Consider the following 249876-nt stretch of genomic DNA (forward strand, 5'->3'; position numbering starts at 1 on the left):
GGGAGTTTGGTTAAATTTCCATCATTGTCAGACTTTTGAGGCAGCCTGGTTTCCATCCAAATACACTGCACATTTTAACTTGATTCTCAAATAAATTGCAAATGTCTGCACCTTTCCATCCACTATTCTGTGAATGTTAAGATGGTTCAGAAGCAGCTCTACACATCAGCCGGACAGCTGTTTTCAACTGATGACCAAATGATTTCACCACTCCTCTCAAATCTGAACATGCTTAGAAGCAAGATGTTACAAAAACAAACCAGTGAAGCAAGTCAGTAAAGAAACAAATCATTTTTGTTGTGTCTCCACATTCTTGTAGTCCATCTCGGACACACATGTAGGAATTTCAACCATGACAACACACGTAAGCAGAGCATTCTTTGGCTGGAAATTACACCTTATTTTAGTCACAACAGCAGAGCAGTAAATGTACCACCGTCCTCCTAACTTCCTGTTCTTCCACCTCGGTGTTGTCAGAGGTTGAGGGAGGTGGAAAAGAAGACGCCACTAATAATTCACTTCCAAGACATCGTGTCTGCTGCAGTAGATGCTCCTACAGATGAAAAACCTCTGCGGCTCCATTTGCAGAATATCTAAACAGTCCAATAATTTATTCGACAATACATTCATTTGTACTTATCAGCATGTGGATGGTTTTTTTGTGTCTTCAATTGCCTTAAATTGTACTTCATCTGTTTTAAATAAAAGGAGGACACTCATATTGCATCCACAAATAAACAAGTTGATGACACAGTTGTTGAACTTAATGATCTCCAGATGGTATTTAAAGTGCATTAGGTAAAGGTTGTGGTTCAACAAAGGGATTCACGTCGGAGTGCTTGACCCAAAATCCAATGAGCATGAACAAATGTGATAGGGTAGCACACCCAAAATACTAACAATTCTCTATTTGGTTGGCTTAAACACAACACACACACACACACACACACACACACACACACGGAGTATACAGATTCAGTTCAGTAATATGAATATATTGAAAGTCTGCCAATGACTTAAAAAAAAGAAAGTACATTGAAGTTATGTTTGGCAGCATGGGGACAGCCTCCTCCAAAAAAAGAAAAGAAAATTGGGGCGGGTAATGCAATTTCATGCAATGACATCACTTTTCCTCAACCCACAACACTAAACGCCGAGGCAGAGATTATAAAGCGGCTGCTGCTGCAGTGGAGGACGCTTCACAAATGAGCACAAGACAGACCCGCTTAAGAAGAAAAACTCGTCTTTTATTAATCCTACAGGCAGCGTCGTCTTCGACAGTTTCCAACCAAATGAGGTGAGTTTTAAGAAACCAGGAAAAATGCTGTTTCGTGTCCGCTTGGTCGCGAGCATTGTTGGAATACCGACAGAGGCTCTTGGCATGCTTTTCATTGATTTAACAGTTACCGGCGAAGCGACGGTCTGAACGGCTGCAGCCTCGAGCTAAACGTGTGGGTATCTTTCTTTAACGTTGAACGCTCCGGTGTTTTCCAACACGGGGAGAAACGCAAGGGCGTAACGACATGAACGTGTCGGAGGGGGACGCATGTCGGTGCAGGGTTTGGTTTTCTTCTTCGAGGGCCTGTCCCAGAGAGAAAAAAAGGTCATTTTTTCTGAGCCGAAGTATGTTTTTTGTTCAGTTGCATGAACATGCTATCTGAAAGCAGCCCCGTCGCAGTGCTAGCCTCGGTTTAAGGGGTGAAACCTTAAAGGGGAACATGGAAAAGGGAACTGACATCCTAACGGTACATCTATTTGGTCACAATGACGATGAAAAGAAGCATTTCTTTATTGATAGAAATATAACCCAGAGACAGTGGTACACCTTCACCAGGCTTAAATCAACCAAATAATGAATGAAATAAGGTGTGAATATGTCTGCAGCAGGGGTGTAGTGGAGCAGAGACCACCCTGGTTTATATAATGTGAAGAGAGGATCGTTATAGGGATAAAACACATTTGATCGATGTCTGCCTTGTCACTAGTCTGCAGGGATGTCAGTCTGTTTATACCAGCTGGTTTAAAGTTCCCCTCCACTCAGAAATGTGCATATATTTGCATCACATGGATGTTTGAGCTTCACTGTGCAGAATGATGTTTGTGCACAGTTTGATACTTGCAGGATGTTTTTAAAAGGGGGAAAGTTTAAGAAGTGTAGTAGCAGGATTTTGTGACATCTCAACTAACGAGATCTAATTATATGCAATTTACAACTTGCATCACACAAAACTGAGAAAAGATCTTTCGGTGAAGTGGAACCTGTTTAGGGAATGGGAAATATTTAGGTATTCATAGATTCTAAGGAGATAAAAACATAAATGCATTTTTAGTATTATATGTATCTGCTTTGTTACATTATTATTATTATTATTAACATATATCAGTATCTGTGTATTATGGTAGATAACTGATACCATTATGTAGTTTGTACACCAGAGATGTTTACATTGTAAGATGGTCCACTCAGTATGTATCTTTAGTCACAATTGAAACAAAACAAAAACAAATCCAAGGGATCTGCATTAAGATGTTGTTATGAGATTTTATAAACTTCCAAATCAATATCAGCCTCAAAAATGTAGTCTTGGTTGGGCTTAATCTGTAAACGCCAGACAGTGAGAGGAAAAGGAAGTGAAAACAATCCTGAGACAGATTTCCATCCAAATCTTTCCAGCGAATTTGGCAAAAGATAATGCAAAATGAATGCACGTTTCCATCCACAGTACTGTCACATGACACGACGTAATTAGAAGAGCGCCGGTCGAATCTCAAGTGGTGGAAAACCACACAGAAGTGTGGCCTTTATGTTCGTTTCATTGGTTTAAGGGAACCATATAGTCTCGTCGGTCGACACAGATCGGATGTTAACGTCAGCTGATATTTTTAGTGTTTTCAAAGGATGTTTAGGTCACATGCTTCATATTTGTCACAATTAATTTGACTTAGTTTTCTCCACTCTTGTTTTTGTTTAATGCACAAATTAAGACATTTGCATCAAAACAGGTGGATGGAGTTTGGTGTTCGTAGCACCAAACTAATACATGGATTACAACTAATCCCTTTTGTCTTTAGAGAACTGGTTGTCACAGTTTCTAAAGACCAAAGGTCACTTCCTCAAATTGCTTGTTTTGTCTGACCAAACTCAACGATCATACAACACAAAGAAAAGCAGGAAACCCTCACTAACTACGAAGCTTTAACGGGGGAATGTTTGGCCTTTTTGTTTGAAAAATAATTGATGAATAGTTTAAGCTTTATTGGGGGTGCTCCCCTCAAAGTAATGGACTGGATTGGTGCCCATGTTACACAAACTTGCTTGGAGCAGTATTGGCAGTGAATACGTGTTGCTGGATCATACTTTAACAATGCTGCTATTCAGTAAATGTGATGCCACATTTTCTGAATGGCATTCTAGTCACGAGGAGTGGATTGTTTCTTCTTTGTTTTCACATCGCTAGGGATTTTATCAGCCATAAACATGTGCCGGCAATCTTAATAAATTTGTGGGGCATTTTCTGAGATTAAACAAGAATTAAGACATCTACAATGTTGCTGTGTTGCTATTCCAGAGTCATTTTAAAGGGGAAAAAACATCCACCCTTAATGACCTGTGCCTGTTGGTTTTAGGCCAGATACAAGCTCACGATTGTCTCATCGTCTTCTGAACAAAGACCAAACTTTAGGTCAAAAGAAATGAGGATGGAAGTATTGTTTGAAGTCTGGCCGGCGTTCAGGCCGTACAATCTTTAAGTTTCACTGAAGAACTCCTGTAAAATGCTCGATGAATCTTTGCAAAAATTACGTATCCATCGTGCCTTTTCCAAATTGCATGTTGATGTAATGTTGTAGTTTGTTGGTTTTGGCCATTGCAAGGCAAGGCAAGGCAAGTTTATTTGTATAGCACATTTCAACAACAAGGTAATTCAAAGTGCTTCACATGAAACTATTAAAAGCATAAAGCCAAAAGTAAAGGAGATTTAAAACAGACATTGAAACAATAATAGATGTCTCCCTGAGACATTACGCTGCACGCAATCAACCATACACTGCCGCAATTCTGCAATTACTCGCACACAAACCACGTCTGGAAAAGATCTCTGCCGATCTGCGTTTTATAGTGTACGCCTTGCACGAACTCGGTCCCGGAGGAAATGGCAATATATTGTGCAGTCCTTTTAAAACCATTAAAAGCATCAAAACATAAGGCAAAAGAAAAGGAGATTTAACAGCAATTAAGAACAGTGTAAGAAATAAAATACAGTAGTAAAATGCAGAAATGCAGGAAATTGATTAATATATTAATTGAATGTGGTTCAATTAAAGGCAGCAGCAAACAGAAAGGTCTTCAATCTTGATTTAAATGAGCTGAGGGTCTCAGCAGACCTGCAGCTTTCTGGGACTTTGTTCCAGATATGTGGAGCAGAAAAACTGAACGCTGCTTCTCCATGTTTAGTTCTGACTCTGGGAACAGAAAGTAGACCGGTCCCAGACGACCTGAGGGGTCGGGATGGTTCATAAGGTAGCAGCAGATCAGAGATGTATTTTGGCCCTAAACCATTCAGTGCTTTGTAAACCAACAGCAGGATTTTAAAGTCAATTCTTTGTTGGACAGGAAGCCAGTGCAAAGACCTCAGAACTGGAGTGATGTGATCCACCCTCCTGGTCTTAGTGAGGACTCGAGCTGCAGCGTTCTGAATCAGCTGCAGCTTTCTGACGGACTTTTTACAGAGACCTGTAAACACACCGTTACAGTAGTCCAGTCTGCTGAAGATAAATGCGTGGACAAGCTAATGTAGCCTTTAGCTTGCTGCAAAGATGAGGAGCGTGCTACAGACGTTGGTAGCTCACTTCTTTCTAACTCCACACACAGATTTTTTTTTTCTTATCAAATTATTAAACTCCAACCAACAGTTCCTCAAGTGACATCACTTGAGGCAATTTGAAGCCTCTGAAACCTTAGTAGTTCTCCTCAAGTAAAAATACATTTAAAATGTGTAAAATCTGTGGAGTTGCCAAAACATATACGAATAATTTTATGTCTGTTTTTCCACAAAAAAAGTTAAATCAGCAGCTTTATAAATTCTTAATATCACAAAATCATCTTGTTCGAACACGTGTTACACTTAGATTTAAGGTGACCCCCCCCCCCCCCCCTCCAGCAGATTAATGTCTTCTGGCACCAAACCCAATCCTGCCCAGTGAAGGTTAAACATCCAAGTGAAGAAAGAATAAGCAAAACACATTTCTGGAGTGGAGGGAGACATTTCAGATCAACCACGCGGACAGAAATACGGCAGCGTGAATTCAAAGTTTACTCTGTTGATTGGGTGGACTTATTGCTTCTTCTTCTGTTGGGAGGCTGGGGAGGATTTAGGAATGAACATGTCACATTCGGAAAAATATTTCATCAAGAACACAAGGACCCACTGGCGCTGTGGAGGTTTTTTTGTCCCCGAGGAATGACCTCAGAGCTGCAGATAAATGTGGTTCCGCTCTCCGCTCGCTGCATCACATTTATGGACCGTGTGCTCCGTGTTTGAACTTGATTGAAGTTTTTTTTTGTGAGAGGCTCTGTCCCGGCGCAACTTTTGAGATTGCATTATCCAAGCTGCGTCGCATTACATCACGAAGAGCAGAGCCAGTGACTTATTCAAGTGTAATGGGCAGGATAAGTGCTTGCCCGCTCTGTTCGCCTCTAATTGTTCACAGATGTTCTGCACGCCTTTGTGTCCCACATCTTGTTGCAGCCACAGACGGTGTTCAGACTTTATTAGAGAGGGGAAACGTGGCATGGAGTGAGTGTTTAATTTGGCCGTTGGTCCTGTTAACTGGTTTTGGTTATTTAATAGGCGTTGCAGTCCACGAAACACGATACAGTTGAAACGATAAGTCCAGGTCTTGATCATAATTATACAGGTGATTTAAGCAAGTGTCGATTAACGAGCCTGATGACAAACAGGACTCGCAGAGGAAGTTAATTGAGGAAGCACCACAACAAGCACATTCTTCTTCACCTCTGTTAATTCATGCAGCCAGTCATGCTCATAGTTGATCTACTTTGATGGTTGATTAATCATTTAAGGCATTTTTCAATAACAAGATTCTCATCTTCTCCCTCTTACAGCAATTTAGAGCTGAAACAATGAATTGATTATTCAATTGGTTGATCGACAGATAATTTGAAGACATCACAGTCTACTCTGGGAACTTGTTACGGCCATTTCATAGACTAAATGATGGATCAATAATAAAACGAAAATGAATCGATTTAATGTTTTGATTCATCGTTGAAAATTAGTCAAATTTGAGGTCTTCAAATGTCTTCTATCAAACTGGTAGTGTAAAGTCTAGCAGCCTTTTTTTGTTGCTATATTTGCTTGAAAATCAATTATCAAAATCGTTCCCTAGTTATTAGACCAGTCGTGCAACCTGAGGCAAAAAACATGTGAGTTTTATGGAGCAAAAGACCGTACAGACTGTCGAGGTCAGTCCGTCTGTGAAATATCACTTTATTAGGTCGTAGTTCAGTTTTACAGGGAGGAAAGAGCAACGGGACAGTAATGGAGTCAGTTTGAAGTCTGGTCGGGGTGCGCAGACGAGTCAGAGCCTCCTGCAGTCGGCCTATCTCTTCAGTATCGCCATCCCCCCTCCCCCCATCTGTATAAACGACCATGCTTTGAAGATAGGCCAGGCTGGGGCTGAGACCTTATCAGCTGTGAGTTTAATCACTCCGCTGTCTGATGCTTGTAGTTACCATGGTTATACACCAAAGGCACTTCTGGAGCCTGCATTATCATCGCAAAATATTCATTAATTACCCCGCTGAGTCGCCGCGATACAGCAGAGCTCACAGCGGGAGGGAGGGCTGACAGAGGGCTCAGCTTCGGCATCAGGACTAGTGTTTACACAGTGCCGATGTTCACATCAAAGGGATATTATCTTCTCCTGCATTGTCTCCTCCGAGCCGAGCCACCTCCACTCGTGTCTTATCGGGATTATTTGCATGCAGAAGAAGTCGGAACAACTCAGAAGCGCAGGACTTGTCTTCTCCATCTTCACATTAACTGAGAAATGCTTAAGGAATCCTAATAGTATACGAGGGAGCGAGAGAGAGCTCACACTTATTCAAAGCCCACCCTACAGAGGAATCTGCGGTCATACAAACATTGAAGCTGGCAAAACTCTGCTTTAGCTGCTGCAGCTGCAACAAACATTCAATTCATCAGTCTGGCCAAAGAAAATATGGCTAAGAATTTAGCTTTAATCAATTCAAGCAAACCCGCCACGTCCTGTTTAGACAAAAAAAAAGGATGAAGAAGCCATCATTTTATTCAGTCTTTTTATGCCCACACAACCTATTGTATTCCACGCTGAGGTTTATGACCCGTGATAACTTGGGTTAACACTGTGCAGATAAAGAATAACAGCGGCAGTGGGAGGTATTTTGTCTGTAGGCAGGCTGCCTTGTATCTCAACAGTGTTCCTTTGTGTACCCCTGCAGTTTATTTTCATTTGTCTTAAAATAAATTTGCTATGGAGGAGCTTTATGCAAGCCCCTCCCCCCCACCCCCTTCAATCCCTAAACCCTCTCCCACAAGGTGCTTCAGTGAACTGCTGCTGCTGCTTCAGTGTTTTTTAAATCCTCACGAGTTTCCTGCTTCACAACTCCAGCCTATATGCCTCGGAAAACATCAGCGATCTTCCCATGTGGGTCGTGTTTGCCGGTGTGATGGAGAGTAGATCGTTTGGAGGCCTGAATAAGGATCTCCATATATAACCCTCCATATTATCTTGGATTCTGTACCATAAATAGGTCTTCCCCTTGGCCAGACCTTGGGAAAAGGATGTGGATGATGAGTGTGCAGACTCCTGGTTGACTTTGAGCCGCTGCGGCTGGTGGCCAGATGTGGAGACACTGCCCATCGCCCGGCCGCTCACGCTCCTCCTAGACCTTTTTATCTGGTCCGTCATAAAGTTCAACCTGGTCCGGCTGTTTAGCTCACCTGGCTTCTGGTATTTGTGATTTTGGATAGTTGGGTTTATTAATCCTGCTCATGAATGGAGTAACTATTTACATTAAATCAAGTACAGGACTTAAGTACAGTTTTGAGGTACTTGTACTTTACTTGTACTTTTGTGCTACCTCATTCAATACAATTCAGAGGCAAATATTATGCTTTCTACTCCACAAAAACAAATGTCTGTTTGAAACAGAGTGGAAACCTGGTGCTGTATGTTTCGGCAGCTCTTTAATGTTTTCACCCCAGTGAGCTACATGTAACGCTGCACAGGAGTCTCTGTTTGGTTCAAACCCCGGTTTTGAAGTCGCGGTTCTGAGAGAGTTAAATATAGCAGAAACCAAAACAAATGCTTGAAGGATACGTTTCTTTCCATTTATTTTGAGCAGACGGTAGTAAAGAGTCAAACACAAACACAATCCTCATGCTTGGATCTGAAGTAGCATTTAGTCGACTGGCTACTCTGGTAAACTATTTTCATAAAAGTAAGGAGCATTTCAAACACTTCTGTATTACGCTGTACAGCAATGGAGCAAACACGACATGTCACAATAGGCTCTAAAACTGAAAAACACCTCTAATGCTATAAAGTTCAATATGCAAAATACGTAGTAGAATAAAATATAACTTGTGCATTATGAGTGTTTCACTAAGCTCCACGATTGCTATATAAAAACACTGAAAGTACCCAAAACATTCATCCATCGTCATCTCGGTGATGCCATGACTGTTTAATACGAACACAGGAGCCGTTACAGCCCTCCAGGGAGCTGATTGGTCAGTAGTCGGGCTGATTTCACACGTTTTGATCCTCGCAGAAGAGGTTATCGTGTTAATCTACGACAGTTACCGTGGTGATAACAGTGAGTCGGCGTCATGATACCAGAAATGTACAGTGAGCTACTATAGCAGCTCTATAGAACTGGACGGGATGACCTGGATTAACTTGTCTGTTCTCCTCACCAGCGTGTTGTTCAACCTCCACATATTTTCCAGGCATGTCAGGGTTCAGCATATATGACTCGCCGAGGAATCGGGTATTAGACGTTTGCTGACTCTCATGGAAATGTAGTGTGCAGCTGGACAAAATGTCAGACTGGTTACACAGCTCGTAGTCTGGTTGGCGGGGGGACGTGTGGAGTATTTACGGTGGTATGAAACCTGCTTTTTAATAGAGGCCAGGACAAATGGTTTTCATTACTGGGCTTTTATGATTGCAGAAGTGAACTGGAGAAGCACACTTTAAATCTTTTTTACATGTGAGGGGGTTCTAAAGATCACTGTAGCTCTGGAGTGAAAGTTGAGAATAAGGCTGCAACTCGTGATTATTTTCACAATTGATTAATCTGAATAATTGTCTTAATTAATTAATTGTCTTAATTAATTAATTGGTAAAAGGCGCAAGATACGAGATTGGGAGCATTTCGATTGCCTCTCAACGGCCTGAGCTGACAGCTTGTAGCTAACGCCGCTAACGGTACAAAACTACGGAAAACCTGACCGAGCTAACGGTGTTCACCTGACGGGGAACCGGAGGGTGGGTGCTACGCTTCTGCTTTGTATCCGATTCCCATTGTTCATACATAGCTACTGCCACTTGCATATCTAGACCTATGTTTTTGGCATTGAGTATATACATCATGTTTATTGATGCACTCTTTGTTCTGCACAATAATTTAGGGATCTGGGGATAAATAAAGTGCTGTCCTGTCTTATACAGGCCTATTTAAACTGCTTGTTTTGTCTAAGATACAGTCCGAAACCTGAAGGTGTTCACCTCGATATCAGAGAAGGCAAAGAAATCCTGTAAATATTCATTTTTAAGAGGCTGCAACCAGCGATTTTATTTCAGAAATCACTTGAAAATCAAAATAGCTGCCAATGTATTTTGTCTTGATCGATTTGATCGTTTAAGCTCTACGTGTGAAGGTCATTTCTCCTGGCGTGGCACAAGCAGCGAACATAGTTCACAAAGCCACCGATGGCTCGCCGGCTTCAGCTCCCGACTTCCTAATGAGGTCCGGCTGAGCCGAGGCTTCATGCAAATTAACACAAGAGGCCTCCACCGACACCGCCGGGGTGTTTGCGGCCCCGGCTTTAAACCCTGCACATCTCCTCGCCGAGGCCCGAGTGTCACGTTTCTTGTCGGTGGATTAGCTCTCCATCGTCTCGTGGAGCCGCGGCCATCAGTGCCCATTAAACTGTCGGCCCCTCAATGGAGGTTTGTGCCCCTCGAGTCTGATTTACAACTCTAATTCAGAACTTCCCAGATATTTCGTTCGCTTCAGCCGCCGTGACCACAAACAACCGTTGACCATCTGCTACCGGATCGTTGGTTTCTGTATTTGTACATGGCCTGTCTGCTGGTTAATCTTCTCAACTGTTTGTTTAGTCAAGTAATAGTCGAGAAAAATGTCCCAGAGCAAAAGGTAACGTCCTCCAATCACTTTGTTCCTTTGAACTTGGTAATATTTGGTATTTGTTTGCTAGAAAAATGACAAACTATTAATCTCTTATCAAGATAGTTGCTAATCATTTTTCTGTTGATCGACTGATCAATTAATCAGCAAAGTGTCGAATCTTCTGGTCTTACAGTAAAATGTATTCAGTTTCGGGTCGTTTGTTAAATAGAGAAGCATCAAGTCCTTTACTTTGACAAGCCAGAACCAGATCATATTTGGCTGAAAGATAAATGTCGGCTAATTGGTTAATTGACTAATTGTTCCAGCTCCGGTCTTTTTTGTTTTGATGATATTGTCCTTTGTTTTCGGAGGTTATGGCACTTCCTTGTTTTCATCTTACATAATCATGACAGGAGGAACTGCATGTTTAAAACAAAACAAAGATGCTTTACATGTTGTTTGCATTGAATTTCAAATCAGTCGCATGTTGGTCCAGTCCAGTTCTTTCCACTTAGTTTCCAGGCAAGTTTCCCTCCATTAAGACCCACAGGGGTTTTATTGCCCCTTGACTCTCTTTATGTCCACATTACCGTTGAGTTTTCTGAGTTGGGGAAGATCCTCGCTCGAGGGGAAAGTGTATGTCGGAGGGAGGTGACAATGAGGCTTTTATGTTGAGAGTTATCCTCATTTGCCTTGTGTTGGCTCCAGGGGACCATGTGACCGGCTCTCATTCAGGTCATGTCGGCCTGTTCAGCCTTTGACCCTCTTAGAAGGGAAGCCGGTCCCTCAATGTCCCATTCATGCCATACAGATGTCTGTGTGCGTTAACGTCTGACACAGCTGAGGTATGACGATCCCCTGACTGGCCTTCATTCATTGGTTAACTGTTTCTGTGCTGCGCTGGCAGACCGATTCGTCCATTTGGTGAGCAAAGGATAGATTCACTTTTTTTCTAAACCCCTTCTTAAAACAACACTTAGATGCCTCAATGAACATTGAAATAGTTTTTGCTTGCTGTAGTGATTCATCTCTGTTTCCAGACTGTGAACACTCCTTCTCAATTAGCATTTTGAGCTTGAAAAGTTGCTGTGTTGATGAAAGCAACATGCTGTAGCAACAGACCAGGGGAATACATCTTGATGCACACGAAGCGAGGGCTGGGCAATGTGGCCTAAACATAAAATCACATTCTATTGACTATTTAAATTATTTAGTTTTTCTTAAAAACAAACAAAGAATAACTTAGATGCCTCTTGACAAAAATGTATTTTATCCCTTAATGTTACATGTTGTGTAGTAAAGATGGAGAGATATGATGGAGACAGATTACAGCGACTGTGCGTTGTTCCATTCACATCGTGTGTGTGTGTGCAACGTCAACGCATTGTCCTCTTCTTATCCACAACCCTCCCTCTGTTGCTGTTGTATCTGATGGGAAACCAGCAGGCGGGTCTTACAGCGTTTTCATTCGCTCTCGCATTCTTCGTCTCACAAATGCGAAATTACGAGAATATGATCCCGCTGAAAAAAATAAATAAAGCAGGTGCTTTAGGCCGCCGTCTTGTGCCACACACTGTTTGAGATGCTGCTGCAAGAAATCAATCGTGCTGCTGCTAGTTTGTTCTTCATCTCTTACATTGTTGGCACATTGTGAGATCTTTTAGTGACGGGAAGAAAGATTACATCAAGTAAAACAACGCCTCATTGTACATTTGGGCACCTGACTGTGAACGTATCTTTTAAAACCAGTTGTAATGGATGCAGTGACGCTCCCATGCAGGTTCTGTCTGTCTCCCAGCCACTAGGTGGACAGAGATCAGAGGCCTGGCGATGAGGACAGACCGGGCAGGACGGCCACATGTGTTCAGTAAAAAGAGGATAAATCGTCACTGGACACAAGCTCGTTTGATCCGGGTGATTTTTTATGTGAAGCTCAGCGTCTTTTTTTTTTTTACCTTTGATGTGGTTCAGTCTTTATGACCTGTGCTGTGTTTTGTCTTTGGGGTTTCCCCTGATTGTCCACGTTGTATTCATCACTGTCTTATTGTTTGAAAGCAGAGCTCACCGTCTCATTTCAGCAGTGGTGGAAGAAGTATTCAGATCCACACTGTGGAGATACTCCTCTAACCTGCATTCAAAACTTCAGTAAAAGTATATCAGCTAAAAGTACTTTAAAGTAAAAGTAGTCATTGTGTCAGTGCTGATTATAACTCCTGTCGTATACTGTTGGGTAGTTTAATCTACAGAAATGCAACATATTCTACAAGGTCATAATGTGTTTGTAGCGTCTTTGTTCTGTGAGAAGCACGTACCTCTAAAAAGTCAACTTGATGTCCGAAAAGCAGCCCTGTGTTCGGCTTTGTGACGATGCGTTTTCATGCTGAGCCAAGAGGGTTTTAAAAAAAAGTGTTTCGCTTAAGAAGTGTGAGGATTTCTCAACTCACAGAGGGAACACTTAATCCTTCAGTTTATCAAAAACATTCAAAATCAACACATCTGGAGAGACATGGTTTTCACTGGACAGGATGGGCATGAACAAAAAAAGTGAAATCTGTAACGTAACTAAAGCTGTCGGATAAATGTGGTAAAAAGAACAATATTTGGCTGAGAGTTGAATATAAGTAGGACGTTGCATAAAATGGAAGTACTCAACTCAACTATAAGTACCTCTGAGCTTAAGTGCAGTACTTGTGTACCTGTTCTTTACTCAGGTACTCTACTGCATTTCAGACAGAGAAATTTAAATTCTGCTGTGAATCTGGGACAAGCTGTATCCTCACCAAACTGGCTACACTGCTTTGGTCAAATCTGAATGACAATAGCTTGAAACAGCTGACATTCATGTGAGCACCCTGGGGCGCTTTATTTTGCCTGTAGGAAGTCTGTTGTGGGGGCAAAATCGGTTTGGGTCAGGTCTCTTGTCGACTCAATTCGGGTCAAATTGGGAAAAAAAGCTCAACTTTGACTTGAATGCATACAGATCTGCTTTTTTTTAAAGAACAGTTTCCAGAGGCGGCAGTTGGGATGTTTTTTTCTTCCATTATTACTTTATCGTCTCATCCTCCCACATCCTCAATGCCCCAAAACCTGTTTTCCTCCTCCTGTTGTTGTTGTTGTTGTTGTTGTTGTTGTTGTTGTTGTTGTTGTTGTTGTTGTTGTTGTTGTTGTTGTTGTTGTTGTTGTTGTTGTTGCTGCTGCTGCTGCCTTGGCGCCCAGTCATTTTGTCATCAGACTTGGTTTAGTGTGTCTGGTATGTCTGAGCATGATGCGCCGTCATTAACTAGGAGAGCAGATGAGTCACACGGGGGGGGAATCCTGCAGCGATAAACCACACTGAGACACTCGTTGTAAAGCCTCCGTGCTGCTGACCAGTTGAGACACGACACAGTATAGTTGAAACATGCTGCTGCTGTGATAATCATTCACAAAAAGCATCACTGTATGTGAGAAAGTAACCGTGTTAGGGTTGAAACTAATTGTTGGTTGATTGACAAGGTGACCCTGGAGCTATTTGGATGAACAAAATGTTAAATATCTCTTCTCAGATATGAAGATTTAATGCTTTTACTTATATGATTGTAACCTGAATATCTTATTGTGTGAGTAAATTGAGTATCTTTGAGTTTGAACAAAACCCCAAAAAAAAAGTTTCATTCATTTTAAATGCCAAACAATCAATCAATTGATCTACGAGACAATCAGCAGATTAATCTGATAAATGAAGGGTTCCAACAAATGATTATTATTGCTCTGGCATCTAGTTTTTATTCAGTTCATCGATGTAATCAAAATAGTGAAAGGAGTCCGCTATCACAGTCAAAAAACACCAAATATTCTGTTTATATTCAGATGCAGAAAATGATGTTTGAGAAGTTTTAACCAACAAATGTTTAGAATTATTGCACGAAAAATGACAATGATAAAAATTGATATATTGATTGTTAATGGAAAATAGATGTCACCTCAAATAGTTTAAATAATTTTGCACAGCAAAGATGCCATTCCTCTTTTTCTATTTTCTGCTGTTCACTTAAATCACTAAAACCCGACCGATACTGGATGCTTGAGGCCGATACTGATATCTCTTTAAACATAAATGCATAATGTAAACAAACAATATTGATCAGTCATTTAATCCTTTATATTTGCCTCTTTTTTTAAATTGTGGCATTTTACTGTGTAAAAATCAACGTGTCAGCGCCCTCTGGTGGACAAACTATGTCACAGTGCCACTGTTTTTAAATTACTTTAAACCGCAATATCTACTGATCTGCAGTAAGGTAATACGGGCCGATACGTTGGTGTCGCTCTACGTGTCGCATATAGCAGTCCAACCTCAGCGCAGCCTCACAGGACTCAGTCCAACACGTATTACCACTGTGGTTGAGGAAGACAATCCTCTTAGCACAGAGCCTGCTTTCTTTCTAGGCCACTGAATGGTTCTCTGCAGAAGTGCTGTCAGTTGAGCCCGGCTGTCGGATATCCTCTCTCTGTTAACTTCCTTTGTCCGTTACATGGTAGGGTCTCTTTTGAAACACAACCCCCCTCTCCACCTCTTTATGGGCCTGAGCCGGCAGCTGCAGGGTTAATGTTTAGAAGCAGCAGCAGCAGCAGCAGAGAGGCAGGAGTTGGAGGAGAAGGAGGAGGAGGAGGAGGAGAAGGCGGCGAGTGGCAGAGAGGTGGGGGCTGGTCCACAGCTGTTGTAGTAGGCAGGGTCTATTGGGGTAGGAAGCCTGCCTCACTCGCCCTGGAACAATGGGAGACATGGCAGCCTCTGCAGACAGCACAGACACACACACAATGCACATGCCCAAGGACAGGCCTTCTGTAGCTGAAGCGTAGCGGAAACCGGCTTCCTCGCCTCGCTCGCAGGGTGACGGCACTTTTAACAGGGAGGAAAATAATCTCCGCGGCAACAGCAGCCGGAAAAACCGAAATGTAAGGTTGTGTCCTTTCTGTTGCTCTTTCTTCTTTTTTCCACCTCTTCTGGTGCCTTTCATTCTGCTGTGAGGAGACCTCTGGATGCGCCGACTGCATGACTGAAAAGGCAGCAAGAGGAAGGTGAGCTGACACAACATGTGCGCTTTATCCTTGATGGAGGGCGGATTTGTGTAAACGTGTGAATACTGATTTGAATATTTACAGCTGACATGGTGTTTTCTGGGCTTCTGGTTGTGTCTTCCTGTTGTGACGGGGCTTCTGTGTCTAAATACAGCAGATTTCTTACTTGTTTGAGTATTAGGTGATGTGACAGAGAGGGAACACATGTTTTGTGAGGTTTTATGGCGTTGACTTAACATGAATGGACTTGAATGATGACTCTTAGGGCAGGTGTGTGTGTGTGTGTGTGTGTGTGTGTTTAGCATTGGTATCCGTGGGCTAGCTGACATCTCAGGAGCTCTTTTACGACACGCCGTTGTTTTTATTTTAGCTGAGGAAACACAGAATAATGTCAGATTGTTTCGGTCGCGGCAAACAATGTGTCATAAATCTGCCAAATGTGTGTACGCCGATGGTGCAGCCTAAATGTTGTTTGTGTTTGATGAAAGAAAAACACAGTTTGTGTTGTATCGGACACGGAGGAGCCCGTGATGCGTTTCCTCCTCGGGTGTGTAGGTCGCCTGGCACAGATTTTCAGAAGCATCCCTGCGATCAGTTCGATTGCTCTCGGTCGTACATGGCGCGCATCCAACCTTTCAGGCCTTTTTGGGAAGGGAGCTCCCTTCCCCTCCTCCATCTCCCCCCCCCCCCCCCCCCCTCCCCCACTATCTCTCCACCGCCTCCGCTCCTCATCCCAAATATTGCTTGTGTACGATTCGTCTCGGTTCTTAAAGCCAAACATCAGACAGGAAGCGGCACCGAGGGAGCTCCCCCAGCCTGATTCATCCCTCCTCCTCTTTGATATGTATCAGTATTAATGATGCAGACAATCGCGTGGTGATGGTGTGTCTGCATAACAAAAAAAAAGGAAAAAAAAAGAAGACTTTGGCCTACATTTCCAGTCTTCCCTGATCTTGTTTAATTCCACCATGTGAGGATTTAGGTTTTTGTCACATTGTTTACATCTCCCGCCTACACACTTTGTCTACACAGCAACAACTTCAATCTGCGCCTTTCCCAGATTGGCAGATGGAAAGGGTGGTGTTTGACATATCCTGAGACGACCTTGCCTTTGCCAAATCCCCAAGAGTGCGACTGACATGATTTAAGAAGCTTTTGTGCATTTCTTCTTCTCACTGCTTCGGCTGAGTCGCCTTTGAAACTGTCCCCCCCCTATGCCCTCATTCCATGAATCTCAGCTACTCGTCATCTTCTGCTGCATCATTCACTCAATATTTAATAATTGTCTCAGCGTCCAGCAGTCAGAAATCAAAGTCTGTCCTCTGCAAATATATGCTGGTGATGTGAAATCGCCGAGGTCTCTTGTGCTTTTTCATTTTTGAGCCCTGTGATCTGCCGTCTTTGTGATCGTGCTCTCATGACACGGATCACAGATCGCGGTCGGCTTCTTTTCTCAGGACCAGGTGTACTGAGGAGGACACTAGCAGACCAGGTGATCTGCTCTTACTCTATTAAAACCCAGATTGAGAGGGCAGATGCTCAACACCTCGAATCCCATTTCAGTTTGACGAGCTCTAAAAGGATCAGGCCGTGTTACCCTTTTGGAAATGAAGAGTTTACGCCGTGGCTCGGCGTCGAAACATACCTGAGGTGATCAGACAAAACGCTGGCTGCATAGACGCTGCCGCAGACGGAGTGTCTCATTTAGGCTCTAAAGGAAACCTTTGTAGCAAAGTGAACATAATTGACAAGGGGCTCTGTTAATGGGGAATCCCACATTACACCGAAAACTTTAAAAATAAATCATTGTGTGGCACTTACTGTGTACAGTCCCGTGTTGGCAGAGAGACATGAAGGGGGAGTTCTTAAACGCGGCGTCTGCTTAATTATTCATCCGTCTTTCTTTCATTACACTTTACAATGACTCAGAGATGAAAGGGAAGACGAGGAGAGGAGAGCGAGATGGAGGAGTGGGGGGTTTGTGGTCTTGGCATTGCTGGCGTCTGCCGAGCGCCGGTATCTCCCGAGAGCAATGGAGCGTCTTCCTCTCCTCCCCGGTTTCCTGTTAACTACGAGATCGAAGGAAAGCTGCAGCCTTTGCCCGCCACACAACAGAGGTGACATTGGTCCCCCCACGATGACCCTAAAACACCCGCCATCAAGCTTAACTCTTCAAGATCTCATGACAAGCGGACAAATTGTGTGGTTTCTATCTTATGATTTCAAGACACAAATAGGATTGGCAGAGATGTCAGGAAGTGGTTTTTTTAATTTTCACCAGAAAGGCTTATCCTTTCTCCATCAGGCTGAGGTTTTATTTCTTTATTTCAATGTGTCGTGTTTTCTCTCCTTCAGCTCCTTGGTTTTGTTGTTGGGAGACAGAGGTGCCTGACAGGAGACTGACTCCTCTTCAAGGATCCTAACGAGAGCTGGAACTACAGGTGAGTGTCTTCACCATGTAGTCAACTGTATCACTGATCTAGGGTTACACCGCGCTCGAGCAGATTACTTGTTTGGTCTAAAGAATGCTGCCAGAGGAAGGTGATGGTTGTTTTAGGGCTGCAGCTAGCAAATGTTTTCATTCCCGGTTAATTTGCCGGTTGTTTTCTTGATCGATCAGATCTCAGTTTCGTCCAGAGGTGAAACATGCCCTCAACATCTGGGTGTTTTGTCCAAAACCCAAAGATATTCAATTTACAGTGATATAAATTAGGACAAAGAAACAAATCCTCACATCTGAGAAGCTGGAACCAAAGAATGTTTAGAATTGATAATTGACTGAATCAATTCATTGATTGTTAAAATGATTTTCTGTCGATCCAGTACTCGATAAACCGCCGTAGTTTCAGCTCTAATTAGCTCGTTTTGACAGAATTAAAGTTAAAAATCAGCAAAATACCAAAAAGCAGCAAATTGTCACAAAAAAGATAAATCAATGACCAAAATAATTTTGCTTAATCCACAATAGAGCTTTTGATTTGCTGGTTTGTCCGCTCAACCGTCCCAAACCAAAGTATATTAATACCGTTGTGTGTATATATACACTATATACTTACCGTTTTATACGTCAAACAACAGCAAATTGTCACATTTTAGACGGTGGACTCGGACAATGTTTGACTGAATGTGTGATTGTCAAAATAATCGCAGATACATTTTTTGAATTCATCTTTTAATGTCAGAGATTAGTGAAATCGCCCATCAAAGTTTCTCAGAGCCCAATGGGACGTCTTTAAATGTTTAGTTGAGTCCAAAACCCAAAGACATTCGGTTTCCAACAATACAAAGCAGTAAATGCTCAAAGTTAAGAAACTAGAGCCAGAAAATCTTTTCAGTCTAATGGAATAATGGATTAACTGTTAGAACTGAAGCTGGAGAACTTTGGGATCTTCACCACTTATCATTGAAAAATACCTTCAATGATTAATCTGTTGTCAAAGTAGCTGTCTGTTCATTTCCTGGCGATCAACTATGATCAATCATCCGGGCATCTTATTTGTTCCTTGTTGACAGAATGTGTAACGGTTTGTAGTTAAAATCGGCTCCCCGAATCGACGGAGTTGAAGATGAATCCATCGCTGACTTCCTTTCCTCGGTGTCTCTGCTTGTTTGTCGTCGTGCTCGTTGGTGTCACTGAAAATAAAAGACAATGAAAACACTTTCTGTCTCGGTGACGAAACGCCCATGAAAAGTCACACCGACCTTTGCAGAAGTTGCTGCTGGGTAATTTGTTTAAAGGACACCGTGGATATTTATTTACAGTAAATGGCACGTTGGTTTTCCTCTGGTGTCGAGTTGCACTTCATTTGTGTGCTGGTGAATGCGCACCAGTGTCCCCACAGCTCACATTCTTCATGTTCAGGTATCCATTGGAGAACAAAAGCAGGACATGCTCACTTGGCTCGGAGGCGAACACATGAGCCTCTCTGTGCTGTTCAGTGATTGGACCTTTAAGCTGCGACAGCTGAGCTTCGTTGCTCTTTGTTTACACTTGGCAATGTTGCGTTTAGTTGCTGTATCTTCTTTGAGACGGCTGGATTTTAAAGAACAAAACAAAAAGCTCTGTGCTGACGTTGACCTTTAGTCTTATCTGTTCTTTCATTTGTCGTCCTCCTTTGTCCTTCTTCCTATCTGTTACAGCATTGTTTCTTTTATTCGCTGCAATCATTTTTATAGTCTCAGTAAAAAAAGAAATGGGCAATATGCATTGCACTTAGACTTCCCCTGTGAAGGTATCTCATCAGGGCTGCGAATAACCATTAGTTTCATTATCTACTAAACTGATGATTATTTTCTCAATTAATTGATGTATCGTTTGGTCTATAAAACTGAAAAATGCTCCCACATTCCACAAGATAACGTCTGAAACAGTCCCAAACTCATGTTACATTATTCAGTGTACATACATCACAAAGGAAAGGCGTTTAAACTGTCATTTGAGAAGCTGGAACCAGTAAATGTTTGGCATGTTGTCTTTGGAAATGACTACAGTGATTTAATTGATTAAGAAATATATACAGATTCATTTTCTCTCAATCGACTGATCAATTAATCAACGAATGGACTAATCGTTGACGCCTTACTCATGAGGCTGTTTTAAATGTTGCTATAGAGTTTTCCTCTGTCTCTAGTCTCTCTCATCCAAACAATTTGTCTCTCCTTATCGTCAATAAAAAAAACGTTATCCTCAATTTGATTGCAAAATTGCAATTTTACCCCACTGTGGTTTAAAGTGACACTTCCATAAAGTTTAGGGGCTTGAAGAGACAGATTTAGAGACCAGATTTGGTAAAAATCAATGGAGCAGAGGCCGAGATATCCTGAGATTTAGTCTCTAAATGTCAGGAAAACGATGGAACCTACATTTCCCACAGTGTAACTGCAACATTTCTTTTGAACTCCAGACCTCCAGTTTGTAACACGGTCTTAAGACTCGAGCCCAAACCGAGGTAATCCCTGATGACATCGCCATGACATCATCATGGCATCATCAGGGTTATTTTGTCAGACTTCTCAAAAGTTCCCTTCAGAGCCACAGAAGACAAAATACAACAGTTTTCACAAGTCAGTCGGAGGGAACAGCTGTTGTTTTGCAAAAATAGATTTAAGATAGATTTAAGACATTAAGATGTTTAAGTGCTGTACATCTGAGATTAAAAAAAGGGCACGAAGGCAAGATATAAACGAAACACAAAGCTATATAGAAAAACAAACTTTGAGCTGCAACGTGCTGCAAAAGTCATTTGCATCATTTGCGTTGCTTGGTAAGCAGATCTCAAGTTTGTTCCATATTTGTTCTGCCTAACGACGGAAATGATCAAACTGAAAATTAGTTGGCATCTATTTTGATCATCTATATTTATCATTTTAGTAATTTTTCAAGCAGATCGTTCTGGTTGCGGCTTCTCCAACATGAGGATTTGTTGAATTTATTTTCTTTTTCAGACTGTTGTTCGGGCAAAACAAGACATCTGAAGACATTGGACGAAATTAACTACTCGGAAAACCGGGATGGACATCCAAAAATAGGCAGATTAATCAATAATTCAAATAATCGTTAGTTGCAGTATTTTGTCCCTAAACGTTTTTTGTTTTTATAAACCAACAGCAGTATTTAATAAGCCTGTGCAAAGATCTGAGCACTGGAGTGATTGTGTGATCAATAATCGTGTTCGCTCATCAGTTGATCTGCTCTTTGATCGGATATTAACAGGTCGTAGATCCAGCACTTGTTTTAGGCCTGTTGGATTCTGGGTAAAAGGGACTCAACTTGTTTTAAGAGATGCCTCTTTCTGGTGGCTTTTTCAGTGAGGCTTGTGACGTTAACTCTGCACATCAAAGAGAAACCGCAGCCGCAGAACCACATTCTCATGTTTATATTTAGCTGCACTTCTGTTTGTCTTTTTCTCCACGCTGTAATTTCCATGTGAATGTTCGCACGGGGAGATGAGTGCTCGTATCTCAGCCCCGCTGCCCCGAGCTTTAATGTGCATTAGGCGAAGAGAAGAGCTGGTATTTATACCCGCCCTGTATCCAGGGTCAAACGGACGGCCAATATCTGCTTCCGTTCTTGGATGGGCTGCATTGATCAGCCCTCCATTCTACGTGTAGATTTAGCTGCGTTCAGTCAATAAGCTCCCTACACTTTGGATGGCGCTGCTTAGGTTTGTCAGTCAGGCTTCAGGATCCGCAGCGACGTTCGATAATCTTCCTGTAAACGCTTTGCAAACGGCTCCGGTTACACGAGGCCCAGCAGCTCTCTACTGATTTCCAAGTAGTGATGGCTTCAAATGTCTTGTTTTGTCAGACCGTCAACGTGCAGCCCAAATATATTCAGTGTACTATAATAATGACATAGATAAAATAATCTTCTCTACAAGCTGGAACGTTGAAAAATGACTTCAATGATTAATAGATTACATGAATAAATGCCAGTATATTTTCAGCTCTACTTCTTACTGTGTTCTATAAAAATGCTTTTCTACAAAAGCTTTTTTCAATTTAAAGGGTAAAGCGTCTGTTATGTGTTGTGAAGAAATAGCATAAAAAGACCAAAACAATGTGTTGGTCTGTTTCTCAATACAGTTTCACCAGACTGGCTCTAAGCCCGAAGACCATTCATTCTAGCTGGAGACATAAATCTTTTAAGCAGCTGTAATCAATTATTTTATACCAACAATGGATCACATGACTGCTCGTATGTGAAAGGAGTTACTTATAGTGATGGAACCACAGAGAATCTTTACAAATCCTTGCAGACTCTGCAGTTCTCTCGACAGAGTCGGAGACTTCACAGAGCGTTTTAGCGTGATGCAGCTCATGGTTTTGGTTTCATGGCCAGCGACTTGTTTTGGTTCACCCTCAGCGCTCTGATAACTCTACCTGACAGACAAAACTATAACCCGATGGCGAACATAGGGGAGGATTTGGCAGCTGAGGGACGGATATTTCCCTCAGGAGTCGGTGGAGACTGAAAAAACGGAGCTTAAAAAGAGGGAATATTGGACACAAACATGACTTCTAATGAATGGTAGTGTTTCTCTGTAACTGCTGGATGTGTAAATAGACCACAACAAATCTGTGGATGCAGGATTAGAAACAGATCAGGTATACAAATTGATTTATATACTTTCATGTTTAAAAAAGGGTCAGTAATTTCCTAAACCAGCCGTACACTAGTTTTTAGCAAAAATGACACAAAGACGGGGATTTATGTGCATCTTTGGCTGTGGATTAGTCCACATTTGGTGCTCTGGTGAGTCTTTGGGCAGCAGGACCGTGTATGGGGGATCGAGTGAAAATGAATTCCAGTGTGTGTTCATGGTAATGAAAGAACATGTCACCAGTTCACTGGTGTGTTTTTTATTTTATAGTTTCTGGACAACAATGGAGCTCCAGGGCACAGATGAATAATAAATATCAGGCTTTGGATACACAGACGATACTTGTTAGTAGGATCATTAATTGTTGGTTTTGTTCTTTTCATGGGATTTAATGACGATACAAAATCGGCTAGAGGATATTAATAGGAAATGTCTGATCAAAGTCTGATAATCTGACCAAAAATGTAGCTACGTGATGGTTTTCGTGTGCTGAAGACACACTTTAGTTGTGTGTTCCGCTAAATGTTTGAAGCTTTCTTTGTACTTTTACACATCGGTGGTGGTTTGTTTGTGTGTCACCTGTAAACTGTGCCAGTTCCTGATTGGCCTCCAGCCACAGAATTAGGCTCGTCTCATCCGCTCGAATGACTCCTTAAGATGTGATGGTTGGATCTGGGTCCATGTCGACACACCTATTTCCCCTCTGACAACACACACATACACATAGTCTCACACACACACACACACACACACACCTGGAGCCATGCCCACTAGACTGGTCCTCAGCTATATGTCCTCACAGACTCAGGCAGCCTGTGCAGCTCAGCGTGGTTTCCTGCAGGTTGAGCTGGTGAACTCGTTGAAGCTGCAGAGGGATCTGGACGCCATTCTTTCTCTACAGTCCATCTGAAACTATGTGAAACGATGCAGGATGGATGGATTCATGTGCTCAGTCATCCTAAATACACTGTAGGTATGATGGCTCAGCCCTGTAGATGAGACCATGTCAAATCTCTGAAGCAGTGTTGAAGCGAAATGCTGTGGCTGTCAGATAAACGGAATATAAACAGTGTAACGGTGGTAATGTTGTTGACGTCAGTGTTGGAGATGAGTGCTGTGTCTGATGTGAAGCAGACCTCAGCGCCGTTAACTGGTTTACTGCAGAAGGACACGTCTGATACAGTCAGGTGGGGCTGCAATGATTCGTCGATCGACAGAAAATCTATTTGGATTAATCATTTAAGTCATTTATGATGCAAAAGTTCGCTATTTCTGTGTTCTGAAATGAGGATTTGCTGCATTTCTCTCTTCTAGATTAGATCAAATTGTATTATTTAGAGACAACAAAATGCAGTTCAGCATCTTATCTAAAGTGTCGAAAGCAGGAGTGCAGACTACTATACAGAATAAACAGCAATAAATAGCCTCTAAATCAAGCAGTCAGGGGTAGATGTGGATATGCTACGATGCATACAGTATGATCATCATCAATATCTGAATATGAACTTTTACAGTTTTATTTACTTTTATGTAATCTCTTCAAACGGCGTCCTCCTTACTGTGATTATCATGTTGATGCATTCATTATTACTGTAAGCTCAGCAGTTATCTTTACAAGGCGCAGTGAGTGCTCAGTGGACTTGTTTTGCCCTGGGCGTCACCTCACAGGCGGCGTTCAGGCTGCACTATGTGATTAGGTTGTTGGGAGAGGAAGACACAGCAATGGGCTGAAACGAGATTCAGCATTTCCAACTGTTTTTGTTGGATTACCATTATAAGGGAAAGCACAACAACCTGTTTCAATGTCAGTCACATTTGGGAAAGTGATTTAAATATTTTCATTATGACAAAGTATAAGACATAATATTTTAGTATTTGATAAAGATTGGCGTTTTTGTAGTTGGAGGGATGCCATTGTTTGGGTTTACTTATAATGTAGTATAATGTACGCTGTTATTGACTGAACTAATAGTTTAAATGAATTCGTTAATTCCTCTGTAGAGCAAGACGGTTGTTTATAACGAGACTGAATTGATCTTTCTAACGTTTAACTTTTCATTTATTCAACGTTAAACTTTGATATGGAGTTACCACTTTCTGAGTATTTATTTTACCTTCCCACGGACTTAAAGGCAGTACTGGTCATTTTGGAGAATAGAAAAGAGTGATGCTACAGTCATCATAATGTGTTGTGTTCGAGATCAATAATTATTATATAAATGATATTATATAAAAGTACTTGAGATTTTATTTGGTTTTATGAGGTGAAAGCCCCTGACTTCATTGTGCCCACTTAGCATTTACTTAGCATCTATTGTAGTCATACTAGCTTATTGCACTTACTGTATTCATATTAGTTTGTGGCACTTATTGCATTTGTTTGTTTCTGCACTGTACTTTTGCTCTGGTTTATGTTCTTAGATGCTTGTTTGAAGAAAGGAGATGCACTTATGACTTCTGGTGACCAGTTGTTCTCTCGAAAACCGATGTTGAATACACTTATTGTAAGTTGCTTTGGATAAACGCGTCTGCTAAATGACTGTAATGTAATGTGTCCCCCCACCTCTGAAACCTAACCTACGTTCTTGCGGCGGCAGGTGTGGATGCACAGATCGAATGTTTCCTTTCCTGATAATGACTCTGACACCTCAACTCGGGGAATCTCCAGATACAGAGTACTATCGATCCGGTGAAAATCTGTATACCTTACTGCTCTGAGCTCATCACAATTATTTTACGTGAGGTAACATGAGACCAGGGGTTGCTGAACTGAGTCAGCAGCTTGTATGGAACTAATAACGGAAACCTTTCTTTTTTATTACGATATCGACAAAGTATTTAATGTGCTGCATATCAGATCGGTGCATACAGTAGGAGCAGGGTAACCGCTTGTGACGGGTCAGCTGTGAGGTATCCTACCAACGTTTAACTATCTCCAAATCTGTTCCTAAATACTGTCCGATCCATAGCTGTTCAAATAATCTGTTGTGCGTATGAGAAGAACCTTTTGTAGCTCCAGCGCAGGGTAGCACAAATAAACAAGATGTACTGTAACTTTTAAGAAATGGAGGGCATTCTCATAACGTTGGTCACCGTCCGGAGCGGCTAGTGTTTTATTACCGCGTGTCGTTTTCCCAGAAGATGACATTTTATTGCTGTCGAGATGGCGATGGTGATCGTTGCAGTGTCACCTCGTGTGTTTACAGATGAGAACAATGTCTGACGAGACAGAACAGAGGATGTGTGACGAGGACTTTGGTTCGGACGAGGAAGGCGTGGAGTCCATTCTGGAGGACAACAGCAGCGAGCTCATGGACCGACTGAGGGAGCTGGAGGTGAGGAAACGATGAAGACGCACACTATCACTCGTGCAATTAGAACTAAATTGACAATGAGCTTGTTTTAACTATAACAAAGTGTAAGAACAACAATTTGCCATTTTATTTGACTGGGACCAGTTTGCCTGCATTTCATTGTTCTATATAAGAAGTAACACTGTGTTCACGTCTGACTAATGTTTCACCAATGTACCTGTATTTGTTTTACATATATTCAAGTGTGCTGGGCAGTTAACTGTGCATGGCACAATACATTACGTTTGTGTTTAATTGTTGTTTTCCTCACAGGCAGAAAACTCTGCTCTGATGTTGGCGAATGAGAGTCAGAGAGAAGCTTATGAGAGATGCTTGGATGAGGCGAGTTCATGTTGCAGAATATAATGTCGAAACTAAGAATCCAATTATAAATTCTGCTCAGCGAAGCCGTTGTGTGTAAAATGTGATGTTCTCTGGTGTTATCAGGTGGCCAACCACGTGGTCCAAGCTCTGCTGAATCAAAAGGTAACGGATTGCTGCGTCTGTGTTTGGATGTCAAGCAACTGTAGCGTCATCAGTTGTCTCACTGCTCCGCGTGTCTCTCAACAGGACCTGAGAGAGGAGTGCATCAAGCTGAAGATGTTGGTCTTTGACCTGGAGAGACAAAACCGAGCGCTTTGTGAGCTCTTTCAGCAGAAACTGCCCAACCACCCCACTGCTCACTACCAGGTAAATCAGCTGTAGTGATTCATAAGTGACTGTGTGTCACGTGCACTCTGAACGTCTTCCACTGAAGCCTTGCGGAGTACTACTACTACTATGTGAATCAAGCTATGAAGCCGTTTGGGTCTCCAGAAGGAGCTCTGTGAAGCTGCATAAATGTCCTGACGTGATGTCACTTGAATCAGTGACGTTTCAAACTGAAGACGACAAATTTGAAAGTGTTCTAAATCTTTGGGCGTGGAATTAGAAGAAAGAAACCGGACCTCTCGGGGCCACCGCTAATCTCCGCCTTAGGCTAGCAGCTTGAGGTTACATTCGTCACTACTAGCACATCCAAATCTCCTGCTGAACTCTCGGTGGTCACGTTGCATTGTGGGTAATGTAGGCGCCATGTCAAGGAAGGCGAATGTGTGAAACGCATTTAAAAAATGTCTCTGGTTCTGCTGCATATATTTTTGTCCTGATTTTTAACAGAAGTATTATCATCAAAATGTACTTTAAGTATCAAAAGTAAGAGTGCTCATAATACAGAATGCCCATGTAGATTGTAACAATATTATATATATTCTTTTAATTTGCTTAATAGTATTAATGTTGTCGAAAAGTGGAGCTCATTTAAAGTCGTTAAACTACCAGCTGAATCTAAAAAAACAAACAAATTCACTTAAACACAGTACTTGAGTAAATGTATACAACGCACAGCTCTGATTCTCAAAAACCAGAGGAAGCTGCTGATTTCTTTTTCACCTCAGCCTCATTCTTTCAGACGCTGCTGAGCCAGTAATGGATCTCAGGCTTTTCACGTCTGCTCTATATTGGTCCAACAGATGCCAGGACAATATAGCTACTAGTTGTCTGTGTATACAATAAGCTGTAGTGTATACAGTGTCATCATAATTGCCTCCTGAATCTCCCATTACAGGTCCAGGCAGGACCCCTCCCAGACTACAATGCACAGCTGCACAATGACTCTGCCAAACAGGCGGAGCCTGCACAGACTGAAGCACAAGCCAAGGTGATTATTCCAAAGCCTTTTCCAAACATTAAGAGTGAACCAACAGGATTACATCAAAGCCTCTTAGTGAGACATGTGTGTGACGTTAAAACATGCTCTGACATTTGCTCTGTTCAACTATTGTGCTTTAAAAAGCTGATCTGCCCTGTACTCATTTCCTGTACGCAAACGCTCTAAAGGTCTTGATGAAATACATTGTTTGGCCTTAGCATTGAATCGTATGCTGATGGGGATCTATTTTTGTCCAAAGGGAAATGGCTACCGCACACAGCATGCCTCCCCGGGCCCTCGTGGCCCTGCCGCCTCCATGGAGGCCCTGTCTCCCTTCTTCAAGAAGAAAGCACACATCCTGGAGGTACTTCGCAAGATGGAGGAGACGGACCCTCTGAAGTTCCACCCGTCCACCGCAAGCTTGTCTTTCTGCGACTACAGCCAGGTGCTTATGTCCACAGAGGCTGTTTTGGCCACTGCGGACCCCCTTCCACTACCCTGCAAATCCCAGCACACACACTGCCACTACTCCTGCTCTGACACTGACTCACACCAGTGGGTCAACGGCGACGGGGCAGTGAAGTGTGAGGGAGGGAACACCTGCTGTTTACACTGCAAGAAGAGCCCAGACAGTCCTCCAAAGCCATGCAACCAAGTCTCTAGTCCTTCAAAAGCCAACTCAGCCACCCAGAGCCATGTAGTTCCTGCAGCTGCTGCAAGCGAATGTCACAGTAAGAACCGAACGGCGGAGTCTGTTCCCCCCTCTAAACAATGCACCAGGAATGAAGCCCACCAGCAACCAGCAGGCGCTACCGCCCACTCCTCAGTCACGGGAACAGCCGATCAGAATCTGGAGGTGATGGATGTGGAGCAAGAGCCGGATCGCTCTGAGAGTTGTCTCAACGCTACTGCCTCTGAAGAGCTCACAGGTTTCTGTCCCACCTCCCACCTGCCCAGTTCTGTGAAGGAGAGCGCACAGATCTCCCACTGTGACACGGAGACGAGTGATGGCGTTCACAACGGCGTCGAGCCTGCCATGTCGAACGAGCCCTCAGCCGTCCCTGAGAAAGACTGCGCAGATCAGGAGGCTCCTTCTGTGAGAGCCAGTGCCACCGTCAGCCCCAGCACGTCGTGCCTCACCGACGTCAAAACCGCCGCCATCAACTCGCCGTCCAAACTGCTCAAGTTCTTGAAGATTCCCGCGATAGGGGAGAAGTCTCAACCTTCAACCTCTGCCGTCCGTCTGAGCCCCCAACTCACGCGCAGCTCCAGGATCCCCTGTCGCACAAACAACTACGAGGTGTACCACTCGCCTGTTCCCACACGCAGAGCCACCACCACAGAGAGGTGCAGGCAGCCTCCTCCACCACCCTCCAGGTCTGAGTCCTACCCCGCCACGCACTCGGCGCCAACCTCACCTCCTCAGCCTGAAGAGGCCTCCGCCCCGCCCGCTCAGGATATAAACTACAGCAGCTTCTCTGCACCTAAAGCTAGTGCTGCTTCAAAGACGGGAGCTCCTTCCTCCTCATCCTCACCCAAAGTATCTCAGAGGGTCCCTCATTATGAAAATGTCTGCGTTATGTCTACCAACTCCAGAGAGGAGGAACCAACCCAGGGCCTTAAAAAGAGAACCACACTTCCATCCCAAACAAAGGTGAACGGGGGTGAGAGGAAGCTTGTTAAATCGCTACCCGAAAGTGTCCTCAACCCTCCTCCTCAAAGGAAGCAGTCGTCCTCGTCCACGTCAGAATCCACATCGGATGAAGAAGAGGACTCGGACAGCCCAGTGTGGGTTAACCACCACAGCTTGCCCAACACACCCGCCATCAGCAAGGTCGCACAGGGCAGAGCCAACTTCTCACGAACTAGAGAGAATCCGGCAGCAGATGTGAGGGAGATCACTGTGCAGAGCTCTGAGGTTGTCCAGCAGCAGCAGCAGCGGCAGCAGCCGCCGCCGCCTCCAGTCAGGAGGAGCGACTCCTCTTCCATCCCCAAGAGGCCTGCGGCCGGGGCGCCGAGGCCCCAGGCTGACTCCAGTCACCACGCTTTCAAAGACAGGCTGGCTGCGCTTGGAAAGCTGAGGAGCTCTGAGGATTTACAAGTCAATCTCAGGCCGGTCGACACAGTGAATGAGGGCACTTATGAAGAAGAAAGGAGCAAGGAGCCCATGGAGCTCCAGAAAGAGGAGCAGAGACATTCAAAGTACACAGACTCTATGGACAGTAAACCTAGAGTTATTAGTGGTGGTTTGAAGTACCCGGGTTCATCTCAGCTGTATGAACAGGCTGTAAAATATTCTGGTCCAGCGGTGGTTAAACAAGAACTGTGCGTGACCAAGACAGAAGTCTCAAAGAGTAAAATCGGTCTGCCGTCCCCCAACACAGATGCTCCGCAGGTACTACGCAACAACATCAAGTGTCCTGGCTCCCTGAATCTGGCCTATAACCTTAAACCAGGTGTTGGTCCTCACAATAGCAACAGCCCCAACAAAATTCCCCCAAAGTCGCCGTCCAAACCTTGCCAGGGCACGTCCGTCCACAGAGGGGGGAAGCCGGCAGAGGCCCCACGTTACTCGTCCAAATCAGAGGAGAGGACCAAGATCAGCAGCAAAGGGAAAAAGAATCCCATGTTCGGCGACAGCCTGCCGCCTCCTCCCCCGAGACCTCCAATGTCAGAGGGGGAGAAGCCGCTGCCGCCAGTTCCCAGCCCGCAATCCGCCATCGAGCAGAAGGTTATGAAGGGTATCGAGGAGAACATGCTGAAGCTCCAGGAGCAAGACAGAGGAGGGCAGAGCATCGAGGTCAAGCAGAAAGCCTCCAACGGCATCGCTAGCTGGTTCGGCCTGAAGAAGAGCAAGCTGCCAGCGCTGAGCCGCAAGACGGATGCGACCAAAGCAAAGGACGAGAAGAAGGAGTGGAAGATCAACATGCCCTCAGTGGGCAGGGACTCTGTGAAGATGGCCACCAGGTGTAAAGAAGGAGTGGAAGGCCTGAACATCTCGTCTCTGATGGAGAAGGCAGAGGGGCTGAGGAGGGCGCTGGAGGAGGAGAGGGCGTATGTGGAGCGCTCGGGGAGGGGTCACTCCTGTGAGGTGGTGATGGACCCAGCTCAGGGACAGCTGGCTGTCATGTACAGGGGAGCGCGCTCCGACAACTTCATGCAACAGCTGTTGAACAGGTGAGGACTCAACAAGCTCGAGTGGATTGTAAGGCTGCTTAATGACAAATAGTTTAAATTAAAGGAATAGTTTGACATTTTGGGGAAAATGAAGGAATAAGTAAGTGGTTTCAGCACCTCTGAATCAAATACACGAGACCTGTTTGCTCTCCTCATCTTACTCTCAGCTTTAAAGTTAATAAGTATATTTCCGAAAACAATTATTTTTTCTTTTTTATTTATTCTTTGTGAAATCATACGATTAGTTTTGCACAACAGGAATAAGTCAAACATAAATAGATAATACATAACATTTTAAAGTAACAACAAAACAAAACAGACCACAAAGATACGAACTAATTGGAGTCATAGCAAATAAAGTAAGTATAGCTAAACATATCTATCGTTTGAATAGTCTGCATTGCAAACTATCCTTTTCAGTGGGGGAATGCTAACACTTCATTTGTTGTGGTAAAGCTTGGACGACTTCACTCAACTTATCTTGTGTTTGATAAATATAGAGTGGACGGGAAAGACGTGATCAGCGTGCCCCAGCGGCGGCTCTCGTTCGATTGTAAGAGCTCCAAGCCGGTGTTTTGTCAGCAGGGCGACATCATCAGTCACACCACCAGTCATGACGATATGGAGAAGGTACTTTGTTCGTTGCACTTTAATTTATTTCTCTTTCGTCAGACACAAACTGACACCATGTTTACATTTACAATAGTGATAAAACAAACTGACTAGGAGGACGACGACACAACTCACTTTCATTTAATGCATCAAGCTCTCAGTACAGTACATTTACTCAAGTACTGTAATTAAGTACAAGGTACTTCTACGTTATTTGAATATTGCCATTTTATTCAACTATATACTTCTCCTCTACTACATATCACACATGTAGTGGAGAAAAGCAACTTTCACGTTGCAATTTCTTTTATTCCCTTCCTGTCCAGTGAAAACCAAACCATGTCTCTCCAGATGTGTTGATTTTGAATGTTTCTGATGAACTGAAGGATGAAGTGTTCCTTTTGAGGTTGAGAAAGTCTGAGCTGACGGAGTATCTGGTGAAACGGCATGAGTTCATCTAATTTCGCGAGGAATGGCACCAATGACCAGTAATAAGATAACTACGTAGAAAGAGCCAATCTCCCGCTGATGGTCTCTTTAATTATGTAGGTCATTTACAGACGTCAGTGTTAAATTGAGATTGTTTCATAACCAGTTCAAAGTTCCTTGCAGTAACTTTAAGAAACATAATCTGAATTCCTCTTCTAGCCCTGGTGAAAGTTGTTCAACGTCGTATCATTTTTCACGGCTGAACTCGGGTTATTCCACTGTTCGACTAGTTTCCTGCATGTTGGTGTGAAGAGCCGACTTTCGGTACATTTACTCCATCTGCTGCTTTGTTTTTTCATGCAGGGATCAGACCGAATCGGCAAAATCACATCAGATGAAAATCTTGCAGATTCAGTTCACTCTCAACACTTTGCAGGTAAGACTGTCAGGAATGTATCAGAGCAAAGAAATATCACATATTTTTACAAGTTTTATGAGCTTTACCGTAATTAAAAAAAGATCTGAGTGTTTCTGCCTTTACTACAATCCATACGGTTTTCAATAAAACCTAATTTGCAGTGAGGGGAAATAAATTGGCTCATACCTTAATTAGCATATTAAGGGGAAATAAAGGAGGTCACGCCCCAGAGGAATATCGATTCACAACTTCAGGAAAAGATCATATAAATAATGGGATATTCATTCATTTACTCATTTATCTCCTCATTCCTTTGTGTATTTGTATTTATTAATTTGTTTATGCGAGCGTGTTTGTTCATTTATGCTTTTTCCACATCAGTCAGTCACTGAATTTCTCCTTTCTCTGCAGGTTCCGGTGCTTCCACGTACACCCTGGACAGCGGCATCGGTACGTTCCCCCTGCCCGACTGCAGCAGCGGTGCGGCAGGACGGAGCCTGTCCAAGACGAGGGCGGGGGCCGAGCACCACTCTTCTGGCTCCCCGGGGAGGGCCGGCCGACGGGCCCGCACCCTGGACAGAGAGCCGATGTCCCAGGAGGAGTGCTACGTGCCTCACAAACAGCTGATTCCTTCCATTCAGTACGGCGCCGTGCTGGAGGGAAGAAGCTCCGTCGGCGTCATCCGCGAAGGTGCATAATAGCATTCAGGGGCATTGTTTTGTACACTTGTTACATACTGTAGTCATTTGATGTAGTCTGCAAACTCGTATTGCACTCAAATGAACATAACAGCAGTGATTCTATAACAGGAAGCGTTCATCTAATTGGAAAATATTCTGATGTCTTTGTCATCAACTCACAAGGTTGAGGTACTTCCCATACTGTAGTTTAGACTGACACAAGGTACTGAAAATGAAACAATACTAAAGAGTCTACAGTTGTGCTGTGAGGTTGTAAAGAACAGAGACATTGCACAAAAAAAACTACAAACCAAAGTCCGTACAGATGCATCCTCTGGGGAACATGAACGTATGTACAAAATACCAGATATGAGCTATTTCACTTTTTAAAAGCGTTTGTGCTCCTGATAGATCATATTTAGTAATGACGTGTGGAAACGAGATGAAACGAGTCTTCAAATTCTCCATCTACAGACAACGAGGTCTGTGGAGCGAACATGTTTTCCCCTCGCTCCAAGACTTGGACCTTCCCCAACCTGAAGACACCAGCAGGACCTGCAGAGGTTTACCTGGCAGTGGAGGAGGAGGAGGAAGAGGAGGCCGTGTCCTTTGGATCTCCATTCAGAGGGGTAGGGATGCCGTGTTATTACCACAATGACATTATTTAAAATATTTTACTACGACTTTTTGGGTTATAGTACGACTTTTGTGAAAAATATCAAAGACAAACTATCACTTTTTCAACATACTATACTATGTCTTGCTTCCTCAAACTTTCCTGACTTTTTTGGAAATACTATACAATTACTTTTTTTGACTGACGTTTCCCGAAAAACTATAATATGACATTCTATGCCATCTCATTTTTCGACATGTATTATGACTGTTCTAGATACTTAACTATGATATTTTTATGATGTTTTTATCAAGATATGTGACTTTAATTCCCTTTTTTTGACTTATAATACTCTGACTTTTATAGACATTCTATCATATACATTTTTAGATTTACTTTACTGTGAGTTTTTTCCACATACTATATTATGTATTTTTTATGATTTGTGCTTTATAGTATGAATTTTGTATGACTTTTTTCGACATACTATACGATTACTTTTTCATGACATGGTATAACCTTCGATTAGGAGAACCTCCCCAAATAAAATGCTTTAACAGGGGAAAATATGGAAGGAACCTCATGAAGCACAACAGTGGAGGGATCCCTCTTCCAGGATGGACATGCATGCAGTAGATGTCGTGAATACCTAGTAAACCCAAAAAGCAAAATTATGGAAAATCAGGAGACAATGTAACAGTCATTTTTGTAAGTTATGATTCTTGTTCTCCCCAAATTAATGTGTTTTATTTGATCTCTTATTGAAAAACTGCTGTTCAGGAGCATGCTTAAAGGAATTATCTGGGTCACTAACAGACTGAAAGTACTTTGCAGGCAGTAAAGTTGAGATACATTTTAAAATCTGCACTCACATCTTACATAATGTAAAAACACAGAACCACATTCTCCCTTTAGAAATTATTAATCAGCCGAGTATTCATTAAAGATTCACAGTTGTATGCTTTATGTAACCCACTTTTGTTTTTTTGCACCTAAAGGCGTTACATAAGACGAACGACATGACCTAAAATGTTTCTCACCCCATTGTGCGTCCCTTTCAGAGCATGAAGGCCGGCGGTCCCTCCTCCAGCCGGGTCGTCGACCCGGCCAGCTTGCCCGTCCCGGCCCAGTCGGGGATGATCCGCAGGGGGAAGACTCGGACTCCCAGCGTCCCTGAGATGAGCAGGGAGGCCGGGCTGGAGCTGCTCCGGGAGCGGCCGGAGGAAGCTCTCTCCCCAAGCCGCCCTCAGGTCCCGGAGACCCCCGAGTCCCTCAGCGATTCTCTGTACGACAGTCTGTCGTCCTGCGGAAGCCAAGGATGATATGGCCGAGGAGCTCATCTTTACCACAGACAATAAGACACAGCCCCGCTCTGAACATGTCTCCTGGTTGCTGGCTGTGCTGTGATGCTGCTGACCCACCGCCATCTTTAAAGAAGAGAAACTGTGCTCTGTAGATGTTCGCAAGCATATTGTGGTGATGCTTTCTCATCAGCTGTTTCTCTGTTGCAACTGGAAAGAGATCAATAGACTTCTCCTCAGGATTTCCTATTAACGTGAAGCCAAAAGTCCCCCCCCCCCCCCCCAAAAGTCATAGAGGTTGTTCACCTTTTTCACAATCAGACTCTTCAGTGGACACTCTTTAATTCATGTATAGAGGACGACAAAACGCATGGCTGTGCTAAAGGTTAGCACAAAAGTTGTCACTCTTGGTAGTTGTTCAGCAACTTCGTCTTTTGTTTTGAATCATCTTGGTAGACAGATCGTTGTTGTGTGCATCAAGGAAGAGCTGATCAGTTCAACAGCTGACGATCTGCATCAATACATCCATTCTGTTCTGGACATTTCATCACATAATGTATTGGAAAAAAACATCGAGCTCCTTAAAAAAATGAATGTTAATGTCTGTGATTCTTAATTGCTTAACTCATGCATCACGATTTTAAATGTACAAATGATTTTATTGAACATGTTGATATCGTTTTGCGACCGATTGAAGGTTGTCAGAAAATGTCTGTTTTAAATCATAATACATTTAAAGGTAATATATACCAGCAATAATAACAGATAAGAGAAATGGCTACACTATTCAATGAATATGTATTTCTATTTATTTATTTTAACTGTACATCATTTGCAGTCTTATTTTCTTTTTGTAATCTTTCTGTGAAATTGCAGTCCCTTCGCTTAGTAGATTATGTTCATATCTTGTATTTCAACATCTCCGTTGCTGTTCGTTCCCTAGCCAATAGAGGTCCTATGTACCTACTGCCGTTTTTCAACTTTCTAATTAAAATGTTTTGATTTACTTCGTGTGAAGCAGTTATTTTGGTCGGTCGAATCAATTGGATGCATAATAGGTGGAAAGTGTATTTACTTAAGTGCTTTGTTGCAATACACATTGAGAAATTGTGCTCAGTACACCAATTTAGCAGAAACTGATATTGTATTATTTATTCAACACATTCCGTCTGTCATAAACATACATTACCCATAATGCAACTCTCACACGTTTTGTTGTTGCAACAGTGAGTTACAGCGTTGTGGGAAGTTCACTTTCAAACTCCACATTGATTTATCTATATTTAACAATCTAGTTGTGAGTTGCTTTGTTAATCTTAAACTAAAGACGTCTCGTGCAGTAAAAGTACAATATTTTCCTCTGAATTGTGTAGGCGTAGAAACTACAGTATGAAACGGGAATACTGTTACTTTACAAACGAAACGACTAAACACCCCAACTATGTATAAAAAAAACTAGATTCCCGTGTACATTAATGCATCAGTAAACCTCATAACAGCATTTTCAGCAGTATAAGTGTGTACTACGCCATGTACATTTTGATAATACACTAAAAGTACTTTTACTTAAGGTATGTAGAATGTTCCTTTAAGCAGCATTTTTAGGACTGCAACTTGTTTTATTTTATCATTGATCTTCTGATAACATTTGATTAATCATGTAATCTAATAAATGACCAAGTTGATGTCCTCAAATGCTTTTGTCCAAAACATTTTAAATGCAGAACTATTACTCAATTAGTAGTTGACAGGTATCACTATATTTAAGGAGTATCTGAATATTCCTTCCATCACCGTTATAATTGGTCGACATAACGAAAAAAGATCACTTCATTCCAATACGTTCAACACATTTATTTGAGCAAATGTATCAAATTATTAGTTCAAATTTTACATCCATAAAATAAATTCTTCACAGTATACACTTTCAAAAAATCGTAAAGGTTAACGTCACATCATTTGGCAAACTACTTTCTAAACAGATGTTAAGAGAAACTTACACTGGGAGGCCTGAACAACTCTCCTGCTATCCAAGATGAAGACCGATGGCACAGACTCTTCCTCCTCCAACCCCAAACGTCCTTCGGAATGAGTTGGTGTAGACCACCATGACTCCCGACGGGCTTTTAGGGTTTGTGTCAGCGTTACCAGGTTTCACCATTCTTACTCAAAATGTTGATCTCAAAACAAAGATTTGTCGGGACTAAAACAATGACGGGGAAATTTCTCAAAGGGGGTAATCTGTTGTCAAAATCATGGGACACCATATCTTATGACACTCCACTAAAGAGAATGGAGGAAAACTAAAACAAGGATTAGCCTCAGAAAGCTGACATGACCCACTAGAAAAGAGCCCATCATGTCATTTATGGCACTAAATAATGAGGTTGTCCATTAAGTGCTGCTCAGCTTCCAGAAGTCTTCATAGGGCAACACTCCCCTCTACAGGCCAAGCATGTTCACTGCAGCATTAGTCTAATTCTCCATTCACAGCCATGATGGGGACTAGCATTAGTTTACCATAAACTTACATTCAACTGTTGTTGAAAGTTTGAAAAATAAATCAAAAGAAATTTCAATAATATAAGACCACATGAGTTAATTCAATAAATGAAGACAGAAAGTGAAAAGCACCAAGTGCGTTGCACATTGTGCCTCTTCAGACTTTAATTATCCAAACTTTACTTCTTTTCCTTCTTCTTCTCCTGAAAAACAGACAAATAATCAATTGTAAGAAACACATGACATAGATAGATATATAGTTATAGATAGAGATATATATATATAAAACAATCAACACACTCTGTAACCATATATATATTACAGAGTGCGTGTTGATTGTTTTTGAGTGATGACAACTTTCAAAACTGTGACTGAAGAAGAACTAAGACTCTTTACTTCAGTAAAAACACAAACACTGTAAAAAAAATACTGCATTACAAGATCTAAAATAAAAGTACTGAACTATTACAAGCAAAATGTACTCTAACGTATCAAAAGGTGAAAGTATTACTCAGATTATTAGATCTGACAGATCGTAAACAATGACGCAGCATTTTACTGTTGTAGGTGGAGCTACTGTATCTGCTCTACATACAGTCAGCTAGTTTAATTCAGTGGATCACAACGCAAACCAACTTCCCTCACAACCATCGTACTGCGGAGGGAGAAGTCATAACGCAAAACCCCAGCGAATAAAACCAAAAGTATCCGTTTGGCTGGATTCTACTTGAACTAAATAAGACAATATGCTGTTGCTGTTCTGATTTGGGTGAGCCAATCACTTCAAAAATTGAATCTGCCGTTTGAAAAACAACGGTAAAATGCATTATAGACACGAGTAGACACGCGTAAACCAGAATTCAAGCATGGATCTATGTATTCGTGAGTATCTCCAGCAGCAGGGAGGTATTTGTGGGATTGTGTCAAAAGGAATAAAATATATCCGGCTTTGGATACACAGATAACATGTGTTAATAGGATCACTTCATTGTTGCCTTTGGTCTTTTCATTGGATGTGTTGACAATAAGGAAAACACTAAATATGACGAAACTTATCCATTAAATTTACAAAAAAGGAAAAAAAAAAGCATAAAATCCTGTACCTTGTCGTTCATGGCGAGGATGACCATGAGTTTTCTGAAGATGGTGATGAAATCCAGGAACAAGTCCACGCAGTGCCTTAAAAAACAAAGTATACCAGAATATGTTTCAGAATAGCATATGCTTTTTGAGGAAGAAACAAATTGCCATATATCATTCAATATCTCTCAAATAACAGCATCTGGCTATTAAATGTATCCATTCATTTTCTGAGGGCTGAGCTCAGGTTGCTGCTCTGATATTTGGACCCGTCTTTACTTACTTTTAGGAACTGATGCTAAGCTACACCTCACTATGGAATGATGCATTTACATGGTATTTGGTTCGGAGAAAATGTTCCTCACCAGATGTAGTCCTTGTCGCCATTCTCTGCTTTCTCAATGATGAGCTGAGTGTCAAATAGGACGAAGCCGCACATGATGAGCAGCCCGAGGTACATGTGTGCCTGTCGGAACATGTGAAGAACGTGATTAACACCAAACATTGAGACAGCTGATCAATAGTTGAGTGAGGAATGGTGCCACTTGGGTCAGCTACCTTAAACAGCATCACGGATCCAAAGAACATGTTCATCACGGACATCAGGAAGAGGAGGGAAAGGCCAGACATCAGGGTGCCTTACAAGAAGTAAATGGGTAAAACGTAAGTATTGCTGTAGAGGGTTGAGAAGAGAAACATACAGTGTAACGGGTGCCAACGTTATAAACAGCCTTTACCTCCAAGGAACAGGTAGCTCCTGCGTTTGGCATAGAGAGCGCTGAGAGTGAAGCAGATGAAGATCACAGAGGTTCCCATGAAAGCCGTCATGATGATGCTGAGAAAAGAACCAGAACACAATGGAAGTTTTCAGTAAATTCCCACTTTCTATGTGTCTATATGTGTACAGACTGACAGAGAGATGGCTACCAATCATCACACAATAATCTTCTCATTGCCGTTTAGTTTTATAATGTTTAACAGCTGGCAGCTAGCTGACTAAAAGTTAATGTGCAAGCGTTATACAGCGAGTGACTTTTCACATACCTCGGATTGACAGCGATGACAAAGTCCAGTGTGGGGCCAAGGCCAACACCTGGAGATGGAAACCGCTGGTTATAGACTCAGAAGACAGACATATAGAACAAAGACAGCAGGGTTTGTTCATTTAAAATCAGGTAGCTTACCTGTGAGGAAGGCGAATCCTGCGAGGATAGCCAGTCTCTTCTTCTCCGTTTCAGAGTTGTGTGGCGTCATGGCAAGCCAAAACATCATCCCCAAGGAGCCGAGGACAGACAGCAAACCTCCCTGAGAACAAGGCCACACGGTGAAGATGGAGCATCCAGTGCACCATGTGTGGGTAACGTCACTGAAACTATAGCTGTTTGGTTCCTTCACAATAAGACGTTAAGATAAGAGACAACTCGTCTGAAAGGCCTTTTTCTGTCTCATCACATCTTATGTCATTCAGATTTAAATTACAGACGAGTACTTTGACATGTGGTACCAGCCCCGATATAAAAGGAGAACACAATATAAAAGTCCCTTTTACTGGTGTAGCAGACAAAAGACCAAAATAGCAGTTCTTGCTTTTTGTTCTCTCACATTTTGCCTGGAGTTTTTGATGCTCATCAGTTTTACTTATAACTTTTATGTCACTTCTAACCTATTTTTTTCAAAATAGTGATTTTATTGGCTAGGCCCTATACATTTCCATGTTGATACTAAGAAGCCCTCTAATTTGTGATATTGGGCGATACAAATATAACTGAATTTAAACTTAGTCATTTATCCAAAATACACTCAGTATCTTCTAAAACTGTAAATCCCAAAATAATGCGTTTTTCAGGGAAGAAGATGCACCACATTTCACAGAAAATGTAATTTATTTAATTGGTGTAGCTATTGTTTAAAACATCAACTAAATTAACCATAGACCGATAAGTATTAAGATCTGGGTAGCTTACCAACTTTGTTGAACAAACACTGGATAATGCTGGACTTCAAAATGAAATTACCTATAAATCAAACTATGACATTTATCTGCAGTACATGTTGCAACAACCAGGTATTGCACCAAAAAAGCACCAAGTGGATTAGCATCAGCAGGACAAAGTATTTGTGTGTCAGTACTTTGCCTAAGGGCACTATTTGCATAGACATACAGGATCAACCTGGACAAGTAGACTCCGTAGCATCTTGTTAGCGTTACCTGGAAGAGACGTGTGACGACATGGACGTAGGAGCCAGCTGCAGACACAAACATACAGAGTGCCAGGCTGGAGTACACATTCTTCAAGTGCACTTGGGTGGAATGAGATCTGTAAAAAAAGATTAAAAAGGCGCTTGAGTTTTAGTGGATAAAGTATGTGACTGAGATAGCAATCTACTGCATGCTTACGCACATTTGGGAGAACTTGAAGAGGGAGTCAAAGTTGATGTTGCGGTCAAACATGTTCATGATGGAACCAGGGCTCGTGAACCGAAGAGAGATTCTTGAACTAACACAGCAGAACAGAAACACAATTACACTTGAGCTCCAAATTCACCGGTAGAATCAAAGCTGTGTTATTTAACTCTAACTGCAGCATTCAAAAGGTAGCATGTGTATCATTTGTTAAAGATCAGTGGTGGAGAGCAATAGCTACACTTACTCAAGTAAAGTACCTCAAAATTGTATTTACATTTGGTGCTACTTTTAATACTAAGAATGTTTAAACACACAGGAACAGTTAAAATATGCTAGATTTAACTACCCAACAGTATACCATCAATATATATCATCCAATAACATAACTCTGACACGGTATGATTTAGTCGATGATTAACATTGACTTAACCAAGATTTTCAATGAAGCAGTTACACTTTGAAGTATTACGGTAATGTGCATCGCTACCCTTACTTAGACGAAGTTAAAATAACCTGAATACTGCTTCCAAGCATGTCGCTTATTAAACGTGCGCAGTTTAAAACACCATGGAAGCCTTTGGAGCTTTCTGCCAGAAATAGTTTATTTTAAACACCAAATATCAACTGCTTCTAAACCGAACCAAGTAAGTTTGTAAACTAAACTGAAGGAGATATCTGGCAGAAAAGCCTTGTCTTTAGGTTCTCCCGTGTGCGTTGTATTACGCTTTGTGACATTAAATTGCACAACAAGTTATCACTAGAGTTAACTGATAAGCGCTGACTGCTTCACACGCTAACAAGCTTCTCTGATAACATATTCTCAACTCGTGTTAACGACATTGTCGTGATCTGGTAACAAAATCAAAAGCAACTCAACTTAATTAACGTTAAACACGTTGTTAGAAACAGGAGAATCAAGCAACACCCCAACACTATGATTGTCGTATGAGGATATCATATAACAGCTAAGCGTTGCTTAGCTAACAGTTAGCTAAATACCGAGCAGCTTGGCTAACTACGCTAACGTTTTAGCTAGCTCGTTTGTCAACACAATTCGACGTCTCGTTCATTCTTGAGCATATAACGCCAGCACTGTTACAGATAACAGTTACTATTAATACGATAACACCGAAGCTAATAGCACAATATGTTAACAATAGCGCTTACCTTTGCTTACTCCGCTAACCAGCTAACAAACTGTTTGGCAGCCGTTCTTCTTCCTGCTGTACGTGTCAGTGGCCTGATGGCGTCACAATAGCCACGCCCAGAAAACTGTAGTCCCCCATTCCCGTGTGTGAAATACGGTTATTTTACAACAAATCAACATGTCTATATTACACTTACTGAACGTTGAATCAAAGTTGTCGTTACCCCAATACATTGTTAAGAAACGTTTTTTATTAAAAGATACTTCCTGGTGTGTCAGCGAGTAATGTCCCCGTTACACCTAAAATGGCCGACTCATAAATTTAACTACACCATTTCGAACGGCAAGAAAACATCGACTTTCATGTTTGTTAAGCAGTTTGCACCTCGACCTCACCGTTTTATAAACGCTGTGATTCAAAGACTAGGTTCAAGCTCTACTGTGAAATAATCAAACTAAAATAAATGGATTCGTAGGAGTTTAAATGAGTGAATCTTGATGAATCATGACTAACATGATGCAACGAGATGCAACATACATGTTATGGGTTAGGGGTCTCGTTTTTCTTTGATATGAAGGCAAGAACATTTTGCAATTAATAGCATTATTGTTGTATTCATATTATTACAAATTATTTAAATGAATCAGTTGGTATAACTATTGTTTTCCTTTATATTTTATTATTATTATTTTCTAAAGTGTGATCTGTTTCTTGCAAAGCCTTAATCTCACAATACCAAACTAACTGCTTTATTTACTTTTGGATTTCATACCCTGGACTTTCTATCACAAATCTTAAAATGAAAAGTAGCTATAGCTGTCAGATCAATGTAGTGGGGTAAAAAAGAATAACAGTCTCTGAAGAAGTATAAATAGCATAAAAAGTACATTATTTGAGTAAATTCCACCACTGTACAGGTTGAAAATATAAAATGTGTAAGATAAGTTTTGAGTGGCCAGTGTATGGTTATGTTCATCTGTGCAAGTAGTATTGAGAGATGGATGAAAATTATATTTTTTATTTACTTTTTCTCTAGTACTGTAACCCAAATATGTGAGTAGAACAACATGTATTTAAGACCATATTGATTTAAAAAGATACTTAATTGTTGTAATAGAGGACATATAGTAAAATGTATTCCTTGTCCTTTCGTGTCACCGGGGAGAAAAACACATACAAAAACTGTACAATATAACCAATTTTTATTATAAAATAAAAACTGGTAGCACCTTGTCTTTTAGAGTTTTGGTCAGATTGGGTAGACAAAATGAGTGTTTGATTTATTCTGATACACAAAGACAAATTGTGACTGTTTAAACAAATACTTTTGGTCATCACAACTGGTACAATTTCATTGTCATATTTTAGTCGTTAACATGCAGGCAATAATTGCATCAGACATTGAACATCATCGAAAAAACATATTACCCAGGAAACACACCCCACAAAATATCTGTTGTACTGAATAAAAAATGGAAAAAGAAAAAGTGTTCCTGCATGATTGAATCTTGGATTTACATCAATTTGTTCATTTGATTTAACTGCTTAAGTTTTGAATTATCTTTGAATTTAGACAGCAAAACGTGTGATTTTTAGGCACAGATAAAACAGTTAAAACACAAGGCCAGCCTCAAAGTAGGCAAATGGATTACAAAACAATGTTAAGCATTAAGAAGTACTGGACAATACAGATTTTTGGCCAATAAATATAGAAAAACAATACTCACACATGCTAAAAAATTTGATATTTCAAGTGTTGCACTGCAAGTACCACAGCCGCACGGCATTACACTTGCTCTTGACAGTGTTTTTCTCACGCTCAGCATGACACATCAGAGTGTGTAGGCCTACAAATCTCTTCTCAGGCAGAACACCATTCTCTGTCCGGATTTCAAAGGCACAGTTTTTACTTTCAGCACTGTCAATATAAAACAAGTGCAAGTTGTTTGTCATACAGTAATAAAAGAAAAACAGAGCAACAAACGAGTTATTATTAAACCTCGAATGAAAAATGACTTTTCTGGTCGTCCTATGTGCCAACATATTCCAGTGTGTCTGCTTTCAACGGACCATCAAAGACAAGATTTCACCCGGTTTACTTAACTTGTACCAAACACTAATCCGACCACTAATGATGTATATTTGCATGGTTTGTAGAAATTATATTTATAGTACAAAAAAGTGAAATATACTTTTGTTTTGCTGCTCCCTTAAAAAGGTAAATAAGGCTACAGTAATGTTTACATCTGTTGAATGCAATTATTGACTGGCTACTTAGGAGGTACTGTCCATGTACACACAGAACTGGGTTGCATAGAGGAACCACGTTCACCTTTTTAAAAATAGATTTCCTTACAAAACAACCTATAAAATGAAATCAATAAATGTATAAAATCTTGTGGAAATTTAAAAAAAGAGCTGATATTATTTTTTTTTTGTTTTGTTGTTGTTGTTGTTCCATGAAAGGCACAAGAATGAAAAAAAAAAGTCCAAAAGTCAAGTCAGGGCAGGCAGGCTTCTGCTTTGGCAAAATAACCACTTTAATATTGTAACTGCGTGTGATGGGATTGCTTTGGTTGTTGATTCCCGCTCTTTCAAATAGTGGTTGTCAATAATCAGCACTGAGGTTCAGAGGAAAGGCCTCAGATCTATAGTCTCAGCTGAGCCAAACACATTGTTTTTCAGGCTACGGATTTCCTTAACCCCCAACAATAAGACAACTTTCTAAATAGTATAGTATATAGTATAATAGTAATAATAGGATTTTGTGCAGAGGCAAGGAGGACGACGTCTGAAAACTCTAGCGTCTATTGTCAATAGAAGGTTCTATTGTAGCTGAAGAAAGTCTCGAGCTGGAGCTGGGGAGCGGGTCCACTGAGAGTTTAATGTCCACGAAGCTGGTCCAGCTGGGTGTAAACATTGTCGGCTTGGCTAAGTTCCTCAAACACAGGCAGAAGGTTGAGCAGCTCAGCATCATCCACGTCATCAAACCATGACACCACGGGAACCTGTCGAAAACAATCAGTCACTCACAAACTGTTGGCTTTTAAAATGAAAATAATCACATATGAACTGCACCCGGCAGCTGTGAATCAAAGTTGCACAACTGCCAATGTTCTGATCCAAAGAACGCAAGCAAATGTAACCAGAGGCGCACAATTTGAATCTCTCCTAAATGTGTCTTGCATGTGCAGTGTACGGTTTTATAAATCAGGATTTGAACTGAATTATTCAGCAACTATTATTATATCAATAAAGTGGTTTTAGCCTAAATTTTGGGAGGAGAAAACAAGACATTTGATGGTATTATAGTGGTTGTTTCTCACTATTTTGTAACTATCTACTATTTTGTATATTACAAACAAAAAGATAAATCGAGAGTGCCAAGTTCTTGTTAACTTGTACAGAGGAGCAATGGATGTGCCCGGCCCACGACTGTAAGGAAATACCCACCCCAGCCACAGCCCGCTCACGCTGCTGTAAATGAACCGTGTAACCGTAAAATGTTCCTTTTAATTCTCAAAACATCGAGGACTAAATCTGCTTTCATTTTCATTTTGTGTGATTCATCAGTTTGTAAGAGCTAATCTCACATTGCCAGATGCTTCTCACCAAGCTTGAGGTCTGCAGAGAATCTTGTCGAAACATTTGGGAAAATAAGATCTCGGTACAGCTGACAGAAGCAGATAAAAACTCACAGCATTATTAGGGTGGAAGATGTAGGAGGCAGGAGAGTTATCCAGGATGAGGGTTTTTTGGAGATCTCTGCCCAGGCGGCTCAAATCTTTGACATAGCAGCCCTGGTGGAATACACAAGATTCCCGGAATAACCGGGTCCGGAAAACACCACACTGATCCAGCAGGTCTGTCACTGGGTCTGCATACTGACGGAGGCCAAGGGAGGTGGGGAGCAGGTGAGGGGAAGAGCAGGTTGGACTAATGAAGCACTGTCAACTAATGGCGGATATTTATTTCTAACAGCAAATAGCTAAAACATCACACATCCAAAAAAGTACATTCATCTGGATTAGGTTGCACCAGCTGTTGTAAAGTTACATTTAAGTTCGAAGTAAATACTAATACATGTTAGCAAGCTAACATGAGCTTTGTCAGTTGGTTCAGTTAGCTATGCAGCAATACATATGAAATATTTACAACTAGTTTGTGTGCGTGGGCAAACCCATTTTAATGTAATTTAAGCTTAAATCTCCAGTGAGAACTTAAAAGCAGTTGATGCAAGTGGCTCCAGTAAACAAACTACAGCTTTAACACATGAGCAGGGCATCTACTAAGGTGACTAACAGCAGGTTAAGCAGCTGCTATCACACTACAAGGCAAGAAAAAGCAGAAAAAAACTCTGATAAATCTGACAAGACATCAAACATCTGAACAAAAAAATACTTAGTGCAGAATACAAAGTGTCTATTTTGGGATCTGTTTCAGGATCTGGTGTACTGTACCTTTGCGAGACTGGCTGTAAACAGCACGCATTCAAACAACTCTCCCATTCTCTGCAGGAACTCATCCACGTACGGCCTCTTCAGTACATACACCTGTAATACAAACAGACCATTCGTAAACAGTCCCACCAGCAGGCCTATTTAAATGTAATTTACATGTCTTCTGTCACATTTCTACCATGAACTTCGGTCTTCCGTCCGTCGGCTGCAAACGGCCAGTTCCTGAAACAAGTAATCAAGAATAGGCCGTGCCAGTGTTAACCAGCCTATCCTGGATTACTTGAACCAGGCCGAGGCCCACGGTGGATGCTACCCTACAGATAGGCTCCCAGGAATTACATTTCTTAGTTAATTACATTTCCACATGCCCACTAGTGAGACGCTGAACAAATGGTCCAACACAGTGTGCTAGCTGAGCACTTTACAATATCTTCACAGAGGCAGTAACATGTACTGCATCACCTAAGATGACATTTTAGATGAACCGAGGCTGAAACGACTCATTTCCTTGCTGATGCATCCACTTCCACTTTCTCTTCCCTGTTCAACATCTGGCCAGTAGAGGGCTCCGTACGCCCGTCAGAACAAAACCTGGCTGATCAGTTACAAGACCCATCCCTTTTTTCAGCTCAGCAACCGCTGCAAACACAACACACACACACACACACACACACACACACACACAAACCCCTCTCCTCCACAGCAAACACACTCACACACAAGTATTTTACCTGGTGTGTGGTCCCCTCTATCTCCACAGGCACGATGAAGTCTGCATTACTAATAGGCTGGAGGGGGAGAACACAGGGGGAGTTGGTCGGCATGCTCATTCACACGGGTGTACGTTCACATGGCATTACACAACAACTGAACACTTAGACGCAGGCTGCACACCGCGGCCATAAATCACAGTGAAGAGCCTTCACAAACAGAATGTAATTCACTTGATGTTCCCTCAAGCACATGTGATGGTGAATCAGAAGGAGCTTTCACGCAAACTACACAAAAATACTAAACCCACTAAAATGAAGCATTGGCAATCAGCTTATTTGGTGGCCAAGTGAAAGGTTTCTTTGGTACCTTGAATGAGCTGTGCACCAGGGTCTCATCCAGGTCTATGACCACGCATAGCTTCCCTTGGTCCTGGGCCTCCACCTCAGGCAGGAGGCTCGGTTCAGGCTCCTGAGAAGACACACAAATACTTTTAATGCTACTGTCCAACACGCACCTATATCATTTGTGCTGCGCTTTGTTTACACCTAAGGAGCATCATTAGCCCTGATAGTACACTGATTCATATAATAATCGGACCGTGGCCGGTTAATTTCACCTCTGGGAAATTTGACTCAGTTTCAGAGCTGCATGTATGCGTGGATGAAGGAGCGAGCCTCATTATTTACGATAATATCGTCGATGTTGCATATCTTTAGGATTAGCATATTTATGTGTTTCATTATATTTCCCAAACGCATCTGTAGACCTTCACCTGCAGGGAGAACACATTAGCTTGATGTAATCTCATTTTCAGATTTGTTAATATCGTTTCATTCTAGGCTCTTGATGAGCACAGCCAATCTGAAATGAATTATTAATATATTACATAATGTTGAGGACAAATAACATACATGAGCAACAGGAATATAATTTCACCAACTAGTCAACGCAATGCAACATAACCCCATCAGCGCCAACGTTTCATTTTGGATCCAGACAATAACCAGGCCCCCACAGATGCTGCTTCCTGTTTGCTCCTGATGCTGGAGGACACTCCTCAACGTGAACAAACATGGCATCTCATTAAAATGCCCCTTACATGCTACTGAAGCTCTAATCAGGCTGACAGCGTTCACCAGCGTGGCCAGCCGAGTGCAGCAGGCGCTCAAGGCTTTATTTTATTTTTTTCTCCACCTCAGCAATTACGAGGCACACAATACGCCATTCTCTGCACACCGTCTGCCTAGAAGGATTGATCGTCGCTCTGTCGTTCTTATCTTCCTTGGAGGATCAAGTGTGAACATCAAAGTGATTCCATATCCGCAGACAGTTGCGGTTAGCCTTCAAGATGTTCAGAGCAGGTGCAGTAGTGGCTTTAGTGCGCACTTGTAAAAATAATAAGCACATTTTTTACAACAGCCTGTTTAGTTTATTCCTATACAGATGGCCAAACTATTCAAACACACAGGCAGTGTGTGTGTGTGTGTGTGTGTGTGTGTGTGTGTGTGTGTGTGTGTGTGTGTGTGTGTGTGTGTGTGTGTGTGTGTGTGTGTGTGTGACAAGGAAGTGAAATCTTACAGAAACAAAAATCGGACTGAACCGAGGTCTTCAGTGATGTGAAACATTGCTGGAATGAGAATAGTGTTACCTTGACAACCGTCCCATTTTCGTATGACTCCAGCAAGGCCTGGTGGGGGGGAGGTGGTGTTGGCGGTGGTGGTTTGGGGCCATCCTGAGCTTGGAGGCAACAGAAGAGCGCTTTGAAGATGTTGCAACTCCGAGGCTGTTTCAGGGCAGACCGGCTCACCTGGCCTGTTAACGCACAGAGAGAGAGAGAGAAAGAGAGACTTTCATGAGGAAACCAAGTTAAACATGGGAACACACATCAAATACACTGAAGGTAATCACAAAACAAATCTTTTTGCATGGAAATAGATGAAAAATATGACTTAAATTCAATATAATTAGTTATACGCTACATGTAAGAGCTTCCCCTTTCCTAAAAGGCATCCGTCCGTCCACAGCCCGCACTTGAAATCTGTTTTTAATGCGCCTGCCTCTGCTGCTGCTGCTGGAAATGGCTGGTACATGTTATATAATCACAGAGGGCGGGAAAACCCACACTTTTTCAGCACTACCTTCGGCAGAAAACACAGACAGAAAACATTCCAACCATTTTAAACTCCCAAGACCTTCCAGGGCTGCCTGAAGCTAGCCAGAACAGACAGACAGTCAGTCAGTCAGTCAGTCAGTCAGTCAGCCGGACAAGCAGTCACACCTCAATGCTCTGTGCGGGTCTTTGATCAGTCACCATAACCAAGAGTGTCCCAGACCCACATAGACTTGTAGTTAAAGAAAGGGAGAAAAAAACATTCCTGCACGTTCCCTCGAGTGAGTTTCATGTGAGGACTTGCAAAACATAATTTATACCCATCAATACACCTTCATTGTAGTAAATACTACTAGAAAGAGGGACTGTGGATAAAGAGTCAAAAGCGGAGCGAGAGAGAGAGAAAGAGATTTACTCCTAATAATCTCCATGCTGACCCTCAGTGCTCAGAAGACATAATGCAGACACACATGTTACACAACACCCTCTTTAAGACAAAGGAGCTCGATTTGGTCATTCGTCAGATGTCCTTCATTAGTCCTGCACACTATTTTCTGAAGAATATCGACATTAAATATCGATGTCCCTTCAATATATTCCAAATGATGAATGTGAATCCTGATTCCTGACAACCAGTGTAAGCCAGCCCATTGATTCCCCACAGGACGGCAGCATTGGCCATGTATGACATAACAACCACATTATATCTCCCCTGCATGTGGCAGGATGGCACAACAGCAGATTAATCCAGCACAGATCTATGTTAATGAGCCATGCGAGGGGAAAAGACAAGACACATTATTTGCGTGTAATGTATAATCATGCAATATGCACGATGTTAACGAGCCAGGAATCAATGCGCGGAGCTCCTTTCAAGCCCGAGGAAAGCGTGCAAAACAACGAAATCTTTGAAACGGCGCTACAATGGGTGTGAGCAGAGGGGTGTGTTTGTGCATTCCGCTGTCAACACCGCGGCACCTGGTATTTCTACACAACCTCTCAGTTAATCAACAGCCAACCTGGACGCCCTTACACATATCCGCCTCGAACATGTATTGTGATTTCATACAGGAACTGTGCTGTTTGTCCGTCAAGTAAAATACAAGCAAACTTGGGAACAGTGCAGCAGTATTTCGTGCCATTACGCACTGATGTGTGACCTCCCCCGCCACCACCACTAAGATATGAACACCTTAGTTTATAAAGGAACCACACAGCTTGATCTACACTGTACTACAGTGCTGCCTGTGGTGGCAGACGAGCTCCTCGAGCTGTACCTGGTAGTAGTAGGATATGGGATGGTGCCAAACAAGCTGGAACCTGATCGACATAAATACACAGCAGCTTGTTTTTTTTGGAGAGCTGTGGCCATGATCACCAGCAGCACCACTGAGAAGAAGTCAGCCATAATCACAACACCACATGTTAAGAAGCAACAAAGATTAAAACAAAAAGACATAACAACAGGATCAACAATAAGCTCTGGATGGAATATCCAGTGCGCAATGGAGACTATGAACTTCTACTTGACCGTATATTCAATAGTAAAGGGACAATTTAGCTGTGGCAAATCTATATTATAATCTAGCTTCTGATGGATGTTATTCAGCTTAAATGTTTTATTCTAACAGTTGTATGATCGTTATAATCTCCAGGTGAAGAAAAACGGCTTCGAGTCAAAAATAGTACTAGTAAATAAGCACAGGATGCTTCGTTCAGACTCTGTGGTTCTGTATCTCATAGTGATAAGATCTAAACATTAAAGATTTGTTTGGTAAAAGGTAAAAAAAACAAAGGGGGCAATGCGCCTTTGACCGCGCTCAGCGTCCGCAGCGCTCAAACTGTCAAATGGGCGCACTACAGGCTCTCTCGATACACCGATCAGTATTCAGAAAATATCCAAATAATAACACCAGATATAATAATAATAACTCAAATGCTCACAGAACACGGGCCCATCTCACCTGTTTTCGGTGACACTTGAACGTCTTCTTTCTGCACTTGGGTGATAACAGAACTTTCCATCTGACAATCACGGAGCCTTCAAAATCCTCAAATCCTGTCCCCGAGCACTGATGGGCATCCCTCATTGGGTTTTATTGAAAAGTCAACTTCACCGAGGTAACTTGTCATCCGCCTCAGTAACAAATCCCCGATGAGAGTAGGATTGATCTGGTTTCTTTATTCCCCCGCCGCTTCTTCTTCTTCTTCTTCTTTTTCTTCTTCTTCTTCTTTTTCTTCTTCTTCTTCTTCTTCTTCTTCTCTCGGAGGTCCGCCGCACGGAGAGGGGGCAAGGCACTTGGATATGTATTTTTTTTTAGACTATATGAGACTCTGTCCGCTCCGTCGTCTCGGGTTTACCACTACTATTACTGGTAGTATCGCCGAGAAGCCTTCACTCTTGCACCAACAACATGGAGAATCCAGGCGAGAGAAGGAAAACAACCGAGGAAATGGGGCAAGGGAGGGCGGTTTCAAGCCCCCCCTTACTACAAATAAACAACATCGCCCGAAAGGCTCTAAACGGCCACGAAAAACACCGAGAATCGACCTCTACTGTCGGTTTCGATCCAATAAAACGGATCCCCGTGTTCACTTAAATGTAAAATATGAGTTTTGTTGTTATCCGGGGCTTTGTTTTTCTACGGCTGGGACTCCGCGGGTGCCTTGAAACCGTGCTGATCACTGATTGGGCGCATGGGAGGTGGGGGTGTGGCCAAGGCATTCCTCCCCGTTCTGCATGCGCTGCACCGTCGAACACATTCCAGTGCTGATTTTACAAACGAGATCACGTTATTTGTTAATTATGTTAAACATAGTGTTGATTTTTGCGACTGCATTAACATATGATTCGTTCACATTATATACAAGGAGAGTAATATGTTATCTTTCGTTTAAATTGTAATTTTTTAAAGTTTAATTTGGTTTCTTTTTTGTTTATATTTCACATACAAATATAGGCTAATAATTTAGTATTTGTATACAGCATTTTTTGACTGTTCAACTTCAATCATTGTACCAGAGGAGTTAGATATATTATTAATTATGAGCCACAATTATCTCCAAAAAAAGTAGGTTAATCGTTGACTTTAATATATATCCCAAAACTGGTAGGCTATTATTGTCCGGAAGTTGCTAATTGTAGGCTTTACATGTTACGCTACAGAGGGGTACCCTTTTAGTTTACAAACATAAACTTCATATCACAACCTCGGATTAGCAAGGAAACCCAAATTAGTTTTGAGGCTTATTTAATAAACCTCGCTAAACCTACAGTTTGATGCATGTAACAGCAGATGGATGAACCCCAGAGGAGTTTTGTTGGTAGAAGTATCTCCATACCAACTGTCCTCAGTAGTACTTTATGTGTGGAGGTAACAGAGGGCAGAGTGAAACCAATGACCCAGGCTCTCTTATTTTCTCTCCGCTTGCTTCCCTTAACTGACACAATAAGAAAATGAAACTGGAACTTGTTTTTGCCAGAAACCTGCTGGGGGACTTTTCTCTGGGAACTACTGCATTATGGCAATCTCCAAACATTTGTGCAACAACAGGCTCTATATGCAGTACTTTACCATGGGACTGATGATCATTAACATTAGTTACATCATATTAAAATATAGTATAAACAAGTATATTTAATCAACTATGTCGGTAATTATTTCGTTCTAAATCTAGGAGGAAAAAATGACAAACATTTCTATTGTTTTTGATTCAAATAAATTGTGTGTATTTTATAATACCTTTTCACTATCTGAAGAGATCTAAAGCACATTTTGCATAAATATAAGTAGTTTATAAATCATATTCGGCAATATGGTAAACCAGTGGGTCCCCAGATATTTACAGCATGGAGGTTCTGCAGTGCCTTCTTATTGTCTGAAACCCCTTGAGTAAATGAACACTGGTCCACTCGCATGCATGTTGAGCACCCGTGATGTGGAGTTGAGCAACAGCAGATATTTGCAATAGCTAAGCACATTAAACACACTAGTGGTATAGAGAACACTAACTGCATACAGCCTTAAAACAGTCGAGATGAAAAACTCCGAAAGAAACAATAAAATCTATTTGTTAATAAAGGAATAACTACACAGCTGAACTAAGCACTCTATCCATTCCAAACACATGTGGGCCCCTTGCACCACAAGCTCAGCCAGTGCCCACAGTGGCCACAATGCAAGACATAAACAAGAATGGCTCTGCTGTTTGCATTCCTGGTGTCGGGCGTTTTAGGGCAGCACTGACAGATCTGTGTAAAAATATATACAAAATAAGTATGGACCGCACAGCTGGAAAAAGTCATACGGTTTAGAGCTGATGCCACAGTTTACTAAATCAATTTGCCTGATGTCTGATGCGTCTTGCCCTCTCCTTATAATGTTGCGTTCCTCTGAGAAGAAGAGCAAAAGGAGAAAGCTGGCGTTTGAGGCCCTGAGCTGACAGTGCTGCCGTTGTTGTACCCCTGGAAAAAGCTTTCCAAAACATGTGACTTCAAACATCAGGTACAAGTTAAACCTACATCCATCTTAACTAATGCGCAGGCATGCATGTAAAAAACACGAGGGGACCGGAGAATTCAATCCTACGTGTGGCACATTTCAAACCTGAAATTCATATTCACAGAGTGAAAAGAAAGTACATGATATGAAAGTTTATGTGATTGTTTTTTGAATAACACAATTCCTGCATTCCTGTGCTGTAGTTTACTGTGTTTGTTCACTGGGATTGTTTACAATTCAATGATTTTTATTATTGAAATTCATACAAATCTGTCAGTTCTGGCACGCAACAGTAACACAACAACACGGGGCTTTTGCTATTACAAATTCATCAAGGAGATCTTTTTGCAAAAATAAATCAGTGACTTACATCTGCAAATCTGTTACTTGTCGACACATTAAAGCAAATATACAAATACAACACTGTTAAAATAGCTTATCATATCATGTTAATGCAAATCAATTGTAAATATGGGAGAAACAATTCAGAAATATTCTGTACAAAACTATTAAACAACTTATACTGCATGACAAAAACATCTGTGGAGATGTTGACATTAATGGCAAAAATAACATTTACCCCTTACACACATACAAATACATTCCATATCCATCCATCTGGCGGTGTGGTTCTATGTCTACATTTCACACCTGGGAATCCACAGCGTCTACTTCCAGCCTCATGCACTCTGCCATGCATTGCTCCAATCATGTTGATGACAAACTTGCTGTTGAAATGTGCTTGCAGCATCTGCGCCTCTAGTAGGGCTGGGGCTTTAGGGTCTACAATCATGTGATTTACTGGAAGCGCCCACCCTCCCTCACTGCCTCCTCTCCTCCCCTACCCTCCCAGCTCTGCCGGACTGCCCCTGAGTGGCCTCTGCTAGGCTATGTTTCCAGGAAAGGGGCCTACTGGACAGGCTGTGAGGCCTAGGCAGGGAGACATTGGCTCATTGAGAAAAACAAAAACAGAGAGGGGCGGTGGGAAGACTCTCCTCTCTTACATAACTCTGCCTCCATGACAGGAAAAGAAAAAAGTTCCCCGCCACAATGCAAAGAAAAACCTGTCCCTCCACTGGGCTTGCAAATGCTGAAGCACTTCAGGACTGGAATTCAAGCAACACCGAAACCAGCAGTGCTTGCTTGCCGTTGCACAATAGTTGTAAATCTTCAGACATACCGCCACCTCAGGCATGTCAAATTTAAACTGATTGTACAGGAACATAGCAGTCAAATCACTGCAGCCAATTATACTGTATTTGTTTGAAGAACGCTGTTCCTGTGCAGCTGCAACGACAACAGAGAACGTGATGCAACTCATAAAACGTGATGTAACACACCTTGTCATTTAATGTGTTGTGTTGTGTTGTTCGGCTCTGGTGGTGAGACTTTACTGTATCAGAGGAGTGTCTTCGATGGCCTGCATTGCCTCCCTGTGTTCAAAAGAGAGACTGCACGGAGTCTTAAAGTGCACTGAATTCAGTTTCCCCAAACAAAAGTCTTCGTTTTGATTTACAAAAGTCTTTTATATTTGACTGTCACTGTCGAGAGATGCTACACACGTATAAATTACAGCCATTGTGTCATTATAGCTTATCTGTTGTGTTTTTTCATTAGTTATCTAGGATCAGGTATTAATTATCTGGGTAATTAATTATATCATTAGAAAATGTACTTATATTACTGCTGCGAAGTACTTAAGAAATGTGGTATTCTAGGCCATATCGTCTCTACTGGTTTTACATCATCGTACACAGATTTATTTCTGCAAAGTTATATTTGGTGGATTACCTTATTTTTCTCATGTTTATTGAGTTTTCATAATTCAATTAACCATATTCTGTTTTGTAGTTTAGAAAGGGACCTTCATGGTGCACCGTGCCTGCAATGATAATAAAGTCAGAGTGTTATAATGTAAACAGGGAGGTTAGGTTGTGAGGCGATGCATCACGTTTTGTTTTCAGTCTTCAGTTGTCCTGCTGTTAAGGCGGGCATTAAAGTGGACTGGACGAAGCAGTATGCTCTATCTAGCAACTATCAGGTTTATACTTAACTCTAATTGTAACCAGTGTTACAGTATAACCTCATTCACACCTGTAAACCAGTCAAGTTGGCAAAACAACTTAATTGTTTTGTAAAATCAGTATTTGGGCTGTGACTAAAGATACAGACATTGACAATACCAGTTTGTTGTTTACGAAATAAAAACATCTATTTAATTAATTTCTGAACTTCTATTATTACCGTAATAAATAGGCAAAGGAGGCTAAATGTGCTGGAAGAGAAGAACGTCGGGTTGCTCACAGCTGCACTTTTTGGGAAAAAAAAAAAAAGAAGGTCCATATGTGATTCAGGAGTCAAACTCTGGCTGCCGCTCGATCAGGATGGTTGTGTCGTTCTCTCTCTTGGTGGTCGGATCAAGGCAGGAAACTCCCAGAGCTATCAGACACAACCAGCCCTGCAGCACAGAGAGAGATCACAAATGTATCAGACAAAGATCACATATTCAGTATGTGCAAGCATGCAATCAACGTTTATGTATGTGGCACCTTTGACAGAAACCAGTTACAAAGTGCTTCACAGTCAATCAAATAAAAAAAGTAAAATCAAAAAAACTCTGAAAGGGGAAAAGAGAGAAAAGGTACAAGATAAAACATAAAATGCCACATGCTACAATGCCTGCCTGAACAGATGGGCGTTTAGCATTTTTTTCCATTGAGACCAAAGACATCAAGATTATTGGGAGACTATTACAGTTTATAGCTTAGAGCTGCCGACCGGAAAGCACAATCTCCCCGATGCTTAAAATGTAAAAACCGCTGGGTAGAGGACTTAAGAGCTCAGGTTGTGGTGTTGGGAGTGCAGAAGGTCTGTGATATTCTTGGCTCTATAAGTGAGCACCAATATTTTAAAATTAACTCTAAAATGAACAAGAAACCAGTTCACAGAGGTTAAATTAGGCGTAATGTGTGACCATCTGTTGGATCATGTTATGAGCCTAAAAGGAGCATTTTGGACGGTTGGTTAAATGGTGTATGGAGGCTTTATAAAGGCAGGTAAAAAAGAGAATTATAGTCGTCCAAATGTGATGAGATAAAAGCATTTATTGGCACCTCCCTTTCATTTCTCAACACAACAGACCCAAATTTGGCTGTTTCTGAGGTGAAAGAAACATGATTGAGTCAGCGTCTTAATGTGAGTATCAACACTCGTGGATTGGTTAAAAATCACACTAATCTTATGCAGAATAGACCCTGAAGATAATGATAAGGCACCAAGGTTCTGCCTGATCGCTGAGTGCATTTAACTGCACGAAATGATTCGCCATCTAGTTCTTAATTGGATTTAAACAGTTGTTCAGGACAGAAAGTTTATGAAGCTCATCAGGTTTTAATGAAAAAATATAAAGTAAGATTATATATGTTTAAGATGCAAACTTCAAATGGTGAACTATGTTGCTGTGTGATGTAACAATATTTTATATTTATAAAGAATTACGATCACTGCTGGGAAGTACTGAAGAAAATGTTGGATTCTACTATCGCTATTACGATGATTGTTTTTATTATTTGCTTATTATATTCTCCATTAATCGTTTGTTCTATAAAATGCCAGAAAATAGTGAGTTTTTTCAAAGATGTTTTGTCCAACCAACAGTCCTAAAATTGACATTTTTGGCATTGCTGCTTTAAAAAATGATTGAATATCAAGACAGATATGTTTTCTGTCGACTAATTTATTAATCAACTAATTGTTTCATCTCTAGGTCAATTATTTATCCCAGTGATCATGAATAATAAGATATAAAAGATGTTTTATACTTCCCTAACATTATCAGATTTTTCCTGAAACGTTCAACCTTCTTCGAATCACCTGGCATGAGAAGGGTTGTCGGATTACCCCAGTTATTAGAATAATAACAGACGGGTAAAAGCAGCAACAATATTGTAAATAACAGACCAGACAGCATTCTCTGGTTTTGTGACCATGCTCTGTGACATACTCTGACTGCACTTATAGTTGAAGATTAAGTCGGGGGAACCAGTTTTAAGTTTCACAGTAAAGCAACAACCCTAATGTTACCTACCAAATATCCCACAAATGTCAGGTATGCTATGCAGAGGAATCCTGCCAGCACATACAGCCACACACTGTTGAGGGAGGTCACGAAGACCACGACGAAGTACATGTTGATGGCGCACACGATCACGATCACGAGTCCTCCTCCGATCTTAAACACTCTGCAGGGAAAAGAGGAATGAGTGTGTTTGACGAGACAATTATCATTCGTCTTTGTGTCTTCATGATGTAGATGAACTTACAATCCGTTGGCAAACTCGTTCATGAGAGATGGCATGCTGGTAAAAGTGAGGATGGGAATGAGGGCAAATGGCAACTGTGAGAGAAGAATGAATATGTTATAGTATTAAAATGTAGTTTATACCATTTCAAGACAGCAATGAACAGGTATTTCAAATAACAGTTGAAACAGATATTTCTTCTTATTGAGAGGGATTGGATTCCCCGAAACCCCCAAAGTAAGGCACATTGCTTTGTTAAAGTACAGTTAAAAAGCCTTTATTATTGTGGCTACATGATTAAGAACAAGAAATGTATTCAACCGTGAGATCCAAAATGTGGCTATTCCAAAGTGGAGCCAGTTATTTAACTCAGTCCTATTCGCTTGAATAAAATATTTTAATCATATTAATGTGCTCCTTTTTGATTGAATGACTGGGAATGTGCTATGAGAGCAAAGGGTGAAGTAAAAGGTGATATGCAGGAAAGATGAAGCAAGTGAAGGTGGAGAGATGCTGATGAAGCTGCCAGTGAACACGCTTTCACGTTAGCCTGACCTGCATGCTCTGCAGCACGTTGAGGAAGTCATTCATGCCCGTCAGGTGCTGCACGTCCTGGAAGATGGCCACCAGCAGGGTGGGAGTGATGGCAATGGAGCGGGTCAAAAACACCCGAGCAAAACGCGACCAGCGCAGGTTCAAGAAACCCTGAGCACAGGAAAACACATCGCTCTGACATTTACAAGAGAACTGCACTTCTTTGTGACAGCAAAGCAAACAGTGTGCATATCTTTACCTCGCTTAAATTAATAAAGCCTGATTCCACAAAGACATTTTGATGTAAAGGTACCAAAACTAGGCCACAACTGAAGAATCTTATTTTTAAAACAACTGACTGATGTGTGATTGTGATGAAGTTAAACAACAGGGCTGACATTTCCACTGTTCCTCCCTCTTCCACTAACCTCCATGACAAACTGGCCGGAGTACGTTCCAGTCATGGTGGAGCTCTGACCAGCTGCAAGGATCCCCACGGCCCAGATGTAGAGCGCTGCCGGGCCAAAGAAACAGCCGAGCACCACTCCCTGAAAACAGACACGCGAACACAGACGCTGGTCAACTCAACAGCGGCGTTAAACTCACCAGTAAAGTCCCACGCTGCTCAATGAAAACAGGAGAGGAATGAAATGTGAAAGGGGTCACTCATAATGAAGAGACTACAGAGAATTATCACTTTTACTTCAACTTAACAGAGCGTTTCTGCATCTTTCATCTCATTGTTTTGACAAGTACTCGACTTGCTCAGCAGACAGAGACAGATATTTCCCTCAGGAGTTGAGCACGACATATTTTATCTTGAAATATTGTTTAACTGAGTGAAAACCTTCATTCCAAACTGGGATGTTTCTGGGTTGTGTAGGCAGGGTTTCTGGAGCTTAACTTGTACTCAATGGTGGAGGAAGTAGTCGGATCTTTTACTTAAGTAAGAGTAACCACAGTGTAGAAATACTCCGGTACAAGGAAATGTCCTGTATTCTAAAATCTGAAGTAAAAATACAAAAAGTACATTCCATCATTATTCATTTGTTGATTATATTTTGTGTTATCAATCAGAATCTGCAAAGTAGCTCAAGCTATGAGATAAATTAGTTATTAGTTATCTCCGTCTCTGTGGCTTCAATTCTGAGCTTTCTTTTATAAATCTGCCTCCACTACTTAACAGCTGACGAGAGCCGTGTAACTGATTTAATTGATATTGCTTAGTCAAGAAAATCCTACTTCAAGTTAATTTACTGAGCTGAACTTACCCCTTTGTAGAGGTTCACCTCCAGAGTTTCATTGTTCAAAGGGAATAGATGTGAATGAGGACTTCCTGTTTGATTGCAGACGCTGTACTGGAATAAAGAAAACAAACACACACGTCTGTAGCAACGCAGCCAAAGAAAAGCACACAATTTTTACCTTCTAAAAGACGTCATGAAATGCCACTCTTCTAAGATTATGAGAGCGGCTGCAGAGATACTCACCACCTCTTGGTTTGTGCGTCCATAGAAACCCTCCGCAAAGACAGCCACCACAAACACGTTGATGAGGAAAGAGATAAACAGTGCGATGGTCGACTCGATGAAGAAATATTTGTTGGCCTCTTTTACTTCTTTCTTGTTCGACCGATCCACTTCTCGCGACTGAGAGGACATTTGGACAGTTATGATGTTTTGCCGACACACGTTTCATACAGCTGATTAAATAAAAGGAGGACTGTTGATCAGTTGATCGCACCTTGACAAGAGCAGAGTGGAGGTAAATGTTGTGAGGCATGATGACGGCTCCCACGATGCCGACGGCCTGAGCCAGCTGAACGGGCCCGCAGCCCTCGCAGTACGGCATGAACATCCCCTTCAGCAGCTGGCCTTGGTCTGGACTCACCGTCACATACTGCCAAAGGAAAGCAGTGCATGTTAATGAGAAGACGATAACAATCAGTCCAGATTCGGATACACAGTGTGACCACAACGTTGCTTCAGAAAAGGAAGTCTTATTGTAAAAACCCTCTTTTGAACAAACAAACAGGATTAAACTGTTTCATAAAGCCGTCTTAGATCTGATGTGAGAAGATTGAGTCGAACCCAGTTTAAAAACCTACCCCAGACATCAAGCTGAGACCTCATCAAGTCACAATAAAGAACTTTAGGAGAAATGTTGAGGAAAACATGTTCTACTCAGCCCTGTCTGCAGATATGGGAATGCTTGTACCTCATATCCAAAGGTGATGGCCATGATGGTGATGAGCAAACCGAAAAAGGCTTCCAGCTTCCTCAGGCCTGCAGAGGCAGAAATGAGGATGTTATACTTATTGTTGTTGTGGCGACATATTTCCCTGTAAGAGCACGACCACAACCTACCATACTTGTCTAAGAAGAGGAAGACAAACGTGTCGATGATCGTGATGAGGACACCACCCCACAAGGGGATCCTATGGGTGAACACACACACACACACACACACGATCAACACCAAAGAGGTAATAAGACATTTTAAACTGTGACTCTGTCCCAGAGGCAGTAGTGGAATGAAACAAAGTACAGTTTTGAGGTCCTTGTACATTACTTTTTTTTTTGCCATTTTAAACTTAGAATATTGTAGTTTTTACTTCCCTGCATTTATCGGACAGCTTTAGTTACTTTATAAATTAAGATTTTTACAAAACATAAGAGCTTGTAAAATATGATGAATAGTTTTTTCTTGTGAATTAAACTTTAAACCAACAATTAGTCAGTTAGATGATTCACTGGCAACTATTTTGTTAATCGTTAGTCTTTTTCCGTTCAAAAACATGTCATGGTTACAGCTTCACAAATGTGAAGATTTGCCACTTTTCCTTTTAATTTTTCTAATGATTTCAATTTATTGAATTGAATATATATCTTAATAATGTTGCGATTTGGACTGCTGGTCGGACAAAATCAATATAGTTAAGATGTCACTTTGAACTCTGGTTAAACAACAAACCAAACAATCAATTGGTTAATGGAGAAAATAATCAGCAGATTGATCCTTAATGAAAATAATTATTAGCAAATACCAACTCAACCAACGGAAAGTTTTCTACTTTTAATAAGTAAATCACATTCTACTGATGATACTTACATACTTTAACTGTAACATTTTCAATGCAGGACTTTTACTTGGAACAGAGTATTTTAACAGTGTGGTATCAGTACTTAAGTTAAGGATCTGAATAGTTCGTGGACCACGGCCCAGCGGCCCAAAAATAGATGTTGTGTCTGTTCACATTACCTGCCGGAGGAAAGAAGGTTGAAAGCGATGGCGCAGCCGATGACCTCCTGCATGTCTGAGCCGATGATCGCCAGCTCCACCATCAACCACAGGATGATACGAGGCACCTGGACAGATGACACAGGTGAGATTATTTAGAAAAAACACACCACGCTAACAACAGATTCACCAATATTCAAGATGAAAAATTCACACGAACAAGCTGGGCTCTAAAAGATAATCAACCGAGTCGAATGAAGCTGGTCAGACCTCCGTTCTATCAGGTTACAGTTGGAAGAAAAGATCAGGTGAGTGACTGGAAACACTTGAATTGTGTCTGAATCTGAATATCTGAAGCTAAATAATTAAAATTGTACGATTAAAAAAAATTTAAAATCACATAAATTCAAATGGTTTTCAAGGAAATTCAGTGATATAAATAACACTAATTAGTACCTTGCATTGGTCCCTTTCTAATTCATAGTCAGTGAAATGCTCACAGCTTTAAACTTTAACTACTGTGTTTCTGCTGGACACATTTTAAGAGGCTCCAATGCATGTGAGCAACAATTACAGGGAGCTGCATGAAAGTAGCATTTTCTGATTGCCCAGTCGGTCCAGTACATAATCTATTTTAAGCTCCAGAGAACAAAAGGGCTGGTCACATGTTTTTTCAGCCATGTGGTTCACAGTTCCACTTCAGGAAACGGAGGCATTTTTACACGATAATTTACAAGTCACTCTGGATTTAACTGTAAACATATTTTACTTCTGCTTATAGCCTCTCAGTTAGATCATTGCTGCTGATCATTGGGGAAGCTTATCATTAATGAAAACAGCGACCACAGTGAGTGTTAGCAGGCGCTGTAGATATTTCATGGAAACAGCAGCGATTACTGATATCTCACCGTGGGGTACTGGCGGTTGCAGACCTCGGCCAGGTGCATCCCGGTGACGACGCCGAGCCGAGCCGCCAGCCGCTGCAGCAGCAGACCGGTGATGGTGGCCGTCAACAGCACCCAGAGGAGCTGACAAGACCAGAACAAGAGACAGGCATCGTCTGTTAATTGGCCCGCTTAATGAGCTCACATGAGGGTCAATACGTTTGTGAAATGACGTTAACAAATAAGTCAAGAGTTTATACTTAAATCCACCTGTGAAGAAAGTCTTGTGAATGTTTTGCTGATTTTATTTACACATTTATTATATCAACAGACCATTCTCATGGCAGACGTTTTAATCATGCCATTCGTGTTTGCGTGCGTCCATGAGTCCGTGAGTGAGTGTGCACCTCTGTGTCTGTCCGCGGCTAATCTCGCATTCTGCTGCAGCAAACTATTTCAAATAATTTTGGGTGGCCAGTTATGGCTGCATGCTCGCAAGGACCTCTCGTCGTTGCGGTGACTCGCACTTTCTCAAAAACACCTTTTATGGCCTGTTTTATACTCCTCGCTCACTGGGCCGGTTAAGAGCAGCAGCTGCTACTCTGCGCTTAGAGACACAGTGATAAAAACAACAGTGTGTTTGGCTAACTGCTAACAGAACTACCAGTTCACACACTGCTGTCCCTCTCAGCAACTCAGCAGCTGCTATGCGAGTACACTGCTTGGTGATTTTAATTTTGTTCGAGGCAGGATTGTACAACCTGATTTGTGTGGGTTTGACGACGGCCTACAGCCCATTATGTCTAGAACCTGTACATTTGTTCCTCTTTGTTTCAACTCTTACTTTTTTCTCACACAAAAACAGGGCTTTGCCACACTGTCTTTAACCGCTGACTTTGTGTTTCAGTGTTTACGGGAAGAACAGAGCTTTCACCAAAAGATTGTGTTCCGAGTTTCTCTGAAAAGTTAAGAGGGACTTATTGTCGCCTCAAATCTTCTCTGCGATCACTCCGTTTTTTGCCAGATCGATTAATGTACTACCCACACTTGGCGTTTCAGCCTTCGTTCTCAGTTCCGCCTGCCTGCCTCTCGCCTACTTTGTTTGCCCCGTTGCTGAACTCTGCCTTGAACTTCCTACCAAGTAAACGATTTCTTTCAACTGCTTTACCTCCTGCGGTTGAGTGTGCAGAACAGTTTCAAGGAGCCGCTGTCATCGACCTGGATTTATGTTCACTCCATCAGACAATGTCCCGACTATGAAATTATTTCATCAGCTCTGTTGTGACTGCTTGTTAATCAAAGACAATTAAATCGCTATTAACTACTCGTTCAGTTTTCTGAAAGAGAAAAATGTGTAAATGAGAACAAATATATTGTGAATTTGGCTGCATTATGACACAAAGTAATCACAGACAGCAAGAGGAATGAAGTGAAAACAACTTTGTCATCTCTGACTTTCTCTGTGATTTATTATTTTATATTTAAATATAGCCTAGGCAGTTTTGCTGTTTGCCAACTGAAAAGAGGGCGAAAAACAAGAAGCGATGTCGCTGTTTTTTTGTTGGATTTGTGTTTTTCTGCGGACTGAGGTCGCTACAAAAACTTTAGACGGCTTAATGAAGAGTTAGTCGGAGTCTAATTTGTGCAACCGTTTCTTGACACATTCTCAAGTCCTTCCTACAACTTGAATTCCTCACACAAACTTTACAGGTTTACATAACATGACATGTGATTGGTAATTTCAGATGTTGCATACTTCAGTTATTTTTTTTTAATGTGAAAAATCTCAAAAAGATGAATGAAGTGTTTTATTCTTGCGTCATGCTGCTCGGGAAGTTAAACTTTCACTCATGTGTGACTCTGTTTCAACACAATAATAATACCCTGATAGAAGACCAGCTGTTGTCTGGGACAGTTCTCTTGTCTTTCATTAAACAACTAAAGTTTCAGCTGTTTCTAGAATAGATTCATCCCAACAATATTGGGTCGTTAAGTACTTTATGAACACAAATAAGTGATTTGTTTTGCAAATATTTTGCAGCCTTAACTGGAAAACTGGACAGTCAGGCTTTGAGGCTGAGGGCTCGGTCACTCTCTGTGAATATTCACTCCACCTCTCATTCACTTCATTCAAAGCTCCTGTGACTAACGACTTCAGGAATGTGCTTCCAGGTTTTGCAGGACAAAGTTCCCCTTTATTAAACTTTGACCTGCAGTACCGCGAGACTCTCTAATGTCGAGCCAGTTTGAGATGGAATGAAAGTGACCCGTCCTTCCAGAAGTATTATTGTTAGTATAGTTTACTTGACTGAATGGGGACAGAAGACTAACAGCCGAGTGAGAGGGAAGCTGCATGTCTGCCAGTGATCAAGGACACTAGTGGGAGACAATGAAGTGATCGCTAAGAAGTTGTCATTTTTCAACTTGTTTAAACTGTTTAAAGGCATGCCGACAACATGCAAACCAATCCTATCCTGTCAGGTCTGTTTTCAGTCACTGCAATAACATTGTGTGATTGGAAGTGACAGTTGTCGGTAGTATTTGTTTTCAAAGATTTTAGCAGCAACAGGGCTGTAAATCCAATAGAATTGTTTATTGACTGTCAGTGAAATTATTTTTGCTCTCCAAATGAATGTTTCTCAGACATCTGCAATAAAAGGTAAAGCTTTATTTTAGGGATATATTATTTCCTAAACAGAACTATGTAATTTGGTTGAATTTTGGTGTAAATTTAACGATAAAGAAAACAGAGACTGCTTTTTAGACTGCTATTTAAGTTACTTTAGTAGTTAATGGTGTTTTTTGGAAAAACAATTCATATATGTTGGATTATATGTTTACCTCAGTTGACCCGCTTTGTCTCTATTTGAACTGTAACAGGTATGTAGCTTTTCATGAAACATCAAAGGACAGAAATAAAGCATTCCCCAATCATAAACTAGTTATTGAAGTTTCTGATTAACACATGAAGAGCTTTGCCTCATGTGACACATAACAGTAGAACACAGTTCACTGTTGAACAGTTTGATTATTTTATGAAATCATATGGTGTTGTGTCAAAAAATATCCACTTAATATCATGCAAATTCATTCAAGCACACATCAAGTCATTCCTAATCAAGCAAGAATAAAGTGAACACAACAGTCAGTGTCAGTTATTGTGGTCCAAGCATTACTTTAGTTACCTTGAAGCCAGCTTTAGCACCAGACTGCAGGTCAGACTCGATGTTACCCGGGTCCAGGTAGGCTATGCTCATCAGAAACCCCGGCCCACTGAAGGCCCACAGCTTGCAGAAACTAAACCCCCCCTACAGGATACAGAAACACAAGCTGTGACACTGACATCTTTACACACTCTACTGCATGCTGATGGTTATCAACCTAACAAAAACAAACAGCGGTCTAAACTGGAAATTGGCATAACTTTTAATACAGGCTTTCTTATTTGGCACTTTTCATGGACTCATGGATTACCTCGCTGTCCTCCTCAGGAACAGGGATCCTCTGTTCAAAGTAAGTACTCGAAACAGGCTCATTATTCTGTTTCTGGAGGAAGAGCGAGGGGGAGGGGGCGGATGCTCCGTGTGCGTGTGTGGTCTGGATCACTGCTTTCTCTTCCTCCAGGTCATCGGCTGAAATGTGACAGAAAACATGGTGAAATAACAAGAACTAATCCCCACAAGGACTCAAGTTCAGGTGTATTGTCATATACATGAAACTGTTTCAATGTTTTACATTCAAATGCAATGAAATGCATCTGCCCTGGCTCTCTCACCTCTTTAAAATTATAAATAATATGGCCAATAAAAAACAACAACAATAAGAAGAAATTCTACAATAATAGCCAAATAAATAATAATAACAACAACGGTAATAATAATAACTTTGGGTTATCAAAGTGCTTGTGCGTGATTCATATCACGCACAGATCACACGCGGCAGTAAACGCACAGTGAGTGACTCCAGCACATTTACACATTTGATGACAGCAAAAACATTGTAAAGACGTCGTTTCTGTTCATGAGCAGAGCAAAGTCATTATTGTAAACACTTAGTTGTACAAATATATTGATAGATTTTTTTCCTGCACAGTTAAGCCTGAAGAGACAGACAGAGGACAGACAGACAGACAGACATACAGAGGACAGACAGACAGACAGAGGACAGACAGACAGAGGACAGACAGACAGACAGACAGACAGACAGACAGACAGACAGACAGACAGACAGACAGACAGATAAGATTCAGTAAATCAAAATTGTGAACTGATGATGATGCCAAAATAAAAAAAACTCATGTCATTCCATTTGATATTTTGGAAGATATCTGAGAACCACAAACTATGTGCTAATTCATCTCGTACTCTTATTTTATTTGATCCTAATTGATTTATTTCTGTTTTTATTGTTAGTTACAATGCTTTTTCTTTTCCCTTGTTAAAAACTCTGAATTGCCTCTGTGATTGTAACTTTCATGGCAATCCATCAGATAGTTCTTGAGAGATATTTCAGTCTGGATCAAAGTGATGGACAATCGCTAACAACTAGGATAATGCTCTAAATATAGCTGCACGGTGACACGTTCTTGGTAAGTGAAGGCAGCCAGATGAAGAGCGTTGGATGAACAGAGATACATCAGTGATACAATGAGTTTGTTGTGTGTCAGGGGAGCCACCTCTCCTGACACACAACTAAAAGTGACGACAAAACAAACACCCTCACCTTGTCTTCCAGTCTGTTCTGGCTCCTGATCTGTGGGAACACTGGGAGGCAGAGAGGAGATGTGGATGTTCTCAGGCGGGGGGTCTCTGACTGGAAGCAAACTGGTTATTATAATGAGATTTAAAAGATTTAGGTGCACAGAACAAAATCCTGCACACACAGAGAACCATGAGAAAGAAGTGAAAAGATAATCATTATTGTCCTTCTTTGCAAAGTAATAATAATGTCAGTAATCCTGCTCTTATCTGACAAATGTTTCACCTTTGCAGTGACAGTATTTTGGGTTTCTAAGTGGTCACTTGTGTGTGTCCAATGTAAACGTGAGGGGGGAGGAACATTAAGAACGGGTTTACATATTATTTAGTCCAGTTCAACAACCTCTGAAAATACACATATCGAGAAATTAAAACGTCTCTGATGGTGGCATTCAAAACTGCACATTATTAACTTTGTCAAGGTGGAATTTATGGCTGAGCTGTTTAATGGGATTGCATTAGAGTGGCCTAGAGTGGCCTCCGAGTGCAGACTCAACTATTAATCAATTAATGAAGAAAAATACAAATTTCATGAGGTTTTAAAATTAGATTCTGACACCGTAACATCCTCTACAAGCCCAGAAGCACACAATTAGGACCCATTTTAGTTGCTATTCTACTTTAATGGTGCAAATATCTAAATAGAAGTGCAATCAATCAGATTGCAACCAATTAGCCTAATATGGAGTGAACTCCAGGACTTCTGTGCTCTCTGTTGATAAGCCAGCATCATTTCAACAAAACAGTCATACGTTCCTGTAAGAACTTTATGGGGGATGTTATGTCATAAACCAACGGAAACGATGGATGCCATTAAGAATGAGGTCGTCAATCGGAACTGTTGTTACACTGTAAATCACATGTTAAATGTTTTAAAATATATCACGGGACATGTGAGGAGAAAGTCACATCTCAACATTAGAAGAATATAAACTGTGAATGAAGTAGAACTACCAACACTAAAATGTAAACGTTGTGCATTAGAAATCTTAGCAAAATAAGGAGCGTCGGCTGTTAAATATATTTATAGATAACAAAGTGAAATTTCTCATTGTGCAACACAATTATGTATATGCAATTTCTTACACACAAATTAGTATTCTTTAAAAAAAAGTCTAATATTAGCTTTTTTGTACATTGGATGATCTCACCTTTTTGGACAAAAAACAATCATTTACATTAAACCTATCATGTTGTATTCTGTCGTAAAATCTGAATTTGTATTAATAATTATTTAATTGTTGGTTAAGAAGTACGCCACACGAGTGAAATGTAGAAGTAGAAGTAATAAAACAGCATCAAATGAAACAAGTGAAATACAAGTACCTCAAATTTGAATCTACAGCACATGAGTGAATGTTACATTCCACCACTGCTGGCTTTAATTACAACACTGCATGAGACGCACTACAGACTCACCTGACCGCAGGAAGGAAAACATCTTCTTCTTCTTCTTCGGTGACATTAATAGTCTCTTTAAACTCTGTTCAAAACTTCCAAAACACCAAACGGAACAAGCAGCTACATTCCGGTCATAATATGGTTCACGTTCTCCTCCTCGCTTCCCTGTGTTTAATCTTCACTGAGGAGTTTCCGGAGAGCACGAGCATCCGGCAGGTTGGACACGTTGAGCATCGTCACTCCGAGTGAGAAGTTGACCCACCTGACAGGTGTGTGCGTGTGGGGGGGGGGGGGGGGGGGGGGGGAAACTGTCTGAGGACAAAGTGCAACTGATACAAGTTTCGCAAATGTGGTGTCATGTTTCTATCACGTGACACAGTTCACACAGTGAACTGTGTCACGTGATTCGGTCAGTTGTGGCTCTACTTTGGATTTAACGAGGTCGCACTTCTAGTTTCTCTCCTTCATATATTCCAAGAAAATAAAGTATAACTATTGTCTATTCTTATTGTCTGCCATTTTGTGAATAAATGATGGTTCAAAGCCTTCTCCACTCTGCAAGGAATACAACTTCATTTTATTAAATTATTTATAATAATTATTTATCATGGATATTTTTCAGTTTATCTATTTCGTTGGTTGGCCTTCAAGTTGTCAAAATGTATATTATATTATATTATATTATATATATACGTATATATGTATAGTATTAATATTCACCCTTAAGTTACTAGATCATCCTATAATATACGCAGTATATCATTTAAATCCCCCAAATGCATGACCTCAAAGGCACAGTATTGCGGCAATGTTCCTAGTAAAGGCCAATACACAGCTAGCTATATTTGCTTTAATACAAACTCTAGAGGATTATTTGATAAAAATGGAAGGATGTGTTTGAAAGACAGGTTGTGATGTCCAGCTTGATCCTGCTGCAGGTGTTTATAAAGCCCTCGAGCAGCAATGAGGGGTGTGTTTTGTTTTTCATGTCCTGCAGAGAAAATAAATGGTTTAATATCGAAGGAGAGTGTGACCAGAGCAGGAACAGCCACTGGGTGGAGACAAATACCAACTGATATTTTTTTTTGCGCTACATTGCAGTTAAACGTCAATGTCAAGGTTTGAAACAAACAACAAATAATCTGTCTTTTGACAAGGATTTTTCCTGTAGCTTCACCACGAGGCTGGCATTTGTGGTGTTACATTCCTATTGAGTTTAAAGCACTGTTGTACTTTACATAAGAGAGTGAAGATGCTCTCTTTGGACCACCTGGTTGGAGTAATTAATATATTACTGTTATATTGTTGTGGGGATGTTTGTGTGTGTCTGAGAGAGCTTGTATGACAATACTTTATCAGGTATGCCATCAAATGCCCAATCGTGTCATTATAATGTCCTTGATGTATTCTTGTAATCTATCTTATATCAAGTAATAATGTATCAGTGGTGCTCACAAGTAAATGTATCGTGATGGTATTGTAATTAATGGGATTCTCTGCTCTTATATTTTGTAACACCTAAGAATATAGCCCCTGTTTTACAGTATAGTTTTGTTTTATGCATTAGGTAAAAAGAAAATACTCTAAAGTTCTTACAGATACATAAATAGGTACAGTGAAAGAAAACAAGAACCCTGCTAACCAACCAGAAAAGTACTGTATCTTTTTGTTAATACTGGGTATCTATGGGGTACTGGGAACACTCTCCCGAACCTATAAAGTAATTATGGTATAAAATATTTCACCGTAACAATATTCTTCCAATATGAAGACAGTTGTCCCACCAAAGCAACATTTATTAGTACAATTAAAGAGTAAAAACAGCTCTGTGGTCATTTTGAGAACATAACACATTGATTTGTGTTGTCAATAACCTTACCTCACTTACCTCACTGTCCCCTCGCAGTTTTATCCTAACTATGAAATACTATATTACTGTAAAAGATTCTGCAGGATATCAATGTTGTTTTATTTCCAAACTTATGTTTTGTGTACTGTACCCTGAAGGTTCCCAGTACAAACACATACAAAAGGTAATTCATTCATTATGACTCCCTTGTTCCCTAAAGTCTTGTTTTCTTCAACTGTACGGGAATTGATCATTATTTTATTGGTAAAGTTTTACTTAATATTCCTATTCCTATTCAGTAAATCTTTTCCTTTTTTGATATCATTACAGTATACAAAACAGATGAACAGCAGCAAACGATCCCATTGTTGTTTAAAAAGGGATCATTTGATCATCAAAGTATCGTCGCCAATTCATTTTCTTTCAATCGACTAATTGATAAATTAACCATTTGTTTCAGCTCTACTGATCATATAATCTCAACGGATCTGCTTGTCAGGGGATTCATCTTACCTTCAGTTAGGACGAGTTTTAGTCCGTTTAAACAAGTTAATAAATGAAAAATAATTATTAAAAATAAAGGATGTCCCATTGTGTTTCCCACAAACTACATTTACACCAAAGAACCTACAACACATTGGACCGGACCATGCATGCTTTCAGCTGCAGGTGGAGTAAAGAAGAGACGGAGTGAGACTGAGTTGTAAGAGATCATCTGATCCCCATGTTTAATCCAATAGTTTACTTCTTATCAAATCTGAATCAGCACACAGCAGCAACAATCTGTATTTTAGCTGAAATAGCTGTAACACACTGCCATTTGTCATGTTGACAAAAAGTTGGTGCAGTGAAATCAGATGTTTGTGTTTATTTTGGCAAGCACCATTGGAAATAGAGCAAATTTGTCATGTGCTTATGTTATGTGATGAAGAATAAAATGATATACCCATGCAAAATCCCCTGTGAAATGTACATACGTATCTTTATTGCAGAAAGGTTAAGTGTCACTGAAATCTCACTGATTTCTTTTTTTATTATTTTTGTACTTTTCTTTTCTTTTTTTTTCTTAACTCGTAATGACTTTATTGATCAGTTGTCACCTCTGTGTTTGCCCTCATGTTTGTTTGTTTGTTTCAGTTTTCGGTCTATTTCCCAGCATCGGTTGTCTTGTAGAAATTGTAAGATCATTATACATAGTTGTCTGGAAATGTTTGGCATGTATGGAGTTACATGATTTCCTCTAAAATCATACATCCGTACAAAAGCAAAGTGAGTAAAAAACAAACAAAAAATAATAGATACAAATCAAACCAAGAGGACCAAATCAAAGAGAAATGTCTGTGCATCCTGATATTGAACTGGAAAAAACGTCTCACCATCTTGGATTCAGTTGTAAAGCCTGTGTACACTTTTTTTTCCTCCACACATTTCTATGTCTTTTAATGCATCGTTATTTCGGTTACTTATTGAAAAGGAGCATCTGGCTTCCTTTTGTTGTACAAAACACGAGGAAAACTCCTCAAGTGTCTGTTGATGTGGCATCGCTCGGCTCCTCACACGACTCCGGTCGTCTACGTGAGTCTGTAGCATTTAATATAAGGTCCACGAGTCCGCCCTCTCATTTACATCTGGACACCAGGATGAGGTCTAACCCATCACACACGCCCCGGTCCGACTCATACCGTGGTCACCCTCATCACCACCTCCCGGCTGGCGGCGGCGCTGATCCGAGGGTCGTTGGGCCGCAGTTGGCTCAGGATGTGCAAGATGGTGTATCCACAGTGGTGGTTCAGAATAGTTCTTAACCTCCTGCTCTGTCGCCCACCACTGCTGCTGGCCAGACCGTGAGGATTACTGCGAGAGTTGCGGTTCCCCGTTTTGCTCGAACTCAGCGGGTCGCCCAAGTCCTTTGATTTCTCATAGTTCAGTACTTTCCACTGCTGATTGACAGCCTGCCATCGTTTGAAGATTCGATACACTGATGATCCCTCGTGGATGATGAGGCCTGGGCAGAAAGAAGAAGAGTGAAGGACATGCAGGGCCCGAATGAATGCCCACTGCTTTACATCAGATATGATGCTTAAAAGGCTGCAACCAGCATCATAACAGGTAGGAACTTTCCATCTCATCTGTACTAGACAGTTGGCAATAATCACAGTGCAGATATCTGATGCCATCTGTTCTCAGTGTTGTCTTACGCGAGCGACTCACAAAAAGCATCAGCCAGGTTGCTCCAGAAAAGTTAATTTTTCTCTGCACATCTTAAAAATGCTTTTATAGCGTAGTTGTCATCTTCCTACTTTGGCACCATCTGCTTATTTAGTTTAGTTTCTGTGTAATTCTGTATGACCTTAACAACCAACAGAATGTGAACTGAATACGTGTTTTTGAGTTTGTCCTTGCATAATGCAACCTATGTTTATTAATATATTTTTGTGTTCTTGTTGCATAATGTATCCCTTTGTGCCCTGTAACCGAAACCTTCTACTACGCCCGACTTTTCATGTGATATTCTTATACGATTCGTCTATAACTGCTGCTGCCGAAGCTGTTTATACAATACTGCCGTGTGATTTTTATGTTTGCACATCTTGGTGTCCACGCTGTCCTTTACCTATGCACACGATATCCATGAAGCCGTACATGCCGTAGCAGATTTGGAAGAGCAGGTCCTGACGTTGCCACTTGGCCGAGGGGCTGAGGGAGGACCAGATGAGCCAGGAGATGCTGGCGATGAGGAAAAGGGAGCCCAGAATAATGGCCGCTATCTGCACCTTCTCTATCACCGTCAGAGAGATGGCCTGCCACTGGAGGAGGAGAAAGATGTCTGAATGAGTGGTGGAAGAAGAACTCAGATGCTTTACGTTTTTCAGCACAAACTCAGCTATAAATCTATTAGGTAGCTCATGGTTCTAAAGAGAATATTGTGTCACTATTTATACACACAATTACAGCAGAAAAATGTACAAAATAATGCTATATTATATAGTCTATTTAATCTATGTTAATTGATTTTTTTTGGTCTGGTATATTACATTTAAACTATTAGCTAGTTATTTGAACTGTTAATTCATTACTTTCAGGTAATTATTTCAACCATTTTCTTTCGTACTGAACAAATTGCGATGACTTAAGAGAGTTAATGTTCCATGAAATGATTAGACTAAACCCTGAAATATTCTGGCGGTCAGCTCAGCAAAGATTGGATGATTTTTATGTCTTCAAGTTTGCCACTTTTATCTCAAGATTGTGCAAAAGGAGACTGGTATTTAGTTAGATTTACATAGTAAATGTTCCTGTGAGTGATTTCATTCATTCTGAAATTGAAGGAAACAAATCATTATTTGTCTTTCTTTGTTGTTTGAAGATGTGTATGCTGTATACTGGTCCTGGCTTGTTTGATCTAATGGTGTCTTGTTATTATATGCATGAAACAAAAATAATAAATACTTCATTCATTCATTTCCAATTAATATTTTAAATGTTTGTCCTGTCTTAGCTAACTATTTAAAACATGAAACCATTACTTTTAGCTGACGATTTCGACTTCTCAAAACTTTTACAATCAAAACAATAATTTATATATAATATATATATTATTTTGTGGTCAAATTAGTTGAACTACTCCACAATGTTTACATGTACCCCCAGACAAGTACTGAGGGATCATAAGAACAACTATCTTATGAATCTGTCACAATAAATAGCATGTATCATGTGTTTTCATTTAAATGATTTATCTGCAAAGTCATTTGTAACCCATGGCTGTTAAATAAATGTTGTGGAGTAAAAAGTACATTTATGTCTGATATGTTGTGTAGTAGAAGTGTAAAGGAGCATAAAATGGAAATACTGTACTGTAAATTGTACACGAGTGCGGAATAAATGTCGTTTCCACCAAATTATGTCTCACCAGTGAGAGAAATCACCATATGAGTCCATGATGAATATGCGCATTAATAAATATTTCAAACACACACACACACACACACACACACATGGCATCTTCTCAATAGGTTTTAGAGTCATTGGCTGCCTCTGAAAAGGAGGGCAGAAGGACAGTGACGCAGAGGGAAAATGTGTCAGCACAATATGGCAAACAGTCCTCACACCACAGCGACGGCCTGAGATTTGTTCTAGCAAAGAGTGTTGGTCTGATGCGGCAGCGTTGGTATGTTGTATGTGTGTTATTATGAAATGTCTCTGTCAGCACACAACTATTGCTTTGTTCTCCCACACGACGAGTAGCTCCCTGCCTAAGCCATGAATTCATGGGCTTTAAAGAAACGTACACCTCACACAGCATGACAACATTTGTGTTTACCCGAATGTTGAGACGAGGTTTGCATCATCACATACTCCATCTCTATCTCGTTTACTTATACAATAAATGAACCATGTAGCTTGTAACCTTGTAACCTTTTGTAAAAAACCTTTTTGAGGAGACTAAATTAAATCTCATGAGCATCTTGATACTGATTCACCTGGACGGGCTCAGAATCAGAGCTTTAGTGAGTTTTCAGCAGAATTCAGGCCACTCAGATCTTTCTGTTTAAGTAACCGTGCGTAGCATTTAGCCGGATCTATTGGCATAACTGGAATATCGCATCAATAAGTATGTTTGTTTTGTTTATAATTACCTGAAAATAAGAATCGTTGTCTTTTTGTTGTCTTAGAATGAGCTGTTTGTATCTACATAAGGCCATGTTTCCACAGGAGCCCAGAAAATAAATACCACACTCTGGCTCACTTTTTAGTCATTTCTCATCGGTCACAGTAGTTCTCCTACACGCTTACCACACAAGAGAAGTTTCAGCTCGTGAAAATATACAACCAGTCAAATATAACACACACACTACCCCTTTTAGTGAAAGTATACTCTAAATATTCTGTTACAAGTAAGTCCCGCATTCAACATTTTACTCCTGTAAAAGTACAGTAGTATCAGCATCAACACATACTTAAAGTACCAAAAGTAAAAGTACTTATCATGCAGAACGATCAATTTCAAAATGATTTATGTGCTGCTTTTCAGCTTTGCAAGAGTTAGAATCCAAGAAAGGAGTGTTAAGCCTTCCTCCCAAAGTTAAAATCTGTTTCTCCACAGATTTGTTGGTGTGTGTTCGTGCTGCAGATTCCCTTCATGTTACCTGCAGAGGGTTCTTGGTGCTGATGGCCAGGACCTGGTACTTGAAGTAGCAGAGCTCGCAGCTCCAGGATCCCCTCTCGCTGATCCAGCGGATGAGGCACGGCTGATGGGTGCAGCGGACTGAGCCGTCACAGCGGCAGGGGCTCAACAGTTCGCCCTGCAGGACAGACGAGGAAAACACAGCATGATGAATTCAGGGGGGTAAAAAATATTGTTTTGATATTCTCAAAAAATCTATTCTGATTTCATTCCCGCAAGTGAAATATATGGATTTTAATTTCAATTTAGAGACCTGTATGTAAGAATACAAAGAGAGATGCTGCTTTAAATACAAAAACATATGTTTATCCTAAGGGACTGTATACAATTTAAAAAGTCCCCATTCATTATTAATATTTTCCTCCCCTTGGATTTGAATAGAAACACCCTCCCCTCCAAATAATATAACAGTAAACCCCCGTTTTCATTGAATATTAATTTTCCTAATGTGCGCTACCAATACACATTAATTGAAATTGAATTCGTCCCTTTTACCAAATAGTACAGCTCCACTCAAGTTCTTGTTTTAAATGTGGATACAAAGTGATACATAATAAAAAGCCGAACGTGTCTTGGTTACAGTTCGGTCAACTGTGGAAGAGCGGATGATTAAGTCTGTGAGTTCAACTGAAAACGCAGGAAAAGATCATATTAGATCACATCTTAGATCATGTATGCTTCATTTCTCTACGCTGAACACATCTGTGGTACTGAACCTACATTTTTAACTTGATATGGTACATTTCATTTTGCTGCAGTTCAGCAAGCGATAACATCTACCGCTATAACATCCACATGGAGGGAACACGGCCATATTGGTCCCTCTGCTAATGGAAGAATGCTCCTTTGTGACCGCTAGCTCACATGAACACATCTTATTGATAAACCATTTTGATCTATTTTTAATGAAATAAATTTAATAAGCAATTATAAAAATGACCCTCCTCCTTTTCTGACCCCCCCCCCCCCCCCCCCCACCCCCTCCATATCTCATCATTTTGGGAGAGTCTCTAAGAAACAGGTTAGTGTCTCTCCGGCACCCCTCCAGCACCTGAAGCGTGTTGGCATTTTCGCAACATTAAGGATGACAACATTCAGGCTGTCATCACCGTTCAGCATCAAACATCCATTTTATCAGAAGGCTTAAAATCTTTTGGCATGTTTTACCTCAGAGGTCAGCAAAGTTCTCACTTCATGAAAAACAACCTATAACCACACCCACGCGTGAAAGCTTTCAAAACACCAGTGTTGGGTGTACCAGTGTGAATCATTGGCGAATCAGTTGGCGGAGGGTTACGTTAGCACAACAACAGTAGGGAGCGGCGGGGCTTCAAGGGCTGACAGGTGAAGGAGAGACGAACTGAGGACGACTCACACAAACTCTGAGTGAACTCTTTGCAAACTTCCATCTCTCAGACATCAAACATACATATTGAGTGTCGGGAGAGTTCACGTCAGTGGTGATGACTTTCCAAAAAGCATTAACTGTTTGTAAACTGGTCTAAAGTGTAAAACAGGGACCAAATGTCTCGATGAAAAGGAACATTTTATGTAACAATTGGATATTTCGCTTTCTTGCCGAGAGTTAGATGAGAAGATTGATACCACTCTCTGTCCATTAAATATGTTAGCTTAGCTTAGCATAAAGACTAAAAGCAGGGGGAAACAGCTAGCCTGTCCAAAGATGACAAAACCGGCAGCATCTCTAAAGCGCACAAATGAACATGTTACTGTACATCTCGTCTCTTTGACAAAATTCCAAGAAGTCACTAAAATAGTCCAACATACAACACCCTGCAAACCGCCTATTGTTGATTTCACTCTAACTTTTTGTGGGAATCAAACAAACAAGATGTTAGTGAGCTTCAGATATCAACCTTCCCCCAAACTCCCAGTAAGACAGAACAACGTTGAACGGAGCATTACTGGGATTATTAACTGTAATCTAATTACTGAATTTCAAATTATGATCCCTTACATTACTGTTACCGAAAACAAGTAATTACTTTACTTCCCAACAGTAACAGCTGAAGTAGCAGAGGACTACTAGTGTAATCAATACAGATTGTATGCAACAGACAGAGGACTGCGTTGACACAAATAATGCTTCTTTTCTTTTTTCCGTCCGCCTGCACTCTGTCGGTCCCCCATCTGGCTTGTTTGACCTTCCCACTTGTAATAAAAGTATTCAAGTGTGCATAAAAGATTGGATTTAGCAGATGAGCCACATGCCACTCATAAACTTTAAAATAACTTGCCTGCTGACATTATAAAGATAACACAGGGAAGGTCAGAAGTATGTGGGAAACTAAATAAAAACCATTTGAAAGCAAACATTTCTAAAATGTCAAACTGTCGTTGGAAAGTGTGCACGTGCGAGGAAACAGTTCCCAGCTTGTACGAGGACGTTAATGTCACGATCAACTAGAACAAAATAAAAACAAAGACCTTTAAAAGCTGTGATTATCATTTTAAAGCGTCACCTTCAACAGAAGCCGTTTAAGCATAAAATGTGATTGTTTTGTCTAAATTCACATCTTCTCTAAAGAGGAACATTTTCTGGAGCTACTCGATGTGTAAGAGACACCATATTTTAGAAAGGGATTCTCTCCCTGCACAAGCGTCCAATTATCACTCAGTAATAAATAACAGCTCATTATTTACATTCACAAAACTTCAAAGTGTCTCCTGAATTCATCGCAAAATAAGGTTCAAGATTCAAATTGTTAAGATTGTTAATTAGATTAATTGTTCACGGATTACAGGATGTACATTTAGTTTTAGTGTGAAAGATGTTTGTTTTTAAATGTACTGAAGTCAAATAATGGCGGAAACACATCTCTGTTTTTAGGTGAAAGCGTTGCATCTCCAGAACAACCTTGTTTTTGAGCTTCATGCTGTAAAAAAATGTTCTACAAATGAGGTCAATGCAAAAAGTACTGAACAGTTAAAACATTATATCACAGTCAAAGTTGCATGTGTATCAGTAAAGTAATACTAATGAGGATTTGCATTTTTTAATTAACTAAGGGTTTACATTGATACTTTAATATTGAAGATCCTACGGGGCAAATAAAAAAAATCTATGAAATTGAACTGAAATCAAATTGATGAAATCCAACAGCAATTGAATAAAGATAGAAGTAATACACACACACACACACACACACACACACACACACACACACACACACACACACACACACACAGTCGGCCTATATTTTTTTGTAGTGTGACTTTTCTAGTTACAGTTTCTCCCATTTGACAGTGAAACCCTGCACCTGAAGGCAACAAACAGTAAAAAAGGAGGCATGAAGGTCACATCTGGACTAGCAGGATGTACCGATGCTCAAATAAAAGTAGAACGTGTGGAATTGTACCGTGTTTGAACAAGTATACAAGTGAAGTCGACTGTAAAGCAACATCACAACTGACATTAACCTACTTAATTTAAAGGGACAAAGAGATACAGATGGAGTTTTTTCTATGTTATTGTCAACAGATCCTGTGAAAAGACTAAAACCGACAATGTGGCTCGAACTGAAAATCTTTAAAAATGTTTATGTTATATTTTTAAAAGAGTTAAATCATTTCCTAAAACAGCTAGTTGCTGTAGTTTTTGTCAAACGTTACCCAGCCAGGAGGAAGTAATGAATCACTGGATTCATCCACATTAATCCACGAGTGAGTTATTCGGCCAACTTGTGTTGGAGGACTTGTGTTTTACATCATTTTTGGACATCAATGGACCTACTATATGGCACAGAGGGATGAGATATGTCAGGCTTTGGACACACACACACACACACACACACACACACACACACACACACACACACAAACAAACAATACTAGTTAGTAGATCAGTTCAGTGTTGGTTTTGGTCTTTTCATAGCATTTGTTGACAATAAGAAAAACATACTTATCCTTTTAACGACAAGTAGACGCAGTACCATGCAAAGGCTGCTCACCACACACTCTCTCTCACACACACACACGCACACACACGCACACACACTTCCTGTTCAGTTGATCTGCCGTGGGTTTGTCCCTCAAGGCCACTTCACAGAGCATGAAGGTGTTAATATGGTGTGTCACTTCTGTGACTAAGAAAATGGTTTTCCTCCTCAGCTGTAACCTTTAGACAAAAAAATGTGCTGTGGCTGCAGACTGCGTGTCACTGTGGAAACACGCTGTTGGGCACTGCAAGTGAAAAGGGCAGGCAGGGGCGATCACCACCACCACTTCCACCACCCCGCCTGACTCCAACATGCCAGCAGCCTATCTCCATGCGAACCTAACACCAGGCCAGCCCCTCCCGCGGGCTTCTGTGAATCCAGACCTACTGTACGTCGACACACGCTCTTTGACAGACAGTTAATAAGGATTCATACTCAATGCAACCCACAGAGCAAGGGTGTTTATGTCTGTAGGTAATTGGCCCGCTGACAGCGACATGATCCCTACCCCTGTTGAGATCTGCTTAAATAATGAAATAACAATAAAATGGCAAATGTGAGCCCCCCCCCCCCCCTGCCCCCCCACACACCCTGCATGGATGTATAAGGTACTTTGAGTGCTGTGGAGGCAAAAGACAAGAAGCTATAATGTACTAGTGTACTCTCAGGGTTTCCCTTCAGTGCTTTGTTTGCTTGCTCTTTGTCTGTAGCTAAAATAAGCAGCTCAGAGCATGTTGCACCATGAGTCACCTTGCTGGAGAGCCCAAAGTCCCAAACATCAACCTTTTATGAAAGGAGGATCTTTGAGTGGGCAAGACAGCAACCTGGGGTTGATCCCCAACTGTAACATCAAATGACTTACTCCAGTTTACTATGTCCCACAATAGAAACTCTCAGGCAGATGTCATGAATTAGCACATGGGCTGTAATAACAATAGGCCTATATGACTAAAGGAGACATGTTAATATCCATCTGTGCTCCTACAGGAGTGTTTCTAGTTATCTCAGGCTTCAGGATTATACCTGCCAAGCCAGGCGGCACAGGTTTCTGCACATCTGTTGAGATCGACATTTGGCCACCGATCAAAAAATATGCACTACTTATTGTTTTGTTTGGGGCTCCGGGGGGGGGGGGGGGGGGGGAAAGCAAGCAGTGAGGAGGAGGAGAGAGAGAGTAGAGTAGAAATGGATCACAAAAAAAGGATGACAAATTCATCTAACTTGTCATTTATCATCATAGTCAACACCATTGTCTGGCCAGGAACAGTGATTGTCATAAGATGAGTCGTTGATCATCCTATTCTGTGACACATGCAGACAGCGGACAGTTGATTTACATTTACAAAATGCTTGTGACTCATGCATATTCAGTCATATTTGTCATCCTGCAGACCTAATTGGCTAACTTTCTTTGTTGCTATGCTGGCGGGATTTCAGATGTGTGGGAACTGCTGCCTCTCCACCACTGATTAGCTTAAACAGTGTTATTTAGACAACCACATCACTGAGCAATCATCAGAAAAAAAAGGAGAATATTTGTCTCTAAATCCAGGGTTCAGAGACAGAGGGTGTCTAGTGTGCCGAATTATAGCCCAATGAGACAAATTTATGATTTTAGGCTTTTTAAATCAAATAAATTTGACTAATTTACATGATTCAAATCTTGCCTTCATCCTAAAGGAGGTACTTGAGAGTGAAGATGGGTGAGAAAGAAAGAAAGAAAGAAAGAAAGAGAGAGAGAGGGGGGTAGGAAAGGATGGTTGTAGAATCCTCTGAACGACAGATACCCACTTTTTGATTTGCTACAACAACAAAAAATCAAAATGGCAGATCACACTATAAAACTTAAAATATGACCACTTCCTGGAAAAATAAAAATCCTGCACTCATGCATGGTGAAATGGCTCTCCACAGCAGCACAAAGGCTCAGCAGCACATTTAAAGCACAGAAACAAACAGCCTGTCTGATTCACAGGACGAGGCATCAGCATTATATGAAGCATCGCCTGCTGCGTGTCTATACCTGCTCTGGGCCTTGGAAACAGATCCGGCACTGGGGGGTCCACAGGCTGCTGGCGTTGCTGCCCAGAGACACAGCGTCCAGGCCCACTTGCAGCTTGGGCTCCTTGTCCTCAAACGCCAGGCTCCGGGGCCGCGGGTCGCTGCCGTAGTACTCCTCCTCGTCATCCCGGGAATGGCAGTCGACAAAAGGCGGCCAACCGCAGCCGCCCATCCCCAGACCTCGCATGGTGGTGGACCGTCTATCTGTGTCTGTGCTGGACTGTCTCGAATCGGATCGCATAAACACCAGGACTTTCAGTTCATTAAAAAACATGCGGATCCGATACTTGAACATGTTTGGCTACATAAAGAATCCGCCAGACTGAAATAAATGAATGAAGTGTTTATGTCACCTCTCCCTCTATTAATTATTATTATTATGAATATTATTATTCATACACCCAATATGTTAATTCTTATTGTAGTATTTTCATCAATACCCCAAGCAGCCTATCAATTGGAAATCCAGAGAAATAAAGGCTCTCGCCCCACTGATGGCATGTGTGTCTAAGCCAATGCGGATGAAAGATTTTCCCTTTCAGCTGGCCGACACACTCTTTCTATATTCATTACTCAAACAACTGGGTAAACGCTGTCTACAGACGCATGCTCCACCGCACCTCGGGAACAAACACACTACAACTTGTACAGGTTTTGATTTCCACGGTCCATTTTTCTTCAGAGACACCTTTATTCAGATGCACTGGGCTTGCAGCAAAAAATAGCCTACATGTTTTGCTACCCAAAGCAGAAGACCGCGAGAGAGTGGACGAGTGGAAGAGAGAGCAACACAGAGCCAGGAAATAGAAGATGGGGTGTAAAGTACAACGACCTGCCATCCATACAGTCAAATCTGGGACTCTTGTCAAGAATCATAATCCAAAAGGAAAATGAGAGATGAAATGGAAGTTTGATTTGGATAATTATAATATGCCTGTTTTGTTTTTTTTGTAATTGTCCCTCACCCTAGCATCCCAAGCGTCAGATCATGGTCCATTTTTTCTTTCCCCCCCCCCTCGCTATCTCTCTTTCTCTCTATTTCATCTCCTTTTTGTAAAGCCTCCACGAAGAATCCGAGCCATTCACCCCGACAATCCACGTCGAGATCAAAAACACAATCCTTTTCATTCTTTTCAGAAGCCTATAGCCTGGAAACACGGCCACACAAAAACACCCGAAAGCCTCATGTTTCCCATCTTCGCCTCGATGTCCATCAGCATTTCATCGCAAGCCCCCCCCCCCCAAAAAAATACGGCCAAAGAGAGAGCGAGAGGCAGAATAATAGAGGCACCCTGCGATTTTTCTAATTAGAGAGAAAGACGGGGAAGACGCATGGAGATGTCTTCAAATCCGAGAGCAATTACACAGCAGTAATGTCATTGATTATTGGATCAGATGGTGGTGATGATGATACTGCTGGCACTGATTTTCCTCCTCGAAATGGTCGGCTTGGAAGATTGAACCAACGCAGCAGCTACTTCCGGAATAGGGAGAAGAAGAACAAGAAGAAGAAGAAGAAGAGGAGGAAAAAAAAAATCTCATCCTGTAAACAAGTCGGTATTTTTTAGCTGGTCCTCCATTCGCCTCCGATGGGTGACGTGCCTCTCCCAGTGCTCCCAGCAGCTGGGCAGGAAAGGCGCTCTGGCTGCTTTATTATTGACCAGCCAGCGCTGTCCAGGGTGCTGATCTCCCTCTGCTGACGTGTACGCTGCGGCCACATGAACCGGGAGCCCGCGAAGTACGAACCGGACCTGGACGTTGATGTGCGTGTGTGTGTGTGTGTGTGTGTGTGTGTGTGTGTGTGTGTGTGTGTGTGTGTGTGTGTGTGTGTGTGTGTGTGTGTGTGTGTGTGTGTGTGTGTGTGTGTGTGTGTGTGTGTGTGTGTGTGTGTGTGTGTGTGTTCTATATAATGTGTGTGAGAGCAGATATGAATTTTGGGGACGTGGTGGAAGAAGTAGCGACAGTAAATACAACAGAGTGATGATACTCTGTTACAAGTAAAAGTCCTGCATTTAAAGTAAAAGTATGAAGTAATAACATTAGTATTTTGGCCTACTCATCATGCCGATTGGCGCATTTCAGAATAGTACATATGATATCACTGGATTATAATTATTGATGCATTAATGTTCATCACTTTGATGTTGCAGCTGGTAAAAGTGGGGATAATTGTGATTACTTTATATACTACTGGGTAACTCCATTACAAACATACACCAACTTACCAGTTTATGAGGTGCATAATGTTTCTATTATTTTGCCCACCCTATTCATATCAACCAATAGAAACAGCCCTCTAATTCAACCACACACACACCAAACTGCAGCCTCCGAATGTCATCAGGTTGAATAAACACCTCTTTAAAATAAAAGCTGAACATTAACCTTCAGCGTAATGACTGTTGTATTAGACTGCATTTGTTTTTGCTGGCAAAATAGCGGATACTTACTGAAGGCATCCAAGATAAAAGTACCTGTTCTGCACTAAAGTGTGACTGATATATTAGTATATGACTTTATGGGATTGTTATACTTCCATAATGTGTAAGAAGACACTAGCTGCTCGTGGGGGAGCTAGTTTGAGTTACTTTATAATGACATAGCACTGGTGGAAAGTTACTCAATATATTCACACACGTGTACATTACTACAATTCTGAGATCCTTGTGCTTTACTTGACTAAGTCCATTTTCTGCTACTTCATACTTCTGCTCCACCACATTTCAGAAAAAACATGTACTTTTTACTCAGCTACAGCATGCATTTGATACATTTACTTTGCAGATTCATAATAAGAATAGAGAACATAAATCAACTTTATGATATATTATTGTAGGTTGAACTACCCAGCAATTTATATTAGCTCCACACTTAAGGCTGCATATAGATTATATATTATAATATAGATTAGCCTTTCTGCATGGTGTGAATTTTTACTTTTGCTAGTTTATGTTAGTGCATTTGTACTTTTACTTAAAGACCTGAATACTTCCTTCACTCTCAATACCTGAGGAACATGAGGCGTCAAGTCCCTGTTGACACGGATACTGTTCCTGTAATACATACAGCAGTGCAACACACAGTACCCGTACTGAAGGTTCAGCTTGTGCTCATCGCAGTTTCAGGTTTTTGAAAGCAGAGAAGGAAACCGTCTCAGAGCAGTTTACCAGGATCCAGAGACAAGATAATTAGGAAAACATCAGAGGCACAAGACCAGAGGTCACTTTAGTCTGCAGTTTGCAGAGAAGAAGCCGCCTTATTGCCTCTCCCCCCTCTCTCTCTCTCTCCCTCCCTCTCTCTCTCTCTCTCTCCCTCTCTCCCTCTCTCTCTCCCTCTCTCCCTCTCTCCCTCTCCCTCTCCCCTCTCTCTCTCTCTCTCCCTCTCTCCCTCTCCCTCTCCCCTCTCTCTCTCTCTCCCCCTCTCTCCCTCTCTCCCTCTCTCTCTCTCCCTCTCTCTCTCTCTCTCTCTCTCTCTCCCTCTCTCCCTCTCTCTCTCTCTCTCTCTCTCTCTCCCTCTCTCCCTCTCCCTCTCCCCTCTCTCTCTCTCTCTCTCTCTCTCTCTCTCTCTCTCTCTCTCTCTCTCTCTCTCTCTCTCTCTCTCTCCCTCTCTCTCTCTCTCTCCCTCTCCCCCTCGCTCTCTCTCTCCCTCTCTCTCTCTTCACACTCTGCATTCTCCTCCATGGCAACACTTCCCACAAACCCCCCTGTCACATTGATCTTGATTGATTTTTCACACTGCTTGTTACAGATATAGATTTACTTTAAGCATAACACTTGATTTGATGCAATGCCATACCTCTCCTAGCATGACATTGTTCCCTGTACGATATATAACTATATATACACACACGCACAAAGATTTAGCTGAGTATATTTACTCAAGTTCTCAGGTACAAATTCAAGGTACTTGTACTTTAGTATTTCTCCACTATACTACTCCATTACATTTGTCTGACAAATTTAGATTCATTCACAATTTTAAACATTTTCATACCACTCTTGTCCAGTGAAAACCATGTATCTTAAATTTGGTGATTCAGAACTGACAGGGAACATTTAACTGCAATGAGCACTTTTACTTTTCATATTTAAGTCAATTTTGTTGATACTTTTACTTAATCAAGGTTTTGAATGGAGGACTTTTGTTTGTATTGGAGTGTTTTCACAGTGTGATATTAGTACTTTTAGTTAAGTAAATGATCTGAATACTTCCTCCGCCACTGCATATCATACTGTACTGTGTTCAGGCTGTGTTGAGTTGTTTGTAATGATCAGCGGGTCTTGAGCATAGCCTAATTGTCCTAATTGTTTGTTTGGACTTTTGTCCATCATAACAGCAGCTATAAGCGTAGTCTGCTAACACTGTTCTCATGCAAAGCAACTAATAACATTCAAAAACAACACTACAGCTACATTTGTTAATCTTTCACTCATAATTTGAGCAACATACATTAATAGCATTGCTACACACCTTTAGAATAAACTGTTCTGCAATGCGCTATGATGGCACATTGTGTAGGAGGGTTATTTTATGATGATTCTGTGTGGGGGAGGGTTGGCACTAAATGCTAATGAGGTGAACATTTGACGAAAAAGGTCTAATGGTGTCTGCATCCAAAGGACTGAACATCCCAGATTTCTAAGATGGAGATTTCATGTCTGCTCACCAGGAAGTCACCTTTATGTTTAACGTAATGTAAACCTGAATTCCTCACCTTGTTCTGTCCCTTTTTCTTCCTCCATTCCTTCAATTTTAAAAGTATTTTCTTCATTTTCCTCATCAGCTAAAGCTTTAGTTCCCTTTGAGTGTAATGTACCCTGACAAAACGCCATCAGATGAGCTCCAATAACCCATCTCAACACCTCCCGTCACGTTCTCAACATGTTTTTTGATTTGATTTGAAGCTGGATGCTATATAACACTATTACACATGTGGGGTTGGGTAAAGGCTTACAAGCAGGCAGGTGCAGATCCGGGTTCGGGTCTATAGGTCCAGATCCAGGTCCAGGTCTATGTCTATGTATATGTCTAGGTCCAGGTGAAGTTGCAGAGTTGGGGTAAGGTTGAGGTTCCAGAAAAGTCCAATACACTCTAATGGTCTGGCGGGGAAAGAAAGGAGCCGGGCCGGCATATGAGATGCTGATGAGGGAATAAGATGCAGGTGAGCAGGTGGGCGGGGAAGGCCAGCCAATTGCAGAGTAGATAAGGGAGCAGGTGAGGAGGAGGAGGTGTGGGGCAGTCAGGTGATTGGGGAAAGTCTGAAGCCATCTGGTGGATGGATGTAAACTGGCAATGAAGGGACTTGAGGAATAGTAAATGTGGCTGTGGAGGAGGGACAGAGAAACAGACTGTGAGAAATGAAGCCCCTGCATCACCTGTACTGCCCTTTAATCTGAGGACTAACAACATGCATCCCTGCTCTGTTTCATTCATTCTGTTTGTCTCCCTTCACTGATAAGAATGATTTGCCTTCCTGTTTGTCCTCACAGTGCTGTGAGAAGAATACAAACCCATTTAAACCACACTGGTGTTTATCCCCATAGTGATCCTATTCCCAGTGTGGGAGGAAACTCCCACTGTTGATATAGTAAACACACATTTACTCAAGGAGGTTTAATCATAACATATTTTCTTAAAACTTATAGTTACAAAAACTTCCCCTCCATTAATCACCTCATGACGCCTCAGAGTTATCTTGTGACCCTTTGGAGGGGCCCGGCCCTGGTTGGAAACCACTGAGCTGACCGAATATGAAGCAGTTAAAGTAGCTCCACTTCAACCAGCTATAACAGTAAATTGCTTGCATGATGTAGCATTTAAAATTCAGGAGCTTTACTTGTAATAATTTAATCATCATATCATTTTTACATTGCTATTGAATGGTTTGCATACTAATAAGTACTTTCTCTGCATCCAGATGATGATTTTAGGTAAAACTATGAGATTGAGTGCTAAAGTCTCTGGATATAAGATATAAATATGCAATAATCATCAATAGAACACACCTATATGGGAGTTTACTTGTAGAACTTGATAATCCAGAAAATCCAGAGCAATTGCATGTGTTTATCACAATATGTTTAGGCCTAAAGCTGAATTTTAGTAACTTTGAACCAAATTTGAATTAAAATTTTTACTTTGGTACCCACAAAATAATGTGATTCCGCAACAGAAAATAACAGAATATGAACCTTTTATTCAAAGAAACTCCTCTGAATGACCTCCCTGTGGTCCCAACAACACATCCCAGTTGTTGCCCTATTATTTATTCATGGCTTATTCACTTATTTTTTTTAATCTTTGACCATTTTTGTCTACCTGAGTCTACCTTTAAGTGTCATTTTTACTTTTCCAAGTTAAATTTTAAAACAGCTCAATAAAATATTGCTATATATATATATATATATATATATATACTGTATATATATGTTATGTAAACCCAAGTAGCTTCAGCATGTTGTATGGATTATTCTTTACAGTATTGTTATTTTAATTTAAGTAAAAGATTTGAGTACATCCCCCGCCACTGAGAATAGGACTATTATAAGAAACAATGTATTGTATCTGAAGGCGACCTTATCTTGCCCCATAAAGCTACGTATAATTAGTTCTGCCTATAGGAACAGCCCTTGTGAAAGCCTTTCATCATGTTAAAATGGACCAAATGTTTTAAGATCCTGCCTTCATGCGCTTGCAGAGTCCATGCTATATCTGTAAGAGGACAGATGGCCATCCCTGTTGGTGCAATTCTCCACAGCTTCTCAGAGCTAATACACCCGGCATATGGACATGCATCACAGGGTGGGGACTGGCATCGGGCCCTCAGGAGAGCACGCTGACAGGATAGGGGACGCGATATGTGGTGCAGTTTTCCAAAAATGCTGGTCTCAAGCCACCCTCAACACTCAAAACCCAAAGCCCTTAGCAGGCACATTTCACTTCCATAAATGTTCCTGCGTCTGAGGAAAGTGAACCTGCAGGTGCCTCCAGGCAGGGTGCACCAACGGCAGAGATTAGGTCACGCCTTTTTGTGAAGGGGGGGGGGGGGGGGTGGCAGCAGGGATGGTGACAGTCTGCCATGGGCCATTAGGATGATGGCAGAGCAGCAGTTTATCCTCATTTAGGACAACCTTGGTTGAAAGGTATCTGGATAATCTCCTCGTGTTCTCTCTATTCCCCTATCAGTGTACTTGAGCTCTCCTTCTGCTCTGCCAGCCCCCCCCCCCCCCCCCCACACACACACACACACATTACTGGACCCATCCCAGCTGAAGGGATTAATGGCCTTCTGACAACACAAGCAACCAAAACCTACTGCTTGAGTAAATTCATTTTACAGCTGCCACGTTGACGCCATGCACCTTCCACTTCGATGCAGTCACTCTGCAAGATAATAGTCTCTAGAAAAAGTCCCCACTGTGTGTACATTCCTTGCTTGTCTTGAGGTATTTACTCATGTCAGAGCAGGACTGAAATAACTAACCAGGAAGAAATGGCAGCAGTAGAGACTCTGTACTGCCACCATGTGGTGGAATGTGTCATATCTTTGGTGTCATCACTCCTAAACTCTGTCACTATAATGTCACAAGACATTGTGTAGTCAACAGTGGTGGAAGTACTAAAAAGATATTTTATTCATGTAAAAGTAGCAACACTGCAAGTCACAGTCCAGCATTTAAAATGAAAAAGTATTAGCAACAGAAAGTAAAAGTATTCATGATGCAGAATGGCCCATTTCTGATTTATATATACATTACTGAATTATAATTAGTGATTAATTAATGTATACATCACTAATATTACAGCCGGTTAACACAATGCTCATTTCACTTTCTTCGTAGAGTGCTGGTAGCTATATATTATAATCATGTATTAGTTAAGTTTTATTATCTGTTAATATTCTAAATCTGCAATGTAACAAAAGCTGTCCGACAAATGTAGTCGAGTAAAACATACACCATTAGCCTCTGAAATGTAGTCGAGTAGAAGTATAAAACAGCATACAATGGAAATACTCAAGTGAAGTACAAGTGCCTCAACATTGTACCACAGTACAGTACTTGAGTTAGCTTCAAATAACATCTTCACACCACCCAGTGCTTTTTATTTAAAGACATAAAGAGATGTAAACTAAATCACTGACTAATGGGAAACAGTTTGCAATTTGAGGTTTTATTATTTGGAAAATTAAGTCTCAAAAATCCAAGATACATTTGAATAACAAGTGCACACAAATTCAAAGTGAGGTTTAATATATGGCATAACGATGCTTAAGATCGGTCAAACTGTTTGTTCACACCAGCGATGACTCCAAATCAGCAGCAGGAAATTCACATCAGCCAAGTTGACAGGTTCAAGTAAGACATGTAGTTACAGTTTGTGTTAGTCCTTTAAGTTAAAAGCAATTCAAGAAGAAGAAACATCGTGAAAGAGAGAATTGATGAGCAGTGATTTATCAACAGGAAATGTCAGACATCGAGCCAGGCAGCAAAATTATATCATCAATGCTACTACATAAATTGAGCCTAATGTGCATCATCAAACTTATTAACTTAAATAGATCCCGAAAATATTTTACACTTTTTTTTTTTACAAAACACTGATGACCAAAAACAGCTGATGGCAACTGCGAACAAAATCATTCCACAAAATAATTATAAAAAAAAAACTGCAACCAAGAGCACATTTTCACAATTAACACGATTAAAAACAAAACTGGGTTTGCAATGAGCAGTTCTGGCTAAATCTATCCAAATGTTTAAAATCATAAACAGCACTTCACTGTATTTCTAGATGTCGCAATTTCTTCCAGTTACACAGAAGAAAATGATACGTACCTGAATCCGCCTCTCTACTACCAAAAGCTATTCTAAGCAACATCACTGTGCAACACAAAGAAACATTAAATACAGGAAGGGTGGATTATTGGGGCCTTCAAAGACCTCAACTATGCAGGCAAACCTCCCGACTAGAGGGGCAACTACCGGCAAACCCACCAAGAGTGATTTCTAAAAGATTATGTACAACATCAAGGCTGCAGTCCATTGGCGTCCTAATATCTCAGACTGTTAAAAGTTAGTTGGCTCAGTTACAGTTCATACTTTTTTTCTGACTAGCAACAACGTTACCTAACATCTATTCTTGCTTCGTAATCCTGTTGCATCCCGGCATTTGTGGCATCTGAAAAAAGAACATTGACATACAATTCAAAAACTACTTTACGACACACGTCCAGTATTCGCCTCCTGTTGCCGCTCGGCTGACTTAAGAGCACGAAGTCATCGCACTGGATATGTTGGGTATACAACTCTACACATCACCAACAGCACTGACCAGAGGAATATATTTGTCGTTATGTGGTGGCACTACATCGGACACAAGAGGAAAGAATTCAAGGTGCATACAAGGTAATTTGTTGGGACACGGCACAGTCATTTGGTTGGTGTGTGGAATAAAATCAACAAAGAGGCCGTTTGTCTGTGTGGGCCCAGGACACATGCAGAGATGTCTCATCCCTTCTTACATAGCAGGAAATCTGGTACTCAAATCAAGGCTGGGTCGCAATACCAGCAAGTCACACTTCTTGGTATTACAAGTTATCCTTTCATACACAAGTATCCAGGTCTTCCGGCTGGAGCTCTGGCAACACTTTCTGGACAGGTTGTTGTAGTTTCTCAGTCTCAGTTGAAGGTGTGTGTGTGATTTATTTCTCAGTGTTTGTCGGGTGCTGCGTGAGCTCGTCCATTCTGTGTGTTGTTGTAGTTGGTGTGGTACTGTATTGTATGCTGGCGTGTGCCTGCCTCTAGATGTGCATGATACTATGTGTGCCAGTATGTCCGACACTGCGTACGGGGGGGGGGGGGGGGGGCAGACTATAGGAAAGCACTCGGGTTCGCTCGTGGATCCTTCTGGTTCCTGTAGCGCACAGCGAGCCACACTCCCAGGATCTGTGGAAGACACAACAGGCAAAAAGATAAATGCACGGGCACGTCGAAATAAATCAACACGGCATCACCAGATATGGTGCATTTTTTTGACAAAGTGACGACTCACAGGGCTAACCGCGAACACGCTACCAAGCCAGGAACATGCGAGCGCTTGTTAATAACACCAGCATCTTCATATTTCATGGAAACTAGTAGGAAATCTGGTACTGAATGATTTCGCCACCAATATTGACATTTATAAATACGGATGCAATCGGTTCTGTAAGGAAGAACAATAAACCAAACTTTACGATTACTGGATGATTTGCTCAACAAAAAGAGAAAACCCAGATTTGCAAAGTGAAACTCAATTCAATGTCTTTCGTCCTTCAAAGCCTTGTTAGACTGATTAAATGAGTGGGTGGTTAACAGATGTAGCTTTGGAGATAGGACACTCACCTCTGTGAAGCTGAAGAAGAGCCCGACGCCCCCGAGGATCTTCAGAGCCTCCGTTGCATGAGTCAGCATCATATCCCCGCAAGTGTAACAGACAGTGTTCTTTTTGCATAACTGGAGGGAAAGACACACAAAAAAAGAAAGAATAGAAGGCCTTTAGTATTCAGCAGTGTGAGTCAACTGTTTGTCAGCTAAACCAGAATTATCCTCCAAAATCTGTTCTGAGAACGACAGAAAAAGTTTTAACTTCTGCTCAGTGGAGCATATTGTGTAACAGGAAATATAATGTGAAACTGAAATATGTATCTATGATGCAGTTGAACATTGTACTTAAGGAAAACCATATCAAATGTAAATGAAACAGAAACAAAAAATATATAGTTTAATTATGCAGCAACTCAAGACTGTGATTGTGCTGGTGAAGCAGGTGTTTAGATCTAAGACCTACAGCGGGACAGTTCTGCAAGTCCAGATCAAACTGTGCCTGGTTGGCGGTGACGTTGAGCAGCCCACAGCAGTTCAGCTGGCTCTCTAGGTCGGTCTTGGTCTTGTTTTCCAACATTCTCCAAGCAGTGTTCAGAAGTGCCTCCTGCAGAACAAATTAAGACAACTTAAATTAGGCAAGTTTCTTGTAAAAAGTCACAACAATGTATTTATGCAGATATAAACACATTTTGGTAATAAGTGTTATTAACATGGACGCAGCGCAAGAGACATTCAAACTGTTCGAGTTTTCTCACCTGTTGTCCGCGGTTCATCGCCAAGCAGGAACATGAAACTCCAAATTGGAAGAGGAAAACGATGAAAAGAACCACCATGTACTTGGAGCAGGAAGTCAAAAGAAACAACAAGGAAAAATCATGGAAAAGAAACACAAAGACCACATTTTCATATCACAGTTCACAGCAACTGACCCGATAATCATCTGTGCATCAATGTCAACGAGGGGAAAGGATACAAAGAAAAGCATGACTTGGTGGTGGTGTATCGCTCCGATGAGTCCAACAATAGCGATGAGCAGCAGGAAGACGCCCACTGCGATGACCCCTCCGATGATGTGGATGCTCGACACCAGGCCGAACCCCTTCCCCCATGCTGCTACTCCGATTAGCAGCAGCCCGACCAGCTAAGAAGAGGGAAGGAAGACGGTTAAACAGTCAGCTGAGGCAGTGTGCATCTGATGGGACTGAGCTGATCACACGGTCATGGCACTACGTTTTGATCACACCAGTTAGGTCTTTCATTAAAAGGTAGTGTTTGCCAAATAAGTGATGCAGGTCATTGTTTTATTTCTTTAATTGATTACGTTCAACAGAACAGTCCTGCTTGTATTCAGTAATACTATTGGCTTGTCACTTCACCTTTACTGGGAGCTGACAAAACATTACAGAATTCATATTTGTCATGTCTGACCCAGGAGGTTCATCTTTTTACGGAGGTACCATTTGTGCCTTTATACGTCTTCTTTCACTGCAGTCAGTGTCCTGACGCAACTACAGCATCACACTCGTGACAGTTACAGTGACTCAGCTGTCGACATGATTGCTGGCATGTGTACATGTTCCAAAGTTTTCTGACTGGGTGGGTCGTGTCTCAAGTGTGTTTATCAGCAGTGAGGCTCAGTGTGTCATAACAACAGGCAAACAATGCAGCGCTTCTCTTACTGCCACGTACTTCACAAAGTGTATACCTGGCAAACTTAAAAATAATCGTGACAGCAGGTGAAAGTGAGTAAGACAAACACAATAAAGATGTTTTTTGACTTGACACTTGATAAGATAAACGAGACATGTTAGTTATACACTGTGTTTACGCATAATACCAATATTGTACTAAAGAAAACCCTAGATGAAAGCACACCACAATATGACGAACATTACCAATTAATCTGACAGATCGCAGTAAATCAAGTGATTATTTAGTCTATTCAATGTCAGTTTATTGTAGAAGACAAAGTAATGCAGCACTTTGTCACAATTAAGAAGCTGGAGCCGTCAAATGTTCAGTATTTAGGCTAGAAATACGACATAAAAGATCAATCAGTTTTCAAAATATATCCGTTTGCTATTGATCAACTTGACTAATCTGTACAGCGCAACACAATATCGACAGATTTAAAAAAAAGACACGTCTGAGCAGTGATGTACAGTTGCCCACTGGCAGACATCAACCAACAACAGTTGCAAAAACAACTAGTTGTTAACAATTAGGGTAAACACATCTGTAATACCAGGCAGCAGTGACACAGTGACTAGAACAATAGAAACAGCTGTACGATATGATGCAATGCAACAGACCAGCAACAAATACAGTCTTACTTAAGCGTTTGCTGAGAGAGACAACTATGCTCCTTGTCTTTATATAAACTCAGGTCTATTTTGAGTTTGTACTTGTACTTTACGTTAGATGGTGATTCTAATATTTTGTCTTCCTTATTCACATATATGAAGGAGCAGCTACAAGATAACACAATACAGTGCACTACCACAAACAACCTCAAAACGCACAATAAGGTCCAAACCTCCCTAAAACATTCTTCACAGTGTCAGGTTTTAGAAAGGGGTACACAGGGCTGGTGTACTGGGACTAAGTTCACGGTGGGTTTATGCTAACGTTAGCTGAGTCGAGGCCAACATGTTGACTCTGACAACTCACATGACTGACACACAAACACATTGGGTCTTGTTGCAACAGGCTCGGGTGACGGATAAGGAGAGAAGAAGTGGGAGATAACACGCATGTCAATCTCACATCTGGGGTCAGCTGGCCTCCCTGCTAACGGTAGCATCCGGGCACATAATGGCGATAGCTAACCGGCTAACTACGATTAGCTAACATATCTAACGCTACATATCTGTCTAGTTAGCTAACGTACACGTAACAACGTCTACCTCTAAATGTGTAATATGAGTCCATACCATTAATCGTCTGGAAAACAAAAACAGAAGAATGTGAAACAAAAAGCAAAATCAGTCATCTTTCTGCGCCCTGGCCACACTGCTGGCTGACATAACGCTAGTTCACTCAGACGCTAGTTACGCTAAGCTAACGTGGCGATAGCTAAAAGTTAGCATCATGACCCATTTAGTACACTCACCATGTAAACCACATTCAGGGAACAAAGCGCATTTTTGGAGCAGGTGAAACCGCCACAGACCATATTCGAAAAATCTCTATCGACTAATGAATAATACTTAATTTTAAAAAACCCAGGCTCGTCGGGCTCTCCGGAGCGCTAACGTCTGGACAACAAATGTTTTTGGTCAGCGGAGAGGGCGTATCTGATGACGTCGGCGCCGCATGTGACGTCAGGGTGTCAACCATACGTCATCGTTTTAGGACAAAACCAGAGTCGTATATAAAGAGAAAGTGGCATCTAGGGGTGAGGTTGCAGATTGCAAGCAATAACGTACCCCTCCGACCACCCTCCCTTTGACACCGTGTCAGAGGACTACAGTGGCCCTGGTAGGGATAGGTACCTTTGAGATACAAGGAGCTACTCTTATCAATACGCTGTTGTTTTTCATGACTAAATGAATGCTTTTAAAAAGCCATGTAGAATTTTAAAAACAAATAATTCAGAACAGAATCAGAAGATATTTCAAATTTAGATATAACTAAATGTAACTGGATCCTGATGTAGTTTAATTTAGCTGTACATCAATTCAATTTTATATTTATTTATTTATCTTTACCACATTGAGCAGACATAAAACCACACCCTGTGTCTGGAATGACAAACCAGTTGTGATTTCCATTTTGCCAGAAAAGATGTTACTATAAAACGGTGAAAACAAAAGTAAACATTTTAACATTAAAAATGACATAAAAGACTGGAAAACAGGAATCCCAGTCTGTGTGAACACAGTGAGTATTTTCAGCAGTGCTCTCTGTTGTTTTAACAGGCCACCTGTTACACGAGGATTACACAATAAGCTCGGTAAATACATCATATTCTGTGACACAGCATGAAAAAGACAAACAGAGAAATGTTTGACATGAGCAGTCATTTATTCACACATACATTTGTTTGTTTTTTACCAGTTGCACAGAACAGGACTCTACGAAAGAAAGCCAAACTGTAACATCCTGTTACTGTGGCGCATCGAGTTGCTCTACTAATACTGAATAAGACACTGTTTGATTGACATTGTAGACAAGAACATTTCATAATTATTATATTTGTATATAATTAATTCTTTACCAATCGAAGCAGAGCATGTAATGTAAAATAAATCGTGTCTTTTCAATAGTGCGGCCACCACTACAGTCAGAGCGTGCGTGTTGTGAGAATATGGTTTGAAATAAGGAAGTGAATTCAGTTCAGTTCAAACCTGCAGAGGAAACTGAGACACACACTGTCGTGATCTGACTTTTGTGGTGTAGAGAGTGAGCGAGAGAGAAACCCTGAGCAGCGGCCGCCGCTTCTTTTTCTGCTTGCTTCTGCGTTTTAATAGTTTGTGTTCATCTTGTAGAACAAACAAGCCAGGAGTTCAAATGGGCTGAAGCGAGGCACTTTAGTTTACAAAGAGATCGATGTGTCAGGATGAACAGCAGCAGCAAATCAGTAAACTCCTGTGCAATAAAAGCAGAGATCAAGAGGCATGCGTCTCTCCAGAGTGCAATCACCAGACTTTCCAAGCAGTTTGAAAGAGTTGCGGATCAACAGCTGCGCTCAGGACTTAAAGTTTACCTCCACAGCATTCAAGGTAAGCTCATCCTTCTTACTTTGTTGAATTTGGGGAAGAAAGCGACATATTATGCCAAAGTTCCGTATCAGAATGTGGTGCATGGTCTGCCTCTCAAGGTGCTCACTTTAGTGCATTTCTTGATAGGAGAAATCTTGGGCAGACTTTGGTTCACAGTGAGTTCGGCCATTCTCGTCATCAACAGCAGTGGCGGGGTGTGGGGGAACATGATAGCGTTGGTGATTGATATCTTTCTCTGTGCTTCCTGTGTCAGTCAGCGTATCTATTTCAGAGAAGTCGATGTTCATTTTCACTCTCCATTTCAAATTCACCTCTCGGCGTCTGCTACAGTGGCATTTATCTATCAGTCGGCTTCTGGACACGGCCAACCAATGGCAACATCCCTCAGCAGCCATCGCCATGGCAGCAGGATGAAACCTGCTGTGCGGCCTACTTCCTGTCTGCCAATCTGCAGCCGCCCTCAAAGCCACTTCCTTTCAGACGAGCAGGGCCTTTACCCGTGAAGCCGATCAGTTTTACATCATTTCCTCATATCTCTACTTCCCACCGTTTCTTGTTAATGTGACACAATGCGTTACTGTCGTCAGTTGTTTCTTGTCATCTGCATCCTTTTTCTGTTGAAGACACACAGGTGGTGGAAGAAGTATTCAGATCCCCTACTTTGGTAAAAGTAGTAACTCTACATTCAGTCACAGATAGATAAATGTTGTGGAGTAAAAAGTACAATATTTAAGTATAAAGCAGGATAAATTGGAGAATACTCAGGTAAAGTACACAAACCTCAAAATCGTACTTGAGTAAATGTACTTTACACCACTGGCGTGGTCAGACTGGCTGATCAGGGGTCAGGTGGAGCCAAATGAAGACATTTAAATGTGAATCTGACTGGTATGTGTTCACTGCAGCATGGCAGCAGAGCGGAGGGGAAAGACAGGAAGGACAGCTCCCACTGAAGGAGAAATGAAAACTCACCCAGCATGACCACTGCCCTTGGCCGCTGTCCATCTGACAGCACCCGCCCTAGGTGTTACTGCGTATGTGTGCTTTGTTTGTGTGCATGTCCGTCTCTTCACATAAGAGTGTTTCTAAAAAGTGTCTGCCTAAAGACAACAGATGTTTGGCGTTATATGCTGGTGTCTATTGTTTTAAATAGTCCGATTCGCCGTGCAGCACTGCAAGCTGCACTGTTCTTGTTAAAAATCGATTTTTACTCACGTATATAACGTCACTCGCCCTGAAAGTGTGTTTGTATTTTCTATTTAAAAAGCAGCTTCCTATCCGAGGTTTGGCTCATGAATCTTCTTCTGCGTTGGAGGCTGCGGTCCTCTCTCAGGTCGTGTGTCTTTCCCCTTGAGCCAAAGGCGGCTGGTTGTCAGAGGTCTTTTGTATTCAGTGGTTCAGTAGTTATTGCCCTCTCCCTGACTGGTGAAGGGGAGGGGCGGAGTGGGCTGAGCAGGTGGACCGTCTGATCGTGTATTATGGGATGATGGTGGGAGGCTGAGACTAGTGCACTGTGGGGAAAAGCATCCTCTGATTTCACTTCAAGGATTGTTTTTTTTTTTAAATCAGAGAGTAATTAACATGAAATTACAGCAGATAATAATACAAGTGATGGATGTGTGTAATCATGTTTACTGCAGTGTTTATGTTGTAGCAGGCATCATGATTGCAGCAGTTTACTTTATCTTATCTTCCTGTATTTTAATTTCTGTTTCTTAACGATGAAGTCGATTGAAAAGTGAATCTATTTCAAGTTTTTTGATAATGGCTTAATGAATCGAATAATGCTAAATATTTCATGGGTCTATCTTTTCCTTGTCTTGTATTGTAGAAATTTAATTTATTTGGGTTTTTCAACGTTGGTCGGACTAAATATGACATTTGACGACATCAATTGGCTTCTGGTGAATTTATAGACTATATTCTGATGTTTTGCAGCCCTAATTCCTTTCATTACTCAAATTGTATTCGTAACATACTGTATTTTGCAACACAGGTTTTAATCATAGATGAGTTACTATATCTCTAAAAGCCTATCCAGTTTTCTTTTCACCTACTTCATCACATGGAATATTTCTATGCTTGGTTTTGTTTGGTATAACAGTGTGTGTGTTTCATATTTTTTGCATTCTGTGGTCAACTATTGATGTCCAATATGCTCTGCTTCATGCTGTGAGCACAGAGCTTACCCACTTCTGCTAATGAACACATGCCGTAGCCGGCAACAGACTACAGATCAATAACCTCACAGGAAATCTCTTTCACTCACTTGTACGACGCAATGAAACACCCACGCACAGAGAAACACCATTTTGATACAGAGATCCTGGGAGTGATTGCGGTACAGAATGTACCACCGGAGGAGGAGGAGGAGGAGGAGGAGGAGGGAGGAAGGACACGGAGATGATTATGTGCCACCAGAGCCAGGAAGATTGTAACACCTTAGCAACAAACAAGCCAAGCCTCCTACTGAGGAGGAGCCACACGGAGCCACGCACACACGCACGCGCGCACACACACACACACACACACACACACACACACACACACACACACACACACACACACACACACACACACACACACACACACACACACACACACACACACACACACACACACACACACAATAGACAGCTGAGGACAGATGGATGATGATGGATGAAACTATTCTGGCAGCTGTATAAATGAAACAGGGAGCAGACACTTGGAAAACACACCCTGTCCTACCCTTTGTCTTTTCCCCTCCACAAACACCTTTTCTCCCCTGTTGTCATCCCTGACTAATCCTTCCTGCTTTCCTCTCCCTGCCGCTGATCTTTTCTCCGGCGGTCTCTCATCATTTAGCAGGTCCAGCTTATTTGTGCACTGCTGCTTTACCACCAGCAGTTACCCGCTGCCTTCCCCCCTCCTCTCCGGCACGCAGGGAGAAAGATGGAGGGGAGGGGATGATGGGGATGGGAGGGATGAGCAATAAAGAGCAGGGACTCTGCACAGTCTGAGAGGCAGCAGCAGAGAAAGAGAGAGAGAGCGAGAAAGAGAGGGGGAGAAAATAAAGGAGGGAAAGGGAAAGAAGAGAAGCAGGATCCTTCTGCTTTGTATGGATTGCCTATTGGAATAAGGAGGGGCATGTAGAGGGAGGGACATTGGAGATTCCTATCAGTGTGTTGGTGAGAGCAGGAGAGAGAAACGCAGAGTGTGAGCTGTGCATGTGTGAGTGTGTGTGTGTGTGTGTGTGACTGAGCTCGTTGAACCTGTGCGACGGTGTCTCTATCGGGGGGGCCGTTCTGGCAGTGCCTCGCCTCAGCGCCTCCTCTGTGTTGTCCTGCTCACCGCCTAATGCGCTCAGAGGACACAGGCTGCCCGGGAGACAGCGAGAGGGGCGTGATGGCCGGACGCGCCCTGACTCGGCCATGCATCTCCAGATATCCGCCCGGGCTTCTGTTGGCTTCTCCTCCTGATCCCCTTCAGCCCTCATCAATGTCCTTCCTGTGCGTCTCCGCGAGGCTGCCTGCCTTTTTGCCGCTGCGCTCTCTGAATGGATGCATCTGTCAACACACATGTGTGGCTTGAAGTGAGAGCCCATGATCCGGACTGGACTGCATACAGCTCTGGGTGTACTGTGCCATGCTGCTTTAGGGTGACACTGATGCATTTTTAAAGACGTTACCTTTTCACGTTACAGCTGCTGTTGATCACATTCTTGATGACGTATGATGCGGGGCAGTTGTTATTCTGAATTGAATCCTGATTTTTTTTTTCTGCTTTGAGTGAAGAGGATGGACTGAGCAACATATAAGATGGGGGTGCTGCACATAAAAATAAGGTCAAGTAAATAATTACCATCAGGAATGAGGCGCCATAATGAAGATTTATTTGCCACAGTAGCTGCATACATATGCAGTGGATGGATTTTAATTGGCTGTTTTCTAGGAACAAAAGAGCTGCTTGGACTGCACTGACAGTGTGTTGAAGGTTGTCTGGAAGAGCGGATTTGTTTTGTGTATTCCAGAGGAATGAAAATTAGAGTTAGAGAAGGAGTCCGTGACTAAAATTAATATCCGAAACAAAGAAAGAGGGATTTGGGGGATGGATGAAACCAACAGCCGCTCTGCTGCTGTATCTTCCAAGGAGAAACTTAATCTCCCTCCATGTAAGTTTTTTGTCTCAGTCGTGCTGCCAGATTCTCTCACATCCCAACTCGCTGGCAAACTGTCAGTCGTTCATGCCGCTCTGTCTGGTTTCATTCATCTGCTGTGTGTCCACTGAAGCCTGACCACATGAGCGGAGGCGGCGCCCTGCAGCAACGCACCACCTACCTCATCTCCCTCACCCTGGTCAAAGTAGAGGCGGTGGAGGAGAATGGAGGGGAGGCCAAGAACAGCACCCAGGGGAAGGAGGTGGAGGCCGGGCCTGGAGGAAGGGCAGGAGAAGAGGCCGGGGCTAGAGCGGAGGGTGAGGGTGAAGCTCCGGCTCAGGGTGAGAATGGAGCAGGACAACCACGAAGAGCTGAGGATGCTGCTATTGTGAAAGGGAGCAAGTTACCCGATGAACTTAAAGATGGAGAGCGAAAACCCCTCAGCCCTTTGAAGGATAAACTGCCCTCTACTGTTGATGTCCCGACCAAAGGGAGTGAAAAGCCACCGTGCAACCTCTCAATCCCCTTACCTGCTGAGAGAGCGACAGTTCAGAAGACAAAGTCTGCAGAGATTGACTTAACACAGGTCGAGAAGACGCCCTCCACCCCAGAGGCAAAGCAATGCAGGTCACCATTACTGACCACCACACCTCCAACAGAGGTGGTCGAGCCCATCCGCACCCCAACCAGGACCAGCCTCCCTATCCGTCCGGTGGGACAGCGTCCTGTGAGTCTGCTGAAGTCTCACAGCAGTGCGGCAACCCGCGGTCGCGAGTCCAGGGACGGTAGAGAGCGCAGCCCTACCTCAGCACAGAGCCTGGACCGGAAGGACTGCCGCATGCCGACGCGCTCTCCGGGTCCCTGCAGGGCCTCATGGGCCGAGGCGAGCAGGCCCGACGGCTGGAGGGACCTGCGGGATGAAGCTCAAGCCGGAATACCTCTGGAGATTGGAGGTGGCATGGCTGCAGTGATGAGAGACCTCCCCAGGAAGGACAGACTGAAGGCAGGTTCGGCCTCCCTACCTGCACCTGCCACCCAGGCCAACAAACCAGGACGCAAAGGTAAAAGCCGCACGCTGGATAACAGTGACCTGAACAGCCTCTCTGAAGACCTGGGGCTGGCCCAGCAGGCGCAGCAGGGCAACCGAGGCTCCACTAAAGACAGGAAGATGCTCAAGTTCATTAGTGGCATTTTCACAAAGAGCAGCTCGGGGTCAGCGGGGTCATCTTCCACAGCGCCGCCTGTCTATATACAGAGGGACTCCAGTGAAGAGGAAGGTAGGATGTCACAACATCACTTTCACCTCTTCTTTCACCCCTCTAAATCTTCATGTTGACTACATCCACGACTGCACACCCTTATCTGACACACTCCTGTCTTCAGTTCCTTTGCCAAACAATTATCAGACATGGTGCTGCTTCACCTGTGCACAGGCATCCATTTAAAATGAGTTGGGATGGGGTTGGGTGGGGTTGATCTTTTTAAAGAACCCCACACAGAATACATTTACAGGCTATAATACTGTCACGTGTCGAGAAACATTTTCCCGATGCCAAATTAACGACAGATGGAGTTCTTTGATCTGAGAACTGACAATAGAATCATCTTCGCCAGTCTTAATCTAATTATGCTCAGAGTGTGCGCAGATTTCACACCGCTGGAGGGGTAATCTCTCAGACTGCACTCAGACATACACACACACACTTAAGCAGCGTTCCCAGCACGGGTTTAAATCTCATAATGAAGCCAAAGGGGAGAGGAGCTGCTGGCATGATCACGGGTGGATTGTGCCGCTCCGGTGGGTTTCTGCCTCGGCTTTATTTCCATATAGAGGGAAAGACATGAGGCGATATTTGTTCATCCACATCAAACAGGGAAGGGTGCATCGACAGCCAATCAAGAACATTGCTAATCCTGTTTTTGATATTCCACCCACTACATGTTCTGCCACTATATGGGGCTTCTTTTTTCTCTCAGTCTCGTCTTTGTCTCTGTCAGGCATTCAATTGAAATTCCAACATCATGTCATAAAGCACTCATGTGCCATTTTAAGATTTAGGATCGCCATTGCTGCCGCTGTGTCCTCGACGGCTGCGTGTCGACGGCTGCAGCTTACAACAGTGCATCTTTCTCACAAATGTGTTTGCTCAAAGAAAGAGCGTGTGTGTGTGTGTGTGTGTGTGTGTGTGTGGTTTATGGATTCATTCACTCATTGTGTATTCACACTGTTACACACACAAGTAGTAAGACTGGCCCTGCCGACTGCACACACACACATACACACACACACACACACACACTTGAACACATACTGAGGGCAGGAGGAAGTGTTGCCATGGCAACCGGCAGGACTGCTGCTTCTGCTGCTGCTACAGAGGCAGAGTCTGATGAAACAGGGTGGAGGAGGAGGAGGACGAGGTGTTGTGTGTGTGTGTGTGTGTGTGTGTGTGTGTGTGTGTGTGTGTGTGTGTGTGTGTGTGTGTGTGTGTGTGTGTGTGTGTGTGTGTGTGTGCGTTGACACAGAGGCTGAGAGGATTGTGACAAAATTCCCCCCCAAATAATTTAAGTCACAAAATTGGTAGTTTTAGACGTGAGCTACAGGCGACATGTGGGAGTTTGCAGAGTGGATCACACATGGTTGGTTTGCAGCAGAGTGTGTGGATAATTGGCTTTCTGTATAAATCTGTGGGTCTAAGCAGCAGAAGGATCACACAGTCGGATCACTGTTGACAACAGCAGCAGGCCATAAAGAGAGCTTTGACTCGGACAAAGATAGACAAACTGTGTGTGTGTGTCTGTTCGTGTGGCAGGACTTGCACATCATCACCGGCTGCATCTGTGTGATGCTGGCCTGGACGGTCCATAGATTTAGAAGCAGGCCGGAGTTTAATCATCATCTGTCTTTGAAGGACACATCACACATTCACACCCAGGATGGCGGCCGCTGTAGTCTGCCAAAACCTCCCCGTCTCCTCTGTAGTCTTTCTGTGATTTAATCCTTTTGCATTTTCTGATCATTTTTACACTGAATTAGCTTCAGCAGCATGATCCCCCGACTTTTCCTCTATCGCCATCAGTAGATCACAGATTTCACATATCCAGTGAAATATCTTAACATGTAATTGATGGATTGGCATTCACTATTATATATCTAAGATGTTGAATCTCAATTACTTTGTAGACCTACAGTAACAGGCCACATTCTTTCCACTACTTTAGTTTCTGATTAAATTCCTGCAAAATTCCCGACATTCTAATCAGCCTCAACTGTGCTTTGTGTTTAGTGCTGATTACCAAATATTAGCATGCTAAGTGAACAATGAACGTGCTAAACAACTGAATGTTAACATCATTGTGAGCATGCTAGCCTGCTGATGTTAGCATTTAGCTCAAAGCACAGCTGTGCCAACGAACAGCCGCACAGAGCTGCTGGCATGGCTGTAGGGACTCGTAGTCTTCTTTTTAAAGGAATAGATACACTTAGTTTCCTGTTTATGAAGTAAACCTAGTTAGAACTAATGCAATCAGATACAACAGTCCTGCAGTACTTCATGAAATCCTCCCTCCATGACAGTCACAGTGTTTTTGTTTAAACTGTTTTAGAGAGGCGTTGATTCAATTGATCATCTTGAAAGCTGCAGTTTGTGCTGTTGAACTGTATTGCGTTATACTGACACAGATGTGTTTCTATTATTTTGTCCACGATATATATACATACAAACAAGAGTCGGCAAAATATAGCATCTATAACACAATGCAGTTCAACAGCACCCCAAGCTACATCCCCCAAAAATGATTGTACAGTTGAATCAACAGTTTCAACACAAACTGAACATTATAACCTTGAAGGGAGGATTTAATGCAGGACTGTTGTATTAGGATACATTAGTTTTAGCTAGATGTACCTAATAAACTGTCAAATGGTCTGTCTGTCTCTGAATCGGTTTCAGACTCTCCTCAGGCGTTCTCTTTATTCTCGTCCTTCTGAAGCCGCAGTTGGTTTTGATGGTCACGTCACATTGGGGGCATGCCACCTTTCTATTCCCCAGCAGGGACGTTGGCACAGCTGTGTGCAACCCGACCCTTCTCGACTATTATACTGTTTGATGTGCATGTGTGTGTGCACGTGTGTGTGCACGTGAGGGTTCATGCCACACCAAAGAACCGTCAACATTGACGTAATCAAAACGTGTCTCAATTTTGAACTGAGATGATTTGTCGATTAATCCATTACTCAGCTGGCCGAAAAATGAAATACTGCCATATAATATTTTGATAATCAATTAATGTTTTCAGTCATTTTTCAAGTGGAAATGACCATTTTCTTTAGTTCCAGCTTCTCCAATGTGAGGATTTGTGGTTTGCCTGTTTTATATCATTTTAAACTGAATATCTTTTTTAGACTGTTGATCGAACAAAATAAGACATTTGTAGACACCTGAGGGGGAATGCCGTTAAAATCCACAGGTGAGTCTTTGGTTGAATGACAGCTGAACTGGATCCACTGGCCACAGTAACTCACCACACAGCTGGGGGGCAAAGTGGATAAAGAGTGGTGTGGCTGGATGTTGTTGGATCCCCCCGTCGTGACCGAAAGGTTACATTCATTAAGACGAGCTGCGAGGCCACACGTGTGCTTGCGGCTGTCGGTCATGCAGCGGCTGTGTGATTTATTGCTCTCCCACAGAAAGGCTGTTATCGTGGCTTTTTTTTACTGGACATGATCAGAATGATGACTCTCTCGCTCTGCGTCTCTGCCTCACTGACTGTTTGTCTCTGTCTGTCTCCCTCTAGTAAATATTGCAAACAGCCAGGAGTGGACTCTGAGCAGATCCATCCCAGAGCTCAGACTGGTGAGGCTAAAAGTGTACCTGAACCACTCATCATAACACCTGCATCAGAAACAGAAGGATTTATTTATAATTGTGTCATTGTATTAGAGAAGTCTATAAAGAGTGCAGACTTAGATACCCAGAACTTCTCTCATGTTATGTTAGGGTTAGTTGTTTAATTATCTCTAGACGCTCAAAAAATACACTGAGGTTGAGGAATTAAGACGATATGGAGTAGTGGAAAGTAACTAATTACATTTACTCAAGGACAATTTTGAGTTACTTGAGTTTTACCATTTTCTGCCACTTTATACATTATTATTTTACCACTAGACTGCATTTATACAGTGAAATATTGAAGTTGTTTTTTGACTACATTTATTTGACAGCCATAGTTACTTTGCAGATAAAGTTTAGATCAACTCTTATGTCTAAACATCAATTTAATCAAACAATCCATTAGAGTATAAAGTTGTTACAACTGGCTCTATATTTACCAAATACACCATTAGAATTATGCTGACATGCAATAATGATCTAATGATATCTTGTATTTTTTGTCCTGTGATTTTGCTACTTTTGCTAAAGTAAAGGATCTGAATACTTCTTTCACCACTGAATAAACATGGCTAATAGGAACAAAAACATATTCAGAGGAGGAACTATGTGTTTTAATTCAGTCTGAGATCTATATTTGAAACTCTGTCATCGAGCGTGCACGCTGACCCTGAATGAACGGTGTTGTATTTCCTTCTCTTTTCTCTCAGGGCATTCTGGGAGGTCTAAAAAGCGGCAAGTCAGCGTTGGTGAACAAATATATCACCGGCAGTTATGTTGCACTTGAGAAGTCTGATGGTAAGAAACATCAAACATATCGTCTGTATTCTGTCCTTAACAGTGGTGGGATGTAACTAAGTGCTTTAAATGAAGTACTTTACATGTTTACAAATGTTTACTTGTACTTTACTTGAGTATTTTCTTCTCATGCCCCTTTATACTTCTACTGCACAACATTAAATATCATGTGGGAAACATTGAAAATGTAGAACTGAAACAATTGATGAAAATAAATCGACAGAAAATGTATTGGCAGCTACTTTGATCATCTTTCTTCAGCTTCACAAATGTGAAGATTTGCTGCTCTTCTTTTCAATTATTTTTTTTATTAATTACTAATAATTTTGCTGTTTGTATTGTTAGTTGGACAAAGCAAATATTGGGAATGTGTCACTTTGGGTTCTGGGTAACTGTGGCGGCACTCAACATTTTCTGATTTCTTTACAAACCAAACAATCAATCGATCAGTGGAGGAAATAATTGAGGTCCATCTCAACCCATTGCAACAGCAAAACCCTGCTTTTATATTAATTCATGAGTAATACTAATCTAATGATACAACAAAAAAGCTTTGAGAGTCACAGGGGACATGTTTATACTTTTAATACTTTAACTACATTTTCCTGATTTGACATGCTTTTACTAAAGTCATATTTTTCATGTGGGACTTTTAACAGAATATTTTCAGTGTGGTTATAATACTTTTACTGAAGTAAATGATCTGAATACATCCTCTACCACTGGTCCTTCAATGCTGGTTGTAATGTTTTGGTTTATAAATAATAATTCTTATAATATACATTTGTATCCCCATGCTTGCTGAGTGTCCTATTTAATTTGATTTGTTCAGAGATGTGGCTTCATCATCTGTCATGCTGCTGAATAACGTCCATTGTCCTCGTCAGGTGGCAGATATAAAAAGGAAGTGTTGGTGGACGGACAGAGTCATTTATTACTGATCCGGGAGGAAGCTGGACCACCTGATGCCCAGGTGAGTGTGAGAAACAGAGAGAGTCAGTGTGCAAAACCGTAATACCTGCAGACTTCATCATCCTCTTTCTCCTTCAGTTCAGCAGCTGGGTCGACGCAGTGATCCTGGTTTTCAGTCTGGAGAACGAGGGCAGCTTCCAGGAGCTCTACAAGCTGTACAGCCAGCTGAGTGCACACCGCACGGACATCCCAGTCATAGTGGTCGGCACCCAAGGTCAGCTCCAATCACAGCCATGTAGATCTATTCTGGAACGACACCAAGGCGGACATGTCAAATACAGACTGTGGACATTAATCTTCATTATTGGGTTCTCATTATCATAAGAGGAAACAACTGTGACGTTTCTTAAAGTATGTATTGAAGCGATAGTTCTGATTTTTTTGAAGTGAGGTTGTATAAGGTACTTATCCTTAGTCAGTGAATTAGCTTCTGTAGATGCCGTTCAGCACGGCCCCAGCTAAGATGTGCTGCTGGCTGAGTACGGGGGCATCAGCAGTCACATGTGAGCAGACAATGTGAACTGTGTGCAAACACAGGGTTAACAACTAATTCAAAAAAATTAAAGATTTACAATGAAGAATGAATGGAAATAGAAACTCTGCAGTTAGCATGCTCATCAAGCTACATCCCGCATGGTAGCAGTAAGCTAGCAAAAACCAGCAGTAAGCAATATACTGTGTACTTTGCTTTAGGCTGTACCATCTTACTGAATTATCATACAAATCTAAAATACAGTCACTTTAGTACAATAATCAAAACTTACATATCAGATACTTATATCCCATAATATCCCATAATATCGAGCATTACTTTTTGCTGAGCTTAACTTCTCGTCGTAATTCTCCAACCCTTTGCAACCTTGATTACATCGACCTTTGCGGTACTGTTTTTATCATATTTTACAGTTTTCTATTCACTGATCTTTTTTTATTTATTTTTTTAGATAAAATCAGTAGCACCAACCCTCGTGTGATCGAGGACCAGAGAGCCAGACAGCTGTGTATCGATGTGCGTCACTCGCTGTTTTACGAGACATGCGCGACATACGGGTTCAACGTTGATCGAGTGTTTTCAGAGGGTGAGTTGACTGACATTTTATCGGTGCTCTAAAGACGCACAAAACACATGGAGGAAACACGAGTAGTGACACACACGTCCGATGAGTGAAACGTTTAAACGTCGGTGTGTTTTCCAGCTGCCCAGAAGATAGTAGCTCAGAAGAGGCAGGCGGCGCTGCAGGCCTGCAAGTCTCTTCCCAACTCTCCCAGTCACTCTGGAGGCTCCACACCTGGATCAGCATCGTTCCCTGGCCAGGTACCTCATCCCAACAGCTTTAATCGGACTGTTTCAATGTTATGCATCTGCTCCACCACAGTTTAGTGCCAAATATTGTACTTTTCACTCTACTCAATTTATTTTAAAGCTAAAGTTACTGAGTTTTCAGATTCAGATTATTAATACAAAATATAAATCAACTAATCAATCGTTACATATAATTACAACTATATAAAGTAGTTAAAATAAGCTACACATTTACCAGCTGCAACATTAAAGTGATGAACACATTAACACATCAATAATTATAAGCCAGTGAGATAATATTATTCTGACATGTGCCATTCTGCATGATGAGTACTTTTACTTTTGGTACTTTTAAGTATATTTGATAGTATCTTTGATACATTGACTGCAGGCCTTTTACTTGTATTGCGTATTTTGTACACTGTTGTATTGATGTTTTTACTCACGAAAAGATCTAAATACACAGATCAAAGTCTTCTGCTGTTGCCATGCTGGTGTTTTCTTCAAAATTAAACTTTGGCTGAGCAGTTCTTTTTCTCTGCTCATAAAGCTTCAGGAGCATTTCATAGTCACATTTTTTGTGTCTATTCAGTATTGATGAGTAAAAGAGACACAATTATGTCTTTAAAAAGGTATTCTATGGAAAAGAAAACATTTTCTGGAGTAGGATTTTCTCTCTGGGCAGTTACATGCATTCAATTCTTTTTAAATCATCCATCAAACTGAAATTCAATTTTCAACACCGTCGTAAAGCCCATCCATCACTCCCTCCACATCCATCTCAGCTCCATCAGTAGCACTTTCCCTCGGTCACGATGAATTACGGCTGGAAAATTCAGTATATCTTCACCCACTTTTCTTCATGTAAATCTACTTCGCCTGGTTTCCATCTTTCATGCCATTTTCACTCTCTTCATCTCTTCCCTCACGCCTCCATCCACACATCCACCCCGTCTCCGGACCCTGCAATCCTCCCCCCACCCTCGCTCCTCCTCTCAGGCCAGTAATGGGCCGAGTTGTGGCTACGCCTACTCCCTCCCCTCCACCCCTGTGATCGGTCACAGAGATCTGCGGGTTGCACAGGGAGAGGGGGGAGGCAGCGTCAACTCGCGTTCGCTGAAGAGCATCCCCAGACGGCCCTCCATCTTCAAGGTCAGTTGTTGCCAACTGACGGGTGTCTCACACCTTTTAGTCTCCCGTCATCTCTCATGATCATTTCACTCCATTCAGCTCCACCTCTGCCTCTCTCTGCTGAAACCTTCTAAACACCTCCCTGCTTTTGGATTTATATTTCAGAATCGTGACTCAGATAAGAAGTCCGGTGATCCTAAAGGAGACCTGAGCAGCACGCGGGGCGTTCCCATCAAACAGGTTTGGTTGAAATCACAAAACACGACACAAAATAAAACCAACTTTTCAATGAGGCTTCAGTTTGCTTGCAGCACAATAATATGTACCAATTCCCTCTTCAGCAGCAAGGTGGGAACGCACTATTTATTTCATCTTACATGAGCAGCAAAAAAACAAATCAGTATCAACCTTTCTCAAGGGTGTGCTATTAATATTGTGCTTTCAGCTGTTGTTGTCGGACCACTTTACACTTTGAAGAAATTGCCTCGACTCTAAATTTAGGCAGATTCAGAGTGCCGTTTGTTGCAAGTGCTTTGACCTCGGTTGTTGTTTTTGACAGAGCATCCTTTGGAAGAGAAGCGGCAGCTCTCTGAATAAGGAGTGGAAGAAGAAATACGTCACCCTGTCCAACAATGGCCCGCTGTCTTACCACTCCAGCTCCAGTGTAAGAGAACACCAAAAGACGGATCGATGCAGCAGTAAAAACACAGTATTCAGAGTTTTTACTGTGGAGAAGATAATATCTGCAGCTTTTTAGATTTAACTGTCGTTTCAACCTCAATGGTTATCAATGCAGGGCTGCAGGAGTTGCTTTGAGACTTTTACTTACCATTGATGCATTTGATATCATTTGAAAGAGGAAGTATTACTTCTTCTAAAAGTTGCATGTACTTGTTCATCTGTAATTCTGATGAAAATGTCTAATACGTGTGATATATCATCAGGACTACACGCAGAACATCCATGGAAAAGAAATCGACCTTCTGCGCGTGACGGTTAAAGTTCCCGGGAAACGTCCTCCGAGGGCCGTGGCTCCTGCGGGGCCCTCACCTCTCCCCCCCGGCGCTGCACCTGGAGTCAACGGGCTGAGTAAGGAGCCAACAGCCGCTGAGAGCACCAGTACAGGTACTTCTTCTTGTCTTACTGAGGGTCTGAGAGCAGATGTTTCCATTTAAAGGACAAGTTTATTCTACAATTAACAAATCACATGAAAAGACCAAAACCAACAATGTGTTGGTCGATCTCAAAATATTGAACTTAACTTGTCAGTGGCTCTCAGCCTTAATGTACAATTCGTAGGTACTTGTATTTCACTTGAGTTTTTCCATTTTATACTTTGTACTCCTACTACACTTAATTTATTCATATTACTCTTCAGATTAAGATTTTTTACATGAATATCTTATAAAATATGATGTGTTGTTATAAATGAAACAGCAGTTCCACCGCTACCAGCCACAACATCGAAGTACTGCTGACATGTCAATGCATTAATAATGCTGATCTGGTAATATAATAATGTAACACAAATAGGAAATATTCTGCATAATGAGTACTTTCACTTTTGCTTTAAGTACAAATGGTTGCTAAAACGTCTGTTTTTATTCAGTAAAAAATGTAATACAAGACTTTTGCTTGTAATGAATTATAACTAAACTAATTCATCTGAATATTTGTACCATATGTTGCATTACATTGCATCAAACATGATTTCATTCTTGTTTTAAATTTGACATACTGCGTATGAACGTTTCACTTCCTCTCTCGCTTTCAGTTCCCCAGTTGTGTCCAGCCACTCTGTCTGTGGTTGACGATCGCTCTGGTGGCCTGTCGCCTCAAGGAGGAGACAGAGGACTTCAACGGTGCTCCTCCTCATTGTCCACCAAAGCACAAAGTGTCGGTACGAACTGCCAGAAATAAAAACCTTTCAGTCATTGCCACACTTTAGCTCCACTAAGACTGTATTAAATGCTGTCTTACATACACAATATATGATCCACTGTTTTTTGCACCAAATGTCAGATGCCCTTGAAGGAGCAGCCGGTCCTTTCGCTGGAAAAGATCCCAGCCAATCATCTCCCATGAGCGACAGGAAGAAGAATAGGAGGAAGAAGAGCATGAATCAGAAAGGAGATGCAGCCGTTGGGCAGGCTGAAGGTAACTCGACACAGAGATGAAGTTTTCACTGACTTTTAAAAGAAGAGCAGCATTTGAAGCTTGCAATTGTTAATTTAAACGACTCAAAACTATCAAACATTTTGTTTAAATATTTACATACCGGTATATATATTCCTGTGCTGTTCTCCTTTTTCTGGAGTCTCTTCTGTGCGGATACAGATTGATGCTTGTCTTTCTCTAAATATTCCCTCGCAGCCTCTTCTTAACACTTGTACTTGTCTTTCTCTGTTTCTCTTCCTTTTCTTCCCCCTGTGCTTATCTCTCGCTCTGCAGCCAAACGCAAAATGTGGAAATTAAAGAGCTTTGGTAGCTTGAGAAACATTAATAAAACAGGTAACAAGTGAGGGTGACGGAGCTGAATCAGCTTGTGCTCTGATTTGCATTCTTTTCATTTTCCTCTTCATTGCATCTGACATCCCAAGCTTAGCTTGTTCATTTTACTTGTTTTTATTGCAAGAACCCCAAAATGTTCTGTTTTCACTTTCCATAAAATAGCTTTTTCGTGTTTAGATTTATTTTTTGTACTTCTCACAGTGACTGCGGATTCATAATGCCCATAACATCATGTCACGTTGAAGTACTGTCTCTGGACACGTGCAAATCCTACCTGAGTTTGTTGTGCTTCCCTTTTACTCGCAGATGAAGAGAATGCAGACTTTATCATAGTGTCGTTCACCGGGCAGACGTGGCACTTTGAGGCTCAGAGCCTGGAGGACCGGGACTCCTGGGTTTCGGCTATAGAGAGCCAGATCCTGGCCAGCCTGCAGTCCTGTGAGAGCGGCAGAAACAAGGTACACAAGTTTTAAAGGCCCTAAAATCCTATTTTCTCAATCAGGTTCTTACTATGAGCGTCAGGATCCAACATGAGCACAAATTTGCTTTGCTTTTCTGCACTTATATTGGTTTAGTGACATCTGAATCAAAATCTGATGACAGCTGTGCGGTTGCTGTTAGCACTGTCAAGCATATCTGATAAAACCACACTCACACAGTCCTGATTAACCAGAGAATCTTAACTGAGAATCCACAGGGCAACAGGAATTGGGCTGGCACAGATAAGGGTTCTGGTTCTGGCGGCAACATTGATAATCAATGACTGGGACTGGTGGATGGATGGAGAATGGAAATGCACGGAGCTGAGGGAAGCAGGGCAGAGAGATGGAAGTTGTGAAGTTGTCTCCATAATCAATACACATGATGCAGTGTCGCGTGTTACCATTTATTATTTGCTGTATATAATTGTGTGGACGAATAAAGGATTTGAATATGTGTGTTTGTGTGTAACTGTGCAGGCTCGGAGGAGCAGCCAGAGTGAGGCTGTAGCGCTGCAGGCCGTCCGTAACGCCAAGGGCAACCATCTGTGTGTCGACTGTGAAGCACCAAGTGAGTTCAGCCTCTCATAACCCATCGACAGCCTGTGGTGGTGTCGGTGGACTTCACACCGTTTATATCTACTCAACAGTGGTGAAGGAAGTCACTCAGATCTTTTGCTTCAGTAAAAGTAGCAACACCACAGGAAAGACGTACTTTAACACAAGTAGAAGTCATGCATTTAATATTTGAGTATCGGCATCAAAATACTAAAAGTGAAAGTACTCCTTTTCATATTCATGTGTTTTTATATTGGAATATAATTATTGATGCATTAATGTGTTCATAACTTTAATGTTGCAATGTTGAATCTGGAAAGTACCTACAAAGTTATCATGTACGTAGTAGTAAAGTAAAACGAACAATATTTACTAATATTTACTACAATAAAAACTAAATTGTACTTAAGTACAGTATTTGAGTAAATGTACTGAGTCACATCCCACCACAGCTGCTCAATAATCTGTGTTCGTTCGTTATGGCCGTCCTGTAACTGGTGCCCCTCCTCTCTTTGTCCTGCAGATCCCACCTGGGCCAGTCTCAACCTGGGTGCGCTGATCTGCATCGAGTGCTCGGGGATCCATCGAAACCTGGGGACTCACCTGTCCCGCGTCCGCTCGCTGGACCTGGACGACTGGCCGGGAGAGCTCACACAAGTCCTGGCGGCCATCGGAAACTACATGGCCAACAGCATCTGGGAGAGCTTCACCCAAGGCCGAACTAAACCCACACCTGCTGCAACACGGTGGGCATCACACATTCATTTACAGGAACGCAGGTTTTTAGATTGATTAATGCATTTTCAGACAGCAGAGTTTCAGTCCATTCTTGTACAGGATGTAAATCTACTTGTAGACACTAGCTTGGTCGGTAATAACACACTATAATGCAGTTGTAAATCTTCAAATTGAAGTATATCCTATGCATGACTCAATCTCCTGTGTGTCTGTTTTCCAAGTGAGGAAAGAGAGTCGTGGATTCGTGCAAAGTACGAACAACGGGCGTTTGTGCCGCCTCTTCAGCCGCCCCCGGGGCCCCAGCTTCCAGACAACGGTATGCCGGTGTGGTTGCTGTCTGCAGTGACTGAGAGGGATCTGCCCAGACTGCTGCTCCTTCTGGCCCACAGCACCAAGGAACGGATCAACGCTCAGCTGACCGGGGAGACTTCACCGCCTCGCTCGGCCCTGCACGCTGCTTGTCATCTGGGAGATGTAGTCATGACCCAGCTGCTCGTCTGGGTGGGTTTCTCCATTCTGTTCACAGTTCTGTCCTTTTTATGATTCCTCATAGTTCACCCTCTGTACATTGTTACCTGCTCTCATATGACAAAGTAGAGCAACATTGTCATAATAAAGTTTCACGTTGACATGGTCTTACCGTGACATAAACTGGTTTGAGTTCTCCAAGGCCAAGGCCTCCAAATTTCCATTTGGGTCTTCTGTACATTGTGAATGTACCGTCGCCTTCAAGTTCCCATTAAGTTCAATGCACAAAGAAGACAATGAAGGTGTTTCCATCGCAGTGGCTTCCCCAAGGGATCAAGAACCTTTTGAGGAACTCGGGAACTTGTTTCGACCAGAGGAACAACAGGGTTCATTTAGTTCCAGGTGTAAAATATCATGGGAGACATGCAACAGCAAACACACAGAAGGACAGCGCGACTCTGTGTTGTCGCTTCCTCTGTTTTGATGGAATCGTCGACCTAATTTACCCTCATCTACACATCTCTAGATGTGGTCGAACAGTATTTTGCAAAAGGAGCTTTTAGTTCTTGGTTTAGTTACTGTGGTTCTATAGTTACTAGAACATCTTGGTAAAAATGGACCACGCATGTCTTTTAGAGCATGTGAGCGTGCATTGGATTGTAATTTCCCAAAAACAATTTGCGTGCAGTGAACGTGGGACTCTTAGGACTCCGGAGTTACCTGCTTTTCCCAGTTAGTCTTCTATCTTAGGTCTTGCAGACAAAAATGCTGTCCTGCTTTGTCTCATGTCATACTCAATATATGTTTTTATACGTTTTGATAGCAAAGAGCTGCATTTCACTGCACACACTGTTCTACCTTTAATCAATATTTACTCTATAAATAAGCCCGTAAATGAGTTAATATTGTCTTTCTCTCTCCCCCTAGTACGGAATTGACGTGAAAGCGAAAGATAACCAAGGCCAGACAGCCATGAAGATGGCCATAAAAACCGGGAGCAAAGGCTGCATTGATATTTTGCTCCAACACGGCTGTCCCAACGAGACGTCCCCCACCACTGCCACGCCCGTCCTCTCCCGCCGGTCCAGCACTGCCAGCCTGGGCCGAACCAGCTCCAGGAAACGGGTGTCGTAGCGCCAACGGAAGATACCACCACACGGAGGGGGCTGGTGACGACCGGAGGATACTTATTGTTTAGACACCTTTTAAAAAACACCAGATACAATGGAGGGCGGCGTACTATAATGACAGGACTATATCGTAGTACTAAGTACTTTCTGAAGACTGAACATATCAAACAACTTAAAAGCAATATTCATTCAATTTGTTGATGACAGATATGTTGCTGAGATACTGTGTTGTTGTTGATATCATTTCAAGATGACTCAAGTAGAACGTTGAGGCCGTCTCCTGTAAATTTAGAGCAGACAAACTGCATCTTGTTTCACTTCGTCCAGAAGAAGTGCAACAATCCAAATATGATGATGAAAAGCAACAAGTTTTAGAGCGAACTATGTCTGTACGGTCAATACATCGAGAGGGTGCTGCTTTTTTTCAAATTTGTTGTGACTGGACCAAAACAGCACTTATTTTCTTTGGCTTTACAAATAAAAGCTACAATATGTCATGCTGTTAGTTATGTGTGCCTGCGGCAGCAGTAAAGAGGCCAGTTTGGCCAATATAAACTGTTTTTCAGTGACGATTCAGCTGAAATTATTCTGCTTAGACTAGAAAAATGAATGGTTTGAAATATGAACTATATCAGTGTTACTATCACAGGTCAGAGATATGGCGTTTTAATATACTGTAAATGTACCTATACTACATACTTAATGTTAAACTCTGTAACGAAGACACAACAGAAAAATCAAAGACTGAATTTTGTAAATGATTTCTACTGGTAGTTTTGAAAATGTTTGTTTTTTTCATTGTCTTATAATTTCTTATTCTCCTACATGTCACAAAGCATAAACCAGTAAACAAAATGCTTTTACATAATGTAAACATGTGGCTGTTTGTTTAAAGTTTTTTTTTGGGGGGGGGGGGTGGCTAAACAACATAAAGACATTGTTCATGTTCATATTACTGTTGTGTAGGTCTATCCCATGAGTTTACAGTGAAGTATGAAGAGTTGTGGGTCGTGTGAATCTGTCATGAGCTAAAAAAAAAAATGGTTACCGAAATCAAATAAATTCTTTTTTTAATTAGCATTGTTAGGATCATTCGTGTTGTTGTTGGTTTTTGTCTTTCTGTGTCTGGGCCTGTCTTCTGCAATTCTGTTCATAGCATGCTTTTAGCCATACTAGCAGATACAAATGAGATACAAATTAAAGCTGAAAGATTAAACCAGAGGATTCCAACCTTTTTGGCATGAGTCAGTAGCGCTACTGGGTGAATACACCTCGCTTCAGTGCAATGAACCATATGTAATAAATAATAACACTGCAACACAAGTTAATTCAGTTAAATGCAACTTTAGTTTGCAAATTGTCCTTTAAAGCTTGGTTTGGTGATCGAGTCATGAGCGTATTTGTCCTTATGTGGGATTTCTCCACAGTTTCAAGTAACTTCAAAGTCAGTCTCTGATAACCATGAGGACAATTGGTCAAACTTTGTTTGAGTTCAGATCAAATCGAAGTCTGATTTGTCAAAGTCTGCTGAGTCCGGGTGCGATATCTCAGTATGTTTAATGTCCGAGCTGGTGACACGGCACGGTCCTACCACATAGCAGATAGTTGATCTGGTTGTTTCAGGGGCAGTTTGGGGAAATCAAGCTGAGATGATTTGCTGGAGTCGTTGGATCTTCTTCACTGGAACTTCTCCGTCATGAAAGACCCGACCTGCATAAAAAACAAGCATTTAGTCTCTGTTCCGCTTTCCTTCAAATTTCCGAAATGTTTCTCTCATGTGAGAACACAACATCAGAGTAAGCGCTGACTGAATGCAAATACTTAACATATTGAAAATGTATAATGAACAATGTCAGTTTAGGGGTATCACCTAACCTCATTGGTCTACTTGTGCAAATGCAAAATTGTTCTGCTAGTGGCGTTAATGTCATGACGACAAAGCCAGCAATAAAGTCAAACCTCAAGGTAAATCAACTCTTTACAGTCAGACTCATCACATGTCTCAACACTATAGCCTGAAACATTCACACAAATAGTTAAGAAGCCTTTATTTAAACAAATAAATTGATAATATAATAAATCATTACATACAAATAATTCAGTGTTTGCACCCACTGGCAGTTTATTCACAATCAGTTGTGGGAAAGTGGGACAAATATGACTTTATAACAGTCATTTATTGTGTTCATTATTTAGAATATTTGAGCAAACGTGTTTTAAAACTTTTTCTTTGATGGCGAGCTGTCTCTGTTTCCGGCTCTCGACCTCCTTGACTCAATTTTCATTATTAAAGTTGGACAATGGAACAAACTGACATTTTGGTGCGCAGAATTGCATTGCATGTGTTCATTCAATGCAATGATAACACAGGCCAAGCATTATCCGCGTTCAGGCAGCATCGGCTATTAAAGATCGAACTCACACGTAGCAGAAGACGTTTGCACAAGAAGACCAATGAGAGTAGGCAATACCCCTAAAATACATTGTTCATTATACAACGTCAACAATGGCAAATTAATTATACTTTGTGCACAGACCCATTACAAGTTTATCTTTTGTTTTTTTGTTGCCATCGATGCATTGGCGCATGTGGATCAGCCTGATATATCCCTCTACACACCCACATTCAACTATAAATGGTCGTGCAAACCATGAATGTTGATGAATAGAAATGACCCTGAGCATGAGGTTCTTAACTATGAATCACGGCAACTACACCGAGAGGAAGAACAAGAAAAGGAATTTTTCTGACACAGAAATCGAGGTGCTTGTGGGTGAGGTTGTCCCTGAACACCCTGATTATTCTAGTCACGTAGTCCTCTAACAATGCTCGTCCATCATGCAGCATTGTAATTGTCACCGCAATATGTATATGTTTACAGCAAGCAGACTGATTGCTTCCAAAATGATTGCGACAATCAGTGTATCCCTCACCATGGGATTATTATTTATCGATTTAAGATTTGTTGTGGTGAGCTTGGCCTGCATCATGATAAGGACTCATAATGAGGATATGGAGTGTAGCGATTGAGCGGTCACTTTATCTCCAGACTTTGCTAACTTTTCACTCTAATACTTGCACTGGATAGTTGTTTTCAGATTGTTTGTATACAGTATATCTGTCCCTACGGAATAAACCATGAATTGAAAAATAAAGTTGTGTTCACTGCAGTGATTTGAAATGTTACTTGGTGATATATGCACAGTGTTTGAAGATATTGAAAACTATTGACTTCTACAAGTATTTGATGCTATTTGATGTTATCTTGTTATCTCAACAACCAATGCTAATGATTTAATATGCATGGTGCGCTCCACAGCTGACCACTAGTGTCAGTAGTCCTCTCCTATGCACACCTGGGTGCAGACAGCGCTGATGAAATATTGAGTGGGTTTTGATTTGAATTCATTTATATTTTTTTTACAAATGAAAGGTGCTTATGGAAGAGTTATGGCTCACTAGCACAAGCAGAAATAACAATGCTGGTTTGCGGGTTTATGGTATGAATGTTTATAAAGCTGATATACAAGTAACGTGTAAGAATACAATTAAAACAATGAAAAAATTGCGAGTCAGTGTTTCCATACAGGTGCGTACATTTTCCCTCAAATTTGTTTTGATGGATATCAACTGTTGCATGGAAAGTGGCTTAGGCCTCCTCCAGGACTCGTTTTGTGTGAATGCAACGGTTATAAAGGAGACACGTGGCCCAGCTGAGGGTTTTCTCCCACAGTAACATAGTGAATAGTATGAAATGCATACTTCAAACATCAAATACATTTACATAGAGTTTTTTTTTTTACCATATACACAGATGTGCAAAATACTCAGATGTTTTGAATCCGAGCAGCCCGGGTCCTGAAGTCTTGAATCCTTAACTTAATTGACATTTTCACTTAAATAAAAAAGCATTATCAGCTAAATACGCTTTACACATTCAAGTACCATGATGCAGAATGGGTCCTTTATTATACGGTAGAATATTATACTATTATGTTTTTATCATTAACAAATACATGTAATAGAATTGTAATGTTGTAGTTCATCAATGTGAAGCCAATGTTTTATATTTGCTATACTATGCAGGTTCAAAGTTATATTGTTTACGTTTCTCACCAATAAATTGAAGAGCTTATTCAACATTTCCCTCTTAAATGTAGTGTAGAAGTTGAAGTACAAAGTCATATTAATGGAAATACATAAAAATACATAAAAATTGTACTTCCTCACAGTACTTAAGTACTACTTACTTCCCTCCACTGTCGTTGATTCACGCCATCCTGTCTAAACGTGAACCCCTTCCCCTGCAGTACCTCATCCAGACTGTAGGGAGCGCCTGAGATGATCTTTTGTTGACATACGTCACAAACATGCGACGGACGATCAGAGGGGTTGTAAATTATATCCGTGGACGACCACCAGAATCCCTTTGAAAACATAGTGAAAAGAGAGGAGTCTTCGACATATTTTAAATGGGTAAGTCCCAATGATACCAACGAGACGGCTACATTAACTGAGGAGGATGTTTTGTCACGAATGAATTGTAAAAATGTCGGATTTAGCGTTTAGTGAACAGAGTTGCTGTAATGAGTCTAAAAAGGTGGCTACGCTCCGTTAGCTTCTTGTTGGAATGAACAGTCTCGCAAATGTAAACTCAAGAGTATAAACACGGAAAAAGACATTGATACCACACAACGGTTACTTTAAACACCTGTTTGTGTTGGTGGGAGGGAGGCTAGATTACCATCTTATTTCTGTACCTCTGATGATCGTTATTATTTTCTTTGACTTCATTAATCAATAAGTATTCTTGTTATGCACGGGTTTGATGGGTAATATATGTTAAATTATGTTTATGCATATTTCCTTTGTGTTTATATTCATTGAATTATGTCAATTATTATTGTTTAATTTGCAGTGGACGTGATTTACGTATTATTGGTGTATTGTGATGAGTAGTGTGAGTGAGTATTTCTCACCATGTAAACTGTGTGTACCCCACAAAGAAAAGCTGCTCCGATGCAAAAGCTAATGGGGATCTTAACACAACAAACAAAGTATTTAACGCCAGTAACAAAGGTCTAAAATACAAATTGGGTGAAAATGCCCCCGACTGACTGCGTATGGAAGTCTGTCTGAATATTTCACTGTAATCCTTTAATATTTGAAGAAATCAGAAACCAAAGATACAAATATCCAGTGATCTACATATTTTTTGTTGTTTTCCAGAATACTTTTACCTCTTTGCAATAGAATGTAGGCCGACTTCTACCCAGTTATTGGCTGCACATGTCTCGCTACTTTTACTGTTGCAGTAAGTTATGAATATGTTCTTATATTCAGCTGAGCTCACACATGACAGCGAGAACCAGCCAACATGTCTGAAAATATGGTGATTTAAGGCCAAATTAAATTATTCTGTTCGTGTTTGTGTAGCAGCTTCCAACAACATTTCAAAGTGCTAAACATAAGTACATACATATGTTTTCTGGGACAGTACGTGTTTTATAAACCATTTATTGACACTCAGGAAGCCAGTGCAAAGATTTGAGACCTGGAGTGATGTGATGCACTTTCTTCATCTCAGTGATGACTTTGCTTGAGCCTTGCTGAGGCCTTTTCACATGTTTTTAGAGGATTCTGGCTGATTTTGTGGTTGATTTCTGACTTGGTTGGTGATATTTTACATTATTGATTGGAGCTGAGTAACTGTTTCTGATGTTCAAGATCTAAAAATGTTGTTTGTTTTTCATGCACTGATGAAGTTTGAGACTTTAGGCTGTTTTGCTTCCATAACGTTCTTCAGACGAGTGGAAAGAAAACATTCAAAATACACATTAATGTGTTCATTTGACAACAGAACTGCTTCTACTTCGTATATTTGTAGATTTCTCCTGAATGTACCAAAGGTTAGCATTAGATAAAGCCTCATTTGCATTTTCAAACACAACATTTCAGAAAACTTGTAAAACCAAATAGAATTGCCTTAATGCAAGTAAACATCTGGGGGAGTTTCCTGGTGATGTGTGTTATAATCATTATTATTATTATTATTATTATTATTATTATTATTATTTATAATCTATATTCACCTGAACATGTCTGGCGTTGAGTTGAGGCATTACATTTTCTCTGGAGCAGAATAATTGAGAGATTTATCCACCACATGGCTATTTCCGCAACGTCCATTACCGATTTGCTTGCTCGTTAGGTGGCGGTAGCACACCTTTTTGTGCGACTGTCATCCGCATTTGAACCCAGACGAAGTACGTGTTTACCCAGCCTCACATTTGATGGCTGCGGCGGGGAAACGGGACCGAACGTGGGACCGGGAGGAGCATGACTCCGCGAGCCGGTAAAGCAGCACAGGCTCCGGGCACCGGTAAATAAATGCACATTCAGCGAGAAGTGGCTGGAGGGAGAGACCGATTCACGCGACCGGCTGAAACTATGCAGCGATTGGTTCGGCACGAGGGGTGAACTTTGTCATAAAAGATTCAAACTGGGGACAATGGGTCGTAAAATACTGGAATGTGCGCTTTGCTAGCGGTCGGTCGCTGCTGCTGCTGGTTTTGTGCGAAATAGAGATGATATGTCCACTCTCCGTCAAAGACATCTCGTACTTCTGAAGACAATTCAACTATTTAGAAACGCTCTCGCATCGGCTCCGTCACAAAACCTGCAAACGGGCTCGTTTTTGCAGAGCTCATGAAAAGTTGACTTTTCAAAGAGACGTGGTTCTCACAGGAGTTCAACCCCACAAACATCTGAGTGAAATGCAACATGCACTTTAGTGCTGCAGTGATATTAATGCAAAAAACACCATGTATGATAGTAAAACACTGACGGGGAACAATGCACAGTGAGTACTACTGGTATAGTTGGTAATACTTGCATACTTTTGCTTAAGTAAGGTTTTGAATGTTGTTGTTTTTTGAGTATTTTTACTCCCTGATTTTTAGGATGTGAATACTTCTGAACAATACTAATTATAACCCTTATTTGTTTCTTTACCATATTGTATTGTACATTTTCATATATTCTATTCTAAATTTTCTATTTTATTTTCTATTTTTATTGATCCTTGTGTGTGTGTGTGTAACGTACTTGGTAATGAACAGTGTCTGATTCTTATTCTAATCTTCTGCAAAACGTTATTCTTTTCATGCTCTCTGTCACAATGACCGTAGGCCTGGACTCATTGTTATTATCTGAGAATAATAATGCCTTTTATTGCCTAGTATTTCATTTACACACGGGATCTGTCTTTGTGTGTACTTTGCACACTCAAAGCAAAACCTCTAGTCCAATATAAATGGTTAACATAACTTTGTACGGTGGAGAGCTCTACCAAGGCTGTCTGCTCTTTTATAGAAAGAATTGAGATTGTCTTGCATTCACATTTTTCAGTTATTTAAACTCAACAATGGTGTATATACTGTCGTCTAGTTAGTTGATTTCTTCTGCCCCAGTAATGGTATTATTCTCTCTTCTTAGAGGTATTAAAGAACGTCTTACGTCATTCAACTTGTACTATAAAATGTGACTGCTGTCAGTCTGTTCTGACTCCTCTTCTCTGCTCCTGCAGTTGGATAGTAGCACACCAGGAGCTGCAGCAGGGATGAGGATCCAGCTGCAGGGTCCCGGCCACGCTGCCAGCCTGCTCGCTCAGCTCAACGGCTGCCGCCAGTCGCGCCAATACTGTGATGTGTTCCTGCAAGTCGGCAACCGCACGTTCGCGGCGCACCGAGCGGTGCTGGCCTGCGCCGGGACGTACTTCCGTAACCTGTTTGCCCGGGCGCCGTCCTCGTCCACGGCTGCCTTCTCCTTGGAGTTCATCTCCCCGGCCAACTTTGAGAAGCTGCTGACCTTCGTCTACACGGGGGAGATCTTGACCGATCTCATAGATGTCGGGGTTCTGTACGAGCTGGCCGAGAGGCTGGGAGTCAGTGAGCTGGTGAGGGCCTGTCACGCCACCTTCCCCGACCTGCGGCCTTCTGCGTCTGCAAAATGTAACCCGGGTAGTCCAGGAGACCTCGCCCTGAACTCGAGCATGGTCGCCGCTGCTGCGTCCACAGTGGCCGCCGTCAGTGCAGCTTCTGCGTCGTCCGTGTGCTCCTCTGCCGCCTCCTGCTCGTCTCTGTCTTCGTCTGCGGCCCCGACGCCTGCTGCCGCTGCCTCGCCGCTCTTCCAAACCAGGGCAGCCGGCGCCGGCCATGAAGCTCACACCGGGGCTCTGTCTCTGGACCTGAAAGAGGAAGACGTGCAGTCTCGTATCGGCTACGGGCAGATGGCAGCAGATCAGCAACAACCAGGAGGACTCAGTCTTTTGACCGGCAGCCACTCCAGACAGTGTGGCGGCGTGCTGCCTCCGGGGCCTGTTGTCCAGCTGAAGATTGAGCCAGGGCTGGAGGAGGAGGAGGAGGAGGAGGAAGGCGGCTGTGAGGACAGAGATGGACGAATGGTTTCCCAGTGCGCACGAAGTTCTCTGCCTCAGAGCAGCGACGCTGCACCGTCTGACCCCTGCTCCTTCCCCGACTCCTCGGCTCAGCTCGGAGCCGAGGCCTGCGCCCCGACGTCGTCCTCCGGAGAGCCTCTGGGCAGCCTGCAGGTGGTGTCAGTGGAGGGCGGCATGGGGGACGTCCAGAGGGACGGCAGGCTGGTGTTTGGAAAGGTGGAGGAGGGAGAGAATGAGGAGGAGGAGGAGGAGGAGGAGAGGGAGGCTCTGAAAGGAAACGGTGCCATGGAGGGAACAGAGGAGGAGCAGTGGAGACAGCTGGCAGGTGAGATCATCGAGCTGAGCGACGACGAGAACTTCATGGAGGAGGGAGATGAGGAGGATGATGAAGACGAGCTTGTGTATGTGGAGAACGGAGACGGAGGGAGCTCAAGCAGCCAGGTAATGTTTGAATTCCTCTGCACTGAAATATTCCAGGCGAACATAAGTCCACACAACAGAATTAATGCTTTTTCCCTCCTCCAGGTGACGGGGAACATGCTGCCGTGTAAAGCCTGCGCAGTGCTTCTCCCGGCGGACCCGGATGCCATCCGAAGACACGCCGAGACCCACCTGACGGAGCTGGGGCTCTGCAGAGTGTGCGGGGCCTCGTTCCCGGACTGCGAAGCCGGTGTCGCCCACTCTCTCTCCCACGTCGGCGTGCAGCTCTTCACCTGCGACATGTGTCACTTGCAGTTCTGCAGCCAAAACAAGCTGCTGCGCCACCACCGCCACACGGCCTCCAGCTACACCATACCACAGGTGGCGCTGACCAGCAGCAGCCAGAGCCTCGACCCCGAGCTGCAGTGTGCCGCGTGCGCCAAGACCCTCAGCAAGGACTTCCAGGTGAGTGGACATTTTAGATGTGTGTTTTTGGTGAGGAGTGTGCCGGTTTCTATCTGTGAAAATTTCAGGTCAATTTTCTACATAATTATGTAATAATAATAATAATAATACTTTTTTTTAATCAAACAAATCAAGATAAAACATGTCAGAACAATACAAATTTAAGAAAAAAAGAGTAAAATAAACAGGAGTATAAATGAGGGAATTTTTTATTATTATTTCGTATTAATTGGGAGTTATTGTCAGTTTCGGCAGGTTTCAAGTCTCTGCCAGCTGATTTTAATACTGCAGTGAACTTCATTAAGATTAATGGCTGCCTCGATGATCAGTCAAAACATTTGCTCCAAATTGTTAGCAGTAATTTAAAGTACTCTGTGTAGAGAGTTGAGATGATTATTCAACAGTAGATCGTCGGAAAATTTATCGGCAGCAAATTCTGATAGTTTAATCATGAAAGTATTTTTTCAAGTAAAAAAAACAAACATTTTGTTTCAGCTCCTCAATCGTGACGATGTTCTGCTTTCTTGTCTGCGCTCGTTGTGGCTTTTGTTATTTGAAGACATCAACTTGGACTTTAGGAAGTTGTTACAGGCACTTCACAATTAATTGATTAATCAAAACAATTATTGGCAGATTAAATGATGATTATAAATGTAAGTTGCAACCCTTGTATGGTGTGTTTATATATACGGTATCGTGGACTCATTCACAGAAATGACGTATTTCACCAATGGAGAAGTAAGACGGTAAGAATATGGAATTCCAACCAGACTGCTGCACCGTCATGAGCTCTCACGTTCATTCGCACGTTTCTTTACCTCCTTCACAGACGGTCAAAGACCACCTGCTGAGCCACGTGTGTCCCCAGAGCCTGAGCTGTGGCGTGTGCCACCTCCCCCAGCTCTCCTTGTGCTCCCTGCTGTGGCACGCCCTCGCCCACCTCTCTCTGCCCGTCTTCACCTGCCCACACTGTGCCCGCTGCTTCGTGGAGCGCTCCATGCTGGACCGGCATATGACTACGCACGCCGAGGAGGCGGCAGTCAAGGAGAGGGAGCAGTTTGCTGCGCTGAGGGCTTACAGAGTCGGGGGAGGCGGCGGCGGCGTGCCGGGAGTGGAGGAGTTGCATTGCTTCCTGTGCCCGCAGACTTTCCGCTCCACCTCTGCCTTTCAGTACCACCTCAGCCTGCACACCACCGAGTCCCTGGTGAGTGTCGGAGGTGCCAGGGCCCAAGGCTGGCTGGGCAAACGTAAAGCGGACCAGACTCTGGAGTGCCTTCCGTCTTCCTCTCAACGGGAGGTCGGCAGCCTCGTTAAAATGAGCAACATGGGTCTGGGGCTGGGAATGAGCTTCAGCGTACCAGATAAGTTTTTTCAAGGGGCGTTACACAGCCTGCCCACCGGGGTCCTGACCAACGGGAACTCGGGGCAGGACGGGGGAGTCGGGGCAGCAGGCGTCCGTGGGAAATGGTACCGGTGTCGCTACTGCGGTAAGTGCTTCGCCCACTCGGGGGAGTTCACCTACCACCTCCGCATCCACACCGGGGAGAAACCCTACCAGTGCAAAGTGTGTCTGCGCTTCTTCAGAGGGCGCTCCACCATGATCTGCCACCTGAAGACGCACGCCGGCGCCCTCATGTACCGCTGCACGGTCTGCGGCCTTTTCTTCTCCACGCTGAAAATGGTGTCGTCGCACATGGAGCTGCACACGGACCACCTGCCCCCGGACTTCAACATCGAGCAGACCTTCATGTACAATGACCACTCTAAAGAACCGCTGCCCAACGCGGATGCCTGACGCGTCGGCGGGGTAGCTTCCCCTCCTCGTCCCCTTTTACCTCTGACGCCTCCACTGTGTCTGGTTGTCGTGGACCACATACCGCATATAATAGAATGGGGCTGAAACGAATGGTTATTTTCTTTATCGATTATTTTTTTTGGATTAATCGTTTTAGTCTAAAATGTCAAATCAGTTTTAAAAATGGTTGTCTCTCCAAGTATAAGGCGACATCTTTTAAATTAGTTGTTCTGTCTCAACAGTCCAAAACCCAAAGACATTCAGTTCATAAGGATATAAAACAGCATTTCAGAAGCTGCAAAAAGAGAATTCTGACATCTTTGTTTGACAAACAACAGATTTCTTTTCCGTCGATGGATTGTCGGCCTCGGCTCTACAACAGACGTAGACTTGTGGAATGTAGTGGACATATTATCTGTCGGATGCTGTTCACTGAGTCGACCTCTTTGAACTAAGATTAAAAAGAAGCCACTTGGTGGCAGTGTGTCCTGTTCAGTGTCAGTGAGAGAAGGGAAGCCGTCGTGCAGCACTCTGCTTAATATTCATCTACTCCGAACAAATCTGTGTCTTCACCACTGAAATCGGAGGATTGATTTCCGTGTCAGTGGTCGATGATTATTAAAGTAGCGCCTCATTGTAGCATAGAAATTATTTTCCTATATTTGCAATCACTATTTTCACACTTTTTTAAGGTCTTGAAGTTTTTCACTCCAGAGATACGGGACCAGTCACATAACAGATTGATTTAATTGGTAATTTGAATATTAATAAAACGTGTTATTTGTTGTTATGAATGCTTTCAGATTCTGCCACATGCTGTATTCATTTGAGAGCGTGTGATCAGTTGTGCTGTAGAAGTAATTTAAGTGCCCATCACAAGTTTGTGTCTTACCTCATATTTATGATGGCTGTATAACTATTTATTATTTGTATGCCTCTATATGTTGTCTGTTTCTAAAGCTGTATGAATGTTGGCTTTTAAAAAAAACTATTATCCATGAAAAGAATAAAATAAATGCCTCTCGGAAGACTGTTATCAACCCGAAACTATGTTTCAATCTGTTCTTTGATCACGTTTGAATGAAATGAACCCTTTAATGCCCCAACGGGTTTTTAGCTTTGCACAAAGAGCTTCAAAGAATATCAGAAGAACAGCAGCAACCATACATGACAGTAATGCTGGGCCAGATGGAGAAAATCTAATATCACAATGTTTTTGACCAAAAACCTCAATATCAATACTGTAGGCTTGACTATTGGTGCGTTTCCAAATTATTTAAACAATGAGATGTTTGATAAATAATGATCAGTGATGTGGATATAAAGGTTACTAAGTGGGTAAAGGGAGATAATGGGACAGTCTCAGTGAAGTAAATAACATCACTTTACTGTAATGCAGCATGTAAAACCAGGAAATGCCAACACTTGTGCTATTTTATAATATCCAAAATCTAAGACGATATCAAGTCTCATGTCATATATCGATAAATTGCCCATCATAAAAAGCTTAATTTGGGAAATCTATAAAGGACATTAGGTGCAAGTTCATAAGGGGGTCAACTTCAGAGCATTTGAATTGTGTGTGATGCTCTTGGACCTGCTATACCTTCATATCTAGAGGTCTGACATGTTGTACTGCACATTGGTTCCCCAGTTATCCTGCCACCATGTTTGTACAGACAACACTCCCCCCCCCCAACACTGAATACAAATGGTCAATATACTCTTCTGAAACAATGTCCGCGCAGCTGACATTGTCCACATTAAAGCTTCCAATCAATAACAGCCCCTAGGTGCTTGTGCTCCTTTACACTGGTTATGTGGTCAATGGTTATGCAGTTCATAATTACAGGGGACAGAAAGGAGTTTCTCCTGAGATCAATAATCATTTTTTTATGGTTAAAATCAATGAGTCGACTGAACACCAGTTGTAGAAGTGGTTAAATTCAGCTCTTCACTGTCCTCAACCACTAAGTCCATCCATCATCAGAATTTCAGTGATGAACTTGCAGAAATCTGCGCCGCTTTGTGAACCTCCTGCTTCCAGTGGCTTGTGACCTTTGCCCTCTTTAAAGCCCGGTCTCTTCCTGCTATTGTGCCTATCTGTGGACTGACACCCCCTGTTCCCTTTTCTCTGCCTTCTTATCTTTGCAACAGTTGACCGTGACGCATTCCAGATGACAGAAATGTAAGTGAACTCAATAAAGTCTGCGAGAAGGGAGATAGCTACGTGCAAGGACAGCAAAAGTGTCTCAGTAGAATAAACACGTCCCCACGTTTGTTTTTGCTCGACTCTGCATTAAAGAGAACAACGTTTTATTGCATTTAAACTCAATTACATCACATGTAGGAAACAGCAGCATCTAGGAACAGATAAATAAGCAGTAAGTGGTGTGAATTATGATTTATCTGTTGAGATTTGTAGTGAAACAGTTACATTTCTAGATGTTTATGTTGTTATGATGGTTGTTCTTATATGGCACTGGACCGACAGCAGATTTGTTTATACACATTCCTGGTGTGGCACTATCCTCTTTATGTGCCATCAGATTTTAAGATAAGTGGGCGTTGAGCAGCTTTGAGGGAAAAAAACAACACACACCAAACATTTCATGCCTTCCTCCGTTTAAAACTGCGATCAGATAAATGATTAACAAAAAGGAAGTGGAGTATGAGTGGAAGGTGTCTGTGAGCCCATCAGTAGCGTAACAAATAGCACAATGAGTCTAAGACCAGAGTGAGATGATACGTTGCACAATCTATGCATCTGGTATTCTGAAGCACAAAGACTGGATTCAGTTCTGACGTCTCACTTTTCTCATCTTGGCTTCTTTTTTCTTTGTTTTTTTTACGATCCAATATCAGACTGGCTGGTGCTGGCGTTACTTAACTTGCGTTGCTTCCCTGGGTCTAACCCGCCTCCGTTGGGAGCGTTGGGCCGGGTCCCTGCTCCCACCCAGTCCGCAGGTCCCTCTCTGGGTAAGTAGTCCACCACAGTGTTGATCAGGTTGCCGCGGAAGCTCTTGCTGAGGAAGTTGTAGAGGATGGGGTTGGCGACGCAGTGTAACAGAGACACGCTCTGCACCACGTTGAACGAGAAGTAGAGCAGTTCTACCGTGTTGCAGCTGAGGAGGAACATGTCGATGTGATCTATGACCATCAGGAACAAGACCAGGTGGAAGGGCAGCCAGCACATGACGAACACCAGGGAGTACACGTGCACCAGCCACACGTCCCGCCGGCCCTGCACATCCGGCGCTGTTTTAACCGCACGAGCGAGCAGCACGTTACAGGTGACGATGACGGCAGCGGGGCCCAGGAACTGGAAGATCAGGCAAAGGAAGCCCACAGAGATGAACCATTCGGTGTAGTTGTGCTCAGGCATCATGTAACAGCCCGGCTCATCCCAATCCAGAAGATCCACGTGGACATTCTCCATCAGAGCGAGGAACAAGGAGAGCGCCCACAGGCCTCCACAGAGCACCCAGCGGCGCCGGCCCACCACGGGGAAGAAGGCCGGAAACGAGGGTCTGGTCAGGGACAGATAACGCTCCAGGGTCATGAAGGCCAGGAAGAAGCTGCTGCTGTAGATGTTGACCGTATAGATGAGGTTGGTGACCTTGCAGAGGAAGCGTCCCCACAGCCAAACCTTGTCCATGGTCACCTCCATCATGAAGAAAGGCAGGATAAAGATGACCATCAGGTCCGACAGGCTCACGTTGATGATGCAGAAGAGAACTCCGTTGGCCGAGTGGCGTCGGCGCCAGTTGACCCAGATGACCAGCCCGTTCTCCAGCAGGCCCACCATGAAGATGAAAAGGTAGACCAGGAAGAGGGCGATGCGCCGATAGTCTCCAGCAGTGCGCAGCTGGAGGGTGCACTCGTGGACATACCACGGTGTGCCATTGTAGTAGTCCAGAGAGTGGTTGTGCTCGTAGCCGCTCATGGTCTGGAGTGAAAAGCAGAGGAAAACTGTTTGATATCTGGAGTTGAGATTTACTTTTTGGGTTAATCTGATTATGTTTTCAGACGTTACATAACAGGAGGAGGAGGAGGAGGGTGGCAGACTTCCTCAGTTGAAATGTTTCTCAAATGATTTTGAGAGGTTCATACTTCAACCACAACAGATTAGTCGAAAGCCATTTCACAACCAGCAACATGAATTCATAACTTTGAGGGGCTGTGAGTGCATGTTTGGCTTTGTTGATGATTAAACCTGCTGATTTATAGCACATGTATAGCACCTTTCAAAACAGGGTTACAAAGTGCTTCACAAATAATACAAAACAACAAGAAACATATCAAACCAAAGTTGTGCAGAGGGAAGTGATGAGTGAAACCTTAAAATCCATCTTGATGTAAACTGGGAGCCAACACGTGATTTCGTTTGATCCACTTAACAGTGCGGCTGCAGCATTTTGGATAACTAGAAGGCGTGAACATACTTTTTCAGCAGGTAAAGAGTGAATTATAAAAGTCAATTCTTGAGAAAACAAATGCCTGAATAACTTTCTCAAAGTCAAGAGAATCGTAGAATTTATCTAATTTTTGGAACAATTTGAAGTTGACAAAAACAGGACGGGACTACTTTCTTGACATGATGACGGGAAGTGAAATCGGAAGGCGATGACTCATAAATGTGTCAAGATTATTCCATTGATTCAGGATTTCTACAACAACTCTGTTGGACTTTTCTTTAACATGCAAGTTAATCTTCCTTGTCAAAACATGGTGCCTACATTACTCACAATGCAACTCAACATTTGATATGCCAGTGGCAGCTAATGTAGCCGATAAGGAGCGGGGTACAGGGGTTTGGTAGAGTCTTCATTCTAGACCAGGGGTGTCAAACTCATCTCCACTCTGGGCCACATCAGCATCACGGTCGCCCTCAAAGGGCCGGTTGTAACTGTAAGACTAACTTCTCCTGACATATTGTTAAATAACTCTCTGCATTTGATTATTGTTTATTCAAGTGTAAAAATATTGTACATGCAGTTATATCAATGAAAAATGATATTTAAACACATTTCTGTTATTATAACATAAATCATTTTAATTGAGGGTTAAGAAACCCACATGACTCTATCAAAGATCAAACTATTAAAGAAAATAACAAAGACAAATATCAACCACAAGTTATGACAATAACTTTGTTCAAAGCTGTTTGTGTCACCTCTCTGCATCACTAATGTTCCTCCCTGTCGTCGTCCTGTGCATGGCAGCTACATCCAAGAGCTCCTCACTGATAGTCAGGTCTGATGAACATGGATAGATGCTCTGTCTCCGTGTTGTCTGTGCTTTCATCAGCAGTTAATTAGAAACACGAGTACCTGCTCGTCTCTTAGCTGCTGTGTTGTTAGATTGCTGCTAGTTCATGAACTCGGTCTGCGATGGTGTTTCTTCACAAACTGACATTTGTAAAAGTCTGTATCTGGTCGGAGCACTGCTCACATCTCATAATTTCGACCATGGGGATACTTATATTTTCAAGTCTAACTTTTAATTATTTTTCCAAAAAAAAAAAAAAAAAAACTTTTTTTAATTTAAATGTTTTTGTTTGTTGGCGGATTCGCGGGCCGGAAAAGGTTTTTAAACTTTTTTTTTTAAACATGCAGTTCAACACATGTAAACAGACTTCAATGTGTAAGATCGGAGGCCTTCCTCTTTCATAGAGAAATGTATGGTAAACAAATACAGAACTGGTGATCGCCATACCTTGTTGTGATGATGAAGACTGGTGATGAAGAGGCCAGGTCCCTGCTGAAGCCGCGCTGTCTTCTGGAGAGTTTTCTGTTTGAAGCCTGCAGACACCAGATGACTCGTTCCAGCTCTGATGTTGAGGGATTATCTCACGGTGAGGGTTTCTACCCTCCCATTTCTCATGAACACACACACACACACACACACACACACACACATATGCACAGACGCACACACACGCACAGACGCACACACAGATATAACAGGACATCCTCAGGCAGTAGTGGGGATTGATGTGGAAGTCCAGAGATGCCCACACAGCTAAATGTCTATTCAGTACTAATGGGAGAACCTTGTACAAACAGAAAAAGACTTCGCTCAAAAAAACAACCTGTTTCCATCCCAAATACTGTGATTTCACATCTGATAGCTCTAAATTGAACCCCAACTACTTAAGTACAATTTGAAGGTACTTTACACTTCTACTCAATTATATTTCTTCTTTCCTCTCCCATAAACTTGACTCACAGTCATTTATAACGTTGTTGAAACTAGTTCCACTGTCTACTACTTGGAAATTGATTCATCAAAATGAATAATCTAATTGTGAATAATCTAATTGTGCATATAATAAAAATACTCACAAGAACAAGTACAAATACAGAACAAGTACTTTTGATGCTTTTTCGTACTTTGATTATAATAATCCTGTACTCATCCACATCAGAGTCACAGGAAACTTGGATTTCTGCTTCTGCTTACAGGTTATGAACAAAATAAATCAGTTTTTAGTTCTCACACATCTGGATAAATTGTATCATACATTTTCGTTTGCATTAACGTTATGAGGGTGAGTTTCCTCTGCATTACCTTACATAATCCTGTGTGTATATATATGGCTGGTAGGAAAAACAGGCCCCACATAGCGGAGAACAATGGCAGGAAGCTGAGGGGGCACGGTGAGTGACGGGCAGAGGTGGTGTGAAGCCTGGGGCACATCACTGAGGAAGGGGCTCTTTAACCTCGACACACACACACACACACACACACACGCATATCCTCAATAGTTCAACATTAGAATCTTTAAAAGTGAGCTGCAGTTTGGCTTCCCTTCAGCCCGTGCTGGTGATGACAGAGCTCGTTTAATTGAGACAGTGTGCAGTTGAAGTACGGTGGACAGTTTCCTCACGTGATCATCTGAAAATTGCTGAAGTGCAACTTTTTTGTGTCTTCTGGGAGCTGCTCAGTGGCATCATTTTATCAGAGTGTGAGCCCAGATGCGTCCTGACACGGAGGTCAGCGCCATACAGAGAAAAACCAGAAACGTTTGCTGGCTGTGATTCACAGCGATTCATCTGCTGCCCTGGACATTGTGTTCCAACTGCCACTCCGGATCGTCAGCAGTTTGTAGCTCGCTGACCTCTTCAACGACGGCCTGAATCCTGTTGTTTAAATCAGTAAAACAAATCTGGTGACACAAGTAGGAACCAGTCAGCAAATGCTGTCTCCTCTGATGAAACAGGAAGGAGCCAGTCAGCAAAAAGACATCCCCAGACGCCCCCCCCACACTGCTTCACGACTTGATTAAAACTACAATAACAAAAACCTACAGTTTAGCAGATACTGACCTGAAAAATACCCCTTAGCTAGCAGTAAACTACCTCTGACAATATGTTTTACTGTAGCTACAACAGTCTACAGCTCTGCAAGCAGCACTGTGAGGCTTTGAGCTGAAAGTCATGCTGTTTCACAGGGATAACCAAACTGACTTCAGTACATCCTGAGGGGAACATGAATTTGTGTACCAAATGTTATGTCAATCCATCCCACAGTCGCTGAGAATGTTTATATAAAACCACAGACATCGACCTGTCGGTGGCCCAAGAGTAAAAGTCAGAAGATCACCAAAGTCAGCAGGACTCGTCGTCTGGGGACCATGAATGTTTGTAAAGAATTTCATTGATCTCCAAATGTTGGATGACAGCAAGATCAGCAACAGCAGGAAAATACATCCGTTTATAGACAGGTAGAATCATCACACTAAAAAATGATAAGACAAAACACTTTTCAGAAATTCTTTGTAAAATATATTTTGGTCCAAAAGCAGATTTGCAAAAATACATGTGCAACCATCGAGTAGATGAGGCATCACAGAGTGAACTGCAGCTACGCTGCCTGGCCATAGTTTAGGAACGCTCGTCATGTCACCGAGTTACGGCTAACTGCAGAAGCTACTGAACTGTAGTGTTATTGTCAACGATGCTTTACAAGGTACCCTGCTTATCACTAAATCTCAAATGTCAGCACAATGCACAGACAGTAGATCCTAGTTCTATTGCTACATTTGTCTAAATCTCATCTTATCACAATGATTCACATAGCACATTTTAATGCACAAAACACGACATCACAGTCTGTCCAGAATAATGATGGATGGGCTCGTTCTCAGGAAGTGTTGCGATGCAGACTCGCACATGAAGGTCTCTCATTAAAAAGGCCGACTGATCCTGAAGTCCCTTCATTGATGCAGGCCCAGCTCTGTGGGTCACACGCTCTCTTTACAGGCTCCGGGAGCGAAAAGATAAACTATTTGATGTGCTCTCCATTCAAATAACACACATTTACCATTTCAAGTGACGAGGCTGTTCTTTACGGTTCCTTTAAACTTTAGTAGAGACTTTGGAGGAAAATCCTATTTGATCCGTTCAAATTGTGTTTAATTTATCTGTCCCAACACAGTTGGTTTAATTGTATGCAAAATGCAAATCCTGCAACAATAAAGCTTTGATCCCACACATTTGGCACTCTAAACATTCAAATGGCCTGCTTCAACAGATAAATAACATTATTTCTTAAGTGCAGAACCTAGACTACAATTATTGTTTGAATAGATATCTCCATTTAAAGATTATTCTAGGATGTAAGGAATAGTTTAAAGTTTTGGGAGCTAGGTTTATTTGCTTCCTTACAGAGAGATGAGAGGATCGATAGCAATACAAGGCTACAGCCAGCAGCTGGTTAGCTTAGCATTAAGATCGGAAACAAGGTGATACAGTTAGCCTCACTCTGTTAAGATAAGAACATCTGCCAAACAGCTCCTCTAAAGATCACTAGTTAAAATGTGATCTCTCATTTGTTTAAGTTGTATAAAAACAAGCTGTTTAGCGCTGATTCCAGTCTGTATGCTAAGCTAACCGTCCACATTAAAGGTGCCCTGTGGAGTTTTCCTGTAAACAAACAAAAGTAGGGCTGAGCAAAAAAACTGGTGCTTTACTAAATATTTGAACGATTAGTTTTGATAAATAATCATCAGTAATGTGAATATAAGTGGTTGAAGGCATATAATAGAACAGTCTGCTATGTTCAGAAATTTACACCACTTTACTTTAATGCAGCCGTTAAAACGGAGATTTATGCCATATTTTGAGATAATATCTCGTCTCATATCCCGAAATCAATTTAATTTCGATATATTGCCCAGCCCTAAACAAAAGTTATGTTTGAATTCACTTAAAAACACACAGTTTGTATCCTTGAGGACTAATAAGCACGTTGCATACATTTCCCTCCTTAAACCCAGCATTGTTTACATCTCGCAGTATTCTTCTTTGAAAACGCCACAGGGAACCTTTAACAGACTCGCATGAGTGATATTATTCTCCAGAGTCAACGTTTGTCAAGAAAGTAAATAAGCACACTTCCCAAAATGTAAGTTTAGTTCATGCCTGGGAAATCAGAAGGTGACAAAAAAAAGAAAGAAAAGAGAAGTGGTGTTTGATCTTGCACTGATGTGGTCTAACACTGATCAACAGCAGTTTGTTTCCTTGTACCCTAAAGCTCCAGAGTTAATCCTCTAAAGACGGCTTAATATCTAGAAGAAATGCATCTTACGTCTTCAAAATAAATAAATGCATCAGAAGTAGTACATTATGTTGCTACAACGTAAGTAGTCTCATCTCAGATCACCACATTTGAATAGTGATCTGCGTGTGCATACTATTTTTTTGGTCAATGGTAAAAGTAGCTCTCAGTTGGAGCGACTTATGGCGGCGCTCACGGCCTCGTGTTACGCAAAGATGTTAAAGATGAAGTCGCGAAATCGTTTGGCATACTGCTCGGGGTGGACTGTGGAGATTTCAGCACCGGCCTGCAACACAGAAGAAAAACAAAGGTCAACAACATCATCTGTATACGTTGAACAATTCAAGACATGACGTGAAAGCAAACATCAGACGTTTGCCCTCAGTGCAGGTTCCACCGACAGCGGACCTCTTTGCTTCCTCTCTCGTGCTACTCACTCCGTGTTTGACCGTTTTTGCTGCATGAGCGGCTTTCTTCTTGGTGTCGTACTGAGTAAGTACGTCTATCAGGCCCATGAAATAGACCTCCCTCTGAGGGGCTCCTGAGAGTAAAGAACAATGTGTGTTATTGGGCTTGTATTGACGGTATTGTATAGTGACACGTCTCAATAATCCTCACGATTAAAGCTCCCTGGTAAGAAACGTATATCAAAGCCTCTGAAACTATATCATTAGCATTTCTCAGAAGATCTGATGACAGCGGAGATGATATCATATTACCCAGACATATGTAGAAGACTTCAGAGGAACATTTAAGTAAAAATAAAGCACTGGTATTTAAACTGTAGTTTAAAGCTAGAGTGCCAGGCTGTTGCATATAAATGAACGTCCGTTACATTCAAGCACTTGCTAAAAGCGTTCACACAATGCAGATTTAGCCGACCGCTGCCGGGAAAAGCTCTCTGTATTTCTCAGTGTCCCATCAGGCATACGTCATCAGCGTTTGTGTCCCTCAGATTCTAATAATACTATTTCTATTTACTCTCACTACCAGTGGGGGGAACGACAGTTCCCACTCTCGCTTTAAGTATTAGGATCAGTATCGGGAGAGAGAGAAAGCCGGATCAGTGCATCGCTGCCTAAAACAAGTTTCTTTATTCTTATTTTGTGGCCTAAACAAAGTGTTCACCTGGGCAGCTCCCGAGTGCGTACACGTCCACATAGGGGTCGAACTCCCCGGGCCCCAGAGGTTTGCAGCAGGACATGTAACCAGCGATTCCCTCTGGAGAGGTGCCGTACGAGCCCACCATAGCGGCCGGAGCCAGGCCGTTCTCCACCTCTGGTTCTTCCTCGTTAGAAACCTCCTCGCCCTCGTCCTCATCCCGCTCAGCTCGTCCCACATCGTGGATACCGAACAGCAGGCTGTAGTCCATGATCTTCAGCCTCACCAGGAACTGGGGACAGTGGGAGAGGGGACATTCATCAAGAAGCTTTTACAACAAGGTGTACAGAAAGCATTGTGATAATCAATTCATCTTTTTCGTAATTCTTAAGCAAATATAAACACAATTCACAGCTTCCAACTCCTCAAATGTGCCAATTTGATGTATTTTTTGAGCTTTGGACTATAGGTCTAAATGTTTTTGACCAAATTGCTGATTTTATAAATGAATAATTTAATAATAATTTGATAATATAAATGAAAATGAGTTGCAGCCCTAGAGCTCTCTCACAGACAGAACCCGTATTGTTTATGTTAGGGGTGCAACTAACGGCTATTTTCATCATCCCTTCATCTGCCGATTGTCTTCTTGATTCAACAGTCAATCATTTGGTCTTTCAAATGTCAGTAAATAGCAAAAAAGCAACTCCAGACATGCAGTTGTTGGTGTTTTGTACGTTTTTTTCCGTATGATGAAATATGCATATTTGAGAAGCTGGAACCGGTTTAATATTTGCATTAAAAAAAAAGGATTAAAATGATCAAAATAGCTGCTGATTAATCTTCTATTATTCAAGTAATCATGTTATGTTCATTCCAACCCAATTATTTAAAAGCTAAATTTATCTTCAATTGTAAATGAAGCCTCCTGCTGCCAAAATGGCATCACAGGAGTGGAGAGTCCGTAATGTGCCGATGCTGCCACTTTGTGGCAGAATGGTGCAACAACAGTGAATGACATTGAACAGCTCTCCTACCTCCACATCTTTGTTGAGTTTCTCCATGAACTTCTCCTTCTGCTCATCCGTCACGTACACCTTCTGCATATTGTTCCTGAAGTCCATGTCCTTAAAGGTAGGGAGTTCTTTTCCCTTTAGGAATAAAACACATCTTTAGCAGAGCTCATGGGATGAGACAGACAACGGGCCACATCAGGACATGAAACGGAGAGTAGGCGAGATGCTTCTTTTACCCTCTCTTTGTCACTTGCTTCACGAGCCACCAGAGAGCCCTGCAACAACAAATTAATATAAATAAAGAGGCAAGATACTTTGTCTTAAAAACTCAGATCTCCGCCACTGATCACTGAAAAGAGAACATTGGAAGAGAAGGGAAACCCTTTGATGCTGCTGCAGCGTTTACTGATGTATATCTGTATGCTGCAAATATAACATATACTATATATAATATTATTCAGTGGCTTTTTATTTTCCACCTCATGTTATGCATTCTATTTATTATTAATCTAATTTTATCAGATGTGTTTTATGTTTCCATTAATAAATGGCATTCTGTCCCTTTTTCTATGTTCATTCTCATCTTTTTTCCTTCATTATAAAACACTTTGTGCTGCGTTTCTTGTATGAAAGGTGCTACACAAATAAAGGCTATTATTATTACACAAAAACAAAACAGAGTATGAAGTACTTCTGTTCTGATAACAATAAGGTGTGTGTTACTGTGCCTCTGAGCGCCGTGTTAGAGTCGAACTCATTTGTATGCAACTTGCTCACTGCTTTGTGAACCAGTGAGGAGAAGTGAGACGTGTGATTGTTGTGAAGTTCCTCCTCACCTTCAGGTCGTACTTCCTGTGAACAAGCAGCCTGTGGCTGAACATGTTCCTCATGACGATCAAGTAGGTCTCCTCGCTGTCCACGCTCACACGGTACATACCCAGGAACTGAGGCAGCAGGGTGCCGCCATGACACTTCACTATGTGCTGCAGAGAGGAAGCTACGGTGAATTTGCATGGCAGGTGCAGAATACTGTCGTCAAGGGCAGCCTCAATGTTTCACATACAAATAATCAAATACGGTACAAAGACAGATTCACAGATGAAGGGAAATACGTGAACGTGGACATTTAAAAGGTCACTTTGAATGCAAAGCAATTACTGAGCATATCAAGGTTAGACTTCAAACTGAGCTCAGTGAGTTAAAATAGACACTCACTTCAGACTGACCTCATTCAGAGTCCCCTGAAACACACTGAGCAGTATGTGTAGAGACGTCATGCTACAGAACAACGTTTTCTTTTGTGTGTTATATTTACTCTACCAGTAGAAAAACACTCAGCAACACAGCGAGCTGGGTTCAATCCCCTCATAATTACCCAGGAGCCCCAGTGAAAACAGAAATCATGCGTTTGTCACAACATCAGCAACAAAAATGGTCGGTTTTGCCCCTATGTGTTGTTTTCTTTAACAAATATTCAAACGTCAGTTCTGGCCAATTTTGACAGCCCTAATATGAAAAGAATATAGACTACAACATGAGATGAATTTGTCTAAAATAGTCAATATTTTGCCAAATCATTGATACCAAGGTAGCCTGTATACAATATTGTATGTACAGGAATCACTGCGATGAAGTGACTTCAGGAGGATGTTCTCTGTCATTAATATCAATATAAAATTACACAACGTTTCACACTAAAACAACTCAATCAACGCTATGAATTATTTCTGTTGAAGGTTGGTTTGGCAGTAGAATAGCCCTATATCTTTAATTGTTAGTTTGAAAAGCTGGTCCAAATCCCCACACCTGCCAGAAACCACAAAACCTGATCCTCAACATTCTGCAAACATAACAGCCACATAACGCCTGAATGCCAAAACTACAACAGTGACAGAGCTTTCTGCAGCAAAGCCACCATGACTGGCCCAAATGTTTCAGGACAGTATCTCAACATCCAGTTATTTTACAGCTAAAACACAAAACATCTAAATAATTCAGTATTTCACTGAATATGAAAAAGTTGTTCAGCATGCCAAACATGTAACTCTGAAACTAAAAACAAGAAAACCAATGCAACACATTGCAACCTGCGAAACTGTCATGATGACTGAGGGGAACTGTGCAACGCCAACGCAGGAGCTCTGATAACAATGACTTCATTCAGGGCCAAGTCAATAAAAAAAAAACTGAAACAGAGCTTCTCCTCATCTCCCTCCCACTTCTATGCAGGCTGCGTAACCACAGGCTGCATATTCCAATAAGAGCTCAAAGCAGCCAAAGGTTTACTCGGTAGAATGTTCGGCCTGAAGTGAGACCCGGTTCTGAAGTGTCCACACGACTCGGCCGCACAAGCATGAAGAACGGGTAACGGGCCAGGCAGCAAATACAAAATAGAGGTTACAGTAAGACACGTCACGCTTATTCCTTTAACAAAACTACTATTGACACATAGACGTGTTGACACGGACACATTTGCATATCTTCAATAAACCCAACACTCAAATGACAGAGTGTTCGTTCTCTACGCACCGCTGTAACCTTGATGATGAGGTGTTTCTAGTTTCATTCAGTGGTCGGGTTCAGTTTGAATGAGGCACCGCAAAGCCAAATTTAGGGTCTTGCTCAAGGACACTACAGCGGGACAGATGTTTGGCATCCTCAGAATATATAGCCGTCTTCCTACTAACTGCACCACATTGCTGCTCCCGCCAAGACGTATAAATCTAGAAATATATATATATTGTAATATCCACTTTACCTCTCCTATGAAACGGAAAAATAATTCTCCCAGGAGGTGCTCATTTTAGGAACTCGTTTATTTAGGTTTTTAGCTACAAAAAGGTCTGAACGAAGGTTAAAGAGAATATTCTGTAAGTAGGAAGTGAAGCTTTATACACAGACAGGAGGGGAATGATCTCGGCTCAGTGTGTGTGATGTAAGGTTGGGAATCTTCAGAGAGCTACGATGCAATTGTAAAACGATTATTGATTAATTTGGATGTTCAAGCTCAACGTTCTGAATCACTTGATTTAAAAGCTGCCCTTATTCACAAATAGATAACGGACTTCTTTTCAACTAAATCCTCCTGCTATAGGCAATAAGCATCCTGTACCAGAGCTTTCTCTGGAGCATGTGGTGAAACGTGTGTATACATCACTGTGACACAAGACTCTGTGGCAATGGACGTCCACGCACAGTTTATTTGCTGCTATCCGACCCGCTTTCCTCAGTCATTTCATGACTCTATCGTTGGTTTTGCTGTAGAGTGAGAGTATCGCTGTGTCTGTGAAACCGTTAATGAACAACTGAAGGGAAGTTAAATGAACAAAAGGCAGCCGGCGAGAAGGGATTCAGATTCAAGATGATCAACGAGAGGTTCAGTTATAGAGTTTCACTGCAGCAACAATTATGACTCACACAAAATGTCATGTCACCCAGCTCCTTGACAGATCTGGGTCCAGATTTGAATCAAGCTCCATTGTTGCCCAAAAACTATTAAAAATACATCACTGAGCCACACTCTTACACTGGGTGACATGTTCCTTCATTATCATGAACACACAGTTTATTCCGACTCAAACTCACATCCTGGTGCACCAGAGGGCCAAATGTGGATTAATCCATCGCCGAAAATAGTCAACAACAAATGCAGTATTTCCTCCTCTTTGAGGAGCATTTGCTAAAAACCAACAACACTCGGCTGTTTGCGGAACTTCCTTTAACAATGAAACTCGGGCTGAGCTAAAAATATAAGCTTGATGACGATTCACAGATAGTTTTCCTGTTTTTTGAAGGGGAAAACAAAGACATGATTGAGATATCATATTTAAGGAACAAGACCTGAGCCACAGCTGTCATTGTTATGCATACTCAGAAACATACAGTCGGTTACACCATATCAGCTTACATCATTTTCAGCAAACAGAGCAGTTGTTGCTGTTTGTGTTTCATGATATCAGCAGACAGCTGGCTAGTTAGCGTTAGTCATCAGACCTTACCTGGTGGTACTCAGACAGGATGCTGTGCATGTCTGCAACATCCTCGCTGGAGATTTGCTTGATGACGAGCGTCCGGTCGTAGGAGTTGAGGAGCAGACCCTCTCCCTGGTCCTCTACGCTCCTCACCGGGGGGCTGCGGGTCAACGACACCTGGACAACACGAAGCAGACAACTAAGATTAGAGATCATCTACCTATTAGATTAAATCTGAATTATTTCAAGGAGATTTTCGAGATACAGCCAAAATTGACATTGCATACATTCCCAAAGAATATAGGGTGTCTATCAGCTCATCACATACCTGATAGTCCAGATCCTCAATACCAAACCGTTCCCTTAGATTTCGGAAGACCTGAGGACAGTACTCTTTGAACTTGAAATGTCCCGGAAGATTTTCTCTGCAAAAGTAGAAGAAGCAGGCTGAAGACACAAACAGATCTTTCACATGCCCTTTATTCTTAATTCTAATTCTTTAGTCCAACACAGAGTTCAGGACTTTGTTATCTGTTTACGATCTTCTGTTCTGAAGTTTGGGCTAACGAGAGACAAGACAGTGTCTGTTTTTTACATTTTAACCAAACCTGCTTCAGTCTGACAACTTGTGTCTGTGTCTTACTTGTTAAAGAGGTGGTTGTTGACTTTGATCTTAGTGTTGGCTTTAAAGTCATCAGGCAGCAGCATGACAGGAACAGGCACCTGGTTGAGATCATTGATCTGAAAGAAAGAAGGTAAATGCAAAAAAATGTGTGAGCCCACGTTGGTGTCTGAAATAGGGCCGAAACAAACATTTATTTTCATCAAGTAACCTGCTGAAGCGCTGAAATAATTAGGAGATTAATCGATTTGTTGATGAAAAGAAAATTAATCTGCAACTATTTTGCTAATTGATTAATCGTAAACATATCTTTTCTCTGTTTCTGTTTCTTCAATGTCTCAGATTGTCTTCAGTTTTATATGATCGTAAACTGAATATGTAGCGATTTTAAACTGTAGACGAGACAAATGGCCCAACAAGAAGATGTCACGTTGGGACCTTCAAACAGGTGCTTTATGCTGTTAAAGAATATTTAGTTGCAGCCCTACTCTGACAATTACGTTCTCAATAAGCCTGACTCATAAACAGAAAGATTTACATCACAACTTCCGTGTGGCCGAGGTATCAAATGTCTTGTATAGTCCAACAAGTTCCAAAACTAAAAGATATTTCACTTTTTATGACGTCAGAAAATAAAAATCAAAATTCATAGATTAAATTATACAAATATTATAATTTTCAGCAAATCAACTACAGATCTTGTAGTTGTCTACAAAAAGAAAAGTGGTTTAAAGTTGCATAACGTTACACTTGTTGAGTGGGGGAAGAAGTTGTCAGATCTAAGTAAAAATACCAATATCAGTTTAAATACGCTCCTTTACAAGTAAAATTCGACATTTATAAATATACTTAAAAGGTCAAATTAATCAATTACTCAATTCAGAATAATAAAAATAATATCGCTAGATTATAGTTATTGATGCATTAATGTGAACATCACATTTCAACTACTTTACATACTGCTGGGTAGCTCAATCCTTAACGATACACTATAATGTAATTTAATTTGTTTGAATTAATAATGTGAATCTATAAAGTAACTGGTAGCTAAAGTAACTGGTAGCTAATGATGTCAAATAGACGTAGGGGAGTAAAAAGTACAATATTGGCGTCCACATGTAGTAGAAACAAAATATAAATACTCAAGTGAGTTAGTTCAAAACGTACTAAACTTAACTACGTTAGTAACTTAACGTTACATTCCACCACTGCACCTATAAAGTTACTGCATTCCTTCAGATGCAATAGAAAGCTAAGATAGTACTCATGAATTACTTTTAGCAAAGTCCCTTACTTAATTTTAACAACTGTTACCAAAGTCCATAGCATTTAATAGCATTTTAATAGGAGTTAACAATAACAGTGTAACAGGTGTGTAGGTGAGACAAAGTCTGAATCTGACAGGTCACAAATATTAGCGCAACACTACCACCTTGCTAACGCTAACTGCTAATTAAGCTAAGCTACATTTACATGACACACACTAGCATTCACTTAGCTTCAGACCGACTCACCGAGTGATTGACGCCCCACATGAAGACGCTCAGGACGGGGTCGCTGGCTCGAAACACTTTCACCTTCTGCTGCACGAAATGTTTCTTTTTTGTTTTGGTCTTCGGAGCCAAGACCACCATCGGGCTGGAAGTGGCCCCGGAGTTACCGAGGGCAGCCATGAGCACAGCCGGGCTCTGCTCGTCTCTTTGGTGACACTTTCTTGCTGAAGGCTACTACTGAGCTAACGTTAGCTAACGTCTCTCTCACACGCTACCAACGTGCACCTGTCGAGCTCCGGTTCTGTTACTCTGACGCAGTTTTTTTAACGTTAAAACCTGCGTGATGACTCATTACTCAACTTTATTAATGCGTGACTACATACTTCCGAATCATCGCTGACAGTCCACCACCGCCCCCTCGAGCCCACCCATGTTATTATCAACCACGTGGTGACTTTGTGATTGACAGGTGGCAGGGACCATTAGAATCGATAGTAGTGCGTCATGTGACCACAAATGGGCGGGCGGAACAGAATATAATGGTGCGTTCATGTTAGGGTGGACGGTTGGAGTTATCAATTCTCTAGTTAACTCTAAGCACTTGTAAATTACTTAGTACTTATGATGTACTCAGATACAGACTTGAGACAATATAATTTGTGTTCCCTGATGTATTGATTTTTCTCCCACCCTGCTAAACGTTTAAAATACAGTCCTATAGAAGCAGAGGAACAATCTTTAATGCAACAAATAGATTGATAATCTTGCAGCAGTGCTCATGCATACTTCCTCTGTGTTACGTAGAAGCCTGATTCTCCATATCTCTAACTGATAGTGTCACCGTCACTGTGTAAAAGCTGTGTATTTAGGTAACTAGTGTGTCTATGTGTATTGTAAAGAACTACACTCAATGTTGAACATCAGCACTGTATATTCTATTAAAACATTTGGGAATGCTTCATATATGTGTATATATATATATATATATATATATATATATATATATATATATATATATATATATATAAATGCATTTTAAACAAACCAGACATGGAAAATATGGAACATTTATGAAAAGGCTACAAGCCTGAGGCAACAACACTTAACACTCAATGAAAATTCAGTTCTTCATTTGATGATGTTGTAGGCAGATGATATATTTATATATTTCTTTATTTCCTGTAGAACATAAGACACTGTGTCTTCTCAGCACACACTGTTAGATGACAGAAATTTGGGGAGAGACATCTAAGTCATCGGACTTATTCCAATTTATTTTATTTTCCTCCATGTATTCTCTCTGCTGGGAGCAATACAACCTCGCTTTAATGGTTCTTAAGCCATTCAGTTCAAAAACACATTTTATGTACAGACGTGAAACAGTCAGTCGTGATCAATAATTTCTGCTCTGCAATCAAACATGTCATAAAGAATCCCACAGAAGAATCGATCAACCATATGTGGGGGTTTCTCTACTACTCTTACAGCTTAAATGCTTTGCTACATCAATACTTTTCTATGAGGAAAGTGACGCATTGCTTCCATTAAAATTAATTTCAGTTCAATAGATAAACAACACAATAAAATAAGAGTCCCTTTGCTGCAGAAAAGAACATGAAATACAAAGAGTCTTATATTAGCATGTTACCAAGCTAACAATTGCTAATTAGCAATGAACACATATACAGCTGAGGTTGATGGGAATGTCATCAGCTAGACAGGTTTGTCTTCATAAAGTTTTGGTCAAATTACAATTTCAACCTGATAATGGTGCGAAATGGAAAGTTCAGGAAAATGACAGTTAATCCATGGGGAACATGAATGTGTGAACCAGATTTCATCAAACATCCAAAAGTTGTTGAGAAGTTTCACTCAAACTCGATTTATCGCCGGGGCCACAGTAACATATCTGTACAAAGTTTTCAAAGTTTGTTGAAATATTTCATGTTGAAATATTTCAGTCTGGACCAAAGTGGTGGATTGAAAGACCAACATTCATCCCTAGAGCCGCTAGCGTGGCTAAAAATAAATCAAATAACTCCTCCACCATTTCTCACAAAATACTTTGCAGCTTTTACGGCTGTCTCATCTTTTAAAAAGCACAACTCTCCTTTGATCTCCTGAAGCAGACAATATATATATATATATATATATATATATATATATATATATATATATATATATATATATATATATATATATATATATATATATGTCTGATGAAAGGACTACAAGCTGGTTATGCTTCCCACAAGAGGAATATAATTCTTCGAGACAGCTGCTCCATTTCACCGGCTTTGTCAACCTCATTGCAGCTCAGTGTCCCTGCAGTTATTAAGATCTCTGCTGATATTATTAATCCCCCCCCTCCTCCCCACCCATCCCCCCTTCATCCCGAGAACACATGTAAGCTCTGCTCAAAAGCTTTTTACCTGCAGACTATAGAAGGAGACTGTCTGTAATAAGAGTTTAGTTTATCTGCCTTAAATATAAATATATTTCCAAGTGCATCTCACTCATGATTGAGTGTTTAAAATAGACAAAGAAATATCACAGCTGTCCTCTTTCAGCAGAGAAGTTTGATCTATAATCAATGAAATGCATCCTGCTCCAGACACACATATTGCCACTACAAGTTTGCATGGTCTGAGTAGTTTATGGTGTTGCAGTAGTGGAATATAACTCAGTACAATAACTCAAGTATACTCCTCTGCTGCTCCTTTGCAAAACACAATATTTCCTTTTATTTATTTTGATACTTTTTGTTTAGATTTTGTCATGGGCCTAAATGATTTACTTGTTATTTCAGGTCTCTGGATTCTGGCAGTAGGATGACATTTTCCCGACAGACTGAAGTTCATATCCCAAACCTAACGGACATAGATACTTGATAGCAGGCATCCAATTCTGACATTTAAACCAGCACCACCAAGCACTGTATGCAGTGAGAGAATTGAGCCACCAGAGGCCACCAGGAATTCAACACCTTCCTGCACAGAGATTCAGTATAATAACAGAGAGACGCGTATTCATTTCAACCCTGACTGACTTGTGTTAGAAATGAAAAGCATCATTATGTTTGTAGAAACAGTGTGCAAGAAAGAGAATACATATTTGTGTGATTTGATGTTTTTCTTGTTTACAATATAAAATAATAGCTATTAACATACATGTCATGGAATGAGACACTAAGACCTGAGAGATTGGACGCTGTTATCCAGTTATACGGCATCTGCAGTATGCAATTCATTATAGTATTCTTTTAATAGGCCAGTTTTATCAGCGGAAGAAGAAGAAAGCACATTTACTAATAACATTAACAATGGCTTTGTTCTATGTGTCCCAGTAATTTGAATTATTATTTATATTTCAGGTTTGATATTTCAAAATATACAGCTTTCACAGCTGTCAAATCTTAACTGAACATAAATTATTGCGCTGGGAAAACTAATCACAAGGATTGTGTAAACTATATTCAACAGATTAACACTCACCTTTAGGTAAACTTTGCATTGTGAGTACTGGAAAGATATTAGATGTTCTTAAAAAACACCTCTTGCCTCCCTGCTTTGTGTCTTAACACAGTCTGCTCTCTGCATTACGTAGTTTCAGTGACGATTCATTCAAACATGAGAGGATTAATGGACAAGAGATAATAAAGTCTCTTAACACAGCGTAATGGTTTTCCTGAAACAACTCAAACACTCTGGCTGCCCTTTGATTATTTGTGCTAATTTTAGACTCTTGCAGTGACTAAATGATTCATTCTCACAGAAGAACAGCGCTTTTTGTTCTTTATTGTCAAAACGAATATTAAACTATTGTACTATCTGTTACTCATCATATGATTTATTCAAGATCTTTGAATACAGCTCAGTGTGATACAGCTGCTTTATGGAGTTAATCATACGCTTTCTACAGTATTTAGTTAATTTCTCAAACACAGATATCTAAATTATCTTTTTGTTTCCTCAGATTGCGTTTGAAGATAGTTTAGAATAAGTCATCAAAGATAACGATGTAGCCAAAGATATCACAACTTAAAAAAAAGTTGTTTGGAACAATTTCCTCATGAGTGTGTTTGATTTAAAAAGTAAAAGTAACACACGAGTAAAAGTACTCATCAGGTGGCAGGCTGGCCCACTGTCAGAATTAATATATGTCAATATTGACTGTATATTAATTGAACAGTGCTGATAGGACGATTTTGATAGGTTACCTTTGGACAGCAGGTTTTCCAGTCATCTTGCAAAGCTATAAGCTAACCAGCTGCTGGATGTAGCTTCATATTTCACAGACAAATAGACAGAGAGTGGTATCGATCGACTCGTCTAACTCTCGAGAAGAAATCAAATATTCCTTCTAATCCTCTCAAGAAATTCACTGTTTTGTGGCAACTTTTTCTGGTTAATAACATCTGTGATCTTTTTAACCTCTTTTGACACACTTGACTTTTTTCTCAATTCAATTTAAATTTTAAATGAAGTGCACGTCACTGACATACAAAATGGGTCTGAAATAACTGTTGAGATTTCTGTGTTTCTTTCAGTGACATATCGAGGTCAATAATGTGGTGAAGTGAGTCGGCACAATGTCTATCGTAGGAGAGCAATTAAGAAACCTTATCATACTGAAAAATACTTATACTGTTTTTATTGGCAAGAATATTTTTTAATGCAAGCTTTGGGGAAAATAAGCATAAAAAGTCCATGATTATCACTCTGAACTGTTTATGAATTATTGAATCATGTCATTGTCATATAAAGGGGAACACTGTTAGACGTCATCTTGCTGGATATTTACTGCAGAAGACTGAATAGATCTGCGGTCTGACAAGTCCCTGTTCAGAATTACTAAGCAGAGCATGCTGTCAAACAACACCACTAAATGAGATAGCGTGCCATTCGTTTCTCTGCTGTGTCTCCACGGAGAGTGGGTTGCATTATCACATATTTAGTGTCTGTCTAGACTTTTAAGTTGCAGCTAAATTTAAATTTGACGCACCATGGCAAAGGAAGGTGTTAAGACTTCAACTGTCTGGAAAAGTAATTTCCAGGAATTAAAGAAAGTTTTCTGATGGAATCTTGTAGAAAATGAAGGACTGACGAAGTCAAGAATAATACTCAGCAAGCACAATCAGTCCTTCAGTCGAGGCAATGGGTATTTTTTTATATCTGACATAAAATCAAACACAACAATACATTAATAATACATTATTGATACATGTTGTCACATCTAGCTGAAAAGAAAAAAATATAAATGGCTGCTGGAGCCACTGGCAGCATTTTTGCTGTAGGTCTTTGTATTTCTGCTTTTGTGGCATATCTTTCATCACTGCACCATGTCCAGAGGGACTTAAATGCTTTTCTCTGGATGTGACAAGAGAAAGTGGCTTGTTAGAAAACACCAACAGGGTTGATTATTAACAGTAACCTCATAGGTGCCCAACCTGCTGTGAAGCTGCATTTAGTTCAAACAAAGCCATCTCCTTTCCTTATGTTTTTACATGCTGAGGTTTATGCTTTTTATATTTTAGAGCTGCAACAGGAAACTGGGAAAAGCAAACAAAGGTGTGATGTGTTCAAACAAACACAATAAGATACGAGCAAATAAATGCAAATCAAAAACAAAAGAGAATTAGAAGTGCGTCCTTGAAATGCTCCATCTGTGATTCTCTATTCAGGGCTGTACTGATGCTGAACGACAACATGTGCTGGAGCTACAGTGCAATTCAGTTTATGTAAATCTCCCTTCTCTAAAGGAAACACTGGATGAACAACGTTTATATTCATTTTAATACGACACACAAAACGCTCATGAATAAAAAAAAGTATACATTTTTTAAGGTTTTTAAAATTATTTGTTAATCCACATAAAACTACAAAGCTTTATTTTTAAAACACAAGATCAAACATGTACAATAGACAGAATAGATCATATATATTGAACAGATGGTGAAGAGTTGGCTGTGTTGAGATGCACAGGCAAGCAGTGATGATGAAAACAACAGCAATAAGACGACAGAGACAGCCAACTTGTTGGCAACAATTAACATCAAAATATTTTTCCCATAATGCACTTGCTGTCAGATTTGTTGCATGTCAAAAAGACGATTTCAAGACAACTTTTTTTTCATCCTCTGGCCTGTCCCGATAGGCGCTATAGGAGCTTTGTTACCTCCTCCCAGTTTGTCAGACTGTAAATCTAATGATGCAAACTTTTCACACAAAGTTCCTTTGGAATAATCTCAGTGGATGGGCTGAGGGATTGTCGTTATTATATTTTCTCTTTTTAGATTGTCGTCTAAGAAGATCCAGTGATATTTTCAATGATTAGAAGAGGAGTTTAGTTGGTATATGCAGAAAAACATTATTGCAACTAACAGACTCAAAATACTTAATACGAAAGGACTTGCACATCCACACAGGTGTTTTGAATTATTTATTTATTTTGGTTTAAGGTTTTCTTGTGTAACAAATGGGTTACAATTGCATTTCTATAAATTATCTTTGAATCCTTGAATGCTTGAATCCTTGAACAAAGCTAACATGAGGGTGAAGGACATGCCAATCAAACTCAGTCTGTAGACATCACACAGGTATGAGAGAAGGTCTAATCAGGTAAGTGAAAACACCTGTGTAGATGGAGCGCTGCGTAAAGGCTTCAGCTACTTAGCCTCGCTTAAAAACCATGTCAGCCTACAGCGGTCTATAGCGGCCGGATAGTTATTCTGTTGACCTATTTATGATCATGAATGAATAAATAAGACTTAAAGTCACAAGTCGCTAGCTGCTCTGTAAAGCTGTACTTAGGAACAGCGATACTTTGAACAAAATGCTAACGTTTGGAAGCTAAGGTGCTCACAATGACAATGCTAACATGCCGATGTTTAGAAGGCATAAAGTGGACAATGTTCACCATCTTAGTTTAGCATGTTAGCATCCTACCATTTAGTAGTTAGTGCTTAACACAAAGAACATCTGAGGTTGGTGTGTGTGTACTCCACAGTAGAGGAGACATTGACTCAAAACCACAAGTGAACGTCATGGTGGCGCTGGAGGAAAAATCACATTACCAGGCTCACCAAAGTCAGTTCAAAATGTCCTCACAATCCATCGAAGAGTTATTAGATGAATGAATAAATAAGTATTAATAAAAGGGGAAAGTCTAGACTGTGTTCATCAGTGCTGTTGAAGATTGTGGTATATCTCAGGACAATCCAGCCTGAGAGTGTAATCATGAAAAGCGCAAGTGCACTTGTTATCAGGAGACACATGCTGATTCTTTGATTAGGTGAGTGTTGCACATAAGTACCGGTACTACTCAAAAGTTTGGACATTGTTTCAAGGCAAAATTCAAAATATGCATCCACAGGATCAGTTTTACATGTCACATAAAATGTCAATCTTTCAGTCATTGTTTTTACATTTTTTTACGTTTACTAAAATGGCGAGTACAGTATTCCCAAACATTTCAAAGAACCACTCATTTTTGTGTAACTGCAACAGATATGATGATGTACATTATGTGCCACTAGGTAGCGTGAAGTACACTAAAGCCTGCTCTCACACTGTGTTTAACACAGTTACAATACTGATGCAAAAGTACCACAACTACCACACCACAAACTAACGACATGTATGTCACTGCAAACAAGAAGAATATCTACAGATCTCAGAGGCAGTAAATACTTTTTCTAGCAGATGGAAATAACAGCAACCGTAAACAATAAATAGAAAGATTTTCACGAATAATTCCCTTATCCCAATGAAGCCAACAAACTCATTAAGAAATTCTGAAAGTGCTCACGTCATCATCCGTTTCATTGCCCCTCCTTTTGTTTTGGCCGCTCACCTCCTCCTGCTCTGTGACCTGCTCATTGCTCTCATGGGATGAATCCTTTATCGCGCTGTAATACATCGGCACGTTGTACTCTGCCGCCTTCCCCTTGTGTCGCCAGCTGCACTTGCAGAGCTTTTTGAACGCCACACGAAACTTCTGAGACATGAGGTTGTAAATGATGGGGTTGATGGCACTGTTGGTGTAGATGCACATGCGACAGAAGAGCAGGAACCAGGTGTTGTGGTAAGGCGGGTCGACAAAGGAGTTGACCACCACCAGGGTTCGATAAGGCATCCAGAGCACGGCGAAGAGGACGACCACCACAGCCAGCATCTTTGTTATCTGTTGATGCAGAGAAGGAGACAGAGGAGCAAGGAAACAAAGAACAAGAAAGAGTCATTATTTTAACAAGCATGCTGATATGATGTCAGTGTTTGAGAACATTTTCGAATAAGAGTTTACAGCTATGCTAGTGGCTCTGTTAGGTTGTACCCACAGACAGCTGCGCTTAAATGCTAACATCAATATGCTAACATGTTAACAATTAAAATGCTACGGGCCAGGTTATTAGTTTTGCAAGTTGTTGGTCATAAACCAAAGTATTGGATCTGATGATGGTGCTAGATAAGAAAGTCAGAGGATCACCAAGTTATTACAGTCACTGAATGTCTGAACCAAATTGCAATCTATCGAATAGTTGTAGAGACATTTCGCTCAAAATCACAAATGTCAACCTCCCGGTGGTGCTGGAGGAAAGGTCAGGAGGTCACCAAAGTCAGTAGGATTCGTCTTCTGAGAACCATGAACACCATCCAATAGTTGTTGAGATAGTTCGATGAAACCATGATGAAAAATCATACATTTGAAGGAACAATTAAGATTTTGAGATTCCTGGCCTAAACTATATCTTTTTTCAGATCTAGCTAAAAAGACACTGAAACAGAATATATTCACAAGACTTTAATATTTACTCATGAAGATAGATTATTGTCTAAACTGTGTATTGGCATTCACTGTAGTCCTACCTGTTTCCTTGCAGAGACCGCACCTCTGTTTGCCTTGTTAGTGCTGCGGGAGTGACCCCGGTGAACCGACCCTCCTCCGTCGTTCAGGTGCGAAGGCAGAGGGCTCATGAACAAAATCCTGGCGATGAGACCGTAAAGCACAGTGGCCACAACGAGGGGGATCACATAGAACAAAGTGAAGTCCAGGAAATAGATCGGCATGTAGAAGTTCCTGGAGACGCGGTAGCCACACGTGACGACCACTCCGTTGGTGTAGACGGTTTCATCTGTGTCCACTAAGAAGAACCACATAATGCAGTAGAGTGAGGTGAAGACCCAGACCGCGGCTATGATCCTCTTGGCCCGGGAAACGGTACATATGAATTGTGCCTTCATGGAGTGACAAATAGCGATGTATCGCTCGATGGTGAAGGCTGTGATGGAGCAGGACGACACGTTGATGCCGAGGTACTGAAGATAAGTAATGCACAAGCATCCTGTGTATCCGTATATCCAGAAGGCGACAACATATGAGATATTAGGCAGCCCCGCAGCCAAGAGCACAATGAGGTCTGCGACAGCCAGACTGACGAGGTAGCAGTTAGTCGGGGACACCATGTGTTTAGTGCGCAGCACAACCAGCACCACCATGATGTTCCCGGCAATCCCAATTATACAGATCAGCATTGTCAAAAATATTGTTATGACCTGCTCTTCAAGAGGGTTCAGCGGTATTTCTGTCAGATTAACAAACTGAGTGACATCTTGAAAGATGGTTGTGTTGTTCTCCATTGTGTTCAAGTCCTACACCCACAATTCAGTTGTTCTCCAGAGAGACAAGACAAGAATCCTGAAGACAGAAACAGAGAGAAACAATAGGGACTGTATAAAATGATCGGGCTGGGATGGGGGATTTGAATTAAAACACATTTTTAAAGCACGGCGCTCTGCTTCATATATTGTATTTTACTGCTACCCTTGACTTATAGGGGCACGAAAACTGCAACACCTTCCTTCCGATCTAATACAAACCTTAAAGCGGCTATAATCAATATTTTTACTGTAACAATGTAATGTGAAAATGTGACAAAGTGAAAGGGGTCGCTCGCACTGATGAACCTACAGAGAATTATCACCTGAATCTGCAGTTCCTCCACTTTACGGAGCTTTATAGTGAGTTTGTGTCCGGCTGCAACTTTACTGTTTTGATTCATTCTCAAGGTTCCCACAATACATTTTCAGATTTGGCAGCTGATCCTAAAAACTCACTTTACTCACCGCTCAGCACCAGACACCGGAAACACACAGTTAAAGACTAGCTGGGGAAAATAGTGGAGCATTTAGCTGCTAAAGGCCCAGATATTTCCCTCAGGAGTCGGTAGAGACCAAAACAGAGCTAAAAGAGAGTGAAAATTGGACTTACATTCATCAGGTGGACACAAATACGACAATTGCTCCGTAACTGCTGGATATTTAAATATGCAACTCTTTGCTAACAAACGTATCAAATCAACTCAAAAGAATATATGTCAAAGTTGTGTTCACAACTTTTGTGTGAAATCAGCTATTGCAGGTTTTATATATATTTGAGGGACAGTGTGTAGTATTTCGAGCAATGTGTAATATAACATTCATAACTTGTGTGTATAACCACCTGAAACGAGCTTAGAATGAGCCCTTCATATCCACAGAGGGTGCAGATTCTCTTCAGAGTCCACCATGTTGCAACGCCAGGAGGATTAGCTGCTGGTAGAGATGACATTTCATCACCAACATCCACAAAGATGTTTTCTGTGTTTCTCACAAGTGATTAGTTCTATTAGTTGACTGTGAAGATAAAGTTAAGCCCTGATCGACTGAATGATAAAGTGCACCTTAATGACCAAAAGCCACAATGTTTAACTATTTGATCCTTTTTCTTTCATGAAAGATCGCCCCCTGCTCTCCCAGAAAAGTCAGACTGCCCTCAGCAAAAAGATAAAAATACATAACATTCCCCTTTATATCCCGAAAAGCAAAAGTACATTTCTTTCATTCACAGTTGATTCAGGTTAAGAAAATAAACTGTAAACTGATATGTAGCAAATGTTTTTAAGAGAAAAGAATGAGGAGCTTACCATGATTTGTAAACGGCAGCTCTCACTCTGGCATAGCAGCACTCAGGTACAATCACCGAAGAAACACAAATGGATGCATATTCCTTCTCCAGAGTCGCTCGAGTCGTCCCTCCCGCTCTCTCTTGCTCTCCATCCTTTTTTTATCCTTTTTTTTTTTACCAGTGCACCCCTCCCTTTCTTTCACATCACACACCATTACATCCACACTGCAACACACTGCCTCGCACACAGCCACCAACTTAAACATCAATTCCACCTCCTCACGTTATGTCAACCACTGAGGCCAAGGCTGAAACCATAAACCCTGCAATTACGGAAAGAACAGAGGAACTAGGGGGTGTTTCCCACCTGCTACAGCTTCCTTCTATTCCCACTAGTCAGATGACGGTGTTGGACTATTCCCCACCGTTCCTCATCCATCCCAGGTTCCCCCCATGCTGCAGGTAACATCCCATCAACTTATGAGTACATTGTGTATTTCATGTTGGTAACTTGAACTAGCAATTGGTATGTTGTTTGCTTATAAGTAGATTTATTTTTTGTCAACAATAGTGATTTCAAACTAAACGTGTTCCTCATTGAGACCTACTGATGGATTGTGTGCTTTTCATAATGTTTTTTTTAGTTTCACTCCAGCAAGACTTACAATCTGAATTCAATCACCTGATATCCCTTGAATTTATATTTGTTATTTCATCAAATAATGTGAGTGTAACGCTATAATATAATTTGTTGCCAGGGCTTAAGCCCAGATGTTTTAAGTGTAGCCACAGATGTAATTTCAAATGCTCATTCGTCCCGAGGGTCGACTCAGGTAACAGAGGTCGACCTGTGCAGATACTTCATGCAAAACCTCCTCACTGAGTTGATTTGGTTTTCTTCAGTCCTCTTTTGAGAAGACAAATGGATCATGGGTGTTGTGTTGTTTTCAAGAAACCTGTTGCGTCTTAGAGGACTGACAGCAGCGAATGAAGGACCCCTTGTTTGTTCTGTGAGTTGAGACAAAGAAGAAAATCCTTTTCTATTCACAAAAATATTTCATTTGTCATCCATTTTTTTTGCTTTGCATCCTCACAAGTTAATTTTCAGTTCAGTTACAATTCCAATCTTGTTTTGAAGTGTTTGGTTTGTAGATGAAAAGTAAACATTATCGTCATAATAGAAAATCTAGGATTGTTTACTCATGTGCTAACTGCATTGATAACTTAGATTGAACTGTTTTCAAAGTCAGGTCGAACGTGAAATTGAAGCAGATTTAAGTCCTGTGTTTTGAATTGTTTTACTTTACATTTGGACTACTCTGAATTTATACGGATAATGTTCTCTAAAAATATACATATTCTGTCTTGTTGCATTTTCTATTGGGGGCTGAGCCCTTTCCTCACACCTCTATCTCTTTACATATGTTGTTTGTTGCTTTATTAATGCTCTGAATGCCGTGTATTATTCTTTCAGTTATGTTTTACAGTTGGGGGCTTTAAAAACCGCCAACAGTGGTCGTAACGAGTCGCTTTCTGAAAATCATGTTTATCAGCAGTTCTCAGAAAAAGGTGATGAAGTATGAAGGTGATAAGGTTGAGTGTTGTTGAGCTGTTAAAGACGACCTCTGACAGAACACTTACCAAGCTAACGTTAACAGTGTTCATATTTCCACACCAGATACCAACAGAAAAGACGGAAAATGAATTGATGTCACTGTTACTCAAGCCCTCGAACTACTTGTCTGTTTTATGCTGACGTTACTTTATACTTCTACTCCACTACTTTTCAGAGGGGAAATATTCTACCAAAGTACAGTACTTGAGTACATGTACCTAGTTAATTTCCATTACTGGCTTCACCATCAGTAGCCTGTAATTCAACACACCATCCCCTGCAGTGATTGGGCATTCAATTGAAATGGCACTAATTACGAAGGAGAGCTTTTCTTGTGCCACAAGGAGACAGCATTTAGTTAACATTTCTTCTTCTGTAAAAAGGACATGGTTTTGCACAGATTCCCGGGTAAGAAAGGAACCCACATCATATTAAGAGTGTTGTTATACCTCTGAGGCGTTTTCAGCTCCTGGCACTCTACTTGTGTGGTAGATTCAGATGATGTTAAAAAACCTGCTCCCAATAGCTGGAAACATTAAGTAACAAAAGAAAAAGATCGTCCTCAAAATCTTTCTCAAAGCTATGAAATCAGATTTTTATAAACCACTCTGAGCTCGGAAAGCTCTCTAAACCTTTTACTGCGGACAGGACTGAAAGTATGAATGCTAATGTATGACAGATGCTTGCATTTTCATAATTTCAAAGAGTCAGTCCAGGCTTCGTCTAATGAATAGATAACAGCTTCACAGAGGAAGCAAAAATCCCGCAGAGCAGTTTCTGTCCAGGTAATTGTTTGATTGAACTGCTGAATGCTAATAAGTAGATCCTATACTGTGTCTGAACAAATGTTGTGATTGGTGTGCTCGACGTCAAACTGTGTTCAAACCCGCAGACATTTATTTGAAGTTCCAGTTCAGATCCCAACGTTTCCAGAGCAAACATGGCAGTCTTGATTTTTGGATAATGTATAGCAAATGAAAGATATCTTGAAGATGTGAGGTTTAACATTTCACTAAGTGTAAACAACAACAAGTTGATATAGAAAAGTGATGTCAGAGCAAAAAAGTTATTTTTTCAAACCTTAAAGCTACTAAAGGAGAAAGAAAATGGCAAGAATGGACATGAAGTGCTCCATTTTATTTACATTTTTAAAATAATTGATCATTCACTTCACTGCATTTCCATCAGCAATAAGCCCAGAGATGTCACACACACAAAGCAAACCTCTGATGGAAAACACATGAATAGTTTATCATTTCTGTGCATCATCTGTACACAAACTGCTGGATTTTGAGAATGGACACAGAGTCAGAATTAAAAATAGATGATAAAGAGGTATTCTATTATAATGCTGGGATTGTATCTTAAAATAAACTCCTGAGGGCTCATGGGAGTTTTAAGCAGAAGTGTGCTGATAAAAATGCAAAACGTTTTCAGAGAAAGGAAGAGATTTTTTTAAAAGGGCACACTTAAAATAGGCTGGTTAATTATTCGATGTGCACATGAAACAGATTAATTTCATCTATTAAAGTCATCTAAGCCAATAAAATATTCATAACAACTGTAAGATCCAATGTATTGCTGTTCATTTCAGGAGGTACGTATTATTCTCTCAGCTGTCCAAAGCACCATAGTGGCATCTAGTGGGACTGAGGGGTAAACAAAAGAAATAAGAGATTTATACTGAACCACACAAGAAGATAAATGATACTACACACACACACTACAGAGAAAAATATACAGTGAAACATCAGCTCTGTGACATTCATGTAAAATACAACAACAACCTGTTAGACAAACAAGATGGATGCAAATTGAGCAGATGAGGTGGCACATCAGGTTTTAGTCTAGTGGAGGCACGCCTGCACAGGAAAAGGTGTTGTTTCACAGGATGCTCTATCTTCAGGTTCTATTCAGCAAGAACAGACACAGGAAGAGCAGCAATTGATGTGCTAAAAAACTGAAAGTGAAACTGCACTGTAGGTAAGACAATTTGGGGTTCAGTGTCTTGCCGAAGGAAACTTCAACATGTAGATTGCAAGGGCCAGGGATCGAACCGTTGACTTCCCGCGTAGTGGACGACGAGTGTACCTCCTGATGTACGTAATAGTTGTGCTTAATATTTTTGGTAACCCTAAAATCGCATGTGGCCCCAGCCTGGCCTCCACATTTGAAATGGTCTGGAACCGTCACTGTTGTCATGGCAAGACCTGAAATAATTGTTGAAATATGAAAGTGGACCAACGCACACCAACATTGCTATCCCAGCATGGCTGAAATCATCCTCAAAGAAATCTGACAAGAGCTGCATTGTCCAGTAAACGTTCACCCACGGCCAACCTCAAACAGAAATGGTCTCCATCTGCTTTGTTCTACTCTCCTTCACTTGTACTTTCTTCATCAAGTACGCCATTCTCCTCTCCTCTTGCTCTCTGAAAAAGGATGCAGAGATTCTCCTGCGCAGCCGTCTGGCGTAGACCTGGAGGAACACTAGCGAGTAGCTCATCGCCCAAAGACATCCCAGCAGGAGTGTGACTCCCAGGTTCGGAGCTGAAGTCGTCGCCTCACAGAGCGATGGCTCGGGGTTGAAGGTCCACTTGTAATCCCTGTGGAAGTTTGAGAGCTCCCGTGTGACACAGGATTGTGGGATGATACAGAAGGCAGGGGGGAACCACTGAACCTATCAGGAGATTTTTAAAAAAAAGAGCAAATACTTGAAAAGTAAGGAAGCAAATACTGCAGGAACAATAAAAAGAGCTGCAGTAATGTCTTACCTTATAATTGACACTTATGCTGGCAGATGTCGGTGGAAAATCCACGATCCACGGCACGATCGCCTGAACTATGTGATACACAACATAATCCAAAGCTACTATTGAAGTTATTGCAATGAAATATAATGTTACCACAACCAGGGATACAAAACAGGAGGTACATTCCTGACTTGTTATTTTGCAGCTTGTGGGATAAGTTTCATTTCTCTCTCTTCGGAGCCCTCTGGAGATGTAGCCATTATCAAACTTAACTGATGCCAGATACGATTTTAAGTAGCGGGCAGACTCAAAGATTAGCATAGCCACAAAAACGGCAGCGAGGATCCTGTTCGACAGCAGTTTGTATTCTTCTAGCAGGTTCCTGGCATGTGAGAAGTTGACCTCTATCTGCGCAATCATCTTATTAAACCTGCTTTTGACTTCTGACACATCCACATGGGTGAAATGATCCAACTTCCTCAAGTTGGTGACGATGCTCAAGTCTTCCCTCTTCACTTTGATGGCTTCCTCAACGAGGTCTCGCTTCGCGTTGTTCAACGGTTCAGATGAGTTTAACAAAGTCTTTGTGAATCCCTCAGCGGTGCACTTTAAGATGCGAGCGACCACCCCTACGTTCACCGTGATATTGGGGACGATGTTGAAAACTAGAATCATGACAGAGGCTGTGATGAGGAGTTTGCGTCCCTGTTTGGTGCAGACGGTGGGCAGAGTCATGGTCAGCACGCAGCGCAGAGGGTGACAGAGGAACGAGACCAGAAACATGGCCACGCTGTAGATGCAGGCGGTCTGGATGGACGCTTCGTGGCTGTATTTCAGAGTTTTTGACAGCCAGTGATGAAGCAGGCCGCCAGTGACAACGGTGAGTGTGAGACAGAGAGACAGTAGAGTCGCGACGTCTCTGCCGACAGGTGCAGGTGCAGAGTAAACATCCCATAGATAAAGCAGGACAGATTTTAAAGCCTGTCTGAAAGATCCGGTTCTGTTTCTGAGGAAAGAAAACACAACCTGAACAAAGCTGAGGAATAGTTTTGGGAAATATTTGCTTTCTTGCAGAGAGTTAGATGAGAAACAGCAGACTGTTAGCTCAGCTTAGCACAAAGACTGGAAACAGGGGAAACAGCCTGGTTCTGTCTAGATGTAAAAAATGAATACAAATCTGCATTTCTTCTTTTTTTTGACTGATTAAAGGAGGAGATAAAACGTGTTAATTAGTGAACTTTAGAGGTGTTTTTCTGGCTACAGCTAAAGCTAACCGGCTGCTGGCTTCAGCTTCATATTGACCGGACAGACAGAAGAGTGGGATTGATCTTCTCATTAAACTCTAGGCATGAAATTGTTACACTATTCCCTTATGTTTGAAGCTACAGGCGATTAGGCCTAGCACAAAGACTAAGCTGAGGGGGAAACAGCCTGGCTGTCTCCAAAGTGAAAAAACCCTGCTCACAACAACTCTAAATATGAACTAATTAACACATTGTATGCTTGTTTAATCTGTCCAGAACAGAAATGCAAAAGAGGAATTTGTAGTTATGTGTATTAGGATTAAGTATTTATTTATAAAACATTTTTTCTAAACTATCTGCTCATTTCTTCTGTGCAGTTGCGTCCCTTAAAACCACAAATTGACATGTTTCTCATGTGACTCTTGTCAAGAAAGCAAACTTATTTTCCAAAATGTCAAGTCAATTTTTTTTTTAATATAGCCCAATATCACAAATCTGTACAGGAGTATGAATTCTGCAAAAATATCACTTTGCATATGCAATTGATTACTCTAACAGTACAGTAAAATAAAGAGTAATTTGAATGAGACATTTAAAAATTCCAGTTGTGTAATTTTACAGAACAATACTGCATATCAATGATGCAGGCCTCAAACTGTTAAATTTAAGAGTAAAGAAACATTACCTACATTAACAACTTACGATATCGCCAATATAGGACTCTAAAGATAGATAGATAGATAGATAGATAGATAGATAGATAGATAGATAGATAGATAGATAGATAGATAGATAGATAGATAGATAGATAGAATTAAAGAAAAGGCTAAATTAAAGATAAATAACAATTCTTACCTGACAGGAATAATAAAGTTCTCTGAAATAAACTTCATTCTCACGACTGATGTGACAATATGAGTTGAAGGAAAAGCAGGATTGGGAAGTGTTGTAGGATTATGAGGATTAAAAGAGGAACTTCTCTGAACAGTCACTGTCATGTTGGTTATTTGTGGGTCGCCTACAAGTTCCCACGTGGGAAATGTGAACCATAAATGACACGAAATCATATGGAGAGGCATGATGCAATCACATGCACGCAATGTGACACAGGTCACCCTCTCAGAATGTGTTGCAATTTGTATGTTTGTTTCAGTCCGCTCACACACCGTGTTATGCTGATGTAAGTGTGATCACACATAGTTAACCTGCTCGGCTTGTGTCTGTCGCATTACGAAACTGTTTCCGGTTGCATGCTGCAGGCCTTTACACATTCCTCCAGTTACACAAGTATAAACCTTTTGACTGATACACATCTTTCACCGAAGTAATTAACTTAATAAAAGAAGTGTCGCGTCATATTTTATTATTCTAACAGGACAGAAATAAATTTAAAAAAGTAGGGCCCCAGTAATTAACATTTGTTCTGCCGCCTACCAGCAGTTGGTAGGTTGATAGACTTCTATCCTCGGATTAACTGACATTCTGTTGATAGTACCAATCATGGCAGTTTAATGTTACAACCGCCACTTTGTCAAATCTGTGATAAATACGGGCAACCTACACAGCCTACTTTGGAGCCAGAGGGAAAATTGAAAATATATATTTTATTCAAAACAATTACAGAACTAGATCAAAGTTATATGTTACATAAACCTTTCCTTCACTTATGTTTCGTTTGAATACATTCTTGTATTTTTCAAAGTTCAAGACCAAAATTTGAACTTTCAGATTCAATTTCTTTTCAAATGATTCCAACTATTAGCCTGGATTTGGCTCCATGTCCTACAACCTACAACCTTGCTGCTAACCTAGCTAGCTGTCTGGAGTTGATGTGTTGCTCAGACTGCATTCTAAGAAACTGATAAATTACTGTTGGGGTCTTTACACATTTTACTTCTACTCTTGTGGACTCAACTCTCACTCCTAAACTCTTAAAAATCAAAGGTTGGTCAGCGCCCCTCAGCATCGGAGAGAGACACAAGGAGGCACGCGGCTTTCAACTAACTCCAATTTAAATCCTCCCACAACATTAGTGGACAGTTATGTCATGTGACGTAGAATAAAGTGCACGAGAGTCTACTGAGGGCCAGATGACCATTGTCTGTGTCCCATGCAAAACTAAAAGTAAACGCTGACATTTTGTCACTTGAGTCATTAAGTCACATGAGTTGTAAGTGTCGTTAATGCACATGATGATGCACGATGAGTCTTTCGCTACTGTAGTTGTGTTGCCTAATACTAACTTCCTGTGAAGACAGAAGTTTACTTTGAAAGGACACATGCATGTTGACATACCTTGATATATAACAGGTACTAGTGCGTCGATCTCTGATGCCAAGGAGCACTGAACAAGCGTCAGTATTTGACGAGTTGGTGTGAGAATGTGTTTGTGAACTATTTGAATTACTGTGTTGTACATCCTGTGTTTGTTCCTGCCTTGAGGGACAATTATTCTAATGTCAGTTATCTATGTGTTTGTGTGCCACTGAAAATACCTTTGGTTTAGCTCTTATATCACAATTATTTCATCTTTTGCCCAACACTGTTTTTGCAATTTCACATTTGCTTCCAGTAAACATTTCAAAGGCGAACTGTTCTCTTCAGTCTTTATTACAAGTGTGTTGAGCTCACTGCATAGCTGTGCACCTCCACTAGTGAAGGCAGAGAAACCTTATTAGAGCCTCCCACCATACTCTCTCACCTCAACACACACACACACACACACACACACACACACACACACACACAGATTTTAAATATACAGTTGGGTACATCCTGTCTTTGTCTGTGGCTTTTGGTTGAGTATTTCAGAGTTTTTGCACAAATTAACCAGCCATGCACAAGTTAAACATTGTTGTTGGTTATGACACCAAACAAATATTGTAAGTAATTTACAACGGTGTGCTCTCTCTGTGTGCACAGAAGTGAAAATGTGTTAAAATAGGTGCTACACCTGCAGCAGTACAGCTATTTGTCATCAAAACCTGAGGATTGAGGGTTACATTTTGTATCAAAACTAAAGCAGAATTCAGCTGTTGCAAATATTCTGAAAGCAAAGTCCTTCTCATAATGAACCTTCATGCTGTCCTCACAGCCAAATGCAACTAAATTAGCAATATTTCATTCATTTTCTTTTATATCATTTACACAATTTATTTGTAACAGCAGTTATATCAATGCAAATCACTCTGAAAGAAAATTCATTATTTGGATTCATTAACGTAGAAAGGTTTTTGAAAATATTGTTTATGTGCTATGGATTTAAACATGTGCCATATAATACATAAACGAGTAACACGATCTCTCAGGGATTCTAACCAAAAGTCAAAATATAACAATATATTTATATCAAATATATGTTTAAAAATAATTATTCACAGAGGTATCTCTCATTCTTCCAGCAGAGGTGAGCATCAATACAAACAGCACACGCTGCAGTCTGACTGGTGTGTCTTTTCAGAGCTCCGGCTGTCGCTGTTGTTGAGGTTAAATGTCTCTTCTGTCCAATTTTAGGAAGGCAGAGAAATATTGTTGCTTGTTTTTATCTCGTTGCACAATTCTTATGTTAAAACTTGGAGTGTGCCAAAACAATAACAGTTCACAGCAGGAATGCTGACAGTGTTTGTGACACTTGAGTGTCACAAACTTATTAAATGCGTCATAACAGGTAACAGCGGAAGCTCCCAGACGTCTACAGACAGACATTTGTCCCCGTTTAGTGTTAACTCTTTGTACGATCGTCGGATACTCTTTGGGTGCGTAATCAGAGCGTAGCATTGAGTGACAGGACAGGTAATAGGTGCACATCAGTAACAAGAGCAGACGTGTTAATGGGGTGTGCCCATTCTGGATATGTGTTCAAGTCAAACATGGCAACGCCCCACGTGTTCATGGCCAGAGAGACAGAGAGGATGCCCAGGATGTTCATCACAACGCCAGTTTTCATCTGAGAAAACAGGAGCAGAAAACATGAAGGTCGGGGATAAAAGGAGCGTTACGTGTGCGAGGATCTTACCATGTCTTTGACCATGAGATGTCCTGATGCAAAGGCGATGGAGTTGGGTGGTGTGGCGACTGGCAGCATGAAGGCATATGAACATCCTATTGTTGCAGGTATCATGAAGTACAGAGGGTTCACGGAGACGTGACTAGCCTGCAGAGACAAAGACAAATCCAGCACGTTTTTAAAGGTAGGATGTTAATCATTTCATTCACACTTTCGCTGGCGCCATTATTGCAAACTTATTTCACATGGGAAAACATTGTTTAAACCCAACAAAGCATTGTATTCAAAACAAGATCTAATGGTGTCCAAAGACACCAAATATGTCGGCCACAGCTGAAGATGAGATGACGCACACAACGTCTTGATTCTTCTATTTGATGTGAAATGGTGAGGCCATAGAGAAACTGCCTTGTGTTTGACGTGAAATAGGACTAGCAGTCTAATGCCACGCTCGTGGCTCTGTAGGTTACAGGAATTACTTTGGTCATTCGACTTTATCCTCTGTGGGCCATGAATGCTTGTACAACATTTAATGGCAATCCATTCAAAAGCTGCTGAGGAATTTCAGACTGTACCTAAAGCCCCATTGCCAGCTTTTATAAAAACACAGTTTAATCTAAATTCACAGCTAAATGAGGGAATTAATGTCCACTTCACTCGAATTCTCACTCACCTTTAGGGCTATGCAGGTAGTTTGGGTTTAATCTGTGTTGCGGTATCTATCTCTGAAATGTTTGACTCCCACACAGTAGAATGGACGGGAATTGTGTTTTGTTCACAGTACTGACCAGATTGAAAATTACATTGAGACCAATTGGTTCTTAGTCTTTCACACCCAACCTGGAAAACAATACAGCCAGTTATATTTGTTATAGTGTACCGGGCCCCAGGTCCGTATTCGGAATTTTTATCGGAATTTTTTCAGTTTTTATCAAGTCTAGTCCTTAAAACAGATAAAGTAATTATTGTAGGTGACTTTAATATTCATGTGGATGTCGAGAACAACAGCCTCAGTACTGCATTTATTTCATTATTAGATTCGATTGGTTTCTGTCAGAATGTACAGAAACCCACTCACTGTTTTAACCACACTCTCGACCTGGTTCTGACTTATGGCATTAACATGGAAGATTTAATAGTCTATCCACAGAACCCTCTTCTATCGGACCATTATCTAATAACCTTTGAATTCTTACTAACGGAGTGTACACCGTTAAGCAAGAGTGACTACACTAGATGTCTATCTGATGGTGCCGTAGCTCAATTTAAAGAAGTGATTCCGTCTGTATTTAACTCAATACCATGCTTCAATATAACAGAGGACTCCTGTGCTAACTTTAGTCCTACCCAAATTGATCATCTTGTCGACAGTGCTACAAGCTCACTGAGAAGGACACTAGACTCTATTGCTCCTTTAAAAAAGAAGTTGGTAAAACAAAGGCGGTTCGCTCCATGGTATAACCCTGAAACCCGCAAATTAAAGCAAACATCGTGAAAACTTGAAAGAACATGGCGTTCCACTAACTTGGAAGAATCTCGGTTACTCTGGCGAGACAGTCTTAAGACATATAAGAAGGCCCTCCGTAATGCCAGAGCAGTTTATTACTCATCATTAATAGAGAAAAATAAGAACAACCCCAGGTTCCTCTTCAGCACTGTAGCCAGGCTGACAGAGAGTCACAGCTCTGTTGTGCCGAGTATCCCTATAGACCTCAGTAGCAATGACTTCATGAACTTCTTTAATGATAAGATTATAATTATTAGAGAGAACATTAATAATCTCCTGCCCTCGACTAGTACCGATCTTTCCACAAATAGAGTAACCTTAGAAACAGCTGTAAACCCTGATATATGTTTAGATGGCTTTACTCCCATCCACCTTGACAAACTGACTTCAACAATTTCTACGTCTAAACCTTCCACATGTCTCTTAGACCCTATACCGACTAGGCTGCTTAAAGAAGTGCTACCATTAATTAGCACGACTTTATTAGATATCATCAACCTGTCTTTAGTAACAGGTCATGTACCACGTTCCTTTAAAGTAGCTGCGATTAAACCTCTTCTTAAGAAGCCCACTCTGGATCCAGAGGTGTTGGCCAACTATAGACCGATCTCTAACCTTCCCTTCCTCTCTTCCTTTCCTTGAGAAAGCAGTTGCAAATCAGTTGTGTGACTTTCTGTGTAACAATAGTTTATTTGAGGATTTTCAGTCAGGATTTAGAACGCATCATAGCACAGAGACAGCTCTGGTAAAAATAACTAATGACCTTCTAATCGCATCAGACAAAGGACTCGTCTCTGTTCTTGTCCTGTTAGACCTTAGTGCTGCGTTCGACACTATAGACCACTACATCCTGTGAGACTGGAACATTATATTGGCATCAAAGGAACCGCACTGAACTGGTTTGGATCCTATTTATCGGATCGATCTCAGTTTGTTTATGTAAATGATGAAGCCTCGATGAAGACCAACGTCAGTTATGGAGTTCCACAAGGATCTGTGCTTGGACCAATCTTGTTCACCTTATATATGCTTCCTTTAGGCAATATTATCAGAAAACACTCTATAACCTTTCATTGTTATGCTGATGATACTCAATTATATATATCGATCAAACCAGACGAAACCAACCAGCTTGCTAAACTGCAAGCGTGTCTTAAGGACATAAAAACCTGGATGACCTGCAACTTCCTGATGTTAAACTCAGACAAAACTGAAGTTATTCTACTCGGCCCAGAACACCTCCGAAATCAGTCATCTAATGATATAGTTTCTCTAGATGGCATTGCGCTGGCATCCAGCAGCACCGTCAAGAATCTTGGAGTTACCTTTGATCAGGATTTGTCTTTCAACTCTCAGATAAAACTTATTTCTAGGACTGCCTTTTTTCACCGACGTAATATTTCAAAAATCAGGCACATCCTATCTCAAAGCGATGCAGAGAAATTAGTTCATGCATTTGTTACCTCTAGACTAGATTATTGCAATTCCTTATTTTCAGGCTGCTCTAATAAGTCTCTTAAATCTCTCCAGCTGATCCAGAATGCTGCAGCTCGTGTACTTGGACTTCCTAGACGAGGAGTCTTTACCTCCCTCCCCAGCACCTACTTCTATTTCGGGTCCATACTTTGGATCGCAATCCTCTCTCACACTCTCCCCATCCTCCCCCCACCTGGAGTTCACTGACCACATGGAAAAGCTGGTCATTACTTGAACCAAACACACTCCTCTCCCCACTCCTCGACGGTTCCACAACCATCCTCTGTCTCCCCTACCTGACAAAGAAAATAATTGATATCTTCTGGGTCCAGGCTACAAGGCTAATGACACCAATGACTCTCTCCAGGAAAAGTCGGGGCCCTGTATGCAGCTAGCCGTTTCAATTCCTGTCCTGCAAGTTTATAGAAAAATAAAGGTGAGGCTGCGAAGAAACAATAGTAAACATGCTAACTTATCAAACTTAACATACATTCCTCGTCAGCCTGTCCAAATAAATTGGGCAAAAAAAGCTTTAACCACATTAAACTTAGCTTTATTAAATGTCAGGTCTCTGTCAGGAAAAACATTTTTAATCAATGATTTTATTGTTAGGCACAAACTGGACATTTTGTTTTTAACTGAAACTTTGTTAAATCAAGATAACAGTGCAGCTGTTCTTATTGAATCAACACCTCCCAACTTCAGTTTCATGAGCGAAACAAGAGCACATAAGAAAGGAGGTGGAGTTGCTGTTTTATTTAATGATTCGCTTCAATGCAAGCAGATGTCCTTTGGTCATTTTAGTTCTTTTGAATATGTGGCTCTGAATTCCACTCAAGCTTCATTCCTAAACATTTACAGATCGCCTAAATACTGTGCAACCTTCTTTGATGAGTTTACTGAACTGCTGTCTGTAATCTGTATTGATTTTGACTGTGTTGTTGTTGTTGTTGGTGATTTTAATATCCATGTTGATAATCCCAGGACAGAGAGTCTATAGAACCATGTGGTGTCCTTGATAACTATGATCTGACTCAGCATGTGACAGGACCCACCCACAACAGGGGGCACACTCTGGACCTAATCATCACCAAAGGTGTAAACATTTCCAAGGTTGCTGTGACTGATGTTGCACTCTCTGATCATTTCTGTGTTTTCTTTGAGAGTGCAATCTCCTTGCACACAAATGTCCAAACCAAGGTTGTGACAAAGCGTTACATCTCTGAAAATACCAGTGAACTATTTATTCCTCCACACCAGCCCTCTCTTGCCTCTCAGTCAATGAGCTTATAGATGGCTTCAATTTTAAAGTTAAAAATATTCTTGATGCCATTGCACCCACTAGAGTGAAGGTTGTCTCGGGTAAGCAAAGATCTCCTTGGAGAAATGCTACGTTGGTCAAAATGGAGAAACGAGAGTGTCGGAAAGCTGAGCGCAGGTGGCGAAAAACTAATCTCCAGGTTCACTGTGACATCTATAAAGAGAGACAAAAAAATATTTCCAATGAAAACTTAAAATATTACAATCTCAACACCTGGGAAAATAAAACCAAACGCATGTGCTGGCTACATATTGCTAGAGGTTAGTAATATGGGTGAACTTTCAAGTAAAGTCCTGGGTGGTCATGGTCGGATAAGTTTTTCATTAATATGATAACTCACTAAGTTATCATATAAATGTCACTAAGCCTCCTATACATCTGTAAACAATTCTCTGAGTGTGTAGTTTGGAGTATAGGCACCGCTGCAAAGTACAAAATCCTCCAGATAATGATTACTGACAACAGCAGTTAATGTCCAACAGGCGGCAAACATAAGAACATCTATTGCAAGAGTTAAACAACTCTACTAAGCCTTCGACTGACATAAAGAACAAGGTCAGAAACAAACCCCGTTCCCTGTCAAGTTTATGAGTTTCCACAGCGTGTCTTGTAACTGAGTCTGCCAGTTCATCTACCTGAATGTCATATTAATCATTAACAGAGAAACTAAAAGAGAGCCTCACCCACAATATGTCTTTGCGTTGTCTTACCAGTTCAGCAATGACGGGTAAAAATATGATAATTGTGGCAGTGTTGCTAGCGAACTCAGTGAAGCAGGCCAGGAAAGCAGTGATCAACATCACAGCTGCAGCAGGAGGGACCGCGGCCAAAGGCTGGAGGTGGCCCCCGATCCATGTGGCGAGCCCAGATTCCTGCCAAATGCCACAAGATTGGGGTCAAAGGTCAAAGTTCAAATCTCAACATAATAAAGTAAAGTGGAGAACAGAACCGAGCAGAGCAGAGCAGCACAGAGGAAACAGGACAGAGGAGACATACATTTAGTAAACAGACTTATGACAAGTAAACTTTTACAGTCTAGAGTCACTAATCCTGCATTCAACAGGAAGGAAACTAAACCATTAAAGGATTAGTTCAACTTTTTGGTATACTTATTTACTTTCTTGACTAGAGTTAGATGTGAATATGGAAATAGTACCAGTATTTATATATAGTATACATATTGACATACATGCAGGTGTACGTTATAGGTGAAGGTTAGAGCGGTCCAGGATAAATTTGAATGGAGAAAGTGAAAACCAGCGCATGCCCCCCTTGAGCAAAGCTTCATGTGGGAATATGTGGAACTATGGGGGGTGTTGTAGGGATGTTCAATTGGAATGCGGTTGTAACAACACGTTTACCTCACAACCTTCAGCCATAGCGAAGCCGCCCCCGAGCAACAGAATGATATTCCAGGGAACAGACTCCTGAGCTTTCTTCCATGATAGGAGAGGTACATAAGGAGTGTTTGATGCTGAGGAAAGATATGGAGGGAAACAAGCCATGAGGAACTTCAATACAATATTTTGATGTTATTGATAATGAAATATGTCCATATATATTTATATGCACATTGTTCATGTATATGACATCACTGGTGTCTGCGGATTCGATATGAGATTCAGTATTTAGTTGGTGAAATCTGCACAAGTTACTTCCTGCACATACTTAATCAATCGCATATTCATGTTTAAAACATTCAACAGAATAAGCATCTTAAATTAAAAGATTAAGCCACTAATCCAGAGTGCTTTATTTTATGTGTTATACATTGCTGACAATTTTGACGTTGTTGTTACTATTTCTGTACTGTATCCCATACAAGTGTTTTTATTCATTTATTTTGGTGAGATAATGAAAAATGTTCCATACTGGCTGAAAATATAGTTGTACTCTTGACCTATTGAGACGAACAAATGAGCCCCATGATTTGCTTATTTATTTTCTTTTTTTTTTCCTCTTGCGTCCAGCAGTTTATTTGACCAGCTGAACATACCACAATCGCACACACACACACACACACACACACACGTGTCTGCAGCGCACACAGAGCGGATGCGTACATACTGTACTCGCACACAACACACAAACGAAAAACCCCAAAGTGTGACAACATAGTTCTGAGAGATTATTGTAATCACAGAAACAGAGCAACTACAGTTTCAGCTTCAGACGGGAAATGTTCTCAGACTCCCTAATCTACATTCTTAACATTCCGTGACATATTTGCAGTATTTGCAACAGTTGCGCTGGAAGATATGTCAACAAATATTTGTTCATCAATATTAACTGCTGACTCGCCACAAGCCGCTAACTGGTTGCTTCAATTTGTTATCTCTTTGATAAATGATATTCTCACTTTGTTCCTTTTTACAGCCCTTATTGTGTGGCACAAATCCAATCAAATTTCTACGATAACTTAAATTACATATATACATATATGCATATAGTACTAGGTTAATTCATCGTTAACAAGGGTGTTGTTTATAGTAAAAGCTCACTGACCTTTAGGGTCAAACCACCAGCTCAGAGAAGGTTTCTGCGACGGGAAGAAGAACAACATGGACACAATGATCACACCTGTGACTGCGTCTGAGACGTACCTGCAGGGCAACGAGGAGGGGATCATTATCATACACAGAAGATCATGAACAAACGCCTCAATACATAGAAACGGATCATTTCCAAACAAGAAATGATGTCATCACAAATAAGATACTTTATTGAAAGTGCACCTTTCTTACCCTTTTTTAAAAAACACAGACCAGCCGGGGATGAATTTGGGATCTCTTGTGAACAGCAGAACTGCAAACAATACAAAAAAGAAAGAGATAGCTCCCTCTGGAAAACTGAAAGGGAAGTTAAAGTCAGTAAAATGGCTCTGTGATAAAGAAAAAAGAATGCACACATTCATCCTGTGTTGCATGGGATTTGAAGCCATACACGAGTCCTCACCATATGGGCCCTAGTTTTCTGTAATCGTCCTCTATAAGAGCCCTTGCTCTGGCCTCGGCCTGAGCTCTCCGGTCGTGTTTCGTGAAGCACAACCTGCATAAAATAAAACAAATACAGTACGTGACACATATTTCAAGGAGGACATTACTGTACTTGATATTTACAAAGATGAACAAACCTTGGTCATTCTGACAATAAACAGTATTTTCTCTCATAGAACCATCGGGACATTTTGCCTGGCTCAAAATGGGATATCAGTCCAAATATTATTTTAAAATTCTTTTATAAAACTAAGCAAACGTCTGACACCCCATTACCGTGCATTCAATCCCCCGTGGAGAAACGCGATCCAAATCCATCCCATAAACAGGAAAATAAGCATGAGCGGGAAAGCGAACGCAAACCAAGTGCCAAAGTTGATGTCTTCGCAGTCTGGAAAGTAGCTGTGAAACAAAGACAGCTTTGTCAAACTGCTGGAAAAGCATTGCTCTGAATGAAGTTTTTACTGTATAAAATGCTGTACAAAATAAAAAAGTTACCTTTTCAGCTGTCCAATCAGGATGAGGTTGGGCGCGGTGCCGGTCAGTGTGGCGGTCCCTCCAATACTCGCTGCATAAGGAATACAGATCAAGAATCCTTTCCACACCTTCAGTTGATACTCCGACTCCGATCGGATCTCCTCAGCCGTACTCTTGTCGCTCTGCTCTGTCCCATCCGTCCTTTTTCAAGTTTTAAGAAACATAATTACTTCAAATGAATTGTGACCAAGCACATGAACTCCCCCAGAGTTTGCAGAAGGTTATTTTCATCAAAAGAGTTCAACATGACTTTAGGAAATATGCATATTTGCTTTCTTGCCGAGAGTAAGATGAGAAGATTGACATTGATATGCCTTTACAATAAATATGGAAATTAAAGCCAGCAGCTGGTTAGCTTAGCTTTGCATAAAGACTGGGAACAGGGGGAAACAGTTAGCCTTGCTCTGACCAAAGCTACCAAAATCCATCTACCTCTAAAGCTCACTAATTAACATGTTATAGCTCGTTTTTTTTAAAATTATTTTGCCCCTGCTTGCAGCTTTGATGCTCAGCCTCCTCGCTGTGGCTTCATATTTACCATACAGCCATGAGAGCACTATTGATCTTCTCACCTAACTCTTGGTAGGAAAACACATATCCATTTTCCCCAAAATGTCAAGCTTCCTTTAAAAAACACCATTCAAACATCATTAGAGTTGGTGGTTTGAGGATGTTTAGGATTGTGTCAAAGGATCTCAGTGTTTTTCTCACCCGTCGTTTGACAGCATTTGGTTTTCGGAGGGCACTGAGAGCTTTACACTCGACCGACCTGAAAGAAAGTGAAACAAAGAGTTTTTGTCCTGCAGTATAAACACCAGTCAAATCTTCAGCTTTAGCTCTGCATGATGTTCTGTACTGTTCATATTTATGAATTTAAGTTCACCCTGCATCATTAATCACTTACCACTTGAATATTGACTAACTTTGTATTCTAGGACTCAGTCTATTGGAAAAACTGTACAAAGTTCACACCTTAAGTTATATATTAAAGAACCGTGAAGACAAGCTTAAAATAATACAACCTTCTTCTTTGCACATTTTAGTAACGTCACCTTTTGGACATCTTTCAACAACAAATTAAACTAGCATTGTCATTTTTATTGCCACCTCGAGGCAGTCGTAAAACTTTTGGTTATTTACACAACCAGCGAATTTTAAATTCAAATATTTACTCTCTTTTAGCTCTGTTTTTGGTCTCCACTAACTCCTGAGCAAAATATTGCACAGTGGGTGAGAGTGAAAACAGGGCCAGAAAACCAAAGAGATCAGCTGAAAGATAAAATGCTCAGTAGTACAGAGGGAAACTCATCACTAATCACAATACCTTTCACATTATGCATAGTAGTTCCAGCCATTGTTAGAGTAGCAACATTGATTAGATCAGCACTAAGTAAACAGTCACATGTCAGGTCAGCGACATACAACGTACTATTTATTATATCGCCCTCGGGGTCCTTTGTGCACTTGCAATTCTCTTTCAGGGTCTCCAGGTCTCCAAACAGACTCTCCAGGATGGCATTAGCGATAGGGAGCATCATGGCTGTGGTGGCGGTGTTGCTGAGCCACATGGACAGGAAGGACGAGGTCAGCATCATTCCCAGTATGAGCCTAGGAAAGTAATTCAATCTCAAATCAGTCATTTAAATCACGATCATGGCTGCTGACTTGGAAGATGTTATTTTTTAAATAAGCAGCACTCTCACATACAGGATAACATTTATATTATTTCGTCATGAAATCCCACAAAAGGTCCATACCAGCAATGTATTTGTCTCTTTCTCAACACTTTGACTTCCCTGCCCTGTCTGTGGTTCCAACACATGAAGACTGAAGACATACATTCATACCTATCTTTTTAAACATCTTTTGATTTCCTAAAACAGCTGGACACAGCACTTTTTACAGCAAGCATTGCTCAAAGAGGGATAAATAGTGTTTTTGCTGAGGACTATTTTCAACTGCGGATTAATACACATTGGGTGCTCTAGTGAGTATTGTCAGCAGCAGGATGGTGCATGTTGGATCGACTCGAAATAAACTACAGAGCCCATATTCATTATAATAAAACATGTTCCTTGGTGCAACTGTGTGGCTCACTGAAGTGTTTTTAATAGTTAGAACAGTTGAGCTCTATGGCACAGAGGAATAAGATAGATCAGGATTTGGCTATACAGGGAGTACTTGCTCATAGAGGAATTCCTTGTTGGTTTTGTACTTTTCATGAGATTTGTTGGAAATGAGAAAAATTATAGAATTTCATTATTTTCTCACCAGCCTGGTTTCACGCCGACGATAGTGAGGACCTTCAGGGCGATTCTGCGATGCAGGCCCCACTCCTCGATGGACGCCGCCATCAGAAGACCGCTGAGGAAAAGAAAATTGGTTTCGAGGAAGTACTGAGGGCAGACTCTTTTGGATGGAAGAATTCCCAGTGTTGGGAAGAGGCAGACTGGAAGCATCGCAGTGACGGCCAGAGGAAGGGCCTCTGTGCACCAAAACATAGCCATCAGCACCACCACATATAGACATTTTCCCTCCTAAAAGATAAGCAACGCATGATTGTTAATGTTCAGCCAAATTCAGAGATGAGAAAAAAAAGAAGGAAGCAAGTTAACAACACAATTGTGTTTCACAAGTGATGGATTACAGTGCAGTGAGTAAAATAAAGTACATGAAGAATAGTGTACAGTTCATTGTGGCATTTCTGCAAATGACTACTTTAACGGCTGGTTTAGCATACAAATAATATTTGACATATTTATTTTTGTATTGCTACAACTGAGAAACTCTATTTAAGTATTTCCATTGTAAGCCACTTCATTCTACTCCACTACCTTTCAGAGGGAACTGTTTTTACTCCACTACATCTTTTTAACACGCATTAAAAAAACACATGATATGCTTCTTATGTTAAGGCTATGATATGATGCTGTACTAATTTGGTACACAAAGTAGAAAACACTTTGAAAGGATTCGATCTGCATAAAGGATATTTTTCATGCTTTAAGTAGAATCTGCTGATACTACTTCTGTACTTTTACCTAAGTATAGGCTACTTCTTAGACTGTGGTATTGCAGAGGGTCTGAGTACGTCTTCCACCACTGAGCCTGTAATTAATTGAATTAATTTTCCATGACGAAAAGACACTCACGTGAACTAGCGTAAAACCACTCACCTTCTCCGGGAGAGTGAAAAGGAGCGGCAGAAACAGGAGAGGAACGAGCAGGAGAATCAGCTGTTTGTGGATGGACCACAGCTTCTTGGACACAACTGATATTTTCATCTCAGTGAAGTGTTGCTCCGTTTGGAGGAGAAGGAGCAGCAGACTGGCCGAGAGGAGTCAGGACGCACTTTGAAGCCTCTGTCCCACTTCGCGGAAGATTAACTACGCCTACTTGGCATGTGCGTCGCAAGTGTGTAGTCACTACACACAACAAAAAAAAAATACGGGGAGACACATTTAAAACTTCATATTTCAAACTAAAACAAGCAAATATTTAAATGTGGATCTGGTTCTAACACAAACAGGCAATCGTGAGATATGTCTAGGTGCAAGATGCTTTTTTCCCCAATGAGTAGAGAAAGTAGTAATAGAATAAAAGTAATAAAAAGTAGTAAATGTATATGTGTATATATATATATAATATATATATGTATACCACTCTGATTCAAGGGCATATACCACTAATATAAACTTTCAAGCGGCACCTACCTTCAGGAAACGGTGTGCCGTTGGAAAAGTATACACCCATGGCATACCACTCAGGGATAGGTACCTACCACTGAATAACAGTAGCTGTTGTTCAGGGGTATAGGTACTACCTATAGTGGATTTTGTGATGTTGTGACAACCTGTCTGGCTGCTTTCCTTGCAGGTGTGGAGGGGGGTGTGGCAGAGGATCGTCAGGCACACCTTTAACAACACTGACCCTGTGTGCACCCTTTACCCACATGTCACTGTTAGTTTATGTTTGTCTTTTATGTTACTTTAAACCTAATAAATAATTGTTAAACTGCTTCATTGAATGCATCTTCCTTTTTTATCATGGCCGTTCGGCCCGGTTTGTGACGATGTAATACAAATGTCCCTTTATTATTTGTCTTGAGAACATATGTATTAAACTGCAACAATTACGTATTGAATGTCTATTGTGATTTTATTATTTGTTGGAAATTAAATGCAAAACTATTGGGTTGTATCACCCTTTGTAAATGTTACAGGTCCCAGCTTTAAAGAGCCTGGTAACAGATGTATGCCTGAGAAAACAGGAAATAATGAGACAGGCAAACGTCTTGCTTCTTGATTCAGTGTCTTCTCAAGCTATTCTATTTCGATCCGTGTACGTTTTAGTCATCTGTTTTACCGTGACTTCGGAAAAAACTAAATACGGAAATACCATGGTCTATTCTCGTTTTTCGTTTCAAACCAAGAACGGGGAAATGGGAGGTCGTATTTCCGTTTTTGGTTCTGAATTCAAAAACGGAAAAAACCAAGAACCAAAGTCAAATTAGGTCCGTGTACGTATTTCCGTATTTTGGGTTTTCCGAATTAATGGTAAAACATATGACTAAAACGTACACGGACCTATTTCACACTTCTTTAAGTGAAAAACAATCTCTTGTATATGTTTCTCCATTTCTTCATGACAAAACACAGGAAAAGTACATTAAATTGTCGTAAACAAAAAAACAAAAGTTACACCACTATTATTACATTAACAAATGACATTACTAGTTTGACCAACATATCTGTTGTCTCTTGATAAAACCCTTCCTACTGCACTTTAGCAATGTGCCCTCAGCCACTGTGGCGTATGTGAGGAAGACACCATTCCAAATGGCGCTGCTTCATGGTAACATTCTGGCATATATCGTACAATCACCGTAAGTTCAGGATTTGTTTCTTTGGTAAAGTCCTGGAACAACAGGAGGATTACGAGCTTTAATCAAAGGCATCAATTTCATGAGGCAAAGCATGAGAAAAGAAAGATGACTGCTGGTGATGAGGGGTTTTAAAGGTGTACAAAAAGCTACTGTGTCTGACAGTCTGCTCCATGCAGTCCAGGTTCTGGTTCTACCATGCCTCCCGTCCCTCCAGAGGGCCCAGCAATACACCACCTAAGCCTGGTCTTGATCTGTTTGAGGTGGGGTGTTCACTGGGCTGGACAGCCCCCTGGCTTTATCCCACAGCACCTAGCATCTAGCAAGCCCCACTGTGCTCTGCTCCTCCACCAAAGAGCCTCAGGGAAGTCGGCGGGGTCTGCTGGCGGTCTTGTGGAGCATCTCTTGAGAGAGCTCCAGCAAGCTCACAGCGGGGTTTGTCAGCCTGACTTACTGGCTGGCTAGCTATCCACCCCCGCAGGTGCTAGCTTCCCAAAAATGCTGGTGCAAATTAGTAGTGTTTAATGAGCCAGTTAGCATCATAGCTATGGGTAACTTTAACTTTAAAAGCAGTCAGGAGCCAATCAGAGGCAGAGTAGGGGTGGGTCTTCCAGGAAGGCAATGCATGCCGGTTAGATATGTGGCCAACTTGATCACGACTTGGTCTGAGGTCATGCACACGCGGGCAACGATAACCTCACAAGATCGAAGCAGCTGCAGAGATGTGCTGATATCTGTACAATTGTGTATATGTTACTGTTAATAACAAATACACATATGGCACAGCTCAAATTGAAAAAGTTTTCAGGTTCGCCTGAAAAAAAGCACTTGTGTCTAAAATATTATTTGAAATAAAGCCTAAAAATTTCAATGACATAGCCACAGTCATAGCACAACAGGTTTTACAGTCTCTCAAACTGATTTGACTTCGATTGAGTGAAGAAGGCCAGCATAAACCAAGCAAAGGCATGCTAAATTATCATTTTTGGAAGCATTTGGTTGCATTGCTGTATTCAAATTTATATAGTATATCACAAAATATTAACTATATATTCACTTTTCTTATCACTAAGAGTGTTCAATAATCCCAATAAAGCAGTTTGACAGCATTTGGAATAATTTTGAGCAGTTATGATGTGTCATATCTGTCAATCATAAAAATATGTGAATCATAATTTGTGTCTGTGTGACTGTAAAATGGACTGTGAAATGGGCTGTGCCTGCTTGATTTTCACAAAAAACAAATTTTTCGATGTGGGATAGTCCAACGGGAGCCATGCGGGGCTGTTTGACAATCTCCTAGTCTGTTTACTGACAAAAAATCGGAAAATGCTGGGCGAACCCCCTCCCAAAATAGATTGGTCCAGCTCACAGTTTAGTCTGCCATTTCCTCATTCAGTGTGCCTAATAGGCACTGCCTATTGATACCACTCACAGACACACAGCACAACATGGCGGACACAGCCGCGCCAAAATCCGCTGGAAAAGATCCGTTTTTCGTCCATAAAATCATCAAAACATAGGTTTTTTTACCCAATATTTTTTGTCGTGACCTGTGGCTGATATTGGCATGTATCCCCATAACTTTTGAACGGTTTAAAAGAGTAATTTCGAAAACAATACGCGAAGCAGGGTCGAAGCACGGTCCTCTGGATGTGCTCATTCACCAAAATGGCTCCGTACTTTCTCATCAGAGACCAAAACAAAGAGTATAGTACTGCAGTTTTTTGCCCAGAAAAACGTGGTTTTGTGGTAAAACTTGTTGTATTCTTCTAGATATGATCTGAGTTCATGTATAATTGTGTTTTGCAGTGTGTAAAATGGCTCCCGTGGTTGTTTCGCCCAGAATGTCTTTGTTACTGTTGAAGAAAATCATCATATAACTGTGAATTGAACTCGAATTGAACTGAACACAAGTTACATATGTTATGTGGGAGTTCACAGGTAGGACCCAAACGCAAGACCACAGGAGACAGAAGTTACTATTAACAGGTTTTATTCAGAATGTGTGAAGGTGTGGAGCCCGTGGTCCGACACCCGAGTGGCAGATCGACGGTGTGAGGCCCGTGGCTCGACACCGGAGGGCTGGCAGCTTGACGGCGAGAGTAGTCCGTGTCATACAAGGAGGGCAGAGCGGTGTGGCCATGGGAGGCGTCTGGAGGCAGAGGACAAACAGAGAGCACATGGCACACAATAACAAACGGGGGAATGACAGAACACATGAGGAGAGGAGATCAGGGGAAACAGAGGTAACACCGAACAGGTCAGACAGGGATCCTGGATCCTGACAGTACCCCCCCTTAAGGTACGGATTCCAGACGTACAACCAGACACAAAAAAGGGCGGCCGGAGGGGGTCCGGAGGAGGGATGGCCCCACAGCTAGAAGGCCGGCCAGGGTGGGCGGAGGGGGTCCGGAGGAGGGGTGACTGGTTCTGACCGGCCACGGGGCTGCAGAAGAGCCTCGGCCACAGGTGCTCCGGCGGACGGCCGGGCGGGCGGAAGGGCTCCGGACACGGGTGCTCCGGCGGCCGGGCGGGCTGGCGGAAGGGCTCCGGAGAATAGGCTGCTGGTGCAGCAGTGGCAGGTACTGGAGGTCTCTGCTGCCGTGCGACGGCAGCGGGCACGGGAGGTCGCTGCTGCTCAGAGACGGCAGAGGGCACTGCGGCGGCAGGAACTGGAGCTGGCGCTGCGGCGGCAGGAACTGGAGCTGGCGCTGCGGCGGCAGACACTGGAGTGGGCTGCGGCGCTGCGGCGGCAGGAACTGGAGCGGGCTGCGGCGCTGCGGCGGCAGGAACTGCAGCAGGCTGCGGCGGCAGGAACTGGAGCGGGCTGCGGCGCTGAGGCGGCAGGAACTGGAGCGGTCTGCGGCGTAGAGGCGGCAGGAACTGGAACTGGAGCGGGCTGCGGCGTAGAGGCGGCAGGAACTGGAGCTGGCCCTGCGGCGGCAGGAACTGGAGCTGGCGCTGCGGCGCTGAGTTGGCAGGAACTGGAGCAGGCTGCGGCGTAGAGGCGGCAGCGGCCGGGACTGGGAGCGGCTCTGGCTCCGAGACCGCGAGGTCCGGGGATAGCTGCGGCTCCGAGACGACAGCCGGGACTGGAGGTCGCTGCTGCTCCGGGACGGCAGCGGCGGGACCTGGAGGTCGCTGCTGCTCCGGGACGGCAGTGGCGGGACCTGGAGGTCGCTGCTGCTCCGGGACGGCAGCGGCGGGACCTGGAGGTAGCTGCTGCTCTGGGACGGCAGCGGCGGGAACTGGAGGTCGCTGCTGCTCTGGGACGGCAGCGGCGGGAACAGGAGGTCGCTGCTGCTCTGGGATGGCAGCGGCCGGGACTGGAGATCGCTGCTGCTCTGGGACGGCAGCGGCCGGGACTGGAGGTCGCTGCTGCTCTGGGACGGCAGCTGCGGGAACTGGAGGTCGCTGCTGCTCTGGGACGGCAGCGGCCGGGACGGGAGGTCGCCGCGGTACGGAGACGGCGGCGGCCGGGACTGGGGAAAGCTGTGCCGCAGAGGCGGTAGGAACCAGAGCTGGCTGCGGCGAAGAGGTGGCAGGAACAGGAGCTGGCTGCAATGCCGTCCGAATACGGTGAGCCGGAGTCGGCCGGGCCACCGAGTGTTCCGCTACACTTGCTTGGCTCCCTCTCCGGCTGAGAAGGTGCTTAGCCATATAATCCGAGTCCCCCAGAGGGTCAAAAACTCTCATCAGAGCCGCCGCAAAGTCCACATAACCCACAGTATTAGGCCGATCAAAACTTAATGTTCTCGCAGCCCAGTCCAAAGCCCTTCCCCGCAGTAATCCAACCACGTAGGCGACCTTGGACCCGTCCGAGGCAAACGTCTGAGGCCGACGGTCAAACACTCGTCGGAGATTACATTTCCTGTAAACATGGCTTGTACCATAAATATATATATATCTATAAGTACACCAGACGTCATCCCTCTGACAGACCTTGACGTTCCAAAGAACCTCACTTTCACTGACTGCTTTGAGTCACAAGGCACCCGGCACAACGCATGTTGTTCTTCTAAAAAGCCGATCCTGCACATCAGACTTGTTTGTCTGACTGTTTTCCTCCCGTAGAACTACGAAAGTGACATTTCTGTGTAATACTTGTGTTTATTATTACAGCTTGCTGTCTGAGAAACATGATCTCATAAAACAGCCTGTGCTTTCTTTTATTATTTTACTTGATAAAGGAATCAGTTGAACTGACAGTTGATTCTGAATGAATATAATAGGAATATAAATACTTAGATGATAGAATTTTTACAAATTGTTAAAATTGTTGTGCATTATGAGCAAAACAGCTGATGTTTTAACCTCATCGATTATGTCATCATATGTTGTGTATATGTAAACCATTTTTGCCATTTCGATAAATTGTAAACACTTTAGTGGCCATGGGAATGGCCAGAGGGGGGAGTTGTTGGCAATTGGCAATTTATCATGTTCTGTTAGATATAACTTCTATCGCAGACGAGGACATCCGAACTCATCCAATGTAACAACTACCAGGACTCCAACCTTGAGAGCCGTAAGAGCCCAGACGGTGGCTCAGCCGTCCTGGAGGAGAGCCAGAAGCCATGAATCAAGATGAGTGCGATGCAACCACACATATTCCAACCCATGTTAGACCAGGACCTATGCCAGCATTGCCATTTAAGTTCAAAACCAGCCTATCCGGTGTTCAGACAGTTGCACGTTAATACACGTAGAAAGAGACGACTTCACACCATGTGGAAAAGGGAAACTAGCACACAGCTGAGGCTGATGACAGAATGAGCCGAATGTGGAATCCAAATCATGTTTATGATGCACATGTGAAATAAAAACATTGGCACTTCCTACATGAGAAGTTCAAGTGGACTCTTGAATGGATCTCAAAAGAAACACGACTATTGAGATCAGTATCCTGAATATCAAGTGTGGAACGCATGTGCAGAAATTATGATTTACACATCGCAAAATAAGCCTCCCACTAATCATAAAGCAGATCAATTGGAAAAGTATGAATGTTTTGCCAGTGGTGGATTTGCGTCAGACAAAAGAAGGGTTGACGTAGGCAATACTACTGTGTACTGTAAAGTAACCCGAGTGTCCTGGTTCCTCAGGCTAACATTACTCCTTCGTTCATTAGGAGACCAGTATGATATGAAAACCGAATACCACGAGACCAAAGTTGTGAAAACACAACTATGACCATTCCCACTCTTCATTTGTTAAGCAAACAAACATCAGACATATCCGACATGTATGGAATGTGTTGTGAAATGCTCTACTGAATATACTGTTGAAATGGAGAAGAATTCGGGGTTTGAGGCAAGAGCTGAGTCCAGATGTGTCCTGATCCTTGATTCAACAGACTGGTTTGATTGGTGGAACGTAGCAAAAGGAGGCGTACATTTTGACTATAAGAGTGATCTGTGAAGAGCAGTACATTGGGAGTAGTTTTCAATATGCTGAACTTGTTGATGTTGGCTTGTTCTTATTAAAACACGACCCGCTGGTTGGCAACTCCAGTTGACCCTCTGTCCTCGTCACTTTGCCACGACATAATACAGGTATTTTATTTTTATTTTTTTTTATTCGTATTGCAAAAGTGAATTGTACACAAGTACACCACCCCCCTACCCCCCTCTAGCCCCCTTTAAAGGGGGCTCTCGTGTACAAGAGGTTGCTGGAAGCTGTCCGACTTGACTGCAGCTTTTTGTCTCCGACCTGTCGCTGCTACCGCCTGACCTCGTCCACTTACCAGGCAAGGCGCAGTTCATCTCGAACGAGACAATGAACGATGTATTCAAGTGAAAGGTTTCATATTATCTGTCACTTTTCAAGGAATAATTGTGCACTTTTAACAGTTGTTTTTTATTTAATTAATAAATTGATACATTGATACATAGAATAAATCTTGATGATGATGTTGATTTTAGATTTTGCTGACTGGTGGTGGTGTCATCTGAGGATGGGCCAGTAGGTGGTGATCTGTGCACACTTTTCTCCACTATGTACCTGCTGAGCTACACTCAGTGTGATGCCTCTGTTATGATTTCAAATCAACATTTTCAAAAAGCAGTGATCCAGTTCATGCCTTCCCTGTATTAGTTTGACTTTGTAAACCAGGAGGAGAACTCAGCGGTATGCTCTCTCCCTCACTGTGATGATTAGTGGGTTTTACTGCAGGTGTCTGGAGGATAATAGCTGCTGGATTTCTTTACATGCCCATACAGAGGGAAGTCAATACAGACCGAAGCCCATGAATACAGATTTTCAACATGCAGCACTTTCACCTCACTTCTTAAACAAGAACTGCACTCAGCTCAAGAGGGCTGAGAGCGATTTAAAAGAGAGGCTGAAACTGATCATCGGGAGACTTTTTAAAGATAACGTATCAGCAATTTACTGTACATCTGATAAAGCCTTGTTGAAATTATTGGTGTTTGTGGTGCCACTTCAGAGTGAAATTCTCTTTGAGCATTTGATTCTCGACAGGAACTAAAAGCACAAAATGAGGTGAGTGAAAACCACACGCTGGGTGATACAGTTGCTGAGTTTATTATTCAAAATGAAATGTATTATTTTACATTTATAAACAGAACAATTAAAAACATGAATTACAAGCTGACTGTTATCCTATCAGAAGTTTGTTTAAATCCCTGTGCAACGTAATCAGGTAAATTCAATGTTACAAGATCTGCTATCACAATATGGGCCATCATCTGCTCTTTACACCTGTAGCGGTGTGTGCGTGGTGGTTTTTCTTCCTCCTCTCATGTCTGTTTCTGTTTAGTTATGAAAAACCTTTCCGGTTCAGTTGACCACTTTTGTGCCATTAAAAAAGGCAACATGTGGTTTGGTTTAGTTCAGCACAGTGACATATTTTTACAAACTTAACTGGGAAAAACAAATATATGAATATCTCTGAAAACAAAGTACAGTAGAATAAATAAGAATTGCAAGAATAAAATCACTTGCAATTGCTGACTTAGATAATTTGTGGCTCTATATCATTTCACAGGTCAGCTTCACCACTTATGCTGGCGTCGTCTTGAGGACCTCCTACGGACAGCTTGAATAACCTGCACGACCGGGAAAAAAAGCGACAAAACAGCACAAGACAAATTAAGTCAGTGAATTGTTTAACTGGAAAGAAGTGCACCCACCCACTATGTTTGTTTGAAAAATCCCTTAAGGTGAAAGTGAGCTGCTGTTAGAGGAAATGGGGCCTCAGAGGAGGAGTCAGCTCGCCTACAATCTGTCCACAAAAACAACCAAACATGTAAAGGTCAAGATCAAGTAAAAGGTGTAAAAAATCTCACAGATACAAACAGCTTTACTCCTCTACAGGATATGGGCTTTCCAAACCACAGAAAGAAAATACAAAAACTAAACTGCCATCAATGCTGCATGATTTTCTGTGTCAAGTGGAATCATACAAAGTGTTACAATAACACATCTGATCATCTGCAATTCCTTTTAAAAACGATCCTCCCTGTCCACTTTAATACACCAATACATTCTAATGCAATCCCATGCAGCAGCTCAGCCATACATTCTACCTCTACACAAATAATTATGCTGAGTTTGTGTTGACAGAGAGGTATTCATTTAGCAATATGTTTACTATCAAGGTCGTAGTCAGTGCTTGTCTTGTACTGGACTACATTGTATTGAAATGTGTTTCTAATATTCCTCTCCCTCTATGTTTGTAAAGGGGGTCGGCATATATATAATATATCAATAATATATAATTCTGATATTATTATAGATCTCAATAATAAACATATCGTTGAATTAATACCACTCTGACAGTGCCAACAAAAACAAAACAGTATTAACTTTGTAATGGCAGAATTTATGGCTGAACTATTGTGTTAAATTGTATTACATTTTACAGGAGTATCTAATAAAGTGTCCACTTAGAGTCAAATACAACAGATCAACAAGTCCTCCAAATAGAATATTAGGTGAGGTTCAGGCACAATTACAACTTGGCCAAGAGTAATTTACTTCTCATTGAAATGATAGATGAATCTTGCTTATAGGGATATAAACCTTCCTCTTGTGGTGTTCCTCAAGGATCCATTTTAGGCCCCATTTAACTGAAATCATATACTTCCACAGAAGGCTGTGCTAAAAAAAACACTGTTCTACAGCTGTAATTCCCCTTCAAAACCAGGTGATGTGCAGAGGGTTATAAGAGTCACATTGTGAATCACAAAAATATGTTCTTGCTAACAAAAGCATCTTGACACAGATGTCTTCATTTTTCAAATCCATAACCATGCACGACATCTCTGTTACTTTTCATTCTGCTTTAAATTGGATGGGTTTTCAGTAGTTTGGGTTGTAACATTTGTTACAGGAACACTCAACACAATATGTCTTTAAAGCACTGCATTGATTGGTACAGTACCGCCCCCATTCCACCTCCAGACCCCTTACATGTTTTGACCAATTCCTCCTCTTCATTACACATTCTTGGTCATTTACATTTTCTTTATCTACAACACACTTAGTTCATGTGTTTTATGAATAAATGATTGCTTCATAACCTGTAACAAATCCAAACAAATGCGTGAAGATAAATAGAGTATATTTACCAAAATGCTGATTAGAGATAACACGATTTTGGTGAGGCCCACTGCCGTGTAGCCTACAATACTCCACATGACTGGCATGTCTTCCTCTTGTTTGGGGCAGGGCAGGCCGGGCTGAGTCGTGTTCAACCCAGTAGTCATTATCGTGTCGGTCTGGGTCACACACTCTGTATTTAGACAAAGAAATCAGTCTATAAAATAGATATTTCAGTGCAGACAGGTAGACATCTATCACAGCAATAAGTCTTGTTTGATACCTAGATCGCGTCAAAGATTCAACATTATTTCTTTAAAAAATGCAATTGACAATTTCACAACATTTCTGCACAGACATGTTTTTATCTGAAATAGGACTTTTTTTTATCAGATGTAATATTTGTCTGTTGGTTTGCATTTTGTTTTACCGAATGGTAAAATACATGTGGAGGAAAATGCATAATTGTCAGAGTGGAAAGGAAAATATTGAGTGGGTTTGAGAAGATAGATAAACTTAAAAGGGTGTTTCCTGCTGTTTGATGTGGCTCAGGACGTTCTGTGACTGTTTGCAGACGCAGAGGTTGAAGCAGACAAGTTTGGGTCATAAAAGTGAATTCATTTAAAAGATAATTAATTAATACACGATATTGATGAAGTTCTAAATTTTTGGTGCATCTTCAAAAGTTGTAACCAAATACATCCAACACACATTTCTGAGCATTAGTATGTCTTTAACCCTCTACCCCCATCAATATTTTAAATATGACTATGCATATGGGATATGGTTTAACAAAGTTTAATTCCGATGTTGAAACTGTGATACTAACAACAATTGCTTTGTAGACTTTAAATACTTTTGCAACTTGCATATCCTGCAACTTTCATTGTCAAATATGAAATATCATAATAACAATGAAACATTACATCTGCCATAAACATATTGTCATTACATAAGAAATCCCAAATTTAGAGATCAGATATCACAACTGTTGTCAACATATCATCCAGATATGTGTGTATCTCAGTTCAGATGCTTTAATAGAGTCATATATAAATCAAAGCTTACCGTGGACCGTTAGGTGGACTTCATGAATCTGATTTTGTTGCCCTACTTTCGCACTAATTTCACATTCGTAGGTGCTCGAGTCTTCAGGCGTCACACTGGGGATCACAAGACTGTGTTTCTCTCCAAACCTGGGGTTGGGTGAACGAATGGTGTTGTACATCCTAGTCTTGTTATCTTTACCCCTCCTGATGATGCCAACTTTTGTTCTGTTGAGCTTGTTGAGCTGTAACCAAAACGTCATCAGTTCACATCAGATTAAATGAAAGTCAATGACACACAAACTATCAATCTGGAATGAATCGCAGCTTAAATCTAGCAACATTTATGAATTGATTCACTGACCTTGTACCATGCCACGGAGAGGAAATCCATGCTGTCGGTGTCGATACCTGGACACATCAGTGGAACATCTTCAGAGCAGTTTGCCTTCATTTCTGTCTGAGTCTGGGTTGCGTAATGCAGCAACAGCAGCTGAGATAATCAACCCGCAAATATATTCTGTTAGTGTACAACAGCATCAATAAACTGAATGATTTGTGTCTGTAATTGTATAAAAGTCAGATTTAACTCACCTTAACGAACAATACCTTCTGGGACATGGTTTCCACTTCATCTGTCACTTGAGTGAGCTGTAACAACTTGTGTTTCTTTTTCACTTCTCTTGAACTGGAGTTACATATTTCCTGTAAAAGGGCCGCATTTGAGCTGAGGGTGCCTGACAGAATGTGCCATCAAGTGGTGCTTTAGAGAGGTGCGTCATCACTCATGTTCATACATTTGTTGATTTTTATAGGACACAAGATTGGAGTTTTGGGTCACTTCCTCAACACCCACAGTTCAGTTTAGTTCACATCTTCGTTGCGCCACAAGAGGATTTTTTTTCCAGGAAGGCAATTTAACGCGTAATCTGAAGGGGGGCTCCACCAGTTTTACACAGGAAGTTCAGTGTACTTGCCTCACATCAGCTCATCAGCTCGCAGTATCTATTGTTGTTTTAACCGCAGTGGTAGTTATGCTTCCCGGCCAACATTTGTTTATATCTCTAGTGGTTCATTATCTTTTGTGCTTTGTGTGACTAACCTGTGTCTCTTCTGTCCAAGGATTATCACTCGCCTGCCTGCCTGCCCTTTCAGTCTGCTGCCACTGGATTTGCATGTCCTGCCAGCTTCTCACACAGATCCTCTTCTACTGTTTGTGTCCTTTGTGTCCCTTCTGTGTTCCTGCTAAATCATTGGATCGCTCCTTCACACAATATGAAAATCTTGGAGGTTGCTGACCTCCAGTGGTTTAATGGTTGAGTTACGTTTTAAAAATAACTGGTTTGTACAACTTGTGTTTATAGTTATAAGTTACAAGGTAAAAAGGTTGGTCGATATAGAGGCGCCCTAGACACTTACATATGGATATAATGGCAAATATTTTCAGACAGTCTCTCCTGGAAGAAATCTTTTGCTTGGTTGTTCACATCAAAAGGGAGAGAATATCTTACCTTGCTGCAGTGATGTAGAAGTGTACTCCAGGGTGTACACTCTGACATCACGGTTGGATGTGGTTACAGGTGCAATAAAGTGTAGCAGACACTTTCAAACCAGAGAATGTCGTAAACAAACTAAATGTAAGGCAACAGGAGACAGCAGACATGTGTAATACTATTCAATTCTATTTATTTTGTGTTGCCCAAAATCACAAATTTGCCTCAGAGGGCTTTACAATCCGTAAACATACGACACCCTCACATCGGTACAGGAAAACCACCCAAAAAAACCTTTAATGGGAGGAAAAATAAGGAAGAAACCTGATTGGGAGAGCAACAGAGGAGGGAACAACATAACAGAGTTACAACACATTTTATGCATATGATATAAATTATTCAAATAATGAGAGTAATGAGCAGAATAATGATGGAAATATTGCGACAACTAAAACTAACAGCAGCAGTAGCTAGAGTAGAATAATAATGATAATAAAAGCAGTAATGGTATCGGTAATTGTAATAGTAATGTGACTAATAATAATGATAATGACGGGAGCAGTGGGTGTCAGCAGGGCCACGGCAGGAGGCAAGACCACGGCCCATGTATAACCACGATCTATGGAGACCTGGGAAACGAGGAAGCCTCCGGGGAAGAAGCAAAGTTAATGTGCATTAATGAGACATAAATTCATACCGAAGGAGAGAGAGGAGCTCAGTGTATCCTAGGAAGTCCCCCAGCAGTCTGGGCCTATAGCAGCATATCTATAGAGCTGGACTAAGGCAAACCTGAGCCAGCCATAACTATAAGCGTTATCAAAGAGGAAACACTTAAGCCTATGCTCTCAAATGTGGTGGGGGTGTCCGCCCCATGGACATATGAGTAAGAATAAAGACAAGACAAATTATAGGATAACATATAAGTGTTGTGTGTGGGTCAGTAAGATGTTTCTCCACTGTCTGGAGGCTCACATAAATCACACACACACACACACACACACACACACACACACACACACACACACCTATGAGGCTGGCTCATCCTGTTGTTTTCATCGCAGGGAACTCCCCATTGTCTTCAAGCATATTATTTGTATGTGTCGCTCTTGTTGACAAAGGAGGTCGATATATGGTTATTAATAGCAGACTGGCTTTATGGAAAAGGGAAGAGTGAGGTCTTTGGATTCCACCATCTGCATCAAACAATGCCTCATTCAGCAGCAGCTGGCACAGCAAGTGCTGGGATGTAGAAATGTACTGCGCATCATTGGAAATGAGGATTACACCGGTAACTGCAGCTGTGAGCAGTTTTAGATTTATGACATTGAGTAATCTAAGCATTGAAAATGCATAAATACAAAGGCATGATACTCCTCACATTTTTTAAATATCTCTCACTTGGTCGATCACGGCAGCTGCATTGAAACATCTTCATCAAGCACAGGGGAGCTGTACAGTTATAGGCCTACAAATGTGTTAAAGGGAAAACGTGTGGTCATAAAGGAAGTTCAGACTTATCAGAGTTGTGATTCTCTTAAGGCCTAATTGTTGGTTTGAATGTGAGTGAGTGCATGTGTGATGCAGGCATGCACAATAATATGCATGCTCTCCGTGCTGTAGTTAAAGGGTGTTGCACACCACAGTAAATCCCAGAGGTTGTTAGCACGCCCAGCTGCTGGCGAAGGTCTCCATGTTTCTGTCAGCGAGGTTGTTCACTGCGCACTCTGTCGCCTCTGATTGAGGAAATCCTCTGTTTGCTGAAATGAAACGTCCCAATGGTTCCGCCGTCTCTCCCACAGGTCCTGTACACAGAGACTTTCCCATGAAGACTGTGCATGTTTACTAAGTTTTGACAGATATATAGCTCTTTGATGGACTTAAACACTAGCAATGTTTTAGGTGCTGGGGAGGCTGATAGGTGATATTTTGAGATAATTCTCACTGTTTTTAAATTCAATCCTAGAATTTAACACCAAAACTTTAACCTGAAGGCAAATCAAATACTTCTAAGTTTGGTTCAATTCTAGAACATCTTTATTGTTTTACCAGAGAAAATGTCATTCTCTGCTCAGGTGTTACTCCACGATATCTTTACAAAGCAAATAATTAGTTGTTTGCTGCTAAACGAAGGCCCTGAGTATTATTGAGTCAACCTTTAAGGCAGACTGACCAAAGAAACTCCGGAAAATACTATTTTAAAAAGAACATCAAGACAACCTAAAGCCCAATATATTGCAAACTGATTATCATCTTTAAATCTAGATGATGACACACACAAACTAGTCTCAAACATGTACTATAGTGAATATACAGTATGCGGTCCGGCATGCCTGAAGATGAGCAGAATAACTGATTATATTATTCCTGTTTTATGTGGATATGGTTCTGTACCGTATACTGTAACTGGCTGAAATGGTTCCTGTCTTTGTGAGGCTGCAGAGCTTCATCACACTGCCTGCTCAATTGTTTGTTTTAATTTAAAGGAAGCAAAAAAACCAAAAGCCTTTCGTTCTGTATTGCTGGGTTCTCACCTCTGCCTCTGGGCTTTGGCAGGCTCCTGAGCGCTGGAGGTCGATTGTCCGAGCCTGCGGCAGAACTGAGCCGTGTTACAGCGATCTGTATTGTTCCCTAATTTCTTCTCTGGGATTTCCTCTGACCAGCTCCCCCCCCCCCCCCCCCCCCCACCCGCCCATCCTATACTCACTGCACAGCCCTCCATCATCCTCCCTCTGTCTGAAGGCCTTGCCAAACAATTGTTCTCGTATGTTTGAGGAGACACAACCGCCTCCTCGGACAGTCTTTCCTCCTCCTCCTCCTCCTTTCGGAAAAGTGGTTGTGTTCAGTAAAATCGGAAGCGAGGTATCAGAGTCCTGAGCCACAAAGTGACTCAGAACCATTAATATCTTTGACATGCAGGTGGAGCGAGGGGCCATCTCCCCAGCCAGCGAGGGTTTGAAACATGCTGAAACAGACTGTGAGAGCAGGAGCTATTCAAATATTACCATGTGCAGGTTTGTCTCTAACAAGAGCTCTTTGGCAAGACGACAAAAATGCTGACGGTAAGCACCCATCTGGGAATCAGGACTGCGCTCCCAGATGATGTTGAAAAAAAGCGTTACATCCTTCCCGTTCCTGGATCATCTATCTCAGCCTTTTTTTTTTCCGTCGAGGCAAAGACGGGAACACGTTTGAACAGTCAGAGCAGTGATTTGTGGTTAATCTGTAGAGATGTTTTCATGGAGCCATTGCTCAACAGGAGTGCGTCCTAAACGCTTCCTCTGCCATTTGTTTAAATCCGTATCTGTGAGTCAATCAACATGAACGGGCTGAGATGTTACACTATGTCAGCGTCTTCTACATTTATGCACAAATAACTCTCTCACAAGGTAAGAAGAAGAACTCTAAACACTGAATCTGTACCGTACAACAAAGCACTGAGCTTCTCAATGAGCATCATAAAGAATACGCATTTTACACACACAATATTGTTTTAGGTTTAAAGTGAACTCTATTGTACAACTATACTTTATTGAACTGCATTGCTGCATTGCGGTCATCTTGCACACATGCACACAAATTGACTATCTAGGATAATACTGGACTACTCGGTACCCATGGGTAGAAATCCTCCTGAGACAATAGGTTGTTTGTGTAATTCTTTATTTTACTGTTGGGTTATTTACCCAAATAATTATGGTATGGTGGCACACTGTTATAATCTACTCGATCACTTTTTAACATAACACGTAGTGGTGGAAGAAGCATTGCGATGTTTTACTTAAATAAAAGTACCAATTTAAAAATACTCAATTACAAGTAAACACCCTGTATCATTTATTCAATGCACTGAAATAGAAATGTATTAGAGTACATGTATATGATAATATTCAGTATCGTTACTAACAAATACTTGTCAGGGTGATTGAATGTTGTAGTTTGTGACTGGCAACTTAGATAAATAGTATAATACTGCATCATATCATGTTGCATATGTATCAAGTAACTGTCAGTGTCAAATAAATGCAGTGCAGTACAAGTACAATGTTTCCCTCTGAAATAGAAGTATTGCAGTACAAATACTCAAGTCAAGTAAGTACCCTAAAGCTGTACTTATGTACTTAGTTACATTCATCACTGCTCACATGTCACTATTTGTTACTTATTGTCACTAATATATGCATCCTTTCAACACAACGTGAATCATACATATTTTCATACAAATAAACGTTTTAAGGTAAAACTTGAGTTTGTTGTTTTTAACCAACATTTAACAACCACATTTTACTTTGGGTAAATAACTGAACTGTAATATGAAAAAATAACACGCTGGGTCAAAACAACCAGTTGGTACTGTAAAGTGAACCCAGTGTTGCACTGGTGCTACATGTTTAACCCAGAGGTTTTAAGTGACACTGAGGCCGTCCTGACCTGCATGAAAGGAAACACATATCGTCTCTCTCTCCCTTTGGTCTCTGCATGTGTTTAGTGTTTACTTCAGGTTGCAAGAGTGAGTTCAGACTTGATACTTCAAAGACATGACACAACACAGCAGAATAAGATAATTCAGGAGAAGTGACAAGTGTTTGGTTGTTGCTGTTTTCATTTTCTATTTCTCCCCAAAACAAATCCGAAATCAAGGTCATTTCTCGTCTCAGGTCATAAAACTGGCAGCAGGAGGAGGAACTGCCGTCTGGCTTCATTTCATCTCGGCTGAAATTCTTCCTTCACAAAATCTCTTTTGGGATTAAGAGATGCGAGCGTCCGAGGAAGAGGAACAACTCACCAAAGCGAAGCAGTAAACCTTTGCAGTGGTCCCCAGGTGGACCCTCGCCTGTCAGACATGTTAAACAGATCCACACTGACCTCATTTCTCCCTCATCTCCTCTGATGGTCTCTGCCATCAATTTGTTACCTGTCATCTTGGGGGGAAAAAACAAAAACGTCTACTTCCGAAGTGGTTGAACACTCACTATATTGGGCTGCTCTCACTGAAAAGCACCACCGGAGAGCTGTACATCTGGGTCCCAGTGCCGGATGAAGTCAGGACTGGCACTGACCCAAAGCCCGCCGCACAGAGAGTTGCTCAGAGAGGTCGGCTGTGCGCTGTTTTCCCTTCCTGTGCCTCCGTGACGTCTTCCTGCCGGGGGGAGCCTCGGGGAGCCATTTCAGGAGGCCCCGGGGCCCCGAGCATGGAGGACTTAGCACAGCAAATTCCAATTAGCCTGACAGGGCAGGTGGGGGGTGTGGGGGGATAGGAGGGGAGCTCAGACCCCCAGCATGCACCTTTAACTGCCTTAAAACACACTTTCTGTACAGCCTCCTGTGTCACCGGGGAGCCTCCCTCTGTTGTTTTGAGGACCGGGTCCGCAGTGTGATTCAAAGCGAGGCCAGACAGGAACTCGGGCTCAGCTGCTTGTGTGTCCGCCTGTTGGACCGATCACTGCAGTGTCTTTTTCAGACTGGAAAGGACAGAGAGAGGCCTGCAGAGACTCGGCTGCTTTTGCTCAGCAGCCGAGTCTCTCAGCAGTTATGAAATGTTTCTCAGTGAAAGAGGTCTAAGTTGTCTCTGTGCTGGGGTGACTACAAGAGAGTATAAAAGTTGAAAGCTGACAAATCTTTGCAGAAAATATATAAGATAATCATGATCTGTCCTGTTGATAGTGTAAGTAAGAGCAGTATGAACTTCAGAGTGAACCTTCAACCTCTGCTGACAAGTGAACTAATCCGCTAATATAAAATCACAGAACGTTATCTTCAGGATCAACGGCAGCATTATATCTGCACCATTTTCGATGATTACACGTCAGCGGGGTTTCACTTCTTTGCTCCACCGTGACCTCTGACCTCTGACCCCATCGCTCCCTGTCTGTTGGGCCCACAGCAGTGATTTATCCCTCTGACATACCAACAGCTGTGTTGGGGGATCCGAGCAGGGTGTGGGCTACTATTTGCCGTGACTAATCGATAACAGACTTAAAAAAAAACACCAATCGTGAGATCTGGAAAAAAAAAAAATACACCAGCCATTGACACCAGAAACCTTGGAGCTTTGCTGAGGCTCTGCGGGCTTCACACAACAACGTCTTGGCAACATTACTGGAAACAGGGAAACAAGTGTGTGAGAGAGAGAGTTGATTCCTAAGACAACAGATATTTTCAAATGGAGCAGAAAAATGAATACAGTTGTTAATTCAACGTTTAGATGTCAAACTAAAAAAGTTTCATCTTTGACATTTAAGTTGTCAAATTTGTCATTTATATAATTTACAATCTGCAGTTGAGCTTCTTGTTATATAACAAGAGAACCATGCATGCTCAGATCGTTGCTCACAGAAGTGAACATTTTCTTTTTTTTTCTTTTGTCAATTTCATCAATATACTAACAGTTGTCCAGTCAATACCACAATCTGAAATACAGTATGTTTTGAAATGATTAACTTTCATGACATCTTAAGTGTGTTTGCTCGATGTCACAGGACAAACCTGGGAATCAGGAAAATAACTGCTTTTATTTTTGATAAAATATATTTTATTTAAAACTTTCGGGGGGGGGGGGGGGGGGGGTTAAAAAAGTCCATAAGTTTCCAACAAATGCACTGCATCTTTGAGAGGCTTATGATTCATTTACTCAGTCAAGTATAAATAGTCTCTTCTTGGGCTCCATCATTTTATCCAGCATGTAAGTGTGTGTGTGAGTGTGTGTGAGTGTGTGTGTGTGTGTGTGTGTGTGAGTGTGCTATGTAACACCAGCTTTCACTCTTCCCTGAGAAAGTCTTTGAGGATTTTCAAGTTGCTCATCGTTCACTGGTCTTCAGTCAGCGCCTCATTCGCAGCGGACCCATCCTTCTCATTTTTAAACAGTCTTTGGCATCCTTTATCTGAAAAAAATAAAGATTCAACAATATTTAATTTAAATGCCCCAGAAATTAATGTATTTAAGGAAAATAATTACATAATTAATGACAGTATATTTTCTACAAATCAACAACTATTTGTCAGCTTCACTGTTTGATGTCACATTTATTTGAAAATGCAAGAGGAAGCTACTAAATGAGTTGTACATCACATTTTGTTTTACTCTCACAGTAGTCAAAAATAAGAAAAAGAGAACATATGTGTCTGACTGTGTGATGAATTTACAGCGAGCGCCAAACATGTGCCGTGCGTAAAGTGCGTTTTGCGCACACCATAATGGAGTTACACAAAAGTGGTCACGATTGGAAGAGAAACAGATGCTGCACGAGACGGAATATTCTCAAAAAGCACTGTCTGTGTTCACTTCATCATTTATGTTTGCATTTAAGATAAATTGGATTTGAAGCCGCGAGAGTAAAACAGGCATTTACCCCTTTTCTCTGGTTGCTCAAGCAGAAGGTGCAGATGGTCCGCGGCTTCAGCGCCGCGCTCTCTCCTTGCGCATGAACCGCGCCGAGGCACGGCTGTCCATCAGCGCCGCCGTCTCCGAGAAGAAGCTCGTTGGCCAGATGGGAAATGTAGCTGGACGCAAGTCGAAGCGTTTCAATCTTGGAGAGCTTTCTATCCACTGGCTCGGTGGGTATGAGAGTCCGAAGAGCTGTGAACGCGGTGTTGACACTCTGGGTCCTGCCTCTCTCCCGAGCGTTAGCTGCGCTCCTCTGTTGCACGACCACCGGAGGCTCGCCATCCAGTACGCGCGAAATCCGTCTTCGTTTTTCGCTGGAGTCGCAGTAACTTTGCTCCGAGCTGCCGTCGCTTTCGCTGCGGTTTTCATCATCCTCGGACGTGATGGTGAAGTCTGAATAGATCAAGTGTGTCGCCACAGGCCGCAGCATGGCAAAAGTCATCTTTAAAAGTTACGAGTCCCGGTCCTGCTCCTCTGTAAGATCAGATCGAGAACAAACGCAGGGACCAATCCGGCATCTCAGGCTGCATGTAACAGGCTGCATGTAACCACCTGCGAAAGAAAGGACGTTTTTAATAAAGCTGACCGACTTTCCACAAGTCAGTTCGGACTGGTCTATTTCAGGGATGGACGATAAGTACCTGGTCAGCTGGGCTCTTATAGCTGGGTGGGAGGAGCTGCCAGCAGCACAGTGTTACAGTAACCTCTCAAGTGAAAACACTCACGAATAATAACTCATCGTAAATATGCCAAATTCTTATGAATCACAAATGCCGAATATGTGTTGAATCGTACAGTGGTACATTAAAAGAAAAAGTGATTCAGATATAAACACACAATAGAAATATTAAAGAAACATTAGCACTGTGGGATTTTGAAAGGGCTCATGCAGAATACCCACATTAAGTATGAGCGTATACTGCATGTTATATCATTATTATCAGGCACTGATATGTGAGTAGAATCTTAGTGTTAAGGTGGATCAAATTTCTAACTGTATGTAATATAATGCTGAATAGTTTAGTCCACATAAACGCATCTGATCAAATGTTTTCCATGTCAATTTGTTATCAGCAAAGTAACTCATAACTATAGCTTTCAAACACAAGTATTGGAACAAAAGAATAAGACGAATTTTCAAAGAAATGTACTTAAGTGCAAATCCCACAAAATGTACTTAAGTGCAGCATATGAGTAAATGAGTAAGTCAGTCAGTTAAACTTGCAAAATTTGAAAGTTAATGCGATGGAGTCTTTAAATGGCATTTAGGGACTAAAGTTTGCTTTCCAGTTAATTTCCAGTTTATTATATTGTGATAGCCTGACATGTTTATGGTGCGGCCGGCCACCCACTGACGCTTATTCCTTTTGGCTGGTAAACCACAAGAGCGAAACAAACTCAATATCTTCACACAGCTTGCTTATAATTGTGCAGGTGTTTGGAGAACTGCATGTAAATTATCTTCCAATGGAAATTGTCAAGTCAAATGTAAGTAGTTCTTGAATTTGAATATCTTTTTCATGAAGCCTGGCTTAAATATTCGACCATGTATCACTATAGCACAGCAGCAAGCAGGCTTACATCAGATGGAGTAAATAATACGACTCTTAAGTCCCCATATTAAAAGGTCTACACTCGTAGACAGCAGGAGAAAGTTGAGTGTGAGTAAATAAACAGATGATCCTGGAATTTAAAAAAACAAAACAGTGGCAAATGGACAATTTAGTCCCGACAGTCTCCTCCAGCCACAAACAACCACGTGAGTGTGCCTCAACTGCATCAGCAGTAAGACATCAAACACCAAAACTGTCTGCTGGAGGAGTTCTGAGGTCACGAACCAACCACAAGAATCTGCAGTGGCAAAGGCTGTGTGAAAATATCAATTGGCAAAAACAAGGTTGTCTCTCGATGTGACTTCATAGACAAACTGATTTAAATGTGTTGTGACATCTGATATGATTGAAGGTCAGATCCCCTCAACTATCAGCAAACTAATTTATGCTGCAAGTCTCAGACACTCGCTGCTGCTGCTGCTGCGTGGTTTATTACATTTAGACCAGAGTACATTGAGGGTGTGTCTTTGTGGGGCGTGTGAACCAGTTGAGTGTGTTGACTTGGAACTAAAGACAGAAGTTGAAGCGTTCTTAGAAGAACTCTCCTATTTCATGGAGCTGTGAAACGCTCTTTTGCTGGTCAGGAAGAAGTAGATTCATTTACCCGTGCTGATGAAGCGACAGCATGTTGGGTTTGCCACCCACTGAGTCCTGTGTTGCCGTGCTTCACAGAGCTCTGACAACAGCAGCTCTGTCCGAGGAAGGTTTTGAGTGAAATAGCTCTACAACTATTCAATTTGTAGTCTTTGCATTTGGTTCAAATATTCATGTTCCCCAGAGGATGCATCCTACTGACTTTGGTGATACGCTGACTTTTTAGTGAAATGTCTCGACAACTATTGGATAAATTGCCATTGAATTTTGCGCACACGCTCCTGTCCTTTTTGAATAACGTTGGGGATCCGTTGACTTGCTAGTGCCACCGTCAGGTCAAAGTTTATATTTGTCCAATACGACCTGCAAAACAAATTACATTTCCATCAGCCTCCCTGTACTTTGGGTCTATAGAAGTACTCAGATTCTTTACTTCAGTAAATGTAGAAACATACTCTCTTAGAGTACTCCATTTACAAGGTTACATGGTTGTATTATTGTCATTGTACAACAGGGTTGCACAACGAAATGCAGATTGTAAAAAAAATATTAAAAACATACCAGTGAGCCACAATGTTGCACTGTGTGACATGCAAATAACGTTGATAACGTTTGCTAGAAACTACAGTACCCAGCTGTTTCAGGGAATGATTGAAAAGATAAAATCAGGAGCGTTTTTTATGCGTCTAACTCACTGTTGGTTATGATCTTTTGATGGGATTTGGGAGGTCTGTCTCCCCTCTTTCTCAGTGTATGTAATGTTTAGGTAAGGTTTAGGTGTTGCAGACAAATAGTTATGGTGAAGGTGAACGTTTCACTGCGATAAAGCCAAGGAATATTATAAACTCAATAAAACAACGGCCTATCACATATTTCCCTCGTCCTTGTTCAGCAAAGCTGTTCAGGCAGTTTAATAATCAGGCTTAATCTCCTAGCGATTGATGATGCATTGTGAAGGTGTCTGGGTAATTGTGACAGAATTTCTCACTACACAAACGGAACAATCAAGAAGATAATCAACAGATTAGTGGTGATCCGATACATAACTTTAAAATAAGCTCCACTCTAATTATATAATAGTATAACAGTCATGGGGGACATTTTTCTGCATTAAGAACTCTTACTTTTAATAATGTAAGTACATTTTCCTGAATACACTTGTATACTTTTCAGGACTTGTATTGGAGTATTTTTAGTGTTTTGTTAGTACTTTTACATCTGTAAAGGATCTGGATGCTTCGTCCACTGCACAGAGCACACAGTGGTGAGGTCAGAGGGTGGATACGGCATTGCAAATCTGGCCCAAATTACACGCCGGCAGCCACCGGTAGTCTGAGGGAATTCCGGATAGGAAGCTGTGAGAAGTCACCATCGCCTCAAACACCGAAGCTCTTTCAAGAGGATTTGGTTGTAATGCCCCCCCAAGTGGAACAAATGGCTGAGCTGGCTAAACAGAGATCATTTTTTAGCTGTAATTTAAATGTAGACGGACTCTACAGGAGAGAGAGCCAGAACCAAATGATTATGATCTTGTAAGGTACTTTTATTCTGCCACTTTATCACCTCAGCAGTGATTAGAAGACAGACGGGAAAAGCTCTTTCTATTATATTCTTTTAGAACTATTATAAATCCCAAGAGAAATCTGCCATAATAAAAAAAAGAAAGAATGAAAAGGCAGGCTTGTAAAATTTTAAAGAGATTGTAAACAACTGGCTGATTTGTGCCCTTTATTTCACACTGCTTATAGTAAAAACAAACAGAGCAATTCATCTTTCAGCAATTCGGGTTGTACAACAGATGTGTACGAGACCATGAAACATTCTGCAGGTCAAACAATTTGGCGGGGTGTAAAAAGTAGAGAACAATGTCACTGCAGGTAGTTTAGTGAGTTCTTGTAGAGGAGTAAGTGATCCTCTCTGCATCACCGAACACAATCAATCAACATATAACACCTTGTCCACAGGATGCACAAGCTAAGCTGCTGCTTGCAGCCCCACAGCCTCCAGAGGGCCAAAGAAAATACCGAGAATAAAGTAAAAACATGTTTGAAGTCCCGTCAGACTCATTTCAAAATGTTGCGTCCATGAAACAAAAAATCTTTCTTCTTGGTAACAAACATGTAAAACATAAGTTCAGTTATTTGGTGATGTTGCAGCAGATAAACGATACTAAGCAGAAATAAATCGAACTCTGCTTAAAGCATCAAAGAGGCGTCTCCAAACACAAAGCAGTCATAGTTTGTTCGGTCATCATCGAGTAAAACAGCAAACTGTAAAAAGAAAAGAAGCTACATGAGAATTGACACGGCCACAATCCATTTATGAAAATGCCCACGAACACTTCCTCTTCTTAGCCTCCTAAACCCCCTTGATCTGGTTAAATCCTCAAAGATAAAGCGTACAGAACCACCCATGAAAAACCGCTCCCCGAAGCAACAGGTGCAATGTATTTTTTCATACCGGTGTTGCGTGTCAAAATGCCTTTGAGGATATGGTTACTTCCAGACAGTGAGCGAGCCACAGGAAGTCCTCTCACACGCGACGATTCAGAGGAGAAATTTAGAGTCCTGCAGGGCCGGTCGGTAAAAGCTGCCCTCGGGTCTCCCTTCCATTTCCTCGGTGGCCACAAAGGGAGGCCATTAAGCGGCTCTGGGCTCGCATTGTGAAGGCGTTGATGTCGGAAAGGCCTCGTCTCTGCGCACTGCCTTGTGATGTATGGTTTACTTTCATAATTATGCAAACTTACAGTTCCTTCCTCCAAGACAGAGGGGCTCGGGAACTGACTTGATTCAATGAGCAGGGCGAGTCTCAATGTCGGCAACAACAAACATGTGCGTCAAGATTACTCATTGCAGCAAAACAAACCATGATCATCATTGTTGCATGTTTTAGGAAGCCACATGATGGCTATGCATGCTATTTACTGGAAGTGGAATGCATTTATACTCTTAAAGTATCACTATAGTACGAAGAGTAAGCTATGAATCAGGTTACTTTTTACAAAAACATATGAAATGATTTTGTCTGATGTGAGAAAAGGTTTTGCTTCAGGAAGGTTTTCATGTGAACGGACCTGGACGACGGTAGCAAGACTGGAAGGTTGAAGGAAGTAGAGACGACGAGTGAGAAAGACGGATGACAGGAAGACGCAAACTCAGAGACAATATCTTGCGTTTTGACATAAGTAACACCTGACTCCTTCTGCAAACCATCTGCTCTATAGGCGCCTCTCTGTTACCTCATTGAGCCGTCTGAATCAATCAAAGCTGACTGTGCGTAACATTTCATAAAGTTTGGCTTCTTTGTTGCAACATTTGGTCGCAGTTAGTTCGTTGTTTTAGTCCATAATTATTTCTAAAATGAACACTACTGGTGCAAAAAATATATAATTTCAGACTAAAATAACTTAAATTTTTCCCCAGAACTCAATAGAAGAAGCTCAAAAGGTGCACTTGAAGGAAAGCCACTGGTGGGTTAATTACGTCTTTTACCACAGAACACATTTTGAGATGTCACAGCAGGAAAAGCACAGGTGTAGATAATAAAATGAATGACAGCTGAACACCCTTCATCTGCTTCGCTTTTGAGGTCCCAGTGCTGTGCATGCTGTGCATGCTGGCTCACTGTCAGGCTTCCATGGCTTACTGGGACACTTGAATAAAACAAAAAACATTTGTATTGTTATAAGTAACCGTTTTCCTACTATGATAAGTCAAAAAGTGAAAGACTCAAAACTTGCAACCGTTCTTGCTGTGTAGCGTCACTTAGCTATGTCCTCTTATTAATGTACATTCTGTATTTGCTGTACAAAAATAAACGGCAAGATGGCGCTGCAATGTACAATAAAGTACCCACAGGGAATTCACCATTTGAATAGCTTTTACAAGGATAAAGCTATTAAATGACAGGTAATCCACTTGATAAAAATGTATAATTTACAAAAGCACAAATTTAATTGAAATTACATTTCAGGGGTTTGAAATGACAAATGTCATGTGTTTAACTAAAGAGTTACATTTCCCCCTGCTGGTAAATTCTTTGTTCTGCAGTCCCCAAGTGAAAGAGGAGTCAAAACTGTTGGTGTGTGTGAACCACCCGAGCAAAGCCTCAGTGTCACCGTCTCAGTGTCACCGTCTCAGTGTCACCGCAGGTCAGGCGTCGAAGCCCCCAAGTAAGTGCTGAGGTCTGAAATGTTCGATTTGATGAGCTTGGCTGGGATGGCCGACATGTTCAGCCTCTGATACGCAGCGAACCTGTGACAGCCTCCAAAAGAGTAGTAGTAGTTTCCCCCCTCTCGGCCTTTGATCCACAGCACATCGATGGGAGGAACAACACTGATGTCCGCTGTCTATTGAAGGAAAGACATACCGATGATTAACTCATACAGGCAGTGTGGAGCAGAAAGTATGCAAGTATTCAAAAGAAGTATTGATACAACGGTCATATGTACTGAGATGGTGAAGATGGAAACTACAGTATGAGTGAGTAGCTAAACGTTACTACAAAACATGCTCCTGTAGGAATATTGTAGCAGCAGTGGAGGTAGTACTCAGACTTTAGAGATACATTATTGATTATTGTTTGTTTAAGTTTGATTTAGTCGCCAAATGGCCACTACAAAAACAATCCAAAATACACAGCCTATTTAATTTAATATTTCAACATATTTTGTGTAAATGTTATCTCCTCACAGCTTGGTCTGCTGCTGTGTGGAAAATACTGCACATCATAATTCAGTCATCACCAAATTAATTAATAAGTTCAATTTTATGCAAACTCTTTTTTATGTCGATATAAAACCTCTACGTTCCCATAAGTACTACAGTGGTGATATAATTTGAATGAAGGAGATAATTAAAAAACCACAAATATGAACATAAACCTGAAGTGGAGTTTACTTTGGGGAGCTAAGTCCCAGTAGTGTTGTAGGCCAAAACATTGCACTGCACTGCCATAAAACTCACAGGTGCAAAATAAAACATTATTACCTTTATTGTGTTCATTATACTCTGAACTTTCAGCTCATCCAGCACCGGAGGGATCGGTCTGATGATGACGTGCATCGGGACGTTATGAACCTCCTCCACGCTGTCCGAGTGAATCGACCTGTTGTTCTTCTTCGCGTCACACTGAGTGGACGTTACCGACATGTTTACACGGGATGAAACCGACACATTCACACGTGCTGTTTTAGTGACGTGCCACAAGCGATACATTCACCTCCTGACAGTGGAGCGTGTGAGCGATTCCCTCACTTCCTGGATGCCAGGTTCGATAACGTAGCGCATGCGTAGTAGCTTGAGGGGAAGGTTTTTCATTGGTCCTCCGCGCTGTCAATCACAAATGTAACTTGTAACGCCCATTAACTCCAGCACCAGCTCAGTAACGGCCACGTGGGGGCAGGAGAAACAAGCTGTGTGAACTCAACCGCCTTTGAAGTTGATAACATGGTGAGCTTAGCCAACTGTTGCAACTTCTTATTTACAATCTATGTTATTTACACACCCAGCAGTCACGGAGCAACATTATAATGCATTCGGAGTCATGTTTCTGTTTACCAGGTGAATGTAAGTCCAATATTTCTCTCTTGTTAGCTCTGTTTTTGGTCTTTACACTCTGGAAAGCTCCACTCTGTTCACCAGCTAGCTTTAAGTTAGCTGCAAACTGTGTCTGTCTGCTGTTTGGTTCTGAGCAGGTAACATAGTGCACAGTGAGTTTTTAGGGATTTTTCTCACAAAACAGCTGCCTGCTATAGCTGAACGAAAACGACAGTTGTGGGTTGAAAAACTAACGCGAAACAAGGACCTGAAACTCGCTATAAAGCTCCAGGGAGCTGCTAATTTAGATATTAATTATCTAAAGCGGCATCACTAGGAACGATCCCCTTTCATGTTGTTTTCACATTTTCATTTAGTATTAAAATATCAATTATAGCCGCTTTAAATATCTTTTCCTCTATTTCTTTTATATTCCCACAAGAACAGAGGTCAACTCTAACTGTAGAATGAACCTCTTTGTGTTATTTATCTCCTGTAGTCAGTGATGCAAAGTCACGAGTACATTAAGTTAAAAGACTTAAGTCTAAGGCTGCCTCTTGTTGATATTAGCGTAACTCTACTCCCTCATGGTTTGGGATCCCACAGGCCCCACCGCTGTTTGTGTCAAAACGATAAGAGTAATTGCAAAATGAATGATTTCTTCTTTTTAAATATGCATTTTTCCTTTTCTTCTGACCATATCAAAATCCAACGGGTAGAGGTAATGATGTGGTAAATTTTCTCTACACTGGGCGTGCACATTTGCATGAATGAATACTGTATATTCCCCTTTTATGATTGTCAAAAAGTCTGTCACAGACAAAGAAATTTGAAATCTCACAAAGAAACTACTACGTCAGAAGTCAACACCAATCCCGGATATAAATCACGTGAAAATACTATATTTTACAGCTGTAGAGTCTAAGACCTTAAACAGACTTCTGTTTAATGGACCGTTTTCTGCAGCAGACTTCTGAAACATGGCATCAAAATCATGTAAATGAGCAATAAAATGAGAACAAGTCATGAAGCCGACAAAACAATGTTAATTGGGTTTTTATTAAACAGTTAAACAGAACATTAAGGTCTGCTTCTTGGCACGTGAACAGTCCTGTACTGGCGGTAGCCGTTGTGGTACTTCATGGCATGTATGTAGCAGGACAAACTTCACCCCTTTCTTTGCAAGATAACTTATTCATATAACAGCCAAACTGTTTCTCATTAAAAATGCACTGCAGAAATTAGTCACGCAGTTGAAAAGAGTCGCTACAAGCCCAGAAACCCTTTTGGTGACAATAGTTTTTAATGAGGTCAGTGTTTGGTATTGTCGACTGTTGCATGATATTGGCTTCCTCCATCAAAGTGCACCACTTGGTGATTTTCTATTTTTGCAGGGATTTTCAAAGAGCCAGCCAGGTTGCTGTGATTCCAAAAAAAAAAGGACGTCTGGGCCCGCAGCTTTGCACAGGTAAGTGGAAAGCTTCAAAGATCTGTGGAAGTGGAGCGGAAACAGAACTATTGTTGTTTTCTCCAACCCACAGCTCCGGCATCTTCTAACGAGACAATTAAAAATGATTTCTTGGACAGTGGAGGCAGGCCATCATATTGAATTATTACAAATACTTTGAACTACAATGGCAGCGCCTTTTATGTTGATTAATTGGTCACACGGGGATCATTGACGACATGAAGGAGGTCTATGTATAGTACGTAATCATTACCAGTGGTATCAGTACATTATACATCATTGTGGAATGAAACAAAATACACCGTGTCATTGAGGCGCTTCAGTGAATGTAATCAATGCTTTCGCCTCATTGTCAAGCCGTAGTTTTGCAGTAACAGCATCAATCTGTTTATAATTTCCCCATAAACAGCTCAGCTTCAAATGCCACCTCACATTTTCTACTTTCTTTTCTCCTGAAAGAGCAATTTAGTTGACACCAGTGTAGCGTAAAAAAACTCCAGTTAGACTGTAATATGCTGCCATGGATGGTGCAGCTGGCTGCATGACTTTGTGTTTCTGTTTGAATAACTACACTATAGTAAATGTGTATGGCGATACATCCCCCCCCCCCTACAATGTCAATTTCGCCTCGCTTCTTTGCTGTCAATCAAAACAAAACACTTCATCAGGCACCAAAAGAGACCAGCATCACTTGAAGAGAAGAGAGCCTGTCAGTCAAAGCATATAGAGATGTAAATCATCGGCAGTGCTGAGGTGTGTTTGGAGTCCCACTACACTCTGCGTGACCCTCTGCTGTCACAGCAGGACTGTACTCTGGTTGCGAGCATATCTCAATTACTCAGATTGAGTTAGTCACACAGGTACGACGGCGGGTCATGGAAGAACAGTTCCCACATAATGATTTGCTGTTAATATTAGATTTCAGTCCCTGTGGGATTGTCACACTTAGAGCAGCTGGAGAAAATTACCTGCCAGTTTTCCGACAGGGAAGTGAGCTATATTTATTTATACCCCCCCCCCCTTTTCTTTCTTTTTAACACGTTGACATGCTTTTAAAGTGGTAATCATTGTGACGGAGGTTTTCAGTCTTCAAACTACAGCTTTGTGATAGATGAATGTTTCTGAAATCACGACACGGTTTAGCAACCGCGGATGTTGTTGTGTTTGCGGCTGAACGTGTGGTTGATTTGTTCACTGATGTTGATTATTCACTGGGGGCTCTCGCTGCCTAGACCTGTGAAATTATTTCCTGCACTATCTCCTTCTAGTACAGCCGCCCAGAACGGGATTTCTCTTTAATGATCTTCCCTGCTTTCATATAATTTTGCTCACCCAGGGAGAGAACCGGTGCTTTGGAGGGAGGTTATTTAGCTGCAGTCTGTCTTTCCATTTGTATTTCCGTTCATTAAATTTACCCTAAAAACAAAGGCAGAAGAAACGTTTTAACAGCTTGAATATCAGCATAGAAAGCCACAAAAGCAAAGTTAAAATGATCTTATCTATGTCTGAAAGCAATGATAAATATCACATCTGTGATTCCTTTGCCAGCCTTGTTCCTGCGTGTATTGTAAATGAAGAGAAAAAAGGAGCTATTTAAAGAGTACCCTCCTTGACTTTTGCTTGAGTGCTGATGACAAGTTGGATGTCTTAGATGCATAAAAATGCGATTTTGACATGACTTCAAAAAGAGAAGCATACGGATGAGGTGGACCCTCTGCCAACAGAGAGACGAGGAAACAGATGGGTTTTACACAAACAGCACAAACATCAAGAACACTGAGTTAAAGAGCTTGGCAGTCTCACTTGATGAAACAGTGAGGAATGGAGGCGCTTTTAATGAGCGTCTCTCCTGTGATGCAGAATGTGAAAAGACAAACTGTTAGCTCTTAAAGGAGCAGTTACAGTTGGTTGGCCCTGTCTGGTTGAACCGAATGGTTTTGCTATCCTCTTGTTGAGTGACTTCGGTCAGTACGCGTGCATATTGGTAATAACGAGGAGACATTGAAATGGCCTGTTGTAGAATATATCCTTCAGTTGAACCAATGGTACCATCGTCAACAAATAGAAAGCTTGTTGTTGTTGTTGGGTTGTTGACGCTAACAGTCGGTGATCCGCCAACAGATGGCGCCAGATGTATGAGAAGGGTCACAGTCACCAGTTCAGGAAGTGTCGAATTAAACAATAATAGTTCTTCTAATTACAAAGATGACGTGTTGTTCGCTGTCACCTGTGAGGAACTGAGAGACACAAGCTTTAATACTGAATTCAGTACATATATTTGAAGTGGACAGTGAAAACCATTGATGATATATTCTAAACTAGGAATGCAACTTGTTTTTTTAAATGAACCGATGCATTTTCGACTCTATAAAATGGAAAAGAAAACTGCAAAGGGCCATCACAAGTTTTGAAAGCGCGAGGTGTCTTCAGATGTCTAGTTTTGTCGGACCAACAGTCCAAAACCCAAATTATATTCACGTTAAATGACATAAAAGTAGCATCTATTCACGTTTGAGATGCTAGAACCAGGAAATATGTGTTGTTATTGCTTCAGCACACGACTGAAATGATTGATCGATTAACAGACGTGTTGCAGATTAATTATCTGCTGATTCATTGTTTTTTCATGAATCACTCATAATAATTGACTCATCAGTTTAGCTCTAAAATGACATGTTGCTTCCTGTGTCATGTGGGAGCAACTAAAAGACACCAGTTGCAACTTAAATCTATTTCTTGAAACACACAAATATAGTTTTTTCTCCATATTCCTTTTTTGTTGTTGCCTGTCATCAGCAGTAGCGATCATTTCTCCGTGCAGTGTAGCAGTTCAGACTTTGAAAGAATACTTTCCTTCTATAAATAGCGTGATTTTTCCACAGTTTGTTTCAACAGTTAGTGTTGTTCAGCTGCTGCGTATCTGCTGCTGTACGTGGATCCGTTCAGTAACCTTGTGGTAACCCCTCAGCACATCAGAAGGCAGTTATCTCTTCTCTCAGACAGTCGCTCAGAAGATGATGGTGTTCTCAGGTCAATATCTTTGAAGCGAGGAGTGTTGCACGCTCAATTTTGCAGGTTGTTTTCAATAATTCACTTGAGGCACTCTGAGCGTGTGTGTGTGTGTGTGTGTGTGTGTGTGTGTGTGTGTGTGTGTGTGTGTGTGTGTGTGTGTGTGTGTGGCGATGGGAGGCGGTCGTCGTGCTGCAGAGCGTTGCAGGGATAAGGAAAGGCCACGTCTCCTTTCCTTCCTCACAGGGCTGATCACTCAGAGCTGCTGTTGTCACACACACACACACAGCTCACCCACGGGTGATGTAATTGGATTGCATGGGTCCCCATTTTACAGTACATTGCCGCGTAATGACATCAGTTATTTACTTTCATCATAAAATCTGATAAGGGACAACATCTGCCAGGGTAAAGTTTGAGTGAGCACCGCGCATGAATGTTGATGTGCGCTCTGCAACGTCCTGTGAGCTGCTTGCTCTGCGCGTACACAACAATCAACACTTGGTTTTGAGTAAACTTGTCATGTGAATACAGATATGACAGTTTATGTAGTTTATCTACAGCGACATAACTAAGCATAGAAGTGCACAACGGCAACAATCGGTGCTTTCCCACACTGAAGAGATGAGAGTGCAGCAGAGTGTCTTGTTTCTGAGTCCCTGCTCCGCTCCGCCTGCTGTCTCATTATGCTGCTGCTGCTGGAGGACACTGAAGGACACGAGCGATTGAATTCAAATGTTGTATATTCCCTGGAAACCAATCAAGAAAAGCCTCAGAATAATAATCCCTGTCCGCTGTCATGATTCATTTTTATTTGGTTCCATATTTTTTGAGTCACTCAGAAAGAGTAGTCTCAGCATAAAATCAATGTTCCATTAAAATTTAATGACCAGGAAGGGCTTAATAGTGGTGGAACAGATGCCTCTGCTTTTGATAACGCCGACGTCTCAGGAACTCTCATTCAGAGCCGTGTCGGTGCTGTCGGGTCCTCTGACCATCGCTGCTCTCAGCCGCTGAGAGAAACAAAAGGATATTGGCATTGTTGTGCCTCGTAGCGGTGAAATTAAAAGTTCGTAAATTGACAGCGAAGCTCGTAAAATTCATCAAACATTGACAGAGGAGGCTCCAGCTGATGGCACATTATAGCCATAACTATATTTACTCGCTGTGTTAATGTTGACAAAGGGCTGTTCCAGACAGAGTCCAGATTCACCATTTTCACACATATATATATTATGATATATATGTATATGTGTGTGTGTGTGTGTGTGGGGGGGGGTCAACCCTTTATGCATTTAATGAAATCACAATTTGAAAAGAAACAAGAGTGGACTTGTAGGTTCCTTGTGCTATTGTTTTTATTAACGTTATTGTTGCTATTGTTGTCATTATTAATAATTGTAGCAGAACAAGATAAATCAAAACACCCTTCAGCAACCATGGCTTAAGTTTCTTCATACTCAGCAGAGAGAGAGAGAGAGAGCGAGAGAGAGAGAGAGAGAGAGAGAGAATATCTTAATCAGTTTTTTTCTTTGAGGACCATATGGAAGGTTTCAAGCAGCCAACCATATGCTGAAGGCTTTTGTCATGGAAATCATACTTTTTGGCACTTTTTCATTGCGCAGCCAAGCCGGGCACAAAAATAAAAGAAAACATAACAGAGAAATCATACAGAACATGATCAAATCTTTCAGAGTACACAGAGTTTGAAGTTTTTTGTCTCTGACTTACAACAGATAGCTTTTTAATCAAGACACTCCCTGATTCACATGGCCACCCAGACTGCAATTGGTACCTGTATTTGTCTTTTCTTTTTAATAAAAATAAATAAATAATGAAAAGACAACATGAATAGAAAAAGAGCAATTAAATGTCTACATGCATTGTCATATTATTGCTGTGATATATTTACAAATATATTTACAAAAAAAGCATCAAAGAGGAACAATGTTTCCCTGCATCTAAATTGAGAAGTTTAGAAGAAAACCTTTTCTGTAATTCACGTTTCCTCTGAGGACGATCTGTGATGCTGCCAGCTTTAGAAGCCTGCGGTACGTTTCCGATTGATGTTTTTAATGATCTCGAGGCTTTTATCTGCCTCATTAAAAACACAGTCCCCAGGTTTTTGGGAGAGAGGCATGATATCTCTGTCACAAAGTAAAAAATAAAACATCTAGGATCTGTAGGAAGTGATGCTGCATTAGTTCAATAATACAGCAACTGTCAGTTGTGCAAGTGCACCAGGAGACAGGTGGTTCGCTCTCATGCAGGGATTCAGCCGCAGCGCTCAGACGACCATCGACCCGACCAGAAACTCCTCTTTTCTCCTCCGCTTTTTGGTGTTTTTGTGTTGTTTTTTCGGGCGAGCTCAGCACTACTGCGATGGTGTCATCCATTTGGAATATGCAAATTGCTGACGGCGCATTTGCCTGCTGGTGCTTGACCTTCCCCTTGGAGGTCGCTCACCGACTCAATTACGCTCCCTATCTGCAGTCTGTCTGCAAACACCTGTTATCCTCCCACACTCCACCACCCTCCGCCAATCCCACTCCAGCACGTCTCATCCCCGGTGCGTCTGTTTAGACGCAGTTGGGACGGGATGGGGACAGCCGGTCGGGGGGGGAGAGGGGGAGGGGGGAGGCAGGGACAAATGATGGGGGAGTTGGAAGTGCAGTACAGCGCGTCGTTTTTATTACAGCAATCTTGAAAAAACTTTCTCTGCCAAGACAGTTCACGACAAGATCTTTTCCATTAGTGCTGGTTAAGACGCACACGCCTCCATCCATTCTCTCTTTTGACACCTCGGAGATTTCCCTTAGCTGTTTTCAACTGCACGGAATAATCTGGGAGCAGTTGTAACTTTTAATGTAATGCTTTATTCTGTCAGTGACCTAAATTAGAATAATATGAAATCCTGTTGTGTAACCTCAGCATTTCAGTCATATCATGCCTGCCTTTCAGCTGCCAGAAGAGATTTGTTTTTGTTGCTTTTTGATACACGAGACGGTTGAAATAATGATTATATTCTAGAATATTAGACTTTTCTAGTCGAATTAACACCTGTAGGAAGTTTGGACTCGCTGTATGAAGGATTGCTCATTGTTACTGCATCACTATTATTATTGCTTTTACGCCGTTGAAACCTTGTTGTAACTAGATTACACCTACCTTATTATATAACGGGTGGTATTTTGTTCATGGCGATCTCTACATGCACATCACCGTCGGCCATTTCTGGGATTTATTTATTGCCTGAGATTTAAAGACGAAAAGGGCCAAAAATCTTGAGTCGAAAGGATGCAGTGGACTTTTGGAAGACAGCAAGATGGAGAGTATTTTAGTGTTTTGTTTTCATCGTTTCTTTTTATTGCCCTAAATCGACTGAAAACAGGACAGCTGTGATTGTTATACATGTCAGTTGCTGTGTCAGTAAAGTTATTGCCACGAAAACAAAAGTTAATTCTGCATTCATTCGTTTGAAGTCTCCTAACACTGGTACTGTACATTGTTCCTCTTTAAAAAACTAAGTCCCATGGACTCTCTACAGTTTTCATGCATATAAACATTTTCTTTGAAGATCAGCAGCATCTTACAAGGTCAATGGATGTTCATTTTTTAAATTATAAACAATAAATAAATACATGATAATGAACAAATAAGCAAGTCTTCAATAAATACACAAAAATAGGGTGAATAAATAAATAAATAGATAAATAGGTAGTTAAATAAAGTATTTACATGATAAATAGATGGTATGCATCTAAACCGTGGGCGGAGCTTTGAGCGACATATAAAACAGACAAACAGAATCATTTGACTGTCACTTTGTAACTGAGGGTGTGTGAGTCCATACCGTCACTCTGAGGTAACACTGGCGGAGGGGGAGCACCTCAAACAATGGGGGGAAGATTGCTCTTTAAGACTGGACGATGCACCGTAAAGGCAGCAGAGTTTATGCAAGTCACCATGGTGGAGGAAGAACAACGAGAGTTTTCATTGCTATAGACAAGTCGACCGCACATGGCACTTATAACAACAGATCATTCTGGCGCCCAGTGTTTCTGTCCAAGTCTGTACATCAGGGCGAGACTATGAATTTGATGTGTGATAACCTGTTCAACAGGCCCGTTAAATGTTCTAAAATCACTGCTCTTGCAGAATTGAGTTGAATGACCTATGGCCTGTGATCGTGTATAGCTTATTTAAATTAGCCTCTTATTTATTTTTAAATACCCACAGTTACAAAGATGCTTTAGATCGACAAGGGATAACAAGCACAAAAAAATAAATTTAGAAAAATCAAATAGAAAAATAACATCCGTTGAATTGAAACATTGGTGTGGAAAAAGGGGGTTTGTCTTTTCACCTTTTAAAATGATCTCCCTTTTTTTGCAAATACTGTCATAGTTCACATTTTCATAAAAAGTTCATGTTGGCAGTTGCAAAAGAATTAAATTCTTAGCAAATAAAAAGCAGCATAAAAATACAAGAGGTCATTTTGTCTCTAAAAAACAAAAGAACACTGTTAGTCCTTTTTTATGTTGTTTTTTTTCATTTTCTCATTACTATTTGCTATAAAATATCAGGAATCTAAATATTATTACTATTGATATCAATATCATTATAGTCATTGATAAAAATTCACATGCCAGGCCTCATATATAATTGTGTGTATGTGTGTGCACACGTGTGTACATTAGTGTTTGTGTTTGTGTGTGTGCGCGTGTGTGCGTGCGTGCGTGTGTCTATTTGCATACATGTCTGTGTGTAAGTGTGTTTACATGAACCCACGTCCGTGCGAGCACATGTTGCGTCATCGTGTCCAACTATCATCTACTGTCTCTATTTGGGGGAAGGTTGTTTGATTGTATGTTTCTGTGGACGATTAGCTACTGTGCAGGGGGAAAAATCCAGCATCTTTTTGAAATTGTCTTTGCCATAATCAGTTTCTTCACGTAATCTCAGTGAAAATATTGCTTTCTAAAAAAAGGGAAGAAAAAAGGCATGGAGGGCAGAGTGAACAGGGTTATTGGTTGTGAACCTACAACAAGGGGTTCGAAATTGTAGCTTCTTCCTCGCGGCTAGTTTTCTGATCCAGAGTCGTCTTCGTCCGCAGAGCCCTTGAAGCAAGCCGACTCATAGTGCTTGTTCAGGTAGGACTTGAGAGCGAAGGTCTTATTGCAGCGCTTGCATCTGTAGTGCTTGAAGGCAGAGTGTGTTTGCATGTGGGCGCGGAGGTTTGAACGGTCAGCAAAGGCTTTGCCACAGTGTGCGCAGGCAAAGGGCTTCTCCCCCGTGTGCGAGCGCATGTGACCCTGGAGGAGCCACGGCCGGCTGAAGGCCTTGCTGCACACGTTGCACTTGTGCTTGAGGTCGTGGGTGAGGATGTGCATGGCCAGCGCCGGCATGGACACGTACACTTTGTTACAGGTGGGACACTTGCGGGCCATCTTGCTGTCCAGGCTGCGATGCGTCTGCTTGTGTCTGCTGAGGTTGGAGGAGGTGGCGTACGTCTTGCCGCACTCGTTGCAGGAGTGGCGGGCCCCGCCAGCCGCCCTCTCCTGAGCCCCGCCGTTGGCGCTGCTGCTCCTCGAGCCGCCCTCGCGACTCTCGCTGTCCCCCTTCCGCCTCGAGCGCCCGTCGGAGATGAAGAAGGCATCCATGGTGTAACCCTCGGCCAGGGCCTCCGATTCACCACTGTAGAAGCCGCTGGCCGTCATGCCAGACTGGGGGCTGTCGGGTTGCTTCAGGTCGGGGTCGCAGTACTCCTCTCCGCTGCTCACCTGGGTGTAGAGGGGATCCGACACCGGCGAAGCCAGCTTGTGCTCCATCTTCTTCTCCCCCTGGTATACAGATGGCGTGATGTAATCCTGGATGTAGCCTGAGTAAGAGACACACGCAAACACACAGTTGGCCAGGGGTTGTGATGGATAAGGACACAGTGACATGCTGGTGATTACATGATTATCATGTTGGATGATTGCCCCTTCGTAAAATGGTGAAAGAGTGAGTGGCAGCACAGAGTTAATTGCATTTTTTTTTTCCCAGAACACACAGGTTGCACACGATAGTGCAGCGATGCAGGAAAACGTGACGCACTCAGCTGCGTTGAGGAAGGTTGCAATTTTACAGCGAGGATGAGCGCAAGATAATAGCTCATCAAAGAAGTCTCCAGTGTAGGAAGATGCATCTTACAGCCCCTCTCACATAAAGTACTCTCATTCATTAGACCTCCTTTTCTGCATTTATAGCCTGTCTCCATGTTTGCTTCATGAATGCTCATGTTTTAGCTCTGAACCTTAACATACACCTTATTTGTCCAGGTTTTTTTTGTATTATTTAGTGTGAAAACACCCAAAAAAGAGCAGGTTGTATGTCTGACTTGATTGTTCTTTATGTCTTAATTAGTTCGTACATTTTTTGGTTTTGGACCAGATTAACTAATTACGTCCTGTAGGATTTCATGCTACTTCTCGAAGCACGTTGAAGCATGATGCAGCAAAGCACAAAGCACCGCGAGTGATTTAACTTGTACAGATCATGATTTCAGAGAGATATATTTTTGCTGGCATCATTCATGTCTTTCCTCTCCCTCCGAAGCAGCCCAGTGCCAGAGGAGCGAAAAGGCTTGCTGGCAGCTAATTGCATCCAAACAGAATTCAATACATTCTTATGCTCTGACTCTTAGGAGCTGAATTTATACTGAAGGCGTTTACCTTCCTGGGTCTATATTCTACCAGCCGAACATGCAAGTTGAGTGAAAAAATAAAAGGTGGTGAAATTCCTTTCCTGAGAGAAATAGTGCATAACTGCAGGAAAAAAAAGCCATTCCTAAGCACTGTGTGCAGCAAGCGGTGGAAATTAGGTATTGACTGCTTTTTTTAATGAAATTCAAAGTTTTGAACTGATCAATAGGCTATCATATGTAAAACAGTGCAGCTGTTGGAGAAGATAGAAATAGTGCGAGGAACAGATCAAGTATCTGCGACACACAATAGTTTTATTGAGCAGAGAGTGCTCGAGGCCTGATGATGTGAGACACGTTGTTTGTGAAGAGGGGTCACCTGTCTGCACACTGAAGGGCCTTCAAGAAAACAGGCCATTAGGAAACCCGTTGAAGTGCTCTCTCGCGACGGCATCTCCATTCCTGAGGGTTTCTGTTCACACACCCACTCCGTCAAAGACACGACCGTGACACCCCGGTGAAAGGGAAACACCAGGTCCGTGCGTTCATTATTATGCTGCACTGCATGGGTCCACTTGTTTTAAACTACGCAGATGGTGTGAGAGCGCAGCACTTCCTTTCAAAAGATTTGTCCATTCATCGTTTGTTTTTGTACTAAATTCTTACAATTTACAATTAAATGTACAAACGCTGCAGCTTCGACCGTTATTGCGAGCTAAATCCACCTGTTTCACAGTCCCACTATAGACTGTGATCTATAGCTGAAGGGCCTCTGCACGGTGTACGACAACATGGTCCTGTTTTTTTTTATTTGCCCAGAAAACATCCTGTATCAATACAAGCAGAGCTGTTTACTATATTTCAGTAACCCAAGGTCAGACACGGAGCTCATCATTTAGGACCGGCGCTGTATCAGCCTTTCCAGCTCATAGGCTCGTTTCTCTCATGCAAAGTAAGCATGTAATTAATGGACCCTCTCAGCCAGCCCTCTTTGTTGTTCGACAGACACTCAAGTCAAATGTCTCCACAATGGGGGGAAAGTAAATCTCCTGGCACGGCAGAAGTGCTGATGTTAGGTATTTCAGCCACGCTGTGAATTCTTTTATTTTCCTTCTCCTTCATTTTTTTTTTTTTTTTTTTGGGGGACTCAGCACGAACAGATTCTTTTGTTCAAATTAAATGCCTTTTGTCAACACCAGCGTAGTGCCTTATCGTTCTTTTGCTTCTTTTTAATGTCATCCTTATTTTTCATGGTGTTGAACAATAGATCCAGGAACAATAGAGTGACAATAATTACATACGTATTATTTAATAATAATTTAAAATTGTGCAGCAGGAAATCTACTACATTAACTACAAGTTACTAAATATGCCATGTAAATAGAAATAGAAAAAAAATATATATAGATATATATATTTCTTAATTCTGTAGTTTTTTACCCAGTTAGTTATTTCCAATTCAGCAAAACATTATACTTCACAAACCAGCCCAGACATATTGAATTCCCCTAATCCTGAACCACCCAAAATTCACTGAACCTTGCTATTGACACGGTTGAATAACAGGTGGGCATCATCACAGCATTTAGCTGTGGATTGTGACGCCTCGCTCTCTGTGAACACATCCGAACAAATCACAACAAAGACACACATATGGCCCTTTAAACGTGGCCACAAAATGGAAGCGGCGGGCTTAAAGTGAAGGTCGCCTCGCAGCTCCGACTGTGCGGCCGGTCCGTGTGTCGACCACAGTGCAGCTATGTGACTTTCTTCATGTTTACTGTACAACCTCTAGTCATGTGATCAGCCTCATTGCTGCCCCAAGCACTTTTGTCTCCCTTTTTTTTCTCCTTCCCTTCGCGACCCCTCCAGCCCAGCTCCCCGCCTCCCTCCTGGCTCTACTGTACAGTGTGTTGATGTCTCTTGTGGCGGCGATAGGCCTGCAAGGCTGAAACTCTAACCCCTGCTAGTTTCCAAATGGCCGGAAGGAAGAGAAAGATGTAGTGGAGCGATGGGGGTGGGGAAACTGTGCATGCTCCATTTGGATGGAGAAGAGGGGGGCAAGGGAGGATCGGACCGTGATGGGAACTCAAGGACAATAACCGCTAAGGACAAATGTATCATCCGATACTCATCTCTCATATTCACGAATGTTCTAGTCCACATGATGACCAGATATAGTCAGCCTGAGTGTGTTCAGCCACCACAGGGCTGGTGCAGTCACACAAATACGTAGCTGGAGCTTCTCCTGATTATACACACGTTTTGTTCCCTATTTACATAAGCTAATCCGTGGCTATGACCTGAATTGTGTCTGTCCTTCACTGGAGTCAAAAAACAAAAGTCTGGGAGCAGGGGGGGATGGGGGTGGGGTGCCACTGGAGAGGATTATTTAGGATATTGATGCAAAAAAAATCAGCTGGCTGCATGTAACATCTCACATTAATTTACACACTACGAACATGTTATCGGCTAAAGCAAGAGGAAAATCTCACACCGACACAAAAACTAAAGAGGATGCCATCTGTGCTCAGTGTGGAAATGTCAGGCATGCTGAAATCAGCACCGGGGCTGTCTACAGGCAGCAGCGCTAGCACATCTTTAACTGGAGGCATGTTAACTCACCATTCTCACTGAGACGAACCCCGAGGCTGGTCACCGAGTCTGTGATGGAGCGTGCAAAAGTGTACGAGTCGTCCAGGTGGTGATGGTGGTGATTGGAAGTGGCCACATTGGACGAAGTGAAATCATCAAGCTTGATCTTCTTCACCAAAAATGAGCGTGGCATGTTTCAATGGATAAAAACACAGAGCTGAGAAAAACGCATGAGCAAAAACAAATAAAAAATGAAAGACCCTCTGAAAGGAAGCACGCGAGCAGATCTGGCTTGACGGTAATCCTTGCGGTTAATGCGGAGACAAACGGCCAAAAAACATAAGATAAGAAAGAAAATGGAAACCAAGTGGAGAACAAGGCTGACGGCAAAATGCTGTGTGATACTCTCTGGCTCCCCCAGCTTCCCCCAGAAAAATAAAAAAATAAAAAAATAAAAGCGATCCTGTTCAGCACTGGATAGCTCCTGTGATGCGGCAGGCTTACGGGACCAGTGAGGAAGAGAAGAGATGGAGACAGACAGAGAGAGGAGGGAGAGAGAGAGACTGTCAGACAAGCTGAGATCAGCAATCACGCCAGCCTTTATATGGGGCACAGGCAGTGGAAGATCAGGTGGTGCTGCGAAATGGAGCTGCTTAGCTTTAATCCATCAAATGTCCCCGGGGACACACATCAAATTACTACTGCACCGTCTGTGCATTCGCACACAGACAGAGGAGAAAGAACACAGGCAGACCCCCACTGCTGCCCCCCCCCCTCTTTCCCCCCGCTCATGCTCCATGCTCGGAGGAGGAGTAAAAGAGGAGGGCAGACAATGGAGATGTGGATGAGAGCACACTCAGTGTCCTGTCCCCCATTGTTTTCAGATGAAGTGGCACAGTTTATGTTTGCCTTGTAACTGGCGCTGCCTCCCTCATGTCATCTCTGTTACCTCAAACGGCCTCAAAGGTGTCCGTCCGTCCGTCACACTGCACTGCACTCGCATGCTGAGAGCACACGTACAGTACAGGAGAGGTCATCGGAGCGTCTGCGAGGTGCTGGACCTTCTTTTTATTTTTTATTTCTTTATGTCTGCACTGGATTCCAGCACTGATGACGAGCGGGCTTCGGGGAAAGTACTAGTGCTGCACTGCTCGGCTTGTCTCTCTCTCTCCCCCTCCCTCGCTCTCCCCCTCCCCATTACCGCTGCACAGATGTGCGTCCTGCCATGCGTGGCAGTGAATTATCCGATTAATTAATTACATCTTTTTTGATTAGGGTGAAATCCAGAATTAGATCCGTACTCGCCGAAATTGGCTGGATGTATCTGGGTTGGTTTGCATTGGTGTGGACTTGTTAGCTCGCTCATTTGATGTCACATTATGCATTGTATCTTCACCGTAAGAGCTCAACATGCGTCGTTCTCTTGTTAGAATTAATTTAATTGAAATATTTATGTAGGAAATTGAGTCTGTTGTCTTTTCTAAAAGCAGCAGGATTGTTTTCAGGTGAAATGGAAAAGTACCTGTTTGATTCAATATCAACAGGAAACACTTGTGTCACATCACTTGTTGGATTACTTAAAGTATCACAGGAGTACATTTATTGTGACTGTTAAATGAGAAGTATTTGCTTCCATTTCTGTTATATCACACATAAAATCAGTGGCGGCATCAGAAAGAAGTGCAGATCTCGTATGATTTATATTCTGCTTCTATTCTGTTGCTGTTGTGTGTTGGAGCAGTAATGGTGGTCGTGAAGTCATCTTTATAGGGAAAGCTCCGGAGGAGGAAATTCCCCATTCTAGCAATTCTTTTTCAAATAATCGTGTTCGTAATATGTGGAAAAGCTTACAGTTAGTTATTTTGTGCATCCAACAGTTCTCAAAACCCAAAGATATTAAATATACAATCAAATAAAACGGACAAAAACTGAATAAATCCTCTGATTTGTCAATCTGTAGCCAGAGAGCACTAATTAGTAAATCAATGATCAAAATGATTGTCTGTCATTTTCTGGCAATCTACAAATCAGTTAATTAATAGACGAACTGTTTCAACATTCCAACATTTGACAACAATTTATTTGCACTCACAAAACCTTACTGTTTACATTCGTGCTGTTAGATGAGTCTTATATTCATTGTAATACTTTTTTAAATTTTCTTTATGAAAAGTCACATTTGGCCTCAAAAGAACATGTTTCCAGTGTTAACAACAAAAAATGAAGACCACTTGTAGATCCCCTGGTAAATAAGAATTACATCCCAAAACTGTTATTCTTGTTGGTCAAAGCTGAAAGGCTCATCATCTGCCTGATTTAACATGTTGTGTATTTCCATGTTGATCGTGGTTTGTGTTTGAATGTTCAGAGGTGCCGTAGATCCCGCCAGACGTTCAGGTGTGCCCCCTGGTACCGGGTCGCTCTAAATCCTCCCCGCCACCAACGGTGACCCTGCAGCTCGGCCGTGGCAGGCTTCGAGAGGGGAAGTCGTTAAATCAGCGTGCTCAGGATTTATCACACGTATGTGACTGTACATTACAGCACAGGTTCACAGCGCTGTCGCCGAGCCAAGCGTGTAGAGCAGAGGCAAGGACGAAGGAGGTCAGGGGGACAGTCGCCGTGTGGAGCGATGAGCTTTGGTGCGGTTTGTTTTTCTGGTGAAATTTTTTAATAAACACTCTTTTGTATGAGTCATCTTGGGAAGCAATATTTTAGTCAACAATTCCAACTCTTTAATTATCTCATTGCACCACGAGATACACTCATCCTTCAGCATTAGCTTCCTGTGTTGATATGTTTGGGTTGTTGCAAAGATCATGGTTTGTTCATGAGAACTTCTTTTGTTGTTGTATTCTTCCATGAAGCACGGCGGTTAAACGAGCTCCTGTTGACCTTTTCCAGACGCTTCTTAAACCGAATGTCTCCTGAACTATAGAGCTCCCCTCTCATTATCCTGCTCTTTGTGCAGCGCAGCGTCTTCAAATGTCTGGTTTCATTCAACTAAAAGTCCACAACCTTAAGATATTCATCTTACATTTACAAAGTGAAAAAAGCAGCAGATCCTGTTGTTTGCTTGAAAAATTACTTAAATTATAAATAAAATTGTTTCTTTTCCCCTATTATTTTTTGTATCAATCAACAAATCAATTGACCAATTGTTTCAGATTGTGACACTTTGTTTGAGTTCATGTTTTCCAAAACTCTGCTCTTGAAATTATTACCAAAATGAGTTTTTTGTTTTACATGTCTGGAGAGTTTTCAGATGTAAAGTATAACATCAGCATCAGATTAGTGATTCTACATGAGTATATATTTACCGTATCCCAGTATGTATTGATACTGGAAACTAATATTGATGTCAGCCTCATCACCCAGCCCGAGCTACCCCAGTATGTTTACAGTGGTGTTAGATGAAATATTCTGCTGAACAATAACATCATCTGCAGATGAATTATTGCATCATTCCCGTGCGTATGAGTTCTACTGGTTGATTGGAGAAACTGTGCAACAAGTGAGCTCCAGGTTAGAGGTGAATTGTGACAAACTCGCTGTGATTGAAACATCTCTCGGGTTACTAGTTTCCAGCAGCAGGCCGATTGTTTCCTCCTCCTCCTCCTCCTCCTCTTCCTCATGCCGGAGCTCCGGTCCACTGATGGCCCCCAGACTGCCGCTGACATGTGGTCACTGCCTCAGGACGTTACCATAGTGACTGACCCCCCTCGGGCTGGAGGAATGGTTTTTACCTCAGCTCGGGTCAGATGTGTGTTTGTGTGTGTGTGTGTGTGGGGGGGGGGGGGGGGGGGGGGGGTGAGATGACCTGAACCGGCCCACACACATGAAGTCTGTTCAATCATTGAACTTCCAGTTTAATGCAGACGGCTGACATTAAAGAAGTAAGAATTACCAAACAGAAGATTAGATTGTGGCGCATTAAACGTGAAACTTCAGCGTCTCGTACTTTCGCTGCTTATATAACGTCACTCTGGGCTTGTCGGCCTAGGTGAAGAGATGCTAAGAGTCCATTAAGCAAAGCCATCTATAATTGACCTCACTCTTGCTTACTGGGTCACTTCAACGAGGCTTTTATGTTATTTTTTTTTAGTTGCTGCTGCTGCAGGACACCGTCGTGCTCTTTAGAAAGACAAGAGCTGCTGCTGATGAAACGGTTTAAAATAGAATATGAACACACATTAGATGCAACAAGTATTTCTTTTTAAAAAGAAAATTCTCATTTAAAGGCATTTCATGGCAGCTAGCATGCGTGTGAAAAAAAATCCCTTTTTTACACAGACGCCGATCAGACATGTCTCAGTAAAGAAGGTCATGAAACCAATATTTAACATTTTATTGTGGGTTTCCAGTCCAACATGAGGGCTGAATGGACCGGACGGCCTCTCCAGCCGTACTGTATCTAATGCTGTTTGGCAGTTCAGTGTATCACTCATGCCCTATTTGGCTTGTGTCTGCCTGTTGTGCTGCATGCATCTCGGAGCGCGTGTGCATTTGTTGTCCATGGGCAACTGTTCAGTAAATAGGGCAATTAAGTGTGAAAAGCAGAAAGGAGCTAGCATGTTCCTATCTCTTCGGTGGGGGGAGATAATTTATGCTAATACCATCTCTACCGCTCAAGCTGCCCAAAAATGATAGCAGACCCTTTTGGCTTCAGAAGAATCTTTTCATCCTCCTTGGAGGAGAAAAAAAAAAAGAGTGGTTTCTCAACACCTTGCAAATAAGACAGCTGTGTGGCAGTGAATGAATCTCTCTCCCCCTCGCTCTGCCTTTCATCTCCAGATGATAATCTTTTCTCCTTCACTGTCTTGTATGGTGCATGTTTGTTCTTCATTTAGCCTGTGGAATACTTGAAACCTAGTCCCCCCCCCCCAGCTCTCTCTTATAGCCTCACACCCTGCACACAATCTATCATCATTTTTCCTTCAAGAGCCGTCATAGGAAGTAGCAGCGTGTGCAAATGTGTACCAGTAAATAGTGTCCTATGCATGAGTGATGCTTCTTAATAACACTGAAGGAGAAACTTGAGCTCCGTGTGCTGTTCGCGTGGTGGCGTAAATCCCTCCATGATACTGAGGGCACGGAGGGTGGCTGTGAGGAGCAGGGCCCATGATGGCAGTTCAATAAATAACCTCAGTGAAAGTGGCAGCAATAAACCACAGAAGATCTCTACCAGCTACCCCACTATCATGCTCAGCGAGGCGCTCTCATGTCAGCCGCTATAGAACAAATGTCTCCGCTTCCAAGGCCGAGACCATTTCTTTTATGCACCGGTAAAAAAGAAGAAGAAGAAGAAAGCCAGATCAAAATGTGGGTTTCAGTTTTAAACACGGGTCCTAAAAGAATAGTTCCACGTTCTGGTTGTTGGCTTTCTTTCTGAGTTTGAGATGAGACGGTTGATATCACTCTTATGTGTTTACGGTAAATATGAAGCTACCACCAGCAGGCGGTTAGCTTAGCTTTGCACAAAAACTGGAAATAGGGCGAAACAGCTGGCTTGGCTCATTCCAAAGGAAGGAAAAATTCCTTACTCGCACCTTTCTTTGAGCTGTGACTGCAGTCGTTTGCTAATCCTCCTTCACACATCAGTTGAGCAAGACTGTTGAACATTTGGAGTCGTGTGTGCGTGTGTGTGTGTGTGTCCACCTGATGAATGTTAGTCCAATATGCACTCCTGAGGGAAATACAGTATAAGGGCACTTTAGATGATAAATTCTTTATTATGTCCGCCAAGAAATTGCTAACTTTGTATTAAAATTTGCAGTAAAGCTCTGTAAAGTCAATGGGAGCTGTAATATGTTAAATATTAATTTTAATGGACTTCATCAATTATCATTTGCTTTAACCAAGTTAACCAAACATAAACCATAGAGGCATCAACGTGTGCCAATCTGGAGCGTAATGACCAACAACGCATGTTTCATTTGTTGGACTTGTTGGTGCCTGCTAACAAATTGTCCAGTCACTAATCCCCCTCCTAACAGATTGTTTTTGAATCTTTGGACGGAGCCATGTTCGCTGTTTTCCCACAAAATGTCAAACTTTTCCGTTAACGAGGAATATGTTTCTTTCTTTGTTGTTTTATTATCTCCGTTCAGTGTGTTCCCAGTAATACACTTTCTTTCTCCAACGCTGTAATTCAACTTTTACTACAACAGTCATCATCGCACCTTGCTCTGATTTATCGAGAAATAATTGTTCAGATAATCTTAGTTTAAATGAATCGGGTTAATTAATCACCGCTGCGTCCTCGCCCTCCCTCTCTCAAATACAGGCATTGTAAGTCTTTTCACATTATGTTCCGTCACGAAGGTCAGAGCGGTGGGTAATAGACTGTCATTTCCAATTTGTACTTCCACGCAAAAGGAAGAGCAAATGCATTAGCGAGATGCTATCGGCCCGTTTAAAATCACACAACAAACGGGCAGATTTGCATGCATGCGGCGCGGATGGAGCAGTGCAGCAGAACGATTACTCCGTGTTGTGAGCAGCAGCAGCAGGTCTGGGAAACAATTACATAGCGGTTACTAATTCTCTTTTTGAAGATTCACTACACCTGTTTGCAGCCAAGGGGGCCCAACAAAGAGACCCGTCGCTGACACCACAGGCCCGTGTGATTGTATTAAAGAAACAACAGAAATCTGCAGCCAAACTCATTTTCCAGCAGGCAACGTCGAGACGGGCATTCCACTCTCATGTGTTTTTCCTACCGGTGCATGTCAGCGAGAGAGGTGAGATCAATTTCCACCGGATTAGGCTGCCTGGGGAAAATGATTGCTTTTTCTAATACTTAGTAACAATTTTTTCAATTTCCTGTGGTCTTTGTTACTCTCAACATTTTTGCAAATGAGCAAAACAGAGGCAAGCGGCGTTGCTGCTCCGCGAACTTCACCTTGGGACTAAGCGCCATTTGCATATATATTGAGAGCATACGTTTTTGGTTTATAATAGTCACCATTCTGGGGGTGGGGGTGGGGAACTGTGGGCGGCTGGCAGGCTTTCTGTCACCTGTTATGAGGCCCTTGTCCATGAACATCCCTGGGAGACGAAAGCAGGCGATAATTAAGGTGCTAAAGGACTAAACTGGTGTTGCTCTCTCCCTTTCGCACGTTGTTTGAAATCTGAGGGGAGAAAAGGTAAAACAAAGACGGCCGCCGGGCATGTCTTTGAGATTTTCAGGAGGCTAAATTCACAGAAAATGCAATGAATCTCGGATTACAGTTTGAGCCTGGCGCTATTAAATCCACACGTTCCACTCCTTGCACTTTGCCAGTGTGCAGGGGCTAACTACATTCAGGCAGAATCAGAGGCGATGCAGTGCAGATGGTCACATGACAAATGGCTTTATTGCCCCGTTATGGAGATTTGAATCATAATTGAGTGTCTCCACAGTGATGTGTGCACTTGGTATGACTCACAGTGAGTCTTTGTGCAGGAGGACAGATGAGCTCTGTTGCTTCTGCTTCAATCTGCCGCCGCGTATTTTAGATTTCACGTCAAATCTTTTTAAACCAGTCTCAGTATTTTCCATTCTCTCCCGAATATTTGTGCAAGATGCAAAACAGTTTGAACACAGAGCGGTGAATGCCACTCAAGAGAAACCGAATTCATTGTGAAATACATCTCACTCACTATTTTACTTCAGCAATCTGCTTTTTTATCGGCCATCTACAGTGGAATAGGGAGCAATGTGAGCATGCACATTTGCACACTGATGCATGTGCGCCACGCATCGCTGCTTTTGTGTGTGCTGAGCGCTTTTCAAAGGGCATGCTTTTGTGCAGGCACAGATGATGCAGCTGGCAGAGGCATGACTATTGCTGGAAGCACGTCCACGTTGGCACACTTACAGAAAGCTCCTGGCTCCCGGGTCACACTATATCGGCGGCATAAAGGCTGCCCGTCTGCTGTCTGGCCCACGGATAACGGCTGGGATGCGCACACTGTTGAATCGCTCCGTTTCCTGAGCTCTATAGAGCTCAAATGATTGGTTGATTCATTGATCAGTGGGCATAGAAATGAGCATGCAACTATTTTGACAATCCATTTATTGTTTAAATCGTTTTTTTTGCAAAGCCAGAATAGATAGCGTCACACGAACTGTTACAAGATGCAGAGATTCAGAAATGAACAAAACATGTTCTACAAGGTAACATCATCAGGCACTTGTCGTTTACATGCTTCAGAAGTTCCGGTAGGTTGCCTTATTTTGTGTTTCGGAGCGTCTTCTCAATACTCCAAGTGAAACACTGTAATTTTGAACGGGATCAATCATGTTTCCTGAGTAATGATAGCTCCATTTATTCTGTAATTGCCTGATAAATTAACCAGCACAGACACCTGTCAAAACAGCAATCTCTGTGAATCCACCTCCCAACAGGCTCATCTTGGTGGGCTAAGTTGGTAATGACAACTCCCCAAGTCTGTCCCCTCAGGCTGAAGGATGAGAGCACCATAGAGTTCTCTTTCCCATCCGTCCCTATTAGGATAATGCATCAAATAGACATTTTAATTTGAAGTTCATTTTCTCCTCAAGGCTCTGTAAATGTCTGCGAGCGGCGCATGTTGGAAGAGATAACCTTTCTTTGCAGCATGTGATCTTTTTATTTATGTGTCCTAATGAAATGTTCACTTATCGTTTGCCACAGTTTGGCATCGCGAAAAGAGTCTCAAATTCTGGATATTCCGGTGGCTCTTTTTGAAACTAGGTGGCTTCCAAAACAAAACAACAACAAAAACAACGAATAAACCCTGATGTTTCATTCACAGAGCTCCTCCTCCTCCAGCTCGACTAAACTGCAGATGACTCATTGATTTCCACAAACAAACCAAATTGCCAGCAGTGGTACGCTCTGGTGTGACTCTGAGGAAACCTCATCACTCAGCAGTTATATTGTTGCACCCGGCGACCTCCTTTTTTTTTTTTTTTTCAACCCGGCGAGTGTGACGATAACGTGCGTGAAATGAGCGCGGGGGCCTGCCAGCGGTGCCCGAGCCCTCGCGGGGCCCCGGCACCTGCCTGCGCTCAGCTGTTCCCGCCACGCTTGACCGCATGCGGCTAATAAACAGACCTGTCCTTATCACTGGAACTCCATTAACGGTGGTCGCAGTCACCTGAATCCCTTCGCTGGGGCGACAGCAAATTACAAGGCAAATGTAATGGGTTTTGCTATATTGCCACACACTGAGATAGTGAATTACACCGAAGGCCCGATGTTATTACATGTCCCCAGGACGCTGGCTCTGTGTTTTATGATGACTACAGTGGAAACCAGGTCAGTGCTCAAATTGTCATGGTCTTCGCCTCCGTTGCTCCACTTCTATCTATCACGTCCATTGAAAGAGGGAACAAAGGCGTGCAGCAGGTCGTACACTTCACGTGTCGGCCACTTCAGACGAGTGTCTCGCGGAGACGCGAGGCTGCTCTCTTCACTATTATCTGTGTGAGACAACAATTTGTTGAAAGAGACACAAAAGCGAAGTGATTAATCAGGTCGCCGTGCGGTGAGATCCGGGGGACCTTAAGGTGCTCTCGAGCATGAGAAAACCTGATGACAGGAAGGGAACAGCGTTTAATTAGTCAGGCTTGGTTATTAAAAAAAACATAAAAATAGAAACGTAATGCTCAGTAACACCAGCATTAAAACCGAGCCAAATTTAAGGATGAAGTGATTTCATTTCAATAAAGTCACACGTTTTGTTTTACTTTGACAGCCCCGACACAGGGATGTGTAGACTAGTGTGAGCTTCAATGCAAGTCCATTAAAATGAAAACATCATACAACCGTTCTGCAGCACACCATGCTTTATTCGCCAAGTGCTTTAGGCTATCTTGCCTTCTTCTGTGTTGCTGTTGATGACACCTTATACACAACACATTAATCATGCGTACAAAACCTAACAAACCTAATCTATTTACAAAATATCCTTGTCCTTCGTTCTTGTAGAAAAATATCAAGAACAACAAATACAGAGTCTTATGTTACGATCAACTCTTTTGCATCTCTCCCTAACAGATACACGTTTGTATACATCTATGGTGATATATTGCTCGTGACGTATCAATGTGAAACCAGAAACAGCCTCGTGTACCTCGCTGATGAAGGCAAGATAGCCGAAAAACGATGGGCGCGTAACGCATGGTGTACTGGAGAAGAGCTGTGCGACCACTTTTCATTTGAATTCACTTGCAGGGGGCAAAGTAAGTCTGAGCAAATGTTTGTGTGGCGTCTCACTTCGGCGAACTTTGAGGGAACGAAGAGCTGGAGAGTCCAAAATGGAGGAAGCTTTGGTAGCTTATTAGCTGTGTAGCACCGTTTACTTTGGGAGTAGACACTCTTCCACAAAATACACACGGTTTGAAAAACAGTAATGAGAGAGGAGCCAACGGTACTTATGTTTCACTCTGTTTACATAAGGATGCTTTAATATTTTGTGTTCAATATTTCCTTTTTTAATTATATTCCTCTAAAAAGCACAAACACATTAGAGCTGGCCATATGGTACACTGTTTTTAATTAAAGAAGTTGAAATGAGCTTTGAAACGAACCCTCCCAAAACATGTGTGTGTATCCGTTGATACAGTATTCCTGTGTACCGTTTGCTGCAGTCAGCAGTTATCGGTGCAGACTCTCTGTGGTCTACAGGAGAAAGGGGGGCCCGTAACAGAAACAGTCAAAGACGAGGGGTTTGTTTTTGATTATTGAACCCTGTATTTATTTTCTCTGGCCATACATCTTCCTCTGCCAGGCCTCCCAGGGGCTTCGGGCCATCCAACACCACAGGCCAGCTCTAGAGAAGGAGGCAGGGACAATGGTACCTGCAGGTCCCTATCCAGGCTCGGGAGATACCGCTGGGGCCTCATTGACAAATTGTCCTTGTCTGGCCGCATGAGAGAGTGGGGACCACGGTAATTGCATATTTCCCTCTAATTGCATTTGTCACATGTGGGTCCGCGGCTGCGAGGCCAGGTCTGAGGCCCTTCTCGGTGATGTGTTAAACCAAACAGCTGAACTCTCACCTGCACCGCAAGAAGGGGATGTGCGAGAAGAGGCCCGCAAAGAGGGCAATAAATTATGCAGAGGCACAAAACATCAGCAGAGCAGCAGTGGAGCCGGGCACAGGGGCCACCGGCCAGACGGAGGCACGCTGCAGGTCCATTAAAGCCTCAGACGTGGTCATGAAGGGCTGGACTCAATTATGCTGTTTAAGGACAAGCAAGGGCTTCTACCTGCAGGGTCACATGACATGAAGCTCATGATGCAGACACAAAAACAATCATATTTATCTGTTTTATTGTTACACAACCTGTACTGAGGTAGTCTGGTAGCTAGCCTAATAGATAATAAATAAATAATAGATTTTTTTGTGCTCTTTGCCAAAATATCAAACAAAGAGTCTCCTGGTTTAAGAGTTGTTCAAATAAAGGAGCGGAAAAGGTTTTCTCTTGAAAAAAGAATGATCTAGATCTGATTTTAAACCACCAACTTGTCAAATGGTGAAATATGCCCATTTTAATTTCTCAGACTTCAAGGTGATGTCTTCACACGTCATGTTTTGTCTGATCAACAGTCCAGAACCCAAAGATATTCAGTTCATTTAGTATAAACAAGTATGAAGGCTGCAAATCCGCACATTTGAGAGGCTGGAACCTGCAGTGAATGTTTGGTATTTGGCCTTGAAAAATCACCAAAAGGATTTACAGATCGTCAAAACTAGTTTAAAAATAATGTCCTGACTGTCGACGAATACTATTTTCAGCCCTGATTCCCGTGTTTCCGCCCTGTTTTCCCTCTGCTTCTGCAAAGTTTCATGTGATGGGCTGAGGGGAGGGGGGAATAATAACAAGCGGCTCTCATCTTGGCTTCTGGTGCTGCGTGATACGCGGCCAGGCTGCTGCATTATACAGAGGGGTTGTACAACTACATTTTAATCCACTCGTGTTTCTGGCCTGATAAAAGGATTCTCTCCATCTCTTTCTGTTTAATTCACACTATCATCAATCAAATGTGTCCCTGCCCCCCCCCCCCCCCAGCCCTCTCCCCAGCCTCCCCTCCTCCTGGGTGTTTGGGGGTCTGCAGCAGATAGGTTGGGGGTCCCCCGAGGGGGTTAGGGACATGACGGACTGGTCACAGATGCCACCGAAATTAAAATGCAAGAGTCTGTGCAAGGTGTTACATTTCTCAGACATGCTCATTTGCAGTAATATCTGAGCAACATAAAGAGGCTTATCTGTGATTCCACATACGACTCTCACAAGATTATGTGAATATGATTAAAAAGCACGCTGTTTTGGGGGCGCTATCTCCATAGCGTGGCTACAAGTGTGGAAGATTCCCTGTGCGGTAGATGCACTGTTTTTGTCTTCCACCATTGTCTGCACATGACAGTCGCCACAGGCTACTTAGTAATGAATATGTGCCTGTAGCATGTGTGCTGTGTGCAGCCTATGAATAGAGTAAATATGCACGTCCCTGCACAACAGGTCAGCTTCTGAACACAGGCGGAGGAGAATATGATCAACCGCTGAAACTACAAAGGAATTATGTATAAACAACTGCTCAGTCTGTGACTAAAGTGTCACGCGATGATGTCTGATATCCCAGCAAACCCTTTTTGTCTAAATAAGGCTACAGCTCTGTGTTCTTCATTGTCTTTCATAGCTACACCCCTGATGGTAGCTCTCTTTATGTGACACATGAAAATACGCTGCACTGACAGGTAATACAGGCTGTAACCAAAATAGCATGTTTGTTGGACTATTTCGTGACATTTTGATAAGAGTAAAGCAGTTTTGGCAGATTTCTTAACGTAACATGTTTACCATTGAATTTCAAAATTGTTTTGTCTCACAGTAGAGCATGTAACCATGCATGTATTTTCTAGAAATGCTAAGAAATAATGAACAGTATAGTTTATTTGTATTACACCGAATAGATTACAAAATGCTTTAAAAGGAAAAAAGAATAAAATCATAATATAATTTTACTTACGTGGGGAGATGAAACCATTTGTTTATGATAGAAACATGCATATACCAGCCTGCATACACATAAAAACACACATGTAAGCAAATTAACCAAATGAAGTAGGTTTTGATAGAAATATGTTTTCAGACACGTTTTAAAAGTGAAACTGATTTTGCTCCAGAGTCGCGGTGACCTGACAGTTGGTCTCAAACCTTAAACTGGTAACAGCCGACCGGTTTCTCTCTGACCTCCTCTGACTGTAAGCAGGTGTAGAGGCTCGCAGATACACAGTTTCTTCAGATATCGTCTCAGGCAGAGTTATGAAGCACTTTAAAGGTTATGAGTAAAAAGGAATTGTGTAATAAACAGGTGGCCGATGTAAAAACTTTAAAAGGAGTGTATCACGTCTTGTTTTTTGTTGGTTCCAAATCCACTTTGGAAAGTTATCATGGCAACAACTATTATATCGTGAGTTGCTAAAATCGTGAGGTAAACTTTAGAAGTAAGATGCTCACGTTTAAAAAAAAACAACAAATAAAATGCTTGCTTGCATGTATATGAATAGCCACTATAGCGTCTTGCCAGATGCAGAAAAAAGTGAGTGCGTCAACACCGGCAGCGTTATGCAATCAACAAGCAGCTGCAGTTAACATGAGCGTCCTAAGAACAAGTGTCGACTTATTGAAACGAATAGTTTAACACACTTCAAGGAGTTTTTAAAGTCCTCTTTAACCTCCTGCACCAAAATGAAAACACCCTGGAACAATCATTCTGTTGACCAACTCAATATGTGTGAATTACATTCCATTAAATGCATCGAAGTGTTACATATGCTACTGATTTCAGAGATCTGTGGCAGTGAAACAAGACCCTGCCCAACGAGCATCTGGACCCGGTCTGATTCATGTCCGGGGTCGGGTTTTGGACCTGAGGAGACTTCTGGAAGTTGAATTGACTCACTCTCTTGTTCCATTCGTAAATGTTCCTGACAATCTGTCTTGTTTTTCTGGCTGTAGTTCAACACTGAAGGCTCTACACGTTCAGCTCCAGGAGCTTATCACGTAAAGGAACCCTGACAGACTCAGTACGCTGTCAACATCTTGTCTGCATGAAAGTGATGCACCGTCGCTACGTGGCATTCTTTTTAAATGAGAGAGGATACAAACATTTAGATTGTGCAGGCTGTTGTTCAACACAGTAACCCTGTAGAAAGACAGCAGGTGGCAGGTGTTGAAAGAGGAGAAAGTGAATGTCTTGTCTTCCCCCGCTACAAATCTTCTTGAACGGTCCAATTTGAACAAAGGATTAGGTGCCCGTCATTAATCATAGAGGCTAATCTTGTAGATTTAGGCAAGTGGTTCCCAAAAGTCAATAGAGCTATAATTTAATCAGAGAATGCCATCATAGTTTATGGAGCAAAATGGAGAGCTTACAGACATAGTCTTTTACAATTTGCTTTCAGATGATCACCTCTGTGCACAATAGGCTCAGCTTGAAGACACACTGTGGGTTTACAGGTTTTATGTTTTATGTTTATGGTCAAATAAATCTGTTTAGAATAAAAGAGGAGGCAATGTTGTGTGTTGGCTCAAGTACAGACCTCAGGCAGATCTAGATCATATACATATATATATGTGTGTATATATATATATATATATACATATATATGTGTGTATACTGTATATATCATAAATGTTCTTTATTTGTATTATTCATTTTTTTTTCTTTTTTTTAATAATCCTTATTGTCCTTTTACATATTCAGTTTAAAAAAAAATAATTTTAACTGTTTTAAAAGCGCTGTAGAGATGATCATCCCAAATAACAACTTTACTGTACATGTATATTGTGTTAGTATGATTCACTAACATGGCTCCTGCTCTCTGTCTCAGTGTAGCTGCAGTCTTACTTCATACTTGTAGTTAGTAGTTTATGGGACAAAAGTATAAATATTTCATTGGGAGTAAATAATTCAAAACCTGTGTATTCCTCTGCGGTTCGCTAGCAGCTCAGATCCAGTCACTTCAAGACATCTTTTGTGGATGGAGAGCCCTTCAGCCTAAATGACCCTTGGCCAAATAGCATTTAAGTACATGCTCAATATTTTAACAGGGCCACGCAAGGAAGCGGTGGAGTGGTTGGGCTGTTCCTGTAAAGCAGAGGAGGAGGGTTGTTGGAGGTGGAGAGGCTCACGCGTAAAGCTCTTATTAGTGACTGTGGAGCTGCTCTGCTCTGGTCTAACAATTAACTCGGAAATTCTCTTAAGTGCTGTAGTTTAGGAGCCGATTATTATTATTATAGAAGTATAATCTGCAACTCTGGAAGCATTTTAAAGGATAAAGGTGTCAGTATTTTACATTTTTCTTTTTGTCAGCAAATACCATGAAAAAGACTGAAACCAATGATGTGTTAGTCATTAGTTTTCTTTCATAAAGGTGTAATTATCCAAAAGAAAAAGGGGTGGGGTCATAAAAATGTGCCTCATCTCATAAAAAAAGGACTGAATTGTTTCAGAAAACGGGTAGATACTGTATTTGTACAAACACAGCAGTATATTGTCTTTATTGGGGACACGTCTAAGGAGTTAAATCAGTCTAGAAATGTTCACAATTGTGTATTACATGATCTACTAAGTAAAAATACGATTTACAAATGTTACAAGATTTGTGCGTAATTTGGGGTCCTAACAAATTTTACACACAAGTACCAAGCAATTAGGATTCTGAGTAAAACTGTTTTACAAATGTACGCATCACAATGTTTGACATTTATAGATTGATCGCCGAATAAACACGGATCCGGTTACATTTGTGTGTGGAGCTTTGAGATTATTTCATGATCTCCAGCTCCACACAGGTCCACAGATGCATGCTGCGTTTAAGTGCTGGTGGGAATCTGTGACCGCCGGGTTTTTGGTGAAATCGTGTTCAAAGTAGGAAAGAATATCTCGTCACCATGCATGTTGGATGCTCCACATCCAGGGGTGCGTGGAAACTGGAAGGCAGTCGATAGTGGGCGGTCGTCTGTGGGCCATGACCTCACAGAACCCCCCCCCCCCCTCCCCCCTCCCTCTGGTCCTCCAACATGCTCTGTGGACCCTGGCTTGACTCTCAGCCACCTGGCTCTATCCCACAGCCCCGAGGCCGTCTCCAGTTAGCCCCACTCTGCTCCTCCGCCAGAGAACCAGGGAGGGCAGGAGGTCAGTGGCGTTTGTAGCGCAGGTTAGCATCATAGCTAGGCTAACACTCGCCGTTACACTTTAGTTCAGTTTAGTCCGTCCCGGTTTAACCAGTCTGGACTGGACGTTTTTCCCAGCAGCAGTACAACTCCACCATCTAGCAGTAGCTTATCTCAACCATATATTTTCATATATATATGCTATTGTATAGATTATATAATTATATAGTTAGTATATGTATGTGTACTGAGGGTGGACGAGCTATTCTGTCTATTAAGAAATAAAACATGTTTCTCACTTTGAAATGATACCCTATTTCATCGAAAACCCAGATGTCCCAGTTTCCCACCAGCACTTAAACGCAGCCTGCATTTGTGGACTTGTGTGGCGCTGGAGACCATAAAAATATTCTCAAAACTCAAATGTAACCTGACCCGTGCTGATCGGGAGATCCGTGCACACACATTTAACAATCTGTCAATGAATACAAAAGAATGTCGCAAATATTTTCAGACCTTTGTATACACAGGAAGCTTGATCAGATCTGTGTAGCTGCAGTTAAACATCTGTACCTAAAATATTAATATTTATTCAGATTGTGATGTGTGCATTGAACGTGTTTAAATAGACAGGTATTTGTGTGTAGTTTGAAGCATGCATTCATGACTACCCCAAATTACGCACATATTGTTATAACATTTATAAATTGACAGTATAGTTTGTAGTATTCTCACTCCATAGATGTCACCCAGTGCAATAGTGTGGCTCGCTGTATGTTTAATCGTTTTTGGATGACAATGGAGCTCTAATGCACGGAGGAAAAAGATCTATACTTGTTACTAGAATCAAGTCATTATTGGTTTTGGGGTTTTTATGACATTTGTTGACAACAGGACAAATATTTAATATCTCCAGACAAGTTAAAGAAGAAATGCGTTGGTTAAAAGATTTCCATATTTTTTGTACAATTTCTAAGTACAGTCAGCAAGTTCCGGTAATCAAATTCACCAGAACTGTTGTCTGAACCATCACCGGATGGGTGTTGAAATGGCCACTGAAGAAGCTCTGATTAATGCTCTGTTGATGAGAAAATTAACTTATATACACTTCATTATAAACCCGGCAGACCTCAAGGACCCAGACTTTTATGAAGCCGGGACCAGATGTCATCCAGCCACAGCCCCAATTAATCTCCGGGCCTTGTAACACGCCCCTAGAAACAAAACAAAAAAAAACCCTGATTGGGTGTGGAGGGCAGAGACAGTGAGTAGAAAGCGAGGGTGAGAGATGCTATCCGGGGAGCAGCCGGCCCTGGCGAGTCTGCAGAGGGTAAGATAAGAAGGGGGTGTCTGCGCTGTAGCCCGGGTCTCAGAGAGGAGGCTGAGGTTATTCATTGCTCTGCCGTGAAAGCTTGAGAAGATTACCCGGAGCCTGGTTGGCAGTGATACAAGGGGGGACAGGCAGAGGGGGCCCCCACTCTCACCCCTTTGTTCCCCATCCATCTGCTTGAATCTCACAATGGCTCATCAGGACCAAGTATAGGGTGGAGGGGTGGAGCAGCAGAGGCTTGCAGAACGGGAGGAAGTGAGCGGATGGGGTGGGGCTGAAAGGGGGGGGGGGCAACCCTGCAAGACATTGGGAGGTAATGCGAGGCAGAGTGGGGAGAGTGGAGCTAAAAGGAGAGAGAGATAGTGCAGGATGGGGAATGAATCCTGGAGCACGGCGCTTGTTGAGATTGAATGAGCGGTGCCGCGGCTGACAAGCTCTGACAGACTACATCGGGAAAGGCCAGGGAGGCGGGGGTTCACATTGTTATTTTCTGGGAGGTAATGGGCTGGCAGCTCCTCTTCACTCTGAATAATCAGTACTTTGGTTAGACTCAGACACCACTTCAAACCATGATAAATACACCACTCCAAATCCTCGCCACCAAGAGGATAGCATTTGTCTCTAAATGCCTTGACCACCATATTTATCTTGTTGAGGAATGATCAGATGATGAAGGGGGCTTTCTTCCACGACACAGGTAATTATAGGTGTTTTTATACAGGCAAAACATCAGTAACAGCTTACCTTTACGGGGGGGGGCTTTCCCAGCAGTCCCACTGGGCTGATGGTGGTGAGGAATGGTGCTCATAGTGACATAGATCCAGTTTATCGTTGTTGTGTACCGATGGCAGCCGAGGAAATGTTTGCGCGCAGATACAATGAGCATGTTATTATCGTCGCCCTCACAACTCTCTGGTTCTTCAACGTAATTATTTGTTCAACATGATGATAATTCACCGTAAGCTGCCACCGTAGTTGTTGATTCACTGCATACATTTCAGGGTGCAGGACTGCTGCAGGCCCTTCTTTCGGGGAAAGGAGGGCAGATCTCTTTATTCAAAGTGCAGCAGCTGGTTCTATTAATGGCAGTTCATCATAATGCAAGATTCACTTTCATAGTCCAAGAACTCGCACGATCCATCAGTGTTTCTGCATCGCAGAAAACTATAAATCTGCTCAATTCTGCAGACTGGAAGTATTTTGGATAATGTTGACAGATCAAACCCGGATCGGTTATTTTTTCACCGTGTTGGTTCGGTAAGCCCTCCTGAAAAACTGACACTCGGGTCACCCCATCTTTTGATTGTTATCAGTGTAACTAGTTCACGTGTGACTGTATGAATAGCTAGAGGCTATTACGCTGCTGAATATGAACAGCGGACCAATTACTTTGGCCCAGATGGAGCTGTGTGCTCCTCGGAGAACACGGCCTATCCTTGCCTAGCACCCTGCTTGGTAGTGAATGAAGAGGGGACATTAGGCGGGCTAATGAGGTACACAAATGTGAATTTTCAAAACAATATCACATTTTTGGATCAACTCTCAACTCACTGTCCTATCAAAAAACGGTTCGCCAGCTCCAACAGCATTTGGATATGCGATTGTCAGCTAATTGCTGAGCTGACAATCGCTCAGATAAACTGTCAGCTAGATCGTCACTCGAATGCATCCAAACCTCGGAGGAGGCCGTGCGCTGTTTCGGCATTTCAGCCGACCAAAACTGAGTGAATGGATGTTGTAGTTGAATCCCTCTCCGTCCCAGAGGAGCTTTTACTGGGACATTCCCAAAAGAATCCTATCTCAAACCAAGCCAGTGTAGCTGGCGCTCACACACACACAGTGGACATATGGCCAATCTCCCATCGTCTGCTGTGCTATTTACGGCTCAGTAGCCTGTCATTTGTTTTGCCTCTCAGAAACCAGTATGACACCTGTTTGAATTCTCAATGAAAGGCTTTTTAATGTCTGGGGGAAAGCTGTTGTCACTTAATCTTTCTCTTTACGTCACTAATTATTGGTACTTTTCTCATAAGATTGACAGTAAATGTTGTTGTTGATGTAAATTCGGGCTCGTAATGATTGTCAAGTCCGCTGTCGAAAGTCAAAGAATCAAAAGGATTGTTGAGGCATCCGTGTGCTTTCTGAACATTAATTAAAGCAATGCTCCATTTCCTCTTCACGTACTGACAACATGCTCTAGCCGAAATCTGATGATCAGTGTCACGATAGAGAAGCGCTAGCTGTGTAGCAGTATCACCAGTGTGGGGATCATTATTTAATCTTCTTGCTCCGCTGTCCACTTAATATTTTAAGCCTATCCCAGCATGCATTGGGCAAAAAGCAGGAAAACTCCATAGCCAGTGCTGCAATTCCTTCTGGTGTTATTTGATATGCACAATGTATACTTGTGAAAATGTATGCGCTCTAAATCACCCAAACATATTTGATTAAAACTACTCTTCATTGAATGTGCCGGATTCATCCGGGCTGTGATTGGCTGGACTTTGTCCAGAGTGTGCTCCGCCTCTCGCCCGGTGTGAGCTGGATGCGCTCCAGCCCCCTGTGACTCTGCTTATGATAAGCAGGTATACATAATGGCTGGATGGAGAGATTAAAATTTAACGTGGTCTGATTAACACAGGCTTTCACATGCAATATGATTATGTGCTTATTGATTTTATTCATAACAGGGAAAATGGAAATTGGGCCAATCTCAAAGTTGTTCCTTAAATAAGAGCCGAACTACTAATACTTAAAGTCGCAGTGGAGCAGCAGTTAGAGCGTCTTTATCTTGTGTAAGGACGTGTTTTTCAAGGTGAGGCGTAGTTATACCAGAGGGATTCGATCACCTCACTGGTTGTTAGATCAGGAGGCGCCGGGCGAGGGACAAGTTAATACATTTGGAGCAGTGCCAAGACCGAAACACCAACCTGTGCTCTGCTACGTTCCCACCAGCTAACGGTCAAGTGCAGTTTTATGTATACAACAGCAGTTTGGCTCTTCAAATCCCCAAATCACATATTGTATTCGCCCCCAATCTTTATAATAGGAGGAGAAAAGAGGAGTTTTGATGTATAAATAGGGCAGAAACAGGATTATTTGACACATATTTGTCATAAACGAAGAGACAACTGTACAATAGGGACACAGGACTAGAACGTGACCTTTCTTGATGTTTAGTCACTGTGTCTTTAATGTTTAGTTTTGTTTATTTGTTTTTAACTCCCAGAAGACCAAAACTATGTCTTCGGCATCATGTTGTGTTCACTACAATCTGTCACTACAAAGTGTCATTCCTGCCGATTTGCACTTTAATGGCTAAAAGGACAACTGTGAGAGTTACATCAGATTTTAATTAGTCCGTAATCAATACCTCCGGACCCTGGGGTTCTGTCCTCTGTGTTTCTTTTCTGGGACTTTGAGGGTTTAGCACTCAAGGGTGTGTTTAAAATCCAACCTACCGTTGTTTTATGCTGATTCCAGCATGTTTTTTTGACTGCACATGTTTAAATTCCTGGCACAGAGGAGCATTTAAATCTCCATGTAGGGAAATAAAACACTTTATATTACAGGGTGCAAATTCCCTCATCATTTCTTTGACAGTTTCCTGGAAAGAACAATATAATTTTGTACTTAAGGGAAAATGGAGAGACAGGTATGTCAGTTAACATAGTTTATGAGCAGTAGTTGAAATAACTGCTTCATTTAAATAAAACTATAATTTCACAGCGAAGTAGATACGTTTGATGAAACATCTGAAAAGGTTAACATTTTTGGAGACTTTCTTTTTGCCGTCTGTATGTGCCGTAGTATGTGTAAAACACTGACTACAGTCCTGCACACAATCTGTTTACATGTGAACGGTTGTGACTCCGGTTTAACGGCGTCACGGTGGGTCGCACTGTGTAAATATTTGTCTCTGTGACCCTCACCGAGTTCAGTTCTAACCTGAAATTCAATCGACCCAGAGTGATAGAATCATGAGCATGAGGCTGAAGAAAGGACTCGTGCTTAACCTCACCCTTACACCCCTGATCAACACCAGGAAGAAGAAAAAGACTTCACAGTTTCACTTCCTGTGTTTGTAACGACCCTTTTCTTCATTAATATGACAGCAGCTCTTTGTTCTGAGATCAAAGGTTGTTTCCAGACTGAAACAGATATTTGCTCAGAGCTCTGTGAACCATAGGAGGAGAATGCACCGGGGCCCAGGAGGCTGGAGCGCCCTGGATGTGGAATCATCTTTTGTAACGATGCTGAAATGCCTCCTTCCTCCACTGGCTATGAAAGCAGGAGGCAGCCACAGCCCCGGAGCAGCTAATAGAATGAAAGAAAGGACAAAAAGATCCTCTGGAATCACGATTGGTGTTAGAAATGAGGGTAATAAATGGAAGGAAAGATGAGTTTGACATGGGCACAAAGAGGAATGTGGAAAATAGTATATCTTGACCATTATTATGGTATCATTATTATTATTTGCTTTTGTCTGCACGTGTGAAGCTTAGTTTATCATCGCCGTAGTGAAGCTGGCACACCAGAACATGACGCCAGTGCGTGGTGCGCGTTGTGCTCCGCAAGTGGTCGTTGCGCTTGGTCAGGGAACGACCGTAGTAGCCTGTCTCTTTAAGCCCTGGAAGTCCTGACGGCTCGTTTAAAAGGAAGTTTCTGAATATGGGCTGTGTGCATTTGTCATTTATATTTTAAAAGTATTTATATAGCACGAGACCTGCTTTATCACCAAAAAGATCAATCTTAACTTTCTACAATATGGGGCCTTTAAAGTCCAATTGTTGATCCATCCGTCCACCGCTCTACCTCTGCAGACTTTGCTGCTCTGTAACGTCACACTATTCTTTCTAAAATAATAATAAAAATTGCAAAAGTTCACAATGTACAACATAAACATTTGACCTGATGATGTCGCTCGATGAAAGGTTAACGGATCAGCAAAGATTTTACAATTGATCCTGATTAGAATGATGAATGTCTGTACAAACTCATTTTCCAATCCATTAGCTAGCTGAGACATGTCCGTGTGGATCGGAGTGGTGGACGGACCGACATTGACTGCCATAGAGCCAAACTGCTAGCGTGGCTAAAAAGTGCTTCGACAAACCAACAAACTATCTTGCTCTGCAGATCTTTAATGGGTGAGATCCATACCGAGCAAAGCTTCCTCTCCTCTTCCTCTGCACTTTTGACGATCATATGGCCACCAACAGAGGAGACGTGCTGTAGAACCGCTACCTGTCGTGGAGGGAACAGGATGCGATGCTCAGGTTTAGAGTGTCACTCTCAGGCCACAGAGTGCTGAGTCAGTCGCCACCGACAAGGTCTCCTCGCCCTGCAATCACCCTGACAGCTGAATTATTCATTAAAGGAGGGGAAAGCACAGGGAAAGCACTGCTAATTTCTCAATGGGATTGTTGGCTGTCCTCACAGTAATAATGATAAGACGAGCGTCGCAGCATCGGCCCGATATGATCTGAGGGTGTTTCACTCAATATATCTAAGAAATGGACTTCAGCCGCGTGCTCTCTGTGACTCATTGACTTGCGGCAGAGCGGACAGATCTTATGTTTCCTGAACTGATATGGCATTAGCTGCTTTCAAGGACACTGAGCGCCGATGTGTGGGAGTCTGAATCAGACCCTTCGCAGAGTTATTGAGTGCACTCCCACCATTGGATACGTCCAAAAAAGCGACTGAAGTTGTTTTAAAAGGTTGGGAACTTTGCCAGTTGTCGTCATGAAACAGAGTGCGTCTATGTCCGTGTCCTTTCATAACTGGCAGCGAGCCAGCGAGGCATGCGGAGGTTAACTTAGCATATGACATTCTCTACAGCACCGAATCCCCATAATGAACTAAATCCTGTTAAAGTGAGAGCGTACGGGGAGGGAGGCCACCGGTTTGAACATGACACATTACTGTTTTTCATCTCCGACTATTCCACTTACAGAGTAGCAGTGCAGTCGCGAGAGAGATCAATAATCTGTATGAGACAATGAAATAAATCATTGGAGCTTAAGAACCCACACTGGTTGCTGCCGAAACGACTGGAGAGTCCTTTGATACCAATTAAAAGGAAATAGGAAAACCAAATGTCACGCAGATTTAATGCAAGTACACCACAAAAGATTATTTTATTAAATTACAAGTGAGGGAGCACAGGAGACAATACAGAACACACGTCTTTTCCATTATCATTCAATCATTCATCAATTTCTTATGACCAGAACAACCCTGAATCGAGTTACATATCGCACATCTATCAGAAAAGGTTCAATATTTACAAGGTCAGTGGTATCAAAAGCCATGTTCCCATGAGATGTGTCGAGGCCGATATTCTTCACTGTAATGCACAGCTCAGAGACATCATGGTCCGTCAAACCCAAACAGTTTCACCGTTTACCCTCAAGACGAAGGCTAAAGGTTTAGGAAAGGTGTGTACCATTTGCTGTAGCCTTTTTACCTTTTACATTACAAGTTGTTGTCCATCAGTCTCTTGCCTTCATGTGTTTTGGCGTCATTTGTTCTAACAGTTTAATAATATATCATATATTTCATGTCTTTAGATTGTATGAAAATGATTGGGGCGTGAAACGTTGTGATTCACTTCATGAAAGAGCGAGACCCTCTCCAGCATTACTAATAATTCATTTGGACTGCAACACCCTCCCCCAAATATTTCAAAAATAATATAACAGTAGCGCATTGGTACAATTTGTGCTAACACTATAATATAGCCTGTGGTTTAAAGGGTACATTTGTTTGAATCAGCTGTCAAAAAAATATTTCCTACTCCGTTTAAATGTATACAGGGGAAGAAAACAAGACTCTGGGTCACAGACGAGATGAGCGTACGAGACAAAATACGGTTTAAAATATTGTTTGTACAAGGACATTAAGTCTTTCTGTCACGATCATTTACATTGTTCCTCTGCACTGCTTCCTTCATTGAATTTCACTGAAAAAAAAGATACTTAAAGGTGAAACACAAATACACATACACAGGAGTATTTAAAGCTGAAGGCATTCAACACCACCTCCGAAAGCCTTCTAATGCTCTCCGAGAAGATACAGTGTTCATGATCAGCGGTATAATGCAGACTCAGCAGGATATAAAAATCTGTTGTTCCAGTATGTTAGAAAGACTGCATCTATTTGTTTCTTTTCCCCCCGGTTTCCTTCATTTCATGCATATCTTTACATCTGTTTATGGGGAAGATAAAGGGTGCAATGTGCTCATTTCCTCCGAATGTGTATATCTAAACACCCCCCAGCTCTCTAATGCTACCTCTGTTTCTACTAATTACACAGCGAGCATCTTGCCACATTTGTTTGTCACCTCTTTCCGCTTTAAATACCTGTTTCATGCCTACAGAGAGCTACACCTCTGGGGGCAGCGGCGTCAACAGGCGCAAAACCACAAATCACATATTTTCTGCAGCCTCCCACTCCCAACACACACACACACACACACACACACACACACACACACACACACACACACACACACACACACACACGTGCGCTCAGAAAGAGGCCGACCTGTTCACAAGCACGTTCACCCACAGCCTCGCAGCAACAGATGGACGGCCTTGAGGCAGAGCCTGAGAGACTTGTGTGAGGGTAGCGCTGCCAATTGAATGCTAAGATCAGGTGTGCGTCTGCACAAAGGCACCTCCTGCTCTTTTCAAGTACCGGGGCTATACTCGCCTCGGGACAAGTGGAGACAGAAAACAACAGTGGCATCTGTGGCAGGTAGTGATCCCTTGACCAAAAATCTGGATAATGACACACCCCGACCATTTGTTGCAGTTAAAATCACTGTTGCTCCACGTGTGTCCTCCAGCAACATGTGCCGGAGCTGCGAGAGCGGCTTGGTCGACTTACAGCCGTAGATCAGCAGTCAGCCGGTGTTGGAGTCGAGCCAGTTGACAGCAAGGCCGGCTGAAACGGTGTTAGCTTTTATCTGCTGCTGATCCAACCTGCAACCGTAAATTGGGCTGCGCACATTGCATTAGATCAAAGGTGGATTAGAGCACACTGCATCAGCTAATGAGCATATTAATCTTTTTCTGAACCGTATTTCACTGAGAGCAGCATTTTATATTCTTCATTTGTCCTGTAAAACGCCGTCGCTCACTCAAAACAGCATGTAACAGCAGCAATAACGTGTCTTGATTTAAAATAGAAGTCCTACTTGGGCCAAGGACACTCTTCTAATAACCTGGCATGCTGGCTGTCGTCCGATGTACATTCATCATATCTCCCAGTATTTTGAAAGGTCAATTTGCATAAAATCTGAACGCAATCAGCACCTGCATGCGGGGCGGGGGACAGCACTGGGTTTCTGTCCAATACATGCTGTAGTTGAGGGGCGAGCTCTTCAATTAACTCAAACAGGGCTCGCCTGCCAAAGCAAAACCTCTCAATCAGCTCACTGTCTGAATAGATGTCCGGTGGGTTTGACCGAACTCTTTCTGGTCTTAATGTCCTTTCACTATTTATTCTGTGAACGAGATCGTTGCTTTTCTTTTCTGGTTTTGTGATCTTTATTTTTTGATTTTGCAACTCAGGCCTGCATACTAAGTTACACACAGGTGACTTAACGGCAGCTTAAAAGGTGATAATATGTCAATGTTGTGTACAGATGTTCCTGCCATCAAGTATGACTTGTGTCAGTGAGACAGAAGACACTAGAATTGTGTCTTTTTGTGTCATTTCTAAAGACATACATAAAGTAACCCGATAATAAGTATTATATCCTCTACAGCTGACTGAATATATTCCCGTTATACAAAGTTTCCACAGTTTATTTACAGGTTTCTATTCATATTACCGGTAAGAACATTTTATGTACCACTAATGTATTTCTTAATACAATACTCTTATGTAAACAAGAAACCATTTAGAAATGAAAACCAAATGCACTAATATCCAAACACAGATATTTGCCTTACCATACACAAAACACATTTTTTTGCACAAAATATTTTGGATTACTCAAAGATATTTGGCTGCTGTGTGAAAGCAACAACAAATGCATGAATGTTTGTGAGGAAATGAGACCTTTGATAATCTCAATAAGTGTTTTGAGAGTCATGATTTTCATCAGAAGTGCAGCAGTTTGTTACCTGCGATATCGGACTGAAAACAGGTGTTTGAAAGGTAATCACAGCGTGCTGAGACAAACCAATCATATCACCACCTGTTCACTAAAAGCTCGACTGACATGTTGAAATACAATCTCCACCTGGCTGCGAGTGATCCCATGTCATGTTTCCCCACAATGCCACTGTGGCGCGGCTCAGACGTGCACCCCGCTACCCCTGGACTCAAACATCAACCAACAGGGTCTCCCCTTGATCCCCTCTCCTCTCCTCTTGCTTTAGTAAACACGATAATAGCGGCGCGGTGTTCGTGTGGGCTCCGTGTTAACACTGTGGCTGTCAAAGGCCATCATGCCCCTTCAAAGGATGATGGCTCTCTAAAGTGGGCTCTCTCGGTAGCAGCCATTTTCCACTTGACTGGCCCCACACACGAGGGGGACTGGTAGCCCCTAGCAGCTGGGCAACTGGTCACTGGGGGTGGGGAGAAGGAGATGAATGGGCTGCATGTAAGGGGAGGGGGCTAATAGCAAGAAAGGAAGGGCGTCTATATGCATCGAGAGGTGTGTTTAGTATTTTGACCTAAAATATACCCTTTAATTTACCCTCTAAAACACTCCTGCTAATGCACTTACCGCTCAGGTGGGTTTACACATTTAGGTCGACCTGCTCGCTGTTACATTTTATGAAATATACGTACATGTCCACTCACTGGCGTCAGGATGAAGCATCATTTTCTACGTCGGCTGAAACATTTTGTTGCTCGCCCCGAAAAGCCTGGCAGATCTGTTGCACTCCTTGATGAGAAACAGACAACAGCCAATATCTCATCAGAAGCTGGGAACAAAAGCCCATCGCGTTGTTATGATATGAATCATAATTCGGCGAGTGAGTGTTTGCTCGGCCATATGGGCTTTGTGTCAACACTCCGGGTCCAGCCAGGTCTCGCTCGGGACCGGCAGAGCAGGATGCATTTTCATAAATCATTTCTTGACACCACATCAAGGTTATGTGGTTGGCAGTCTGTAGACTGTAAATTGCCTTTGCATTGACAATGCAAAGGAGCTCCGCTGGGATTTAAGTAATTCAGTAGCTATTTATGGCCTGAAAATTAGGATGACCTTTTCCCAAACTGTGATAATGGTGCCTTTAATATAAACCAATTCACTGAAGTGAAACGTCTCATCACATCCTGGAAAAGTGAACCACAGAAGCTTTATGCACACAGACGAGCTAGCTTTTGTTGCCCGTCCATGATGCACGGGGGTGGATGCTACACACAGGGCGGAGGTAATAATTAGCTCACCACTGCAGGGTAACAAGTTAGCACCCCCCCCCCCGTCCTGCTCTGTAATTGGTCCCCTCATGTGGCACAGTCGGGCCCCAGAACAAAGGGTTCCCAGAGGGGGAATCTATGCTGACCCATGCTGAACCCTCCACAACAATGACAGGCAGGAAGCATTTACATATGCTGACAGACTTGTCTCTTCCTAGTGTGGAGTGCTAGGCACTTCATTAAAGCAACATCAATACCTGCTGATAGAAAACGAGGACTGGGCCCATGTGCATCGCTGTCTGCTCCGAGACACTATGGTGACATGACATCGGGCTGTCACATCCAATTTCAAATAAATGGACGGCATTTATTAGATGGGGTGTATGCGTGTGTGTGTGGAAATTGATGGGAGAGATGCTGTCTGAGCTGTGCATGTCTGTGAATTGTCTGCATGCATCAGCAATTGGTTTACCCACAAGCTGTTCGCCTGAACATCAGCTGCCAAAATCTGTCGGCCTGCGGGTTCACCCGAGCAAATTTCCACACTTTCTGAGCGTTGTTTTGTGGTTTTTTTGTCGCCAACAACGACAAAAAAAAAACACTACCTTTCTTTCTGTGTGGTCAAACGTTACCTTGGTGAACCTCGCATTCGTGCCTCAGAACGAGAAGACCGCGCAAAGTCAGACACAGGTGATATATCTGTCGATTCAGCGGGAGTGCAGGTGGGTTCACTCATTCATTGCCTCGTGGCACTGTGAATTTATTCTCTTATCCCGTTAAAGGACGGGTAAATCCTCCTTCCATTTGACACGCTGCTCATTTAGCTGAGAGGCACAGTGGCTGGCTGGAGGGGGGGGGGGGCTCTTTGGGAGGTGCCATCCTGAGCAGATGGACCTCTCTGTGGTGTAGTAAGTGGAGTCTTCACATGGCAGAGGAGACTGCAGGATCTCACAGGACCGGGACTGAGCATCCAGGTGGCCACAGCCCCTCCTGACCAGCTGGAGGAGCGGTGGGACCATCTGACACACGCAGGAAAATGATACACTTTCCTTTGCCGCTTTGCTTTGCTTTGTCTCGACACAAAGGCCCTGAGCCAATCATGGAATTTAGCTAATGAAGCTCAGAGAAAATCCTTTTGATTACATATAAGCATTCAATGTCATGTTCACAGCGTTAACAGGCAGTCTTCAGGTGCACACTCCCAGTTCAATGAGCATAAACACCAATTCCTTTTTTAATGTCAAGACAAAAAAAATAAAAAAAGTATTGTTTGATTTCATATAAAGGCATTCCTAAAATCAACAAGCGACCGCAGTGATTCTGTGCAGCTTACACATGCTGCAATGTAGATTCAACAAATCCAAGTGAGAAAGTCCCATCTGTGCTTCTCCTCCACTGATCCCGGGGCCCTAGAGGCTACACTGGGCTAATTGTGGCCTCATTTTCCTTTCCTTATCTTTTTGTTTTTACTCAGTGTCGGGGTCAGGGAAGCTCCCAAGTGACCAGCGGCAGGAGCAACAGCCATCGGCCCCCGCTGAGCATCAGTAATTAGAGCCCTCCTCCTCTCGGCCAGGGAACCTCTCGCTCTCCTTCTGAAGGGCACGGGGGCAGGGAGGAGGAACAGCTGCTGATGGGAGAGCACTTTCTGGTTCCCATGGATGACCAGCGTCCCTCCGTCCTCCTGAGAGGATGTGCAGAAGCATCTTTGATTGGGATGATGGGGGCTTGGACCAGACACATTATAGGATCTGTCTGGCTTCTCTTGGCTGTTTCTCTTTCCTTTCTTTTTGTTCGTTATCACCATTTCCACGGCCAGTTGGTGATTTATTAATCTGTTGGTGGTTTATTATGGAAAGCATTTCAGTCTGTATTTGAACGGCAGTAATTCAAGACTCACAAATGCATCACTCGAGCAATAAATTACAATAAGTGGACTATAACATTAGCATGGCCTTTGTGGAGCTTGTAATGGTCTGTTTGATTAAAAATGAAACTACTGGACTATACAACGTTGTTTTCAGAGGTGGTGACTAGATGTTCGGTACACACAGTGGTGGAAGATGTACTCTGATCCTTAACGTACGTCAGAGTATTAAATACCACAATGTAAAAACTACTCCATTACAAGAATAAGTCCTGCGTTCAAAATCATAGTATTTTGTTTGTACAAACAGTATTAAATGTAAAAGTACTCGTTCTTCAGATAATGAATGTTACAGATGCTTTTAAAACGGATGCAGCAATGTATAAGCAGCGTTTTTAAGTTGTAGCTCGTCGAGGTTGAGTTTTTTTATTTATATTTTGTTTAGATACGTTTAGATTTTTTAAATGTAAAATCTTAATTAGCAAAGTAACCGGTAGCTATATCTGTCAAATGAATGTAGAACAGTAAAACGTACTGTATTCAACTCTGAAATATCGAGGAGTTGAAGTGTAAAGTTGCATAAAATGGAAATAGTCAAGTACAAGTACCTCAAAATTGTAGTTCTTGAGTAAAACTACTTTGTTACTTTCCACTACTGGATACACCTAACAATACAATAAATACAGTGTAAAAAAACAACAATTTAACAAGCTATTAAAGCTTTACAATGTTAGTCCACTCCCTGAATGTTAGAGGCCCACATCCAGTCTATACCCCACTGAGCTGGAGCTGGTAGGATGATACTACATGTAGCTGTCCATGTCCTAACTGTCTCTCTGTCATATGCACAGCAATGAAACGCATCAACAACCGGTTTTTATTATTTGCATGCATGTTTAAATTTGAAGAGAGACATCCCGTATTACAGATGTATTAATGTCAGCATTAAATCTTTAGTGTAACATAAATTTGAACTTTATTTTTTCAAGTGCACTGTATAAATGGATTTCATGAGCAGGGATTTGTGGTCACAGTGTTTCCTGCAGAATGTGGATTGATAGGTTTTAATACATAGAAGTGTGCTTCCGCCATCTAGTGGGCAAATAAGCTAGCCGTTTCCTGATCGGTGCAATGCACTTACTGGCCCGAAAGCACTGAATCAGAATCATTAAAAGATGCTGCTTCCAAGTGTGTCACTTCTTAAATATAATACTAATACAAGTTAATAGCATTTCCCATCACAGTATATTAAATGACGAACACAAACATTGAAAAAGTTAAGTGCAAACATGGTGTAAAAATCATCGAACATCACTTCTTTGACAAGCGACTGAGAATAACAGACTCTTGAGTCCGACAGAAGAACCTCTAAGGATTGTTTGACATTTTGAGAAGAAAAGATTGATTCCACTCTCGTGTTTATATACTACATATGAAGCTATAGAGCCAGCAGCTGGTTAGCTTAGCATTAAGACTGAAAACAACTAGCCTGGCTCTATCAAGTTGAAGAAATATCTACTTACCAACACCTCTAAACTTAAATAAAACACATTACAACTGTGTTGATCATCAATACATAGTTAGAGTACGCAACTTCACAACCACAACATTTTCACGTTTTGATTGTGCATGAATCATACAAGTTCAACAGGTTAATGATCTGATGATTAGTGGTCTGTAGATGCTTGTATGTACATTTGTTTACCTTTAAACCAGCCAAGCAGGCAGTTTTCTTTATGCTAAGCTACGTTCATGGACTCCTCTAGCGCTGTACTTGTGTAATGTAATAAGCACAAGCTAC

General features: G+C 41.8%; 17 protein-coding genes across 19 annotated transcripts; 3 read left to right on the top strand and 14 right to left on the bottom strand.

Moving 5' to 3' along the window:
- Positions 1-25790: 25790 nt before the first annotated feature.
- On the top strand, positions 25791-35866 carry nckap5l (NCK-associated protein 5-like; the record flags this gene model as incomplete). Its single annotated transcript, XM_079273236.1, has 11 exons — positions 25791-25919; positions 26211-26279; positions 26385-26423; positions 26508-26627; positions 27544-27636; positions 27887-30804; positions 31305-31434; positions 32209-32281; positions 32675-32953; positions 33418-33572; positions 34621-35866. 11 exons carry the CDS (start codon positions 25791-25793, stop codon positions 34879-34881), a joined length of 4266 nt encoding a protein of 1421 aa, XP_079129362.1. The 3' UTR covers positions 34882-35866.
- Positions 35867-36699: 833 nt separating this feature from the next.
- tegt (testis enhanced gene transcript (BAX inhibitor 1)) lies at positions 36700-42095 on the bottom strand. The gene is made up of 10 exons (XM_079273523.1): positions 42017-42095; positions 40845-40940; positions 40652-40760; positions 39627-39747; positions 39487-39535; positions 39180-39277; positions 39001-39080; positions 38808-38908; positions 38466-38541; positions 36700-37565 (listed from the first exon to the last, which is right to left on the bottom strand). Exons 2-10 carry the CDS (start codon positions 40898-40900, stop codon positions 37542-37544), a joined length of 714 nt encoding a protein of 237 aa, XP_079129649.1. The 5' UTR covers positions 40901-40940; positions 42017-42095; the 3' UTR covers positions 36700-37541.
- Positions 42096-43182: 1087 nt separating this feature from the next.
- ctdsp2 (CTD (carboxy-terminal domain, RNA polymerase II, polypeptide A) small phosphatase 2) lies at positions 43183-51901 on the bottom strand. The gene is made up of 7 exons (XM_079273795.1): positions 51246-51901; positions 48820-48983; positions 47538-47639; positions 47189-47245; positions 46458-46550; positions 45696-45881; positions 43183-45005 (listed from the first exon to the last, which is right to left on the bottom strand). The coding sequence occupies exons 1-7, from the start codon at positions 51304-51306 to the stop codon at positions 44880-44882; spliced, it is 789 nt and encodes a 262-aa protein (XP_079129921.1). The 5' UTR covers positions 51307-51901; the 3' UTR covers positions 43183-44879.
- Positions 51902-56133: 4232 nt separating this feature from the next.
- LOC306781520 (natural resistance-associated macrophage protein 2-like) lies at positions 56134-66016 on the bottom strand (the record flags this gene model as incomplete). The annotated part of the gene is made up of 13 exons (XM_079274410.1): positions 65928-66016; positions 62767-62886; positions 61880-61986; positions 60985-61055; positions 60836-60903; positions 60362-60517; positions 60109-60267; positions 59890-59976; positions 59047-59166; positions 58640-58789; positions 58106-58179; positions 57871-58024; positions 56134-56241 (listed from the first exon to the last, which is right to left on the bottom strand). Exons 1-13 carry the CDS (start codon positions 65997-65999, stop codon positions 56134-56136), a joined length of 1446 nt encoding a protein of 481 aa, XP_079130536.1. The 5' UTR covers positions 66000-66016.
- Positions 66017-72425: 6409 nt separating this feature from the next.
- Positions 72426-82271, bottom strand: marchf9 (membrane-associated ring finger (C3HC4) 9; the record flags this gene model as incomplete). The annotated part of the gene is made up of 4 exons (XM_079273678.1): positions 81920-82271; positions 75900-76055; positions 73364-73556; positions 72426-72754 (listed from the first exon to the last, which is right to left on the bottom strand). Exons 1-4 carry the CDS (start codon positions 82250-82252, stop codon positions 72426-72428), a joined length of 1011 nt encoding a protein of 336 aa, XP_079129804.1. The 5' UTR covers positions 82253-82271.
- Positions 82272-90108: 7837 nt separating this feature from the next.
- tspan31 (tetraspanin 31) lies at positions 90109-95584 on the bottom strand. Its single transcript, XM_079273669.1, has 6 exons — positions 95437-95584; positions 93298-93465; positions 93080-93160; positions 92788-92928; positions 92343-92453; positions 90109-91904 (listed from the first exon to the last, which is right to left on the bottom strand). The coding sequence occupies exons 1-6, from the start codon at positions 95497-95499 to the stop codon at positions 91830-91832; spliced, it is 639 nt and encodes a 212-aa protein (XP_079129795.1). The 5' UTR covers positions 95500-95584; the 3' UTR covers positions 90109-91829.
- A 1162-nt stretch (positions 95585-96746) lies between these two features.
- Positions 96747-117192, top strand: agap2 (ArfGAP with GTPase domain, ankyrin repeat and PH domain 2). Of its 3 annotated transcripts, none has more exons than XM_079274121.1 (19): positions 96747-97048; positions 105981-106039; positions 106786-106873; positions 107761-107846; positions 107924-108059; positions 108790-108924; positions 109042-109160; positions 110148-110300; positions 110445-110519; positions 110839-110943; positions 111224-111404; positions 112054-112179; positions 112302-112436; positions 112731-112790; positions 113097-113248; positions 113750-113840; positions 114351-114573; positions 114787-115066; positions 115961-117192. In XM_079274121.1, exons 1-19 carry the CDS (start codon positions 96886-96888, stop codon positions 116165-116167), a joined length of 2574 nt encoding a protein of 857 aa, XP_079130247.1. In that variant the 5' UTR covers positions 96747-96885; the 3' UTR covers positions 116168-117192. The 3 variants fall into 3 exon arrangements, with proteins under 3 accessions (XP_079130247.1, XP_079130248.1, XP_079130246.1); XM_079274120.1 differs by lacking the exon at positions 96747-97048 and adding an exon at positions 101055-102463; XM_079274122.1 differs by lacking the exon at positions 112731-112790.
- Positions 117193-120566: 3374 nt separating this feature from the next.
- On the top strand, positions 120567-128313 carry zbtb39 (zinc finger and BTB domain containing 39). Its single transcript, XM_079272839.1, has 4 exons — positions 120567-120640; positions 123753-125063; positions 125148-125507; positions 126337-128313. The coding sequence occupies exons 2-4, from the start codon at positions 123786-123788 to the stop codon at positions 127300-127302; spliced, it is 2604 nt and encodes an 867-aa protein (XP_079128965.1). The 5' UTR covers positions 120567-120640; positions 123753-123785; the 3' UTR covers positions 127303-128313.
- A 1288-nt stretch (positions 128314-129601) lies between these two features.
- On the bottom strand, positions 129602-133123 carry ackr5 (atypical chemokine receptor 5). The gene is made up of 2 exons (XM_079273294.1): positions 133021-133123; positions 129602-131251 (listed from the first exon to the last, which is right to left on the bottom strand). The coding sequence occupies exon 2, from the start codon at positions 131246-131248 to the stop codon at positions 130151-130153; it is 1098 nt and encodes a 365-aa protein (XP_079129420.1). The 5' UTR covers positions 131249-131251; positions 133021-133123; the 3' UTR covers positions 129602-130150.
- A 1913-nt stretch (positions 133124-135036) lies between these two features.
- On the bottom strand, positions 135037-145462 carry pip4k2ca (phosphatidylinositol-5-phosphate 4-kinase, type II, gamma a). Its single transcript, XM_079274005.1, has 10 exons — positions 145091-145462; positions 143598-143695; positions 143283-143379; positions 142982-143131; positions 139820-139966; positions 139220-139258; positions 139005-139118; positions 137995-138259; positions 137304-137407; positions 135037-137152 (listed from the first exon to the last, which is right to left on the bottom strand). Exons 1-10 carry the CDS (start codon positions 145247-145249, stop codon positions 137072-137074), a joined length of 1254 nt encoding a protein of 417 aa, XP_079130131.1. The 5' UTR covers positions 145250-145462; the 3' UTR covers positions 135037-137071.
- Positions 145463-152854: 7392 nt separating this feature from the next.
- On the bottom strand, positions 152855-154707 carry LOC306780722 (thyrotropin-releasing hormone receptor; the record flags this gene model as incomplete). Its single annotated transcript, XM_079273157.1, has 2 exons — positions 152855-153253; positions 153937-154707. The coding sequence occupies 2 exons, from the start codon at positions 154705-154707 to the stop codon at positions 152855-152857; spliced, it is 1170 nt and encodes a 389-aa protein (XP_079129283.1).
- Positions 154708-159969: 5262 nt separating this feature from the next.
- ocstamp (osteoclast stimulatory transmembrane protein) lies at positions 159970-162623 on the bottom strand (the record flags this gene model as incomplete). Its single annotated transcript, XM_079273158.1, has 3 exons — positions 159970-160308; positions 160403-161387; positions 162481-162623. The coding sequence occupies 3 exons, from the start codon at positions 162621-162623 to the stop codon at positions 159970-159972; spliced, it is 1467 nt and encodes a 488-aa protein (XP_079129284.1).
- Positions 162624-165388: 2765 nt separating this feature from the next.
- slc13a3 (solute carrier family 13 member 3) lies at positions 165389-176752 on the bottom strand (the record flags this gene model as incomplete). The annotated part of the gene is made up of 13 exons (XM_079273346.1): positions 165389-165571; positions 165641-165778; positions 170646-170807; positions 171297-171409; positions 172441-172538; positions 172680-172784; positions 172891-172983; positions 173208-173333; positions 173430-173609; positions 174180-174237; positions 174898-175076; positions 175740-176005; positions 176645-176752. The coding sequence occupies 13 exons, from the start codon at positions 176750-176752 to the stop codon at positions 165389-165391; spliced, it is 1809 nt and encodes a 602-aa protein (XP_079129472.1).
- An 8218-nt stretch (positions 176753-184970) lies between these two features.
- LOC306781552 (uncharacterized protein) lies at positions 184971-188652 on the bottom strand. The gene is made up of 5 exons (XM_079274447.1): positions 188559-188652; positions 188329-188457; positions 187987-188209; positions 186948-187111; positions 184971-185423 (listed from the first exon to the last, which is right to left on the bottom strand). The coding sequence occupies exons 1-5, from the start codon at positions 188583-188585 to the stop codon at positions 185370-185372; spliced, it is 597 nt and encodes a 198-aa protein (XP_079130573.1). The 5' UTR covers positions 188586-188652; the 3' UTR covers positions 184971-185369.
- A 7419-nt stretch (positions 188653-196071) lies between these two features.
- tcf15 (transcription factor 15) lies at positions 196072-197456 on the bottom strand. Its single transcript, XM_079272849.1, has 2 exons — positions 196804-197456; positions 196072-196335 (listed from the first exon to the last, which is right to left on the bottom strand). Exons 1-2 carry the CDS (start codon positions 197278-197280, stop codon positions 196273-196275), a joined length of 540 nt encoding a protein of 179 aa, XP_079128975.1. The 5' UTR covers positions 197281-197456; the 3' UTR covers positions 196072-196272.
- A 5124-nt stretch (positions 197457-202580) lies between these two features.
- srxn1 (sulfiredoxin 1 homolog) lies at positions 202581-204263 on the bottom strand. Its single transcript, XM_079274364.1, has 2 exons — positions 204034-204263; positions 202581-203393 (listed from the first exon to the last, which is right to left on the bottom strand). Exons 1-2 carry the CDS (start codon positions 204259-204261, stop codon positions 203187-203189), a joined length of 435 nt encoding a protein of 144 aa, XP_079130490.1. The 5' UTR covers positions 204262-204263; the 3' UTR covers positions 202581-203186.
- Positions 204264-214140: 9877 nt separating this feature from the next.
- On the bottom strand, positions 214141-218532 carry scrt2 (scratch family zinc finger 2; the record flags this gene model as incomplete). Its single annotated transcript, XM_079274497.1, has 2 exons — positions 214141-214940; positions 218370-218532. 2 exons carry the CDS (start codon positions 218530-218532, stop codon positions 214141-214143), a joined length of 963 nt encoding a protein of 320 aa, XP_079130623.1.
- Positions 218533-249876: the final 31344 nt, after the last annotated feature.

This window comes from Melanostigma gelatinosum (genome assembly GCF_949748355.1).
Source record: "Melanostigma gelatinosum genome assembly, chromosome: 8".
Taxonomy (NCBI): domain Eukaryota; kingdom Metazoa; phylum Chordata; class Actinopteri; order Perciformes; family Zoarcidae; genus Melanostigma; species Melanostigma gelatinosum.

What these genes read in the sequence shown, in the direction of transcription:
- tegt (XM_079273523.1), bottom strand. Translation starts at nt 40,900, where the DNA reads ATGAACATGTTTGACCGCAACATCAACTTTGACTCCCTCTTCAAGTTC. An exon ending in AGGATTCGCCTTCCTCACAG is followed by an intron (nt 39,536 to 39,626) that starts GTAAGCTACCTG and finishes TTCCATCTCCAG; the next exon opens with GTGTTGGCCTTGGCCCCACA. An exon ending in GTCATCGCTGTCAATCCGAG is followed by an intron (nt 39,278 to 39,486) that starts GTATGTGAAAAG and finishes TTCTTTTCTCAG; the next exon opens with CATCATCATGACGGCTTTCA.
- ctdsp2 (XM_079273795.1), bottom strand. Translation starts at nt 51,306, where the DNA reads ATGGAAAGTTCTGTTATCACCCAAGTGCAGAAAGAAGACGTTCAAGTG. An exon ending in AAAATGGGACGGTTGTCAAG is followed by an intron (nt 47,640 to 48,819) that starts GTAACACTATTC and finishes GTGTCTTCTCAG; the next exon opens with GAGCCTGAACCGAGCCTCCT. An exon ending in TGGTGCACAGCTCATTCAAG is followed by an intron (nt 47,246 to 47,537) that starts GTACCAAAGAAA and finishes CTCCCCCTCCAG; the next exon opens with CCTATTAGTAATGCAGACTT.
- tspan31 (XM_079273669.1), bottom strand. Translation starts at nt 95,499, where the DNA reads ATGGTCTGTGGCGGTTTCACCTGCTCCAAAAATGCGCTTTGTTCCCTG. An exon ending in ACCAAGTCATGCTTTTCTTT is followed by an intron (nt 93,161 to 93,297) that starts GTATCCTTTCCC and finishes TCCTGCTCCAAG; the next exon opens with TACATGGTGGTTCTTTTCAT. An exon ending in TCTTCTTCAGCTTCACAGAG is followed by an intron (nt 91,905 to 92,342) that starts GTGAGTGTCCTA and finishes TGTCTTCCACAG; the next exon opens with ATCCTGGGAGTGTGGCTCGC.
- agap2 (XM_079274120.1), top strand. Translation starts at nt 101,329, where the DNA reads ATGAGCGGAGGCGGCGCCCTGCAGCAACGCACCACCTACCTCATCTCC. An exon ending in CAGCATCGTTCCCTGGCCAG is followed by an intron (nt 109,161 to 110,147) that starts GTACCTCATCCC and finishes TCCTCCTCTCAG; the next exon opens with GCCAGTAATGGGCCGAGTTG. An exon ending in GACGGCCCTCCATCTTCAAG is followed by an intron (nt 110,301 to 110,444) that starts GTCAGTTGTTGC and finishes TTTATATTTCAG; the next exon opens with AATCGTGACTCAGATAAGAA.
- zbtb39 (XM_079272839.1), top strand. Translation starts at nt 123,786, where the DNA reads ATGAGGATCCAGCTGCAGGGTCCCGGCCACGCTGCCAGCCTGCTCGCT. An exon ending in GAGGGAGCTCAAGCAGCCAG is followed by an intron (nt 125,064 to 125,147) that starts GTAATGTTTGAA and finishes TCCCTCCTCCAG; the next exon opens with GTGACGGGGAACATGCTGCC. An exon ending in CCCTCAGCAAGGACTTCCAG is followed by an intron (nt 125,508 to 126,336) that starts GTGAGTGGACAT and finishes CCTCCTTCACAG; the next exon opens with ACGGTCAAAGACCACCTGCT.
- ackr5 (XM_079273294.1), bottom strand. Translation starts at nt 131,248, where the DNA reads ATGAGCGGCTACGAGCACAACCACTCTCTGGACTACTACAATGGCACA.
- pip4k2ca (XM_079274005.1), bottom strand. Translation starts at nt 145,249, where the DNA reads ATGGCTGCCCTCGGTAACTCCGGGGCCACTTCCAGCCCGATGGTGGTC. An exon ending in AACAACCACCTCTTTAACAA is followed by an intron (nt 143,380 to 143,597) that starts GTAAGACACAGA and finishes CTACTTTTGCAG; the next exon opens with AGAAAATCTTCCGGGACATT. An exon ending in AACTCAACAAAGATGTGGAG is followed by an intron (nt 138,260 to 139,004) that starts GTAGGAGAGCTG and finishes CACTGTCCCCAG; the next exon opens with TTCCTGGTGAGGCTGAAGAT.
- LOC306781552 (XM_079274447.1), bottom strand. Translation starts at nt 188,585, where the DNA reads ATGTCCCAGAAGGTATTGTTCGTTAAG. An exon ending in AGAAGGTATTGTTCGTTAAG is followed by an intron (nt 188,458 to 188,558) that starts GTGAGTTAAATC and finishes TGATTATCTCAG; the next exon opens with CTGCTGTTGCTGCATTACGC. An exon ending in TATCTCTAATCAGCATTTTG is followed by an intron (nt 185,424 to 186,947) that starts GTAAATATACTC and finishes CCGGTCGTGCAG; the next exon opens with GTTATTCAAGCTGTCCGTAG.
- tcf15 (XM_079272849.1), bottom strand. Translation starts at nt 197,280, where the DNA reads ATGACTTTTGCCATGCTGCGGCCTGTGGCGACACACTTGATCTATTCA. An exon ending in TGAGCAACCAGAGAAAAGGG is followed by an intron (nt 196,336 to 196,803) that starts GTAAATGCCTGT and finishes TATTTTTTTCAG; the next exon opens with ATAAAGGATGCCAAAGACTG.
- srxn1 (XM_079274364.1), bottom strand. Translation starts at nt 204,261, where the DNA reads ATGTATCGCTTGTGGCACGTCACTAAAACAGCACGTGTGAATGTGTCG. An exon ending in GTATAATGAACACAATAAAG is followed by an intron (nt 203,394 to 204,033) that starts GTAATAATGTTT and finishes TTCCTTCAATAG; the next exon opens with ACAGCGGACATCAGTGTTGT.